General features: G+C 44.4%; 4 protein-coding genes and 1 pseudogene across 6 annotated transcripts; 1 reads left to right on the forward strand and 4 right to left on the reverse strand.

Annotated features, from left to right (window-relative positions):
* The first annotated feature begins 12779 nt into the window (after positions 1 to 12779).
* hs3st1l1 (heparan sulfate (glucosamine) 3-O-sulfotransferase 1-like1) lies at positions 12780 to 14006 on the forward strand. Its single transcript, XM_070916235.1, has one exon. The coding sequence runs from the start codon at positions 12780 to 12782 to the stop codon at positions 13719 to 13721; it is 942 nt and encodes a 313-aa protein (XP_070772336.1). The 3' UTR covers positions 13722 to 14006.
* Positions 14007 to 43740: 29734 nt separating this feature from the next.
* LOC139294695 (homeobox protein vent1-like) lies at positions 43741 to 44799 on the reverse strand (annotated as a pseudogene).
* A 4785-nt stretch (positions 44800 to 49584) lies between these two features.
* On the reverse strand, positions 49585 to 82381 carry LOC139294347 (kinase non-catalytic C-lobe domain-containing protein 1). Of its 3 annotated transcripts, none has more exons than XM_070916207.1 (31): positions 82277 to 82381; positions 78427 to 78625; positions 75598 to 75656; positions 73939 to 74085; positions 72273 to 72390; positions 72042 to 72181; positions 70546 to 71178; positions 69459 to 69573; positions 69179 to 69250; positions 68949 to 69010; positions 68683 to 68841; positions 67080 to 67157; positions 66804 to 66876; positions 66266 to 66458; positions 64898 to 65595; positions 64022 to 64160; positions 61235 to 61493; positions 58794 to 59153; positions 57775 to 57868; positions 57586 to 57683; positions 57298 to 57482; positions 55775 to 55885; positions 55452 to 55599; positions 54902 to 55057; positions 54283 to 54489; positions 54029 to 54111; positions 53343 to 53496; positions 52201 to 52323; positions 51799 to 51858; positions 51219 to 51376; positions 49585 to 49813 (listed from the first exon to the last, which is right to left on the reverse strand). In XM_070916207.1, exons 1-31 carry the CDS (start codon positions 82379 to 82381, stop codon positions 49585 to 49587), a joined length of 5415 nt encoding a protein of 1804 aa, XP_070772308.1. The 3 variants fall into 3 exon arrangements, with proteins under 3 accessions (XP_070772308.1, XP_070772310.1, XP_070772307.1); XM_070916209.1 differs by having other exon boundaries at positions 58794 to 59146; positions 61234 to 61493; XM_070916206.1 differs by having other exon boundaries at positions 58794 to 59146; positions 61234 to 61508; positions 64025 to 64160; positions 72033 to 72181.
* A 17254-nt stretch (positions 82382 to 99635) lies between these two features.
* On the reverse strand, positions 99636 to 239602 carry LOC139294195 (adhesion G protein-coupled receptor A3). The gene is made up of 19 exons (XM_070916025.1): positions 239385 to 239602; positions 226375 to 226446; positions 213064 to 213135; positions 210683 to 210754; positions 210460 to 210531; positions 209918 to 210081; positions 203055 to 203268; positions 194081 to 194245; positions 191027 to 191246; positions 190466 to 190615; positions 188833 to 188994; positions 188245 to 188478; positions 145197 to 145407; positions 144416 to 144624; positions 123053 to 123180; positions 117004 to 117127; positions 109019 to 109164; positions 101234 to 101329; positions 99636 to 101058 (listed from the first exon to the last, which is right to left on the reverse strand). Exons 1-19 carry the CDS (start codon positions 239600 to 239602, stop codon positions 99636 to 99638), a joined length of 4152 nt encoding a protein of 1383 aa, XP_070772126.1.
* A 33677-nt stretch (positions 239603 to 273279) lies between these two features.
* On the reverse strand, positions 273280 to 287794 carry LOC139293883 (gamma-aminobutyric acid receptor subunit pi). The gene is made up of 9 exons (XM_070915536.1): positions 287752 to 287794; positions 284171 to 284293; positions 282719 to 282786; positions 281019 to 281236; positions 278726 to 278808; positions 276165 to 276302; positions 275842 to 275994; positions 273909 to 274099; positions 273280 to 273645 (listed from the first exon to the last, which is right to left on the reverse strand). Exons 1-9 carry the CDS (start codon positions 287792 to 287794, stop codon positions 273280 to 273282), a joined length of 1383 nt encoding a protein of 460 aa, XP_070771637.1.
* Positions 287795 to 288358: the final 564 nt, after the last annotated feature.

A 288358-nucleotide genomic window follows, 5' to 3' on the forward strand; every position in this document is an offset into this window, starting at 1 on the left:
GGGTTGTATTGCTGTGTTTGTGTAAAATGCAAGAAATCAGAGGTTATTCCTACTTTACTCTCTAAACTACTAGTATTCTGTAAGGTATGTTTTTTTTCTCAAATAGGTAAAGTCATTAAAGAGGACTAAACACATCCTTTGAATTGTATTCTGCTCAGAGGCGTTTGTGCAGCTCTATCTGTGCATTGATGTATTCCAGAGCAACAGATGCAGCTGCATTGGCCTGTGATTTAATGCAAGGAGCACTCCACACGGGAAAACTCATTGCCCAGCAAATTAAACCATTACCTCCCCAGTTGGATTTAAATATGGAGAAATGACTCATTTAATGTCCGATTACTCCCTAATACAGCCATCTAAACAATGGCGACCACTCATTCACACCAGTAAAATCTGCTCCTTTGCAAGATAAGGGTGGCAATCGCTCGTCAGGGTCACAGTGAAGTTTTATTAAAAGATGCACGCCAAGAACGCAAAATAATTCATCTGCTCGGATTCATTATGAGATGGTTCTCTGGTCTGAAGATTCGTCTTCATTATCCAGCCAAGCACCCGGCAGATAACACCGCCTCATTTGCTTTCCGAGCCGCAATTTTCCCAGAGCGATAATGCGGCCTCTCTTTTGTATGGCTGTGGTAAAGACAAGCAAGCCATTTTCAATATGCACGCAGGATTACAAAGGTTAATCATCAATTTAAAGCTAATCTTTGTTAAATACCAATAGAAGCATGGTGTGTGCTCGAGACTGATATAATCAGGCAAACCCCAAAACAATCCTCTATCTAAATGAAGTGAAAGATTGTTAATCTAGGCTTTACAGCAGGGGTTGATGAGCGGAGGAAGGGGGGAGGATTGCATCACACTTCCCGACTACTGTTCCATTGTTCCACTGTTTGCTAAATTTAGTTGTCGAGTCTTTCGGGCGAACCTCTGAGACTGTGCCACTTAGGCTGAGAGGGTCCCCAACAAAGCACGCACATTCTCTCGCCGAGGTAAAGTGTTCTTGGTCCCAACCTGCTTCAGCTTTGAGGACTTTGAGGAAAAAGTAACTCACATGTATCTGCCCTTGCTTCATTGTTGCTATGGAGTTGAGATAATTATGGAGTTTTTAAAATTATGCAATCAAGGATGAGATCCCTCTCGCCCTGTCTGGGAAAATGAGTAATTAATTTTCTCCCTTTCGTCTCGGTTAATATGCAGGCGACAGGGAACACCGGATCCTAGTCATTATCTGGTCTGGTCTGGTGAAACATGGCGGCCAAGTTGGTTAATTAAAATGTGAGCCAGCTCCCTTCCATCCCACCCTGTTCATATTCATCAAAGGTGGCACTTCATGATACCAGAACAAGTGTTTTAAGGTATCCAGCCTGGAACATTTTGGGGTCTGTTGGTTTTGAATAGGTCTAAAATATAAGTTTGACATTATTTTTTGCCTAACTTGTTGACTAATGAGATAAGTTCAGGACAAAACCTCACATTTCCCTGTTAACCTAAGCCATCTGAGTCTCTGGGGCAGGAATTTACAATAATGGGAAATAGAATCAGCGCACCTTAATGGCTGAGGCAGTAATTCCATTGACAAGGTAGACTTCTTTAATAAAGATAAGCCTCCAAGAAAATCAATAACCTGAACTAATTTCGAAAGGACTCAAGAGTTGTCTAGACAAACACAGCACTCACACCTCCCCAAACAAGCCTCACAAACCCATTTTTTAAAAGGCCCTTATTCATTGATATTGCTCTGAGAACAAACCAAGGCTGTTTTCTCATCTTTGCTACAAGACACAGTAACAAAGCAGACCGGCAAGCAATCCTGCAGATGCCCTTTTGGTGATTCTTTTTATTTCCCCATTAGGCCTCTGATGCTGGGTCCACAAACTTCTCTAATTAAGAATTCGTCTTCAGCAAATTCACCCATAAAATGGCCCTCGCTGCAGAACGTGGGCCGATAAAAGGAGTTATTGGGCCTGCGACCTCCTTTGCCTCTTATCTCCCATAAACACTTCAGTTGGTTTTACAGGGCCATGGAGGCAGCAGAACGAGCAATAAGCCAAAGGGGAATAGTGGGGGACTGATGACTTATTCATGAAGGACGGCGCAACAAGACGGCACAGATGAAATTGACGGCGAGAAGTCCTCATACTATAAGTTGTTATGTAGTTCTGATAAGACTTGTCTTGTACTTGAAGTTGATTAGTCTTTGGCCTGGGCTTCATTTCAATATGCACCACACAGATGTTTTTAAGGATCAAATGCAGAGTGCTTGTGCTCTTTTTCTTTGGGAGGGGGGGAAATATGAATTAATACTGCATACTCATTAGCTTTTAGCAGGGCTCCAACATTAGCGTGTGGGTTTACCATCACACCAGCAGAGACAAAGCTCCGCTCTGCTATGAAAGTCACCCTGCTGAAATGACATGATGTTTTATTCCCTCTATCTTCTTAACCTGATTCTGTCACATACCCGGAACTGCACGCGCACGGATATTGTCATTAAGTCTCAGACAGGTCTTTTCAGCTAGCTAAATGAGCCTGAATTCGTCACATGCATCTCACCTAACAACTCTGCTTTTCCTTTTCATGTGCATCAAATTCAGTTAAATCCAGGGGTGTTTTTTTTTTTTTTTCTTACCCACAACTCATCTCAGTTTGTGCATGCTCTACTGAATTAAACTGATGGCAAATCCCGCCTCGCTATGCAGGCTGAACACAAGAGGTGTACGGTAGGATTGCACTCAAACTGCTGCCAGTGTTGTGTTCACCAGAAAGAACAAGAGGAGAAAGTATAAAGTAACTGAGAGTGCCAATACTTGTGGTTAGCCTTCCTTGAAAATGTCGGTAAACAGAGCCGCGCTGGTTGTGGAAAGTCGGCTTAGAAGCAGATGTAAAGCCCAGCTGGCACGAGACTTTTCATTTCCTCTCAGGCAGAGTGGAAATTTTCCACTGAGGTGCAGCCGACTAGCTGCCCGATGCTACATGGGCAACAGTGTGCAAATGTTGAAAACAATGTAATGATAGAGCGTGCGACAGCCACGCGGCGCTATGATGGTTTACATCCTCCCCCTGTCTCTGCCCAGTCAGACCTCTGAAGCCCTCCCTGCCAGAGAGGCAGAAACGGAGCTGGAGATTGTTATTATAGATAAACACTTCCCTTACGATCTAGTTTGCCCTGCAAGTAGGAAATTACAAAGATGTCGCTCAAAGTTGAGCACAGAGGCAACTGCTTTTATTTGCCTCCGAGGTGCCAGTGGGCGCAGTAGCACACTGTGCTCGGCATCTCGGCATGGGATGCGTTTGCGTTCAGTCGATGGTCATTTTGAGAAATCATTTACATATTTGTGGAGCTGAAACACACCGTCGCTTAATTGACTGGTCGATAGAAAAATGAATCGGAAACAATTTTGATAATAGATGAATCATTTCGGTTGTTTAATTAAGCAAACATATTCGCAGGTGCTATTTCAAACTGAATATCTTCGGTTTTGGACTGTTGGCCAAAACAAGACGTTTGAGGATGTTATCTTGGGCTCCCAGAACCTTTTGAAATAGATATGTGACAGATGAATTGATAAACAATCATTCGTTGCAGCCAAGTTATACTCCAAAAGGCTAGCATCTTTTTGATTTTAAAACAAAAGTTTGCCTGAATTGTGCTATTGTGACAAGTCTGTCAAAAACAATAGTCAGAGCCTGTATGAACATTGAAACAGGTTTAGCTTGCTGTAATCATCCCTTCATACTGGCCATTAAAAGATGCCTTCCTAATGTGCCTCCAGTCTAAGTGATGGGGGACAAAAGCCACAGTTATTGCAGCCTTTAGTGTAACATTTCTTCTTTGTGTTTCCCTGGACAGTGTTTCCCTTGTGAGCTGCAGCGGATAGTAACAAAAACAGAAAGTTTGTACTTAAAAGGCTGTAACTTTGGAGGGTATCCCCTTGGTTTTCACTCAGACTGCTGAAGCCTCATATTAATTGCACATTGGATTAATGGCCAGTATGAGCAGGAGGCAAGAACAACCTGTGTCAAGGTTCATATGGGTTCAGACCCAAAACTCGATAAACGTATCCTTAATGAAATGTTGTGGATGTGTCTGATACAAACCACAAGTCATTAAAAGAATGACTTAGCAAGTTTCAAACTTCTGCACTGATAAATGGCCAAGCCACCTCAACCCACACAGTCTGATCATGTTACAATCAATGGCCAGCATGTGGAGGCGACAACTTGAATTACTTATGCAGATGAGGTAGCTCGATACTGTGGAAGTTCCAGTTCAAGGTCATCTGGCCAAACGACACTCCAGAAATGTGTTGCCATCAGTGTCAGTCTGATGCTCTTTCCATCTCTGATCTACATATCTCACAGTTACGCTTGACTGGTTTGTCATTCACACGAACTGCACAAACAAATGAAGCTAATCCTGGCTGCGCGCTCATGTGACAGTCAAGTGCACTGGGGGGTCAGCTGCTCCCTGACTTTCCCCAACTGGCTCTCACTTTTCTGATTGTCAGTAAGGAATTACAGAGACACTGTTTTGTTACAGCTTTCTGCTCGCTGTGTATCTGGCTACATCTGGATCTGGATAGTGTGCTCCCTCTTGTTTGTTTACCGTATGTGTGCTGGTGATATCCCGCTGCTGCCGCAGGGAGCACCATAACCAGTGCTGACACATCTAACTGTATAATGCGTCGAACTCTGATGCGAGCAAACGCAGGACGCCCCTGTGGGAAACGGCTTTAAGTTGAATGCATTATTATCAGCTCACTAACTGCAGCCTGGTGTTGGATCACTTCAGCGCTTGGCAGCACAACAGCACATCACAGAAGGTCCAAATACTAAACCTTTGAGTTCTGCAGTGATGAATACATATTTGTAATGGCAGGAAAACACTGGCAGATCTGTGGTGTGTGCGCCTACCAATAGGATGCCGCTGTGCCAGAGCGAGAGAGCTTTTCCAAGTTATGTAGAGCAGCACACACCAGTTGTAGTTTGGGGAAATAAACATGAGATATCCAAGTTGACCTCCTCGAAGAAAATACCAAGCCCCTAGTGTACATACACCTTAGTTAATATGTATTACATGCTTTGCCCTGGAGTGCAGCTTGCACAGCGCATAACTCAAGACTTGGCGGAGGTGGGATTACAGCTGATGTATTACTTAATGCTGTTCATGAGCTGTAAGATTGATGCCGTTTAATAAACAACGCTACAAGATCGTAAAAAAATGCTCCCAACATTGTGCATTTTCCTGCACTTCACTCATCAGAGCTGTGATATCTTTGTCAGCACCCAGCAGGCCTTCCCTTAGTTTTCCTCATTAAACTATTCATCAGAAAGGCCTCATCAAAGATTAAGAGTATCCTCACAGTTCATTACAAGATGCCCGGCTTTTTATTTGATGAAGTAATTCATCCATAATATATGTGTATATTGCAGTTTGCAGGATGCCTGCGAGACTGGAGAGCGGCATCGGCTTGCCAAAGGCTTAGACCCAAGAAGAGAGAATAAAGTTGGTGCAGTTGATTAAGTCTGCATTTCAGAGTTCTCCCTCTGCGATGAACTGTAGAGCAATTACTTTACATGGAGAAGATCAGACTCATTGTGAGAACCGGGGAAGGCTTGATGGGAAAAGCATGATAAGAATTACACTAGCATTAAAGTGGTGGAGCAGAATTAGCTTTATCTGAGTGTCGGTGATGAGGAGGCTGCTGCAGCGCGGGGGATCTCGACGCCGTTGAAAAGCATAGGTGCTTTATCAGAAGTGGCAGGCTGAATGAGGATCATCAGGCCACTCTCTGATTGAATTCCTTCTCATGGTCTGTTGTTGTTTCTGAACGACCGCGGAACACTTTTCCCGGAATGAGTCAGCGTCCCTGGGATTGGTTGCCTCCACTCATCCAAGGGTGATGAGCAAGTCAGCCTATTTTATCTGCGAAAATGCCTCCCGGGAATCCAGACAATGTCAGTTGATGCTTGAAATAAATCTCAGAGCATTGACAAATGTCAAAGCTAAACTGGAGGAAGCCTGGGCCAGGGGTATGCAGCGGGGTAGCAGAGATTGCTAAAGCGATCCAGTGTCAGTTGAACAATGGCGTGTTTAGGCTGGGTAACTGGTGGGGTAATGCCATGGGGAAATGGCAGTTTGTGGCTGGATGCAGCATAGTTTGACTCCCGTAATTTCTGCCAAAATCAGGAAAGCCTAGAACGTTTCCGTCCTCTGTATCATGTAAAATGGTGTAAAATGTCTTGTTTGTTGATACAGATCTTGACGTAGACTTTTGCCTATGTAGCATAAACATACATTTGTTTATGAAGCACAGGCCTTCATCAAGTTGGGTGGCTCGTGTTCTACTTGTGCACAGATGGCAGTGGGCAGAGGGTTTGGTAATTGGAAGAGACTGCTTTGCACACTGAACCACTCTGCAAGGGGGGACAAAAGAACGTGCTGAAAAGGCCGCTATACTGTGAAGGTTTAACTGAACGTATACAAGATCGCTGTTAAAACACTGTAATTAGTGGCTGGGCCCACGTGTCTGGGTGTGCTAGCAAATGACAGATTACCTCCCCGTGAAGTCCGTAATGAATGCCTCTGCTGACATGTGGGTGTGGATTAGGTCATTGTCTTACTCATGTGCTCCCGAAATAGCCAAATATTGCTTACCGTCAGAGCTGTTTCTTCTCAAAACAAGGCAATGTTGTCTCTCCATCCTCAGTGTCACGGTGTGGACATGCTGCCGAGGTCAGATAGAACCGTCTATATCAATATTAGATAGCATGTGTCCTATAGCATAGCATAGGTCTCTTCTCAGACTTCTCAGACTGTCCATCATTCGACCAATTTATGATAAATCCTTTCAGACAATGAATAGTTCCATTGCTGCAAATGATTTCGCTAATGAAGACCAAGCCATTTGTGGATAAGGGTGGGATAAGTACAAGAGGATGAGCAGAGGGTCAAATGGAGATCCATGGTGGGTCTGGAGTGAGACTCAGGGTGGGGGTCGATGAGGCTTCACAGCTTCCTTGCCCACAGGAAGGACAGGCACAGGAAGCCGAATCAGAGCACAGGGTTGTCTGGTCCTGAGCCCAAGAAAGACTGAGGAAAAATATGAACCAAAGATTGCTTCTATAATCACTGCACAATATGACAATGAGATATATTGATGGGAAACTGACGCCCATGTCATTTCAAAAACAGCCAACACTGATGCACCATTATCCACCAGGTGGCCCCAGAGGAGAGATGTTCCAGTGGCATTGCAGTGACTTACACAACAGCCCTGCAATAAATCCCACCTTCGTGAAGGTTATGTTTATGTTCAGCTTTTGTTCAAAACCATTTTAGAGGGGTGTTGATTCAACTGTGTCGTCACTTTGGAGGATGCAGTTGGTGGTGCTGTCGAATTGCGTTATACTGGCAGGTGTTTCTATTATTTTGTCCACCCCATTTATATCAATCAGGGGTAGGCTAAATAACAGCGCAACACGTATTTGTATTGCCTGTAACTTAGATCTCACCAATACAAGTCAATATTACGTTGTCGGAGTGAGATTATAGTCTCTCCTAGTTGGTGGACAATTGTGTTTGTCAGGTTTTATTTGAAGAAGTAGCTTTGGGAAGATAGAGAAAGACACGTTCACGTATTCAGACCAGTTGTCGAATACTAAAAAAGCTATGCTAATCATTGCACTAGCAATAGATCTCTTAGCCTTTATCCAGAGAAAGTTGACACATGGTCTTGGGAGCTTCCGCTGTTTCATCCTGGGCCAGTGGATGGCTCCACAGGGCAGTTGAGGGTCAATATGCCTTGCTAATCGACAACTAAGTCAAGGGCACCTCTATTGCAGTTTCCTAGGGAGGTGAGAGCATTACTCATTTCCCCAGCTGCGTTTTTCTGACCATCCTGGAGGTTGAAAGTGACAACTCTCTGTTCTCAAGCTACCACAGCCTCCAGTCTACTCACCAGTAAGTGGCTGTAATGTGCCGGTAATGTAAATAGATGGGCACATCATGGTCAGGCTAGCTTTGTGGGAGGATTGAAATGCTCAGCAGCGCTCAAGGTGTCCCTTTAAAATCGCTTGCATGCTGATGCAGAGCATTTGGTCAGTGTTTTGGATACTTAACACATGGTTGGGAATTAAGGGTTTTACTGGTATTGTTCTGGAGTATACCTTATATGTCCCAGAAATTAAACGCATGTTTTAAATTGCAGTTTTTTTTATTGGCGTGTTGGGTTCTCAAAGTGGAAATGTAAGCAGGTTAAGAAGGGAAGAAAAGATCATCTCAGTTCTTCTGTGAGCAGCTAAAGCCGTACATTGTCGTAACAGAAATTAATAAATTGAGCCAGGAATCCCACTGTGAACCAAAATGCATCCATAATTTAAAACCCATCCTGTATGTGGGAGTACAGTCTCACAGTTACAGTTGGATGTGTGTGGGTGGGAAATATATTGTACTGGTTTTTTGAGGGTCTGTTGGAGAGAATGGCTGAGGAAAAGAAGAGGCAGCAAAGGGGAAAGTGCAGAAGAAAATAGAATGAAGGTGAGTGGGTTTCAGCGTCCCAGTTTTATTTGGGGGGGGGGGGGGGTCACTGCATCTTACAAGAGATCATCTAACAATGCTGTGAGCCAGCGAAACAGAGATACAAGTTACCGAGATGGGAAAAGGCACAGAAACAACCAGGAGATAAGGAGCTTTGTCTCTGCACTCAATTCTGCTTCAGTGTCTTCGGTCATGCTGAAAACAAAATTAGCTGCAACTTGTATCGAAGCTGCATGTGAGTAAATTCTTTAAAATGTGTGACCACAACAGAAATATGAACAGTAACGACGATTAATACTTTCAACTTCCTCACTTGAAATCAATCAGTTTAATAGCACAAAAGCCACACTTTGTAATCAAGCTTTATTGCAGTAATAATTATTTTATACTAATGTCTCTAAAGAGCGGCCATTAAAAAAACAAAGCTGCCCTGCTCAATACCTGTTGCCCGCCACAGTTAATGGCAGGGGGCCCTGCTGAATATAAATGAGTGTTTGTTCTGTGGATGTATAGAGGCGGCTGTTTGGGTTAATTAGTGGGAACCTGGTTTCCTGTGGCACTGAGAACCTGCGGACACCTCCTCTTAGCCTGGTGGGATATAATGAATAGTGCAGATTGGCTGTGCTGTCTGCTCGGGCGGTAGGCAGGCAGCACTTCTGCTCTGGTGCCAGACAAGTTTTAAAGCCTGGGCAATGGTCGGCAAGTGCAGCTCTCGTGTGCGGAGCCCCTGCATCGCGGGTTCAAGTGGGAATGCAGTATAGGTTTAATTTTGCTATATAAGCGGCCATGCCTTTGTCTGCACTGTGTCCGTATTTCCACTTATTCATAATCAGGGTCAAAGAGGGGCAGGAGCGTATCCCAGCGTGCGACGCAGGGAGACATCTTGTGCACATCACTGGCCAAATCACAGAGCTAATACACGTAGAAATGAGTTCAGTGAAGGTACGGTCGAACCGTAATTTACTCCCCACTGATTTAATAGATGCTTCCTGTCTCAAATTAGCCATTTTGAAATAGGGTGGGATTTAATGTAATTCAGGAAGTATTAATTGTTCATATTAGGGACGGATTAACTGGTTTTTCTTTAGATACCAATCGCAATACCGCAACGCTCGGTGTTTGCAGATACACATTATCCAACACTGCCCTCTTTTCCTGAAATTTAAAATCTGCATACATCACTGTGACTGGCATCATTTTTATTTAGGCTGACATGAGGCCAGAGATTGCTGAGGCACTAAAAATGTTTTAATGACACTGACAAAAAATACCTGATCTGCTTAATAAACTCAGTATCTGCACCAATACTGATCTGGCGAATCGGACCTGTGCATCCCTAGTTTATATTCCTTCTTTTGGAAACTCCTCAACTTGCTTACAACCCTGTCCATAGTATTTTCAGTTCCACTCGCATTTCCCCACAGCTAAATTTCCCCTTGCTAGTTCTGGTCCGACCGCACCTTCATGCTCACACCTTTTACCTCAGGATTAAGATGGTACCTGAAGGAAATGCGCAGAAACAAAACATGCAAACTCCTTAAGCAAAAAAGTGGCCAGAGATTTGAATCTACGCTCTCTTGGTGTGAGGCAGCAGTGCTCACACTCAGCCACTGCACACAGATGCTATATCCTACTCCCAAGTCTCAGTGAGGCCACAGCTCTTCCCTACAAACCTGTGTTGTGTAACCTTCCACTGGCCCCACAGTGTTTAGTGGAAATAGTCTTGTTTAAGGGGTCTACCAGACAGCATGGCTGCCATGTGCCGAATGAAAAACAGGATAGATATGCATCAAGTGCTGAATAAAGCAATAAGGCCCAATGGAATGTGAAACAATGGCTCCTTCCAGGTGGTGGTGTGCTGTGAGAGGAGTGGGGGGAATTGGATGAGACAGAAAGCTCGTCTGGCTGCCTGGCTGTTAGCATTGGACTTGGCAGCTCTCTGCCAGGGAAACGCTGACAGGCAGGCGCGCCTGTCACAGCGCATAAGTGCCTCCTTGCACAACCCCGGGCCCTGTAGGGCAGGTCAGCTCTCCTGCGTTCAGCTCACAGGCCCAGTCCCACACTCAAGCCACAGATCGTAGTGTGAAGAGGGGGCATGTGTCATAGCCTTTATATGGTTGAAAGACTCTGTAAGGTGAGAGAAAGGCCACTGGTGACATTGTATGCACTCTGGTAGTTATACTCACATACTTTGCTTAATTAGAGGGACAACTTCTCTGATTAAATTGTACTCGAGGTAAGTATTTCTGCAAGCAGAGACATAATTAACAATAACAGTTGGTCACTGAAAACAACTTGAGTACACAGATTTCAGTTATTTTTATGCGTGCCTCACAAATCCATGAGCCTCGATGACAGTTTCTAAACAAAGATGTTAAAGTGACTCATTACTTTCATATCAATTTCTAATGAGCGTGTCTCATAAACTAGGCTTTTACTATCTTTTAAAAAAAAATGTAATGATGGTGGATCACTTTGGAATTCAACTACTATTTTTTCAACTGTTACCTTGGTATTTTACTGTACAAGGATTAGGTAAGATGAAAGTGCCTCAGGAAGACATTTCATCAGCCTCTCTATATATAGGACACGAAACAGACGTTCTGTGTTTTCTTCTGATAGTTATTGTGAAAATTGGGCAGAAAACACTGCCAAGAAAAAAAGAAAAGTGCAGCCTTATAGCCCCTGCTATAAAAGCCATGCAATATCACATTTCTTTAATAATTTACTCTTTTCCCCATCGACATGTAATTACAGTAAATGCCGTCTGCAGAAAGCGCCGCAGGAATTTAGCCTCTTACTGGTAGGAAGAATTCCACCCACTGCTACGGAAGTGTTGAAGTGACTGCCATAGAGGCAGACCAAAATGTATTCAAATGATCTGTTACCTATTTCTAGCCGACAATGCAGGTGATGAGTAATATGTGCTGAACACTTCTGTCTACTGTATGCATCCAGAATAGTACTTTGTAATCGTGCTTGTGTGTGTGTGTGTGTCTGGCAGTCTGTTCCCAGGCAGGGAATATCTGCCTTTGTTTAGATTACCTTACCGTGACCTTTGCTGTTGAAGCTGGATGTTTGCATAGCCCGGCCCTGTTGCTTTGACTAGCACACTGTAAGCAACAGCTCTCTCGGCTTTTTGTTTTTTTTCCTCGCGAAGGTATCCGAAGAGTTTTGTTTTGTAAATGGATTCCATGACATTTAAAAAATGTGCTCTGCTCCTTCAACTCGTGGCTTCTTGCTGCAGCGCAGGGGAACATTTTTAACACATGTTATTTCTTGGTTAAGTGAAGGCAAACCGTTTGACAAGTGCCTATTGAAGGCAAGAAAACAAGGCAAATATGAACATTTTTAACAGCCCTTGTAATAAAAGGTAAAAGGTTAAAAAGACAAGACGGCAAATTGTAATTTTCCCATGGTTGTTGAAGGGCTCTTCAGCAATATTATTAGTATAATTTAATGCCCTAAATCCTTGTCCTTGTGTTTGCTGAATTTCATTGCCCTAGCATTGATCTTTCCTGGCATATATAGGAAATCAAAGTCACCTAGAAGTGGGAACTCATCTGATTTCCTGCAATAAATTTGTCTTCATAAGTCTCCGAATGCCTTGATTTCGATGCGCGAGGGGGGAGATGTTAAGTGTATTGATTCTACTGTGGATTTTGACCTGGTAAAGGAAGACAAAGCACTCTGGCCTTGTCGTCTGGCCTTCAGCCACACTTGCATATCTCAGACACATTTTCTAAAGAGCTGTCTGGTTAAATGTTTTTCAGCCGGAGAAATTACAGTATCAATTGAAAGTGACTTTATAGAGTTAGAAGAGAAAGCAGATGGGAAGGGGAAGATGAAAAGAGACTCAAAGAAAGATGAATTGAGATTATCCTTTTGAGATGATACACTTATAACAGACACGGATTGTATTTATGGCTGGATTGCTTTTTCAGGATGAGGAAAATGCCATTTCAGTATAATACAGACATTCATTCTGCTTTATATGCCATAAATCTGAAAGCCTTTTCTTCTCTTTTTTGTCTTTGTTCTTCCCTACAGATGTGCTGTGGACTGCCGATGATTTCTCGTCCTCCTCCAGTTCAAATTCAATGGCAGACAAAGACTGCACTTGCCACTGCTCTTGTTGCCGCTGAGCTCAGAAAGACAGATCTTATCCACAGCTAAACCACTGTCTCCTTTTCTTGCTTCTGTCTCTTGGCCAATCTCTACTCTTCAGTCCATCACCATGGCTTGTTTCCTGGCATCTGCCTTTCTTCTGGTTCTCCAGACATATGCTGCCCCACCTGAGCTTGTCCAGGCAGGATTTGACATAACACTGGACCCCATGGACCTTAATCCTGGACTACTAGCCAATGTGACTGGAGATGTGCCCTCATCTCCGCCCCCAGGCACTAGTAAAAAAGCCCCACACAGTATCATTATTGGGGTACGCAAGGGGGGCACAAGAGCACTGCTGGAGATGCTAGACATACACCCAGAGGTTGCTGCTGCTGCCACAGAGGTGCACTTCTTTGACTGGGATGAGAACTATGCCAAGGGCTTTGAGTGGTACCGTGAGTTGATGCCCTACTCGTACCCTCAACAGATCACAGTGGAGAAAACTCCAGGTTACTTTACGTCAGCCCTCGCACCAGAACGCATCTGCGCCATGAACTCGTCCATAAAGCTGCTACTGATCTTGCGAGACCCGGCCGAGCGGGTAATTTCCGACTACACCCAGGTGTACTTCAACCGGCTGGAGAACCACAAGCCGGTGCAAGCCATTGAGAACCTGCTAGTGCGCAATGGAGCCCTGAATATCCGGTACAAGGCCATTCAGAGGAGCCTGTACGACATCCACATGCGCAACTGGCTGCGGCACTTCCCCCTGGAACAGATACACATCGTAGATGGAGATGCTCTGATCCGTGACCCCTTGCCAGAGCTTCAGAAGGTGGAGTGCTTCCTCAACTTGCCCCCAAGGATAGTATCCTCTAACTTCTACTTCAACCAGACCAAGGGGTTTTACTGTATCCGAAGTGATGGTCGAGAACGCTGTCTGCACGAGTCTAAGGGACGCCCTCACCCAGCAGTCAACAGCACCGTCCTTCAGCAGCTCCGCTCTTACCTACAGGAACACAACCGAACCTTCTTCAGGCTGGTGAAGCGCACCTTCGACTGGCAATAAGGATTCCAGATCACAAATCGGACTTAAGGGAGCCACTACCTTGTCTGTGATGAGGACAAAAAGGGGGCATAAAGCACTTTACAGAACTGACATTTAAAAAAAACCCTTTGAATAGCCTCTTAATAACTACTGTTGTGGTCTCTGGTTTCAGCAGAGCAGTTCTATATTTACACGATAAGGCAAAAAAATATGAAAAACTGTAACTAGAGGCGTAAGATTAAATGGAAGAATCTCCAAGCTTAATAAGTCATTCTCTCTGTGCTGGAAGCGTTAAAGTGATCAAATTGCCGCGAAAACAAGTTTGTGAAACTGATGAACTTTTTTTCCTCTCTCTTGTTTGATATTCTTGTTCTTGATAATAAATTGTTCTGCTTTCAAATGTACAAGAAAAAGTGGCATGTTTCTGTCTGTCTCCATTTCATTCTGGCCATCAAAAGCCCCCGAGCCCTCTAACCTGTGTTATTTAGGGAGTATACTAAGGTAGGCAGAGACATAAGAATAAGCCTTTGATTTGCTGTGGTGGAAGGTAGACATTAATGCAAGGTAATGGGTACCCTGGAGCAGCGCTTTAGTAGTACAGGAATCACTAATGGCTTTGGACATTGAAGGTAGCCTGTGCCTGCAGCTAAATCAGTCAAATCTCCATAGTCAGCAAGCTCAAATCCAGGGAGCTGCTGTTGCATTTTGCTGCTGCTCTGTTCAACAATTTGCTCAGGTGTTAAAAGTGGTCATTAAATCATATGCCTAACAGTGCTGCAAAACATTTATAAATGACACTGTGTCTGTGTACATTTCTTTTTTCTACATATTATCTCTTTCCTGAATTATACTTGGCATGCAGTCTTCCCAGAAACATCCTATACACAACAGATAGACATGGGTCATGTTTCTTTCATTGATTGGGCTTTAAACAGCAGCCAAAGCTACAGCTCCACTGGGATCTGATATTCATGTGATCTCCCCGCTCTGCTCGCCTCGGGAGAGTTATAGTGCTTATTCCAGCAGACAGTCATTGATGCTACATTGGATCTATATCCAGAACAGAACATGGAGGGGGGGGGGGGGGGTATAGCTGTGGGCTAAACACAAATATGCTGAATATTTACATGAAGAGTGTAGTTCGTGGTGGATCTGGGTGTGTGTGATTTTCATCACGTGTACACAAGTACTGTTTGATGACAAAGGCAGTGAATCCCCCGTAACTCATCTCGCTCTGGGACTTTTCTTCCTTCTGCTCACCAGGGGGCACTTGAACTCCAGAGTAACTCATGAGGGAACAGTGTGAGGAAATGTGTCTAGACGTGCTCTTTCTAGGATCCCCTCTGTTGGCGCACGCACAGGTGAAGGGCCTGTGACAGTAACCTCGTGACCCTGGCCGACGCCTGTCTGCTCTGGTATGTATCACCCAGCCGCTCATCAGGAAGAGAACGATTTGTCCAGCGGCACAAAGGCCACACTCCACTGCCGCAACACACACACACACACACACACACACACACACACACGTGGACACACGTTAGCAATCATTCCTGGGGTGTTACATTGGTGCAACACAGTGTTTCTATTAAGCAGGTGGGCAGGAAGGACAAAAGGGCATGCTTTGCTTACAATATGAGAGTACACGCTGAACAAATTCCCCTTTATTTATTTGAGGCAAAGTTGACTGAGTGTGTTTGCTGTTTTGCAGAAACACTGGGAGCTGCAGAGTGCATCTGCAGCTGTCTAATGTTGGACTCGGAGGAACTGCAGTCAGCAATGGGTTGTTCAAGGATAAGGATATTTTTATCAGCGAGTCCCCTGAAGTTCATATCATTGCAACAAATGAAACGATGTGACTCTTGTTATTATGGAGTTCTCTAAGCATAACCTTTTATACAGATTGCCAAGCTGTGACTACACCGGCTTTTTTGTCCAGTAATCCAATGTTAGTTTTGCTTTGTTTACTGGATTTGTAGATGATAATAAAATGAAAAAAATAATACTGCCATAACATATGTATCCATGTGTTATTTCTGCTGTTTATATATCAAGACCATAATGGAGATTCTGGTTTCTATTGTGTTATCCTTGAACAAGAGCCTACAGCCATGCTAGCGGCTCTGTGAGGCTGTACTTAAAGCACGGTGGTGCCAGAGACACATTTCAACGTGTCTAATACTTTAATACTAAACTGGTGGCCATAAAATAAACCTAAAATGAATTTTGAAATGGGAAAACTGAATGGGGGAAAAAAAAACTTGATGATGGTGCCATAAGGAAAGTTAAGGGACCACCAAAGCTGTTACATGTCGGGGGAGTTACATTTCTCCACCAAATTTGATGGAAAGCCTCCATAAATTTCACTCAATGCTACAAATGCCAACCTTGTGGTGTCGCGAGAGGAAAAGTCAGGGGATTTACAAAGTCAGTAGTCTCCATCCTCTGGGAACTAAAAATGTCTTTTCATGGCAACCCATCCAAATGTTGTTGAGATATTTCAGTTTAGACCAAAGTGGTGGACTGACCACCTGACACTGCCTTTCCTAGAGCCTCGGCGAACGCGTGCTGAGATGCAAATCTGTAAATCTTGCTTTTTTTTAATTTTCTTATTATTTAAACTGAAGCCGGCATTATCTTATCATCATCGTTTTTTTAAGTACCTTGCTTACAAGCGTGTTAACAGGGGATTCAGTCCAGCAACCATCTGGTTACAAAGTCTGCCGCTTAAATCTGAAGCCGAAAAACAGTCCAATTAGAGCTATTAGAAATGGAGTTATTAATAACGGCAATGTGTTGTTGTGTTGTGTTCAATGGGCTATTTTCTGCTCTACAGAAGAAAAAAAAAGCATGTGTTGCTTTGGGTCTGACATATTATAATGCAATGTAAGTTATTTAAAACCCTTGACACTAACAAGTTGCTTTAACTAATGGCTACTATTGAGTGAGTCACTTATCACTGCTTGTCTTTGATAAGTGCCAACCTCGGGCGTAATTAAAGGTTTGAGGGGTGGTCTGGAGCAATCTGCTGTAGATGTTTTGGCTGGTCCTGTCATCCTAGAAGCCTCTAATGATCTGTCTGGGATTGTGATTGATGAAGCACTTAGCATCGAATCAAAGCACGAGGAACGCTTGCTGCTTGCTAAGCTGTTTGCAAACTAACAGCCACTGCATTTGCGTGATACAAGTCTATTAAGGAGTTGTCCTTGATGCGAATTAATGACCTCCGTGTCAACATTAGAAGCAGGACTTAATGCACATTTAGAGTCGACTGACATGGCTCAGCAGGTATGTGTAAGCTATAAACAGCATGGTTCAGTGAATCGGGCTATGGCTCAGTAAGACGCAGGAGTTGGTTTCTTCATATTTGTTTTAAAATTCATGAACGTTGCAGCATCTGCAGTGTCTCTACAAGCAATTAATTACTCACTGGATGGTTTACAGTTTTAATGATGATACAGTCCTTTTATAGGATTTCAAAGATAACCTTATTGCCTGCTGAATGAGTATCTTTGTGTTTATTCCTCTATTAAATACGCAGCTACTCCACACAGCTGTGCACGCAGGTGTGACCATCTGGGCGATGCCTCTGAGCTCTCATCACTATGAAGCTATTTCTAAAACATGGCTCCTTTTCAGGCTGAAAAAAACAGCAACACTTTCATTCAATTCTTGCAGCCAAGACATCACCCAGCAGCAACGGGGTGTTTTTAGTGTTTTTAGTTCTATATTGCTGGCTCAAATGCAAAAAGCCTGTGGGGAGTGATGCATACCATATAACCAACCCACTGACGCCTTTTTATCAGAAAAAGAACAATGAACATAAATCTAATGAGATCGGGGACCCGGAAACCGACATGCTTCCCAAAATACACGGATTATCACAAACACAAAAGGCTCAGAAAACACAAGAACTATTCAGATAAACGTGTTTTTCGCACATAATTTAAAGGCTCCTTGTTATTTTTTTTCCTTTGTGATTACTTATTCATTTGTTTGTTGATTTATTTTTCATTGCCTCGGGTGCAGAGGGCATGTGTTTGATGTGCTCTCGTGGCAGTCTTTACTAAAGGGGAAGGAAGGCTGCTGCTGCATTCAGGTCAAAGGGAGGAGAAAGAGACATGTCTGCTTATTTGCAGCTGCATTATAAAAGCCTCTGATTAATCCTTTGAGGCGATGAAAAGAAAAAAACGATATAAAAAAAAAAAAACCTAAGGTGAGGTCGGGGCTACGAATGCAGAGCTCATTGTGCAAACTGTCTGCGTAGGCATGTGAGAGCAAAATGAAGCACATGCTTTGTTGACCTCTTCTTGTTCTGCAGGAGAGAGTGTCAATATGAGTCACTGATGCAGCCTTTTAGAGCCCCTCTACACGAACACCTTTAACAATGCAAAATCACCCCCCCAAATTTGAGTGGAAACATTTAAGGTATGAGTTTTCTTAGCTTGAAACGAGTTAAGTAAGTGATTTCCACTTGATAAGATTTATTGAAATAATTCAGGATGCTCAGTGACCAGAAGTCTTACAACAAGATCAAATGACTTAGATTAGTGACCCTAAGATTAGTGTTGTTCTTGTTTCCAGAAAACAAAACCTACACGTTAGGAGACATGTGTGCTAACCATTGAGCCACCATGCGAGCTGACTACAGGTGCTGCACCTCTGGCCGTGTCAGTGTCGATCAGTGGGTCCACCACTTTTGCCATGCAATGTAATTTTGTACAGACATTCATGTTCCCCAGATGATGTTTCTGAATGACTTTGGGGATCACCAAACATCATCTTTCATCTTTTCCTCTCGCGCCAGCATGAGGTTGACCTTCCTGACTTTGAGTGAAACGTTTCGCCAACAACAAGATGGATTGCCAAGACACTCGGTACAGATTTTCATCATCCCGAGTATGAATCTCAATGACTTAAGTAACCCTCTGACTGTTTCTCTAGCAAAATTTGGTACACACATTCAGGTTGAAAAAAATTAACTCAAGATAACAGAAGTCTTGAAAACCTTGAAATTAGATATTTCGTCCCAAGATAAAGTTGAAAATATATCGTCATGCAAACCAAAAGACTAGAACTTGAAATAAGATGTTCAAAGCATACTGGAGATACTGTAACCGGTATGTCACTTGTATCTTGCTAAAGATAACCCCAAATAAGATTGCTAATTAACACAAGGCAAGTGGCATTTACCTGAATAAGTCAAACAGCCTTGAATAGTGAGCACTAGATAATCCAATCCATAGTCAAAACAAGTTCAACTAGATTTGAAGTCTAAATATAAGATGATCTAATTTACAGAGAAATAAAGTGAATTTATTCACTCTAACCTTCTCAGTTATTGTAAAAAATAATCTGTGCAAGCAAACGCTCATGCAAACACTCAACATAATTCGACTTGGTCTGGGATCCTATATACCAGTGGTTCCCAACCTATGGGTCAGGACCCCTAATGGGTTTCAAGAATAATCTAAGCAATCACAATATGGTTAAAAAGTAAAGAAAGAGGAGGAAGAAACATAATTTCTCCAGAGAAAATGATGTATTACATTTTTTGGTGACTTTTCTCAAATCAGCATTTTACTTGTGAAATAGTGGGAATACTGGTTTCACCTTCTGAGATAGGAACAATCTTTGGTCACACTGCTCACAGCTCATTTGCGACCTCTGATGAGTGGTCACGAGTAGGTTGTGCTGGGTTACAGAGTTGCGAGGTGGGAGGAGCTGTTGCCGAATGCTCTGGTTCCCGAAAAATGAAACTCCCATTCATTTTCTCCATAGACAACGTGCATGGAACTCTCTCAGTTGAATCACCAGTACAAAAGATGGACAACTGTGTCGGAAAGTATCTGGTCCTATCCTGTGTACATGAAGAGGTAATGAAGTTAAAATTCTGTTCAATGCTGACTGCGGGTGGAAGCTAAAGGTTACTGTTGAGAAAACTGTGCCTCTGACTGGCTTTCTTCTCTATAGTAACAGCGGCCAAGGCTTCATGGGTATTGTAGTATTTAGAGCCGCCCACCATTCCAAACTGACGGAATAAACGTGATGTTGAAATAATTAAAACTGGAGGCCATAACATAAACCTACAGTATTGTTACATCATCCAGGAGGGTCCCATGTTTCTATGTTAACTAACACTGAGGTCATCATTAAACTCTATAAAGGGTCACGAGCCAAAAAGGTGGAGAACCACTGCTATATACTACCAAACGCATCAAGGTGTAAGCAAACTCCACAAACATGATATTTGTGGTGCTTTCTAGCTAAGACCTAACAAGACATGCGTCCTCTTTTTTAGTGCCACTCCACACTCAGAACTCGTTTCTCCATATGTCTGAGTGCTGACACAGCATATAGACTTTGTGTATGTTCTTGAGGCTCCACTCACTCCTCTCCCTCAGCCTATTTTATCCCTCAATCCTCCCCAGCAGCTCTTGTCTATTCAAATCAAGGGCTGGCGGAAGAGTGCCAGAAGGCATTTCACTCTGGAATATGAAATCTACTCTCCTTTGGGTGTACAGTAGAGCCCTGAGTCCCCGCTCTGATTCCTCCACAGCCAAACAACAACAACAGTCGGAGTGCACAGCCATGGCAGAAAGCATCGCATTTCTCTGCCGGCTTATAGCAGCCCGGGCCCACAGGAGCCAAGTGTCACACAATTGCTATTTCCAGCCATGGCAGAAAGGGGCAAGAGGGACCAGACAAAAGCAAGAAGGTCTCTCTGAGCTCCCTTGAAGTCTGCCAGTCTTTCTGCCTTGCTTTCTCTGTCAGCTGGGATCCCAGCTAGTGTTGGATGCTTAGCGCCTCTTTCGTTCATTCATCTTCTTTTTCTGTACTTTTTTATTTATTTTTTTAATGGTTGCTTGGCTGCGGCACTTCAGGGGGGAAGGTGACATTTTGACTCCGCTAATTTTTCAATGTCGTCCCTCATCACTGTCTGGATTTCATTGTTTCAAGCTCTCCGTGAGCCCACTCAAAGGATGGATGGGCTTCTTATTTTTAGAACATTAATTCATGTTATACAAATTAAGTATGCCTCACAAGTGACTCGGGCACCTTCCTATTGCTAATTCATTTCAAAGCAGCCCCTGTGTGTTGCTCCATTTGCAGGCGAGTACAGAGATGTGAAGATAAAGCATGTTCAAAGAGACAGCACAGACTTCAGAGGAAACGATAACATCGGCTCAGTCCCCCTGAAGTCCTCTGTAAAATGAGCAACCTACCCCTTGGGGTGGTTGCTAATCCACCAGCCTTGTGGCAGCTAAAACAGGTAAATAAGCCAAGCGGAAGGACAGGAAAGAAAGAAAAGAGGAAATAAACAACCTCTCAGCGTCACCTCTTGAAAAATGATCTCCAAAATTATGTTTTTATTTTGAACACTGGCATCTGTTTCACACATATTAAAAATAGGATTCTTGTTTATTTAGCACATCAGCACTTGCACTTGTGTGTTTACAGCACGCTGAGGTGGGAAGTGACTTTTACACTTATGCATCAAATACCTGGAATTGTTCCAACGCTTAATTAGAATGCAAAAAGAGAAAATGTGATCCAAGAAATACCCAGAATGTTGTATGAAGGGAGAGGAGCTAAATTTAACCGGTCACTAAAATGGCATGCAGGTTTAGTGTCATAAAAACTTATGATTATTTGAATTTAGTTCACTGCAATTGCCACTTAATGAAACCTGCATGAGGCACGATACTTAGCCCCGTCTTATCAGACTACACCACACAGTGGAGCTGCAGCAGAGAAGAGTCTGCCATCGCTCCTCTGCAGGTGGCGCACATTTATGGTACTGGCCAAAATTCAATTCTGGTGTCAGGTGGGACGACTGGTGTAAAAACTTCACAGCGGACTAAACAGCACAGAAAGAAAGCTGGTCTAGCCGATGTTAGACCTTTTGCCTCTCAGTCCCTCTGGTATCATTTGGTATCATAAAGTGTCACAGACCAGCCAAGTTGTGCGGTGTGCAGTTTACTGATGTTACACTGCAGGATTTGGGGGGGAGGGGGGGGGGTGCTATTGAAGTTCAAACAGTTTTCCTATTTTTATCTGTTGATGCCACTTGGAGCTACGAACGTGTAAAGTTGCAGATTCTAGCTTTAAAATGTGTTATAGGCACTGCAAATGGTGCAGTTTGTAGTGTTGTGCATTAGTTTAAAGCAACACCTTGTAAGAATAAATAGCTCATTTCACTTTCCTGCAAATGAAGAGTTGAATTAACCAGGAATGAAAGGCTGTTAATAGTCAGTATAGTATACTTGGATTTTGATGCTACTGCCTTACTCAGTAGCTCAAGTTCAAATTGAAGCTGATTTGCCTCAGCAGAGGTTGAAATATACTAAGTGGCAGATTCACTCTTGTTTATGAAAATAAAACCTTAAGGACTCAATTACAGACAAAATGTCTTGGCATGTTCAGATAAATCACCACCTTAAACTAATACTGTGAAATGTTTATTTTTGTATTTTTATTGCCCATATGATATGATACAGTGATTCAGTCTACACCCAGTCAGTGAAAGCCTTCACATTTACTGTTCTAGCCACCCAGTGTTTGGTAGATTACCGTTCCAAATTATGCTCCTGGTGCAGGTTCTCGCTTGGACTTTATGACAATGGCTTAAAATAATTTACTCCAAATCCACCCAAGAGGGTGTTTTCATCTCAGTCAGAATACATTATGCAGTTTGACCTCCCCTGACAGAAACCGAGGGGTCGGCATTATCATGCATATAAACATGTTGTTCATTTATGCTTCTCTGCAGATAGCTCATTGATTCAGAAATTGCATTTTGCACACACACATCCACGCACAATTTTAATGAGTTTCCCACATCAGCCAATAAGAGAAGTGTATATGTGTGTGAGTGTTGGCCGGGAATGAAGGGTGTAGTTGGTCAACTTGAACAGAGCCTTGTTAAAAAGTCAATTAAAGAGAAACAAAGACGGAAAGGGGAGAAAGAGCTGTTCCTCCTCGCAGCTGTTTTCGCTTGCAAGGCGGCGGGCAGCCTTAGCGAATGAGTGCAAGGATTATTTGTAGGCAAAGCCTGGTTCTCTGAAGGGAAAGAAGTCTGAGTCCAAGATTATGACTTTCTTTTCTGTGGAATTCAACATCAAAACCGACTGCTGCAATTTACAATTTCTCACTTGCTCTCTAATCCTCTCCAGTCCTCATCAGAATCAGGTTTATTGCCAAGTGGGTTTACACATACAAGGAATTTGCCTTGGTAACAGTAGAAATTATAAAGAAAGATAAAGCAAGTCAAGACACATAAATAGGAACGAGAAAACTGACAATAACATATGAAACAATATTATAAAACATAAGATAAAAAATATGCACAATATGACTGTTATTTAAATGATATATATAATATTTACCAGGGAGTGTACAATAGTTCACAGTATGAAGACTAAGAGTTTGTAATGTAACACATTGAGTCAGGTGTGAGGACTTTACGTTAGTATAATGTGTGATGGTGGTGGGGGCGTCAAGCAGTGGCATCTACAGACTCTTTCAGGGGCACAGCCTGTAGTAAAAAGGGCAACTTGGACAGAGCAAACAAACAGGCTATAAATCTGCCAAATGTCTTCCTCAGTCAGTAGGGAAAAAAGCGTTGCTGTTTTCTGCTCCATGTGTAATCTTGCCAAAACAAAACATTCTAACTATGCAGCAATAATTCTCAACATTTTGCAGATAAGTTGGATCGGAATAGCCATTTTTTTTTTCTCTCCCCCACCAAAAAATAAAAATCAATATTTGAACTGTGCAGAAAATCCATGTCTCTTGTGACCCAAACAAAAGTGAATTCATCCCAACTCTGCTGCTGTTTCCTTCTGCCAGCTGTCCACTGCCTGTTCTTTCATGCTCAGTCCTGTCAGACTTCAGCTCTGACATGTCGACAGAGCAGAGACAGAGAAGCAGCTAACGGTCAGGCTCAGCTGTAATTGCTGGCCTGTGGATGTGTGCAGGGAGGCTGCTCCTCTTTATGGGCATAGAGGGCACTGGCAAGACACTTTTGTTTATCACACCACTGCTCAGTGCCCTGTCCTCAGTGAGAGGCTCTTGAGTTATTCTGCTTTGATGTTTTGATTAGATGGGACAGTCTGTGGCTTCTGATCTCATGCTGACCCAATTTTAATCTAGCGGACCACAAACAATTGCTGATGAGGATACAGTCAAACCTTTAAAGTTTATTTCCTGATGTGAACTTTTTACGGCAAGGATGAAGCTAATCTCAGGACACCCTCAAAATAGAAGAGAAGATTTTAAACTGGGATCTTTTAATATGCCTGTACATCCCTGTACCTGCCAAGGTTGTTTAGACAGAGCCTGAACATTACAGGATAACCTTTTGGCTTCTTTAGCCTCCAAACTGGCACATGCACATGGCTGTTTGTAGCATTGTTGTGTAGCATTTGTGTAAGCAGTTCAGTGGTTTTAAAGCTTACATTATCTCAAGACTAAGCGTCTACAGCTATGCTAGCGGCTCTGTGAAGCTGTACAGCACAGCAATACTTTGCTTTGAGCTAAATGCTATTGTCAGCATGTGAGCATGCTCATGTCTGTACAGAATTCCATGCCAATCCATTTGTTGACATTTCAGCGTGGACCAAAGTGGTGAATTATTCTTTTCTTTACAATATGTGTTGGTGCTGATAGTTCTGGTGAACAACAACAATACGATAAAGACTTGCTGTATTGTAATTCAGATCCATTTCAAAGAGTAACTGAACACCAGGCTGAATAGCACTGTGTTACTGCCCTCATCGGTTGAAAGTCTCAATCCTGGTGCACTTGTAACCACACCCAGCAGTGATGTCACAGTGTACTGACACACCCTGGAGCACACTTCTACATCACTGCAGCGAGTTGAAAAGTTCAGCCAGCGGAGGTCAAGGTTAAGTTGCTCGTTAAATTTTCTTGTGTTTACACGCAATATAGCCATCTGGCACCTGTCTCACAATTCTGGTCCATTAAATTATCTGAACAACTTTGCTACCTGCGAAGGCTTTTAGTTAACAGCCATAACTGCACCCTCTCCCACTCGGGGGTTTGCTACTACTTGGCAAGTTGTGAAAAAAAAATATGTGTGTGATACTGTAAATGGGCTTTAGTCTGATTATTTACCTTACAATATGCTCAAACAGCATTTCCACATGAGCATGTTTTTGATAATTCAATGGCAAAAAGGTTATTTTTAGAGAGAATTTGTCATTTTGCTTCCAACAGAGCACCTTAGCCGACTGTATTTCAGACCTTTTTCAATTAGAGGAGGGACATTCGATAATTTGAATATTAAAAAGGCTTTTTGGTGTGGGGAGGCTGTACTATTCAATCTATTAATGAATAAGAGATCATTAATTCCCTATAATTACAAACTCAAATCTTGGCCCACAATTTGAAATAATTGAATAGATTAAGAATGAACCCTAAACCTTGGTGGGAAATGACTTGAAAAGAAAGTTAATGAAGAGGGGTGGAAAAGAACGCAAGAAATAGATTTAGTATCAGTGCCGAAGATGAGAATATGCACATTTTAATTGAAATACTGATAATGACATGGAAAACTACTTCAATGGGAAGAGTATGGTGCTGCCTCTTGTCTAGTGTAAGCTGTTTACTCTCCACTGGGACCTCTGGAGATGTTTGAACTCATCCTCCTGTGAAGTGGTTGGAATAAATGGCTAGATGAAATGGCATAAGAAGCTGCACTTTTGCTGCCTGGTTATTATAATCAAATCCTCTCCTGTGCTGTTACACTATTTATAAATCATCATAGAAATTCATTCACAATGACTTCACAGTGAAGAGCATCCCAGAGGGTCAGTGTTATGCAACACATTGCACATTCTTCCTGAGTTTTACTGAAATATGAGTCCATGAGGCACTTAAAAAAAAGGTATCTTCTTTTATGGCAAATGGCAAGTTGCAGGAAATATAAATTTGCCTTTATATTTGTATATCCTAAATGCACATTTGTTTCTTCCATTTAGGATCCTGGTTTTTATCCTTTGACAGCCAATGTGCATTTAAAGTTGTTATCCTTAAGCTTTCAGCGCTGATTAACTTGACAACACCTGTGGTTACCATGGTAACAACAAGTGGGGTTTAATGCCATAGCAAACACTGTTTGAGACGATACTTTGTCAGAAATACAACAGAATACCTGCGATTGCAATCTGGCTTCATGCTGCACATGGCGACGTTTTTCACACAACAGCAGGACACAGTAACGTTGGTTTGCTTGCTGAGGAGTTGGAGGTGTGTCACCTGCAGCTGTTTATCGAACCGCTCACTGTGGCCGCTCCTTCTTGTTCCATTACTCCCTTGCAAAAGTTAAGACGTAAATCGACGCATTTTTGATGAACGATTGCCATTAGTGCTTAATATAATGCATTTCCTGTGGCTGCTTCACAATAAACGCCACCTCAGGTTTGACCAGTTGGATGATTTTAATGTGAAGCAACCTCAGTAGGAAATTTAATTCAGTTTCATCCATTCCTTTCTTTTATCCCTGAGGTCTCGAACACATTTTGAGGTTGGTGATATCTGGGAAAGATTATCAGTGAGTTTGAGATCATGCTCAGCCAGAAATTAGGATGTGTATGAGAGTGGCTGATAGATAATTATCTTTAAATACATTGAGGTAAAACTGAGTCAATCCTGTTTAGAACTAAGAGGTTTTCAAGGACAAACAGGTGGAAAATGATGTGTAACGCAACTGAAATTGTATCTCAGACATCTGTTACATACGTTGGAATTATATATTACTGGTGGACCAGTGACTTGTGAACCACATGCAACCATCAACATCATATAATCGTTCTTCATCGTCCCTCCTGCAATCAAACAAAAAGGTCAGTAACATCATACTGAGAAAATAAAATGACATTTGTGCATCTGATTACCTAATTAGTGACCAGATATCCTGGCCAACATGAATTATAAATAAGTCTAATCCTTGCAAGCACCTGGCAGGCTCAAGATAGCATATATAATACCAGGTAGAGCGCCTTCAGCAGTGAGAGGTTTGACTATTTGCTTTCTCTTAAGTACATCTACGCTAATGTTAGACTGGCCTGATAAATAAACCCCATGTACACCACTTGCATTTCATATTATCTTAAGCACACAACAATGGAAATTGATGCAAATAACCAAGAAGACGGATGTTTTGGCTGCCGAGCCCCGAGATATCCATTTGGTTTGAACGATATCTTAGCTCAACCAAAGTGTGTTTGTAAGCTGGAGCTAGGTTGCTGCAAGGATATTTGCTGTTTGCTGCCAAGATGTACTAAAAGCTGGGACATAATAGGTGATTTCCAGGCAATATCATTTGTTTACACCAAGGGTCACGTGCTGTTTCAAGGTGCTTCATTGGGATTAACCCAGAGAAGAGAGAAAAAAGACCAGAGAGGGTAAACTAGTGTCTCTCATTCAGTGAGCCTGGCACCTGGATACCGACCCTCTAGAGGACATTTGAAAGCATTACAAATCATGTTAACCTGCAATCTGTTTAATAGTGCTTTCGTATAAAGTTTTTGTACAGTGGTTTGCAAAGCAGTTGAGATTGAGATTAAAGACACAGTTGTTTTTATTAATATGAATATGAAGAAAACTTTAGTTGACTGTTATACATACATAATAACTGTACATAGAAACTGTTCATGTAGATTACAACACTGTAGAAATACAGTATATTACTGGCGTGACTAGCGACAGTATTACAGTGTAAACCTCAAATCCTACTGTAGAATACTGTAATACATTTTAATTTGTTGATGTAAATTACAGTGTGAGACTGTAGAAATGACAGCATAATGCTGCGACCACAGCCGCCAGTGACAGGAAATCTGTTACACCAGGCGTCCGCGTAAATGCCTGTAAATAATGTAGTCATAATGTATACTGGTGTCGTACTGTGGAACAGTAAAGTCGTTAAATATGAAGTGTATTCATGTGGTTATTATTTATTTTAAATATTTTATTGTTCAATCTCTTGTAACACCTTGGAACCATGTTGGAAATAAATATTTTCCGACTTCAACATGTTATCTCTTTGTGTGTGTGTGTTTCTTGGGTTCATAAATCCAATCAAATCAGTCCTGTTGTTACCTTTTGAAGCTCAAATGCATTTCATTTTCATCTGCTATCCCCGAGGTCAAGAACACAGTTTTTGGTAAAGACAGGAATATTAAATAGCATCGCCCGGAGGAGATTTTCCCTCATTATACTGCTGATCTAGGAACAGTGAGCAGCTCCACACCCTCCCACCCTGAACACCTGTCCTCATCATCTTGATATTTCACACAGACTGGACAGCTATTAGTTGAAAAGTGGGTCCTGAAGTTTAGGTTCCACCTCTCCAGACCACAATCTAACACCTCCTCTGTGTCGCAGTGATGGACTGATAAATATATCACATCTCTCCTCTCCCAGAACCACCTTTGATGTGTGGGTGGGTGTATATATGTGTGTGTGTGTGTGTGTGTGTGTGTGTGTGTGTGTGTGCGTGTGTGTGTGTGAGGCATCTTGATTGGGGGTGTATGTATGACAGCCCCGGCAACACCTGGCCTCCCCAGCAGGAGGCCGTGTATCTAATAATGAGAGAAAGTGTCAGGGACACACAAGGTGCATCCAGCACAGAGACGACCACGGACTCCTTCCTCAAGCCGCTACCTAACCACACACACACACGTCTTGTCTCCCTTTTCCTAAACCACATGGGGGGAAGGGAGATAATCATATTTTCTGTCAAACTGAATTGGTGATGGCAGTTCCAAAAAAAAAAAGAAAAAGGAGAAAAAAAAAAACTACAGCGATGCAAATGTGCCTGTTTGTTTCTTTTTCTGCAAGCATCAGCTGTCACCGCTGCTCAGGCACTGGAGCAGTAACTCCGTCCTCCCTGGAAGGTACCCATGAATCAAACCCTGGTCAATTGATTGACAGCTCATTACCCTCCCCTTAACACAGACAACAACCTTGGAAAATAGAGGCAAAGCCGGAGGAATCAGGTTGAGTTTTTGCATTCAAGCTGGGCTGAGACCGGGAGGGACATGAGGTGGAAAATATCTGCATGCTTTCACAAAGTCGGCTAATTGTGCCGACTTTTATGTTCTGTAACTTTAATTCTCTTAAGATAAGAGATAAGATTAATGGGCAGCCTCCCTTGACAGATTCTATATTTTCGTTAATAAGACCATAAAAGGAATCCCTGCCAAGTTTTTAGCTTCCAACAGCCACTCAGTTATTCAAGGGCAAATCTTGGAGGGATGAATCTTGATAATTTATCCCTCACTCTGGCTTGAGTAATTGCTTTGACTGTTCCTATGACTCCAGAAAAATGTATCTGAATTAGCAGTTCTTTTTCCTCCACAATACGTTTCAGTGCTCTTCTACTAAAAGCTGCAGTGAAACACGGAGTCAAGGCCGAGGCTGTTTGCTCTGCGCAGGGTCAGCATGACCCGTGCTTTGGTTAACCTTCATCAGATATTAGGTGTTGTTGTGCCACCACAAGATTCTCAAGGATGAGGCAGACAGTTTCGGGCCGACAGCGTGCATGGTATGTATTTTGGGAGCACGCATTTGTTTGATGAAAACTTGAGCGAAAGTGTTTTTTTTTCCTGACAAGCTGTGACAATGTTGCCTGAGAAAAAATGCCACATGCATTCAGGGGTGCAAGCTCAGATCAACATGAGCCCTCGAATACCAACCGTGCACACGCAAATGCACACCCTTCATCCTCTCTGTACAACAGTATCAGAGGAGTCTGGGAACTCCCTGTTCCCTGGAGAAGGCCCAGCAGTTGCCCCGCCGCCCACCTTATCTCCTGGGTTCCCACCACCGGCGGAAAGGAAGATCTTTCATACGACTCTTATCACTAGACTAGAAGGGAGAGGAGGAGGATGAGGGGGAAGGTAGGAGGTGAGAGCCCCCGTCGCGCAAGGCCACAGCCCCTCTTTCCCATGCCCACGTCTGATCATCAGTCGCACCAGGGCGCAGAATACAGAGAGAGAGATCTCACCTCACTTTAGGGGTGAGACATTCACAGAGAGGAAGAGAGAGATGGAAACAGGAGAAATGTCTAGAGGCAAACTAGAGGCAGCCTGACGATCCTCACATCCCCCCTCTGCAACCCCAGCACAGCACGGGCACCACATGGGGTTAGACATAGCGAGGCGGAGCCAGAGCTCCACATTTCCATCTCCAGCAGTAGCTCTGCTTCTATTTGTGTCTGGGTAAAGTGAGCACATTCAGAAGGAACACTATTTGTCTATGAGTGTATGTGCACGCAGCATGTGTCAGCATGTAAGAGGATGGTGTTTGACCAGAGGGGGGACGGGAGGGTCCTTGATTCCTCATGAGAGTTAAGTAACTTTGTCATGTCAAAATGTGTAAAAAAAAAATGGTTACCACGACCATGTGCTGTGTATACCGATAACCTGATAAACCAGCGTCAAACCAGCCGAGGGTGGTGAATATTCCACAGCAAATAACAATTCAAAGAGTCTTTCATGTAAACTCTAAACTAACAGAAGTGTACAGCTGTAAACTAAAAGAGGATCAGTCTGGTGCTTGGATTACATTCGAAGAATAGAAAATAAGAAATAAGAAGAAATAAGAAGAAAAAAAAAAGACTGGATTACCAGTGGGGCAAAGTGGGCAACTGCCCAGGGGTCTCAGACTCTTGGGGGGCCCCGAAGGCCCCTCGTTGTTTTCATTGACAATTACTTTGTGCTAGTTGAATTAATTAAAACCTCCGCGCAGCAGCTGAGTCAAAGGCTCAGGACGCAGCCCAGAGAGGCAGGGTTGAATGATGTGCCAACACTAAATATTTCATAAAACAGCGTTTGATCTTTAATTGCCGTATTAGCGCACCATTAGCCATGATCAAATCAAACAGAGCCATTCACCAGCAGCACGCCGCACTAAAGCGGCGGTGATTGCGCGGTGAGTCTGCGAGTGTCAGTCAACTCAGACAATAGACAAACCTTCACTCTCTGTCAGCTCCCTGCCAAGAGCCGTGATGTCTGCTTTACTCGCTGCGAGGCTCATTACAGTTCCTCCTATAACACAAGAAGCTGGGAAGCTGCACACGTGCCGAAAGAGGGATCGTCATCATCCACTTGCCCAGCAAAACAAAAGTTACAGCGTGGAACAACAGAACCATGACTCTCTGTCGCTGTTAACACAAGTCAATCTTCTGACCGCGTTAAGGAAGCGAGTTCTCCAATTCACGCCTTTGTGCTGCCGTTAATAGCTCAAGTCATTTATATTTCATATCACATTTTAGGGTTTTAGCTAATGTCTTCATCCACAGTGACTTACAGTGAGGGAGCAGGAAGGATTTCAGTGTCTTATACCTCTTTCACACGAGCAACCTGGGAGTATTATGTGTTATGGCCTCGGGGGTTCACCTCTGAGGCCTCATACACACAAACGTCTCACTGGAGCGCGATTCTTATGATTCAGGTGTATGATGGAGGTCAGTATGATGACATAGACAGACAGAAATATTGTGAAATTGACGTCTATTGCAATTTTAACTCCGATCTCTCGTCTCAAAAACAACCAGAAGATTACATAACCGACTCTGTTTGCAGTGTGGCAAATGTCTCTTGGCCACTAAATGGGCTGTGTAAAGTAAACACTTCATGAAAACAAAAAGGCTTTCGCTCCTCAGTGTAAATGGAGGGCTGCATGCGATAAATAACATCTGCGAACATGAACTCGATCCATTGTGGGTGTTGTCAGTTAAAAGCTTTTGTCAGCTACAAAAGAGGGTCGAGTCAGGTCGCTTTGGGAGAGGACGAGCATGAGACAAAGAGAGCTCCAAAAGAGTCCGAATCATCGGGCGCTTCGGTTAAAGAAACTGCAGAAATGTTCCATATGACATGAAATCTTGGAAATGCTGACAACAGACGACACAACCTGCGCTGACAAAGAGACAAAGAGCAATAGCACAACATTTGACTAAAAGAGAGGTGCGACAGACAGATCTATTTAACCTAATTCGCTTTACTTTCGTAGCAGTTTTTGGAATTCGGATCATAGCAGGAATTAACTAGGCTATTATGAAAGCAAGATAAGTAATAAGTTAAAGTAATAGTTGGACATTTTGAGACATTGACATTCCCGCCAAGAGTTACATGGGAAGATTACTTCCACTCTCCTATCTGCAGGCTAATTATAAAGCTAGCAAGCACTTAGCTTAGCTTCAGCATAAACGCTGCAGGTGGGGACAGCTAGCCTGGCCCTGTCCAAAAGTAAAACAAAAACCTAGGTTTAGCTGGAATGGAACCTGCAAAGTCTTTTTGGTCACCTACTAATTAATATCAAATTAAACTATTTAATGAAAAGATTGTATCATTTACACAAAAAGCTCTGAATTGGTGTGATGGATTGCTTTGTTTGCAGCCAAAAAATGTTCTGTCAAAACTTCTAATAAGACCTTGTAACCCTTTTGCTCGTTTCCAGTGGTTAAAAAGCTCCGAACACATCCCACCTAGTGAGCGGGTTAAAGACATTACGCTGTTCATGCAGAATAATGAAGCACGCTCCCTATTCTCCTGGAGAGGGTTTTGTTAAGTGTGGAGGGACAAGCATGCTCAAGTGGGCCCGGGCCCCTCATCAGCATTGCTGAGCGGCGGGGTGAGAGAGAGAGAGAGAGAGAGAGAGAGAGAGAGAGAGAGAGCCGACCCCACTGGGAGCGACCTGGGGACTCGCAGCCTTTTGAAGTGGTAATTTGCCCGAACCCGAGGGAGGGTCGCCAAATTGAAATGTCTTTTGACAACGACAGACAGCCACCGTCGTCGCTGTCGTCTGATTGAGACACCTTCAGGGAAAGAGAGGGAGACGGGGAGGAAGAGACTGAGACGGAGAAAGTCAGAGTAACAAGGATAGAAAGAGAGTTTTTATTTGATCTGACTGTAATGGCAACAAGATTAATCCTATGAAGGCCATGTGGTGACATAAGCCCTTATCAGTTCTCCATTGAGCATTTCATGGATTTTACCCCTAGCAAAGTCTTTTAAAGGTATCACATATATGAAATGTCCAACCTTGAACAGTGATGTATCCAGGATGAATGGGAAAGAACAGCCTGTCTGTTGCTATTGAGAGAAAACGAGAAAAGGCTGGTAACATACAGTATTTTGCCTGCAATCACGGAACCAAAGCTCCTGCTGTTGTTGTTCTCTTTTGTCAGTAAATCAAAGAGCAGAAGAAGAGATGTATTCAGGTGGCGTGTTCCACAGCCTTGAATCATACGAGCACATGAATTAGAGTCAGGAGAAGGCTTGAGGTCAAACACTGCCTGGTTCCCATTACAGCTGGCTGTGAACTACAAATAGATTCCTGCGCATTGCAGAGAGCAGCGAAACACAAACATACAAGTGGTACAATTAAGCCGGAGAATTTCATTTAAATGCAAAATGAGGTTGCGCTCTCGATGTGTTCGCGCCACACAGACGTGGCGAGGCAGTGTTGGCTTCTATTGGTTTGCATCTGCTCAGTTTGAGCTCGCCTAGCTGTGTTTCAGAAGCAGAGACTGACTGCTGGGGTTCACAGACACATCTGACCTCCTGTAATCATTGTTTTATTCGACTGCGCTTCATCATGCCCTATCATTGTTTCCCCCCCCCGCCCTCACCCTCCTCTCTCAGACATGCACACGCCTGTGCAGAACAGATGAGAGGAGCCACAGTCGCTCAGAGGTGAGGAGAACTTTTAGCCTCTGCACGCTTGAACTCACGAGCCTCCTATCGGGAGCCAGGTGGGCGGCGTGGTGGCGTGACTCCCCAGAGGACCTGGTCGAGGTGCTTGTCTCACCTCCCCATGGCCTTATTCTGTCAGGCCCCCTGCCTTGTGCAGATTGGCCCCTACATGAGGGGCCCAGGGAGGCCCCCCCCACCCCCCGTCTCCATCTGTTTCACTGCATCTCCAGCATCCTGCATCAAAGCACAACACAGCAAGGGAAATGGAGGGAGGGGAAGTTAAAATTCACCAACGGCTGAGAGAAGGAAAAGAAGAGGGAGACACAGACTCGCAGCCTCCCAGAGGTGTGCGACCAAGTAGCATTCAGATCGAAAAGAATGCGCCAGCATTGGCTCGGCTATTGAAAGCATTCTTTGTATCTAAATGACCTTGGGCCAGCGTGGTTCACTTAGGAGATGAAGGCAGTTACATTTCATTGTTCATTAACTGTGGTGAATGCAATATCCTATTTTCCTAAAGTTAATACACAATGAAAATTCAATGTTTCATACTGTAACATTTTACACTGTGGCTCCCTAGGCAGCTTTCACGAAAAGCAAAAGACCACGAGTCGACAGCCACTCCCGCAGAGTGGGAGATGCTCAATGTAGAGAAAACTGTTAGATACAAGTCCAGGTCCAACATTTGTTTTCTTTGGCAGCAAGTGTCCTATTCCAGCAGGAGAAAAAAGTCACACATAAATCGTTTGCAAATAATAGCAAATGCTTTGCTGCCAATAGGAACTGCGCTTAATACGCTTTCAAAGACAGACCCTTTGTTACCTCAAAATACAGTCCTTGGCTTTATGTACTTACAGTTACTAGAGATGAGTTTTTCTTTAATTTGTTCATTATTTGTCATTAAATTCTGTATTTCAATTTGTTTCAGTATTAACATTTGCTGAGGCCGGAATAAAATTATTTGGCCATGAACCAAAATATTATAATATATATACCGTATATAATCTTGACTATTTCACAGAGGTATTTTGGCCAGTGTTGGTGTTGCTCTTAGTTAATCTAATGCCAATGTTAGACACAATAGTAAAGACTGACTTATTTTAGGCCTAAGATTTTAGCCTCCCTGCCCCAGGTTTCCATGGTAACAATCAGTGGCATCAGACAAAAAAAAAAAAAAAAAAAGACTCATAATTTGTGGTTTTAAAACAATAGTGTGGCGTGAGTAATGAGAAGGGAGAGCGTGTAGAGATCAGGACATCGTCAGTCCTTTCCTTTTGTCCAGAGGAACCCTCCTGAGCAGGAGCAGGCGCTCTGCTGCATGCGGCATGACTGTGTTGAGACTTTATTGCTACTGGAAGGGTTTTTTTTTTTTGTTTGTTTGTTTTATTTTTTATTTTTTTTGAATTATTAAACCCAGTTGCTGTAACTGTTGACTTCCTCCAGAGGACAAACATTTTCTGCTGGAGTGGAAGGAGCTGAGTGAGCCATCCTCCGGAGATGCATCCAATAGTTGCCGAGACATTTCACGAAAAAAAAAACAAAAAAAACACACGATGATGTTAAAGGAAAGGCAGTAGGCTTTGTGTACAACGTGTCATGGCAACCGATCCAACATAAGAGATAACAGATAACTATAACTGTATAACTAAGCTAAGCTGCTAGCATGGCTAATAACATCTTCACACACTGGCTTGCATTAGTACATATCTACAGTAATGTGTGCCTCGTTCCTTCCTGCAAATCTACAAAACTGCACAGCAGGTACTTTAGAGTCAAACGTGGTGTTTACAGAGCTCACTGAACCTCGGTTTGTTGCTAATGAGCATAAAATTGCCCCCAAATTGCCAATTCAAGCCTACAGACAACTACAGGTGTTTGTTGTGTTGCAATTCGGGAAATAATCATCCCCTCATCCTGTCAAAAGTGTCAAATCCTTAAACCATGTTGGGGTTTTTTTTTGTTTCTTTTCGCCTCTGAAACGCCGTGCTGACTGAACTCGCTCCTGCTCCGCGGCAGATGCGTTTAGATGAACAAGCAGCTTTTGTTCCCTCATTTTTTTTTCTTTCTTGCCGAGTGAGACGTTTCTGCTTAACTCTGCACATTTGCCTCGCTCAAATGAAACACTGTGCAAAAACGACAAGACTGGGTTTTAAAAGCTGCATGTTAAAAGTGTACCCAATTAAAAAGCGGCCCCTCACGGGACGTTGGAGGAAATGGGTCTGACATGTTGGTTGATAGGGGAGGTGCTGCTGTGGAGTACACTTGTTTGCCATTGTGTGTCTGTGTCCGAAGGAGTAAAGAGAGGAGGATGCTGTCCCTTGGATTTACTGTATGAATACAGTCCATGTTGATAACTGTAAACTCGGCCTCTCCGTGACCACTGCATGTTCCACAGTCAGAGCACAAACACGCCACTGCTCATGCAATCCGCCAAAGGGCCACGGCTCACAGTCTCACTCGCATGCTGTCAGTGCGGCTGCTTGACCTCACCGCGGCCACTGTTTGTCATGCACTGTTGCTTACCTACATATCATTCTGAGTACATTTAAATATATATCTATAATTATAATTATATTGTATACAAACAGTGTTTGACCTCAGTCAGCTGCCAGTCAGGGCTGCCACCCAGTGGTGGTTTGGAGGATTTATATTTATGTCTGACTGGCTGGAGAAATCTTGTATATAGCAAGTAACATATCAGTATAATAATGTAGTCTGCATGCTACACATAAAGCCACGGACATGCATACAGCTGCTGTAGGCCCAGCCCCCCTTACAAGACTCCACAAGTCAATAAAAGCAGAAGTTCAGAGAGCCACACATACATTTTCAAACCTACTACAAAGAGGCGAAATACCAAGAAAACCCATCTCAGTCAGGTTTTTCCTGACCTTTATGTCCACAGCACAATGCATAAATCCCTAACAGCGCATGTACTGTATAATTACAATGCTGGGGAAATTCTTGTCTTGCTTTAGAGAGGTTTAGTTAAATACATCAAAACTGAACAGCCGTTCATGCAATTTTTATCATCTATACACCAGAACATATCAGGGATAGAAAATTGGCCCTCTTAAATCAACAAGTACCGACAACATAAAAGAAAAATTGTGACTCACTCTCTGCTCCTCCCAAACCAGGCAGCGCAATCTGAAGCTGTGCAACCACAGATCTTCAGTGTTTAGATAAGCGAGATGCAACCTGTGATTCAGGACCATACTTCTGTTCAATATGCATTTATAAGATATGTTTCCGAAGCATTTCCCTCCAAACCTGAATAAAAGCTTTTAATGGACTTAGCATTACAACACAAATAGAGCACATCAGCCTCCTGTATGATTGAGTCGGGCAGCGCACATTTATGTCAAGTTCATATATGATTTAACATGTGCAACATGTATTGACCAAAACTCAACACACACACACATGTGAATATCACGCAACTCTCCTTGTGGTGCTCATCATCAGCTACAGTGTGGTGTGAGATGGTCTCAACTGGGCCAACAGGATCATCTAAGACAGGTCTTCCTTTACTAAACCCTGTGATATACCGCGGCTGCTCCACACGGTGCAAACTCAGAGGTTCAGAGGAAAGAGAGCAGTTTCATCTCCGGCTGGCTGCACTGGCCTTCACATGCCATAACACTCCCTACACCGCACACTGCACGGCCTGTCTGTGTGTGTGTGTGTGTGTGTCAGTGTCTCACTTCAGCACACCCTGAGAGTCCTTGTCTGGAGACCTTGAGTGCTAAAAAGCATGGGGGCCCCTGTTCTGGGAGAGAGAGAGAGAGAGACAGAGAGAGAGAGGGAGCAAAAAAAACAAAAAAAACAAAACAGATTAGAAACTTCTCCACCGGCAGGAACGAGCCGTCCTGAACGCTTCCCCTCTTCTGCCCCTGACGTCTGATGGGAGATAATAACTGCAACAAGTTCCCTGTTAACTTGAGCGATTTGGGCATAACAGACGAATGAACTTTGCGGAGGCACCCGAGCTATCAGTGCAGTGAACAGTTTTTTTTTTGTTTTGTTTTTCCTCCAGGAGGCGTCTGCGGCGTCCACAGGTGGCCCCAAAAACCAAGGAGGGAGGATAAGTGCTGAGTGAGCACAGACAACAGCTACTTTGTCTTTCTCAAACATCTTCAAGGTCCCCGTGGAGGGATAAATGGCCGAGAGGAGGCGCGTTCCCCGGAGAGACTCATCTGGAGCTTTGCGGGGTAAGTCCTCTTCACGCCTCATCCATTTCATAAACTGATTCTTTTTATTTTCTTTTTAATTGCTGGAAACTAGAAAGAAATGTCTCTTTTTTTTTTTTTTTTTTTTTTTTTTTTTTTAAAAAGCAACCGAATCCTGCTGCCTGTGGTTGTCCGACAGTGAAAGAATAATATAGTTCTTTCCTCTGTTGCACATGCAGTCATGTAACTGACCAGCTTTTTTCTCTCACCCCTGCCCTCCAGGCTCCAGGCGTGCGGGCGACAGGGCAGCAGGGCTCTTTGCACTCGCTGTTCCTTTTTCCTATGCATATACCTCTTTCAGATGTAACTTTAAAGAGGCATAGGGCATGGGAAAATGGGGCTGCAGAGGTATTCCACCAGGCAGGCAGCCGTGTCATCATCCTCTCCGCATGACAGTTGACCTCAAAGCGCACACACACACACACACACACACACACACACTCCGGGCTCCAGCCTGCTGGAGACTGTATAGAGAAAGACTCTTGACTAACTGACCACAGGTGATTTTTGTCTCTGTGATTCGTTTTTTTTATGTAATATCATAACTCAAATGTCATCATATTCATTCATGCTGACATTGTGTGTGTGTGTGTGTGTGTGTAGAGGGGGGTGTTCTTGCATTTCTGCTCCATTTTTGTTCATTTAAAACTCCTGTTTGCCTCTGAATCATTTGTTTGCTGCTGTTTTTGAATAAAGACGTCTTGGCATTAAAAAAAACGGATTTTGACATTCATGCATTCCGACTTTTTAGACTGTAAGTGACGGGGTCTTTAAGCTGAGGGGGCTGAATCAGACAATAAATATATTGATGTTGATAGTTTAACCATTTTATTTATTATTTTTACATGCACCAAAATGACTTAGGGTGGTGATACACTAGGCATTTTTTTGGGCAAGTCTGATGGGCAACAGTGCCCAAGAAATTGCCTCAGTATTGCTGCTTTAACGCCCTAAAAACAAGACATTTTTAACAGGTTCAACCATTTTCTTCACCTCTTTGTTTGCCTCTAAAAGTGTTGTCATTATATATTGTCATTCCGTACACATTCCATTTGTGCTTAAATGTTTTTCAAGCCTGAGATGAGACTGTCAATATACTATATCTATATCTATTTCACTCACAGTAAAAGTTCAACGGTATTACCAGCTAAATGCATTTAAAGTATCAAGAGTAAGTACTGAGAGCTCGTACTCACAGTACTCGTTCTGCAGGAAGATGGCCCCAGTGACTGATGTCCAATGGTTCCCAGCCAAGAGGTCAGGACCCCTCCAAAGATGCATTTGACGGGGGGATGATGATGAATGATTAATGGGCTAGGAAAGAAGAAAAAAACAAAATGTTCTGTTAAACTTGATCAGATTGAGTCTCTGCTTTTTTTGTTGTTGTTGTGAAATACTGGATCATCTTACCTCTTTATGTCTCCAACAGTTATTTAAATGAAACCATCTGAGAGGTTTAAAGGGGGAAATACACATAAACATCTGAAACATGACCAGCAGCTCAATCAGACAGACAGACGCTGCTTTTGAGGGTCACAAGCCTAAAAAGGGTTTGGAACCAGCAATGCATTTTATTACATAGTGTTATCATGTGGGTTTCCTTTGTGTAAAACCTTAACCTGCAAAATGTCGCATAAGTACATAAGTTCAATACAACATGTCCCTCTGAAATGCAGTGGAGTAGCAGTATGAAGTGGCATGAAATGGAAACACTCAAAATTGTACTTCAGCACATTACTTGAGTTGGTCTAATTAGTTACTTTCCACCACTGACTTGAATGATTAAACTACCGTATGTTTTCAGGGTTTAAGTGTACAAACATTCACAGAATCGCCCACACATTTCTCGAGTGTTTTTCAGTAGAAATCCAACGCCTAGTTTCTGCATTTCGAGCTGTAGAAATGGTTTCTCTGGAAGCTTAATTCCATCACTGCAATCATCAGCGGATGTTGCAGATCCCACTTGTGAACAACCTTTGGCCTCTCTCTCTCTCTCTCTCTCTCTCTCCCCGTCACGCAGCCTTGGCTCCAGTCTGTCTGCTGCCATCCAGCTGCAGCTTCAGTGAGACCGTTAGCACCTCCTCACCTGATTCTAAGGGATCAGCGGAATCACTCATTGTCATTCAAGTCACCGGCCCTTTGCCCTCTCACAGTGGATCATTTATTGACAGCTCATGTTGCCATTAGTGCCAGGGACAATCCCAGATACTGCTGCGGCCCGGTGCCTCGCATGTATGGGGCAGCTGTGGCCCAGTAAGCCTTTAAATGAATGATGTCCTTCCCATTGCAGCAGTTACTCAGGCATGGCGTCCTAATCGTCGCCTTTGATAATTGTGCCTCCTGGTGGGAGGTGTCAGTATTTCTTTTCTGTTTTCTTTTTTCTTTTTTTTTTTTAAACTTGAGAGAAGGCCCTGCTGAATAACCCCAAGCCCCCTTTGGAATCAGGTATGTGGCTGCCAAAGGATCCCAGATCAGCATTACATCATGTGAGCGATGGAGTCACTCCACCAGCAGGTAACTTCCTAATCTCAATCCGGATCGGGCATCATAAGCGAACAAGGCGTAGCCGCCTTTATGACATGAGTGACTCAATCAGTCACCTATTTAGCTGGAGCCACCTAATGACTTTAACGTGAGGCAATATACACCTGGGGCAGACTCCGGGGCGCCGTCCCTCCGCGTCTCTCGGGTATGTGCGAATTGTCCAATCGGGAGACAATGGAGCCCAATGGATCCCAATGATCTGGCAGTTACCTCAGGCTTTGAAGTCCCTTTGAAGATGCAAATCTACAAGGGGCAGAGGGCGATCGCAGCTTGGGGCCACGCCACCGGACGCCAAATGAAAACATTTGCCCGCAGCAGCAGCCGGAGACAACATCTTGTTATCTGTCTGTGATACCCCCCAAAACCTGGTCCTGGGACTTTCGTGTGTGATGTGTGCCCGCAAGATATTCTAACGAATAACCTGGGAGGGAGAAAACTGGTCACTCCCCTGTCTGTGACCCTCCATGGAGTCTCTTCAATTAAAGAGAAAGAGAGAGAGAGGGGGGGGGGGGGGGGGGGGGGTATAGGTGTATAGGCATGGCTATGATTGCGTGGCCAAGAGTTCATTGACACTGGTGTGTTCACCAGTTCATGTTATGAATGTTTAAACGTGCACAGTAACAGGCTATGAATGTGAATACTCCGGAGAAAGTAGTGCGCTGCTGATTGGAAGACAAAGACGTGAAGAGGCAGCTTGTAGTGTTAAACTCCGTTTTATTTGTTGCATAAAACATAACAAACATTTTCAGCAAATACGTTTACATTATTTTAACCATACATACAAGTCACGTCAATATATATACTGTAGTGCTTCAGACATAATATATTCTTAATATAGCTTTAACCTTTAAACCCCTCTTTTAGAGAGAGCAACAGAGGAATATCTAGATTCTAGACGAAAGTGTTTGGAGGGAAACGGTCCGGCTCCTCGGATGGAGGTCAGTAGAAGCGTGGAGGCATGGTGACAGGGTGGGGGCGGTGCTGGTGCAGGGTGGCGGGCAGGGCCGTCCTGTGGAGCGGCTGCAGCTGCTGGTAGAAGCCGCTGCCGGCGGGGAGCTGTCCGCTCAGGGCGGGGTGCTGAAACAGCAGAGCCGGCAGCAGAGCGGCCGGGACCGACAGAAAGTCGGGACGCAGATCCTGGACCTCCCGCTTCAGCTTCATCCTCCTGTTCTGGAACCACGTTTTCACCTGGGGAGCACAGGACAGTCGTTTAAACACACACACACACACCAGGAGCCCCCACACTGTACTGTAAGTTGCTTCACACAGAAATGAAAAACACGCTGCTGCGACTCTCTTAGAGACCCTAACCCTCTGCAATGCCGCTGGAGGCCTGAAACCCACCTGAGTTTCGGAGAGGCTCAGCTTCTCGGCGATCTTCCTCCTCTGTGCAGCACCCAGGTACTTGTTCTTGCCGAAGGTGTTCTCCAGTTTGCTGATTTGCTCGGAGGTGAACTTGGTCCTCATCCGCCGCTGCTGGGTGGCTTCCCCCTCGCTGTCCTCCCCCACCTCGCTCTCAGACCCCGAAGTGTAACCGCAGCTGTCTGGAAGGAAAGCGCGGAGCATCGAATTAGACTCAGTCCAAATCAACACCTGCACAGAGGCGCCTGTGTCGAGACAAAGTCTGGCAGTGGACTTACTGTTCGGCGAGGTGGGAGCGTATTGGCCTCTCGGTTCCTTTGTAAATCCCCCCATTTCACTATGGACTCTTGAATGGCGCACAGCATCCTCACCCTGCAGGGTCATCTCCTCGTAATAACTTTTGGAAAGCCACTCTATGGAGAAGTTTGCCATGTCGTAGCCAAGCAGCGGTCCCAAGGTGTGTGTGTGTGTGTGTGTGTGTGTGTGTGTGTGTGTGCAGGTCTGCGTTGCTGCCCCTTGGGTCACTCTTGGCCGCTATATAGGAGGGACATACGTCCTTATTTGCATATGCAAAGGCCTCTCAACGGAACGATAGAAACTTGATGGCCGTTGTAATTGAGGTTAATAGAGGCCGGGGTGGCTTTTCTCACGTCCGTGGCCGGCCGAGACGCTCTGGCGCCGGCGAGTCTGAGTATCAGTCACCTGGCATCTCAGATCTCTGCATAAAGTCGTCCAGGGCGATATCCGCCGCTGAAAACCGAACTGTCAGATATGCAGCGCCCATTAAAGACCTGCTTCTAGTCCGCTTTGACTGCTAATGAGCCACTGACCACACACGCATTCCCAATTCACGCAGCCCCTGGCCCATAACCTGTCATCGCGTCAGCTCGGTGGCGCACAGACAGAAGCGCCCGGCTGTCTGAGCGTCACTCAGCCCGGTGATGACGCCTTTGTTAAGGCGGGTGTGCCCGCAGCGAGAGAGCAGTGACGGAGTGAGAAAGTTGCGTTTGATCTTTGTTGACCCGTTTTGAATGAGACATTTGCTGATGGAGCCCCCCCCCCCCCACCCCCCCCCCCCCCCCGGGGTACCTTCGAACCCCCGATGCCTGCGACAGGTCGTTTCCAAATCAATCCCTTACAGCAAAGATGTGTGTGAACTGTTTGTAGATGGACGTGCACGAGATGGACGTAAGGTCCCGAGCTGAATCACCGAGAAGGGGGGGGGGGGGGGGGGGGGGGCGTGAGGACGGGCCCGCAGACCTGCTTTGAATGATCTCGAAGTCGTTGTAAATCAGGCTTGTTGTCTCCACATCTCATCACACAATCAGGTTTTGAACCGCAGGCCCCCAGACTTCAAACCAGAGGTCGGATTCCTTGGCCATACAAAACCCCAGACTCTCTGGAGCCCAGGCCTGCTGGGGGGGGGGGGGGGGGGACCCCTGTGGGTAAGTGTGAACTCGTCAATGAGCGGCTTAATTAGGACTAATTGTCGACCATGATCTCCCCCGTTAGCTGGCGTTTGAAGTGCAGAGATTGGGGACAAACAACTCACATGAAAGCAGAGCATATGGCCCCGTCTTTGTTGACAGGTGGGGGTGGGGGGTCGGAGGGGGGGGGGGTGTCTCATTAGGAATTTGATGTTTGTTGCATGCTTTTTCACAATGCACAATCCTCAGTGATTGGATTTAGCATGATTTGTTTATATGGATTGGTTTGACTGGGCGTCATATCAGCTGGATATGAGAGAATCAGAGCAGGAGATCCATACAATGAGCTGCGATAAGATCCTCCAGCCTCAACGGACAACACCCATTTTTATCACCACCCCCACCTCCCCACCCCACCCGCTTTAAGATGAAAGAGAGGATGATCTATTCATGTTGAACTAATCCCACAATAAAGATAATATCATCAGCTTTAGATAGCCACCACAGTTGCCAGGCCTGCATCTTAATAGCTTGAATGTGTGCAAAGCAGAGAAAACGCTGATCCCAGTGCTGCAGAATAGAAGGGACTTTATTCAAAGATAAATAGACTTTTCTGTAAATATATATCAAATATAATACAAATCACACATCAAATAAAAAAACAACAACAACAACAGCAGCAGCAGCTCTGGATTGCACTCGTTTGGACTCTTAAGTGTTTCAGTCGGGAGGGTCTCTAGTTGACAGCTCCTCAGTAGAAGTGTCGGCTGTGGATCAGGCGGTGGGGGGGGTGGTGAGGGGGCATCTGCTGCTGCTGGAGGACCAGCTGCGGGACGGGGAGCGGGTAAAAGGGCGGGTAGCGGGGTCGCTGTCCGGCCACGCTGTGGTACTGAACCGGGGGCAGAGGCTGGAACACCACCGGTGGGACTTGGGGCGCGAGGTAGTCCTGCACCTCCCGCTTCAGCTTCATCCTCCTGTTCTGGAACCAGGTCCTCACCTGAGACAAAGCCAACCGCACACAGTCAGAACCCGGAATGGTGCAGAATGGTCAACACACACACACACAACATGCTGGAGAGCCGGTCTGTCTGCACGGGAGAGTCTGGTCTTACCTGAGTCTCCGTGAGGCTCAGCCTCTGCGCCGTCTTCACCCTCTCCCCGGCGTCCAGGTATTTGTGCTTGTTGAAGATCTTTTCCAGCTTGCTGATCTGCTCGGGGGTGAACTTGGTGCGCGCCCGGCGCTGCGGTCCGTCTCGCTCCGGGTCGCTTCCCTCGTCCACGGAGAGACACTCCGAGGAAGCCGCCTCGCTCTCGTACCCGGAGGAGTACCCGCCGATCTCTGAAACTGAGCAAGTGAAGGACTCTGGTTACAAACACGGCTTGTGCGTCAGGGCTGAAGCGGCCTGCTGGTTTACGGGTCGGAGGTGGGGGCTACTTACTTGGTGAGGCGCACGTAGGGTGAAAAGGCGAGCCCGGGCCGGAGTCCCGGTGCCCGCTGCTCTCCGCTGGCTCGACGGGCTTCGAAGCTTTGGGTTTTGGCTGCAGGTAACTCTTGCCATAAACCGGCGGGCGCGGCTGCACCATGCAGGGAACGTGGGGTCTGCAGGTCGGCGCGGTATCCGGGGCAGCTCCGCGGTCCTCGGTCGTGTTGCGGTGGCTCTGGGCCAGCCAGTCCACAGAAAAGTACTTCACCATGTTCGCAGTGCGGCTCAGTGACCTGGATATCCACCAAGCGTCAGAGGGAGTGGTGGCGGCCCCCCTGTCCAGGGTCGGGTTTTATAGCGGCCCTGGCCCTTGCTGCAATTAGCATATGTAGAGAGGCCCTTGTTAACGCCTGATCGATCCCGATGATTAGGGGTTAATGGCTCGTTATTGAAGTCTTTACATATCCTGTGAGTGTGTGAAGACCTGGCGCCGCCGAGTCTGTGAGAACCCTCCTGAGCTCATACATTTGTCCGCCCCGACTGAAACCGGGGGCCCCGCAGAAACAGCTGTATCTCCTGCAGAGGTGGAGGCTTTCATGCTGCTGCTGCTGCTGCTGGTCGGTCTTATTAGGCTCATTTCAAACAACAAGACCTCATTTTGTTCGTGACGGATCTGATGTCTCTCTCAATCAAACGCGTCTCAGAACCACAGCCAGCCTTATTGGCACACGCGTGTGTGTGTGTGTGTGTGTGTGTGTGTGTGTGTGCACATAGAGTACACGGCGTCCCATTATATTGACTTCAAAACTACAAGAACTCGTTTTTTACACAGATATATATATATATATATAAATCAGCTATAGTGCTGTTAGCATATGAATGCATCAGCAGTAATAACAATCCAACAATATAGTATTGTGACAGTGGCATGTTCCACTCTGCATTTTGAAAGTGCATCTTACCTTTTCAAATATGAGAATCAGGCCTTGTATCGTATAATGGAGTCCTCTTATAGTGGGGTGTTGTTGTTGACACAAGGTAAATGCCGTGGATATTGTGTACATGTTTAGTCGTTTAGTATTTAAGGAGCAGCTCCCACTTTTAGCACTTAATCCACGCATTATAAGCGACTGTGAAAGTGGACCTGGCCTGTGGGGGAAAAAAAGGGGTATTTTCTGGGCTCAGAGCGCAGATTTCGTTGGATACACCTGGACCGAATCAAACTGCTGCTGTGCTGCTTAAATGATTCAAGGTCTAATTCAGGTTTAGTTTCTCGTCACAGATTTTGTCATTAGGCGTCTGGTTCTGGCTGATTCCGTGGGATTTGGAGCTCCAGGCTTAATTAGCTGTCTATCGTGATGGGAGCTGCGAAGATACTCCACCGCAAGTCCTGCATTCAAAGCCCAAGTAAACGTGTTCATTGCGCAGTAAAATGGTTTTCCTATTATATCTGATGTTCCTGGATTAATGTTACTGCTGTGTGAGCATCATATTATGTCTGTAGCATCGCCTGTATTCAGCTTCGTGACGATGCAGCTGATCCAGAGGGGGCTTGAAATAGTTTATTTATATTAAGAAGTAGGAACATTTTATCAACACATAAAAAGAACACTGTCTTCTGAGAAGTAACCAAAGGTCTCAGACACACGTAAAAAAAAAAAAAGGTACAGTATTTGCCTCTGAGATGTGGTGGAGAAGAGGTACAAAGTATAAAAACCCACACGTAAGTGCAGTACTTGAGTAAATGTACTTAATTACTTATATGTCTGTAGATGACACTAACAGTGACCAAATGGACTGTGCGTAAAACACAACTTCAGAGATCTTCACCACATCAGTTTCTGCAGCGCAGCCTCCCGAAAAACCCAACACACACACACACACACACACACACACACACACACACACGCCACTTGTGGAACCTTCAGTCAAACGGGGGGAAACGCGATGGTTTCGTATCGACGCGTCTTGGATGCCCCGGTGCGCGCTGGCGCCAGCGGCCCAAAGGCCAGCGTTTGGCGCAGGCGCTTCAAACGTCACGGATCAAAGGCATTACAGTAGCAACACAGTCACGGCTGATTGTCGGTCCCCGTTCAAATGCTAATGTGCTAAAAACAAGCTGCTGTGAGCGCAAACAAGGCCCACATAGGAACACGAGGTGACTCTCAAACTGGCCACTTCACACGCACACAAAGGCTGCACATGTTCACATCAGTAACCTCTCAGGCATAAACAGGTGAGATCACTATAAACTCACTGATGACCCCCCCCCCCCCCCCCCCCCCCTCCCTCCTGCCTGTAAACTGACAGTATCTCATATCTGTTAGGTGACAAACAAACCGCAGAGGCGTCTTTCCAGCAGACGGGGCCCGGCCCTCAGAGGCCCCTGCGTGCAGCAGCGCAGGGACAATGCCACTAAACTGCTCGTTTAGTTATACGACAAAGCAGATAAGAGGCCGGGCCTGGTTGTCTCCTTTGTCGGTGATCTGTCGCTGTGGAGGCAGGAGTCCCTTTATCTCCGAGGCTTTGAAGACGCGCCCCGATCCCGTTAGATAACAATAAAGAGCGCCCGGGACGTCGCCTTCACACTGCGCCGATTTCCTCAGCTCTGCCTGCACGGGCCCTGTCTGTCTGTCTGTCTGTCTGTCTGTCTATCTGTCTGTCTGTCCCAGAGGAAAAGCTGGAACAAGTGACTGTATTCTAATTTTGACTGAAGCACCAGAGCCTGAGGAGAGCAAATCCTCCAATAGGTTGTGTGTGTGTTCGTGCTGTTTGGATGTGTTTTTATACCAGCCTTTTCTGGTTATTCATTAAAAAAAAAAGTAGCAATACACTGTAGAAATACTCCATTATGAGTAAAAGTATGTACGTTTTATTAGCATAATGTATCAAAAGTAGAATGACTCATTGGGCAGTACATGGCCCCTGTCAGCTGCGTCTTATCATAATTACATTAATGGATTCTAAATACATATAATAAACGCGTAAGCAGCGTTTTAATATTGTAGCAGGCCGTCAGGGAGCACATTTTAAGTACCCGATGTGCCTGTTGGATACAGTCATCTATGACAGTGCATCCTTTATGACATGATTACAGGCTTTGTATGAAGAATCTAAATCTACAAAGCAACCAAAGAGGCAATATTTCCCTCTTAAATGTGGTGGAAAAGAAGTATAAAGTACTACGTATGACAAAATACTGAACATTTCTATATCTGTAAATGACTATCTGGCAAAAGAGATGCGTATATATGTGTTCATGCTGAGGATGAATAACACACAAAACATGAAATATTCTCTGACATGTAATAATATGCAATATTTACTGCCAGCCCAGTTCGTGCAAAGGGAAGGGTTACCACTTTTCTACATATTGGGTTTAAAAGGTCAGAAGAAATGCATCCTATAATACTGTGACAAAGTGATGAGGCGTCCTCGTGGTCAGGTTGTGTATCCGTGTAGGCATTACGCCGCAGCAAATCCTCCAGTGATTATTAAGAGGAAGTGCCAAAGAGAGCACACTAAGTTCACCATGAAGTCATAGACACCTTAAATGCTTGCAGGAGGAGAGAGAGAGAGGGGGGGGGGGGGGCAGCTCCAGCTCCTCCCACCACATCCCCTGACAGACGTAACAGGGCTGCGACCTGCCACAGAGCCGCTCTCGCACGGATATTGTCTGACAATAATACGCTCTGGCAAGACAGGGCTTATGAAATCTCATTTATTTGGCTAAATTAAGCAAGTCGTCATAGCACGCCACATTCCATCTCCACGGTGTGTTTCACGGCAGAGGACCGTGGGGGGGGGGGGGGGGGGGGGGGGGGGAGAGAGAGAGAGGGCAGGGAAATAGAAAAATAGACACTGACTGAACATCATTCCTCCAACAACATGTTTCACACCGACATCTCATTATGTTCTCTCATCTCCTCTGGGAGGGTAAGGTGTCGCCTGGCTTTCGCCCGTCACCACACACTGTTTTAGACGGGACTAAGATCAGACATTCATTTACCAATCTAGTCGTAGAAATCTCCTTCGGTAAACTCCTAATATGGTAAACAAACAGAAACGACGCGTTGTAGGTTAAGCAACATCTATGATCAATAAACGGTTCAGCGGATGGAATATACTCAAACACATTGCAGCGACGTCAAATAGATTTGAATGTTTGACATGGCTGGATTTACCTGCTGGGGGGGGGGGGCGCCCGGGGTAGAAATTAGCTGCTGGGCCCCTGTTTCCCCGCCATTCCGTCTCCCTTTCTGTGCAACGTGCACAGTATTCCTCTGCTGGAGTGTCACATGTTGCCAGGTTTGCTGGGAGGTGATATTATTGAATACAATCTAATTTAGGAATATGCGCCTTGTAAGCACAGTATCAGCTGAAATAATGAGGGCCTTAAAATGACATCTTCTTCAACACACTAAGGGGCCAGTGCACTCAATCAGAACCGGATGTCGGATGGCTGGACAGCTTTGGAATTTTTTTTTTTGGGGGGGGGGGGCTGCGTCCAACAACCAAAGAAAAAACGATGAAAAAAAAAAAGGCCCTGATCATGTCAGTCGATATTGTGCTTTAGTGGTGCATATTCCCAAACGAAGTTATACAGAACCTGTGGCTTTTGGTTTTGGGGGCTCCCTGGGGGTCTCGGGCTCTGGTGCAGATGCCCACTTTGCCATGTTGGTCATCCAGGCTCTGTGTTGTTGGACAATGCATTCTGCATTGCTGCCATGTTCAGTCCACATATGATTACACAGAGGCCTTAACAGCTAAATTACACAAATAAAAGGTAAGAAATGTCTGAGCTGAGGACGAATCATTACACACGTCGCACATTTCCTCTCTCGAAGAAACATGCTAACATTGAAAACCAAACAGATTTGTGAGGAACGTGATCAACAGCTGAACTTGTGTAATCTGAAGAGTGTGAGTTGTAAATAAAGTTTGTCTGGGAGTCTAAACTGACATTATGGACTTGAGTTAAGGGGCCTTTGACACGGAGAACATATAAGAGCAGAAAAGAGTTTCCCAGTGCACAAGGCTCCACTGCCAGGACGGCAGAGGCATCTGACAGTCGCGGCTTAGACACGGATTCTCAGTCTGAGCTTGGACATGGGGTGCTGAGCCGGTGGCGGTGTCTCGCTCTGGGCTGTGAGATGCGACCGGGGCAGGGCTCACTGGAAAGTGGCCTTAACCCTCCTCAGCGTGTCCTGGATCCTCCGCGCTTGTCGCTCGCTGGACTGCTGGAAGTTGGCATCGTTGTCGGCGGCCAAGAGGTGGATGTCAGAGGTGGCGAGCCGGGCGATGCGGCGCCGAAGGTAGGCCTGCAGCTCCCTGTCCGGGCTGTAGGGGCACGCAGCCTCCTGGAAGGCGTGGACCTGACTCACAACCTTTGCTATGCTCCTTGAGCCAAGGACAGATGGACGACAGGATGGAGCAACATGAAATGGGAATACAGGACGAAAGGAAAAGTGAAAACATGAAAAGAATTTACATCTAGGTGCGTATCATACCTGAGCTTTCTTCCTAGCAGCATCATCAGCTTTGCCTGTGACCTGATTTGGAGAGAGCGGGGATAACCCTGGGTCCACAGCAACCAGCTGTGTCTCTGCCTTTCCCTGCTAGATCTCCTGACCCAAGCATCTGGCTCCAGCCAGTCGCCTCTCAGCATCTGGCCAGTAAACCTCTTTTCCAATCAAACCCCATCCCACGGGCGCCATCTGGCGCAACACTGGCACCCCGACCAACAACCCGAATTCAACAGCTGTGCCATTACCATCCAGCCGCCACTTGCTGTGACCTCAGCATCTGGTCAGCCATATTGGAGTGAAGGAGAAGGACACAGGAAAATGCGTCCTCACAGGGAGTTGGCCGACTTTGTCATAGATGGATACTTGGGATGTGGGGAGAGAGCTGATTTACAGTTAACGGCACTAACTGTTAATATTCTGTGTCACTGCAGGGATAGGTACCCGGCTAATTTCACTGGCCGTATGCACATTTCACCAATATCACACCTCTAACTGAATAAAATTAGGGCAAATTCCAGCATGCAGTAAAAATATGGCTGTAATATTACAGGCACTTCCCATCATGGATTTTCCACCTAATGTTTCTCAGCAACACGGAAGTGCTCCGCAGAGATGTCGTCTCTTTTAACTTCCTGCCTACACCAGAAATGGGAATGTTTTGCGTTGCGTAGGTGGATATCTGATGCTTGTTTGACCAGTTACACAACATGACGTATAGTGGCGAGGACAGCCACACCTGGAAGACAACGAGCGGCAGTTTTATATATTAGCAGTCGTAGCTGCGCTAATTAGATGAGCTCCCACTTACAACGCCGGGATTGGCTAGTTCTGTTATTAGTTAATAGTAATTTGTGTTTTTCTAATGTGGATATATAAACATATAACAGTAAATGTCTGAGCGTGGCAATAAGAACGTGCTAATATAATATTTCCTCATCCAATACATGGGCTGCACAGTGGAGACTCATTTGATTTTTAATGTAGTAACACAGTTACACCACGCAGGACTTTCATATGGACTTCTTGAACTTTATTTTGTGCTCCAACCCCAACCCTGCCAGGTCATGCGAACGCCCCATGAATGTGAACGTGCGCTCCAGACTTTGAGGAATTTATAGTGGGCTGTGTGAGACGATCCGGAATGAAATCTTTTTAACTTTTGTTTACAATAGAGACCGGACGCTAAGAGATAGAAGCAGAAACAGAACAGACGAAAGGTTGGCCGGGCCACAGCGGCTCATTACAGCTCTAAAAAAACCACCCGGTCTCCCCCTCACCTGAGCTTGGTCCACTTGTAAGCTCCAGTAGTGAGGGTGAAGGCTCCGATCTCCAGCTGCTGGACGTGCATGGCCAGGATGTGCGCCGATGGCAGGGTGGGCCTCCTCCTCGTGTGCTCGCCCCCCATCAGACACAGGTCGTCACTCTTCAGAAACACCTGAGGAGGGAGCGATTCATCCGCACAGTAAATAAATGAGTTCTTAGTGGAACAGAACATTTAGAACATTTCCCATTAAGCTAAAGTCTCAGGTGCTTGACGCAGTAATAGAGGATTTTCAACAAATTGAGCCTCTCTACATTTCAAAAGCCAATGAATGCTACATGTTGAAATACCGCTAAATATCTGGTAGGAGAGTGGCGCATAATGTTTGAGGCATCGGGCTCTTTTGAGGGTAACTTTCAGAAGCAGAGCCAGCTGTAAGCCCTCATTACACAGGCGAGTTGCTTGAAGCTGTTTTTCTATTGATTTGTTTGCCCTGCAGCCCAGTTTCACAATATGTGACCAGCCAAGCCTTCAGTTACAAACAACATACGTGTGTGCTTGCTCAAACACACACACACACACACACACACACACACCTGCACGGCTCGTAGCTCCTCCAGGATCTCACACACCTTGGAAGACAGATGTTTCCAAGCCTGTTGGCAAGAGAGGAGGAAGTTTTATATAGGAGATCCAAAATGAGTCAATGAATATAACCAGCCTTCAGATGGAAATGTGGAAATTTCTTATATTTTCTCGACAATGGTGTCTTTTAATTGTGAGGTTTTTTTTCACTCCTGTTCGCGGGCCACATTCCTCCTCGACGCGCTCACGCTTCCCACATTTGAATGCATTAATGCTAATTTTCCAATTTGTGAAACTAATTAAACACCAACCAATTTTATCACAGCTGAAGAAAACATTTAGCTTGCGGACATCTGACTTATTGCAGAAAGTCAGAATTTGTGTGAGGGGGAATTTACGAGACGCAGCCTTACTGGTAATTGCTTGACAATCACGTTGTCCAGGCCTCCGAGGACCTGCATGGCTGTGGCAAAGTTCCTTGCTTCGTAGCAGTGCTTTCCTATCCACAGATACTTGGTCAGCAAAGCCACTTGTGTCTACAACAGAGGAGAGCTTGCAATGAAAAAAAAGAGGAAAAATGCTAAACAGGGCAAAATGCAAAAACCTAGTAGTTTGTTCTTTTTACAGTGGTATGCTTTTCTTGGGACTACAGGAGGCTGCAGAAGCATGTCCACTGGAAAAATAAGAAAAATATATGTAGTCAATGTCATAAGTGTGCTCGGTTACGCTGAGAAATGCAGGTGCAAACACTGCGAACAGGTTCAAATGTCTTAAAATGTTCATTGCATCTGAGATGTTGAATGGGAGTTGCAGTGTAAGATGAAGCACTGAAAGCCTTGAAAGCGTCTTTTGAAGTGAAGACCCAAAAGCAGTTGCAATCAGTTGAAGTGTAATCACTGAAAATTTGTATTTCTAATTCAGGCCCTGTAAGCAGTTGAATTGTCAGCTGTCAGTTGAAGTGTGACAGATGAGAGCATTTGAAAAGTAATTTAAAGAGAAAGAGGTGGAAGCAGTTGAATTGTCGGCTTTGTGTGTTAGTACTGAAAGTAGTTGAAGTGTGAAAGATAAAAGAGTAAAGAGGTGAAAGCCGCTGGAATGTCAGTTGAAGCACCAGAGATAGTTTAAGTACACTGTAAATAGCTGAAGTGTCAGTATTTGAGCTGCCATGTCAGTATGAAAGTTATCAAAAATCAGAAGGGATGCACACATGTCTTAAACAAGTTGAACATTTTAAAGTTTGAATGGAGCGTCTGTGTGAAAGTATGAGGAGGTAGCTGAAGAACAAAAAGTGTCCAATAATAATAATAATAATAATAACAATTAATTTGTGACAGCTCATGAAGCCTGAAAAGACATTTACCAAAGAACTCTTTGAGGTTTTAGACCCATGTGTCCTTGTTCCTAACTGTCTATAAACCAGAAGCACATATAGGGCAGGTCTGTGACTGACATGGGAGTCCATGTCCGATGAGAAATCAAAGCGCATGCTGTGACAGTAAAAGGCAGCCCCCCCCCCCAGCTGACTGTTACTTTCATGAGGTACATCTCCTCTCACCTTGACGGAGTCACAGATGACTATTTCAGCAGAGATCCAGTTAGCGACACTGTCAGCATATGTGAGCAGCTGCTGGAGGTGGCTGTCTGATGGCGTCCCCTCACATGCAAGCAGACTGCTGCCCTCTGCTGGCGGGATATGCTGAGACACATTCCTGGTGGGAGGAAAACAAGAGGTGTGGGAAAATGTAGAAAATCTATATTCAGGAATTATTACTGAAACGATAATAAATGAATTACCAGAAAACTAATTGCCACAAATTTTGATAATTTATCAGTAAAATGAAGCAAAAATGCCAAACACGGGCTGGTTTGATATTCTGAAATGTGAGGTATTTTCTTTGTCACTTTAGGCTTCAGAAAATGATTAACAGGCATTTTTCGCATTTCTTGTTCAACTAAATGACAAAGAAAAAAAAAACCCAGAATGGAAATGATGTGACTCAAATGCTGTGGCCTTCAGAGTCACCAGCTCTTCGCACGTCACATTTTGGAGTGACGTGTTAGACAGCGCTCTCCACCACCATCATCATCATCATCATCAACAGATTTCAGAGACTTGGGAGATCTATGTCAAGGAGGAATAACACCTTACTAATAAGCTTTCTGTTGTTTTTTCTTTCGATTTGTCACCCACTTGTATGTAAATTAAGTACATTTAGTGTTAAGCTGGAACATTGTACTCACTTGTTAGCGGTCAAGACTTTGTCCCCGACTCCTTGTATTCTGGAGTTGAGGAAATGAACTGGATGACATCCTTGGAACAATTCCTGTGTCACAAAAGGTGTAACAGTATTTATCAGGGTCTTACTTTGCATTCACAAAGCCATGTCTCCCTCTAGTGGTGAAAAGAGACAACAACAACAACTTGAGAGCAAGGCCAGGGAGTGGACTGCACACTGTGTGTGTGTGTGTGTGTGTGTGTGTGTGTGTGTGTGTACCTGCTGCAGGAGGGTGAGCTGTTGGGCTATGTGCTGTGCGCTGTATTCATTCTGGCTGAAGGGGAGACGCTCCTCGCGGTGCAGGCAGACGTTGGAGAGGTCGTCCACCATGGAGCCGTAGCAAGGCATAGGCAGGGCCGCGGCAATGGAGAAGGCCTTCTCTTTAGGCAGGGACGCAGAGGGCTCCACTACTCTTGAGAATCTCCACTGAAGAGAGGATGCATGCTCTGAATTATTATGTAAACTCACCGTACTGTAACATTGCAGCTGTTTTGTATTTCATGCAGGGTGCTCTTGTTCAACAGCAGCCAGACAACACAATCAATACAGGAGATTTATGTTTCAAATACAGTCTACTTATCACCAGTCATTTTCTAAATAAAAACCTAACACACTTTGCATTCTTCCACAGATTAAGTCCAGCTGTTAGGTATGGACTTTGGCAGGAGCATGTTTGCATGTTTGTTGTCTCCAACAGAAGTAAAAGCTCAGTCCAGAAGACTGCACAGTATGAACAGTTTCTATTGCACTGTGTTGTAGCTGACCACTACAGGACAGAGGGTAGTATTTACAAACTCCAAACAAAGCCTTGCATGACTCGTCACCACATCAAACTGACCTTTCTCCCAAGATCCTCAGTAGACGAATACAGACACACAGACTCGTCGTCTTCCTCAAGGCTGATCAGGCTTCCTCTGCCTTGGCTCCAAGTCGTACATGGAGGGCTGTGGAGAGCAGCAAGCACGGCCTCCCCTCGGCTGTCTACAGGAATCACCTGTGGGAAAAGCACAGAACGTAGACATGGTACATTCCATAAGGAGACAAAGAGGCGCCGTGGAACAGCTTACACAGTTAAACTGCATCTAATAGCGATGCTCTGTCTATATCTATGCTTGCTGCACTGGTGATTTGAGTTGCGTGCTTCATGAAATATTTCACTACCCAGCATCTGATGGTCTTCAAAATATGTTGACACACAGGAAGTGTGATGCTTCCAACAGCAGAGAGGTCGAGTATAATTGACAAGAAGACGGAGTGTGTAGGTGGCATGAGCAGGATGCTTCAGGAACTCTTAAAATTTAAGACCGAGAACTCCAGGGTGAAATACTGTATGTCACAGACTGACAAGTCATCTCTGTACAGCGCAACATGTATTCTTGTGTGGTTACCTCAGTATTCAGGAAGGTTTCTAACGTATCCACCAGGCTGGACTTGGGTGTGAAGTCCACCCGTCTACAGTCTGTTACCCAGAACTGGAGCAGGTCCAAACTGCGATGGAAGATCTTTTCACTGTCTCCTGACATGTCTGGACCTTGTCTGCCATGGAAGACAAACATAATCGTCATACAATCAGTGCAAGAGATACAGTGCATTATGTTTTGAAGCTTGCAGCAGAGGCTGAACAGGAGATTCTCATGGGTTTTCTTGGCATACTGCACTGTTCTGTACTGTAGCTGTTTCTCTGTGTAACGAGCCACAGGATATACAGTACCTTGCAGCACTGGTGAATTTATCCATGATGAACTGCAGTAGCTGCTCAGGAGTGCAGAGGAAACGATAGGTGTACAGGAACTGCTGGATGTAGCCCTCCACAGCAACATTTCTGTGATGAAAGGGAACAGAGCGACACTGAACAGTTCAGAAACCGACACAGTTTGATAACACCGTTCAATGAAATGTAATATTACACATCACACTGCAAAGTAAGGAATTAGTTACCCGTGGCAACACAAGATTAGATAATCATCATGTGACGTAATGTTAGTATTCCAAAAATACACATAAACTGCTGCATTATAATGCACTAGCCCATGATACCTTTTGAAAAACTTATCATGTCATATAAAAACGCAACAATTTCAAACTACCATTTAATGTCAACAATGAACCTTTAAACTCAATAATAATATTTACTGAAAAGGCCACTGTCTCTGATTGGTGAGCAGCGTTATTATCTGTAAATAAATTGTACAATTTATCCCCCCCGGGGATCAATAATCTGATTCTGATTCTGATTCTGATAAAAATAGCTAAATTCTTTTTTTGCCCGAAATAGCAGCACCATACACAAGCGGCACACAGTCCCGACAAGCTAACACACTGAGACGGTAGAGCAGCTCGCATGTTGCTGAGAGGCAAAATCCGGGGCAAAAAAAAGTAAAATACTCACACCCTGGCCTGTGTCGAGCTCTTGCTGTAATTGTTTCTGTAGTTTGACTGAAATACAATGTAATGTAATACATTCACTGAGCCGTTGAGGACATAAACTGAAAACAAGCCTTATCAAAGCCTTTTAGAAGTAAAAAAAAAAAAAACAGCTTCAGCTTGAGGCGGTGGGAAATAAAAGAGGCTGACAAAAATGATTCATTGTGTCCCTGTTTCTCTGATAGTTGATGCCGTTTCCCATGGCGACACAACCAGCCTAGGCAGAGAGAGCATGACAGTGGCAGAGACAAATTCAAACCTGAATGTATTTGGAGGAATAAGGTTTACATTGTAGTAACGTGTAAGAGTGTCTCTAACCACAGTAAACGTGCAGCTTGTAGTATTTTACCACACTCAAGAGCACAGATGGATATATTAAAGATAAGGATGTTTTTTTGGTCATAAAACAAATGAAGTGAAATGTTGACCAGGTGGTATATGAAAAGTCATCCTCTGGGGGCCGTGAATGTCTGTACAAAATTTCATGGCCATCCATCAAATAGCTGTAGAGATATTTCAGCTGCCAGCGTGGCTAAAGACATCACAGGTAGCAGCAATATACTGCTGTGAAACCAGCTGTAATGAAACAGTAACATCAAGGATCTTCTTCCGTTTTTGCTGTTTTTCGGTAATTTTCAGACCCGAGTCCTTGTGAAATCCCCCTGTTGGATGGATCAAATGCAGCAGGGAGGATAAATAATAGAACTGGACCACACTTTGAGACATTAGCACAACTCATACGACCCCATGACTTTACTAGAGAAAAGCAACGGCTAGCGCTTTTCTAATTTAAACCCTCATTAATAATACCTGGCGTAGAGGTAAGCCATGAGGCCCAGAGGAGAGCCGGCTTGCAGAGTGCTCTTCCCTTTACTGGTGCCATAGCTCAGAACAGATGGGTCCTCAGAGGGTTGGAGGTCCAAAGAGCCAGGTCCAGAGACAGCCAAAGAAGGCAGTAATGAAACCTCCAGACCCCACTGGTCCACACTCAGAATCTGGAGAAAATACAAAAAAAAAAATCACATGAAAGGATGGAAGTTGTTGTTGTGAAATGAATGAGAGATAGCCGTGATGGGAATTGTAGAGCTTTGTCAGTACCTCAAGGTATTTCTTCACACAATCCAAGAAGACCACTTTGGATCGCAGTTCTTCAAACTGGGACTTGAGTTTGGACAGCATCAGTTTGCTCTCAGAACCTTTGGGACACACACACTGTTTTATTGATCCTGCCGGCAGCTACGCATGGCATTTTCGTACACTAGCAGTGTTATGAAATGTGTACCCAACCTTTGTTTTTTCTCTCTTGTTGAATCAGCTTCTGGTAGAAGTTTCTTGTTTTCTTTAGATTCCTTGTTTCAATTATCAGCTGCTGCTGCAGTTCCTGTTCAAAGGAAGTCACACAAAAGGCTCTAAAATAACACCACATGCCTTCCACTGAAAGAGGCCTTCGGGTGTTTCCAGCGTGTACGGGGCAGCGTTTAGTGTTTTTTCTCCCTCTCTTCACCGTGGCAACAGAAAGCAACAGCTCTTTTGAAGTGAAATGAGTGAGAAGTTGCAGCAGCAACGGCTCTTAAGGTGTGTTATTAGCTGCTGCACAAACCCTCTGAAGGAGCAGTGGTGCCATCAAAGTGCGCAAACACAAAGACGATTCATTAATATTCTTTTGCAAATGATAATAACTTCCTCTGCCAAGGGCTAAGTTCAACATATTAATATTCAGATCCAGTTTGGAGAGAATAACATGCCAATTATCCAAAAGTGCCCCCCCCCCCACATGTTCTCGTCCTATTTACCCCAAAGCCCGACCGTGCCCCACTTCATTACAGATAGGGAAATAATTCCTGCACTTAATCATAAAACAGGTGAAGGGCTGAATGAAACTAGGAAGTGAAAAAAGCATTTGGGTGTAACATAATACATAGGATAAAATGCATACAGAATGGAAATGAAAATGCTGAATTAAATAACATTTTCAATCTGCAGTTTAGAAACATAAAGTAATGACACACAAAGAAATCATTTTAGAGAATATTTTGATGGAAATATACCAAGAATGTTCTTGCTGAAAACCTGACCAGTCCGTCTTTCAGTCCATGATAGAATATCAGCCTTTGCATTACACAACTATCACAACTGCAACATGCATTACATAAAAACACATACTTTATGACATACACTTCATTGTATTAGTGTAACCGAATCTGATAAATAAATCAGCTGCTTCACGCAGGCTGCTGTTCGTTCAAACACACAGCGTTAAAGGTCAAATTTGACTCACTGGCAGGAAGCTTCACAGGTTTACCCACCTGTGTTTTCACATCCAGGCATGGTGACTCTGTGTGCTGCCCCAGATTCACTGCATACTGGATCACCTCTGGACTAAAACAATCTTCTCCAAAGAAGGCCAAGGCCCAGCCTGGGCTGAAGCTGAGACCCGGTCCCTCTGTTCTGGATCCGGGCGAGAGGAGCCGCTCTGACAGCAGAGAGTCACTGTCCTCCATGTCCTCCGAGTCGGGGCTCATCTGCTCGTCGTGGGCTCCCATCAGGCATTCTTCTCTCCTCGACAGAAACTCAGCTTCAGAGGGGCTTTCATCGCTGCCCCCCGCTGAATGGTCTCCTCCCTCCATGACCCCTGCGTCCGAACCGTCAGTGCTCATGCCTCGACCAGTAAACAGGGACAGTGGAGCGAGAGAGAGAGGCCGAAGAGAAGAGAGCGAGAGAGGGACTGAATCACATGGAGAGCAAAAAAAAAAAAAAACAGGATTTGTGAAGACGAAACACAGAGTGTGTGGCGCTGGGGGGTATTTGTTGCTAACCCTGTCGTGGCTGCACAATGCATCCACTGTTCGGCTGATGAGCTTAAAGGCAATTCAAGCTCAACTTCTTCTATCGCTATCTTTGTATCTCTTCTCTACAAGTACCTTGTAAGACCTTGTTTGTAATCAAGACCCCATATAGCATTATTTAATAGCACAACAAATGCAGACGAAGAGTGTGTGTGTGTGTGTGTGTGTGTGAGAGTCTCATTGGCCAGGAATGAGCTCCAGAGGAGAAAAAGATTTTTGGAGTGGCTTGGACTCTTGTGAATGCGCTTCAATCTTAAGAGCAGCATCCAACAGCCAGTCACAGCTCCCATGACCGCAGTCAGCAGCCAAATAAAGTGAAATATATCAAAACACCACAGATGGGTTGGGGTTCAACAGTATTTTTTTCAACCAGTAGCCAGTATTGAACCTGCTTATCAAATGCAAATCCTCAAAAATCTCTAAATGAATCTATTTAAGTAGTTTGCTTGAGGAGGAAGCACTTAATCCTAGAATTATATCATCACCATATTGATGATACATCTGTATGATTCCAGAGAATAAACACTGTTGAACTGATTAATGAAGGATCATCAGAGATGCATCGGCTAAACAGGTACACGTGTACTTGACTGCTCTGTAAAGACGGATTCTTATCGAGCATAGCTACACGAAATGTGGTGCTTTTGTTTTCTGCTGGCTCACGGGAGCACGATCAGATCGGCGCGCTCCATCACGTTGTTTGCAGTCACATGATTCTGACGACGCAGGCAGGAAGTGAAAGGCAGAATTGGCAGGATGGAGGAGAGCCTTTACTGTGCTGGTTATTGCTCACTCATTGTGTCGTCCCAGTCAACATGTGTGTGTAAAATGGCCCAATTCATTCTTAAACTATGGCTGAAAACCCATGTTGACGTCAAAATGACCTTTGACCTTTGAGTCCAAAGTGTCACATGTTCAGTGTCTGACCAGCTGTGAAATATGGTCACAATCTGCCCTTCTGTTTCTTAGTCATGGCGTTGAATTTAGTGTTTTTTTCCAGGACATTATGATGTCACAGTGAGGTTGACCTTTGACTACCAAATTTCAATCAGTTCGAGTGCCAAATCTGAAGCATAAAATATTCAGTGAAGCACTGTTAGATTGTAACTCAGGATATTTACTGAGAAGAAGTACAAATGAGCATGAAATGGAAACACTCCACTCCAATTCAGGCGGAAACATTGTACTTTTTACTGCACTACATTTATCTGACTGCTTTAGGTGACAGCTATTTTACAGATAAAGATTTTATGTGCAAAACATATAACCAACTTATAAAATGTGACGCACTGTTATATATTAAACCCAACGGTATATTAAAGAGCTCCACATTGACCTACTGCAACAGTCAAACGCTACTTACGAATGAATGCATCAGTAATAACAAAGTAATAATATTATATATAACAGAAAAACACTGACAGGCGCAATTTGTCTGAAATTTTGAGAGCTTTTACTTCAAGTACATTTTACTAATAACACTGGCATAGTTTTACTAATGTGACATTTTTAGTGAAGGACTTCTACTTGTATTTTTATTGATTTTTATTGATACTAAATATCTAAAAATAGCTCCACCACTGCAGTTACATTTTTTACACAGTTTTATTTGTGTTACAAAAGATATAAAGTCATCTTTGAGTTTTAGTTCTTAAATATTAGCATTACATTAACAGACGTTTTGCCACATCGATGCATATTTTGCATTTAGCTGACTACATGAACAAACCCGTGTATTTTATTAACTCAGAACTGGATCCAAAATTGAACCGGAACTCAACCCAACGCATGTGTTTCCCCATGACCAAGATTATTTAAATCATTATTACACACTGTAACTTAACCGGGATTAATCTTTGTCGAAACAATACAAATGATATGGAGTGAGTCTGTCTCCTACCTTGACAGACGGAGCGTTGACTCTCCTCCGATCTCAATTCAAGATCTTCGAGCGCAGCCTCAGGTTCTCCATGACAGGATGGGGCCTCGGATCCTTCCCAAGAACCCACAGCGGCAGGACTGGACGTGTGAAGGTTCCCATTCAGGTCCAGACAACCGTACAGGCAATCGTCCCTCTTGCCTCCCCAGACGGCGGCTACCAAGGGTGGGGTGAGGGCTGCCCTTTTCACAGCCTTTGATGGAGGCTGCTCATTAGAGCCGCTGCAGGAGGCGCATAAAGAGAGAGCAAACACACACACACAGCGTGTTCAAAGGCAATTAGCACTTATGTAAAGAATGACACCAATCATATGCGTTTGAGTATGTCATAAAAAAGATAATTGGAAGGAAGCAAAACAAGTCGACAAACTTCACAGATGAGCAAGGATCCACGAAACAGCATACAGCTTCTACAGCAGTGCTTTTACTGATTTAATGTGAAAACGCAGTCACTCATATCAACAGTCACCGCCATCAAAGCCTCAGTTCAAACATTATACGGCTTGCCGCTCACATCTTGCAGATCACGTGTACTTGCAACCAATCGATCCGTAAAATTGAACTGCGCCCAAACAGTGACACCGTCCGCTCCAGTCCACGTCAGAGTTAGAATGGACCATCTCTCAACAGAGAGGCTGCAGTCCTCCCCCTGTCCCCTCAGAGTCACTGGAACCAGTGGCAAAACATAACCCTCCACGGCTGAGCCCTGGAGGAAGAGTGTCTATCTCTCTGCACAGCTGTGATGTCTCCCTACCACAGCAGATTAAAGGGCCTCTCCAACATATTGCCCTGAGCGTAAGAGCATGGCAACGCCTGGACAAAAAGACGTCTGCGAGAGCGGACAGGCTCGTGTCCCTCCACTCGTCTCTAGCTTACATGTAAATGAAGAGAGAAGTGCCAAGCATGGAATTTGTTGCCATCATTCATGTATTCATTTCTACACTTAAAGCCCCCCCACACACACACACACACACATACTCAGAGCTACTTGTCAGCATATCAGTAACAATGCAGAAGAGGCTTTACATGTATCTTCAATGTTGGCAGATCCCCAGCGCTAACACACATGTTGCAAAGCTGTTACCATAGGGACCACTTAAGCTGCAGGCTGAACTTCGTGTGTTTATGCATGAAGCGCATATTGTATTAATGCTCATTTGGATGCTGTGTATGGGTGTGCACATGCGTTCGGAAGTGTGCAGAGGAGGAGAGGTCACGTTCACCCCGCGCGACTGTTCTTCAGATCCGGCTTGAGAATAAATTAAATATCTGACGACGAGCAGCCAAATCTGGGCATCTCACCGTTCACGCGGAAGCGCTGGCTGTTTTGTTGTTGACAAGATATCCTTTTTCAATTCGGGGTAATTATTCTGACACCCAAGACAATCTCTTTAACTCATAATGTAGGCTTAATTGTGCTGATGCGATTCATTCGACAAACCACCCCCCTGAAAAACAGTCATTTATTCTGAGGATTAAACACTGATGCAAAAAAAACAAAAAAAACAAAAACAAAAAAAAAACAACCTTATTTCAGAATCTGAACTGATTCTGTCATTAAAACTGAAATAAGGGACTGGAACTTTTTACGTGCCGTAATCCGTCAAGAGGTGATACTGTAACCACTGCGAAAATGGCGTTGTTGTGGCGTGTTGTACAGACGCTTGTCACTATTTAAATCGCTCGCTGCTGCACCAGCGACGCGTGCTCTGACTGAGCTCACTTAATTGATTTCGATGTGTGAAAATATGGTGCGAAACATGTCACTCCCAGTGCACTGGTGCTGTGTTGAAAGGCCTGTAATAGCATTACCAGGATTGCCATTTCATTTTCTCTTCAGTATTATCATTATTATTTGAATCTCTGAAAAATCCAGATATTTTGGGCAGCGATTCATGTCTGAAACCGAGCAGCCGCTTGTCAGGTCCTTTGTTTGGTCCTCCAGACAGGAACCGGCCCGCAAGGAGGTTCTATCAGGCCCGCAGGATGAATTTGAAAGTGACAAAATCCATAAAAGACTTGATTTGATTTTTTAAATTAAATGCTTTTCAAGAATTATCCGCTAGGGGCGCACTGTTTTGGTCAGAGCAGAAGACACGCCGCATCACTGAGACAGACCAAACAGCAGATGGTATCAATGCGCCATCTGCTGTTTGGTACAACGTTGTTTCTACCCTGTTCTCTACCTGCCCGCTACACCCTCATTAGCCAAAATGTCATTATCAAAAAGAAGAAAAGTGGATACAGAGTGTAGAATTTTCCAAGAAAAATGGACCACGTCTTATTTATTTACGGAGATACACGGGAAACCTTTGTGCTTGGTGTGTTTGCAACAAGTGTCGGTACTTAAGGAATACAATATTCGGCGCCACTATGAGACTCTTCGCGGCGAAAAATACAACAGTTTGCAAGGACAACTGAGAAGAGAGAAGATTAATGAATCGCTGGTGGGTAATAAATGATAAAAGTAAATTGCACGTTTCTCTAAAGAAATCTGAGGTGTTTCATGAAATGTTTTGTAAAAGAATAGTTCATTAAATATCAAGTTTTTCCTAATGTTCTTGTACTTCGTTACACTAAAACAAAGGAAAGACATGACATTTTTGTTATTTATAGCTGAGTATGCTACAATTTGAATGGTCCGGCCCACTTGACATCTTCCTAGGCCGTATGCGGCCCGCGATGTGAAATGAGTTTGACACCCCTGGCTTAAAGGGAAAGACAGACCGAGTGTTAGAAGTCCTACTCACGGCGTGGATGGGCTGTAGTTCACCAGGCAGTGCAGTACACCCAGCAAGTCGTCTTCCCAGTACAGATCACCGAACCTCTCCTTCACAACACTGGCAAACGTGCGGTACTGGAGGTCCTTCAAAGAGAAGATGTACTCCCCTCGGAAAAGAGAAAAAAAAAAGTCGATTTTCTATATGAATATGTCTGAACAACACAGGTTATGGAGTGTGTTATTGCTGGCGATAAAGGAACAATGTTTAGATTTTCCTTTCGCGGACAAAGGGGTGTCTGTTCTCCGCATCGCTGCCGCTGTCTGTTTTACTTGTGCCATCCTGACGTCAATGGATACAGTGAGAGTTTTAGATGGGCTAAAGCTGACCTTTTTCTCTCCACCTCGGGGCGTCCTGACAGCTCCTCAGTCTGCTATCAGAGTAGGAGAACTGTATGCTGGGGAGCCAAATAACCTCCCAGCGTAACACAACATGTGCGGCGGACATTACAACAAAAGCAGTGTTCAAGGAACGTTCTCTAGATGTTCTGCTATATAAGTATGTTCAAAACAACCTTGGAGGAACACTTTCTCTTCTAGATGTTCTTGGAACCTTCTTAGAACAAATATTACCAAACAGGAAGCATAAGGAAATGGCAACGTTACGAGTTTCTCTGTAAACATGAACCAAGGGTTGGTATTTTTACTGGACTACACAAATCACCACAAATGTATTTTTCATACAAAATAAATATATATCATTTAATACAGAGACTATATGTATAATGCAGTAGTTGCAACCTGATGATGACTGCGATTGGTTTAAAGAAAAACAAACAAGCGAGAGCATTTTTCTGTAAACCAATGCAGCAATGATAAAATAATATTATCACACAAAGATACATACCCATGACAACGTCCTCGTGTCCATTGTCCAAATACCCATCCAGTGAAAACTCTCCCTTGAGCAGGTCAATCACCTCCTGCAGGGCAGGGTGCACTTTAGGGGTGACGGACTCTGAAGGAGACTGGTTCTCACCTTGTGCTCTTGGATTTGTTTGTCCATTGTAAGCTCTGGGCACACAGTGCTCCAGGGGGCTGTCAGAGATGACGGTGTTACCATTAAAATAAGATGATGGTGGGCCATGATCCTGGAGTTCAGGACTCACAGGCACATTCAGACAGTTAATGAATGGACTATCAGTGCTTTCTGGACCTGTGATTAGTCCCTGCAGAGGCTGTGGCACCATGGAGAGATTTATATCCAACCCGAGGAGAGACTCGGGAGCCCTAACCTGCACAGGCACTAAGGAAAGATGTCCTGTTGTGGGGTCCTGACGGAAGAGGTAATTGTTAAAAACACCACAACCGTTGAGGTTAGTGGATAATGGAGGGGGAAGAGAGACTTCAAGACGGGAAATATCAGGGAGAGTAGATGGAGAGTTGACCAGTATCTTGTCACTGGAAGTTGTAGAAGTTGTAGTTACGGCTGCCTGATTAACAGGCATCGCCTGGGTAAGTAGATTTGGTTCAGTCGGTGCAGGAGTGAAATCACGGCCCCTTTCCTCGATGTGTTCACTGCTTTCGGCGAATTCATCCACAGTCCTGTGAAAGAAACAATCCCTAATAAGCGTTCTCCTTTCAAAGCCGTGCAGCATTTTGTGTAGGTATTAGTTTAAATTTTTTTTTTCTTTAAAGAAATAGAAGATTGATACCACTCGTATCTGTCCGTTAAATATGATGTCACAGCCGAGTAGCTTAGCTTAGCATAAAGACTAGAAGCAGGGGAAAACAACTAGCCTAATTCTTCCCAAAGGTTACAAAATCTGACTACCAGCCTACAAGCTCATTAATTAACACATTATATCTCGTCTGTTTAATGTGTACAATTAAGTGCAAAACAACAGTTTGTGGTTTGTGTGTGTGTGTGTGGGGGGGGGGGGGGGGGTTATGTGCTGGACTATTTCTTAGCCAGCCGCAGTAACTTCCTGGAGTCTTGTCGTGACCATGAGGTTGCCAGGCAACCAGTGGAGGCGACTTTTAGTGCCGTGGTTTCACTCAGGCCCAAAAACACAATCATTATTTATGCCATTTGTGTGTGTGGAGCCAGCAGGAAGTCAGTTGGCACATAATTCCTTGAAAAAGCACGTTTCATTTTCAAGCTTTAGTTTATGTACGGATTAAACAAATGAAATGAATGTTAATTAGTGAGGTGTTGGTAACTGGATTTATAAATGTAGAGTGATAATACATAGAGTTTTCAGGAACATCCCACCCTGCAATGGCAGCTCCAAGGTGTTTTCTCTCCTCCTCTGAGTCCCCTTCGTTGGTCAGGATGATGGGGGTGAAGTGTGTGGCAGTGGAAGTAAAGGCTTCTGGGAGTTGGAGTTCCTTGTTGACCGGATAGCTGTGGGGAACAGGGCCAGGCACAGGAGCCAGTCGGCTCTCAGTGGCCATGGGCACAAAGCCTACACACAGTTACAACAATGCCAGTTACAATATCAGTGATATTGTCTCATGCAATGCACATCGGTCAATTACACGAAATGTGTAAAATATCAGGAAGATCTGCTACTATGGCATGATCCCAGTTAAAAGCCATGCGCCCTCCTTTACTGAGTCTTCCTCTGTCATGAATGTTTGATGTAAAAGACGTGACATTCTTAAGACACAAACGAATTGGCAGTGCCTTTTGATAGCACAATGGAAAGGGTCTTCCTAATGTTTGGCACATTTAGTGCATAATATACTGCACATTTCAAGGTAAACTGTATTGCATGAGGGTCATCCATACTAAAGTGAAGCTGTCCTACCGCTGCTGTTTTGTGCAGACTCCTCACATGAGCTGTGATGAGTTTCAGTTGCACTCAAATCATCTGAGGCTGGCTGAAAGGAAACAGAACTGATTCATCACAATCGAGAGAGATCCTGTATTCTCAATGAGACAAAACAGGACAGACATTAAGAGGGTGACCAAACAGAAAAAAAACTGACTCTGGGAATGAAATAACATAATAAATACAATAAATAAATAGATGAAGATACAAAGGTGTAAATGTATCGGTGGTGAAAAACAGAGGCAGGTTTACCGGGTGAACTCTGCTGATGAGGTTGCTCCAGACAGTCTCAGCATTTGTCCCTTGACGGGATAAGTAGTCACGACAGCTCTGAAACAGATGCACGCGAAAGCAAGTGTGATAACAATGCAGCGCACTTCACACCCAATCACACACACACACACAGACATCAATATTGTCGGAAATAAGCGTTTGATTAAAAATAAAACATCCTGTATTTGGAAAACTTACCGCTGCTTTTACGAAATGACTGACAGCACAACAATGAAAGTGAATTATGGTGTCTTTTCGGAGAGTCCTTCGCTGACAGAAACGGCAAAGCACTTTCACAAATTGGGTTCTCTCTATTCAAATTACAAGTGATTTTCTTTCAAAAGGGACTTGTCTGTTTGGAAAGGTGCTCCTCTCTGAAGGTGCGATATTGGCACATTGATATGCAAAATCTAATCAGGCTTTATTTACGGAGAAGTTCTCACACGAGGAAATGCAATTCAAAGTGCCTCCCAGAGCGAGACATAAAAGACAGAAGGACAAAATAAAATAAGCCAGCATTGCAAAATAAAACAGAATGTAAAAGCAGAAAAAGAAATGAATGGAAATAAAAAGAAAAGTAAAACGATAGGAATGCGTTACTATCAACGTGAAAGCCTTATCATACAACATTTTCAATAAACAGGACATTCTTCTCACAATTAACAAGACTACGACCATGCTAGCATGCTAAGCAGCTCAGTGAGGCTGTACTTAGGCACAGTGGTGCTTTGAGCTGAATGCTAACGACAACGTGCTAACATGCTCACAATGACAATGCTGACATGCAGATGTTTAGCAGGTAATGTTCACTATCTTAGTTTAACATGTTGGTATGCGTTGTGTGTCACTGACCTGCTAGCTGAACATTTGCTAATTAGCACGAAACAAAAAGTATGGTTGTTTATGTATATATCGTATTGCAGGTGTTTGGTATGAAAGGTATAAGGTATTGGACAATTTAGAACTTTGGTCAGAACCAGATCGGATCACCAAAGTCAGTAGGGTTCATCCTCTGGGGACATGAATGTCCGGGGACCAAATATATCTGCATAGTATATAGTAGGCATGACTTACTTATAACAAATCGGATCACTGTCAGACAAGAGGCGCAATACTTGGAGGGCTATAAGATGTAACTGTAGTAAGTAGAGTACTGAACAGCACTCAAAAGAGCTAAAAACTGAAAGTAAATATCCCTCTACTTCAGCTTCCCTGTATAAATATCAGCAGTCCAGTTCCCCTACCTCTACCTCAAACACCGAGTGCAGAGTACGAAAGATAACTTCTCAAACAGGTTTTAGTTCAAAACGCACAACCCAGTTTATGCTTTGTAATAAAACCATCAATAAAGAAATAAAAAATATTCACCAAAGCCATTCTTAAAGTCAAACTCATTTGTCTTGGCAGTAGAGATTTGCAGAGGCTTTGTGCAGAGTAAAAAACAAACAAAGGTGCCACAAATTTGTCTGATGATTACGTGAGGACTGTGTTGGGGGGAAAAAAATAATAAACCTGGAGGATCGAAGAAACAATGGAACATGCATGCTTTTTAAGAAAAATGCGAAAATAAAAATCATAATACTTTTTTAGCCATGATGATGGTGGGTCTCTCAATGGGCGTCCTCTTTGCCATCTCCAGGAGCAGTCTCTTCAGTTTGCGAGGCATCGCCAGCTTTTGATTGGGCGATAAACTGAACTTGGCCGTTGCCCAGAGAATAGCAGCAACCCCATACACACAAACCTGAGCCAAGACAGAAAAGAACAGAAGAGGGAAAATGCTACGGCCGAGGCAAACGCTTAGCGAAAGTTGGTTTTAAAAATAAACGAAAGCAGTTCAGACAGACGGACCTTCTCAGTCACAATTCCATGTTCTTGATATTCAGGAGCAAGATAAAATTCATCTCTGGATCCTGCAAACAACACTGAAAGTCAACAAAAGCCTCCAGACACACTGCTGCCTCACATACTTTGGAAAAGAGTGCATTTTATTGTATTATTTACAATCTATTTTGTAAGTAAGTACTAAAAATGGAGCAGCACAGAGACTCCAGCATACAGTGGAACTAAAGTAAACCTACCTATGTTTTTAGGTTTCAAGAAGAGCACTTCTCCCTCGCAGCCCACATGCACCGTGTCCAGGCATAAATAGGCTGAAAAAAAGAGAGAAAATCAGCTGTGCAGAATAATTGTGGACAACAAAATAGAAGACATGTAACATAATTTGCATAATTTTTTTCTCTCTCCTCTGGAATTTCCTTCTACCAACCCAACATTAATTGTAAGAGCTGGTTCTTAAGAGAAAAAAAGAACATTAATAAATATGCAAGAGCTCTGGTTTCACGAAGTGGTTAGAATCACCTGGAAAGTCAATGTAGGTCTGCAGTGAGGACAGGCAGGTGTAACACAGAGTCCACAGCTCATTAACTGTCAGCCTCCGTCCACACCGAGTAAGTAACTCTCTTAGAGAGATCCACTGGACAGAAAATGAAGAACAAAGTGTTTGAAACAGGAATACAGGCTGCAGACTTTGGAGCTTCAGCTGATCTCTCAGCAGGCCTAATTAGCTCAAAGTGAAGTAACCCCCGACGTGACTGTCTCAAAATCTATTTATGAATGTTCCAACTTTGAAGGGAAGTGGAAATGTTCACTCGTCCACTTTTACAGACTGCTTTGGCCGATTACTGCTGAGCACTTGTGTGACTACTCTGTCTCTTTCAGACCGAACACGAGCGAACACATATTACTGAGCGTGTTACAAAGTTTCATTACAGGCCATAACAACAGATCCTAAGGGGCCTAGTTCATTTTAAAGGTAAATTAAAGAAAGCTACGCAGAACAACCGGCATCATGTCTCATGGCAAACTTATTTTGCACCAAGAAGGTGTAAAGCATCCCGAATAAAAGTATCTCTCACTTATTGATTGACATTAGCTAGCTATAAAGCTAAACAAAAAACAGCTTTGAGAGTGAAGGTTCATTCTTGAACTTGGAAACAGTGGCAAAAAATAGTCAACAAAACTTAATCTTAACACAAGGTCCACTCACTAGCTTCTTTCCTAAGTAAAGAGCTAAGCTTGTAGGTGGTCACCCCACCACACAACCAGCTGCTGTCACCGTTTCAGAAGTTTTACACATGAAGAGAACCTCCATGTCAACTGGGCAAACTCCGTCCGCTGATGAGGACGTGAGATGCGGCTGAAAACGTGGACCTTAGGTTAAGATGACTTTGCCAGTCTAACTGCTGTTTACTTAGCTCAACTCAGCTTCCATCTCAAGCTACTATTCATAGCATTTTAGAGAAGATGCCACGAGAACCTTTTCACGTTTCTATCTTTCTCTCATTAACAGACCGCCAACTTGTTAGTGGAGCTCCATAGCAGCACCGGGCATGTGTGCGAGAAACAATCAGTCAAGAGATTTGAGAGCCATCTGGCACTGGCTAACCTCATCCTGAGATTCTTCATTGAGGCACAGCATACTTTTGGTCATGTGGTTATTAGGAATGTAGAGGCTGTGGCTCAGTGAGCTCTGGTCCTCAGGAGAGTCCTGTTCCATTTCCAGCTCCTGGCAGGAAGCACAGGACGATGCTGAATCCAGGGTGCAGTTATTAGAGTCACATTCGAGGCACCCAATCTTTGCGTCTCCACCGCATAACGTCTCTGCAGCATCCTCACTTCCTCGTGACATCTGATTGTCCACAGCCGAGTCCACACAATCCTCAGTGCCACTGTGTGGGTAAGACTCGCAGGACTTGCCCCGGTTGAGTCTCTGAAGTCTGTTACTCCACACAGACTGGCAGCTCAAGTGTTCATCCACTCCTATCTCAGTGAGGTCGGACACAGGTACACTGATATCGCCGTGAGTTGGAGGGGAAAGACAAGGGGGGTTGTTGGAGTCTGGGACAGAGCAGGAGCGGTTAAGAGCCCCCCTCACCCTGTTCAGCCTCTGCTGGGCTCTCCTCCTCACTGGGGAGCTGTTGTGAGACCTGCAGTCCAACTCATCTGCCAAGATCATGCCGTCCCCTTCACTGCTGTCCATGTCCTCCGCCCAGAGAGAGGAATCCCAGCCCCCGCACACCTGCAGGTCGAGTTTTTAGTGTACAGTCATTTGTTTCACGTGGATCTTAATCATACATGAAGGTTTAGATAACTGCAAAATTGAAGTGGAAATGAAGGAACCTTGGTTACATCTGTTAAACTGATGATCTCGGAGGTCATAGCTAATCACTCAACTTGTGTATGTATAAAGAAATAGGAAATAAACCAGAATGACTGAGAGCTAATGTGTTTTTGTGCCATGGTCTCCACAAATCACAAAAGTAATGGGAGCTGTTCAATATGTCCCAAAGAGGAAACCTCCCTTTCAGCAAAGAATGCATAATTACTGTTACTGTTACTGCTTGTTAATGGCCGGTTTGAAGAATAGCAGAAAACTAGGATCATACGATGTTCGGCACTATGATCAATGACGCGCTGACTGGCGATGTTAGAGTTTAAAGGTGACCGTGGCCGAATGGCTTTGGATGGAAAATGCATCGCCTTGTTCTGCTTATCATTTTTAAATGACTTCTTTCTCCAGAGCAGCAGCTGCATTCAGTGTCGTTTTTCCATCCATCCAAAAGATGCTTTACTTTACGGTTTCTTCTATGGATCAGCATTGACTAAATATCTAGTAAACAAGCTTCATAGCAGTGTTCGAATTCAAACCTTGTTTCTTTTTATGTAGAGAGGTTTGGAGGATGAGTTACATTTTGTTTCACACTTATGCTGATTATTATCTACCCAAGATCCTCCTCTTTGACAGTGTTTTGGTTCATTTTGTCAAAAGAAAAAAGAAGAGTTTAATGAAATCTTAAGTACATTTTGTGTTACCTTGTCATTTGCAAGTGCCTTCATTTAAAGTGTTAATCGTAAAAAGGTTCATGTTTGCACGTCACACACCTGCTGCCTGGACAGACCGTTTGCTTTAACAGAAGCGTCGACACACTGCTCGTGGGTATTATCATCCGAGCTCAGTCTTTTAAGCAGACATCTGGGTTTGGGATGCTGCCATCGTGCCTCCCAGGAGCCTTCCTGTCCATCTGCGGATATACAAAGAGAGCAATTAGTACCAGGAGAAATCGCAGCCGAGACCGACCAGCGACACGCCTAAAACTGAGACGATGAAATGACCTTGAAAGGCTGACACCGATTCGATGGAGAGCACCCGTCGCCCGATGGAAGACAGTTTCCGGCACACGGCTGCCGAGAAGGTGTGAGACAGCCTCGCTTGAGCCAGAGAGAGGATGTCCTGTGGGAATGTTAAACATGCAGGTTTGTCATATTGAAAACGAAACACATACAATGATTATGTTCTACTTTTGTAGATACGTATAAACAACTATGTCTTGTTTGAAGAAAAGTAAAGTCAGTTACATTTTGGAATTCGTGATTTCGATTTCTTTGTCAGGCATTTCATGATATATTGCATTGCATTGTATTATGGATGCTCACGGGATTATTGACCATTATGAGAATTATTATTTACTTCAACTTCACTTCACACATGTTTTACGTTATTTTTGTATATTTATGCAGTTGTCTATCTGCATATTGTAATACGAATGAATTCAGAATTAAACCGGTTAACTTGTATGAAGTGCCTTTTGCTGATTTTGAAGTTGATCTTACGTTGTTCTTGTTTGGGGTTTGTTGACACTACCAGCAGGCAATTATCTTTAAATGTTCATTGGCCAATGTTCATGGGGAACTCAGCTGAATGGGCCTTAAAAATATGTTTCCCCTCCACATGTGTTGATTTCTGGGGTTGGTTGCTGGGTTTTTTTTGGTTGGTTGGTTGCTGTTCTTTGTGAGCATGTATGAATAAACTGTATATGCAGGCATGGTGTCATTTATTAAATGAAAAGCCTGACGAAGGCGTAGCTATTCAACACACTTTTACCATACGTGTAAGTTACAATCGATCATATCATTTAATACACGATAATACATTATCATCACTTTTATTTTGTATTTTAAGTTTGTGTTGTGACTGTGAAGGGACTTCTGACGGTCTGACTGCAACAGAGTGTAGGACACCTACACCGTGTGTGATTTGCACTGACACAACATTTCCACTTGGTGGTGCTCAAGAGCGCTGACACGCCACACGCAGTGCCAGTTACTTCATCTAATAGCCATTAGAGAGAAACAGACTTAAATGGGTGCTACAGCCATATTGCTGTAAACACATTTACTTCTCCTGGAGGAGCCATGTGATTCTGCCTGTGCCTGTAAAGGAATGGTGATGCAGTGCTGTACTGAGATATGTTTTATGATCTTTATGACCACACACACACACACACACACACACACACACACACACAGCAGTGCAATTACCATCCATCTCCTTGCTTCATGATGACTCTAAAATTACATTAATCTATTTCTCTATGGCTTTTTCTCAGTATGTTTTCTGTTACATTTTTTTCGGTATTGTAGATTTCCTGTGCGGTGGCTAAAATCATTTGAGAACTGACCTGAAACTACAATAATTACTACTACAAGTGTAACTTACTGATCACGCCATCATTTGCTTAATTTTCGACGCCTTACTATTTTACTTCTAAGTTTTTCTATCACTAAATGTAAAAGTTAGCCTTTGCATCGAAATGAACCTAACCGACAAACTTGCCCTGACCTAAAGACTCTATTTCAGACATTTTACTCCTTCTCATCCGGCTATCATGACAACACAATGGCTCGAGTGAGATCTGTAATCATTCCACACCTGTTCCGTGACGTTAAAACCATGCAGCGGTGCGCGAATCATTCCAGCGGTAAAGAAGGGGGTTCGTACCTGCAGGAGAGGCCTGTCCTCGGGCTTCTCCTCCTGCATCTGCTCCAGCAGCCTCTGCATTTCTTCCCCCAGCTCCGCCTCCAGCTCTGGCTCGATGACAAAGTTCAGAGCGGCAGAAAGCGTAGAGCCCAGAGAGTAAACATGGCCCTGCAGCCGAGGATAAAGGAGGGGGGAAACACTATCATCATCATCATCATCATCATCATCATCATCATCATCATCATCATCATCAGGGACCAGCTGCAGTAAGTACAGGGATCTGAATCTGTGAATGGCTATAGAAAAGTACAGATCTTCTTACCATCTGGGGCAGTAATTGTCGTGTATTGTACATATTTATGACAGAGCCTTTGTTTTGCTTTGCTGCCCTCACAGTGGACATTATGGTCAGCTCTCAGGCAGCAGCGGATTCGGACCAGGTGCTTCTGAGTTCACGTCTCAGACGTAACGATCACTCCCAGCAATTGAAGTGGACTGCACCCATACTTATGTGGTAAACACACGTGCAAGGCGGATCCCAGTGCGGGTCACCAAAATAGAAGAGTAAACACTCAGCTGAAGTTTTGCTTAAGCTATCACTTTGGCCGTGCGTAATCTCGCCCTCGAGAAAAACACAGCCGAGAAAAACACCAGAGGAGTGAAGACGAAGAAGAAGAAGAAGAAGAAGAAGTTTTTTTTGTCAGAAATGTTGTGTACTTTTGTGACACACAGAAAGAATTAGAATGCAGTTTATTTTGATATTCGGTTACATAAGTCTACTGAAAATGTATTCATGTTGTGGTGAGAACAGTGACACCACTCAGCGTGGGAGCTTCACATTTATATTCTGGATTTCACCACAGAAGACGCCAAAAGCTTTTCACTCCAGTCAGAGGCTGTTTTTCTATTTCACAGCAGAGAGAACGCATTCGGCACAGGAGACACAGATGTAAAGACGAATATAAAGGTTACAGAGATCCACTGAGTAATACTGAAAGTAAATCGTTTATTTGATTTGTATTAAACCCACAACAGTCACATGAGAATAAGGCATACTAATCCTAGTGTATAGCGGAAGAATTGCAGCAGGAATTCGTATTCATATACACAGCAGAGTTTCCAGACATATTCGTACCTGGAGCTGCAAGCAAATTCTACCTGACCAACTAAAGGAGTTCATGTTTAAGTGCCTCACTCCAAAGTTACATCCAGTCTGTCATATGATTCAAATTGTGTGGCCATTACAGGATAATTATGGAGTCTCATTTTTGTAGTCGTCATTGCCTAATATTGGTTAGTTGCTCGTATCACTGCCAGTGTTTCTTGCCCCACTGGACGTTGTGTTAGCAATGTCTCAATCTCAGTGAACCTGGTGAGTACGGTGTCACTCTTACCAGTAGGACTGATTGCCACAACTACAAAAATAAGATCCAAGTTGAAATAAACCATTATTCTGCTCTAAGTCACACCCTTACTGTTCAGCTGTCCCCGTCCCTATCAGATAGAGGTGACAGAGGTGAGCTTGTAGCTGGAGGAGTGCTGGCTTGTGGCTCATTTTTAGGTGGAGAACATCACCAAGGTGCCCGTGACTGCGTGGTGTAGTGAGAAAACTCCCAGGGGGGGTGCTGTGTGCGACTGTGACCAGATTCAAATCTATAAAGAAGACTGGGCGTCTCTCACCTCAAACGTGCTGCCCGTGTTGTCGAACTCAGGAGGCACAAAGGAGCCCTCCGGATCATCTGCGGGGCGAAAAAACATACCAGTCAACCGCACCACTAAACGTGCCTGAAAAGCATACAGTACATCATCAAAAGGCGGCAAACGGTGCATTTGTCGTTTGATGTGAACGCTCTGATGTGCAGTCATGTCGCTTCTGCACTGTAACCTACTTGCTAGGCATCCGCCGTAATGAGATGCAAATCAGGGGAACGTGTAGCCCGCATGCTGAACCACAACAGTCCAGCGAGCTCGCGCAGCCGCTTCCCCTTCGTTTGCATAACACGTGTGTCCGAGATAATCCCTGACAAACAAGACAGGAGCTATCTGCAGATCAGAAGATGAAGCAGCCACTGAGGAGACGTGCTGCACCCTCACCCTCCTCCTCCTCCTCCTCCTCCTCCTCCTACTGAAATAGGCCACTGCTCAGGCACACAGATGCATGAAAACATCACCACAGACGTGCACGCCCTCAACTGGACCACACTTAGGATGAAGGCACACGGAGACAGAGCGAGGGAGGAGGGAAAGGAGAGAAGGAAGGAGGAGAGTAAAGTGGGTCATGACAGATCTGGGTTTGTCTGCTGGAGTGATGATATCCCCTCCCAGGTGGAGTGAGGCCGATCTCCATTTCTCCTCTCCTCTCCTCTCCTCTCCTGTCCTGCCCCCCTTTCCTAACCTTCCCAGTCCTCTTCTCTCCTCACCCTTTTCCTCTCTTCCTTTCTTTTACTCTTCTCTCTTTCATTTCCTTCCCCTACCTTTCCTCTCCTCACCTCCTTAGATTCCTCTCCTCCTTAGCCTTTCACAACTTGTCTTTGCTCACTTATCCTTCCTCTTTTTATTTTATTTCCATCCCTTTCCTTCCAATCCACTCCATTCCTTTTCCTTTCTTTCTTCTCTCCTTTCCTCTCTTTTCCTTTCCTTTCCTCCATCCCATTTCTTCCATCTCCCCTCCTCTCAAAGAGGTTGTAATTTCAAAGAAGGAGAAAAGGAGGACGAGATATTTAAACCCTTTGTAGTCACGAAGGCCTGCAACACAGTGAAAACAGGCAGTCAACAAGGGAGAAAAAAAGACAGCCGTTGAGAGTGACGCAGTTGCCTCCAGGGTGATGGTGAGAGCGTCGTGAGTCATGTCTGCCTACAAGCACAACAGGTAGTATGAGCTGAGCAATATTACTGATGCAACACACTTTCCAAACGGGCTGATCAGACCTCCCACAGAGCACAGCCAGTCCGGCTTTATCAGAAATGCAACAGCTTGCAATGCTAAATCCCGTGGGAAACTTAGCTTTAGTTTGTCTTGGTCCTCATTGTATGAAAACCATTAAGAGGACATTCTGTTGCTCTGGCTGGATACTTTGGTGACGCCGTAGCCGCCACATCACCGACAGTTACCTCCCTGTCATTACTGCAGTAATTCATTCGCTGAAAGGAACCCTATTAGTGAGTCGTTGTGGCAACAGCTATCTTCACTGAGATTCATCACCACAGCCCTCAAGGTCACTCTATTATATTACAGGGAGAGCCTGTGTGTGTGTGTGTGTGTGTGTGAGCACAGGATTGGCCATCCAAGTGTGCATCAGCTTCGAAATATCCTCCCTATCGCACAAAGACTTCAATTAAATGGCATCAATGGGAAACTGTGCGGCAAGTAAAAGCGGAGAGTGCAGCGTTATGATTAATGATGCAGATGCACTGTGTTCAGCACGAACAACGAACACAAGTAATGTGGGCACTGCGGCTTCTCCTTCTCCCTCTCTCCACAGGATGAATCACAGCCAAAGGAGTGAAACGCAATCCGATAAAGCATGACAACAAATGAGGCTGTGGAGGATTTTATCTGACAGAGTAATCAAAACATCTCCTTAAAGTGTCTCTATTACTGACTGAAGATCTGGGCGGAGATAAATGGATGCAACACTTAAAAAGGACGCCATGCTGGCTGTGTAATGTGTGTGATGAGTGTGTGTGTGTGTGTGTGTGTGTGTGTGTGTGTGTGTGTGTGCGTGTGCGTGTGTGAGGCTAATCAAGCTGTTACCACAACAACGATCCCCCTGGAAACTCTAACACTGCTGATCTAATCAATGCTTATCAATTTCTGACGTTTGGCATCAGGGCATGGAATAAGTGCGCGCTACAGTGTGTGTGTGTGTGTGTGTGTGTGTGTGTGTGTGTGTATGCGCATGCTTGTGAAAGTGATAAGATAGAGAATGATAAATAAAACGGGGAATAAGAACGGAAAAGAACGACAAAAAGAGAAGAGGTGAGGGATAATAATTCCTGAACGATGGTCGTCTGTGCAAATCAGAGCAGACCTGCAGACCTTGGCGAAGCCCGACAGATACACAGAGACACTGACGGAGCGCTTTCAAGCAGGACTTTGCGGATGGTGAAAGTGATTCGGATCAGGGCAACGAATCAGTGAAGGGAAAAAGGTGCCTTCTCTCCGAGTCAAACAGGGCTTCGACCGCAGGTCAGGAACAACCTCACATTTCAAACTCCACAGGGCAGCTCAGAACTCATCTGCTATGTCTCCTGGTTTCTAAATGTTCAGGCATGAGCAGATTTGTGCCCCCCAAAAAAATATGAATAATTAAAAGTGTGTTTAAGCATTGCCAGTCAGCATTACATAATCAGCCAAACACTGAATCAGAGGATGATAAGCCACATATCATGCCAAAAAAGTGTCTATAAATAAGGTAAGTGCAAAATCAAGCGGTATGAAATGTCCGGAAAGTGGTTTCAATATGGTGCATTTATATAAATGACAACGCGCCCGTGCTGTGGACTCACCACTGAGCTGCTCCATGAAGCAGACATTCCCATGGGCGTTGAAGGCCAGGGTGTCGGGTGTGATGCACAGGGTGTGGAAGAGGTGCGAGGGTCTGATGCTCTGCAGCGCCAGAACACACTCGGCGCACACCGCCCACACCTCCTCCTCAGACAGACAGCTGTCCCGCAAAGAAAGGATGTCCGCCAGAGACACGTTCTCCTGTGGACACACACACACACACACACACACACACAACCAAGTACGTCCAGGTGAGCACACGCACACATAAATACTGTGTATACACACACACATTACACTGTGATGGGTTGAAAAAAAAAAAGCGATTTAGGTTGTTTGAATTTGTGGTTCAACACAGAGCTCGTGTGAGGGCAGGCGTTAATGAGGAACTAGCTTTGCTCTTTACTAATTACATGCCACAGTTCGGCCTTTTGACACATTTTTCCATCGGCCTGCAGCTATTTAGGTAGGTCGACCATTTGCTGTTGTCTCAAAACAATAGAGGACAGAAGGAGGCAGAATGCAGCAGTCATTCCAACTAATTAGGGCGGTACTTTACATGGACACAGAAACTAGAAAATTCCAAGTTAAGTCCGGCAAGTTTAATGTAATGATTCAGCTACTTTAAGAAGGGCTTTCCATGTACCGAGGACCCTTTGCAGAGCATATCATGCGTTTTGATTCAAGCATCAGAGAGCAGAAGGCAGAGCGTTCACGTTTCCTTCCGGTCCACTAGCACCTAAACGCACCATCAAAGAAGAGCTTTCAAAACGGTCCCTGCCCTCGCCAGCATTTCCATCAGCTAACTCATGTGGAACGGATTTATTAAAATGTAAATACAAGATGGAGTTAAGGCTCTGACCTCGTCGACGCTGGCGAGTGATAATACCTCAACCCCGGAGGAACTAGATCCTACAGGTGGATGCTGGGGTGGAGATGGAGCACGGCAGCTTAAATAGAGGGTCTTACTGCAAAGGTACAGATTGCGGGGAGATAAGGTGAGACACAGATAAGGTCACCACATGGGAGTGTCTGTTTTTGGCTAATCCAGTGAATTAAAGGTGCCCTGTGGAGTTTTCTTATAAACAAATACAAGTTGTGTTTACATCCGTCGTTCCTCACCAAAAAGCACTGTGTGTATCATTGAGGTCGAACAAACTCAGTGTTAATTTCATCATTGTTGCATCCATGTCTTCTTTCCTGCCCTTGCTGGTGCATTTCTGCTTATCTTCTTCTTCTTCTTCTTCCTCTCTGATTAAATGGCGGATAGCAAGCATGTATAGGCGCATAACACCACCTACTGTACCGGAATAGGTAGCATCAGGGCTTTGCCTACTTCAGGTTACATAACAGTAATGAAAAAAAAAAGGGGGAAAAAAGGCTTCATCGTAGGTTCTAATCTTGTATCTGTAAGAAAAATAACGAGAGCCTTGCAACATTGCTTCATTTCTTCACCCATCCCTTCCAAATTCCATCCCCGTCCTGGCTCATACATCTTATCACATTCCTCTCTAAATCATCCTCACGACACCTTCTGCTTCTCTTGACACATTACCGCCAACTGCAGATCAGTGGAATATATACAGGTGACAGCACTTGCAGGCTCACACTTCGTAAAAAATAAAGCCAACAGCACAAGACCCCTGATAGAGATCTTAGCTAGGTTGAAGAGATCTCTGAACTGGAAGATAATAGCGTATATTATATATATATATATATATTTTTTATCATATACAATGTGGTCTTCAGTTTGAGAAACTTGAACACCCCTGCCGCAGGGGGCAGCGTCATCTCAAGTGTAGTTCCTGTCTACAGTAATTACTTGAAGATTATCACAAGATATGTTTAGTCATTATTAAATACACCACCTTGAACAGCGCCCTAATTCTGACACCAGCAGCAGAACATCCTGGATTTTCTTCAGTAGCAAGGGCATTTGGTACACAAAGCACATGACATCCTGCAAACACACACACACACACACACACACACACACACACACACACACACACACTCTTTTCATGCCATGGAGAGACTGTAGACACCCACATGAACACACTCCATCATCTGTGATCCACTATTACCAAATGGCCCCACTTATCCTGGCAAACGCAGTGATCTCAGAGATTCCATGCAGCATAATGCTGCCGCCTGATGATCACAGGAAGTGAACACAAAAGCTGGCCTTAACTCAGATGGAGGGGTGGAAGCGGGGGGCGGGGGGTGTCACAAAGCAGCAACTGTCATACACCCATTACCATGAACTTACAGTCTTTTCTTCCGTGACATTATTTATATGTATCCCTCAGTGGGGACTTATTTATACTCCAACTGTGAGAGTAACACAGTCTTAATGCCTGCAGTCTCTCTGACGCTCAACAGCTGAAGTCGACGCTTTATGAGGAGAGTCTGTCTGTTGTGCGTTAGGACTCTCTCGCAGGTGCACGAGAGTCGCAGCAGATAGTGAACAAAGCATATCGTTGTGCTCTAGTAGGGTAGAGCACAATTACAGGGCAGGAAAGTGCCACTTCAAGCAGCGGCAGCAGCAGCGGCAGCAGCAGCCCCATAAATAGACAGTTTCCCCTGAGAACAGTGCAGAGGGAAGCTAGAAGTCTCTCTCACCCCCCTCAAGTTAAATATGCTGTCCTACATAAGTTTGCCTCCGAGCTCCAGGGTCCTGATGAGACCGGGGGCGTGCTTCCTGAGAGGAACAGTGAAAGACGGTGCCAGCAGGCAGTGTAATTAGTGTTTCAGGTTCCTTACATCTCCAATTCACTCATGACTGTTTTGTTAATGAGATACTTGCTGACATGGCATTGCATTGCCTAACACTTGATCCTTTGTGACATTTCCACCAAAAACTGTCCATGAAGACCCCAGCAACTACATTTCCCATCTCTCAATAAAACGGGGGTTCCCGTCCACCAATAAAGTTACAGCCCGTGGTGGAACGTAACTAAGTACAATTATTGAGGTTCTTGTACTGTGGTTGCGTATATCCACACTGTTGCTGTGCGTTTTACTGCGCGACACTTACTTCTCAGATGAAGAGCTTTTAAAACACAAGACGTTGGCTTGTGTTTATCTGTGAGTTGAGAGTGATTTACCCTCTAAACTTTACAGAGGTTCAAGGCTCAAATAGGTGAAAATGTAAAATGTCTCACGTAAAAAAAGGAGCAAACGTGCAGTCGAGTCCAAAGCATGAACACAAATGTAGCAAAACTTTGTTTCCACTACTAAACTCTATATAAATTAGTTACTGAAGTACTTTTACTTTTGATACTTTAAATACATGTTTGCTTCTACTTCTGCACTTTACCTTTTCAAATGCAGGACTTTGACTTATTTTTAGATTACTGGTACTTTTACTTCAGTAAAGGATGTGAATACTGGATATAGCAAGAAGTTACAGTGACATAGCTGGCCACAGTCTATCACACATAAAGAATATATACATATATATACATATATATAATAATGCAGCATCAGTTTCACTGCCATCTGGTGCACCTGACACATTCTAAGTGTTGATGCAGCTGAGGTGCAAATTCAAATACTCTGATAATCCAAGACCTTCAGAAAGCCTCTGCCAGAGACTTTAAACAGCAGCAGTTTGAATAAGTATTGTGGTTTTTATGAAAAGCACGCAACCCAGCCAACCTGAACTCAACCTGGCAGCTTGGAAGGATCCCTGGAACATTGCCTACAAGCTGTTTTGCAGGCTGTTGCTGTTTTGTGATGAAACACGGAAGCTTACAGTACCTACAGACTGGTTTAACCCTTTTTCTGCTAAATAAATCCCAACATTTCATTCCAGCCAACCCGTAATTCGCATACCACCCTCGGTCTCACCTCGTCCTCCAGCAGCGGAGGCAGATGCTCCAGCTCGTAATATCCGTCTCTCTCCTCAGCTTTCCCCAGGTACGTGACCGCAGCGTCACTCCCAGGAGTCTCCATTGCAGCAACTTTGATGCCCTCAAGTCGTGGAGCGAATTTCGGCCCGCGCAGTCGCGACAGATGGCATGCCCGAGCACGGCTACTCGTGCTGCAGTCCGGCAGTCAGCCGATGGTCACTGCGGGACGCTCGGCGGAGGAAAGAGGGAGAGCGCAGCGCTGCGCCTGAACCGAGCGTCCACGGCGTGCTGGGGGAGGAGGTGCTTGGGGGGCTGCCGGCCAGGGTTTGAGGCTGCCATGGCCGCTACACCTCCACGCAAACCGGCCACACGCTGAAAGGCTGATCACGGGCTGCGGTCTTCAGCAGTGCTCCCCTCCCCGCGGAGGAGCCGGTGCTGGCAGAGAGGGGAGTGCTGCTGCCGCCGCCCTGCGTGCTACAGTTGGCTCCGCGCCTCCGTCCACGCAGCGTGACTCATCTTCATCACTCACTCCTCGCTCGCTCCTCTTCCTCCCGCGATCTGGCTCTGACTGAGGTGCCAGGCCAGCGTGTGCCGTCAGTGTCATTATTCCACTCCACTGTACCGTGGGTGGAATGTGTGACGAAGTGCGTTTATTCAAATACTGTACAAAAGTGAGGTACTTGTACTTCACTTGAGCCTTTTCTCCAAAATGACAAATGAAGCTTTTTGCATAGCCTACTGAACATTATGCAGAGCCTCCAGTCACAGGGGATATTTTCCTGCATTGCGTACTTTTACTTTTAATACTTCAAGTACATTTTCCTGATAATACTTACATACTTTTACTTCAGTAACATTTTCAATGCAGGACTTTTACTTATTTTTTTTACAGTGTCCTATTGGTACTTTTACTTAAGTATATAAGTGTCCACTATTTGCAAATGGTCTGTGCTATTATGCTAAACTTCCAATAATACTCTGTGCCAGATATAATATTTCCCAGATTTGTCATTATACCATTGTATTTGGAGTGTAAGTGCAGTTGTTTGTAGTTACCGTGGCAACGATGTGACTGATGTCCAAACCACTGAACCTGTGAAAAGTTACTGGCGAGTGTCCAAAAAGAAGCTATCATGAATCAGTAAAAGTGTGAAGGCGTCACTGGCCTGCCCTTCATTCTCTTTTGGCCCTCTCTCAAATTACAACAAACATACTTTAGGTAAGCAGGTTGTGGACTCCAAGGCTGAACAGAGCAGAGTTCTGGGGTGTTCGACGATAGGCAAACAGAACAGGCAACCAAGTCTAAAGGAGCGTAAGCAAGGCAAGAGTCCACAGAGGCAGACAAGGGTCCCAAATCTAGTCGGACAGGATAGCCAGACAAGCGTCCCAGCAAGCCTCGACAGTGAGCCAGCATGCTCAATACCAGGGCCCTGAGTGGAATGCAGTCACTTTTAATGTTATCAGTTCCGCCTGTGCTTCTCCTGCTGTGACGAGTCAAAATGTCCCCCAGTGAAAAGGGTCTGTCGTAAAAGGGCAAGTCGAACATATCGGAGCTTTCAGAGAAGTCAAAATGACTTGAACGTGGCGTAAAACACCTCAATAGAATACAGCAATCATTAGACGGCCATGTGCTTCTCCTGCGGTGACTGAAGTCTCAAGGTCTATCATAGAGGTGCTAGACTGGCTGAATGAACTGGCTGCTTTTATGTTGAGATATCTCTTGAAATCTACACACTCAGTAAAGAACAATTTTCCAATGTTCCAGTGAAAATTGTTGACCATTTCCATTTGAACAGTTTTCTACCGTGGAAACAGACTCTGTGGAAAGTGCTGACAGCTTGATCTGTGGATTATCCAGAGTGACAGGGATACTGTAGGGTTTTTATTTTTATTGTTTATTGAGAACATGTCATTCTTCAGTGCTGAGCACCACAAAACAAACTCTTATTCATCTCCACTGTACTGTATGTTGTACTGTTGTTGAGGCAGACCTCGGAGGTGTCTCTCTCCCCCACCCTGTCGAACACTGATCGCTTAAAACTTCCCTCCGCTGATATTTGTCCAGGCTTTGAAGACTTTCTCAGTCTAGTTACGCGCCAGACTTAAACCACAGCCCTCGGTTGGTGACCCACTTTGGAGGCAGAGTCTTGGCTTTCAGAAAAGCAGCTGGTCCATAGCGGGAGAACATGGCACCACAATCCTGATAATATAACATCATATCTGGTAGCATCCTGCAGAATTAGCTCATTTTTACTGGCACGCTGTAAAGCAGTGGTTCCCAACCTGGGGGTCCCGACCCTCATCAGGGGTCGCCAAAGCTCCATGAGGGGCCGTGAAGCCCTCTTGATTTTAAGGGTGTGTAACATGCATTTAGTTAATTTCTGTTTAGAAGACAACTACATTTAAGTTCATGTCTTTATTTGTTTATTAGAAAGCCAGGCTTGATAGTGAAATGAAAAGAAAATCACAACACGGGCATAGAATTATGTTCCTAAAAATATAAGGAAAAATCATCTGATATAGTCAGAATTGTTTTTACACAAACTTCCTGCAGGTATCAAGTTCACTATTTATTTATTGTACAGGTACTTGTTCTGTGCTGTTTTTTATGCACTGACTATAATGAAATATACATAGAGATATTTCAGTCAGTGTATATAGAATGGTAAATTAGGGGTCCCTTAAGAAAAAGGTTGGGAACCTAAGCATGTCAGCCCTCTTGAGGAGTGTGAGACCCTTCCTGCTTTCATATTACTAATGCCGTCACACTCGCTCACACACTTGTAGATCAATACTATTTGCACACACTCTGATAAATCTTAATTGCCCGTTCCATTTGAATATCATCTCGTGCTGCGTGCTAGTGATAATGGAAAGCCTGTCTGGTTGCCAGCTGAGTCCAGGGTGGCGGGGAATGAGATTGCCATTCTGCCCGCGGTGCCCTGTGGCTGCCGAGCAGTGATAGAGAGGCCTCTCTGGCCAGGCGGAAGGGGAGGGGGGCCGCTATTAGATTTGTTGACTGCTGCAGCGTTCTGGCATGTCGAGATAATAGAGGGAAATACTTTTACTTCAGCAGCCAGGCAATTAATGTGATCATACACATTCTGGCACATCCCCTCAATGACTTGTGACTTGACAACAAGGCCGTCTATTTGATCCTTGTTGGCATTGTACAGTAGCCAGCTGAGAGATACATTCAGGAGGTATTTCATCTTCAAAAGGATTAGCTCCTAATGTGGAAATTGTGCACAGCTCCTCGCCGCTGGGAACCGCTGAATCATTCACAGCGAGGCAAGCACTTGGTGAGGATGAGCACTGGAATCTGAAGTCATCTGATAGTGTCGTGACTGCTCGGCTTTGTTCATTCTCACAAACGTACTCTTCTTTCTTTCTTTCTTTCTTTCTTTCCAATTCAGACTCTGGATAATTCTAGCTAATTGTAGCTCATTCTCAGCCACATTTTCTGGAAGGAAGTTTGAATAGGGCGACAACAGGCAGATGCATTTAAAGGGTAAGAAAGCACTCAGTGACAAACGCTCCGTTCACTTTTTGGGTGAAAACATTCAAGCAATGTTGCACTTTCATTCGTTTTTTTGAGTCTGTCCTGTTTGTTTTCCCCTGACAGTCTCTAACTCACCTGTCTCAATCCAACCTGCAGTTGCCTTCAGTGTTTACTTCCAGTCAGCTGATCCCAGTACCTGCTCATTTCCACATACACTGCATCAGATTGTCTACAAGCCACTGTGTTTTGCCTGTTTTCTGCCTGCTAGTTTCTGCCCCTTTGGTTGCCTGTTTTGCCTGCTTACCTCTTGCAGGTGCTGTACTGCCACATCAAACAATGACTTTGGTTATTTTTGTTTTACTCCATCTGCCGCCTGTGAGTCATGCTTTTGGGTTCAAACAATCACAGCAGAAATGTAAGGTAAGTATGTGACTGTGATGATAACAGAGCTTCTTTTGTTTGGGTGTGAATTAGAATGAAGCGGTTTGTCTCTGTTCATCTCTGGATCAACGAATAATCTAGACAATTGTTATGAAAATACTGTAAAATTCTACTTCAGCGTACAACAAAGGTTTGTTTCTTTTGCAGTGGTTGGATAAAGGTCTTACGCATTTTTTTAAAAACGTTTTTATGAAAACAATGGCTTTATTTCTGTCACTCAAACCAAGTCTCAGTTGTAAAAAACACATTTACGTTAACACGTGACACATTTATGGAGCTGGGTCAGTTCACAACTAGTTAATGCATCCAGCAGGGTGATGTAAGTGAGACATGATGCAGCAGAAACCTTACTCAGTCAGCCAAACCGGCTTGGACCAACGGTGGCCTTATTTTTGGCTTACTTGCGTCGAAATACCTCCCAGGACCGACCCAAGTGCAGTGATCCAAGTCCAGGTGCCAGGAACTGGCCCAAAGCTGGCGTACGTGCTGCTAACTGGGGCCGATTCTGAGCCCCGAACCTGTCTGCACCTCCACAATCTGGCCAAATCAGGAAATGCATGGATCAAAGCCGGCTCACATTCGGTCTTATGTTTCCAGAAAACAGAGGAATGCGCCGACGCTGAGCCACAGTGTCTTCATTATGGAGAAACAGATGGCCCGAACACATTAAAAGATTAGAAAATAACCTGAAGTCGAGTTTTTATGGGACAAGATCATTTCACCTCTTCATCTTAATATTTATGACAATAAATATCCAGTTTGATACAGCGAAATAGATATAGTTTAATGGCTAAAGTTGCCCTGCAACCACAGAGCAGAGAATATTCACAGACACAAATAGAAAAAGAGGGCTGTGACCCATTATTGGGAACCTGTGTGTGTCCCAGGCCGGCTGACCTATGCAGTCTGGACAGCATTGTCACAGAGCAGAACCATGACGAGGCTGGAAGGTCAGGCCTGTGGACGGTCGTCGGCCCTTGGGGACCAGTGAATACCTGGCAAAAAGAAAGACCCTGCGAAGTGTCAAAAGTTATGGTGCTTTAAAAGTGTCGCTCAGGGTTGTGTCCCAGCGGGGGAGGCTCCTGTGAGAATATCAGACTTAGCAGAGCAGAAAGGCTCTGGGATGTGGAGGGACGCGGGGAGTCTACTGAAGCCTTGTGTTGAAATGAGCAAGAGCAGCGTGCGGAACCAGACGAAGCCGCATTTGGCAGCATGGAGTATTGATTTTTACGCAAATGTTGAATCCCCATAGTCTCTCTCATCGCTCTTCATTTGTAATGTTGGCTGGCGTACCCAAGAACAAGGCCCTTTAAATGCCAGTTCACCCAAATTACAAAAAGAAAATTGCACATGGGAGAAGTTTGCCAGAGAGGCTTTCTGAGTGTTCCCAAAGACTGAAAGCGCTTCGGAAGTCAGATGACGTAGCAGAAGGCCGTGATGGATGAATGGGTCAAACACTCAACACAGGACTATCACTCAGGAGAGTAAGATGTGCGAGGCCTTATCATTTTCAGTTTTTGGTTTTCAGTCACAGTTTGGTTAGGTTGAGGCAACAAAACTACTTGGTTAGGTTTAGGAAAGGATCACGGTTTGGGTTAAAATAATTATAAGTCAACGTTGAACTGCTTCTCTTGGTGCCCCAAACCTAACCAAACGGCGAACGTTTCACAACGTTTAACCACGTGTTACAAAGGCCAGAAAGCCTTGAAGGCAAATTTCTCCTACATGCAAAACAGAATCTCACTTACCTCTGGTGGCATACCGAGCCGCACAGATCCACCTACCTGTTTTTGTGTACATTTTCAATTTGCACATAAAGGAAAATCAGGAAAAACCAATCATGCAACATAGTACGCTTATAAACCCTTTAGTTTTGAATTGCTCCTCCATTCCCTACCGGAATAGCTGTGGAGCAGGCGCATGCATCCACATTTGAAGCACGTTGCACATCATAGTTGTCCTGGCAGGATTTGTTGTAGTGAGTAGTGTCTTGAAGTTGTAGCTTCACCACAGGTTCCTCTGGCGCTCCCGAAGGCCTCCCCTGCTCTCGCCTTTACTCGCATCTCCTTTGAAAATGTGTGTTCGGGGTTTAGACGTCCACAAGGAGAGACGTGGCTGACAAAAGCAATGGTGACATCTGTTTTCGCAGGTCCTTTTTTAAAAGTAGAGGAAAAAACCCTATTTGGCCCCTTTGGCCAGAAGGGGAACGACGCAAACACTGTGAACAGAAAGAACACACACACACACACACACACACACACAAAGGCGAGCAGTAAAACACTTGCTACAAGGCAACTCCGCTCGCCTTGTAACTCTTCCAATTTCGTTTAGCGTGACAAGCTTTCTGTGGGCAGACCTACAATAATATCTGGGGGATTACAGAATCAAACACTGGCAAAAGAAAATAAATGGAAACAGTCTTGATTGCTGTACTTACTACATGGGGTTGAAAGCTGTTCCCATGGACAGGACCGAGGGACCTGGGGAGGAGAGGCTTTAGGTCCCGATGTCACCTCTGGAACAGCTGGTGGAGCCGAGGGCCGCGCAATCTGTCCACGGTTTGAATCTTAAAACACAAAACAATTTTAGCTCTGTGAATCACAGCGCAACGACTCAAGTTAAGTTTTGTCAAACAATGCCTACAGTTTAAAAAGCAGCGCTTTCAAACTTTCCATAACAGCATTTACAATGAGAAACCATACAAAACATATTCCAGCAATATTCTTTTTTTTTTCCAATTATTCTTTTATGCCAAAAAATGTCAGATGATGATGATGATTGACATCTCTTTATTATTTATGTTTATTTACACATATAGGCTTCAGATCGATGACTGGCACTTATCAAACACAAACTTGTCAGTATTGTAACACGTTGTCTTGTCCTCATTGCAGCATGGCTGTGTGCACTGCACAACATTAATAATAATGGTCACATTCATTTGACTCTGAGCTAGCATTGTTATAATCACTCGGCCCAAAGATCCTCATCAGCAGTTGCTTCAGACCCGTCTTTGTTTTCACAGTTACTGTCAACAGAACAACAACAACAACAACAACAACAACATTCCCTCAGCTACTACTACCGAAAGACCATATAAAACCTTTTTGGAGAAACACATTAGAAATATGAACAAATTAGAAAGAAGTGAGGTGAAAGAGACAGGCGCATGTTATTGTAGTAACACACACACACACATATGTTTCGACCCACTTTCCGAGGATACAGTTATCTCCCATGTCCATCCCGAATAAACGTCCATATATTCACTTAGAAATCATAGGGAAAAAAGCTCCTTATGACTCCAGAGCGTGCCTGAAAATCATCAACTTTTTCATTTTTCTTCAGTGTAAAAGTAATCCAGTGATAGGTGCCTGCACTTCTACTGGTACACTGCAAACAGGAAGTGCTAATAACTAATTCGGCATACTTTTAATGGTGCCAATTTGCCAAAATGTAAACAAATATGATATATATATATATATATATATGTATATATATATTTAAAAAACGGCCTTAAGTATGCCTTTAAGGTTTTTTAATGTTAGGTCCTGTAGTTTGCGTTCTTTAATTCTATCCTATTACTGTCTGTATTTTCCTTTACTTTTCTTTCCTTTTTTTAAAAATGTGCTTTACTTCTCTGTGGTTCATTGCTGTATCATCTCCATTACCGGTGCGTTTCTGTGTTCTGTGTTACTGATCTTTGTCATTTCATTAGCATGTGAAGCTTTTCGTTTGCAGTCTTGAGGACATGGCGATAGCGCTGAAGAGTGTTCAATATTACAATCATAATTACACTCTTTTCATCATTAACAAAAATCTTACATAATCATAACACACTCCTTAAAGAGCAAGTTAATTAGTGGATCAGCCATAATGATATCATTGCAATACATAGCAATAAGTAATGGAAACTGGTGGATTACTGAATGCATCACAGTTCTGACATGCAGCTTTATGTGAACAGCACTGTGTGCTGTGTGGATTGGTGTGTCTGCCTGTGTGAAGGTGAGGAAGCACTCGGGCATAAACGTCAGGGAGGGGAAAAAACAAAACAAAACAACAACAACAACGTAGGCCTACCAGCATAATCTCTGCAGCAGCGCGGGTTAAATAGCTGCAGCGAGACTTGATATGTTACAGTGGGACAAACATTTATGAACTTCGCCCATGGACTTGCCACATGATAATGATTCACAGGAAGAGAGAAAGGACGAAGTTAGTGTGTCCCTGCATATATTTGCATTTGGCTGGGGGCTTGAGTTCAGTTCAGCAGCCCCCCCCCCCCCCCCATTTTTCACCTCCGTTTGAACACTTAATTACTTCAGCTGGCTAATCTTTCACTTAATAAAAATCTATTAAATAGGCCTGTCTGGGTACAAGCGGGACATGATTTAGAGAGCCTGGACCAGAGCCCCTGTGTTTCTGCTGCACTTGGACAAGACAATATTTTTGTGCCTAGCAGATCAGTCTTGCAATTACACTTCGGCACATGTGGAATTGACTCATGTCTTGACCTCAACCATTTGCGTAATTTTTGTTTGTTGTTCTTTTTGTCTGGCAGTAGCAGAGATCATCTCTCATCTGGTTTATGCTGAGTCTAAAACCGTCTCCGACCACAAAGAGGAACGAAGCTCATGCATCAACCCGCCTGTTGACCTCAACCTCACAGACGCTGGGCTTTTCTCTGACATCCGTTTGTGGCCCTCAACGCCTCAAGTTACCGATTTTAACCACTAGATGGCATTCCTGTATAAGAGGGCAGAAGAGAGCAGGAATCTGAACCCAAAGAGAGGACAGGAAATCAGATGTTTCAGTGTGTTTGCCTCGTCGACAGCTGAAGCCCCTACCAGCTACGTTACATCACGCATCAACATCACTGTCTGTTTCTACGTCGCCAGTGAGCGACAGTAGCAGTTTCCATGGCTCTTATTGTAGTGAGGACTTCATTTCTGTCACTCGGAGAAGGAAAACCCTGAGGGGCTCTCATTTGCACATTTGGCCACGTGCTTAAAATGCACATTTACAAACTGAGATTCCCAGAACTCGTCTGCTGAAAACAAAGGAAAGCGATGACAGATTGACTTTCTGGAGCAAACAGTTGGCAGCCTTAGTGAGGGAATATACAGTCGAAAATGAAGAATGGACCCCCGGGCCGTAGCCAGGATTTTAGAGATGCTGAGGACGAGTCCCCCGCAATGCATCCCCCACCACTCACAGAAAATTAAGACTATAAACCATTTTCCCTCCTTGAGTTTTTAGGCATTTTATTCCTTTATTAGACAGCAACAGTAGAGGGATGTCAGGAAGGAGAAGAGGGAGAGAGAGAGATCGGGAGTGGCATACAACAAAGACCCCGGCTGGTTCATAACCCTTAAGTCACCAGGGCGCCCCCCCCCCCCCATTATTTATATTTTACTTATTCAGTGAGCTGTTGAATGATGCTTGCTGTAAATTTGATTTCCCAAAATGAGGGTCTACTTTTTCAAACCGACAAAAGGCAGCAACAGCTTTTATACTGGCTATTCCCTGCATTGCCTGGTGTAGTCCCATGGTGTAGTTACATGGTGTAGTTGCCTGTTGTAGTTGCACGGTGTAGTTACATGGTGTAGTTGCATGGTGCAGTTGCATGGTGTAGTTGCATGGTGTAGTTACATGGTGTAGTTGCATGGTGTAGTTGCATGGTGTAGTTACATGGTGTAGTTACATGGTGTAGTTGCACGGTGTAGTTGCCTGTTGTAGTTGCATGGTGTAGTTACATGGTGTAGTTGCACGGTGTAGTTGCACGGTGTAGTTGCATGGTGCAGTTGCCTGTTGTAGTTACATGGTGTAGTTACATGGTGTAGTTGCCTGTTGCAGTTGCATGGTGTAGTTGCACGGTGTAGTTGCATGGTGCAGTTGCATGGTGTAGTTACATGGTGTAGTTGCATGGTGCAGTTGCCTGTTGTAGTTGCATGGTGCAGTTGCCTGTTGTAGTTGCATGGTGCAGTTACATGGTGTAGTTACATGGTGCAGTTGCTTGTTGCAGTTGCATGGTGTAGTTACATGGTGTAGTTACATGGTGTAGTTGCACGGTGTAGTTGCACGGTGTAGTTGCATGGTGTAGTTGCACACTGTAGTTACACGGTGTAGTTGCACGGTGTAGTTGCCTGTTGTAGTTGCATGGTGTAGTTACATGGTGTAGTTACACGGTGTAGTTGCACGGTGTAGTTGCCTGTTGTAGTTGCATGGTGTAGTTGCACGGTGTAGTTGGACGGTGTAGTTACATGGTGTAGTTACATGGTGTAGTTGCATGGTGAAAGCTGGCTGCAGCTGGGGACGCCGATGACATGGACCGACCTTATACTGAACATACACGGACCCGTCTCAGTATCATATAAGCGTAAGGGAAACTGTAAATGTGGTGACGAAAATGGGAAATGTTGCTTGGAGAAAATAGGGAATAGAAAATGATTAAATGTGTGCGAGACAAAAACAAAAAAGAGAAAAATATTCAAAGAAAAATGAAATGAGCTCGATAGAAGTGCAAAATAAATTACATTTTCATTATTTTCTTTTACCAACTGGTTGGAGGTTAAAAGAAAAGTATAAAGCTTCATGCTTCTTTCTACAATACATTTTAATTATTTAACCAACAATATTCATTATTTATTCATGTATTCAGTTATATTTTTGACTTCTCTGATACACTTTCGCTGCCTTATACTGCTTTGGGGCTCCATACTTCTTCACCACATTGACGCAAAACCTTGAAATCGTCGAATGTACGTCTTGCCAAACACAAACAAAAAGAATTTACTGAAAGCAAAGTATTGTATGTCTGCATGTCATGTTTGATTGCAAGGAGCACCCCTTTGCAGAGCTGCTACATTGTTTTTTCTTTTTTTATTATGAGATACCAGATAACTCAAATCATTGCAGATCCCTTTCAGAAAACTTTGTCATATGATTTGGATAAACCTTCATTTTCTGGGTATAGAGGAGGAGGACACCGGTTACTGGCAGCTGCGTGGGATTTAACACACCCGTAACAAACAGCCACTGTAGCGTAATCTCCTGGCTTCACTCCTCCCTCTCCATCCCCTCAATTCTCCTCCCCGCTCTCCCTGGTCCTTTGCCCACCATGCCGTCCCCAGCTGTCCTGATCTCACTCCACTGAAGGAGGGAGGAAGAGTGGGGGAGGAAGGGAGCTGGCCTGCTTCAGCCCCTGCCTGCCTGCCTGGCTGTCATGTTCGAGCCTTGATGTTACAGACTGCAGTAGCAGCCTCTAAGGCCCCCCCCCCCCCTATAATCCACTGGATTGTTGCATTAAAACCATCACATGATTCTTTTGCTCCCTTCCAGTTGTACCGTGTTGCGCCAATAGAGGAAGCTATAAATAACAAAGAGGGGGCTGCGGGGGAGGGAGGGGAGATACAGGACTATCATCATAACACACAGGAACAACACAGATTGGCAGCTGCTGGCTCCCTGCGAACCCCAACCAACGCCCGGCTTTGAGTTAGAGAGCGCCGTAATATTCACACTTACCTGACTTAGTCTTTGGCACGCATCACAGCGCTCACAAAGGATTTGATGCATAAAGAAATCCAGCGGCGCAGCAGGGGCCAATGGCTGTGACGAGAAAACAAGTTACAGGGAATATTCAGACACGTCACTCACAGAGACGTCAAAAGTCTCTCTCTTTTTTTCCCCTCTCTGCTCGGAATGAGGAGCTACCTCGCATTGTCACATCATAGACTGAGAATCAGGTGCGGCTGTGTTGACAGTAAGCCACTGTGAAATAGCAGAATGGGGTTGAGCTTGGTAAAATAGGTTGGGGTTTTTTTTTTTTTTTTTTTGTTCATTACTTTCATGTGCTTTGACAAGTGATGTAAGTCTTCGGAGGTCTTCTTTGGGGAGGGGGCTGAGCGATAGTGATTGGCTGGAAGGTAACCTCTGCACAGGGAGCCATACAGAGGCAAAACGCAGCTATGACAACCAAATATACCAATACAGCTGGGTTTTTTTGTTGTTGTTGTTGTTGTTGTTCTCCCATGTCTGATGCCCCTGTGCACTGCATTAGCATCTTCTTGCCCGCCAGGCAAACAACTACAGTACAAGAGTCTGTGTGAGGAAACGCAGGCGGTTTCTTCCCGGTGCATAACGTGGGATGACAGAGCAACATGCTTCACAGGCGTATATGTCACTGTCAGTTACCACGTCACCATGACGCCATCAACGCTCACGCTGCTGTACAGTGGAGTGGTGGAGGTGTTCAGATCTTTGTGTACGTGTAGTTGCACTGATCAATATTTCATACGTTAGCGATGCATTCAACTACAAGGTAGCGGTGCATTGTCTTTTAAACTCCACACCCCCGGTTTGTAACAGTGACAAGACAAGAGACGACCCTGATGACATCATTATGACATCATCAGGGTTATTTTCCCAGACTTGTCAAAGATCTTCCAGAGCCACAGTTTTCACATGCTGGGTAGTGCTGTGAGTGTCTTGTGTGCAGTACTAGAGAATGTACTTGGTTACTTTCCTCCACTGTAGTAGGTCTTAGACACACTTTAAGTCACACACACATCCCGACACACATGAGAACTTTCATGGACATGGACACACACACACACACACACACACACACACACACACACACACACACACACACACACACACACACACCTCATTAGAAATGTAGCTTCCAAGAAACCAAGTGATGATATCTAATAAGAAGTTTTGCCCACCTCTTTCTGTCTTCTCTTCCTCTTTGATCTCTCCACCTCACTCCTTCTGTTCCTTTCTTCCCTTAAGCCTCAAACTATCCACCCAAATCCCCCCCCCCACCCCCACCCCCACCCTCTCTCCGTCTCCTCTCCATTCACTCTGCAGCTCTGCCTCGCTCTCTCCCTCCCCTGCGAGTCTCGAGCATGTTATTTAAGTCAAGGACGGCATTAGCATGACGATCACAGCCTTCCATCACGAGCCCTGTCTGCCAAGGCCGGAGCTGGAGGAGCGAGCTTTGTTATTAGTGGTGGAGAGGGGTCCGCCAAACATGCGAGAGAGAGAGAGAGAGAGAGAGAGACAGGGCGACACAGGCCTGTGAGAAATTGAAGCTGATCTGGGATTGCTTAAGACAAAGCATACATGTGTCTACATTAAAGAAAAGCATTTGCGTGCCATACGTTGCCAGATTGATCCGCACACTTGAAGGAGAAGCCCCCCTCTCTCAATGACGAGACAAAAGCGTTTTCCTCAAGTGTCAAGAGACAGACCTACAAAGAGACTCAAAAATCACGCCCCCCCTCACCACCACCACCACCACCACCACCACACGTGCAGCTCCTTCATCATGATAGGAAACCCTCAGAGAAATCGGATCAGACTGCAGGCTATGTATGAACTCCCGCTTGTTATTCCAGATATTATGCCCCACAGGGGGAAAAAAACAACAACATACATGCAACATGTTGTCACATTGTCTCAGGGGCACTCGCTCCCTCCGTCTCCCCCTCTCTTTGCTCATTCTCTCCCTTTACAAACCTATTTATTACAACAGGAAATTAAAACACAGTTAATTGTATCATAAACACGCATCTGTGTTACTAAAACCAGATTAATTTTTAATGAAACAGATGCCGTCCTGGGCCAATTTCTCCCTTCGCCCAACCTACCGCGGCCTGCAGTCTTTATAAAGCATCCTTTCCTTTCACGGACTCTCTGTCGTGAGCTGAAAGCGACAGCACTTGCTGGAAAAAACACACTTATTGGTTCAAAGACACCCCCCCCCCCCAACCCCCAACCCCCACCCCCCTTGGTAATTAAAGCCATCATAGCCTTATACTAATTATCTATATAATCACCACTGCAGCTCATTTGGCACTGCAGCACACAAAATAACTCAGCTTTTGCTTTTTTGGAAGGATACTGGCTTCAGACGTCCATGACTCACCTTTCATGGACACCCTGCAGTACTCATGTTCAGTCTGGGTCTTCACAGCAGACAGAGGAGGAGAGATGGGGTCTGACATTTCACATGGCTTTCAGTCATGGGGGGTGGCATGTGGCCTTGGAAAAGAAAAAAAAAAAAAAAAAAAAAACTCCAGCTGCATATTAAATGTGCTCAGGCGTTTCATGGCCTGTCAAACCTGGGTTTGATTTGTGATGCACGGAAGACACACTGTCTCATTTCCTGGGTGATGTGTGCACACGTGGGCGCATGTGCATGTATGTGTACACGGTCCGGGCATGCACAGCACACACACACACACACACACACACACACACACACACACACACACACACACACACACACACACACACACAAACACAGCGGCAGTCAAGCCTGCTATCATTTGAATTCCTCCCCTGTGGTGGCTCTGTAAGGCATCTCAATCGCCATCACGCTGTCAGAAGAAATAAACACATTACGGCGAGAACTGAGAAGGGAAAAAAAAACAAAAAACAGGCTTCTTCTTTCGCTCGCATTCACCGTCATGCCGTATAAGTTAAATGCACTCTCTGCTCACGCACACACAAACACAGGCCAAAGATAGCTCTCATCCGTTGCATGGTGAAAAAATACATTTATTGGAATCTGTGTCAATGTAGAAAAAAGTGAAAACTGGCTTTAGGTTTTGTCACAGTACCACAGGTGAATATTCCAGCAGGCGTCTGGTGAGCCGAAACCAAGTCAGCAAGCTCGTTTAGGGCAGTACATCTGCTACTGATGACAACAGAGAAGTCGGCCTGCGGTGGCCTATGACACCAAACACATCGTCTCGCAGACACTGAAAAGCTCAGGCTGCTCCTAAGACACACCACCAGCGAATACGCGCGTTGTACAGCAATTAACCTAGACCAATGTTCTCGCAGTTTGATGCGCGTTTAGCGGGAGAGGCTGATTTCAAAATGTTTTGTTGTGATACTGTCACAAATCCCTTTCCAATAACTGCAAAGCCAGGGCCACTGAGTGCCAGCATCTAAGGTGGCTCAGAGGAGCCCGTATTATGTGCGCAATCAAGGGCCACTGTTCTATAACTCATAAGTTGGGCCCATAATATCCCATTTTGCCCCAGCTCCGGGAAATAACTCCGGTGGCCCTGTGCAAAGCTATGAAGTTCATGCATCATCTTTGATGTGTACCAGGGCCTCCTTTCACTATTCAAAGCCTGCCATCCAAATAAAGGGAGTATCACATTCATATTTCCCTTTTCTTTTCTGCAGAAGTCACTTTGTTTTTAATTCAAACATTTCTGTCCGAACAAACATTTCTATAATAAACACACTGTAAGTGACAGATTCTATTCCGGCAGGCCAAATGTTATTATGGGTAGTGCATTTCTATATCTGATATGACAGGATAAGTCTCACAACACATGGCGAGTCTGCATACTTTATGGAATCAACTGAAATTGCAACAGAAGAAGGCATTTGAAAACAAAAAGGACATTTCTAAACTCAGATACTGAGTATTAACATTGAGAGGTCAGGGTTTTTTTTTCCCCCATACAACTTTCTTTACATATAGACTTATTTTATTCTTAAATATCTTAAATCTCATAGAAAATAATTCATCAGAAACGGATTCTATATACACAGACAGGAGTGCACGAGATGGATAAAGAGATGGCGTGCATGCTGAGGTGGCTTGGCGAGAGCGGGGGTCTGCAGTGAGATTATATGCGCTGCTTGGGTGTGCGTTTTCCTCTAAGTTTGGCTTTTCTGACTGAAACGTATGACGGGTTTTGTGTGGAGCGTCGTACTCAGAATCATCATTCATAAGACAAACAAGTGCTTCTAAATCAATACAGAGCTTCTTTTGCCTTCTCCTCTGAGTGGCAATTCTTCAAAGAGAATGTGACCTTCATGGGAACCAAAAAAAAAAAAAGAAAAAAAAAAAAAAGATCCATACTTCAACCTTAGCCTCTGCTGTTAGTTAGTTATCTAGCAAAGCAGAACCAAGAGCATTATGACTTTCAGGACTGGATTCTATGAGGAACCTAAGCTTAAAGTCTTGTTAAATGGAGATTACAGTGGGAAATGGTGCTAGTATTTGTCGAGAACTAGGCAAAAATGAAACATACAAGCTGCAGCAGTCGTATCGGGTCGAGGCAAATGATGTGTTCCTGGATGGGCGTTCATTGACACTGTTAAAATATGGCGCCACACACAGCAAGGCAAGCGTGCTTCGGGGCTTTTATCGGAGAAATCAAAAATAAATCAAATATAAAGGGATTGCATTTGGACTAATTTATGCCATGTGTGATTTTGTGGCTTTAGCCAATAATAGTGGGTGAGGTTTGTTTTTGTTAAGAGGGAAAAAATAATAGGACATTGGTCACAGGCAAGTTTCCCATAGCAGCTTGTTGTTTCATCTATAAATCACATTCACACTCGCTTTTTGTGTGTTTGATTTTACTAAAGGATCGTAAGCTGATTTCTATGATGCCTGACAGCATGTGCGAGCTGAGGAGAATAAAAAGACCCCCCCCCCTCCCCAAACCAGTTTGGCAATGAATTCGCTGTGAGGACCGGGCTCTATGTGGCACAGTGTTAATAACAGAAATCGCGCTGGATCCAATGACTCAATGACACCGACTCTCTATTCACAATGGCCACGCTGTTGCTGTTGATGCCGCCGTTATTTACTTCTCTCCAGAAAAAAAAAAAGGAAAAAAGAGAAACACAACAGTGAAGACATCATACAGACAGCACGATCAATACCAACCTGGAAGAGGATGCTTAATTCTGCTTCTCTTTTTCTCTTGCTTTGAATTTTCACAAATTCGCTGGCATCCACACATCTCTGGCAAGCGACAGTATCTTTGTATGTTATTTAGAAAATCTTTAGCAGATATTCACAGTTGCTTGACTGAATGGCAAAAATACCCATGAAGTCTAAAATTGCTGGTTTAGTTGTCTAAAACATGGATGCCGAGAGTTCTTTAAAGTACTGGAGGTTATCGGAGACTATTTGATGGATTCAGATTCAGAAGTGTAAAAAAATCTTGCAGCGTGTCGCCTTGGAGCACTAACACACATATTCATACATACGACCATTCATTTTTCTGGTATATATATATAGAGAGAGATCTGTAGTAATATGGAACAGTGGAAATACCTTCAATTACATCTGATGGTGATGTGACACACATTTCACAAATTCTTCTCGGTGGAAGAGATTCGGTTCTGTGTATGGATGCTCTTCAGGGAGCGTTTACATGGTATCAGATTTCTGTACAGTAAAACAGCACACATAAAAACATGAGGACATTAAAATAAAAATATCCCACGCTGATTGTGACATTTAAAATGTTGTTCAATTCATTTTTTCTTTTTTTTATTCTAGAAAGGGAGGCGAGGGTTTATTTTTTGGCGGGACGAGGCAGGGGTGCTGCCCATCCCCTTGTCTTTCCTTCCCACACTACACAGTAGTTTCATTCTTCCAGGGTCCAGTGCGTATATTCCCTGTGCTGTCCGAGGTGTACAGGAGTCCTTCATGCAGGCCCCCCTTTAGGATCCCATTCTGATTGGGCGGGTTCTGGGGGTAGGATTGTCTGCGCGGGGCGTGCATCTCCAGATGGTGATGTGTTGCCGTCGGGTCCTGCTCGGCCACTTTGCCGCAGCCACACAGGAAGACGCCTGTGTCGCCGGCCTCTGCCGGGCACAGAGTGGGGAAAAGGTCTGCCTTGGCACAGCAGATGTGCCGGTGGCAGGGATTATGGCACGCCAGGGCCTCGTGCGCGGTGGCGCAAGCGGCGTGGCATGTGTGATGCCCATCGTGGTGGCCCTCGTGAGCCAGATGTGGGCAGATGTGGGCGTGACGCTCGTGTGTGCTGTGGGGGCTGTCAGTGTGTGAGCTGTGCACGCTGCCTCCATCCACGCTGGAGGGGATGTGATAGGCGTACTCCCTCTCACTCCCTGCTCCGCAAGCACCGGCCCGGCGGCTGAAGTGGCGGCCTTTAGTCCTGGTGCTGCTCTTTAGGCAGGGGTGCAACTGGATCCCCGGCCGGTAGCCCTCTGGGTCGGCATGTAGCAGCACGTGCGTGGCTGCCGGCTCCTCTTCCATCAGCTGCTGGCTATGCAGGGCGGCGCAGCACGGCGTCACCGGGGCCAGACACGTCACGTGGTTTTGCGAGGATGGAAGGGCGGCGTGTTTACAGTGACCTAAACTTCCATGCCCGCAGCTCATCAGTGCTTTACCCTGACACGGCGAGTCATGGTGGCAGTGGCTGTGGCCGTGGCCGTGCCCCGGGGTATCTCCATTCACGTTGACCTTGGGCCGCGCTTGAGCAGGCCCATGGGCCCCGGAGCAGGCATTGGCGCGTCGTCCGGGACAACAGGAACACCAGCAATGCCAGACATCATCACGCTTGGCACAGTGATGGATGAGGATGAAGAGGCCAAGGGTGACGGAGAAGGCACCGTAAAGGCAGCTGAAGATCATGTCCAGGAAGTGGCCCTGTGACACGGCCAGCGCCCCGAAAGTCCAGGTGGCCAGGAACAGGAAAAGGGTGAAGGCCGCCGTTCGCAACTGAGCCTTGAAGGAGTGCTCATTGGCCAGCAGCGCGGGGTTGATGGGAACGCCTGGGCAGCCCGCAGGGCAGTGGCTCCCACTGGGCGGGGCCGCCAGGGCCCCCGGCTCGGCTCCCTGGTGGCAGTGGGTCGGGACATCGACGGCGGCCAGCCTCTGCTGCTCCTCGGTCAGCTGCTTGAGCTCGTACTTCTTCTCTGGGTGTCGCCGCAGCTGGACGAAGGTGCAGAGGAAGTAGATGCATGTCACCAGGACGATGAAGGCCACGGGGCCAAAGAAGGCTCCCAGACTGGGCTCCCAAGCCATCCAGCAGCTGCAACACACATGAATAGCAGTACATTTTAATAATGCTGAATGTTAAAAACTCTATTACTTGTTTTAACATGTTTCCACAGAGGACAACACTTTGTTGAGGTGTATAAAAAGGTGCAAAACATCAGCACAGGGTGTAATTGAACCTTGAGAGCAGAAGCAAACCTAGGACTTACTACGGCGCTTGCTCCTTGCTGCCATAGTTGTCTATATTGACGGCTGCCGTGACCCCGCAGATGATGAGGGGCACTCCACCACTGACTAAATAGAATCTGTGAGGTGATAGAGGGAGAGACAATAAGAAAGTATAAGAGCGTTGGGCATGAAAAGGCATTTACAAATCCCAGAGCTCACATCTGGATTACAACGGCACACAGATAATAACCAAAAGATCCAAACAGACAAAGTGACGGATGAGATTATAGACTCGTGCAGGGAGTGAAGCTCTTGGCCGACCCCAAATAACTCTCATTTCTCAACTTGAAGAACAAACAACGACACAGAAGAAGAGGCATGAGAACATATTTGTTGGCTGTCCTTTCCCCGGATTCCTCAACCCCCCCCCCACCTCCCCTAACAAAAATCAGAAGACAGACGTGTTTCTCTCAAGCTTGTCAATGTGTTTGTGATCACACACCACGGGTGCGATCACACCAGCAGTTTGCTTTCTTTGCTGCAAACCAAGGTGTAAATTTTACTATGAAAACAAATCGGTTTCCTGTCGATGTAAGCACTATCAACTTGTCAGCACTCATTGCTGCAATTTACGGCATCTCCTGCGTCATAACAGCTCAGGAGACACGAAGACAAACCTGGATTTAAATTCAGTTTTGCTTCCCAAGCATCAGACGTCTCTGACAGTCAGACGTCGACGCGAATCGACGCGAATCAACTTTTACAGGTAGAAACTTTCAAGGCAGGTTTGGATTATTTTCTCATTCCGTACAGACTGCAGTTGTCTTGAATGTAACAACCAAACAAGTAAATAGGTGTGGTTTCAATAGCAATGTCCTCCTCTTCCCATACAAACAAACACTTCTTAAGCTGCTGCAATAATTCTGGGAATTCAGATGTGAAAAGTCAGCGGTGCATGAGCGCAGCACAGCTCCTGATGAGCTGACGGGACAGCAGCAGTATAAACTGTCCTCACCTCACCATTTATGTGTTGGTCCATTTTATGTCCCTGCCCACTGAACTGTGGGCCTCGAAAAGATTCACCAACATGTGAGATTTGTGTGGTTTGTTTATAGCGGGGGTGCTCCTGCCTCGCATGAAATAAAGAGCAAAATGTTTTTGACAAAATGACCTTTTTTATGAAATATAATATTGGGCTTATTAAGCTTCAGGGAAAATCAGCAGTGCCACTACATCACACAGAAAAGGCTGATAGTGAGGCGATAGTTTCCCTAATAATCGATCGAGAAGTTGATAACAAGGTTAGATGTGTGAGGATGCGCCTGATCCAGCTCAGCAGGTTATTGGTTGATGTTGGGAAAAGTCACTGCTGCGCTGCACGTCAGACACTGAGTTTGATAATCACCAGTTGTGCCACCTCTTTGTTACCTTTGACCCAATGGAAGTAAGTGACCGACATCTAAATTGCCTCAAAAAAACGCAGACGCAATGCATTGGCCTTGCAGTTTAACTGCTGCTCAGCACATTATCACGTCTCTCGGCTGTGAGCATCCTCAGAAATTAACAATGCAATGTCTGCAAGACGCAATTAATCACATGAACAGTGAGGGCAGGCGTGTGAAGTGGGGTCAGCAGCAGACTCTGAACAAATGACAACAACAATGGCGGAGAGTTTTGCAGAGAAACTCAAACGTTGCTGTTGCCGCTTCCTCTGCCGCGGTCTTAACATTAACACCACTGTAACCGGTTAACCCACCAAGTGAGCGCATACTTTTTAGTCCTTCAGGTACACGCAAGTACGCAGGCACGTATCAAAGCGGTGTTAACATATCATGAGCCTTAAGAATTCACTGCAGAAACAAAGCCAGCCAGCATCTCCCCCTCTGCACTGTCCTTGTCCTCCACTTTCCTATATAACACCATGCTATTTCCTCTTCCTTCCTGTTCAATCTCAACCTCTGTCACTGCTCTAACCTTTCCACCACTCCATCTTCCTCCATCTTCCTCCTCGGTTTCCTCCCCGCCATCCCTCCTCTCTCTCTCTCTGTCTCTCTGTCTCTCTCTCTCTCTCTCCCCCAATCTGTCCTCTGTCACACAGCATCCATCCCAAAAATTCAATTACAATCAAGATGTTTGTCTGGGCTGGTTGGCAAAGGGTGGTTGGGTGGTTGGAGGGGGAGGCGGAGAGAGAGGAGGGGGGTGGTGTGGTGGCATTACCGGCCTGTCACTGTTTCTGAGTGGAACGGTTCCCCCCGGGGACTCTCCTTCAACACAAAGCCATTTACACACCCGTCAGCCAGATGAGCATAAATGAGAAGAACCAGTGGATGTTAAAGCACCCTGCACTTTACAACCCTCATTCCCCTTTATCCCCTCAAGGACAGCCTGCTTGTGTTTCCTGCAGGTCTGCGCCCAAGAAAACGCATGCAAAACAAATGTATAGCACATGTGTGATCGAATCGCAGTCTGCACGCTGCCCTGCGCTCCTTCACATTAAAATTCTTGCCAAAGCACGGTGTGAACACAACACATAAAGTCTTTTTTTTGGTGGCCATTCTATCAAAGAAGGCCTTCAAACTCTAACAAAATGGCTGTGTATGCAGAGTTGTGCTTTTGAGTGAGTTTAGGAACAGCAATCATCTGATATAAATAGACCCTGAAGTGCCTTTTAGCCAGCAGCTACACAGTGACTCCCCTCCCATCCCTGTTCCTCTGCTCATGCACTGTCTTCTGTTCTGTGACTGTGAACTGTCCTCTCTCTGGACCTGGTCCAGGATATACATAGCACAGCTGGGGACAACTGAGGGTCATATTGCTCCAGCGCAGGACAAAGGCTTATGGGTAAAGCTGGACTACGCAACGGTAACGGTAAAATCCTGCACGTCTGAATGCCCTTTAATGGACAAAATTAGCTTATTTTTACGCATAGTTAAACATTCGCTTACTTGCTGAGAGCTAAAAGAAAAGATCGATAGCACCGGCGTTAGCTAAGCTTAGCATATAGGCAAGAAACAGGTGAAACAGCTAGCTCGGCTCTACCTGAAGGTCACAAAATGTGCACTTCTGAAGCTCACCAACAAACACATTATATCGCATTTAATGTGTAAATCTGTAGTCCGCGGTTTAATGAGCGGTTATGTGCCTCACTATTGCTCGGAAAGGCAAATATTGTCACCTTGTGGACAGAGCCTAGCGAGCGGTTTCCCCCAGTTTCCAGTCACTGAGCTAAGCTGAGCTAACTGGCTGCTAGCTGTAGCTTTATATTAAACAGACGTGCATGCGAGTGGTGTCAAACTGCAACATGTAACAGTCTTCTTTTCAGTAGTGATGGGTCACTTTGTGATTCTGGGGAGATGTTCTACCTCACTAGACCCTTTCATTTTTGAATACACAGATCTCATAGTTCATGCATCGCCAGCCGTTAATACAAGCCATTTCCCTTTCAAAAGCTTAGTCTAAAAATAGCTCTTCCAAAACATCCACAAGCAGAGAGAAGCAGATCTATGTGCTGTAGTACTGAGTCTCAAACCGTGCTTTTTAAGAAGTGAATCTGCCTGTTTTGCAATTATCAATATTGACAGCTGGGGAGAAATGCTGCTGGTGACATTCAACAGATGTTCTGGTTTCTATTCGAGAAAGCAAATGATTCTCTAAAAGTGAAGCGTTGCTTCAGAGGAATGATCCGCACCCATCACACCAGATGACTGTCATTTAATAGCGTGAATGGAGGCGTTTATAAGGTGTGTGGCCCAACACGGTGTAGCAGATTCCTGACAAAGGTCAGCGTGATGGTCTGCTGGGTATGCCCATCAGATGCTGTCAGGAGTGGAGGGACAGGCACCAAGAGTTAGATGAGGAGGAATAGGTTGCTTGTTATGAGGGGGCGAGGTGTGTGGGGGGGGGGTGCTAGGAGAAGAAATTGATTTGTCTCCAGCTGCTAAGTCTCATTGCATGAGCCTGTCTGACAGGGAGCATTACAGTCAATCACTGTGGATCAACCCGACTGCCGCGCCACACGATCCCTTCGCCTTCCCCCCAGACAAATTATCTCATTCACAAGCGGTGCATGATGGGAGAGCCTCGAGAACGTTCCATATTAAACGCAGGTGTCTGAGGATTTGCTTTGCGAGGGAAGTGCTGCTTATAGGTCGAGGGGATCCTTATCTGGTGGGGTCCTTATCCTCTGGGACTTTCAGTGACTCTTTAGGAATACATTATTGAGCAGATTCCAGTTTTAATGATGTCAGACATATGATACTGCTCCTTTATAGATTTTTATAGATATTAGCTTCAGGTGGTCTGGGTGATAAATGTCCACGCAAGTGCTACATGTATCACAATAATCCTCTAAAACACCCCATAGAGAGCAAGTCTAAAAGCGAGGAATTCCAGTAGGGTTTATATCCAGCGCAGCTCCACATGTTTAAATACTTTCCTTGTGTGGGGGTCATCCGCTATGTCTTCTTCAAAATATTTCATGACGTTGAACTGGAATGGCGCTCGATATTTTCCGACAGCTTTAAGAAAATGACTGAATGCGAGATTAAATGACAAACAGGCATCTGCTGCGGTTCACCCTCTGTTTGCCTCCGTGTCTCTGCCCTCAAACCTTCCCTTAAAAGGATTTCTCGTCGGAGCTTCTGGAGTTTCGGCTCTGCAGCACAGTTGCAATGCGCCGAAGAGCTCACGCAGCACCTTCTCGCCGCAGAGGAAGAGCACCGTATGTGTCCAAAAGCTGATCCTCTTAAACATGGCAAATGTCGGGAGTAAGCAGGAAAAGGAATGAAATGGAGAATTTGGGTGTGTGTGTGTGTGTGTGGGGGGGGGGGGGGGGGTTCCAATCTGATATGTGCATCTAAGCAAATAGGAATGAAATGGGTCAAAAGGCTAAATACATTTAGATTTGTGATAAAGCTCCTGTCTCAGCAGCCTCCTGGGTGATTGAGGTAATTAGTTGTAGCTTTGAGGTGATGCCATAGTAACAGGTTGTTTTAGGTCATTCTCTTTTTCCCTTCCTCCTCCTCCTCCTCCTCCTCCTCCTCCTGACATTCATCTGCCCTCCATTCATTTTTACCTTACAGGGTCGTAGGAAGCCTCAAACAGAATAACTGAGCCAAAACATTTACTACACAGCCAGTTCAGCTATTCCAGACGTTCCTCTAACAAATGCCTGCAAGAAGGTCTATCTATACCAAAGGGAAAACTGCAGAATAGGAGCTTTCAAAAATGTTTTAAAACTACAACGAATATACATCATTGTGTCAGGCTAGAGGAGTGGTTTCTAACCTTTTCTGTCTGATGGAGCCCCACAGCCCTATCAGAGGAGCTCAAGTACCCATTCATCAACCATTTTCCTTTTTTTTGCATTCCTGCAACTACCAGCTTGACCTTTCAACCACTGACCCATTACTTTTACCTGAGGATGTATTATGAGGCTCATGATATGGCCCCACCACTCAGGCCCAAAAAGCATTTTCCCCATAGACCACCACAAAGTGTCTGCATGTAAAACTGTCCACAGGACACATCCATCTGCAAAGAAGGCCAGTGATTACTCTTTATATTAGGAATGTTTAATCCATAAAGGATTTATGTTTGTAAATCTCGCCCCGAGCCAAGAAAAGCAAGATGTCATCCCTCTGTAAAACCTTTGAGCCGAACGGGAACACGTGGGCGGAGCCTGCGGGAGTAACGCTAATGCACATGTGCAGTGGGCTGCACAACGTGACGGGCGAGCAAGTTTCACTCAAGTGACTGGGCGCCACCTTCGACACCAGTATCCCGTTCTTATAATACATCCATGCTTTTGACTAAATGTTACATCTGTTTATCCATAACTGTTGGCTACTACTATCTTTCACCTCCTTTAATCTTAAGTAATTATTTCAACTGTTTGACTTTTACATTTGGCCACTTATTTCAAACGTTTATCCATTACTTTAACCTAACTACTTACCCGCTTACTAATTAGTTTCCATGCAGTCTCTTCGCCTTAATGTGTTCCAGCTGACTCAGGTGGGTACTGTGCTTCATGGCTGGGAGGTTGGTTTTCATGGCAAGAAATGTACTCAGGATCAGTAGCACACCAGTTTGTCATCCTTTTTGGATTTTTCTTATTTCCTCCTAAACACAAATATGTGGATATGTCTTTTAAATCTTATCATAATTTCTATTTTCTTAAAAACCGAATACAATTACAAGTAGAAGCACACCTGGTTGGGATTCAATGGGCTGGAACATTAAAAGCCACAGATAATGATGATGGCAATGCTCATGGTAATGAGATTAAAACAGCCGCTAGTCAGCCCTCTGTAGTTCCCTCTGACCCAACCGTTGCTTCATTTAAATTGCTTCAGTTAATTTTTTTTTAGAATTTCATGAGAATCCCAAAATGGTTGGAAGACCAGAAAAGCTCATCGGAGAAAGACAAGGACAGCTCTACTGAGTGCTACTGATGAGTGACATTAATACGGTAGTCATTCATATCAAGTTAACTGACATCAAAAATGCTATACAGAGACCCTAGCCTCGGAGCTAAAGAGGCCTCAATTCAGGATTTTGACTGATTAAAAGGAATTCACTCGACTCCAATAATCTCTGGCATTTATCAGGCTAATTTTCACATTAAGTGAATCATCACCGTCGAAAACCTAAACTTCTTCCCTCGTGGCGGACAGTGACTCAGATTAAAAATGTAATTTCTTAACAGGATGGGTGAAATCCACAAGGGGAGCCAAACGGTGTACGGTAAATAGGAGGACCTGACAGCCCTGTCACTGCAGAGTGAACAAAGCCAGAGGCTTGAAGGAATGCAAACTGGCTGTGGATGTCTCTGCAGATAAACGATGCAACAACTCATCTGTGTAAAGCTATTGTTACCCTCTAAAGGAAGCGTGAGCCAGCAAACACCTGAAGAAATAGATAAACTAGCATTGATCAACAGAGGCACAAATATGCATACACTCAAATACATAGTCGAGTACACGCTCCTCTGCATACGTAGGTGAGAGAAGGACAAAGTAACCCAACAAACATATACACGACTAAACACACACTCAAACCACATCCATTTTGATATTCATAATTAGAAAAAAAGAAGGGGTATCAGGTTTCTATGACAAAATTGCACAATATAGCAAGTAGCAAGTATGAATTTGAGGTGCTCCCATTCAATGCTTGTTCATTGTTTTTGGCTTGTGACCCCATTCAAAAAAAGCAATGTCTAGTTTGAGCCACTTGTCAGGTTTCAGATTATTTTTCCTTCTTTCATACCTCTTTAATCATTCCACAACCCCCTCGGATTTATCTTTGGAGGGGGTCTGCCCCCTAGATTGGGGACCACTTGACTGCACTACTTAACTGTGTATAAAGTAGTTAAAGCTAGCTCCGCCTGGACCAGCTTCAACAGTTGCAGGGGCCATTCTTCTGCAGAATTCTGAATGCAGACCCTTTACTTATAATGGAGCAGACTTACATTGTTGTATTGGTACTTTTACTTGAGTAAAGGAATTAATACGTTTTCCACCACTGCTTAAAACAATAAATGCAAGCTGGGACAGGAATAGTCTGTGACTGTATGAGACTTCCACTTACATCTCACAGTCTCAGTCAGGCCATGTACCGGCAAAAATAAAAATGAAATAAGAAAGCAAATAATTGTGCAGTGAACCAGTCCTTGGCCTCTGAAGATACATACACCGCAAGCAGCAGCAACAGTGCAGGAAAGATCATAAAAACACATATGCACAAATACACAGCTGTTTGTATGCTTTTCCGCCCAGGGGCAGTCAGGGTAGAGGAGGGTTGCGAGGGCAATTTGTGCTTACCTCAACAGGGGCTGCTTAGGGGGCGGAGGCGGGTCACCGTCTTGGCTCTGCGGAGGCTTCTTGGTCACCTGTTTATAAATGTTCCTGGCCGTCACTCCGAGCCACAGCATGGTCGACAGAGACGAGTAGTGCAGCACGACCCCGACCTGATGCAGGGTGAAAGAGTACATCGAGCTATTTATTTGACTTTTTCCGAACTTCTGCTCACACATACTGTACAGTGTCAGACTTGATTATATTCCTGTAACTCAAAGACGGGATGTTCAGGAAGAGCTGCCACTCCTCTCTCTCTCTCAAAGACATCATCAGTGTCAGTCCAAGGGTGTCTCCATAGACGTTTTCCTTCAAGACCCGACTGCTTTGTCTTATGCTTCGGGAAAAGACAATAATACAAGAATGGAAAGATGGGTTCAAAAAACTGCCATTGAATCATCAAGGTTGTTTGGGATAAGAGCATTATGGTGGGGTTATACTGGTGGATACTGAGCAGCTCCTTATCAGTTGAGTTAGAGGACACGAGGTGCGCACTGTGAATAACAAATCTGAATATAAATGATAGTCACGTTGACAACTATCAGCGCGTGATTGTTTTCCAAAACGCACTGTATACATATCTCCGCTCGTCCTCGTTTTAATATTCATGAACTAGGTATGAATGGGGGGTGATGGGGGGGGGTCTAACTTTGTTTAAAGGCTTTGCCAGCTCACAGAAAGACCGGAGAGATGAGACTTACAAAAAGAAAGAGAGAGAGAGAGAGAGAAAGGAGAACGGAGGGAGAAAATTAAAATGCGCGGAGCCTTTTCTCCACCCAGTCAGTCTGATGTACTGACAACCTGAGATACCCAATCAAACGGCTTCTCTCCAGCCTGATAGGCCTAGGGACTGGAGCTAGTGTACCAAGAGTCCGGATGCTAATTGGACGTGTCCTTGAGCTGGTTATAGAGAGCAAAGAGCGGGTGGTAAGTCGATCACCGCTGCGGAGTCTGCACACTTCAGAGCTTCATTAGTGCCAAGAACAGATGGAGAGGAAGTGTGTTTGTGATATGGAAAATAAGGGGAGAGGAAATGGTAAAGGTGCGGGTGGACACATGGATCATAACTGGCTGATTAATGTCCTTTACACATTATTTCACAGTTTCAAGCCATGTTGTCCACCTGGCAGCAATCTGCACATTAGTCATCAAGCATATACAGTATCAATGTAATTAATCCAATTAATCCCAGTTTATAGATAAATGTAATTTGAGGCATGTATAAGTACAATTTCTATATATAATACAGTATCAACGTGTGTTGAAGAGATTTGAGTCTGTTGTTACAACAACAACAACAACACAGACAGTCAATCTATCTCCACTACAACGTCCCATGATGAGCGCACCCACTTATTTGTCAAAAAATGACACATATTCCATCATGAGACTGCCAAAGGAGTATAATTTAAGCAGGTACATACCTGAGGAGACTTTGGATTAAATGGGTTGAGTGTGTTAAGACCTATAATTAATCACCACATGAATAGGTTTGATTGGGACACAGCCACATTTTGATATTTTAATATCCATGGTTGCTGTGTGCTTTCACCTGATGTGCCTTTGTTAGCAGAAAATCTGGGTAAATACATCTTTTCAGTCAGTGATCGGATCAGTGAGCAGCACAATGATCGCACAGTCACACAAAACAGGAGCTGGAAACGGCCCCGGAAAACCTGATCAATGTGTCCCCGTTAGAAAGCCGCAGCTCCTGTCGCCTCAAACTCCCTCTTTTCATCACTTAAGATGTGTTGTCAATGATGCACAAACAACTCAAGCTGCACATCCATAAAGACGTAGTTTGATTTAGACAAATTAGAAATGGTGACAGCTGGACAGCAATTCTGTTCATTTTGCGTCAGTGAAACAAGATGAAGAAGAACGAGCTGAAGTCAGCACGTTGCGTCCATGTGTCTTTCTGCAGTATGAATACACAGCATTTACCCACACACATGCTGCTATATCACAACATGCAGCCAACTTGTTAGCTATAGCTAGTTAGCTTTGCAGTGCTTTTATGTAAGAGCCCTTTCATGGTCGTCTGTGTGAAATAGCAACAAATGTGACAAGAGAAAGATGTCATGTTTCATACAAGTGGCGCATTGTGTTAGGTGACAGGCAGGTTTCTGTCATGTTAAGATCATTTATCATTAAGCTGTAAGAACATTTATACAATATATATAATTGTATTAGATCTTTTTTTTTTGAAATCACAAATTCCTGATGTCTCAAAGAATGAATACAATGAAAATCAACTATGAAAACATTCATAACATTCTTAAATATTAAAAAAAACAAAAAAACAAAAGCTCTTTTAATATCTAAGAGCATGAACTAGCACGTAAATAAATCATTTGTAAAATATGCTGGAAATGAAAAGGGTAAACTATTGAGCTACTCGTGTAAAGAGACTCATTATTTTCATCATAGTGAAAGGCTAATATATCTCATCTGAATTTAGAGCTTTCTTCATTTTATTCTGGTGACAACAGCTGTAACTGAAGGGGTGCATTAGGTTTTGGAAATGTGCCCCCTGGTTACATTATCAATTATTCGTGACAGTTTGGTGGCGTTCAAAAGGAACAACTACATTCAGTAAAGCATTTTTCAACATTTGTGAGTCACCAAGTCAAGTCTCCTCAGCCTTCAAGTCTCAAGTCAAGCCTTCAGGCACTCAAATCTCACAGCAGACGCGACCAAGTCGAGTCACAGGTCCACATTTTTGCGACTCAAGTCTCAAGTCTCCAGCTCTGGTATAACACAGTAGAATTTACCAGCACCACAAACTCCATCCTCCAAACTGATCATACAGGACTGCAGGACTGTTGTATTAGACTGTATTAGTTTTAGCTAGGCGCACCTAATAAACTGGCAAGTGAGTGTATATTCAACATTTGACGTCTGACCAAATATAGCAAAAAAACAAGTGTTAAATGTCAGAATACAGTAAATATTATCATTGTTTGAGTGGGAAGAGAAAATGTGAATTTTAACAATGAGTTACTAAGATGTGCCATGACAATGTGTTTCAGTAAACTCTATTTTAACATTGTGTTTACTTCAATCAAGTCCAACATACTGTAAGCTGGGGATCCAACCATTTCTGTTCTGTGACAATTTCCTATTTGAGTATATTAGTATTAGTATTTGTGTGTGAAACAGTTACCAGACGTCACAAAGCAGCACAAAATATCAATAACAGTCTACCAACAGTGTAAAACCAGTAAAGACAGCATGACAGTGTAAAATGGTACAAAAACAGTTTAACAACAGCACCAGACAGTTAAATAGTACAAAACAGAACAATGCAGATAGTAAGTAAGGGGGGGGGGGGGGGGGGGTTTGTAAGACTGTACATCTAACAGTTTAACTGCCTGGAGGACAAAACTGTCCCAGATTGTTTGTTCTGGTCTGAATATGTTCAGTTATTCAAAAGGAATCAAATAACCTGTTTGGCAATCAAAATGACGCGTGTGTAGATGACTTTACGTGCAACTGTCATTTCGCGCGACGCTTTACACCTCAGTTATTCCAGAGTATATTTAGAATGGCACCTTTTAGCTTCAGTGTACAGTTGCAATTTCTGCAAAGGCACCACTGTCAGTTGAATTGTTTTAACAATTTTAGCATACGCTAACAGGGCTAAATTCAAGTCCCTCTAAGCTGTCTTCTATGGGCATATTCATTATATCGGCTCCCTACTGTTTTTGATGCATAAGTAACCAGTCTACCGGAAGCCTTTTACATGTGGTGAAATGAGCTCAGGAACACTCAAATTGGACCCAATGGAAGCACAAAGCAAATCACTGCAGATACTGTAACGTCTCGAGCCCCCCCCCTTTTTTCTTTCGCCAGCGTTCGCCGTCACAACTAATTTCGCAGTGGCACACTAATGAGAAAATCCTCTGTAAAGCATCTTTAAGCTGACAGTTGGATGTAACCTCAGATCTAGGTCACGTCCTTAGCCAAGTTCTTTGCTAAATTAATAGGTTATTTAACGCCGGTCACACTCACTGAACAATCAACTGCGATGTCTAATCCAAAATGTTGATGGTCTAAGGTAAGATGAGGTAAAGGGAGAGGGGAAAAAACAAGGACATGCTGTACGTCGCGCTGCTGCTAAATACAGGCAAACAGACGATGTGGTGTGACAGCTGGGGTGATGCTCAAACCAATAACAAAACGAGCCTCGTTGGAAGAGAAGATAGAAATAGAGATCAGAGATGACTTTGACTTTGAGGCCGTAAAGACGTCGGATGCTGCATAGCGACAGTGCCACAGTGGGCGGGGAGGCGGTGCAAGACTGAAGAGTGGCATGCAGATCGAGAGCGGGAAGAGACAAGTATAGGATGCAGGTGGAGATGGTGAGGGAGGAGGGCGAGGGGCGGAGGGCTGGGTGGGGAGTGCACGCTTGAAGTGCTGCGAGAGCTGCCAAAGCTAGTTTCAGAGCTCCTTGAAGTTCCTTCTGTCGGAGGGAGAGCATGTACTTATGTGTCCCCCTGGGAGGAGGGAGGAGGGGGAGGTGGAGTGCATGAATGTGTGCATAGAGGGGAGGTGAGATGATTGGGGGGAGTGCAGAGAACTCAGCAGGCACTGCGTCTCAGAGTGTGCGCATTTGAATGAGCGCATGTGTCTGTGCGCGTCGTGTGATCGCACGTCTCCTCAAGCAGTCCTGTAATTATCCCAAATTGTGTCTGGTGGGGGCCTGCCCCCATACCGGCGGAGCAGCAGACAATCTGGGCTCCTGCCCAAATCTGCAGAGAGTTGTCCAGTTAGCAGCGACTGGGTAAAGGAGGAGCAGCAAGAAACATTCGACGGCCCTGGGATAAAATTGGATAAATGAATGAATGCTGAATCAGTTAAAGAGCAAGAGCAGGGCCAACTATGCCACATCACACCTGCACCGACTCTGCTGGACAGGAGGTGTGAAAGTACCACTTTTCTAATAAGGCACACCTGTGATAAACTAATGGATTCATTTATTCTCAAGAAGTATTAATAAATCATGTATCAATACTAATTATAGATCACAGCAGTACGTAAATAGAAAAGACCCGCTTTTGGGTTGCCGTGTTGTGAAATCCCTTTGGATTTCCTTTTAACTGGATCTTTAATTCATCGGAACTTCAACCGTTTACCTTCTTGAAAAAGAGAATATCTGAGCCCAAATCCACCGATTAGCAGCCGATTAAAATGTACAACTGCAGTTGATGTATTATTGTAGGAGAGGAATCATTTAACAAGGACTTACTAACATTTATAACTGCAGCTCTCGGATGGCTTATTATAAATTGAAAAACGTATTACCCCTTATTAATGACTTCCCCACTTTCTGATCAGCCAGCAACTTCAGTTGTAAATGTTAGTAAGTCCATAAAAATGGCTGACTGCCAAATCAATGCCCAGGCTCTAGCTACAACGCATTATCCCTTAACAAAGTATTCCTCATTAGAAGGTTGTGATTGTTTACAGTGCAGGTGTGCAGAGGCGTCATTATGCGTATCTGTTCAACCAACAAACTTCTCTGTCTCTGTATTCGGACGGAGGACCGAAAGTGGCCATGGTTTGTAAAGGAACGCATTGATTTAATATTGGCATTTAATTCATTATGAAATACATTTCCACATCCTCATACTGCAATTTTCACCTCTCTCTCTTTTTCCAAATAATAAGAAGCAACTTTGGGTAGAAGAAATGTCTGTTTCCATCGCCCTATTTGCGCTTTCCCAAATAACATATCCGGATTTGGGTACATCCCCAATTTACAGTATCAACACACTATCAAAACTGCATGTTGGCGTGGAGTATCAAGATGACTGTCAGCAGAGTGAACAGTCGAGTTGCGACTGCACATGGCAAAGTTATTAATGTGATGTTAAACGGCGGGGGGGGGGGGGGGGGGGGGGGGGGGGGGGGGGGGGGGGGGCAGGTGAGTGAGGGAAGCTGCATTCTATGACAAACACCAGCCGTTTTGTGTCAGTTACAGTCGTGGAGGAAGACTTGACTGGCTGTGACACGAGCGGAGGCTTCTTACAGGCTTCCCTGTCACCGAGTCTCCTGCTAGGCGGCTCAGGCAAAAAGCTGGCTGGCACGAAATATGACGCTCTGCACTTCAGCATGTAGAGGTGGAGTCTTTACGCTATGGAATAAGGGGCCACCTAAAGTGCTTGTGACAGCAGCAGAGGCAGCCGAGTCCCAGCCGCGCTAGGAGGGAGCGAACAAGGCCCATCGGTAGAAAACAGGGAGTGAGTGAAGGCAGCCGAAAACTGTGAGTGAAAAGTAGAAAAGGAGTGCACATCAATCTCTTTGCGGCTACATACAGTAAACCTCCCCCCCCCCCCCCCCCCCCTGAGGTGGGCTGACAGTAGAGGATGCTCTGCTTCAGCTGATGTTTCATGCTCACAACCTGCACAGGTCCAGCTATCAATCAACTGGAGAGGAAAACCCACCAGTACCATATGGCTTTCCAACCATGTGAAAAAGTAAAGAAAAAGAAACTATATTACTTTTTTTTTTTTTTATTCTCACTGTCTCTCTTTTTGACACAGACTCTTATCTCGACACAGATTTCAACTACCTCAAACATATGTTCCATCTTCAGCTGTTGCCATCAACAATACAAACTCCCGGAAAAATCACCAGGGCCAATGTAACAAAGGGCATGTCTTTGTTTTTTCCAGTTCCTTCACAATGTTCTATACATCCTGTATTTACTAAATACATTATAATTTCACATACTTTAAGGTCTTCTTCCTTGTTACACCTCCATCACAAAACAGTGAGGTGCCAGCAGGCAGGAAAGCGTTTCTCGGCGTCTTTCCGCCTTCCGTCTTTCCAAATCTATCCCGGCATCCCAAATCTTCATGACCCTCCACAACTCTCGCTCACTCATTCATAACTGTGGGCTGCAGAGATGGAGGCACCACCCATGTGAGCGCATGCTGATCCTTATATCCAGCATCTTAAGCAGTAGTAGGTGGTATTGCGCGTCAGTAAAAATGTTGAGCATTTCTCATCATGTACAAAACATTTGAAAACATGCGTGAAGGACTCCTTTACAAGCTGCACCAACATACATGGCTTTTATGTAAGCCAAACGAAAGATAATGCTAACATGCTCACAGCGACGGTGCTAACGTGCTGATGTTTAGCAGGTATAATGTTTGCCATGTTACCGTCTTAGTTCAGCGTGTAAGAAGTCACTCACATAGCCAGACCTATCTCCACACTTCGGAGAAAGGTCGGGCTTGTTTGTATTTCTTTCAACCAATCACAGTCGTCTAAGCCATCCAACAGTCGTTGAGATATTTCAGCCCAAGCGATTGACTAGAAAAGGATGTTATCCACAGAGGAAAAAAAACCTCAAACACTGAGCACTGAAGCTATCATCTCCCAGCTTTGGGCTTTTGGGAACACCCCAACCCTTTGTTGACCAGCTACAGACTAAACCCGGGCACGAGCGTGACCACTGAAAGCCTTTCGTTTCTGTTTAATCCCAAAGTGCCCACGAGTGTTTCCAATAAAAATGTCATAATACCTGTGATACTGTCATTTAACCGACAGTGAAATGGTAACTGCGCGGTTAAACTTCCATGGAAAAACACTTGTATGGAATTCTAATGACCAGAAAAGGTTTGATGTACTGCCGCTTTCCAAAACCTCCACAAAAATGATATAAAGTTTAACACTGTAGGCAACAAAGGAGAGACATGAGAGTGAGTGCATTCATGATGGCAAAGCCTGAATCATCAGGGCTCATTGTGCCAACACTTTACTTAAAGAGTGACCAGGCCATACATACATGCAGCTCAAGCATGAAAGACGGATAAAGGGGTTACTATACATCCACATGCTGCACTCAGGGCCCTGGTTGCCAACACCTGAATAGACATTCATAATCAATTTTCTGAAAAGCTTGGAGAGTGGGATGAATGAAAAGGGAATGCACTTACTGCTTGACAGATGATGGGGTATTTGATTCGATTGATGCCGCCGGCAAACACAGCAAAGGTCAGAGCCGTGTGGAAACAGAAGTTGAGCAGCATATGCCATCCCTTCCGACTGATGCGGATTGCGCTGCCAAAAAAGACCAAGAATCAAACAGATTAGCAGGTACATACCGTACATACCATACCCCACAGTGTTTTTGTGATTTATCATAAAGTAACATCTCATTGAGATTCAGTTTTCAAAGGTGCGCTGCCCATCAGTCATTTCAAGTGCAGTTTAAGCCGGTCTTTTACAAGGTCTGCATAAATGACCCTTGTCTTTTACCTTGCTACTGCCATATAGATTACCAACCACAGGAGAGCCCGGGGGAAAGCTGCTCATCGAGTTCGAGTAGTGCAAACAAGCCATTACATACTCCACTGCCAATACATGTGCTGAATAATAGAATATTTTAAAGTACACTGAACAATGTTTAACCTTGGCTCAACTTTAACAAGTAAGGTAATGATTCAACGCTTAATATTTATAGCATAAGTTGAGTCAACATCATTCTATTCATCTAAACTGTTTTTTTTTTCTCCAAGTTAAGGCGAATCATTCAGCACAGCTATTTCTAAAAACTGTAATAGGCCATTTGCTTTTCATGGTTGTTAGCACATCAAATAGCACCATTTTGTATTTTCACCTTGCCACGCTTAACTAGCTCTAATTTCAGAGTAACATGGAGATTTATATCTGACTGAGGACACTTGAACATTTCAACAGAGAGAGCCAGAATCTTTGCCATCAGCTCCTAAAATTGAATTGGGTGCCATGTCATCCATCATGCACACAACATCACACACAACATCACACACGGTCTAACCGCACTCACTCTAAACGACTAACTGTGTTGCAACAATGGCGTTGTGGAACAATGCAGGAAAAACACATAAAATTAGACTTATGCCCATGAGTCTGTGGCCCCCGTGCATGCTGGGAGGTTGGCCTACATGTCTACCTTGGGATGCTACAATATAAACTCATACAAACTGCTAATTTTAGGTTAACTCTGATGAGAATTTTCAAAATGTGGCCTCCATTGCAAACCTAATTTAGTCCACGTGAAAAATAACTATTTGGTTTAGAGTCTAAAAATAAGAATCTAGACTACATAAATAAGAGTCAATAGCGACAGAGCGCAAACTTTAACTACATTTTTATGCGATTGTCTACCAGAAAGAACTGCACCAACAGCGAAAGACGCTGTAGCATAAAAAAAGGTTAGGAATAATTCAAATCTTCAGTTGACAAAATGGTAACACTTCCAACAAACTGTATAATCTTTAGTTTAGACCTAAATCCTACACAGCTCTTTCAGACACTGTTACACATACAGTACATGCACTGGTATATGCACACAAATAGGAATCACTCTGCTGGTTTGATGAGGAAATAAAAAGAGATTGCTTCCAGTTGGCTGAGCCAATTGAAGTTTCCACAGTGTAAAACTATGCACTCATATCCACTTTGTGAAATACGGCATCAGCCGGGGGTCACGCAGCCTTGGGCAGGGCACTTAACCCACAGTACCATTTCCATCCGGCTGTTAGAAAGCAGCTAAATAGGTCAGACAATACTAACATATTTGTCTTACTGTGTGAAGTAACAGGCCATCGATTCTTTTAATTACTTTCCCGTGTGTGTCAACTCCCTCCCTTTTCATCCATACGGTCACTGTCACCATTTGAAATTATATAACCCTGTGCTGGAAATCTCCACTTCCCAAAATGGAGGAGCGGAGCCCCGGCAGCACGTGAGCCAACTGTAGATGAAGCAGTGGCTCAGCGGTGAGCTATGAGGCGTGTCTGGGGCCGGGCTTCGCTGCTCTGTGTAAGGGGAGGGAGGGTTAAAGCTGCTGTTGTCGATGCCTCTGCCGCGGTCCAAGCGCTGAACTCCATCCAGCAGAGAGGCCATAAATCAGGCCGGCTCCTGGCCTCCCTGGAAGGGGGTTTTCATAGGCTCTGCTTTGGGCTTTCATTGGGTCAAGTACATTAACCTGGCAACCCTCCACATCCCCATCTCCCAGAGGGTAGGGTGGATAAAACTGTCCTCTCTCTGCATCTGCTCTCTCACCCTGCACCCACCGCTGAGCCAAATGTAAGGGACAATAAAGCTATGGACAGTATAATATGACACATTATACAACGGGTAGTTTCAGCCAAGCCATTCCATTGGTGGAAGACACGTTCCAAACATGCTGATAAGACCCATAAACCATAGGAAGCAGTGCTGTTACACGGAGAAATGGAAGTGGTTTCATAGTAATTATGATGAAAAGGGAGCAACCTGGCAATAGGGCTGGGCTATATGGTTGAAATCAATAACACAATATGAAAATATCCACTCCCTATTCCAGATACAAATATATGTAAAACAATATATGGCAAGTCACATATAAAATAACAAAATTTATGTTCATGTTATGTTGCATTGAACTGTGTTCCACCTTATTACATCCGAAAAAAACTCTTTGGCCACTTGGGGACAGCAACAAGCTGTAAACACAGCAATGACATATTATAGCACCTTATGACGTGTGGGGACTTGGCAGTTATATGGAGTCGCGTTTCTGTGTTTCTACTTGATGGACGTAAGCTAACATGTTTAGCTCTGTTTTGGTCTGCAACAGCTCCGTTGTCTGCCTGACGTTTGGTGCTGAGCAGGTGGCGTACAGTGGCTTTATCAAACAAAGCTGCGTGCTGCGGCTGCAAACAAAGCTGATGAGAGCGCTGAGACTGAACCAAAACAGTAACGTTGCAGGCTGTAAAACCAAATCGATGAGCTAGAAGATGCTGCAAATCTCTGTAGAGCCGAAGGGAGCTGCAGTGCAGTGACCCCTTTCAGATTGCTGACCCATTGTTAATATGGAAATAACCATCAGAGCAGCTTTAAGTATCTGATTTTGTTGCTTATAAATCATTAATTTGGATTACAGGATTTTGTAAAAAGATAAAACAACATAATCTTATTGTCTCATTTTCAAAAAACGATTATTTTACACCACACCACAGCGAGCTGATATTTTCAGCCCAGCTCTACATGACAGCATTTACTGCCTTTTCTTTTGGGGTTCTTATTGTCCGTTGTCTTTCACTAAACATAACAAGGCAACACACATGCTGATAGCCATTATTAACCACATAAAAGCTGCGCTACAACGCCGTTTCTCTCTTTAATTACAGGCTTATGATAGTGTAAAACACCATCCTATTGTTTTGCTCCTTCTTATGGGACCAGTTATAAGAACTTTAAGCCTTGGCTGATGTAAACATAATGTGTGACGTTGCCGTGGTGAGCGGCGGGATACACCTGAGCTTATACAGCCTTTACATTTTGGTCAACTTGCAGCATGGAAAGTCTGTCTATGAAATCAGTGTGTGCCATTTGAACTGAGACATGATACCAGCCACCATGTCCTTTGCTAGGCTCATACATCATGCATCACCATTGCACCCATAATCACAGACTCTATTTTTGCTGGCAGAGAAAGAACCAACAAAACATACCATATGCATATCTTTATGAGTGTGCGTGTGTGTGTGTGTGTGTGAGTGTGTTAGTGAGCTGAAGTGAGAAAGTGACACATTCAGACATGCACAATCTACCGTGCCTATCCTTGAACAGCCTCCCTCGCATTCTGCCCATTTAACACGCAGTCCCGGCGCATCCCGGCTTGGATACTGTCAGTCAGCTGGAGTGATACTACACAACTCAAGTGTTACTAAACCGAGATGTGTTTTAGTGCAGGGGAGTGCCTAGAGGGAGGTGAGGAGGACCAGGAGGTGTTGGAGTTTGTTAATGTGAACGCCGGTGAAAGAAAAACCCTGTAACCCTCCCCTGTGTGTGACAGACATCACAAAAGCTCTGGCTTCATGTCTTGTTTGGACTGGAATTAATGTCTTTTCGCTCTGAAAAGCACTTTGATGTGATGACTGAACGTGTCTGCATGTGCAAAAGCGTCCTAGTAACCATCTGGTTTTTGGAGGATCCCAGTTATGCTTTACCCATGTAAACACCTTATCCTGGTTTCAGAAACCTGGGCGTGCTAGCTGGAGCGCTCCGATAGAAGTCTGGACACTGTTGCATGTAAACACCCTTTCCAGGTTTCTGATCATTCTCACAGGCTCACGAGTGTGTCATCAACTCAAGTTATGGAGCTATTTAGTCAGTAAAAAAAAAAAATAGATAAGGTGAATGATGTAATGATGATCAATACACTGAAATAAAAGGAAGGTCTGACGTCGGTGACGCAGATCAAAAATGGCTCTCATTTTTCATTACTGGTGATGTGATGGACAAAACGAATGCAGCACTATGGTACAAAAAAACAAACTGTTCATTCTGTTGAGGTAACTCAGTCGGTACGGAAATAAATGACGGAGATGTTCAGGACTGAAGACACTCCAGCAGGCGGACGATCAGAAACCTGGAGACTGTTATGTTATATGAACGAAACCAGGGTGAGAATCAAAACTGGGATACTAATGTGCATGTAAATATACTAAAAAGTAATATCAATGCATTGGGCAAAATCTGCAAGAGGGCATCATTGCAAATATATATACCATATAAATAATGTTTTTTTCCCCCCATAAATTTCTGATTTCAATCTAACTTGTAATTGGGGTGCAGTTTAAAATGCTAAATCCTGGGTTACAGCACAGATAGTCGTGTTCCTCGGTTGTGAAATATGCTTGAAAGTCTAGTAAAACCGCCCTTTTACTCCATATTTCCTTTATGTATCAACTGAAAATCAACACTAACTTTGCAATCACTACGGTTTAGCACCTATAATGTTTAGAGGTTACCACTTCATCAAAATGAAGGCCTTCGATTGAGGAGTTTTGGCAGTCTTCCTCACTACATGTCTTTAAACCCTGTGAATCATGGCTGTGTATCATTTGCATTGAGCTTCACTAATAATATTAGATTAAAATTAGAATTAAAATGACCTACAATTTGATTTTTAGGGCCACTAAACAACAGAATATCCAGTGGTGGTTGTTTACATTTCACTTGAATCAAAAATCTCAACCTCTTGCAATTGTGAGAGATTGATCCTGCAATTACTCCCTTTTTTCTTCAGTCAATACTGCAGTGGTAGACGACAGTAAGTGATGCTGCTGTTTGGAGCCCCAGATGCTGTCATCACTGTCTGACTGCAGAAGGACGCACCCTGTCTCTGTCCCAGGTGACACAGATGGATGCAAACCGCAAAGGCGGCAGCGCCTTCGCACAGTTTCATAAATGTTGCGCTTTAGTCACAGTAAGGACGGGAAAACATAAATAAAACCAAATATCTCTGTCTGAGTAAATGTCAGTTAACTGCGTTATTCTAAGAACAAAACAATATTTCTTTGAAATTGTGACATTTTCCCTTTATATTAAAATGGATGGAGAGCTATTACAATAATACCACATTAATGCCACGGACATGATAAAGTGACTGATGCTCTGCAAGAACAGCAGATGATGAATTGGCGCGCTGAAATAATACGCCAGGCAGCCCCCCCCCCCGCTTTAATAACAGCATCCACTGCAAATGAACCTAAGACGAGCAGAAAGATGTGCAAAACCACGAGAGCTACACGGTACACTCTCTTTACTGTCCTTATCTCCACATGGAATAAAAAGGAACAAAGGTGGCTTAAGGACCCCTTAGAAATCCATTAGAAGCATACATTTCTTCTGTAACTCTCTCTCTCACACACACACACACACACACACACACGTCTGTGTCATCTGTGTATGTATTTTAGATCCTCTTAGTCAGACAGGCTGCAGTGCTTTACGCCAGCCTAAAGCGTCTAAGTCACACCACAGTCAGTTCAGGATCTGTGACCGAGGTCTCAGAAACAAACCGTAAACCGTGAAGAGATTACATCAGCGTCTGGCCGAGTGTCCAGATGTACAAACGAAGTTGACGGCTGTGGATTTGAAATTAAGGTGCGGCAGGCTGAAGTTTCAATGTACATGCCAACGGAATCGACGGCGGCGCTTTCCTCTCACCTGTGGTGCACTATGTACGTGATGATGGAGGCGAAGAGGCAGAGCAACATGACCGCTGTGCAGGCATACACGACCGGGTGCAGAAACTCCCCAGGGTATGGGGGGAAAGACAGCACCTTCTTCAGATCCTGAGGCAGACAAAAAAAAAAAACAAACAAAAACAAAAAAACAGAGAGAGAGAAACACTGGGGATCAGACGTAAGTCATCACAAATAACACTATCACAAAAATAATTAGTGAGCAATGAACTGGGCCCGCACACTGACAGCATTCCCGAACAATCCACCCAAAGACGAAGATGATGAGCTCTCCATATGCATAGGCACAGTATACTGCGCCGAGGAGATATGCGAGCAAAATACAAATGAATGTCAAGTAAATGTCTTCGAGTTAGAACCCCGTCCAAATCAGCATAAAAGAGTAACAACCCTGTCGAGTGAATACACCCCCCCCCCCCCCCCACACACACACACACACACACTGCATTTGCATTTTGCATTTCAGGCATTTAGCTGACACTCTTAGCTGGAGCGACTGAGTGCAACAATGGCATAAGCCTCCAAGTCTGCCAACATATAAAGCAAAACAAAAAATGGATAGCAGCCAGGAAAAAAGAAAAAAAAAAGAAAAAAGAAAAATGAAAACAAAGTTAAGTCTCTTTTTGTGTGTCTAAAACGACACATTGTTAACAGACGCCCATTAAGCCCTTATCAACATCACAGTCCATTTGCTTGGTGATTTATTCTACATGACGAAACTTCTTCAACTCTTCCGGCGCACATTCTGACAGCTGCAGCTTAAAAGTGCTGACAACTTTTTCGAATACTTGAATATACATGGTCGTACAGTATCTGTAAGCTTCAGATCTGTCGTGTTAAGAGACAAAGCAAGCTACTGTAAAATCTGCATTTCACATGCACTCACATGCTGCTCTCGCTCTATGTGGAGCCAAGCGGTGTGACGTCGCGGTTCAGGCTCCATCGTGTTGACGCTGCTAAATAAAGCGCACCTTATCTCCATAACCCCCGCCAGCTCAGTGTGAGTTTGTGTCTGCGAGAGTGATCCACACACACGCTGTCTGACTCCATCATTGTCTCCGTGAGTAGCCAAGTGGGATGTTCTCTCTCTCTCCGTGTTTATCTAGAGGCCGATGGGCCTGCCGGGGCCTGTGAGGGGTCGCGACCTTCAGCTGAGCATTTATAAGCGCAGTTGTAAAGCGGTGGCCCGGGATGGAATAAAAGGTTTCGGGGTGACAGGACACCGGGGAGATGCAGAACAGGAGAGCGGTTATGTGCGGACACTCAGTCCAAGCCTCATCGCTGAGTCTAATAAAGCCTTTCCTGTGTGCTCGAGGAGGAGAGAGGAAAAAGGAAGTCAAAGGGTTGGAGCCGACACTTCTATTCAAGTTATAAAGAGAAGTTTTCTCGGTGTAAACTTTAAAAGGGGCAAATTTTTGGAGTCATCGCTCTGATGTTGTTGTTCACTTCCAAGAGATCACTTGGTCTTTCATTTCTCACCATCTATAATCAGTTACCGTGTACAGAGTCGTGGCGGGCTGGAGATTTTTTTTTCCACCTCACAGTAGGCGAGAGGCATGGTACACCTTGGGCACGTTGTCTATCACACACACACACACACACACACACACACACACACACACACACAGTGTAGACGGACCACCATACTCATTCACACATTCACACCTACAGTAAGAGCCGTACTCGTCATATGAAGAGTTTGGAGGGGGGTGTTTGCTTTTTAGCCTTTCCAAAACCAAAGAGACATGCGCTCGAGTCAAATGAATGGATTCAACGGTGTGTTTGTCTGCTGCTAATATGATAGCATGCCCAGCTAACTAGCTTACTAGGGTTCTCGTTTTATAACAGTCAGCTGGGAACATTAAAAACATCAGCCAACGAATTTTGAGCGGTGAGTCTGCCGCTGGTATCGCTGTAAACTGCGAGTGTGCTGTCTTTGGATTCTGGGAGGAAACGGGAGCACCCGCAGGAAGTCAACACAGACACCAGGAGAAAATGCACACCTACAAAAGCCCAGAACAGAAACCGGCAAAATTAGCATTGACTTGGTGTTGTTCCTGCGTATTCACTCTTCTTTTAGTTCTGTTTTGCTCTCCACTGATTCCTGAGGGAAATGTCGGACTCTTTAGCTGCTCCACTTTCTTCACTACCTCGCAGCTACCTTTGTCTGCTGTTACCAGGGTCGTGTGCAGTGGGTTTATCAGCGCTTTTTGCTGAAAACAGCTGCTTGCTGCCTCTGGAAACAAGGCTGATGAGAGTGATGAGACTCAACAGGGCTGTGACAACCAAAACATCGAGCTGAAAGATGCTAAAACACATCGTAGAGCTGAGGGGAACTGCCGAGTCAGGTGATAATTCCCAGTGGGTCCGTCACTGAGCGTGACACCTTTCACATAAAAGTAGTCATTTGATCCATTGGTAATATAAAAATATTGATTAGAGCAGCTTTAATACTATCTCTGAAGAGCTACTCTTGCCTAACTTTTGAAAGGGTTGGAGGGAAAATCAGCAGGATCATCGATCTTTAAAAATAGAGACATTTATGACTTTGCAGCTTGTAGCTTGGCCAGAAAATCAAACAAAAAAAAAAATAATAAGACAAGAGGGATGGGTGGGGGAAGAGCTGGAGTAAGAGCTGTAATTAGACCTGGGCAATAAAATGTACCATAACTTCGGAGCTAAGTAGCAGGAAAAAAATGAGGAAGGAGGGAGAAGGAAAGAGAGAGCGGCCCTTTGGGGGGGGGGTGGGGGGGGGGGGGGATACAACATGACAAACACATTCCAAAATTCCAAAAAACAGCTTCACATAATTTGATAGTTACAGATTTGCAGGGAATTATTAAGTTTGTATTTGTCCTCGGAGCGATGTCATGGAAGGACAGAGGAAACTGGTGTTAATTACAGCTCAATGAATTGATGTCGCTGGGAAAAAAATAAAAAATAAATCATGGCCTGAAGCATCAGCAAGAAATCCTGCTGAAATGAAGCTTTTAAGTCAGTAAGCTGATTTATATACTTAAAGAGCAAATAACGCTTCATAGGAGTTTAGATCATGGAGGAAGAAAAAAAAAAGAAAAAAAAAAAAGCCCCCGCCCAAACATCAACTGAACTAAAGGTCAAAGAGAGAACGTGTCCGTGGGAATCAGTTACGGCATCGGTAGAAAACCAAATCATGCTCACGCATATTGAGCGGCTCCATGTGATGCTCGTACGGTGAGTGACAGCAGCGAGAGTTAAATGGCTTTAGGTGCGAGGGAGGGAAGTCAAATGTTCTCATGGGACATATTATCATCATCGCTGGGCTTATAACGTTGGCTGAGAATGTCAGCCTCCACAGTCTTTAACCGTTTCTCAGCAGCCCACTGCGCTGCGCTGAGCTTATGACTGAAGCGTAGTATATTTGTTTTTAGTGTGCACGAAAGCCGCACTGACACACGTCAAGCGAGCTGCAACTTTGAGTGCCATCGCCAAATTTGAAAACATTAAGAAACAATGGCATTTTTTTAAGAATTTACAGCATTTCTTTATTCAGTTATGTATTTATTCACTGCACTGTCTACCATCATTTCACTCTTTGCAGCAGGAGCTCCTCCGCTCCTGTCAAACATTGTGAGACAGTCGTGTCCATTAACACCACAGCCAAAAATCAAGCAATTAAGCATGCATTTTTGAGTATACTTAATTTTTTTATTTTTTTTTTACTGCGTATGTGCTAAATACTTGAAACACATTTAGACTTTATTAAGAGCCTAAAAGCCCTGCTAAAAGCAGAATACACTGTTCCCAGCATCCAACTGAACCACTACAGATCAACATCACCATACCAGCTTAGCTGTCGATGGTGGAGCTAAAAGTCAGGTGCGACTAAAGCTGCAGAGGCAGGAGAGGTCTTCATATCTGAACAGCAGGACAGATCATTCACACACAGGGCCCGCTGAGGTCGGGATTTATTTCTGTAGGAGATGTTAACACTTTTATAGACGGCTCCATCCCTGCTATTTTCAGTAAGCTCAAGTATTTCCAAAATGACTTGAAAGCAGGATGAGACGAGGACAATCTTTTGAAAGATATTACACCCATAAAGAGATGTGACACTGATGTGACATGTTGGTGGCGGAAACCACCATCAAATCCTGCCTGTGACAAACGTTGGAAAATACACAATACAGCTGAAACAATGAATCAGACGGTCAACAGAAAATTGACTATTTTTACAATCTTCTGTCACTTTTCCAGCAAAATCACCGAACATCCCCAGGTTCCTTTTTGCTGTTTTATGTCATTGTAAGTTGAATATCTCAAGAACAAAACGAGCTAAGCGAAGATTAGGAAATCATGACAGTCGTCTTTCACCGTTATCTGACATTTTATAGACCAAACTATTAATCGATTAATCAAAAACAGAAAAAGAATGAAAATATTGTTAGTTGCAGGTGCAGCCCTACTACACAGGATCGGGAGCACCACAAAATCTGTACGAGACAATTTCATGAGACTAACAAACAAGCATTTCAAACAGAAGCGCTGGTGGGGTAGAACAGCCAAAGAAGCACAGCAGTATCCTGAGGGTCTGAGATGAAGCTGGCTGGCTGAAAGTGAATGAGCAACAACCCCTTTTTCAACAACACTACAGAGGTACTCTTGTGCAAGGTGCTGAGCAGCTGCTCGGGGGCCAACAGCGGAGGAACTGCCATTTTTATGGGGCAGCATATACAGCAGCGTAGCATGAAAGCGAAGAAGGGCAACGCTGGAATAGAGCATGCATGCTCAGCAGAACCTTCCCCTGGACGAACAAAGGTTAAAAAAAGACCTTACAGCAGGCAGAGCTGGGCGGGAGAATAGAAAGAAAAATAGAAAGAAGGATGAAGGGGGAGACTGTCCCTTTCAGCAGAGGGATGGGCGCAAAGAAAAATGGACTACAAGGTGCCCTGAACAAAATTGTTCATATGGCTCCGAGAAGCAGTGTTTATGCTCCTGGGGTGATGTGGGGCAAGCTGCCGCAGCGAGTTCAGAAGAGGAGGCTCGAGCGGGCTGAATGCACAATACGTATACTGAACACTACCAGCCTTCCACTGCTGCTGTTATTATCCACCTGCTTGTCATTTTCTTTACAGCGTGTGCACATGTTCTCATATTTGTGCCCCTTACAGGCTGCTACACTTGAGTTTTACATCGACTCCTGCATGTTTTAAGTTATGGATCGATCTCACCGTGCTGTGCAACAGATACAGACTGTAAAGTTGCAATTCCCTTGTTGACCCGGCTGTCACGATGAGTGATAGGCCATCGGCGCAGCTCGCAGCGTGCTCTAAACTACCCTTCCCTGTTGTACCCTTCCTTGCAGATGCCAACAGCAGCTGGGCACAGGAGAAGCCCGCTTCAAATGTGATTCCTCCACTCCAGTTATTATCATTACTGCTATCATATTACATCACAGCAGCGTGGACACTTTATTACTGTGTCTGTGCGGCAGGACAATGTGACCAGCCCTCTGACAGCACAATTCATTACAGAGAGGCAACAATATTACCATGCAGGGCAGCTTAGTTTAGCCTATTCTGGATTAGCACTGACATGTTACATCGAAACATGCCTCCATTGTCCCCTAGCCTCGGCAGCTAAACAGGCCCCTGATCCCCTGTTTGTGTTGTCGTTACAACTTTAATCCAGGATCCTCCCTCCCCATGCCAAAATCAGATTACCAGAGTCAATTAAACTTGATCCATAATCTCAGCGCGCAGGCACAGTGGGTGCAAGGTTATCAGGCCTGCAAAATGAAATGGGACAAGTACACTGTTGGAGAGGACTTACAGGCTCAGTGTCTTGTTTTTGGTCACGGTGAGAAACTGCAAGACCTGTAGCACCTGCATGCAAATAATTCCCAGACTCTTGCAAGTCTTAACGCAGTTTGTTTCTAATTGATGCTGTAGAAATCTGCAGAATCTGTAAGCCAATCTGTGACATATGTCCTCGCAAATGTGCTCCTTTCCCTGCTGTAATCACATTGGTGCACGCAAGAATGCACAAACATCGTGGGAGAGAGGGAAGAGGAAAGGGAGTGAGAGAAAAACAAAATTAAAATCCTCTAGTGAACAGCCTGCGGGCTCCCGGCTCCCAGCTCCCATCCAGCACTGTATTTTATCATCCTTGAGTGGCCGCGCGAACGCTGTAACACAACCGGAGCGAGTGTGCAAATCAAACCCACTCCGGCTCGCCCATACACCACTGGCTAACAGAGAGAGACAGGACAGCGGCGGGACGGAATAACCTCCGGACTCGACGACAGCCAGAAAAAAAGAAAAAAACGGTCATGCACCATTAATGCAGGTCGTCAGTGTTTCAGCGGTACCTTGTGGCTGTCACTCAGCTCGCAGCTTTGAGATACGTTGGTGCTCGTAATCAGGCGAACGCTCGGCGGCGGGGGCGAACGAGGCCCACCGTGAAAAGAGTAATCAAATCACGTGGAGTCAAGTACGCATCCATCAAATCAACAAACATTATGAGCTGATGAGGAACCTCGCTCGGCATACAAGATGACTAGACGAGCGCCGTCATCCGAGGCTCAGACACATCCGTCGCGCTGTATCTATCTTCTCAAACATCAAGGGGGCATTGTTTCATTAGCATTAATCTCTCTCGGGCCTCAGATTAAAGTGTTGCATTTAGCTTTGGGCTATTCAGATTCCTATACAAAAGTTATTGTAATCGCTGTTCTGTGGAGATATTTAAAGCGTGACTATCAAATAACTGAGCCTTGTGCACTGCTCAACCTTGCAAACAGAGTACAAGCTCATAATTCACTGTAAGGCAACCCCCCCCCCCCCACAAACACACACACACACACACACACACACACACACACACACACACACACACACACACACACACACACAACTGGAACAAAGAGACGTGAATACTCAAGTCTGCTACCAACAGAATGAATCAATACGAACAAATGTGAAAACAGGGAGAAGATTGCTTTTTAATATAGGACGGAGACACGGGAATGACTCTAACCTCTTTCTTTCTTCAGCTTGTATTTATCCAGGGGAAGATTCGCTGAGCATGACGGCCTCCTTTCACACTCATACAGCTAAACACATCAGCTACTGGGCGCTGCCCAGTCCGACCACTGGCTGACTGGTGTTGACTGAGTAGCTCCACTTTCCTCAAATGTTTCCTGTGGTGTTCCTTTCACATCCCTTATCGAGTATACCCTCAAGTTGCCAGTTTATTAGGGTTCACTTAGCTAAAACGAATGCAGTCTAATGCAACAGCACTGCAATAAATTCTCCCTTCATGAAGGTTATAATGTTCATGATGTTGAAACTGTTTCAGAGAGCTGCTGATTCGACTTTCTGATCATTCGGGAGGATGTAGTTTGAGATGCTGTTGAATTGTTTCGCGTTATCAAATCTTTGGGAAAACATTATTAAAGTTTAACTGGCAGTGGCAATCTAAAGGCGCAGGTTGATTGACATCAGTCGGCACAAATATTGCATCATTTTTGTTTTTTTTGGCATAATAACTGCAACAAGAGTACACAGCCGGGCCAGTGGCTCTGTGAGTCTAAAGTCTGTGAGTAACTTTAGAATGCTAGCCACACGCATGAGGCTCACAATGACAATGCTAACGTACTAGTATAATGGTTACCATGACCACCATCTTAGCTCAGCATCTTAGTATGCTAACTTTGCCTAATGAGCATTAAACACAGCCGAGGTTGATGGGAGTGTCATTTGTTTTGCAGGTATTTGGTCATAATGGACATATTGAAATTGGCCTGATGGGGGCGCTAGATGTAAAGTTAAGGGATCGCCAGAGTTTTTACAATTTATCCTAAGGGGGGCACGGATGTACCAAATTTAATGGCGAGTCATCCAACAGTTGTTGAGACATTTCATTTAAAAACACAAATGTCAACAACTACAATCAATAGTCTGCAATTAGTACATAGTGTATATTATGTGTAATTAGTTCCACTTGCAATCATGGTGGCGTTACAGAGTGGTGCTATTTATACCTCCACAGTGATCTGTGAAAGACAGCAGCTTGCAGAGGGCATGTTAACTAGACTATAGCCAAGATTCCTTTCAGATTCTGCCAAGATGTGTCTTGCCAACCTGGAACTGAATCCAAAATGGCACCAGCCATCGGAAGCCCGACCCCGGTTTTATGTCGAGATTTTTCAAGCCACACATTAGATTCAGCCCCCTTCATATCTGTGAGAAAACCTTCCATCTCCTCGGTCTGAGAACATGAATCGATAAAAATAAACCTGAGAGAAGATTTAAAACGTAGAGCAAAGAGGCTGGAATGAGTCTTTTTTTGTTTTAAAGTGAATATATGAGCAACCCTGAAACTCTGCTCTGCCAGCATCACGTCTCTCATCGTCTTTGTACGTGTGTGTGTGTGTGTGTGCGCATGAGAGGGAGCGAGAGGGAGAGAGAGATGGTTAGTAGGTGTTGTCTGTGAGGGGTGACTCATCTCTTCCACACACTACAGAATACTCAATGGACGGGCTCTGTGTGTGCTCACACGTGTGCACATACACGCACACACTCATAGTGTGTGGCTTGGACAGGGAAGCAAACACAAGGGCAAACCTGCGCGCGCACGCACACACACACACACACACACAGACACACACACAAGCCAGTAACACCTCAGCCCTCTTACACACACTGCTCACGTTCTGTTCTCAGCTCCCTGAGATGGCATGCTGTTTGGCACGCAGAGTGGGAGCATACATAACACTGGTCCACACCTCGTTCCCTTGCAGGTTGATATGCTGTACCAAAACATGCCACCCCCCCCCCCCCCCCCCCCCATGTAACAATGGATGAGAATAGGGCAGCGCTCCACAGGTTCTGCTCTGTCAACAATTAAAGGCGGCGCGGGTGGAGAGGACGCACTGTAAACCCAGCCTCCGCAAGCGACACAATGCAAACAGCCTCTCTAACAGAATGCATCGCTCTCCGGCAACAGAGGTCTCAGCGGGTAAACAGCCTTACGTTTGCCTGCGTGGTGCTTAACGGCGCCGAGCTGGTGCATTTACAGAGCTCTCTCTCTCTCTCTCTCTCTCTCTCTCTCGCTCTCTCACACATCTGTTGCTGTCCACCATTTTCATGTGCTCTTTCTCTGTCTCCAGCACAGACCTCTAACAGCCCTTCAAGTACTGGCTGACTACATAAACTGCAACTGTGTAATGTTGGGACATTTTGATGGCTCTGTTTGTATCGCCATAGAAACGACACTGTTACCAAAGCTTTTTGTAATAAAATGCACGCTTGCGGGTAAGGGGTCGTGCCTTGCCACCACCTCCCTGAAAAGCAAAAATAAACACAGTAAAAAAAAAAAAAAGTGGCCTTGTGGTGATGTTATTTCTTTCGGGCATTTTTTGCCTTTATAAGACGGCGACAGCTGAAGGGAGAGAGAGAAAGGGGACGACATGCAGCAAAGTGCCCGAGCTGGAATGGAACCCGGGCCACTGCGCTAAGGACTCAGCCTTAGTACACGCGCTCCACCGTGATGTGCTTTTAAACGCCGTCAGGAAGCGTAACCAGCGCTGGACTGTTGCTGCCACGTTCTCTAACTGTGGCGGCGTTTAGCCCCCTGAGAACGAGCTGCTGGGAGAGGGGGATGGGGGTGAGGGGTGCTCTTGAATGAACGCAGTCAACCGTGAAAAGAATAAACGCATGAAGAATATGCTATGTGGTGCATCTAAAAGAAAACAGCTTGTAGCAGGGACAACAATGAAGAGCAGTGATAGAGGAGATAAGGAGATGAAGAGTGATTACATAGACAAAAAAATGCCGCGGAGAGACGGATGGAGAGGGAGGAACAGATAGGTAAATCATTACCCCCTTCAGCCCAGGAAGCTACTCTATGTCTGACTCAGACGTCTCCCTCGGCCTCTTCCCCATCCCCCGACCGCAATGCAATTTTCCTCCATCTTTGATTACAGATTGCTCGTCCGTGATCCCAGCCCAGTTCCATTTTACCATCTGACAGTTGTGCCATCGGTGCCATTTAGGCCTAAGTGGACGCTCCATCTCCTCCGCCGGCAATTTACATGTTTGCATCTCGTTAGGGCCATTTGTAAAGGCAAAGGCAATGCGGCGGGACAGTGAAAGAGGAGGGAATTTCGGCGCCCAGATTAGTTTTCACCTTTGATACCGAAGCGCATCGCTCACCTGCCTGGAGTGGGATTTCGGGATGGAGATTTTTAAGCGAGCTTTGAATTTGGAACAGCGCGTTACAAAGGCCTGTCTGCGGATGTGTAACTCACACCGACATATCTTCAGACATATCTTCACCCACTTTGACGTGCTCTTGAACACACACGCCAACATGAGGATACAATGCCACTCAACGCAGACGGTAAATCCAATGTGGAACGTTTTCCTTTTAAAAGAATCTCAACTGAGAAGAGCTGGGGCTCCCCCATCTTACAACTACCTCGCTGCGTCTCCAAACTGCCCACTGACTGGAGCAATTTGAAGAACTGATATTGGGCCCGTCATGGACATATTTCACTGGGGTCATTTCACTGGGCCCGTTCCTTAGACTTTAATTGGACTCCTTATATCAGATTAGAGATTTTATGATCACATTGTTCAATTATAATCCAGTTGTTCCATATTGTGTTTCTTCTTTTTTACTGTTACAATGTTCTGTTCTCTTTTAATAACCACACAGCCTGCAGAAGCTGTTGCACACCCAGCTGTCCAAGGAGGAGGAATATCTCTTTGAACAGACTCTCCTGAGGTTTCTTCCCTTTCCCCCTCATGTGCTGAGGTTGTTTTAAGGAGTTGTTCCTTGTTGCTGTCTCGGTCCTGCAAAACATTATACGTGATATTGAGTTATACAAAAGAAATTTGACTTGAGTGGATTTTTGATGCCCTATCTTACACGTTCCCCATCCGCCAACCAATGTCATGGGCCGAATCACCGTCCAGATCGATAGCTACGGCCCTGTTGATGTATGATCCATCCCCTCGTGAACAAAGATCCAAGCAACCAAAATGGCCAGCTCCAATCCTTCCTCAAGGATAACGCTGGCATTTTTCTCTATGTTTCTTATTGTCAACAAAAAACAGCTGTAGTTTTAGCAAATGTCATTCAAGCAGGAGTAAATAAGAGCATTTATGGAGACTAATTTCAGCTGTATTAACGGCATCAGGACAGTGTATTTGAAATTTACTGCAAATAAACTACAGTGCCCATAATTATGGTAATGAACCCAGCACAACGGTGTGACTCACTGATGTCTTTAATAGTTTTAATAACAATGGAGCTCCGTGGCACAGAGGAATAAGATATATCAGGCTTTGGCTACACAGGCAATACTTGTCAGAATAACACACGGTTGGTTTTGGTCTTTTCATTGAATTTGTAGACAAAAGGAAACAAATATCGCCAGCGTTATCCTTTAAGGGCCGTTCCCTACTTGTTACATGCGTGGTTCTTACTACTTCTTGGTGCATCCTATCAGAGTGTACAAATGCATGTTTGAACTGCTCTGTCTGTGTGGAATTGTCTGTCCCAGATATCATCGGGTGGTCTTGTAGTTCATGATTGACAACTGAAAAAAGAAAAAAAAAAAAGGTGAATAATTTTCATGGTTGGGTCTGATTGAACAAATCCGTGGCAGCTCCACTCTAGCCAACAAGAGAATACTTTTCCGGCATGAAAACGGTGAACTGTATATATTAATGTCGCATCCTAAAAAAGAATCTAAACTGTGGGACCTCTGACTAAAACTCTGAAGGGTTCTTAATAGACCTTGCCAAAAGATAGACCCCTCCGCCTGTCACGTTATCGCTCCTGCTTCAAATTATGCAAGTCTCATTTTCTGCTGTCCTTATCTTCCTCCAAGGAGTGCACAGGGGGCCACATTGCATCAATAACTGCTCCCTAATTACAAGCCTAGCAACCAGCAGCAGCAGCAGCAACTCCACACCCTTACTGTAGATTAAAAAAAAGACGCAACTGCGGGGCACGGCTGTACTCTCCTTGTACGCTGAGGAGAACGATATGGCCATGAGGTTTAATGTCAAAGGTGATGGTGATCATGATTGGTTGTGGTGGAAAAGGCCATGGTGTATAATAAACCACTTTGCGAGAGTTTCGTTTTTTCAAGTCTATTATGAAAATGACTGTCGCCTTTAACCCTCCACCTTTTTCTGTTTTTTGTTGATATACTTTTGCTAATCAGGGCCTGGCAGCAGCAGCAGCAGCAGCAGCAGCAGCAGCAGCAGCAGCGAAATGGAGGGGCAGAGGCGGGCATTCTGGGAGCTGCCGTCTTGGCTGACAACAGAGGTGGACATGCAGACAACCAGCCAGCCACAGGGGCTGGATCACTTTCTGCACTGCCCTAATAGAGAGAAAGAAAAGAGGCTCTTAATGTGTTTGTCTAGACTGCCCTGCATTGTGCAAATGAGGTGCTGTCCGGTTCAGTTAAATGCAGTGCAAAAATACAGCAACCCAATTGAAAGCCAGTGACAGAAACTCAAACAGAGGCAGAGAGAGGGAAAGAGAAAGACAGAGAGAGAGAGAGAGAGAGAGAGAGAGGCTGTTTACACAGCATGCCCTCATTTCTACCAAGCTGTCTCTGGGGTTCAGAGAGGGTCGCACTGTCAACTAGGGAACAGCTGGTGAGAGAGAGGGGGGGGGGGGGGGGCATTTGAACATGGACACTTTCAGATCAGAAGCCATATTATGATGATGATCTTTTTTTTTTTTTCCTTTCGTTGCTCGAGTACTGTTTGAGACTGTGTGTACCGACAGGGTTCCAGGAGACCTGAATCATGTATGTCAGATGGCCTCTGTCACATGCAAAAGGACAAGTGGGACCTGTTTCAGTTTAATCATTTGTGACTAATCATAGACTCTGCAGCAGATTTTATGAGTCCACAGTATTGCCATAAAAAAAGAAAAACTAATTCCTACCTCACCCAAGTGCTCATATCTGACTAATTGTTTGAGAAAATGTGTGCCAAAATCATCAACTTGGAAATAAAATCAAAATGCGACTACATCATTATCTTTCATAAAGACTGTTTGCCAGCAAGGGCAGTTTTACATTTCAAGCAAGTGGTTTGCCTCGTTCTAAAAAAAACGTAGCACAGTTTTTGGCTGCCAATTAATCAGTGACTGTATATAAACAACATCAGAAAATCAAGTGCCACAATCCCTTCTGCTGCAAGCAGCACTATGATAATCTTCCAAACACTTAGCTGAGGAGCATGCATAATTTGAATAACAATAGGTTAAAGCAATGCAATTTGTATCCAGGCTAAAAGAGGGATACACACTGCATTAAAAATAGAGCGTCCGACACAGAGCGTCAGGGAAAAGCGCCAATAGTAAGTATTGGCTCACTCCAGCAACGCCAGGGCAAAACTGTTGATGTCTGAGATAAATGGCGGTCTGTGAGCTCTGCACTCATTAGTCAGGGAGAAAACAATCTGCATCACATGTCAGGTTATTGGCCGGCAGCAATCTGCTGGATGAGCCCGACGCTTCTCCTTTCACACCAAAGCCAATCCGCAGTCAGCAAACACAGAGAGGTTAAATCAGAGCAGCAGCAACAGAGGAAAGTCTGCAGTGGCGACGTGGTTTCAGCAAGCGCGCACGCACACACACACACACACACACACACACACAAAAGCAATCCCCCGTGTGTTAAAGTAATCATGCCTGACATCAAAATTTAAGTTAATGCTTACAAATGGAACAGGAGTGCATTTATTAAATATTAACCTCAGCCAAACCTCAGCACGTGTGCGGCAAGTTCCCACAGCGCGGCACAGAAACTAAGCCTCAGCGTAGCTGGTGAAGTCAGCGGCTGGTGAGGAGGCTGCGTGGCTGCTTACTCGCGGGCGGAGGCGGATTAGCGCTCGTCTGTCAGCTGCCACGTTTTGGAACGAGTGCAAGTGAGGTAAAGGGTGAAAGGTGACTGATGCTAAGTGGGACGCAGATAATTAGCAGTTACTCGAAGAATTAGCGTAAGCTGCATAATTATGACAAAGCTTAACACCAACACCAACACACACGATTAGTCATGTTCTGTAAAACTATGTGGTTACTCTCAGTAACACTCCGTCCACAGAAAGCCTTATTTTCAAGTCTCTTATGGTTTTTACCAACATTTTTAACCAAAACAGAGGCATCCAAAATCAAGTTAAAGGAATACTTCAACATTTTGGGAAATTAACTAATTCCCCTTCTTGCCGAGAGTTAGTTGAGAAGATCCATCGCACCCTCATGTCTCTTTGGTTAATATGAACCTTAAGCCAACAGATGGTTAGCTTAGCTTGGCTTAGCATAAAGACTGGAAACGGCTAGACTGGCTCCATCCAAAAGTAACAAAATCTGCCCACCAACACCTCTAACGCTCACAAATTAAGACATGATATCTTGTTTGTCTGATATGCACAAAAACACAAAGTATTGCGCTGGACTATTTCTTGGCCAGGAGCAGCGACTTTCTGGAGTTCTGCCAATTTATAACCCCTAACCCTTTGTATCGAGGGCTCTCCAGGGGCTAAGAAGTGTGTATTGTATGGTGCCTCTAACAAAAACCTCCTTTTTAAATCCACTATCTGCTTACACACAACCACAAGACCTCACCCCCCTCTGTTGATATCACAGTCTGTCATCACCCTGTCTCTCTACCCTCCCACGACAATGCATATCAACAGAAAATGCCAACGCGGGGCTGCAAGACGCGGTTGCATATCTAAACAGGTCATCGTCATTATCACTGTAAATCCCTTCATCTCCTTAAACACACACACCAAAGCTCCTTTAGTACGAAAATGTCTCAGAGATAGAAAAGTCCAGGGCATGGGGATAAAGTTAACCCCGCTGAAGCCGGAGCCAGCTCGCGGGCCAACGATGAAAACAGGCTTGTTGTCTCATTATGTCTGCCTTGAGCGAGGATGTGGACAAAAGGCTAATGAGGACACACAACTTTGAGGTTGCTATTTGCTGAAAAGCGGACAGAGAAAACGAGGCACAAACAGGAAAACACTGTTTCTGAGCTGCTGAAGTCGCCAGGAGGTTATTTTCCGATGAGCAACACGTATCCTGTGCAACCTACAGTATGTTGTGTGCATTAGAAATAATTGCCAAACGAGAAAACACCAAATGTGGATTGAATTTGAATTAACAGCTCCCTTTAAAGGATGTTTTTTAAGAATGTACTCACAATCAATTGGCGTCTCCTCTACCCTCCTTCCATCCATTCACACTTCCATTTCCTCCAAGTTACTACCTTTTGAGTGACAATAATAGCAATTTAATGGGCAGCAAAAAACAAAGCTTAGGTGATATATGGTTTGTAAAGTGCATCCTGGTTATTTCTGTGTCAACAGGATAAGCGGTTCGAGAAAGGATGGATGGATTCTCAGACCTTGTGGTCAGGTCCAGCAGTCAGCAGTAATGTCACGCTGGTATCGAGCCTGCAGAAGGCTCAGCCAATGAGAACTAATGCATCAAGATGGGATCCTGTCTTGGTTGGTTTGGTTCAAGATGGAGGTGCAGCAGCAAGGACAAGTGAATTGTGGTCTGTGTGGCGATTTCTGAAACGGCAGACACCATGAAGCCTCAGAATGAGGAGTGAGGTCAATGGGCCTCGTGCAAGAACATTTTCATGTTATCATCCTAAATCCTTTGTGTTTCACTTGTGTGTTCCAAGTGGAATTCACCGAACTCTCCTACGTGGAAAAACTCCTAAATCGCTTGTTTCAGCCTGACGAGTGCCACCTGTTCATGAGGAGATGCACCATCACGACATGTGAGCATTAGCATATTCAGTGCCCCCAAAACGCTACATGAGGCTGCCTGTTCTGCTCCGTTTATTCACCAAAAATGACATACAAGAGTAAAAAGGATTTTATTCCACGGAGGTTGAAGTCCTGCTGTCAGACATCAACAAATTAAGCAATATCAGTCGTCGCATTAGGCCGCACAGTGACAGAAACAAAGACGCAATGGTATTTTGACATAGTTTAAGTCATTTATCAGCCAAATATGCCAATCCCCCTCTGGTTCCGTCTCCTAAAATGTGATTTGCTGCTTATCTCTGCTTTATATGACTGTGTAAACTGAACATCTTTGGGTTTTTGGATTGCTGGTTGGACGTCTTTTTGGGCTTAGGGTTAGACACATTTTGATGGCCATTTTTCCACCATTATTGTACATTACATTGACAAAACGACTCATTAGTGTATCAAGAAAAGGCTTGACAGATTAGTCGATAATCAAGATAATTAAGATAATCGTTTGTTCCAACCAGCAGACCGTGACTAAAATGGGAGGAGGTTTAAGTCAACTCGACAGTCGCGGTGACAGACGTCAGACTACTTCCCGTTATATGGGAGGTTACAATGTTAAGTATGACGGAGACCATGGGACAGCTGTTAGTGAGTGAGAATCTTCAAAGCGACTAATAGATTGTAAAAGCTGTCCCACTGATATGGTGATTCGGTGCCTTTCGGCTTCCACTGTGGAGAATCCACAGACTCCTTTGTACCTAATAGAAATGTCTGAATGAAATTGGTGACGTATTCTCTTCCAACTTCTGTGGACATCTCCCTGTGACTCCTGATCCAGGTCTGCCTGCTGCCAGTGTCTTCAACAACTTCAATGAGCTGCTTGAGCCTTCGGTCCAAGCACCCAACGGCAGATAACTGCAAGCCTAACTGGCCCTCTTCAGAAACACACAGAGAGAGTGTTTCCCGGAGGGATTCGCCCTCCTGTCATCCCAGAAACCAGTTCTAACAAGCTGCAGATTACGCACCTTGGCTCCTGAGTTGGACCAAGAAGCCAAGTTGATCCGTGTGGGGGAGGGCCGGATTGCCTCAGCCAAGATACCCTGCATCCAGTTGTGCCTGACCCCCATCATCACATAACCAAACTCTTCATCCAGGATTTTGGCAGCCGGCTTGCCCACCCAGGACCTGAGAGAGCATTTGCTGAGCTTCGCTGATGCTTCTGGATCCTTTGTGGGAGGGAGGCCGTCTACAAAAACCAGCATAACTGTCCTGAATGCCGGAAATGGCATAGCAACCCAGTCATCGCAAGAGTCCAGAGAACTGCAGCAGTGAGTGAAGTCCTCTCCTTCAGATGCTTTATACTGATGGCGTGTTGAGTTGACGGACAGATGAACGGAGACTTATGATTGGTGCAGAGGGTGGATGGAATGTTGACACTGTTCAAAGCTACAGAGGGCCGTGCATGTGAACTGTGAGCGGGCTGAAAAGAGGGACGCCTGTGCTGGAAACTGTTGAAAAGTCGATGACCTGAACAATTATTGTTTTTACTGGCCTCTGTAATGACTTCAGACTGTTCCAGTGGTGGAAAGTAACTCCATTTACTTAAGCACTTACTCTACTGTCTCTACTTCACGTTTCTGGGGGAAATGTTGTACATTTATTTGACAGCTACAGTTAGAGATTTCACATAAAGAAACAAATGATTAAATCAGTGGTTCCCCCATGTTTTGGCTTGTGACCCCCTTACAGTGAAGCAGTGTATAGTTGGGACTCCTTGTCACTTTTGAGATGTCGTGAGTTAAGAACTTCTAGTGGCCCAAACAGGTAAAAGCATCCAATATTTCTCAAAAATAAAGGCTCTGAATGAGTGCAGTAAAACTAGATCCAATAATCATCTCACGACCCCCCCCAGATTTATCTTGTGACTACGGATTGAAATACTGAACTGTACGTACTGTAAATAAGTTAATGTATACTTTTACTTTTTATACTTTAAGTACATTTTGCCAATCATATGGTGGACAGTACATACATTTAAGGATCTGATTACTTCTTCCACCACTGGACTCTTCTTCCATCTCTGTCTGTCTTTTTCATTCTCCTAAATGCTGACCTCCATAAACAATAACCTTTACTAACCACTTCCAAATGCAGACGCCTTCGTCCACATTTACACCCACACTGCACGAGGCTCTGCATTGCTTAACCAACACGTCACCAAACCAGATCCATTACTGGAGAAGCCTCCTTTTTCCAGGAATCCACTTCACTTCACATGTTCATTATATCCTGTACGGCGTGAGGGAATACATCTCTGAGCAGCTCTTCCCTTATTGGACCGTGGCCTTAGTGCCTTTGTTGTGATTGGACACTTACAAAAGCCAGCCACCCCCTCTGTGGGTGTCTCTCATTCCAAAGGTCCGCTCCTGCATATTAAACAGCGTGGAGCGTTGCAGCAATCAAATGCAACGCCTTCATGCACGTTATCACCTCAATAAAACGAGCTACTACGGAGACAGTAAGTACATACAGTAGGCCGTGTGGTTGCAGAGGGGAGGTGTGTCTTTTGGAGGGGGTTAAAAGGGGAGTGGGGTGTCACTGTGATGAAGACAGATGATGAGGCTGCATTGCTGTAAACGAGTGAGTCAGCCCTCCCTTCAGACAGACACAGGCCTGCGGGAGGCGGAGTTGTGGGGGGGTGGGGGGGGGCGGCAGGAGGAGGGAGGGAGACTGGGGAAATGCATGGGAACTGTCCCCGGTGCTGAAATCTGGAACGGCTGCTTTCTAACAGCTTCAAGTTCAGCTCAGTGCAGTGAGGAGAAAAAAAAAAGGAAGAGAGAGGCGTGCCGTCTTTCAACACCTGACCCACATCTGAAACAATCTGCACATCACTAGTCTTAGTGTAACAGGTCAGTAATTGACCTCCTTTCTGACGCCAGCAAAAACGAAATGATGCATTCATTTCACCTACCAATTTTCTAAACCCACGGCAGGGGGGAGTATAATATATGCCCAAAGAAAAGCTTTAGAGGCTGTTGCTGTTGAGTTATTTCCACACAGATCCTGTCCCAAGTAGGTTATTTGGCATTCTGATCACAAAGCCAGGGGAGGGAGAGTCTCTACCATGTAATTCTTTCTGAGCCAAGTCAAAAAGATTCTCATTAAAGTACTTTTTATGTCCCAAACCTCAGTCCCCAGGGACAATTGTATTGGGTTGTCATGCTATTTGTGGACTACTCATCTCCACACACACACATACAGTTACATACGCACACACGCACAATTTAGCCCCATAAGAACTGAATGTGAAAGAGTCTGGATCAACAGGAATTGGATATTGCATTGTGCCTTTCAGGCATTGTTTCCCTCCCCTCCTCACCCACTCACATTCTTTGAAATGATTTTGTTGCATTATTCATCTTTCAAAGCTGTCATGCTTTTGTGGCTAACCCTCTGTCAGTTTGCTCAGCGTCACAGATGCACCATGAGATGGACTCTTACACTGTATATCGCAGGCAGCTGACCTCACCAGGAATTCAGCTGTATCATTCAGAAGCAAGGAAGGTGATTCAGCGGTGCTACGTACAGGTGTGACTGCTGGGATTATAGGGTATACACAAACACACTTCACACTGCAAAAAAAAAAAAAAAAAAATGCAAACACCACCGTCACCTTTCGTAACACTGTCACAGCGGCTGAAATGTGGAACTCTGGCCATATAGACTTTGCAACTTGCTCCCCAGATTTCCCTTCCCACCAAAGCGGGGGCTCTAATGTCATCCCAGTGCTGTCACTGCACGAGTTAGAGATGAGAGCTTCACTGGTGGAGGCTCCTCGCTTGTAAATACCGTGAATTAAAAATGGTCAACTTGCAGCCAGGCAGCAATGAGCAATTCCTCCCCCTAGTTTGACATGAAAAGATTATGCAACAGGTCGAGTAACTTGAAGAAGCCGGCCCGAGGGGGTATGAAGGGCCGTCGCTGCAATGTACAGTATTTCGGATGAGGCCAGCAGGAGAATGATGTCACAAGTCCGTAAATAAGGGGTCCTTTTCTCGGGCACTGCAGAGACCGGGGCGGGTGTGGTGACTGCATTAGTAGACGCGCGATCCCCGGCGCAAGACGCGTGAGACCAAAATGTTCCGCGGTAACAACGTGGACCTCCCCTGCAAAGGGCTCTGCTCGCCGTCCACTGTGGCTGTGGCTGCCCGCTACTTGTCGGGACGTGCCTTGAAGTTCAAACCAAATCTGCTGCCGGGAAATGAGGCGCAAATTTGCCGATGTGTCGCTTTGTATTCTGACAGCCAAGAAGGGGTGCCCGGTGACGGTGCGCCCTCCCCAAGCCCGTGTGTTTGATGGAAAAACAGCCGACATGCGGAATGACAACCTGACATCTGCTCCCCGTCTGACAACAGCTTTAGTGTTCTCCACAGAGCACCCCGCTCTCTCCCTCAGAGCACCCCATGCCATTTTTTTTTTTTTTGTATGCTGCCCCCCCCCCCCCCCCTCTCTCTCTCTCTGTACCCCACTCTTTCTCATTCCTATGCGGCTCCCCCCCGCCCCCCCCCCTCCCCAGCTTATTTCCACACACGAACAACAACGGAATTGAACAGCGGCTTCATAAAATATGCAGGTACAAAAAAAAAAAAAAAAAAAAAAGGCAACTCGGAAAGCACCGACATCTCAAGCACACTCAGAACACTTTGCATGCTCTACCGACAACTGACCTCCCAGTCTAACGAATCCCACTCTTCGGTAAACATCCGGAGGATTTCTTTTCATCCAGAAAAAAAAAAAAAAAAGAAGAAAAAACAGAAAAGCGGACCAGGCGCAGCGGCTCTACGGAGCGACCGGGCGATGCGATGCCATTGCGCCTTTTTGTGGTATTATCCTCGTGAAAGCGATTCGAGCAGGGGGACGTCGTCGGGAGACAGCATCTCGGCGGTCGGCGGCGGTCGACACCAACTTGAGCGACACAGATGAACGATGCTACGCGTTGCAGTCCAACATTTTCGCTCGGCGATGGTTGCAGCCAATTAGCACAGCACTTGCGCTCGGAGGCGAATAGCTCCCGACAAGGCGCTCCTTCTCTCGAGCATCGCCTCTATTTCAGCTGCTGTGCTGCTTTTTGGAGGAAAAAAAAAGGAAAAAAAAAAAAGGTGGCAGACTATACAACACACGCAACTTCTCATTTCCAGGATATGGGGGTGGTTGGGGGTGGGTGGGGGGGGGGGGGGAATTTAGCGTGGCGCATACTCCAAAGCCAATAAATCCCCGTAGCGCATTTGACAAATCCTTTCCCTCTGCTGAAGAGCAACAATAAAGGAAGCTTTTAAAGGTCCCTGCATGAAGTGCTTCTTAAACACGTGACTCCATCTATTCCATGGTGGAGGGGGGGAAAAAAAAAGATGCATTTGATCCATAATAGGCCCTAAGCAGTGGAAGAGACGTTATGTGGAGGGGGTCAGCTTGTGCTAAACAAAAAAAAAAAAAAAAAAAAAATATGAATGACACTGGTTACCACACAGTAGACTACTCACCATTAGCACAGCAAAGTTATTGTGATGGGTGCAATGAATGGTGGTCGTGTTGCCCCCGGAGCCTGTTATGTGGCAGCCCTCTGCCCTCCAGCCACCGTGTCCATCCAGCAGGTCAAAATCCCAATAGGCTGCGGTGGGGTCTACACCCAGTGCGAAGTGCCTGAGAGCGATAGTAACGGAGTGCACGGCGCTCCCGAGGCTGCACCCATCTGCAAAGGAGAAACAGCAAGGCATTCAATTAAGGAAGCCAAGTGGAAAGTCTGTGTGAAAGTGCCGTGTGGCAGAGGCAGCGTGGACACGGGGCGCGCGCGTTCACGTGCATGCAAACTCCTGCAAGCACAACATATACACACACACACACACACACACACACATTAGGTGGATATGACAGTGTGGGACCGTTTCTGAGGTTGTGTGAAGTGTTGCAGATAAACTTTAGTCTCAGATGGAGAGCTGGAGCGGCCATGCCTCCAGAAAGAGAAATGCAGCAGTGAAAGCACGGCGCGATGATGATGATGATGATGGTGGTGATGGTGATGATGATGCGGTGATTCCGTTCAGTGGAATCCAATAAACAGTAACAAGCAGCTGAGTTTTGATTTTTGATTTTTTTTTGGGGGGGGGGGCAACGCGCACGGCCAGGCTGTGAAGCTGGCGTGTCAACATGTTGCGCAGCGCTAACTGATAGTATGTGTGTGTGTGTGTGTGCAGGCATGTAGTCGGCTACACAGCGCAGCGTTGACATCACAGGCATGAAGATAAAACATGGATTTCCTCTTACCTAATTTGGTGAAAGCAACTGGTGTTGAAACGCTCCTGCGCTTCCCATCGTCGGCGAGATTTGACGAATTCCCCGTGCAAGGAAAGAGTTTCCCATTGCGAAACACAATGAACTGCAGCTTGCAAGTGGAGTTATCAACAGATTGCAGCGCAGAGGAGGATACAGGCGTACCAGCCAGCGGTAAATGGATTGAGGCGACTGCCACTGAGTTCTGCGGATGGAACAAAAAAAAAAAAAAAAAAAAAGAGAGAGAGAGAGGAAAATAAAAATTAAATAATGTCTCCGAGATGCGCAGGAGGGGAAAAAAAGAAGAAGAAAGAAAAACAACAAAGTCCCATAGAAAAAAAGAAAAAGACAGACAAATTGCTTTCCTCTCCAGGAGTGGAGGAGACCATAGACCACAAGTGACCAAGGGAATGAGAATCACGTTTGAAGCGCTCTGGTGCGCCTATTTGGTCAGGCTCCCTGCCGCAGAGGTGGAAATGGTTCTTACCATTTCAGCTTGAGGGCACATCAACACTGCAGCTTGATTTAAAGAGACAACCGGTCTGACTTTATCTTCTTTTCACCGACTATAAACACAGGAGAACCCCCCCGAAAAAAAACAAAAACAAAACATCCCTGGCAACATTTTTTTTTTTTTTTTTGGGGGGGGGGGGGGTTCTAAGGAGAGAGGCATGACTTGGGTATGTCAAGGTGTGCGCACACGCCATCTTTGAGCACAAGTGAATCCAAACTCATGTTGTAAACTTGTTTTTTTTTTATTGCTGTAAGTGCAAGCAAAAACAAACAAACAAACAAACAAACAAACAAACAAAAACACCAAGAATCCCATGGCCAGGCATGGCCAAAAAAAAAAAAAAAAAAATCCCATCAGAGTTGCATTCAAGATCCACAATCCCTCTGATCTGTTATGACCTGCAGCTAATCATGCTGCACACAGAACCAATCACACATCAGCAGTCAGGAGTCTGAGCCCATCCCGTCCCCAGAGCGTCCGCGCTGGAGTCAGGATACAGTTCTTTTTTTTTTGAGGCTGCATGGTAACGCCTGCGGGAACTTTGCCACAGCTCAGGGTTTCGGCGCGGCTGATGCCCCTGGTGGACAGAAATGTTGTTCAAGGGTGTGTGGACCGGTGACTGACTGCACTCAGGACAGGACAGGCAGCACTTAGCCCCTGCACAGGAGATCAAGTTTAATCTTAAAAAAAGGGGGCTTCCGAAGTGGCACCGTCAGCACATAAGAGCTGCACGTGTGCTGTCAATATTTCATATATATATATATATATATTTATATATAGAAACAGAGAGGAGGAGCTACAGTGTGCTTGCAAAGGGCGAGTGTGCTTGTTTAAAAGGAGAAGCTCGTACACACATGATCTCAGTTGTAATGCATTCAGTGCTAATGCGCATACGGGGTATGAAACACACAAACAGACTGATTTCCTCTCTGTTGATTCATCGGGATGTAATTACACAGAAGCGGCTCTTTCAAATAAACACAACAACCGACTTCTTCGACCCATTTCTGTGGCGTGAACATACTTCTAGGAAGAAGCAAAAACACTGAAGGTCCCCACGTATTTATCCAGTAAGTGACCCTAATGGAGAATGACGCTGATGACGACGACGACGACGACGGCGACACGCGTTCATAATAAAGATAATGGCCGTGTTAGCAGGCAGGGGAAGGGAGGGGAGGGGGAGGGGGACTCGGGTTTCCAAAATGAAGCCTTCTGTCCAGCTTTCAATCACGTCACCCTCCAGTGTGAGAGGATCAGCACTTTGGGCCTAAAGGGGAGGGAAGCTTCCTGCCAGAGATGAATGTGGATGCCCATAAAGTGCCCTTACAGTTAATGGGGAGCTGCTTAGTCAGACGTTCGGCCCCAATCAATGCCGAGGAGAAAGATGGCCAAATTTCTTAATCAAGCTAAACAAGGGCTCCTTTGTGGCTTCCTGGCTTTCTTATGCTGGCTACAGCGTTGCGGTGTTCGTGAAATGTGGGTGCCCCGGCGGTGACAGACTTCCAAGAGTCTAGGGTTGTTTTGATGCTCCTGGCCCTTCTATCATCCAGGACAATGATTCTATACGGGCGACAAAGAGCAACGGCGTGCTTAAGCACAGTTCCTTTACATTACACCCACCGTGTGTGAGGAGCAAGTGGTGATTTTACAGCATTGGGTTTGTTAGCTATTAGATTCTGCATTGACTCACTCTCGAAGGCTTATTGATTTTCATCCTGCAGTGTGTGTGTGTGTGTGTGTGTGTGTGTGTGTGTGTGTTGGGAGAGGAAGAAAGACAGAGAATCCTTGCCTTGAAATTTATGTTGCATCATTTCCTTTCTCCAAACAGCTTAAGCTTGGCAGTCTGTTTCCAAGACGTCACGGGATACAGACATCAGGGATAGAGGCGGGGAGGATTTGAGCCCCGGTGGCAGTTGGGGAGACGGGAGTGAGTTAACCACAGGGCCGGCACGCTATCCGAGGGGATTCTCATACGCCGAGCACAGATGCCAGGTGACCTTCATCCCCCGGGGGAGGGGGTGGGGGGTGTTTTCAAGGCGTACAACTCACAAAAGGAAATCTTATCTCGTATACTTGTCTCCTCATCTCTTTTTACATCTTTTATCCTCTTTTATGTGGCGTATCAAAGGGATTTACAGCCCAGAGGGTGTGCTACAAGCCGCGGCGTTCGCAAGGTCCCGTTCTAAGCGACGATCTATGTTCCTCCTGAGCAACCTAAACAGCTACATTTCCTCAACCCCAACACCACCAGGGACCTCGCACTTCAGAGTTGATTTAGCTGGTTGTACCTCAGCCGTCTGACCTTCCTCCGAGCCCCTCCCTTTTCCAACAGGGCGGCATGCTGTAGCCTTAGTAACCATAATCACACACTCCCCTCCGCCTCTCGCTCTAGCCTCGGGATCGCTCTCCTTTTCCTTTTTTTTTCTCTCCCTCTGCCCACTTATTTCTTTCCTTACAGAGGGCATCCAGGTGAATGTCAGCAGTCACCTCCTATTTCGGGCTGTTCCCTTTCGTCTGCCCCCCCCCCACCCCCACCCCCACCTGCTCCTTGATGGAACCACAAAGCTGCAAAAACAGCCTGCAGGGCACAACACAACAGTGGCGTTTGACCCGGGGCAGCCACCAAATCACAGCGTAAACATCACGCTTAAACATGGCTCCTTGACTTCACAGGGGGATTACTGTCGAATGTGTTTAGACAAAGAGGTGGAAGTGAAGAGAGCCTGCAAGTGTGTTTCTTGTTTTTTTTCCATTGTACAATCCAAAATTAGAAAAAGCCACAGCTCTGTGCCTTTGTAGATATATCTGTGGGAGAGATAAATTGATTTATTTGTGCAGGAGGCAACTTGAAAATTAACCATAAACGAAATGAATTTAGCTCAAAGGGCAGCTTGCTGAGCTCGGCCGCGGCCGAGGAGAACTGCTGACGAGCACGATGGGAGATTTGCATAATTTTTTTTTTTGTAATCATTGGCAGTTCTGTCAGCGCAGACGTGGTCAAAGACACAATGACCATGACAAGTAGGTAGATCATCAGGAAGCTTCATTTCCACCCATGACGTTTCAGGGTCTGAAAAGAAGTCACAGTTGTGCTCAAAAGCAACATTTAGCAAGGCCTCCTACTGGAGCTACTTCCCAGGTTTGAACATATTTGTATTGCCCGACGTTAAAAACATGAACAAAGGAAACATAATTCCACAAAAGCGATTGCCATGGTTGCAGCTTAAAAGGCGTTTTCCTCCTGAGCATTATTATGTTGTAGCGTTGTTAGCATTACTTATCAAGAGAAATTAAATACAGCCCTACACGGTTGCCATGCCGACAAGAGTCTGTTTCCTCCAGACGGGTTGTGTTGGTTGGGGGGGGGGGCATTTGAGCAGATTTGAAGCAGGAAGTCAGGCTCTTTGGAGAGGCAGAGCTGTGCTTCAGCTGTCAGCTACACTCTCCTCAGTCAGCTCTGACTCAAACTGTCACATCGCCGGGTTGTCTCAACACAAAAACACTCAAACGGCTGCAACAGATGGACAACATTGTTTGCTTAAGAAAGCATTGTGGATCACGAATTAATGAATTTATTGTGTGTAAAAGCATAGCTAATGTAAGAGCTGCAGGGCGATTGATAATGAGCCAAAAAGGAGCCAAGTCTTTGAGACAGAACAGATCTTAGGAGGGAAATTCACAGATTCCTCTGCATTAATTAATACAGAAATATCACTCTCTCTCCACAGAACCTGATTGGCCACTGTCAGCTTTCTCCACACCCAGAAACGTATCAAAAGAGTTTTGTCTCATCAGTCCACGGATGCCACGTCAATGTGGCCTGCATGCCCATTATCAGTGAAGGCAAAGATGACTGTGACTCAGCGCACAGTGTCTCTAGAAAGTACACATTTTCAGGCAGCACTGTAATGATAAGAAACAAATTGGGCGCAGAAAGAAAAAAAAAACATTCCTCTGAGTCATTTCCCGTTTATTATTAATTATATTTATTATTTAAAGGGTCAGTTCACCCAAATCACAAAATAACATATTCCAACTTGCCTCTGGTGGTATCAGGGCACGCGGAGAGGTTCTGTTTAACGAGCAGAGGTTTTAAAGATACCCAACTGCGACACTTGAGATGCAACTAGTTCTCGGACAGAAAGTAGTTCCAGTGAAAACGGTTACATCCAGTCTCAGCATGGCTAAAACACTTAATTCAAATTAGGTAGAGACCTGGAAACTGGTCTCCTGCATTAAAGTACTGTATAAAGGGCCCACCACTTCCTGCAGGGGGACTCAACTTTGGTGATGGATGTAAATCGAGAGGTATGGAATCTATATGGATGTAATCCCGAGGGATACTATGCCGTGGGAAGACCAGTAGCTTCTGAGGTTTTTTCAGTGATTCAAATAGGTCGGTTTTTGGGTTCATTGATGGTTGATTCCCGATTAGAAAACAACGAAGCCAATCAGAGCTTTGTGGGCCTGAAACACGTCGGTAGATAATGATAAAGTGTTCTTCAGATAACTCACAGTGTTGTGTCGTAAGAAATCAATACTGAAAACATGACATCTGTGTCTCTCTTCTCTCGGTGTTAATGAGTAAAGGGTTGGGTGATGCGTCATGAAGTAAATAACATTCATATTCTTGTCCATACCAAGTGAGGAAAGGGCTCTCCAGCAAGCGCCCACAGAGCGAGCCAGTGACGAACCCCGAGCCTTTTATCTATTCATGTATTCATTCGGTCTCTAAAGCATTCATTACCTGTTTATTCACCAACATGCTCACTCTGAATACTGCTGAGCAATCTATTATTGGCCTGTTGGTGAAAAAGACTGAATTGGCATGACAGGAATCCCAAGAAAAGCGTCAGCGTCCGGTCCATAACAATATACCTTTTGACCCGTCAGAGTAAGGATTTCACCCACACACACACACACACACACACACACAAACACACAAACAGTCATGTGGTCCACTTGGAGCCGGTCCAGGTCGTGCCTTACTATCACCACATTTTCTCTCCCACGTGCACGCTTCTCAAGCTTAATTCAGCTGCAGGGCAGCGAGACAGGATTAATGGGCGGTCATTTGGTGCAGCAATAACAGTTGGCCATCACACAGAGTGGGTGTGCTAGCGCTGCCTGAGAGGTGAAGCACAGTCATAACTTCGGATTAGGCCACACGGCCCTGTCCTCTCTGTTTGCACTGGATAAACGTATGAGCTCCTCCTTAATTCAGTGCGAGCGAGAGCGCTGTCTTTTCAATCACTCCCAGATTAGCCTTCACTTATTTTGGGTCAGCGGTCTGAAGGGGGGGAAAAAGGATGTGACAGCAACGCGTTCAAGGTCACGCTGAGCCGCTAACTCATCAATATTTTTCTCCCTTCTGTCCCACCTGTCGGACGGTGTCGGGTGATGCTGCGTCTCGAGCTAGAACCAACTGTACTGCAAATGTCTCAACTGGTCCGCCCCTCGCGCTGGCGTCACAACTGGTTTAACCAGAGAGTGTGCGTTCCACTTGAACAATGTGATTAAAGCAGATCTCCATTTGAAGAGAGAGGGGGGGAGGGGGGTGTCGTAGAACAATTGCCGTCTCTTTGGGCCTTTTTCAGATTGTAATGTGAGATGTGGCTCGGAGGTGAAATGAATGTGAACTGGTGTGTGCGCGCTCTGCAGATTGAATCATTCAATTACTTTTCGGTCACCATTTGATTTTCCGCGCGTGTGCTGTTTATGACAGTCTCCCAGTTTTGGTGAGCCAAGGCCAAGCGTTGATCCCACAAACGTATGAACATCAAACTGCCTTCAGCTTGAGGGGGGGGGGGAGAGGTGAACCCGACAAATTAACTGGAATGAAATAATTATGCAGCGGCGTGTAACCCGAACAGTTGCTGTGATGAATCCAATTGCTGTAACACCAGCACACACACAAACATGCAGACACACAGATGTGAGATGTGTATCTTGTCATGATGTATCGTGTGTATTAGCTGATAGTAATAACCACTGAGATATGTTGGCCCATAGCGCCTCCTCCCCTTTATGATTCAGTGGCAAGAAGGTATAGCTAGAGCCGTCTACGTGTCTCCATGGTAACCTGCTTATGAATCTGAGTGACTTAACAATTTCCCTCCACAGTGGCAGAGTAGGGGGCTAGCAGGCGCCTCAAGTGCCTTTACAACAACATGGGTGCGCATGAATATGCATGACTGCGGGGAGCTGGGGTTCATTCATCAGCGAAACCAGAGTACAACATGCTACAGTGGGATGGCTGGCTGCAGACCTCCACTTTGGGACATGATTAACCACCCTCGCAACCTCCTCTTCAGCAGAGATCAAACTGTTAAGATTTCAAAGATTCTTTTTTTTTTTTTTTTTTTTTAAAAAAGCAGATGTAATTAAACTTTCATGTGATTTGATCAACCCTCAGGAAAGTGTAAATATTACATTTTCTTGTGAGCATGGTGATGCAAGTTATGGCGTGGTCTGAGGGCCGCTCATTAATGATCGCTTGGCAGCCACTCTGTAGGCCGTCTCCTGCGCAGCGGCGTCGAGCTGCAGACCGCATCGCACCTATTCACACCTGCTGTTGCGTAAACGAATGAGACGCCAGAGGGGTCGAGGGGTCGTCTCTGTTTGCGTAGCAAAGACAGAATCACGCTGAGGAAAAAAAAAGAACAAAGCTTTTGGAGATGAATCACCTCCACGCACACGCATCTAAACAGCATAATGGGGCTTGTACGGTCCCATCACCGTGGTAGATGATGCAACAAGCTGACTGCTTCCAGTCGTACCCTGCAGCAGGGAGGCAGTGAACCAATCAAGACACACACAAACACACACACACACACACACGGCCTGTCATCCAGGACAAACACAAGAACATGAAATTCATCACGCAACGCTATGTGTAAAAGCAAAAGCTGCACTGAGAACAGTTCATGGCAAATCATCATGAAAGCCTTCACACCATAATGATGTTAAAGACAATTAGGAAGTGTTAAATGGTTAAAAAAAAAAAGAGTCAATTATAGAGCCATTTTGTTAACCAACAAAGCAAAATTGAATATATATGAAAATTCAAAAAGAGGCATTACTTGGCTTAAATGTATTTAAGCTGCCATTAGCATTGTCTGGAGATGTGATTGTCTTCAGTGGCCTGTTCTCTCATATTGCATTTGAACTTCTTGCCCGGAAAAAAATGCCCTTGGGCATTGCCAGAGCAAATCTAGCGGATACGAGAAGGAAATTAAAGCACAGAGAAAAAAAAAAAAGAGAGGAGGAGAGTGCCGTATATTTATGGCCTCCTTTTACCATATTAATCCCTTCCCACTAATCCTTCTGCTGCACCAAATAAAACTGTAATGGCTTTGGTGGTCATCTTTATCTCACCGGGCTGCTGATGAACTCACTGGCAAAAATGAAGGAGTTTATTACGCTCCTGTTTGGCTTTGTGTGTCTGATATTATTGCGTGTGGTCTGTGAAGGTCCATTCATGATACCTTGAGCTGCACAGTTCCTCATGGGACACGCATAAAAGACAGAAGAGTAAACAGAAACACCTTTGGTAACAGATCAACAGGATGGGGCTGGTTTACAACTCAGGACCTGGAGGTGAGCCGTTCTTGAGTACCCCATCTCAGTTAAAGACAAGGTTGTACTGTGCAGTTCCTAGGCTAGGGTGAGTGTAACTGTGAGAATGTGATGCAAAACAAGCCAAAAAAAGAAGTGTATTCACCGAACACACCCAGGATAAAGCTTCCACCCACCGTGCTTAGTCACAGAACATTGGCTTTATTTAAAATTTAGCCTCCACATTTTTTGAGTAACTAAAGGCAGTGTTTCTTCACACAATCATAGCTGGAAACACATTGTTGACTCATCTAAGGCTAAAAGAAAGCTCAAGTAAGTTTACAAGGGCATTTTGATACTATCCCTATACTTGATACCCAACTAACATGGGTCCACTCAGTTAGATGCGGCCCGGGACCTGGGTCAGGTCTATGTTAAGGCCTCGTTCTGTTGCTGTGGATCTTGCTTGTTGATCGGTGGGACATCCTGCCACAGTTGCGGACCAATGACTCGTGACTTCACTTGGACTTTTGACTCGGAACAAGCTGATTTCCTCTTCACTTTCTTGACAACAGATATACTTTGAATCAGTCCAACAGCAGCACTTGCAAATAGGAGGGAAAGGTGTGTTTGGCAATGCAGAACAACAGAGAGACGAATAATGACTTGTTTAGGACTCATTTGGACTTGAATTGGGACTTCTGGTCTGAATTTGGGACTTGACTGAGGGTCAAGACTTTAGACTTTGTCCCAACTCTGCATCCTGCTGTTGCCAGTGTTGGCGGTCCCTCTGTCTTGGGTCTGTTTGGTTCAACTGCATCTTACTCATAACAGGTGCGATTGTCCTCAGGTCCTCGTTTGGATCAGTTCTCTGTTTGTTCAACATTAATTGCTGCACCTCGGTTTGTCTGTTTCAGATCCTGTCCTGTGAAGACCTCTAACATAATGCCTATGCAGGCCGAATAGTGAAAGCAGCATGTTAGCAAAGCGGCAGCAATAGCTTCAGTCTTCTTAGAGCAAGCTACAAACTTTTCAGAGCCACCTTTGAAGGAATAGTTTGACATTCTGGGAAATGAGCATATTCTCTTTCTTGCCGAGAGTTAGAGGAGTCTCAGGTGATGTCAATCCTCCAGGAAGTCGTTGTTGTTTTACAGTTTTCGTATAGATTAAACAAACAAGATATAACCTGTTAATCAGTGAGTTTCCGGAGGTATTGTTAGGTGGATTCTTATACCTTTGGACAGAGCCATCCTAGCTTTTTCCTGTCTCTATGCAAAGCTTAGCTAACCGTCTCCTGGCTCCAGCTTCATACTGAACAGGCAGATAAGTGAGCGGTATTGATCCTCTTATCTATCTCTGGGGAAGAAAGCAAATTAGCATTTTCCCCAAAATGTGGTACTGTTCCTTTAAAGCCTACAGGTGGTGAATATTTGATGCTTAAAAGACAGGTTTGCAGTTAAGCTTTCCTCTCATTTAAATGTAAATCCTTTTTTGAACAAATGTAAATGCAGATGTGAGCAAGCTATTTTCCACAAGTGATAGAAACAAATCATTATTTGTATTTGTGATGGTTACAAGTTTGTTAGTGTTACAAGAAATAATAATAATTCCTCAAATTTGGTATCTGCCAGTTTTTAATGTAATGTGTGCACTTTTGATGTGTTTGTCCACACAGCTGCTGTTTGGGATTCTGCACAAGTCTCCCAGCCTTGGTCATGCTGAGGAATCCAAGACACTTCACCGCGAGCAAGGGTAGGATGGAGGATTTATTGGAGCGCTCTTGTGCCTCAAACGCACATCCCTTTAATCGATCTGTTGAAGCATTACCATAATCAGCTCACTCCTGGCTGTTCAGCCTTCCCCATCCCCCTCCATGTTTTGATCAATGAAGGTCCCATCCATAGACAAACCCCCTCCCCCCCACCAGCTACAGTGGGACCAGAGCCAATTGACTCATTTGTAGTGAGAAGAGGAGAAGGAGGCTTGTGTTTCTCAATCAGGACCATCATTCCAATCAGAACGATAAAACAGACAATTTCTTCAGCGCCATGATGGGAATCACAATTCTCTTAATAAGATGAAGAAAGGATGATGATCTGAGCTTGCTTTGAGAAAATGAAATCCCTCGGGATCTGCACTCAATTCGTCAGCCATTTAATCTGTTAAACAGGGGTAATAAGCTGGTGTCAATCCTCTGCCTGTTTCGCACAATCGCAGTAAAATGCTGCCCTGAGCCATGTGCTAATAGAGGGGGTCTGAACTAGAGACATTCTCATATATACTATAATATCATGTTAATGTATGTATATATATTAAAATACCAGGCTAACTTCCAACTGCACTGTGTAGGCAGTAGCCCTAAGGTGTACCATATATGAAGTGATGATAATAATACACTATAGGCGACACATGCTTCGAGATTCACTTCAAACATCCTCTCCGTAGCTGATTATTTATTTTTTATGTATTTTTTGGGGGAATTTTATGACTTTATAAGACAGCTAACAGCTAACAGGAAATGAGGGGAGAGGGAAATGTGAAAATGACATGCAACAAAGGGCCCCAGCCGGACTAAAACCGGTCACAGGCGTGGCACGACTTGATCATTTCATTATGTGGCTACTGTATACCAACAAGTGGAGCTGAAACGATGAGTCAATTCATTGATTAGTTGATACAGAAATTAGTTGGCAACTGTTTTGATAATCAATTAATTGTTTTAATGAAATATGCCTTAAAATACACTGTTTACAGCTTTTGAAGACATCACGTTGGACTCTGGGAGACTGTGATGGACACTGTTCACTATTTTCTGCCATTTTTAGACAATTATAAAAACAATGAGTCGAGAAAATATTTGGCAGATTAGTGACTCGTTAGTTGTGAACCATTAGTTGTAGCCCTGCTAGCGAGGCACAGCACTTTGACCATTTGCATCTTTAATACAACTCACTGTTGGAATCAAATTGTTGACGACAAACTTAAGCATAAAACCAATACAACGATGTGTTTACATCAGTTTACATTGGTAATCATAGTCTTTTATCAGTTCACTGGACAATCCAGATGGTCTGAGGTACAAATACATTCTTCCTCATGTCATTTTAATGGGTCACGTATGTGCTACATATAAGGACTACATAGAGTCACAATGTGTCCCGAGAAGTAATGCAACACCATTTGTCTGCAGCTTACAACACTGCCATAATATGAGTACCTCTGCACTTGTCTATGCTCACTGGCCCATGTGGGCAGGCAGGTCGTCACATGGGAAAGTGATGTTACCCGACTAAGGTGTCAAAAGGAAGGACTATGTTATTCATTAGAAAACTGAGATGGACATCAGAACTGAGCATTTTTGAACAACAGGTCCAATGTCCAAAGTTTTCCTGCTACCTTGATGTCTGAGAACAGAACACTACACAGATACAAAGCCCCACGCGTTAACAACGCATACCGCAAACTATCACAAAGTGTAGGCGCAGTGTCCCAACAAGCTATAATTCCCTAAAGTTGTTTAATTTGGTAGTGGGACTCTGGTGAGAACCTTGTAGCACATCTAATTAATTTCTAGTTTCACATTTTCCTCTGTATTTGCAGCCAAGCACGTAAAAACAAATGCAACGTTTCACTTGTCTTTGACCAAGGTCCAATGTCAGTATCTATAATTAAGGGCTGCACATGGTAATGTCTGTATTAGATGTCAATTTATCAGTTTTTTTTTTACACAGTCACCCATACCACATTACTGAAATAAATAGACGGATGATATGGATGGAGCAGAAGGAACTCGAGCCAATCTACCCACAGCCCACGCTCATCCATCTACAGAGCCCCCACTTGGCCCAGATTAGCATCAGACAAGAGGGCACACTTTGAAGATTCTGTCTCAAAAAGTGATTAGCTGGGAGCCAGCCACGTAACCCAACGGGGACTTATTAGCCATCCCACTTAGTGTACACAGTGACCACAGAGAGACAGAGGGAGAGGACTCATTCATCAGAGACGTCTTTTCACCCTGATTAGGAAACAAGCAAAGTAATGGTGTTAACAACCCGCTGACCTTTGTCTCATCGCCCCCTTTGACATATGCTTCAGAATGCTGCGATCATCCTTGATCCGAGCTTTAGAGCCCCGAAAAAAGGTTGAACAAAGAGATCTGAAGCAATTGTTTTTGATTGATTTCTGATCGATTTCTGCGCTTGTTCCAAGTTGGACTGTGCAATCGATGATTCACCTCTGCAGCTCAGCTTGGGTCTTTTTCACTGAGGAATATCTTTTTTTTTTTTTAAACTCCACACTCTAGCATGGCTAAAATAAACTGTATGCACACTGGTCAAATGATAACACATAAACTGGTCACGTCTGTGGACGCGACGATAGATTTCCATCTACAAAGCTTTGCCTCCAACTCAATTTATTCCTGAAAACAGGTCAACATTTTGCAAACAGGATGAAATAATTCGATTTATTCGTTCCTCATCTTGAAACAAGGCCATGTGACATTCTATTTCATTGGTATTGATCAAATGAAAGTTTAAAAACAGTAACGCTTTAGATTGCAGCCTGCACATTACAGCATAATTAGTGAGCACATATGAGTTGTCAACAGAATGCTTACTGGGCACCTACACTGAGTAGAGGGGAAGAGGACAAGAGGGAATAACTTAATAATAAAATAATAAATGATTGTGGAGTACAGTAATATTATTACAGGGTAACAAGGCAGGAGAAATGTGGAAAAGTTGTTCACATTGTTAATATTGCAATGGTATAATATATTTCAAAATCTTAAAATATTTACACAAAAATACAATGAATGCGATTACAACGTAAATAAGTATTTGAATTATTATTAATATAGTGTACATTATTTTTGCTTATGGGGAATAAACATTGGGTTAAGCCTGGGAAGAAGGGTCTAACTCTGTAGTTATAAAATAGTTATGTTCAAGTTTTTGATGTTTTTTGGTGATTAAAATACTGGGGAACAGTTATGTAGTTTTGGGATCCAATACAGGATCTCTCTGAGACCCAGAACTGGTGCTACAGAAGAACCTAAATCAGCTTTAATGCCCCGTCATATCATCAGATCATTAAGGAGCCAAATAAATCTGCTTCTGATCGCAAATGTTTTGTAACATTTATTGGACAACATGCAGTGTAAGGAATACTTGGGAGAGCTATTCATAACTTCAACAAATGAAATGTCAATTTTGTCTATAATAATGATAATTCCAGCAGAGGTAATTATCCAATCCATTACTTTTTAGTGACAGCTGTGAGTCCCTGTTAACCCCCTCCTCACTGTAATTATAGTGTAGTTACAGGGAATGCAGGCTGTAAAATAATGTTGTTGTGTACCCAGCAGTAGGTACCCAGCGAGTAATTAATTGGTACCTCATATGTACGTATATTCACACTGTAATTTGCGGGCTGTAATCTAAAGCGTTAGCTTGAAAACTCTTGTTTCTTGAGACAATTCTGTTTTCAATGGAAGTATCTAATTATCTCCCGCTATTGGTAAATTGAAAGTAAATGCATGTTGCAGGACTAGACACTGGATTAAATTACAAATCTGAAAATGGATATTTTTGCAGCAAGGTCCTGAGAGAGCTCCTTGAACTCAACGAGACTAACAGCTAAATAAACACCATAATATATGCATGGCATGCTCTGCTGACTCTCCAGTGTCAGAGTAGAGTGGGATTCAGCTGTTGTAGTGGTGGTGGTGGGGGTGGGGGGTGGGGGGGGGGGGCAGTGATTTATACCAACAAGCTCATTGCTGCTGTCCCCTCTGTCCTGAGAGAGACACTATCTAGCTGTTTGTCTGCAATCCTTTGACCCCGGGCTACAACTGCCGGCCATCTCCAGCTCCATCACACTAAAGAGCCTGCCACATGCCCCCCCCAGCGACCGCCGCTGCGTCCCAGCATCTGAGCTACATGGATCTCAGAGGTGGGAGCTAATTGGTCAATTTATGGCAGTGAGTCCATCTTAGCCACTCTCTTCAGAGGAGGTTAGCGCTGTCATCAAGGCGTCATTACGGCGAGGGAATTGACCGAAGCAGCAGCGCTGGGGCGGGTACAAAGATTTGCTCATTGCTTCGACCTCAGATTCATTTAAAAGTCAATCTGGCTACTTAACGCTCCTCTATTCAAGCTATATTACTTTAGGTTTCCGTGTCCTTAAAGAGGTCGTCCACACGATCACCATTAAAGAAAAATGAATTGCTGACAGGACTCAGCAAAGTGCTTTCTGTCCAGTTTGTGAACTGCTTTTCCAATAGTTTGGTTGTCAATCAGGAAACGAATCTGCATCCATTTTGAAAATGGATTAATGAAGACATTTTAAGACGTCACATTGGACTCGAGGAAACTGTGATTTTTCGTTATTTTCCGATGGGTTGTATTCCAAATGATGAATCGATTAAATGTGAAAATAATGCAATAACAGGATCGAGATACGGGTGGCTGGAGGGGAGACAATGAGAGAACCAGCTCAATGAGACCTTGGTGGCGACTGTGGCACATCTCCCTCAAACAAGCTGCTCAAAAGTGAGCTGCACACCTGCAGCCTCCAGGGAGATTTCTATGAGAATGGATGCTTGACAGCGGCTAGCACCAGCCAGACTTTAGTTCCACTCCAGGGATGGACCTGCCTTTCCATGTCAGTGTAAATGTAATTTTCACTCAGCTAAAGCACCTCAGGTACCTCCTCGCCTCAGATCCCGGATTAAGGCGTGAGCGTGAGAGTCGGAGAGAGACACACAAGAACACAGGGGCGACGCGAGAAATGAAATCAGTGTGAGACAATCTGTGGATATGCCTGCCTGCATGCATACTGTAGAGGTGCTGTATCACCTGTGATTTGTTCCAGTCGACCACAGTGCACAAAACCTTCACTGCTGTCATCCACACGATACACATACACCTGAAGGATCAAATGTCATTTCACACGGCCTAGAATCGCACCAATATGAAGCTTTAGAGGGGACCTAAATATCTGCCTGATAAGTTCCAAAGGGGTTTTGATATGTATTCCTAAAAGTGGAGAGATCGGTGTGTAACCTATTTTATGTTTGCTAGTAACAGCTATAGGCTATTGAAGGCTGTTGAAGGCTACAGCTTTTTATTTGGTGATACAAGACGAATGGGTTATCTAGTATTAAGTGCTGCATCTAACCAGCATGTTTAATCTTATCCAGTTTGTGTCTACAAGCAGCAAGATTTGTTATATTAGATGTTTTAAACTTGTCTTGCCATTCATTGATTAATGGCAAAAGGGAGACCACTGCAATTTTTTGTCAAGGCATTATTTATTTATTTATCTATTTTTACAAAACTGTGTTTGTTTTGCTCAAACTCCTAATTTTACGCATACTTTGTGACAATTATGGGCCGAAAGTTTAACACTGTTAACGGAGAAAATGAATGCATGACCTCTGTCTCTTACTCAGTGACCATTGGTCACAGTTGCTGCATCATGTTGCATGTAAATAAAGGATCCATAAAATGAAATGACATGATTCTAAATGACGTTTCAAAGAGAAAAGCCTGGATAATGTTTGGGGAGAACTTAAGAATTCACACATGAATGAATATGAAATGAAATGACTTGTTGAGATTTGACTTTTTACAATGCACCAAGGGAGCAATGGGCAGGAGGTGTGTCCCCACCTCCCCTCCCCCTCCTCAGCGAGCAGCAGATATTTAACAGCCTTTCCAATGACGCGGCAGTAATTGCGGCAGTTCCCTATCTCCACAGCAGAACAACATTCCATCTTATCTCCATGACCTTCCATAGACAGCCAGTCCCCGGTCCCAGGGCAGGGGAGGGAGAGGGAGGGAGAGAGAGAGAGAGAGAGAGGTGCGCTGGATAACACACAACTGACTCCTCATGCGATCCCAAACACCATCGACCTTTGTTGGCTCCCCATGGGAAATCCAGCCTAGGTCTATATCTTCAAGACTTTACCTAACACACTCTGCCATCCATCCCTTTCCTCAAGGCCACAATGTATCACATCTACCTTCTCATTTACAACTAAAGCTCCTCCCAAAGCCGTCAATCCAGTACAAAGACTCCAGGGGCTGCAGGACCCAGATAAATGCCCCAAACAGTCCGGTGTGTGTGTAAACAGGCGCTGTCAATCAATGCTCCTGGAGGGGACAAGATTCTTCTCAGTGCAAGACCGCAGGAAGATATTTTATCCATATACTGTCTTTTTGCTGTGGCCTGCTCAATAGCCAGATAGCTTTATTTTCACAAACCCAAACTCAGTGATACTACTTATGGTCTACATTTGTTTCAGCAAAGGAGAGAGCTGTTGCCCCCACCTCCACCGCCCCCCCCCCCCCCCTTTATCTGAACGTCAGCTTGTTCCGTTGCACTGTAAACAGATACACCAGCTCCTCCTCTGTTATTCACTTTAATCTGAGTGCAACTTTAAAGGCATGTTGGTTGTTGCGGAGACACAAAAGGCGCTTTAACCTTTGTTGCAAACAAACCAAATACTACTATGCATCATCTGAGGGTTAGGATTTACTGTTGAAAAACTGTTAAGATGTGGTACTTCCAAGATGTAAACAAAAACCTATAGACCCCGACTGAGAGAACTTGACCCTGTTTAATGGGCTAATGCCTCATTTGACCCACAATAAATGAGGAGAACACAAGCGATACTACACCACCGCCTAGTGATGCTAACCAAAGTGAGTCCTGCGCTTGCAGTGGGAGGAGAGCAGCCTTGAAAAATCCCATTCAAATAAGTACTGAATAAGGAAATCTATGAGAAGGCCTGGACTGAATACGAATGAGGGCATTAGGATAAATATAGAACAAAGATACTTTTTGGAGGACAGATTTTCACAGCAGGGTAAACTGAAAGTCTGCAAAAGAGGGCCAACAAAGAGAAAAGTTCTGCTTCACGCTGTATTCTGAGGTTTGGTTTCACCTGCGTGTAACCCGGTTCATCTGCAGAGCTTTTGTCACAATTAGCGCTAGCCTGCACGGCGAGGGCACACCTTCCACTGTGTGGTTTGCATGGGTCTGTGTGTGTGTGTGTGTGTCTGTTATTATGTTAATTGTCTGTTTGCCGCTGCGGTGCGACAACAGAACGTAGTGTTTTCCTCCGCTACATTATTCATGGGCTCGAGGAGAGGCCTGGCTCCATGTTTGGCACTGGCTTGTTTTGTTTAGCGTCCCCTGTTACACGGGCCCTATCCACCCCCCACTTCTCACATTATAAATTCTTAATCGACGCCCTCACTCGCTGACAGCCCAAAATCTTGCTGGCACTCTTCTCCTGCGCCGCGGGCGTGAGGAGCTGGAAACAAGTTCAGGTGGATCTCCTCTTTGTCCTCACGCTCTGTTTACAGGAACACACAGCGCTGATTAATGCAGATAATCAGATAACGGGCTTTTAATGAATAAATTATGACTGGCTGGATCGGGAGGTACTGGATCCCCCCCCCAGGAGGCAAAAAAGGTGTGCTTAAACATCAGTCTTTGCGTCGTATCAAGAAGCTATGATAGCATTCTTTAAAACGATGTGGTGAATATGCGCTCGAGAATCCCATCTGTGATCCAGTTTAAGTATGTTTGTCCTCCAAATGTGTCCCCCATTTTGGTCTTTAAATGTGATTCATATTCATGCTGTATTACACACACACACACACACACACATACAGAGAGAGATTCAACCATTTTCATCAAGGTGACTCAGGTACAGTAAAACAACGAGAGCGTGAAGTCACTCACCCACAGCCAGAATTAAATCATTCACCACAATAACATTGATCGAGGCTCCGTCGTGGGGGAGGACAGATTGGGGTTTGATATGGCACTCACCGATATCAAAAGAAGTTCACCGTGAACTACGGGGGGTCGGGGAGTAACTGAGCTGAAAATCAATGCTCCAACAACTGAGCGCCACATCATCCGGAGCCAATTGTCTTAATCAGAAAGCCGCGCCTTGAGTGCGGATAGCAACGCGACCATTAAAAAAAAAGTCTACATCGAGGGTGTTGCTGGAGTGCACTTGCACAGATGTGAGGAGCTGGAAAGAGACCATTGGAGTGGAGGGGGAGAGCTGCTGGTTGGTGGGGTGGGTGGGCAGGAGGGCAGTGGTGGGTAAAACTGATTTTTATTGAACCATTAAATCCCCAGTCCCTAACGTAATTTGAGGTTTTTGTTGCTTTGCCACCATTAGCCGCTAACAACCCCCGTCGCTCCGGGGCCTGTCCTGATAAAAATAGAGCGGAGCGACAAGGGCGAATCAGAATCAGAACAACACCGTATTCAATCTACGCAATTACGGTGCCGTTAACATTAGCCCATCTGACTCCTTAATGTCGAGGCAAACAGACGCAGTGCTCAGGGGGGGGGGGGGCTTCCAAATCTCATCAGAGAGGAGACACAGGTGGAGAGCGAGAGCCAAACGCCACGGCGCAATATTGTCATGAAGCGACAAGTGAGAGACAGAGTAATAGACAGTGAGGAAGCGATAGGGACGGATGGAGGCTTGATGAGAGTGTGTGTTTGTTTGGGATTGTGTGTGTGTGTGTGTGTGTGTGTGTGTGTGTGTGTGGGTGTGGGTGTTTGTGTGCGCGGCCATGCATGTGTAAAGCTCAGAGGATAAGTGCACATTGAGCGACAAGGGACAGGCCGCATCACCATAAAATGTAATCTATTAAAGCTCATCCCAGACAAGATCGCTACATCTAAATTCATCTCAGACTGTCAGGCCCCGTTCTATTCCCAGTGCTGGTGCACCATAATGGGATGTGACAGTACATGTCCTAAGGAATGAGGAAATAAGAGATCTCCATGTCACACAGCCGTGTCATTTTCATACAGCCGCTCGGCCCACAACAGCAGCTGGGCAAACGCGCTAAACAATGTGCGCAGAATTAAAATGGTGCATCGCGGACTTACAGCCCCGCATGCAGCATTATTAAAGGATCGCTGTTGTAATTGCCGCCATTATTCCTGTCCAGTAATAACACTGTACCGAGTTAATTAGTGAGATCTAGGAATGCTCACACCCAGCTTTCCCGTGCAGTTGGGGATTATTAGCAGCATTCGTTCAACAAATTCTCTTATCTTTCTGCCCGCGTTCCTGGAACAAATAGGTCCTTGGATGCTGTTCATTAAATATCACTGGGATCCCGTCATTCTGTCACTCATACCTAACTATAGTGCAACTCCCACCAAATACTAAACAAGTATAGTTGCAAGTCGTGACCACTGCTTCTTTGTTAAAACCTGCAACGGCATAAACTACGTAGTTCGCCAATGGTGTGCTCCTTGGAAGAAATGCTTACTTAGTACTGTAGGTCGTAATCTAGTTGGCCGGACATGCTAACGACTGTAGCTTATGTTAGAGCAGGAAAACACACCGTTCCATCGGTTCCTTGCACTCTCGCTCCACCCTCCGAACTTTGTAAATGCTGAGTATTGCTCTCGCTACAGCCACATGCACACTGGCTTAACATGTCAAGAAGTCCAAACCTTGACAAGCTTGCTATGCCTAGTTGCGGGTTGCTATGGCTATGATTGGGTATTCGCTGTTCAGGGGGAGGGGTTTAGCAGGTTTAACGGTCAATTGCGTTGGTGAGTTCAATTTTATCATAACAACGGATAGAAACTGTAATAAACTGGACTTATCCTTTAAGTCTCCTCTGAGAGAGACCTTACATGTCATGGAAGTGCACCACCTCTCCTCGCATAATCACCCAGATCTCATCAAATGTCTTCTAAATGTACAATTGCAAAGAAATCTGTTATCTTGAAGAGCAGCAGGCAGCAGCCACTTGCCCCCACTCCTCCTCCTCCTCCTCCTCCATCCCTCACTGCTCACCTTCTCCCCTTCCTATCGCCCTCTTTCAATGCATCCCACGCCGTCAATCTGCCAGGCGGCGAGTGCCCTGAAACAATGCACCAATCGCCGCACAAGGCGCGCCTCCTCTCCTCCTGTAGTCCGGTGGGACTGGCTGCTACTCCGTGCTCCGGGCTTTCCAGACAACAGCCAGATCCTTGGACCACTGTGCCGGCTGCCAGGAGCAAAGAGCTCTAATGATCGCCCACTGCCACTGAAGCAGAGCGAGGGACACACGGGCACAGTAAGACCTGCAGAAAACCAGAGTGCTTACGGGGACAGAGGAGCGAAAAAAAAATGCCAATTTCTGTATTTTTCAGAAGTGTGTTGAGGGCTATCTGTCTATCTGTCACCCACAATAATCATCCTATTTAAATTCAATTGGAGGAGATCTTTATGGGACGGGCATGTCCTTCAGAATTCCTCTACTTGTGAAAAATCTATTTTTTGTTGAGGTATTGCCGGTCCAGGTTTATGCGTGTTATTGTGCTGGGTGACTCAGAGGGTGGACTATTTTGCTCCATGTACTCTCTTGTGGTGCAAACGGCATCTTGGGATATGAGGTGGGAAAGGGGACCTGGGCTTTCTCAGGGGAAAAACATTTTAAATTCACTCTCTGTCCCTCCTTCATTCATGCTTTATTTATGTCTCCCTCCGCCTCTATCTCTCACCCTGTCTCTTTCTCTCAGCCCTCCACATTTATAATTACCCTCACCTTTTCTCTGCCTCTCGGTGTCTTCGCTCTACACGCCTTAATTTCTCCGCCTGATGGACTCTCCGTCCTCTCCGCCATCTGGCTCCTTTTCTCTCTCTCTCTCTCCCTCTCTGTCACCTGCTTTTTGTCTAAGTAAGGGAAGGCTTTTAGTTCCTTATCAAACTCTCATGAATTATGAACGACCACTGTCCTGTGGCCTGGACAGAAACACATCTCACTGTCTGCCTGCCTCTCTGTTGAAGCAGCTCAGAAAGGACGGGTACCGCAATCCAGTCAGAAACACCTTGTTCCATAGGCCTTCGGGATGAATTATTAAAACTGCTGTGACCCCCACCCGCCCCCAAACTTGTGCGTGACGCACACAGATCGCCCGTCTGCCTGCCAAACCTCAGCCCAAGCACACCACAAGTACTGTCACAAGAGAAACCTTGTCAGCGCTCGTCAATACAGCCTGCAGACTGACTCCAGGTCAAACTTTTCACCTGGCCAAGATTCAGCTGGGATCATAACGTTGTCTATTTGAATAAATGTGGTTTGGAGTCAGTGTGCGAGCATTACTTTTTTATTGAATATTATTACAATTACTAATTCACAAGAGAAACCTTGCTCTAGCAACTCGTTCATTTACCAGATATTCAGCTTTAGTCGTCACCATATTTCTGTAAAATTGAGACATCATTGGGTAGAATGGCAGCTTGTTACTGTCTCGGAGCATTTCACGTCGATCACAGTGACAGAGTCCGAAATCCATTCTACATACTGTTAGCGTACGGCATGTATGGCATGTTTTTGTAGGGCAAAAAATTCAACCTGCTGGTAACCCTTAATGAAGTCAGGAGCTCTCAGGACGGCAACGTCAGCTGCTTGGTCCACCACTTCGGTTCGGGCTGAAATATCTCAACAACTGTTAGACGGATTGCCAAGAAATTTGGTACACATATCCGATACTAATGAATTCTGTGATCCCCTGACTTTCCATCTTACATGTTGGGCCACAGGCAGGTTGGACATTTTTTGATAAGGACTGAAATGTCTCAACAAGCTTTGGATGGATATCCATGATATCTGGTGCAGACATTCAAGTTCCCAACAGGGTGACTTGTAATCACTTTGGTGATCTCAAGGCTTTTCATCTTGCGCCATCATTTAGTCAAAGTTTTCCATCAATTATCCACAACCACTTGTCCTTAGAGGCTCGCACTGACACTGGGCGAGAGGCGGGGCACACCCTGGACAGGTAACCCGTCACTCACCGGGCTGACACACAGAGACGGACAACCAGGCACGCTCACAGTCACACCTACAGGCAAGTTAGAGTCGTCAATTAACCCTAACCTGCATGTCTTTGGGTTGCGGGAGGAAGCCAGAGTGCCCAGAGAGAACCCACACAGGCACTGGGAGAACATGTGAAGTCCACACAGAAGGGCCACGGCCTTAGTTTGTCCAATGCTTTGGTTTGAGATCAAATACCTGACAAGTCAACCTCAGTTGTATTTTATGCTTAGCATTAGCAAATATTAGCGTGCTAGCTAAAAGCTAAATGGGTGACCATGGTCACTGTCACTGGGTGCACGTTGCCACGCTGACATTAGCATTCAGCTCATAGCATGGCTGGAGACTCTTGTTCCCATACTTGTTATAGTTATTTATTATTTAGTATTTTCCAAGAGATAACTATACTTCCAGTTTGTACTACCAGAAAGTGATCAAAGTCTGGTGTCGATCATACGGCATTTCTACCTTGAAATGGCGTCGCAAATGAAAGGCCCCCCTGTGGAGTTTTCAAACAAAACAAACAAAAATGATGTTTACATTCTGTGTTACTGTTCTGTGTAAAATGCACTGTGTGTATGCCTGAGCTCTCACAAACTTGTTGCTTTTCCTCCCTCATAAAACATTTGCAAAGTCAATTCTAAAGCATTATAAATTCAGCATTGTTTGCATCCAGGTTTCCTTGCTGGCACTCTTCTTCGTTCCCATCTTTTGCTCACGCGTCGCTGCGTTTCTCTGCGCGTTACCGCCACCTGTGAGTCATTGGAATAGTGTGAAACCATCGACAGGGGTGTGTATTGCATCACCCGTGTGACCCCTCTGGCTTGTTTGTTTTTCTTTAAACCAATCACCATCGTCTTGGGCGGCACTAAGCCCAGGATGCAGCGACTGTGCCCTTGCAAAACGGTAACATGCAGAATAGCGGAAAGGGGAGGAGAATTCTGACCGAAATAATCGGCCAATGGCGGACTTATTCCAAGTGAGTCAGACTACTCGTGTGCAAACGCCCATGAATACTCACGCGGGCGATGAACAAAACGGGGACCCACTCACAGAAAAACAGCTCCATAACCTTTGATCATTATCATCCTTTAAATTGACTGCCAAAGGTTATATCCTTAACTTTGTTGTTTGTTCCCGCGAGCTGATTATCACAATTCACAGTTTGCTTTGATCTTTTTACAGCCATGACTAGTTTTCCCCATTTCATTTGTGTCAACAACACACTCAAAAATCAAGCACATTTAGTATGCATGCTGCCTTTTTTGAGTATATGTAATTTTGTCACTCTTCCATTATGAGCGCGACACATACATTGTATCCTGCGGGGTCAGATCTAGTATAATCCGCTGGACTACTTTACAGCACAAAGCAGCTGTTATTCTAGCTGTGAGGGCTGCAGCTACCATTGAGGACGCTGACGTCATGTGTTTTTACATGTTGTGGTATTTAATGAGCTGATTCCAGTATTTTTGGAATGAATATGTCTAAATTTAACTACCTTTACGTCAACGGAAGAGTAAAGACTACAGTGTTTCCCAACCTGAATTTTAATCCTGGCAATGCGAGGAAGGTTGTCAGCTACCTTATGTCATCAGACAGGAGCAGAACAATATGGCTGGAAGCGGCGTGAATGCAAAAGTGAGGCAGCTAACGAGATGAGCGGAGCTGCTGGCAAATACATACAGATGATCTCTCGTCTTAGGATTCGAGTCGGATGCTGTGCATAGAAAGAGTTGAGAGCTCCAGTATGGATTAGTGGGGCTGGGAGTTGCTTATGCTCTTCAGGAGAACACAGAGCAGCGCCACACTGGATTACACAGCTGGGGAAAAGGTTACACACTTCAATGCGTGTGAGAGAGGGATGAACAGAAAGAACAAGCTCACAGCGGCGAAGATAATTAGAGGAGTCTACCTTTCCTCCTTCTGACGCCACAGTCAGACAGGTGCTCCTGTGTAGACTGGATGGGGATATCACTTGAACTCGTGCTCTGTTGACTTGGATTGGAGAACCATTTCCCGGCCCTCTCTTTGCGTGTGCGATGCCTCTCCACTCGCGTCACCAAGACAAATTCCTGTGTACTTATTGTATTTGGTAATTAGCGTGCCGCGGATTCTGGTTTTAATTAGCAGAGAGAAAGACGTTAATCGCAGTGGCCTGTTGCTCAACGCGGAATGTGACCTGGATTGTTGGCAGATATTGTAGTACAGACAGCAGTTCAATTACACTCTTAATGAACATGGATAACGTAGTAATATCACACCTGACATAACAGATGTGGTCAAGAACACAAGGGTGGAATCTGACTCAAGACCCTGAACAAAGACAGTCAGGTGTTTGACCAGGTTTCAGGCATGTGATTAGTCGGATGTATCTGCGATTAAACACCAATTAATATGATTTTGAGGAATAGAATGGATAAATTAAAGGATACGGAGGGTGATGTTTTATATTTTCCTAAGCGTCCCATGAAAAGCGTTACACCAACTAGTATTGTCTGTGTAGTCAAAGCCTGATATATCTTCTTCCTCTGTGCCACAGACCTCCACTGTTGTCCAAAAACTGTTAAAACCCCATCAATGAGCCACACCGTTGCAGTGGGCGACATGTTCCATCATTACTGTGAACACACACTGTAGTTTATCACTGAGTCAAGCCCTCATACGTTGTCCTGCTGCTGTTAATATGTGCAGCTGAAAATGGTCCGCAACAAATACAGTGCAGCATTTACTTCTGTCTGAGAAATGTTTGCTAAATAATGCAAAACCCAGCTGTTTTGGGGGTCTTTTCTTTTTTCAGCATTCAGTATATTTGTGAGCCACTTCTTAATGGAGTGGAAATGAATGGGCTTGGAGCTGAGAGCCACGGACAGGCAATAAGATGGAGCTAAACAAATGATACTAATACATGTTAACTACTTACTGTACATTACGTACAATCATTTACTTATGTGCCTTAAAATGTTTTTAAACAAGCTAGAAAGTATCAGCCCCTTAATAAAGTCCGTGTCGTGTTGCTGCGTCAGTAACTTCATACAAGCCAGAGGAAGACAGATCCCAACGTATCTCTCAGCATTCAGTTTCTTTTCTCTTTGTCCTTCAAGAAAACACATCATTCGTGATAAACTACAACTCACCTGGCAACAGATGCAGCTTTGACAAGGTAAACCCCAAAAAGTGTCACTCTGACACTCTGACTGACAGACTTTTAAGGCAGCTAAAAACAGATCAGAGTCCAGTTTCCCTGTCTTCCTTCTACAGCTGCAGTCATATGCACCTGATAAGCCATTAAGATTCCAGGCCTGTGGAGCGGGATCAGCCTCCTCTATTGTAATTACTGCGGTCCAGTCCTGCTCCATATCTACAGCAGGCAGCTATTAGACTGAACAGAGGCAACATGCTAGCCATTTCAATGCAGGTATCACCAGAATCAGAATGAATCTGGATCAGAATGCAAAATGGCCTACAAGGTGCAAGAGAAACAAGACAGCTCATACTAGGACAGGGACATGGACAATAAACAGCAGATGAAACACTAGCAACTGAACAGGGCAACAGGAATTGTTGTAATTATTGTGACTGCCCCAATGTACCATGATGTTGGTGTGCAAATATGGCTGTACCCGACTCGACTATTCGTTTCTATCAAGCAACACTTTATTAAAACTGCCAGATTCTTTTGTTCAGCATTTTTCAACCCGTGCTGAATACGCTAATGACGGACCAGAAATATGCACTTTTTGCGACACTAGATATTAAACAACAGCCAGAGACTACATTGTATTAAGTTGCTGTGAGCTGTGAATTCACCACTTCTAAGCGGAAGCAGGCAGCTGCCTAAATCTCACTCGGACTCACGCTGGGTCCGGGTCCACAGCTGCCGGTACCCGTCGCGGACATCTTCACCGAGCGGACGGGATGACTTGACGTAGTGGGATGATTTTACTGTAGAACGAGCAGCGTGAAAGTGAGGAGCGCTCACTCTGCAGCTGCCTGTGGGGCCCGAAAAAGTCCCCAGAAACACACGACTGCTCGACTTGAAGAATCTCAGTCGACTGATGCCCTAAAGTACTACAGTACTGCTGAATGTATACGTTACACTTCGTCCCAGCTGCAGTCACGTTATATTCCCCTGATACTGACCACCCAATTTCGTGGACATCCCTGAAACTGGAACACACACTACAGCAAACGGTTGGCGTTTATGCAGCGGAGGAGAGCTCACGTGCATTCTGAGGCCGGCTCTGAAGTGATGACAGGGTGTTTGTGAGGGAGTGTGTGGGAGAAGAAGACTGCGGAAGGAGTGGGTGGGCAGACGCAGCGATGAACTCAAGAGGTGAGTATGAAGGAGGGCTGAGGATTCCATATTTCCCGCCGCCGCCGCCGCGGAGAACGACACACATATTGTGGATTCTGTGGATGTAGCATCGGCCTCTGTGGGATGTAATGTGTCCTAACAGGAAAACAAAGTGGGGATTTGTTATACGGCTTCAAACAGCTGCACCGTTTAAGACTTGCTTTTATTGTTCCTGTGAAATATTTAAGACAAACCAGCCAACATCAGACTACAACATGTAGGACAGCAGGAAATATATGACAGACACGATGTTCACTTGTATTAAGAAAAGCCGGTATTGCAATGCAACCTAAACACTCAGCAATACCTACAGTTTGTTTGCTTTGCCCTGAAGCACAGAACTTTTTTTTGTTTTTTTGTGATTAGTTCATTTAGGATCACAATTAAGACTCACAGCAGCGCATGTAAACAAAAGTCCACAGGCTGAGAAGAAGCTCATTAACTGGACAGAGTGTGGGTGAGCTGTCATCTCACCAGACAGGGAATCAAAACAAATCTCATTCCAGCGCCTGTAACTTTAATCTAAGCATGACGGGTTCTGGACTGCGGTTTGTCCTCCGTTCACTTTCTGATGCTATGGTTGCCAAGAACGAGCAACTGCTGGCTGCCAGATGTCAATATCGTTCTTATTAAACCCCGAAGAACTTGTGAATTATCATTTGTTCGCATTACATTCTCATTCCTAAGAACAGTGCCTCTGAGAAATCTTGCAGGTCAAAAATTCAAATGGCTCGTCCAAACAAACCAAAGGAAGAAAGGCCTCCAGCATTCTTGGTGTCAGTGCACCATTAAAGTGGACACACACCTTTCACAGTGTTTGCCTTTAGTTTTGCACTCACACTGGCCTATTACAAATGAACTAAGAGCTGCAAACATGAAAGCACGTGGAGGACTGACAGGGAAATCACACAATCCTGCATTATGAGTGTATAATCTAAGTATTTCTGATTCTGATTCTGATTCTGATATGGACCCAAGTTGGAAATCAAATTCCGGTGACCGGCAGTAGGTCAAGCAGCACCGTTTGTGTAAATTTTCCATTTCAGGGAAATTTGTCACACTCATGCGCAGACGATTGTTACGTATATATATCACCTATAGAGACTGGGCGATCCCTCCATCAGCAGATGGATTCAAAGGTAGTTCGGCTTTTGAATTAATGCTAAAATGACATATCTTAAGCAATACAGTGTGTGTTTGCTTTGCTTTGCTTTCACACTACAAACAAATCCGCACTTGCATTTGCTTGGACAACAACCAGATTTACAAAACTCTAAATACTGATCTAAATGAACCAAATCAAACGGGCAAACGCACCAGAGTTAGTTTGAAGCGTATGGCAGAGCACATACAGGTTTGGATCAGTTGGTGTATCTTTAAAGGACTCAAGGGTACCTTCAAAACCTTGCATACAACATGGGTTAAAGGCTATGTGAGTGTGTGTGTGTGTGTGTGTGTATGCAGCGGGCATGTGTGCGCATATTTGTTCCACTCTTCCCGAATGAGACACACACACACACACACACACGTGTTTAATCAAAAATAAGCAGCTTATATTGTTTCAGTAAATCCAAAATTATGGACACTCTGTGGGAGGACTCGTAACTGCTATGCCAAATTTACAGCTTTGCACAGTGCAGTAACAGATACAGTAGGGGGGTGAAAACTACCATTTCCACATGAGGAACAACAACAATTAGAGAGAAATATACAGGGAGAGAGAGGGAGACAGATATCCCACCGCTGAGAGTGGAGCACAGTGTTACTGTAATTAGAACTTGTGAAAGCTGGTGCTCTTGCAGCAGATTCCATCTGAGCAAACACTGGCGGTGCAGTCAAACTCCAATCTCGCTGATCTAAGAATTCTAATTGAGGGAACGGCGGAAGCGCCACAGATGGTGCAACATACAAACACACTGCAGAGCAATTAGAAAAAGTCACCCCCCCCCCCCCTCTCCTTTTCACGGGTATTAGAGGAGACTGTTTCCCCAACACCTGATGTGGATGAAGCCGATAGCGGGGGGGGGGATCATTGAAATGACACATCTACATAGTTTGAGTACTAAGCAGCAGCATATGTTGAACCCAATGCATGCATCACATGTGTGTCTGGAAGTGCAGGTGCAACGTATGTTCAGAGTCTCAATCATTTCACAGCAACATGTAGGGAGAAGTTCAACATCAACCCCAGCAACGCTGGAAACTACCAGAAGCTGATGTCTAAAAGATATTCAGGTCCTTGTTTCAAAGGCAAACGCTGCGAGTAGCTATGGATGACCCAAAACTTTCATTTTGCTGCAAGAGCTATGGGCCATCCATGGATGCTGTCACATCAACAGCTGCTTGACGTCAGTTTGGAGGGATGCTGCGGCTTACCAGAACGTCGTATCAACTCAACACAGTCAGTTAACTCTCTGCATGCCTGTAAATACACTGCGAGCCCCCCGACCTTGTACAACCTGCTCTTCCAGCACCCTAATGTTCTATTAATTTACCTCTAATTACCCCACGTAGCGCTGGAATGTAGGATGAGAGGATGAAAGCAGCTTGCAACAGACTGAGCGAAACACAAGGGAAAAGGGGGAGAGTGGGGGGTGAGGCTCAGACAGGGAAGAGAGGAGACGAATTGCAAAGGACTCCCCGCTGCACCCTACTTTTGGGAGGAGGAGGCGCCTACTGTAGGACATGAAGGAGGGCAGAGGGAGAGAAGGGGAGGATAGAAATGGGAGTCAATTGAGCCGTGATTTGTAGACCAGAAGCAAAAGGTGGAAGATAAAGCAGGACAGGCAAGATTAACTAGCGCAGGGGAGGCATGGAAGGCAAACTCAGCCAGTTGGCTCAGCGTTTGCTGCTTTTAGCCATATGAAACGAGCCAGAGAAGAAGGATGAGGGAGAGCAGGGAGTGAGAGGAATAGTTAAAACTATGTGCGTGTGTTTTACGCTATTGTGATGGTAGCTCATAAAACAGTTTGTATCGGAGGCAGAATTGTCTGTGTAGGCAGCAGAGCAATATCTGCAGACTCTAATACATTTGAGGCTTAACATGATTATTTCTGTTTCTTTAATCTTTGCAACATTTGAATCTCATGTAAAAATCTGAATTTAACTAACATTCAGCATTAAAAGTATTAATTTCTGTGTGTGTGTGTGTGTGTGTGTGTGTGTGTGTGTGTGTGTGTGTGTGTTTAAGAGATAATGAGACAGAGGAAAAAGGGGCAAGAGATCAGACAACTGTGCGAATATGAAATGCGGGAGGGTTATTGGTGTCTAGATTGGAAAATGCCAATGCTAAAACATGCTTCTTTATTAGTAGAGGGAGGGGTCAAGTAAGTGCCAAAGAGAGGGCACGGGATGATGAATGCCATCTGACTGTAGTGGAGGAGGAAGTCCAACTCATGACTAGGCCTCAATGTCGTGACAAACTGGAGGCACAGTTTACTGGCCTCGGAGACAAAATGTCGAGAAAAAAAAAAGTTGACAAAGTCATAGAAACTGTTAGAATCAGGAGATGTAATATTTATCTGGATAAAGTTTGCCTTGCACATATGGGACTTTTCAGCAAAAGCTTGCCTCAAATTTGTAGTAACACACATAAGCAGCTGGCAGCTGCCCAGCACAGCAGACTTCCAATGCTGGCCAGTGTTCGAGTGCTGGCTTCATTTGTTGTTTAGGGAGGAAAGATGTTGCTCATTCACTTTCAGAGTTATACTGGGACATGAACCATATTGCTACTGTTGGCACCAAAAGAAATGTCAAAAAACAACATCAACTTTCCAGGAAAACTGCATGTTTTTTGTTTTTTTTCAGGGCTTCAGGAAGTCAGAGAATTTTCTCACACCGTAGATGACCATGTAATCCTGCAGAGTGAGGAGTGGGCAATGTGCACGACATTCTCCATCACAGTACGGTTGTCAGGGGGCACCGTGAGCCCGACTCAGCGCTCCTGCCTTCATGCAGTTTAATCTTGATGAGCCACAGGGGACCATGTTTTTACCAGTCAAACGGAGGCACAGCAGTCGCAACCAGGACCAGAGAACCAGGCTCCTTGTCTGTACAGCGACAGCCACTCTGGCGATGACAAGTAGCTAGTAGTCACCCTGCTGAGGCGTGGTTAGTTTATGGGTGCTGAGTCGTAACGTTCAGTCAGAAGTTAACGTGACCGACATATTCTTGCTCACAGGTCCGCTTCAACTCTATCTGGTAGCAGTAATGCAGAGATGGTGTACAGACAGGCGGGTAGAGCTAGTGGCTTCTAAGCGGCCGGAACGACTGTGCTGCGGCCAATCGCCATTAACGCGCGTTCTAACATTTGGCCTTTAACCATTAACCACCCGACAGGAAACACTCACGTTCACGTTCTCGCACTCTAAGTCTTATAGACATGTGGGTCGGACCACAAACTCCGACTGTGAGTGAACCAACAAATCCTGCGCACTAAACATCTATTCGGGAATTTCATCTCATGAATGTCTAAGCATGAAAAAGAAACCATATTTAGGTTCTTTCACATCCATCAACACCAAAGAAACACTAACACAAACGGGTGCATCGAATCTACCAGACACAGACGCGGTGCTGCCTTCAAAGTCATTTCCAGTCAACTATCCTAACGAGACTCATCTTGTGGCCTTCATCACTGGATGGAGTTTATTCTTTATTATGTGACTGAAGAATGGAATCTCAGTCTTGTATATGGAGAGCGAATTTAACCCCCGTCTCTGTTCAAGGATGGTTTCTGGCATGGGACGTGGGTGGTCTCCTTGATCTTCCTCCAGCCTGTGTATGGAGTCCTCGTGGCCTCCAACAAATTTGCGAACCTTTTGCTGAAAGTTTTTTTTTTTTTTTGGTCAAACTACTATTTCCAAGGTCGATAAAGAACCTTCAAGCGCAATGTTGTGATGAAGTACATTTTCCGAAAAAGCAACTGAGAAACTTTCAAAGGAGAGAATAACCAGTCACGAATGGTTGTTTTGGCCGCAAATCAAATACTTGACAAAGTACATCCATACATACAGCCAGACATCACATAGATGCAAAATCATGTTCAAGTCCCAAATTGGCATAAAACAGTCCTGCTCATTAATTCGTATTACAGTTAACAAATTTATGTTGTCTCACTATATACATTATCATATCACCTACCCCTCTATGCAGTCAAAACTATTTAACCAGAACATATTATTCTTTTTGGGCATTTTGCTTTTATTTGAGAGATACTGTTTATGTACATGTTTTTACTTCACACTTGCCTTGGCAACGTGTGAAACGTCCGTTTCCCATGCCAATAAAGCCCCTTTGAATTGTATTGATTCGAATTTGCAGGCAGAAAATGCAGGGAGAGAGAGTTCGGATGACACTGAATAAAGGTCCTTGGCCTGAGTCGAACCATGGGCATAGCGGTTATGTGTTGTGTTAACCTCATGTATCCTGAACGCCCCAACCAGACACTATTCTTGAACATAACTCAAATCTCTGCATGGTCGCAAATCATATTTTGTTTAACAGGAAGAAAACATGATTGGATTTTTATATACGAACACAAAGAAATGTACGTTTTGTAATTTTTTGGCAGATATTGTCAGATAGGTGCACATTATGAGCAGGAATGTGATCTAAAAGAGGGCATTCTTCATTTCCTCTCGACTTTAAACACCCGATAACAGCCTCTGTTATCCTTAAATGCATTAATATATATTTTTGAATATATAATGTATTAGCTATTAGCTATAACAAAAAAGACTATGTCTCCACTTGCTTATTAGCAATACTTCATTTGAATAGGAAAACAACCTTAAAACATACAGTAACATTAAAACACGCAGTATATGTTTGGCCTTTCGGCTCTTTGTCTGCCACGTAACCGAACGCTGCAAACCTTCTGACTTCGAATATAGTCGACTCTGTGACCGACCTGTGGAAATATACTGTAGCATTGAAATGAATGCTGAAATGACATCATGATTTCAGTCCTTCTCCCTGCCTTGATTTGTGAAATCACAACCTGGATATCTTTCCTCAGCCAGTTCAAAAAAACAGTTTTAAAAAAGGTATTTCCAAAGCTGAATTACACTCTGACCCCTCTCTGCTCATGCGAGGTGACGCCATTATGAGTGACGCAGGTATACAGTGTGGCTGCAGGGAAACCTTTTACCGTACCCTCTTTGACATGATTACAGAAGGCACCATTAAGATGCAGATACAATTTATAATTGAAAATGACCTATTTTTCAAGGGATTATTTCTCCTAAAGCGGTGGGCAGGCCGAAGCTGTCGTCTCTACAGTAGCTGTCAGGACGTGGCTGGCTGAGAATATGGCACGGCTCGCCTGATAAAGAGTGTGGCATAAATGAGATCTTGGCTAAATGTATGAAGAAAAAAAAAAAAAAAAAAGGACAGTGAGAGATGAGCGAATGCCTCTATTCATCTCTTCAGTGTGCTGCAGAATGAGAGAGAGAGAAAAAAAAAAAACACCATGTGCAGCAGTAAAAGACTGCAATGGACAACACAGCCAACGGAGAGGCTCGGTAAGCACTGCACTGAAGACCACAGCAGAGAATCCTGCAGGGTTCAGCCAAACGCTTTGAGGGGAACTGGGTGGGGCAGGAAGGAAATTGAAGGTGAGGGTGCTGATAAAAGAGTCAGAAGTGACCTGGGTGCTCCAAAGGTATAGTTTAAGAAAATATGGGAAGGGACGAATGATTCAGTTGGGGACAACAGAGTCTACACAGGAAGTAAAGGGTCAACTCCTCTGCTCTTCTACAAAGGGAAATAAATCTCTGTCTCTCATTCAGCGGAAATGGACAGAAGTCCCTGAGGCCCGCTGATCTCCAGCCACTGATAGGACTATTTTTCTCCCTCATTCTCCTGCTCTGAGCATCGCCCCCCCTCTTTGCCTGCTAAGTCTCTCCATCTCACTTCTCACCCTTTATTTCCTGGATATGTCCACCTGTCTGTCTCTAGTCCTTCATTTGTCACTTTTTGCTGTACCGCGTCCTCTCTCGTTCTTTTTCATTTCCAGTTCTCTTTTTGTCTCCCTCCCTCCCTCCCTCCCTCCTCCACCTCCTCCACCTCCTCCCTACTGCCTTCCTCTCTTATGATGTGTTTAGCATTCAAGGCCTCTCACTGCTGCATCACAGGCCTGTTTGTTTCACCGAGCTGCAAAGAAAGAAAAAAAAAAATGCAATTCCTCAGGGACGGGGTAAGATTTCTTTATGCCTTCTCACTGTGGAGCGTAATGCATGGATGTGCAGCCGCATGCCTATATGAGCTGCAAACGCTTAAGATTCACACCCTTCCATACACATGCAAACACAATGTGATGCAGGCGAATGTATTCGCATATAAAGACACATATGCAAGGATGCATGTATGGCTTCAGATTTACACCCCCCCCCACACACACACACACACACTGAAGATGGTACACATGCACAACACACCCACCACTCATCATGAAGCATAACAGACACTAATAAAACCTTAATACCCATCCAATGTTAATGCCCCTTGCCATTTGACTTTGACACTTAACTGCAGTTCAACACCCATGCAATTAACCTCCGGTCGTTTGCATGTCGAATATGGAGGGAGGATTACCTCAATCTATGCCCCCTCCACACAGAGGCGCAGGTCAACGAGCTAATGAAGAGTCCTTGCACTGTTCGTGTTGGAGTTAAGTACTTTAAAATCCTCCATTGCTTATTAGAGAGCTGTACACAACGCATCTCTAACATATTCCAATTAGAAGCGAATTATCAAGACATTAAGCATTCACATTCATAAAAGCGCCGTGTTTACTGAATCCGGACAAACTGGGTCATATTTGGTTGTCTTGGATGCCTGTGCTGACATAGAGGATTCGTTTACTGTGCGGCAGCCCCCGGCTACGTTCTGCTGCAACAGTGTCCCCTGATAGGGTCTTAACCTGGGGGGGGGGCGGCTGACGTGTACACCCATCCAAAGACACCCTCACACCAAAAAGCAAAAAATGCATCCACCCCCCTGAAATAAAAAAAACAAAAACAGAAAAACAAACAAACACAAACACACACCCACGCAGAGCCGGGTGGCTGTAATTAAAAAGCAGCGGAGCTCTGTGGAGCACAGAGAGGCTATCTGAGGAGAGAGGGAGGTGGGAATACTCCACCCGTTCAGCCTAAAGGCCTCCACTAATTACCTGCCAATGACAAGGAAGAGGGAGATCTAAAGTGGTAAATATTGTCCCAAACTGTCATCCTCAATGAACCATACACTCGGCAATTCAGTTCAAGGATAATGCCCACTGACTTGGGAAATAGGATAAGATGCCATATGTTTGTGTAATTTAGGGATAATTAGTTCCGAATCTGTTCCAAACAAAGTGACACAGTGGTATTAAACAGTGTGATACCAACTAAAGGTCAGCCAGCAGCCACGCAGTAATCAGGCAAGATGCTGAAGAGATGTTGAAAATGGTGCTTTTTCCAAAAGCTCACTCTAATTGCAGATTTTGTTTTGGATGTGAAGCAGACAAACAGTCAAATTTTTTGAATTAGAATTACATTAAAAATACGTTGATTGAGTTTATAACTGACGGATGTCACAGAGTTTAAAGCCAGCTGTTAGATGACTACAAGTAAGACCAGTGATTCCCAACCCGGGGGTCGGGCCCCACCCCAAGAAAGGTCGGAGGTGTCGTGAGATGATTAACAGAAAAGACATATTTCTGCTACACAAAATCATTTCCTTTTCCATTTTTCCTAATCTTTGCTTAATTATAATACCTGGCAAGTCTTACATGTGATGTAATGGATGATGTGGAGGTTTTGCGTCAGGTGGCTTGCCTCCATAAAATGAATTACAATCACTGAATGTACGACTAGAGGGTATTTTCTCACAGGACTCAGAATTCCTGTCGCTTGCGTTGATAGGCAAACTCTTGCAAACAGGAAGGAGTACATTTCACATGGTTTGGCTGAGAGTTTTAAAATCCTGAGCAATTTTCACTCTCTATTGTTGCCTCTCTTCCCCTCTCTCACTCTAACCTGAGGCTTCTCCACCTCTCTTTATTTTCTGTGCGGTGTTAGCCACATGTACTCTCTAATTTCCGCTGCTCCTGTCTCACAGACCCACACGCAAGAAGCTTTCCTGTAGCTAACATAGCTCATTTTGAAAGCCCTCTTTCCTATTCCTGGGGTCCACAGTTAACATAGCTTTGTATTAAGAGGTCACAAGCTAGAAACCAATGTTCTGAATACTTGAATTAAACCCTAGCTAGTTCTCACCCATCAGAGCTGTCACTCACCTAAATACACACAACCTAGCGTCGAAAACGTCACCCAACCCGACCTTTGTTCAGCTCAAGCTCACAAAAAGGCTTCAAGAGGGTGACAATTTTTATCTGTGCCAAAAAATTTGCTCGCAAATTCACGCAGATGGTGCTCATATTTTAAATATTTGAAGCAAGGGGCGTCAAAGCCGACTCTCGACTGTGTGTGGAGATGTGGGGTAGAAGACGGGGAAGAGAAGGCATACTGCTTTTGATGGTGACTTTTTGGAAACGCTCAATAACCAAAGCACTATGTCAGATTTATCCCAACCAATTAGGTTTTAAGCAGACCTTTGAAACTGTATGTGCTGGATAAGAATGTTGTCTGCAATCAAATGCAACTGAGTATGTGAGTCACTGGCTATAAAAAATGTATGTTCATTTACATATGCTACATCCGTGCAATGCTGTAACATCAATATATGGGTGAGACACTCTACACACAGAGAAAATATAATTCTAGTGGGGGGAAAAAAAAAAAGAGATGCTTGTCGCATTTGTTTGGTGTGAGAGGTTATGAATCATGCAAATGTCAAGTATGAAACTGTAATTGGCTCACCTAGTTCACTAAACCCCAGTTAAATGGAAAATCAGGTCAGCATCTGAATACTTAACATTCAGCCATGATTTGAGCAGGTACAGAGCAAACAGATAATGACTGAACAGTAAACTGGCAGTGATTGCTTTCTTTGTCGACCTGTACACAGAAAATCATGCCACTGATCAGCAACACTCTAACAAGAGAAGAAGAAAGAGAAGAAGAGAATCGAAAAAGGTCAATAGTCTCCTCTTTTAATTAATGTGTGTCCTACGTACAGAAATTCATGTTTTTTTAGGCAGGTTAGCGGTGTGGCTCTCGGGATGGGTCGGCCGGTCGGTTGATCGACCACTTTTTTTCCAGTCTGAGATACCCCAACAACTTTTGGATGGATTCTGTTACTTGGTGTGTATTTTGGTGTTTATTTGGTTTGCTGACAGAGAGAAACACTGGACCTAAGAGAAGGAGATGACGTGCAGTCCCAGGTGGACTAATTACATGAGACCCCTGGGCCACTAGGACGCTCCTGATACCTGTGTGATGGATTTTATTAAAGCCAGCCATTAAAGAACAATAATGCATCCCTTTTTACAGGTATGTACACACAACAGAGACATTATTACGTTCTATTTAATTATTAATGTTCGTGTTAAGCCCTGGAAGAAAAGAAAAAAAAGATACAGACTGTCCTCTATAATAATCTACAACCATTTGACAAAATTCAATCAAAGCACTTTTGCAACACGGTGCATTACGTAAGTTGCCGATGTTGTATGGCTGTGTTTTATTACGCCACTTTTTGGCAAGGTGTCGGCACAGCAGGGCCATATGCTGTGTGTCTTAGTCCAGTTGGACCCAAAATGGCTCTAAACGGTGCTGAGCTTCTGCCAGAGCGAGACAGAGAGCAGCTCACTCAGCCAGTCGGTCAGCTGCATGAGGACGGAGAACAGAACGGAAAGGAAGCCGAGTTTACGGGGGAGGTCTGCGGGTTTTTAGGAGCGCCTTAATCGCTATCAAAGCCCTTCTCACAAAGTTTGTGCCACTGTTCTCGTCAATGACACTCGGGCACCAGACTGCTGTTGGCAAAGACGCTGGAAGTCAATGAAGACATTTAACGTCACAGAAGCTCATACAAGCTAACTTTCACTTCACTTGCATTCTGACTATAGAATCTCATCATAATCTGACAATTACTTATGTGCTGATATCCACTGGCCAACAACATTTCCATCTACCCGTTTTTTTATGCCCATGTTCAATTTGCACATAAAGACAGTTTGATGGAGACTTCAAAATATCGCAAATGAGTTTGTATGCTTGGCTGAAGTGGAAAACTTGGCGTGTCGCCAACAGAAAAAGGCCACAAAGTGCGACGGAAACAGACGTCACTTAAACATCAGCTGAAGCTTCCGCAGAAGAGACTGAAAATACCGGCGGACGAAAAAACATCAGATTTGAGTGGAGGATGAGGGGACTGCAGCGTATTGTCCTATCATTGTATCATTATCATATCAATACATGAAACAAACCCAAATGCAATATTTTGATCATGTTTTCTACCGTTTGAGGCTTGGCTGGCGCTCTTTTACTCGCGTCATCGCCCTCTTCTTCTGCGATTAATGAACAATTAAGGACGAGCGCCACCAGCTGTTTATCTTGATGCGCCAAACTTCGGAAATTCCGGATGGAAACCAGCATTTTCTTTTGCCGATGGAAACCTTGCTACAACCAAACGTACCGCTGCATGTTTAAGAGGAGAACCACGATTGTGTTTTTTTTTTTCGTCTTCGTCGTCGTCGTCGTCTTTTCTGCCTGTTTGTATCTTTGGAGTATCTCCTTTGCTCGGTAACAAGCAGTGGTGCTGTGTGTCTATTGCAGCCCTCACCATGTGCTGTTAAACTGAGCAGCGTTAGGCAGGCTGACTGATGAGTCATAGGGGAGTGTGTGTGTGTGTGTGTGTGTGTGTGTGTGTGTGTGTGTGCATTATGTGCATTTATTTCTGTGCTCCTGATATACCAAACGTATTCATCTCGCACTCTGAACACACACGTCGCCTTCCTGGTGGGTGAAAAGACGGCTACTTTCACACAACAGGCCTTCATTCTCAATTCAGAATGGCTGCTCACACCAGTTTTGTCTTTCAAGCCCAGATGACATTTCACATCCGATATCTTCTGCTTCATTCAGACACACGGTGGTTTTAATTGGATGCATCTTTTTAAAGATTAGCTGGTGTGTGAGCTTTCCCTCCATAGATGCGTCCTGGTAGAGGCGGACTGCTGTGAGAGCCAGAATTATGAGATTTGTCTCAGCTGAACGATGTGCGGTTTACTTATTGTCATGGCAACACTTACACATTGATGCGTTGCGCATTGAAATATAAGATTATATGAGGCCTCAAGCCCTTTGTGGTCCATGTTTAAAAAAAAAAGATGAATCCATGCGCCTTCAGCTGCAGTGTCGATGGATGATAGGTTCCAACCAAAGACCAACTTCCTGAAACTGGCAGAAAACCCCACTTAACTTAAATTATGTCAAGATGGGCAGCGCGAGTTCAATAAAGCATTAAAGGTTGATTAAAGGGGTCCAATTCTTCAGTCAAAAACATACTGTCGTCTAACAAATACAATTAAAAATCAGACACAGATTACTCTTTCAAACAAAGCACTTCAGGTCACATTAATCTGGGCCGCAGCCTTTAAAGCCCTCTGCTGCCGGGGGGCACAGCTTGAGCCAGATGGCCATTGCTCAGCTGACTCTTGACATTTGCATTATGAAATTAAAATTGATTATTAATTTCATTTCAGCACATCGGCACCCACAGCCACATTATTTAACCTCTTGATTTGCTTGGTGTAGGTAATAATATAATAGAATATATTATTTAAAATATAATATATATAATAATAAGTAGCCATAGTTGCATTGTATCTTGCTGCTTACTCTTTTCATTTTTATCCTTCATTTCTTGCTTCCAACTCCATCAGCTGAGTGGGGGCATTCACACTTTTCTCTTTAACCAATCAGATTTTGCCACGACCTCTGCCAGCCAATCACATCGTTGCTGTCAGTTTTTAAGGTTCTTCCCTCTTTCACCTCCACCAGCGTCTAGACTCTTCTATTGGGGGATTATTCCTGTTTGACTCGTGCCGTGACAAAAATGTCAAATGATAACTTCACAATGGGGTTTAATCGCCAAAGGCTCCTCACACATCCCTTTGACTTTTCCTGTCGGGAGCACTATGTCAAATACATTCACCTGATGACTCTTTAAGCCCGTCTTTCTTTGTCTTTCCTGACTGAAATGGCTTCACATGGCTGTAAAAAGACAATTCAGGAACAACAGATTTCCTGAACTGAATATGTAAAATCTGAACTGAGCGAGTGTCTTACAGAGTTGCTAAACTCCTCGAGGTACACCGTCTTAGCGACAGATTCCAGGCCATGTCATATTGGCATTTCGGGGGGGGGTTCGACCTCCAGCTGATTGGGAGCGAATATCGAAGAAACACATCGAGAGTGGGGAGATGAACGAATGTCCTGTCCACTGATTCAGGGTAAACAGAAGCAAAGAATACCATCAAGCTTCTGACATTTACATTACATGAATAAAGTTTTAATGTTGACTTTGTGAAAAATGAACTGGATATCAATCCTTTGTGTGTGCATGCTTGTCTGTGTGTTGGTGTGTGAGACCTATGAGACTTCCCCAGATTATCAGTAAATGGCAAAGTCTCTCCCACATGCCTTGTGAAAGGTAGAGGGGGGGGGTAGGAAGATATTATTGTAAGGTGGTGATAGCTTGAATAGATTACAGCCCTTTTATAGGCTGTTGAAGTCACTTTCGTGTCCCTCAACAATTACCATTAAAGTGCTCTTGAGCAGAGCTGCTGTGGTTACTGGGCTGCTCGTAGGTGTGAGAGGGCGAATCGCCCAGGGAGGACAAGCTGTGTTCACTCTGCGCGCTAAATTAGGTGGATATAGCATTACACTTTTTCATCTCATGCCCAAAAAGTGACCTTTTTCGAGAGACTTCTTTTAAAAAAGTAATAATAATAATAAGTCACCAAATATATCAAGTCTTTAAAACCAAAACAAACTGGCTGTCCCTCCTGAAATAAATGCGCAACAACAGCAGCACAGCCAGTGGGTAGTAAGACTCACTCCAATCATATATCTCTTTTTATGTTGCGCAGAATGAATCTCTTTACACTGTCCTCTCATGTTAATATGTTTATATGTATATTGTCTTAGTCTGATTGAAACCCGCCCCCCTCCACCTACAAGCACTCCCCCAGACTACTGCTGTAAATTGGGTACTTCATTTACATGATGTTCTTCGTCAACGCGCCTTGTTAAATCAAGATTATCTTAATGGAGATACAGTATGGCTTTAGCCCCTAATGTTGCTATTATTATGATCTCTCCATGCCAGCTAGCCAGGGATACAGTAATAATCTCCGTCAGTGATGTATCCTTAATAGCGCTGCTTTGTGCTTATGATACAGGTCAGGATAGAGTCAGGGTACGAGTAATTATCTGGAGAAGAGATTACACTGTGCATCTCCATTCTTTGTATGACATGAACCCCTAAAATAGCAAATTTGGTTTCTTGATGCCCGAACTCCAAACACACGGGCGTTTGTTTCACTTCACGTGGAGAGAAAAAAAAGCTGAAAGCTCAAAACTTAAAAAGGAGGTGAATGAAGTGAGATGGGCACAACAAGCGTGAACTGAGGTGAAGAAGCGTGCAAGACGTGCTCAAGTAAAAATGTCTCAACTTGGGCGAGAAATTCCTCTGACGCGGTAAAGCCAGTGAGCTTCAAGCAGAACGTATGACAAGCTGGATTTATATGCACAATGCCATTTGTTAGCCGCTCTGGGATCAAACCTGCCTTTCGAATCCAATTCCAGCTGAATTCATTATTGTATCTGTTTGTTTACATTTTGTCTCTGCTGTGTGACGCGTTTTGTTGTCTTACTCTTCACTGCAACTGCTGAAATAAGCACGACACTAGCACCGGCAGGCTGAGCCGGAGCGAGAGTTTATATTAACAGTTTACACTTTGACTTGCGGAAGATAAATGCTGAAACAAAAGAAGTGACTTCTATCGCTCCTGCTGTTACACAGCAATACATATTTTCTCTTTCATTCTATTCTCAAGTCGCACTATATCAGAATAAAGTAGTAAACACAGATTTAATTTCTTAAATGAAATAAGGTCATTTGTAGAACAATGCATACGATAGAAAGCCCTTTACAATTTACATTGTGAAGAATTCCATTTGAATATTTACAGAGCTGTGTAATGTTATAATTGTTGTTTACACCGCACCACTGTATTTAATTAAAATATGACAAAACAGCACATTTCAGCCACATATTGCATGACTAACAGCAAAAACAACAGAATGACTATAACAGAGAAGCCAGATACGAGTTCTATTTGTGAAATGCTTCAAAAGAAAGGCTCTTCCTTAAGATTAGGCAATGATTAGAAGCCTTGGAGTGTCACCACATCCTCTTACAGTTTGTGAAAAGCCAAATCCATCGCACTGGGAGCTTCATGTTCAAGGATGCTACTCAAGGAGGCACAGTGCAAAAACTTAGGGTTGTGCCTGACGAACCAGCTTTGGCACAGAGGAATCGACGGATTTGGGGGGGGTTGTTGTTTTTTTCAACTTGAGAGGGGAGAGAAACCTGTCAAAACGTGGAGCTGCGTTCTCAGGGCTAACCACAATAAATGCTTTCTCCATGTTTGCCCCCTTAATTTCAGCCATTTCAAGTCCATCTGGAAATCATCAAGAGGTGATTTTAGGCAAATCCGTGCAGTGGCCTCCAGAACGGCAGTCCTATCCACGATTCAGCCGACTCGGCTCAGCTTCCAGAGAGGCATACATAGATGCATACATGCACGCCTTCTGCACACAGCCTGGAGCTAGAATTAAGTGCTGTAATTGCTGACAAAACCACAGAGACTTGACACCGTCTCACCAGAGAAGAAGAGGATGAGGGAAATGAAATAAGCACAGTCAGTGTCTCCCGCTGACACACACTAACATGCACCGACAGGCTACACTCACATGCACACTGAGGAATTCAGCGGCGGGCTGAATAGCTTGAGGGCGCAAACTGTTCAAATGTTGCAGAACCATTGCCACGTCAGTGCCAGGCGAGTTGAATGTTTCGCCTGCCGTCTGCAGGTGCAGAGTGCCGCCACCCCCCCCCCCCCCCCCCACCCCCACCCCGCGCCCCGCTGACGTGGTATTTGTCATTTGGGATGGCCACAACTGGAGTCACGGTGGGGGGCCATAGCTGATTTAAAGTGACAGGGACGCGAGGCCGTCTTATTCATCAAACGGGAGGGGCAGGCATTCAACGACTCCCAAACTGCAGGCCCCCGCTGGCCCCGCTGCCACCCCACATATCACCGAGCTGATCTATGGCGTGCCAACAAACCCAAACAAGGTGTCATCTTGCCGGGGACAAATAGGCAACAACAGACTTAAGGGCAGGTGGTAATCCCTCTCGCATGCTTCAGCTGTGTGGTGTTGGAGAATTCATTTTATTGTGCCCACGAGCAGCTGTACAAGCTGTTCTCTCTTTTCTCATATTTTATTTCTCTTTCAGCCGCTTTCTTTCTTCCCTCCGTTAGAACATCTCCTCTCCTTCTTCTCTCGCTCCTGCATTTGAAGACGGTGTCAAGAAAAAAAAATACAAAAGTGCGCGGCCTTTAAAAAGAAAACCCTGCAGGGAGTGAGAAGGAGAAACACTCAGAGAACGCCGTTTCCTGACCTCAGGCTGGATTCGGTCGGATTTTGGCAACAGGGGCGAGCAAAAAAGAGCGGAATAGCATATTCTAGAACGTTTCACACCGTGTATCAACCTGCGCCTTACCTTGCTGAGCTGACTGGCCGGTGAGCCGCTGTTGTTGACAGTGTGGCATTTGAAGTTGAGCAGCGATTCCCCCACGGCGTCACGCTCGCCGCTCGTGTCCTTGTCAGGGTGGGAGTGGCCGTCAGGGAGGGGCGAGGCGGCCGACGAGGGGGGGCGCTGAAGTGCCGTGCAGGACAGGCCGAGAAAGTTAGACGGCCGGATCAGAAAGGCCTCCAGGGCTATGTTAGCGGATACCTGGGGAGGGGAGGGGGGCGAGCCAAGAATTAGGGAGAGAGAGGGAAGGGTTGGAGGGTGGCGGAAGGAGGGAGGGAAGAGATGTTATATTAGTCATTTAGCAGATGCTTTTATCCGAAGTGACAGAGGGGGGAAAAAATAGACAGAAGCGAGAAGAAACAAAGGAAGCAATTTATCTTTCTCTTGCCTTATTCTAGCTATCTGCGAGAGCCAGATTCACTTCTCATTATTCTAGGCTGCAAGGGGAAAAAAAGGGGGGTAAAACTACGGGACACTGAGTCAGATAATCAACCTTTTGCCCTGACTGAGTGTGGCCGTGAGCGTCGGTGGCGCCGCTTCCGAGTCCAGCCCTACCTTAGAAATGACCCGATTGTCGGCGGTCAGCGACAGGTCGGCGATGCGCTCCACGCACTGGACGATGCGAGTGCACGCTCGGGCCTCGTTCTGCGCCATCCACAGGACGTGCTCCTCCACCAGCATCATGTTGCTGGCTATGTCTGATATGTAGCCCCCCAGCTGCGGGAACACAAGCAGGCGTGTGTGCGAATGGATGCATGTACACAACTACACAAACTGCACGCACAAAGCCACACACACACACACACACACACACACACACACACACACACACACACACACACACACACACACACACACACACACACACACACACACACACGAAGGCAGACTCATCATGCACATCAATCATATACGCAACAACAGGCACATTTATAATCTCCAGTCAGAATTGTGAGGGAGGCAATGGTGGCTTCATTCATTATAGGGAGATTTAATTTAGATTAGCAGCTCCAATGGGGCATAATCGCTTCCTTGGGATGGCAGTTCGCTATTTACTTACTGTACTTCATTGTTGCTTCATTTGACTGTTCCTTATTGGATGAATGAGGGTGGTCTCACCAGCATTGTCTTAGGAATGATAAAACTCTAAGTATCTCCTAATAATATCTCCTCCCGGGTGACCTATGATGAGTAATTGGACAAGTGAGAGCTAATATTGATTCTTTTCACTGACTAAGCTCAACACCCTTCCCCTCGCACATCCTGACCTTCAGCGTGACGTAAAGCCCTCCGGTTGCCTCCGGCCACAGACAGGAGGGGAGTTCACTTAAGGTAAAAACGCAGCTTGCCCAAAAAACAGATGCATCTTCATAACCATAATTGTCATTCAGGTCCAACGTCGCCGTGGGCAAGAGGAAAAGCATATGAGGTGAAAAGTTAAGCTGTCTGGAATCGATTGAAGGATTGAAGCCAGAACGACAGCGTGTTGCCGTGTCTTTTTTAGGCAGCCCCCGCTGCCTCTCGCTGACATCCACTGAAGTGTCCTTTTCTGTTCGGCCTCTCGAGGAGCCGCCATTTCTTCCAAATGAGCTACAGTATTAACCTCATCCTTTCTTAAGGCAACGGCAAATCTTTGCTTTCAGAAAGCTGAACAAGCGCACGCATGAAACCTGTCAGAACAAGAGAAGCAGCTAACAGTGCGAGTACAGGAGTTCCCCTCAAATTGAATGTTGGAAATTTGATATAGCAGTAAAATATTGGGATCACTGCAATCAGAGCTGGAGCTGCAGTCGAAATGACGGTTCAATGGACAAATACAGACTGTAATATATAGTTCCTTCAAAGCAGAGGTTTTCAAACCGTGAGGTGCACCGAAGAGCCGAATTAGATTAGATTTGGTGCGATGTACACGCTTAGAAATCACAGAATGAAGACGCTCCGGAACCTGCCTCAAATTCATCAAGTTTTAAACTTATCTTCAGTATCAAAATAATCCAGTGATAGTTTTCTGTATATGCATGGGCACAATGCAAACAGTGGCTGCTAAGAGCTAATTCGGCTTACTTTTAATGGTGCCAATTTGCCAAAACGTAAACAAATATATGATAAAAAAGCAGGGCTCAAGTGGTAGCCCACATGTTATGTAGTAAACCGGCTGTAGCGTATCTCTGAGTGCGTTCACTCTTACATCTCGACGCTTCTCCACCAGCCTCGTCAGTCTCTCCACCAGGTGTGTGACGAAGATGACATCCATGACGTCAGTGAAGTGCGCCGCCCTGCTGGTGAAGGCCACTAACTGCTGGCCCAAAGGCTGAGCATTGGTGGTATTAATAGTTATCTGGAGTAAAAAGGAAAATAAACTGAAGATGATCACACAGTCCATCACCACAATTCTCCAGAGACACAACATATAATAGATCATACATCACTGCGATGCTATTTCATGCCATGGATGTCGTTTTGTGAACTTGATCACTTTAATGTGGTACAGTAATCCCTTGGGTAATGTCGAATGAAACAGCTCGTCATCAGTCAGCTTGTATTTTGAATATAAAGGCTTACATGTGCGGATCTGCAAACACCTGCAGGCTACAGATGAATCAGTGAGATGTTAGTTTCTGCACTCTGGGAATATGAAGTTATCAAATCTAGCAGCTAAATTGTCTGAGTGGGTTGGCAAATATGTAGAAGTCGACATGTTGAATATCACAGCAAAAATTACAACTGGATTCGCTGGCAGTCCTGATACCTGTGTGAGCTCATGCAGCACGCGGGTCAGCTCACTGGCATACGGGCACTGAGTGTAGTCCTCCTCGGCCCACCGTCCTGCCCGGTCGCAGCGCCGCCACGCCTTCTTTTCCCTCTGGCCGGAGGGGTGAGGAGCGCTGCCCGAGGGGTGGGGGGCGGAGCCAAAGGCGGCAGGAGCGCAGGGCAGGAAGGCCAGGATGCCAGCTAAGGTCTTTGGCCACCTGCCGCACAAGATATCTCCGAGTTATCAGGAGTGAAGTTGAGGAATCTACACTCACTGCACCAGATGGCAATTTCATACTCCCTGTACTTAGGAAATTATTAATTTGCATATTTGATTTACAGCTAGCTCTAATTATTTTTGCAGTAGACTGCCAGATTCTGATACTTGATTGTGAAACAATGAGTTGTCTTATTGAGGACTTCTCTAGGGACTTAATTAACTTCATTTACTAACTTTACTAATCAACTATTGTCTTTCCACTTTGTGAACAATTACACTTTTCTTTGTTTAGTGACAGAAGGCGCTTAAAGGGGCAGGCCACCAATATTAAACATCGAGCTCAGTTTACACATGGGGAGTACTACTCAATGGGGATACGGATGCTCTGGACGAGCTTTCTAAAGCCTGAAAAAATAACCCAAAATCATTCTGGGTTGTTTTTGGGTCATGGCTTGGAGATTAAATATTTTTAACATAAAGCTCTTGTTACAAACTGGCAGCAAGGGAAGGTCTAACGAAAGGCGCTATCGAATTGAATCATGAGAAATGTAGGATTCAGTGTTTTGGAGCTTGGCCCACACTAGGGCCTAAAAGTCAGGATCTCTCACCTCATTAGTTCTGCTACCTACACAGGTTCATTCCATTCACAGTCAACAACACTTGAACAATTATACATCACAGTTTGTTTGATTTGTAAGCCGTTATATATCTATACCTTATCTATATATAGGGTGGCCGAGGACTCTGAAATCCTGAATCCATTATTCAACGTCTTGGTTTATAATGTGTTTGCATTTTTTGGGGGAGGGGGGGGTAAATAAAAACCCAGGTTTTCATCTCAATCCTTGTTGCCTCACTGCTTGGTCACTAATAAAGTTTGGCCATTCGTTCTTTAATTTGTCTCTCACAAGTCCCACAACTTCATGAAAGTGCAACACTAAATTGCTGGAGCAGCCCTTTAACGCGCACCACAGACGGAAGATGGATGCAGAGGAAACCTCCTCCTGCCTGTTCCCTCCCTCCTGAAGGGGAAAATCAGCCTAAAAGAGTAATTACAAGTGTTGTTCGTAAGGCCGTGCAAAGTTCAGTGAAGCCTCCTCTGAAGCAAGAAATGAGACTTTCTCAATAATGTCATCACGAGCCAATTCCTGGAGCTGCTCCACTGACCAACCTGCGATGGTGCTTTTACGGGGGAAATGGAACATTTTCATTTTCTGGGTAATGCCTGTTAGTGTTTCAATAAAATAAAGCTCATTTGAGTGTAAAAAAGTCAGCCAAACATTCAGAGTCCACTACATTAGCCTCAATTTCCCAGATAATAAAAAGAACTCCAGGCTTTTGTTTCTTGGCGCTGCTGCAGATTAAAGGTCTTATTTTCTGTGCTTCTGCAGCCTTAGGAAAGAGTTGTTGGCCCTCACACATATTGATCAAATTGTCTACAATCAGGGGAGAAACTTGTCTTATGTTTTGTGTATTTCTCCTTAAGGCAACATCAAAATACTGCAGAAAAGTAGGCGAAGAAATGCTTAATGTGGCAACACTTTTGACTTTATTCAAATGAATATAAAGGAGCACCGCACTCAGGAGGCTGGTAATCTGCTCTGAGGGTAGAGACCTGACATCCCGCTGCTCCACACCCCTTTCTCTTTTTTCCCCCCTCTCTCTCCATCCATGTTGTTATAGCAGCAGCAGCTACTTAGTAATAAATGGCATTAATTTCACCCCCAACAAAAAAGGGGGCTCATTTTCCAGCCCATTACGCCAATGCTCCTGCAGAAACAAAGCCCTCGTGCTTGCTGCACTGGAAGTGGGCTGTAAAGTACAGCGGCTACAAAAGGATTGTACACGACAACAGCACACCCACAGGGGAAGAGAGGTGCAGGATGTGAGTGTGTGTGTGTGTGTGTGTGTGTGTGTGTGTGTGTGTGTGTGTGTGTGTGTGTGTGCGCCACTGCTAGGTTTCAAGATGGTCACAAGGAGCGGAGGATAGATGGAGGGCGTTTGTTCCTCTCTTTATGTGAAAGCTCAGTCACGGGAGCAAGTGCTCTCCTCTTTTACAGTCTTGCTATAAAGCTGGACTGCATTGAGCCGTAGTGTTTGCGGGGGTTTTCATATCACACATCCAATTATTGTTAACAGTCCAGGCTCTACTGTACATACTCCGGACCAGGTGTGGCGGATTTCTGTCAGGCGGAACAAAAACCAGCACGACGCCAGCGAGAACCAGACTTAAGTACCTCAACTGCACTGTAATAGCAGAGAGAGTGAGCGCTCCGATTACAGCATTAATTTTTACACAGCAGACTGTAATTGGGAATAAATCATAAATTATAGTGAGTTTAAACTATTGCCATATTTTGCAGGAGACCTCCTGGTATCAGCTTTGAAAACCTGCGATTATTGTCTATAAACACTAATTACACAAAACTAGCTGGTAAAAGAAAAGGACACTTTTAGAGATTTAAGGATATGGTTTATTAAATTGGTTTACACCAGTACCTTACCTCAGGCAAGAAAAACTTCACTTCAAAAGAATAGTGACTATTAGCCGGGCTCAGTGACGTCCTGCACGTAAACCCCTGTAAAACCGGCTTTACACGTCATGTAGAGTTTTTGTCACCTTTGGACAGAGGCAGGCTAGCCGTTTCCCCATTTTTACCAGTCTTCGATTGCACCTCTGTCAGATCGTCATACTCGCAATGTTGCCTAGTTGTGTTTGGTCTTTGCTCTCAAGCCGCCTGAACCGGTGCCTACCTGCCTGCTACCTCGACTGTCTGCACCCGAGGGTCCCATCCCCATCCCCCCGCACACACCAGCTGAGAGGTGACTCACCTGAAGTCCCCCTTGTTGTTGGTGACTCTGTCAGAGGGGCAGTACGGCGCTGACGTCTCCAGAACAACTATCTCCATTTGCTGAGAAGTGTTGCCACGGGAACTGCTCACCAGGCACTCCCAGATGCCAGCGATGCCCACGTCAATGTTGGAGAGGATGACCTCGCTGGAGGAGGAGAACAGAGGCGTAAAACTGTGAGTGTGTGTTTGGATTACGTGTCTGTTTGGTGAGTGTGTGTGTGTGTGTGTACGTCTTCATATGAGCTTCAAATGTCCTTAAAAGGTTTGTACAAGATGCCGGATTAGGATTTGGTCTTGGGTTTAGGGTTAAATGTAGACTTGAGGATTACCTTTGTGTTAGGGCTTGAATTTAGGGTGGTCTGGATTATTTTTGGATTATGAGGATTAAAGTTAGTCATGCAGTGAGGAAGGTTAAGGTTAGGGCAACATCTTAAGGAATCTGTAGTCAGTGGAAGCACCTCCTCACGGTGTGTGTGCATGTGTGTGCTTCACAAAAATCGAACTCACTCAAGAGACCCTCATATGCGTGTGTGTGTGTGCGTGTGTGTGTGTGTGTGTGTATGCAGTGGTTTAAAATGTTGGCCGTGACTTAAGATGATCATTACTCATGCTTATCTTTCCTACTTTGTCACAGCGATCCCTATCTCAATGGAAAAAGCCTGATTAAACAAAGGCTGGTGAAACAGTGACAAAGAGCGAATGCAGGCCATTTGCCGAGGCGACTAATCTTGAGGATTTTACTCCTCATGAAAAAAAAAAAGAAAGAGAGAGAGAGAGAAAAGCCGGCGGAGATTGCTAAGCAACGAGCATTATCACCATGGAAATACTACCATCCTTGAGAAATGCCAACTGTTTAATTTCCAAATACAATCCAGTTGTAGACAAATATACTTGTAATATATACATACATAATGTACTTATGGCTTTTTTGTGATTGAATTAAGCCGTGTGTGTGTTCATGATACAAGTCACAGAATACCAACACAATACTAAAGTTTTTAAACGCGACTCATGGAACAATGTTCCACTAACGGGACTGAACGACAGCGAACACTGATAATTATAAGTGACAGGCTTGACAAGAAACTGAAATCTCTCCGAGTAAAGATGATTAGCTGCTGAGCGGCTCTGATGGTGAAGGAGCTGAAATCCCGGAAAACATTTCTCAGAGGGTGTGAGAGAAATATTTAATCAATGCCTTCATTCCATCTGCTCCTCTCTCTCTCTCTCTCTCCATCTCCCTTTTCTGTCTCAATGTGATTACAACTAGTACAATCATTTTAGGCCTGAGCCTGTCCCAGAATGCACTGCACGACAGGCAGGGAAACACCCGAGGTCACCACATTCACACCTACTGGCAATTTAGAGTTCCCAATCTCAGCTGACCTGCATGTGTTTGCAATGCGGAGTAAAACTGGAGCACCCAACCCACATGAACACAGGAGGAACACGCACAAAGGGCCCAGTGGAGGTGCTACCTATTCAACCTGGGATTGCGCGTCAAGGTGGAGAGATGAGGAGTGACAGTGTGAGGCAGGTGGGTCACCAAAGTCAGTAGGATTCATCCTCTGGGGACCATGAATAACAAAAAAAAAAAAAAAAATGGCATGGCAATCTATCCAATAGTTGCCGAGATATTTCAGCCTGGACCAAAGTGGCGGAGCGACTGAGCAAATAAGTGACAACGCCATCCCCAGAGCCACACTGCTTAAAAACGTATATACTCTTATCAGCTCGCCATGCTACTTTATGGTCCTTACAGGGTCTTAGTGGGAGTGAGTGAAATAACTGCCGTAGTTAAGTAATCGCTGAATTACTTTTTAAACCTGTTCCTTAATAACTACCAAAGGTTCCGGAAATACAACAACCAGTTGCAAAGCCTTTATGTGTATTAGGATTTATTTCTCTTTTGATGAATTAAGACAGAATTAAGGGTAAATCGATTAAAAATACAGTCAGTGAAATGCTTTCAGTCCTTACCAAAGTACCAAATAGGCTCTCGTGTTTTGAAACTTCGAGAGAGGTAACCCGTGTATACCTAAAAATTGCCAAATGAAATCACACTGTGCTCTGGTGTGAACTCGTCTCCGCTGCTGTTTGTTTTGCAAGAGAAGACAAACAGACACCGCCCGCCCCCCCCCCCCCCCCCCCCAGCCGAACGGACCCATGACTTTGCTCCAATGACTTTCTGTGGGCGAGTTATGAAAACGAATAAAATAAGTCCTGATTTCATCGTCTGTGTTCCACTAAAGCTCTCTTTTCTGATTGCTTTTCTAAAAGGCCCTAAATCAGATTTGAACGCTTGACTGAGATGATGACATTCCGGGCTGGAGAACGAGTGTGTATGTCTGCGTGTGTGTGTGTGTGTGTGTGTGTGTGTGTGTGTGTGTGTGTGTGTGTGTGTGAATACATGTGAGGGATTTTGCATGTGCCTAAGAACATTTGTCAGAAAAACACTTCTGGGCATTTTTAGCTAGTTTAGAAGGATTTCTGCACCAATCATTTAATAGTTTGGACAGGAGCTTTCTGAAGTATTGTCACTGAGACGGATTTCTACAAACTTTTGACGTACTGTAAGAATCTTACTGTAGGAATGAGTCACTCTCCAACATAGCTGTGATGATGTCTGCGTGTCTGATTCACTCACTGGTTTCAGGGAGAGATTCTAAACTGTAACTCTAACCCTCACCTCTCCTTCACATGCTTATTCTGTCTCACACACTCTTTCACTCACTCACTCACTCACTCACTCTCTCGCTCTTTCTCCACCTCCCTCTTTAAAAGTGTGGACGGGCTTTAAATTGAAACCCTCTGGGCTCAGTCTGCCTCCACAGTGCGGCACTTACATAACAAACCACAATGAGGTCTGTCTGAAAATCTAATCTAAACACATAATATCGATAACATATCGGAAGAGTCATGGGACCACCGAAATTCATAGACTGCCCCCTCAAACTCTTTCATTTTCACACAGGATAGTTCAATTGTAGTTTATTTCAGTTTTGTTTTACTTTTGCACAGTTAAAACAAATACACAAATCTGGCAAAGACAGCAAATAATATACAGTCCAGGGAGAGGCAGGAAACCCAGTGGGCTTATTTGAAGCCTCCACCTAAATAATGTAAAATTCCGCAGTTATAGGAAATACCCGTTTTCCATGTTACAAATACTGTATGTAAAGGCGAGAGTTCCTACTTCTTGATTAGACAATACAGGGCTTGAGAGATTAGAGCGTTGAAGACCTTCCTCTGTGAACTGTTTGTGGGCGTAGGCAGCGCTTTAGACTTAAGACAATAACCCCCCCCCCCCCAAGAGCTTAGCAGACATGACATGTGTATCCTTGATGTCTAACAAACGTGTTGAAATTCGAAACATCTGCAAAGCTGACTCCACAGGTTGCCTTTAAGTAAACTGCTATTCAGTTTGCGTTGGTGTCCCAGCCTCACACTAAAAATGCATCCTTTCATCATGAAGCGACCTTATCGGGGTACAAGAGACGAGTGAAGACGAGAGAGTGACCACTTGCTACGATAACGTGAGCTCCTCCGGCGCTGCTCTCTCCTGTCAGTGCTGTTACCGGCAGCTGAAGCTGCTACTGTACGAGCAGGACTCATGGCTCTAATGTCCCGTCACCAAAGTGCAACTTTTTGTGGGCATCTGGCCTGATATCTGTCCGTGTCTCTTGTGTGCCAAGATAAGAGTTGGGTAGTTTTTGTTGTTGTTGTCCGTCAAAGTTGACTGGTGTCCATTTCTGCATCTGTCTGCCTTCTGTCTGCACTCTGTTTATTGCTAGTGTCTAGTAGTGGAATCATGAGAAGTGCAGTAGGCATGTGGTACTTGAAACAGACATGCCACGCGTCCACACAAAGCCTTGTTTAGTCATGTATTTGCTGCAAATTCAATAGCGCCACCACTAAATAGCTGAACCCCAGCAAGAAAAGAATAATGTATTACAATTTCCAATATACTCAGAACTTTGCTTTACTTTTAATTGGCACATTTGCTGATGAACTCTAACTAAATTAAAGGGGCTTGGTTTGAGCAGAACATTTTCAAGTGTCATTAAACCTTATTGGTCCTTCATTAACCTTTCAGGAGAATGTTGACATAATAAATTCTGACTGGGACAATACGTGTACCGTGTACTATATAGAAAACAAAACAGATTCCTTTGAATTTTTATGGGTACATTCATGCAGGTGTGTGTGTGTGTGTGTGTGTGTGTGTGTGTGACAGAGCTGCAGCCCTCTAACCATGAACAGTCTGCAGATGGGACAGTTACATCATCGCTGAACATGGGCCAACTGTGTGAGTGATGGCAAATACACAGGGAAATACCCCCCCCCCCCCCCCCCCCCCCAAAACAATCACCCCAAAACAATCACCCCAAAACACATACACACCCAATGGCCCACCTCTCGTCTCCCTCTGTTACTCCCTCCCCCTCTCCCACCTCACAAAGGGGAAACTTCACTACTGAAGGTGTATTCCGCTGCAGCCCGATCACAAACGTCCCCGGTGAACTGCTGCACCCAGCCAAAACAAGGAGAGCGGAGGAAGGGGAGGGGAAAAAAAAAGGTCATCCTCACATAATAAACACATGAAGAAATGGCTCCAGTGTGTGAAGAGCAGTAGGGCAGGGGCACACGAACACAAAAGCACTGACCTACATCCACAGTAACAGTGCACCATTGTGGAGCAGCTCCCCGAGGACTCATTAGGAACATTTATGCTTGTGCGCTGATATTTAACAATTTGTTTACATAATGTTGCTTACGAGACTGTGAACTTTCAATCTGTCCCCTCTACCCAACAAATGCTGCATCACAGTTTGTGAATTTGCGTTCTATCGCAGCATGCGACGGCATTTTTGAACCTGTTTTCTGAAATATTTAGATGCCAAGAGGAGTGACGCGCTCTGCATGTAAACATACATGTGCATGTCCAATAGCTACACTGACATACAGTCCACACATAATTACATACATAATTCACCCCGCTATAATGAACATACTATTCCCTATGGAGTCTTAACCCGCTCCATCCAGCACTCTACACAGTTTATCATGTAGACTGTTAATGATTCGAACCTCACTTCATCCTTGTTAAACTTCATCTAATGTAACAAAGGAGCTCCTGTTTGTCTTTATTTGGCTGACACTGGCAAGCAGCAAAATGATGAACCCAGAGGTAAAATTGTATACGTGTGGACATGATCACATTTGGTCTCCTTAGCAACTGATGCTGCACAAAAGCTTGTGAGCAGACGGCTAAGTTCACGACAGAAAATGAGGAAAAACAAGAAAAAGCACAACAGAGGCAGGGGCTTAAAGAAAACACAGCAGAACGCAATAACAGAGGAGAGAGATGTGGGCAGAATTCAGTGAAATTAAAGTTTGTGTTTGTAAGCAGGAGCAGGGCCCTCAGTATAAGAAAACAGAGCGCTTTAGAGAGATGACAGGGGGGGAAGGAATCACAGGGAAGAGGCAGGGAGAGACATTTTCCTTTTTCCTTTGCCTTCAGTAATATTTCCAAACCAGGTTCTTCATTTTGTGCAAGATTAGCCTGATTAAAAATGGAGAGGATTAAGAAAGATACATCCAAAGTGTCTGCTGTAGCTAGCTACAGGGCTCCAAAATGTTTGATTAATGAAACATGAATCACAGGCTGGTCCCACTGCTGCCGCTAGCATCGCTAATACTGGGAGTTTGGCCCGACACCATTACTCAGCAGGAGTCTGGCCCACATCGCAGAATCATCAGGCCTCATGGGGCCCGCTCTTTTTTTTTTTTTGTTTTTTTCTGTGCTGCTGCTCACTGTGAGCAATGTAAACGGATCAGCTTATCGGCCCACCTGCGCCGGCAAATAAAAGGCCGTAATGACGGCACTGTGTGAAAGTGGGAGGGAGCTGAAAGATGCAAAAAAAAAAAAAAAACAGAAATGACAAAACAAACAACATATTTCACAATGTCATGCCTGTTTCAGTAAGCAAAAGATCCTGTCATGTTTTGAGTGTACTACACTGGCCGTTTGCCTGACAAAGCCTACAGCAGGATAAGCAGAACTTAGCTGAGAAAAATAGCCGCAAAACATTTTTTTTGGGTTCACCTTCAAAGAGGTCACTTCACTGAGGCTTTGGCACCTCCGCTCGCATTGCTGCAACACTGTGCGACAAATCCAGACGAGGGCTTTAAGCCACGCGCTAAATCCTGTGTATTCAGTCTTTCCTCTCTGGTGGGGCATGCAGGGCGAGGCTCACTGACTCAGAGCACATTAATCCAAGGTGAGCAACATCAACGCGGCCCTTAATGACTAATATATCGTCCGCTGTGGCTAAACCAGCATCGACAGCGTCTGGCGTGTCAAAGGCCAAAACATTAGTTAAGTGTTTTTTTGGGGTTTTTTTTTTGACCAGTGAAGTCACAGGACTTTAATTTCCCCCACACGCCTCTCTCAACACTGCAATTTAAGATACAGCTCAGGGCTCAGGGCGAAGTTCAGCCCAGGCACGGCTGATTGTTTTTGTTGGATCGAGCGGCGTTACACACTCGTCAGCTATGGAAATGATGTCTGCTCCATGCAGGTTTTCTTCAGGAGGTGCCAAGAGCAACCTGACCCGAACGGGTACCACTTGGGGGAGAAAATTGCATTATTTGTGTATACAAGAGGAAAGCAGTGGGTAATTGCGAGCGGGGCCCTAATCAGAGCGGGAGCAACGAGAAATTCATCAGGTTTCATTGGAGACACCGAGCTGGAAAAGTCGAGTCAAAATTCTGGTGGATTCGTTTTGGAGGAGGGGGAGAGACGGGGAGCAGTACAGTCTGGCCATATTGGGAACAGGAGAGGCTGAAGCCTGGAACAGAGGCTGACAGGCATCACCAGTCAATCCACATGAGGACATCTATTGGGCTTCTACGTATGAAGCCTAAATGTCACTACTGTTGCATGATATTAGTGAGCTTTACTGTATGTGTACTGATAATCGATGTTGAAAGTGGTATTCAGACAAAATATATGTCTGAATACCACAATATGTCACACATGTTTGTGGCAGTCTTTGTGTTGATCTCACCCCATGCCACAGTGTCTTCTTTGATACTACCACTAGGGGTGCCAATGTCAGACGTTTTCTACTTCTACGCGCTCTACATACCTTTACTGATAGTAGCAACAACTATCTTTAGCTGCTAAATGCTCCACATCCTTCACCAGCTAGTCGCTAACGTTGTTTTGCTGTGCAGGTAGTGAACAGCTGGTTTATCTGAGCGTTTTTTGTTGAAACAGCTGCCCGCTGTGACCGGAAACCCAAAAGAATTAGCTAAAAGACGCCGCAGCGCTCGGCAGAATTCTCTGTTGGTTAGGCCTCTTTTACCTTGCACAGTCATTTGATCAGTTTTTAATGAAATAATATCGATTAGTGCAGTCTAAGTATTATCGACAAAATGACCTTTCGCAATGTTACATTATTAGAAACATGCCTTGATGTGTAAGCAGCATGTCACTGTTGTAGATCAGAGGAGCTAACTTCACTACTTTTTAATGCTATGAGGCAGCTGAATCTATGCATCATTAAATGAATCGTATTTTTCAAGCTGATAATGTTTTGTATTTCAAATCTGTCAAATCAAATGGAGTGGACTAAAAAGTACAACATTTATCACTGAAATGGTGGTGAGGTTGAAGTATAAAGTGGCATAAAGTTGAAATATTCATGTAAAATACAAGTGCCACCAAACTGTGCTTCAGTCTCCATCACTGTTGATTATGGCAGGCAGTAAGTAGTGAACAGCAAAGTATTGTATTGACCCCTAATGATGAATACCTCAATAAAAATCAAACTATGCCAGGAAACATCACCACTGAGACACAAAGTCACTGAAGCCTCACTGAAAGTTCCCTCTCTAACCTGTAATCCAGTTATTCAAGGCGGTGCGTTCACCATGGGGATCACTGAGAATGTCAAACAGCGAGCTGGTACATAATGAAAAGAAAAAATATTGACTGTTTGTGGCGCTTGCAGTCAGGGGAATGGTATACCTTCCCGGAAATGGAGCGGAAAAGTAGCAGGCATTCTTGTTGCCGAATGAACCGCGCAACAAGAGGCGCTGTGGCCCTGTTGACACAGGGATACATATTCCTGTCAGCACTCCAGCAATATTTATGTTACAGAAGCCAAGTCAGAACAGGCAGCAGTTAAAGCAATCAACAGCAATGTGCTCCTGCATCTGTGCCCTGTTGCCACAGCATTGCGTCAAACACATTTACTGTAACACACACACACTCACGCACACACACACACACCCATACGCACCACAGACCACCAAGAAAACAAAGACAGGAAGAGGATGGAGGCTTGCGGCAATGTCTTCTATCAAAAAAAAAAAAATGTGCGAAACTAGTGTTTGCCAGTCTACTTTATCACCGCAATTATGATTCAGCATCTGTTCCTCTTAGCGTGTGATCAGCCGGCGCTCCGGCGGCGCAGAGGGAACGGCTGGACGGCCAACCTCCAGAGACGAGCCGCAGATTGCTCTGAGGTGTTGGCACGCTGCCAAGCCAATTCTGTCCTGTCCTCTCAGATCCTTATCAAGGGCGCCAATAACAAAAGGTAAATCACAGCTCCTCTGGGTGAGTGAGAGGTAGAGAGAGGGGCGTCTCTGTGTGTGTGTGTGTGTGTGTGTGTGTGTGTGTGTGTGTGTGTGTGTGTGTGTGTGTGAACACGTGGGCTCTCCATTGTGTGTGTGTGTTTGTCTATGTAACATGATGAGACTGTTTATGCAGCAGCTTATTTGCATGTGTGTTTTGACTTGATCTGCTTGGGTGGACATAAAAAACATAATTGGAAGGGTGTGCACGTGTGTCGGTGCAACAGGCCAGTCGACAGCTAATCAGCTCTCAGCTTACCCCCCCCCCACTCCCTCCCTCCCTCCTCACCCCCCTTCTCTGCGTGTACCTGGTCAGCAGGCAGCAGTCGTGCAGCAGGGTTTCCTCCACGTAGACGCCTCGGTCCTCTTGCGTGCTCACGACGTGGCCGTTGTGACGCCACCGCAGCTCCACCGACGGGTCCAGGTAGGAGGCGGTGCACTGCAGGGGCAGACGGTCTCCGCGAAAAACCAGTTGCCTCTGGGAGGGGATGAGCTGGAAGAGGGGCATCTCCAGAGGTCCATCTGGAAGACGAGGAGAGAGGAAAACAGGAAGGTCAGCTTGCATACCTTCCCTTCCCTCCCCCTTCCAGAGGAGGGAAGGTAGAGGAAGAGAGCGAGAGGTCATTCATCCATCCTTGAGAGGAAAAGAGGCAGGATGGAGGTTTTTAGGGGATCTGCGTTCCGTGGGATTTTGCCTGTCTTGCCAGTGGTGTTAACATCCTACGAATGCAGAATTTACACGCATGAACTGAAATCAGACTCATATCAACCCTGCACACGCTACCACAAACACACACATACACACATTCTTACCCCATGCACCTACGCACACAAACACATGTACGTGCCCCCAAAACACTGTAAACACACACACACACACACACACACACACATTCTGTCAAGGTCACACTCCTCCCCCGTCGTTCCCACATGTTGTTGCTGTTGCTGTGCGAGATGAACAGCAGCTGATAAAGGAGGACAGCCTTGAGCGCACCCCTGGACTCTCCTTGACTCCTTCCATGTTCACAATGGAAGCCTGCCGCAACACCAGTGATAGGATTACTTACCTAGCAGCTGGCTAAGTCCTCAAGCCTTTTTGGGGGGTTTTTTGCCAGAGAATAACGCTACGATAAGGATGAGATTAGTAGACAGGGGAGAGTGTTTAGTCCAGTGCCAGAATATGGGCGGGTTGTTTGATTTTTAGTGAAAATCCCTCAGGACCTGAATGATCTAATCGTGCTGCAGATATGGGATGCATAAGACAAGGCAAAGCCTCTACAAACCTGTGGAAATGTATCAGTGTGGCGAGCGTGGACTGGCACGTGTGTGTGTGTGTGTGTGTGTGTGTGTTTTTTTATTTTTTTATCCAGAATTAGAACAGTGCCTTGCCAGCTCGCTGTACCACCTTGGGAATTCCTTGGGAGCGTGTTTGTTGCTACAAGACATTTCCTTGGACATGCTCCAAAGAGCAGCGTAAGCAAGCACTTTGCCTTCGCTTGTATTCCAATCAATTGTGGATGTTGCTGCTGACAGGCAATCCGATACATGGGTCATAAAAGTCTTTTATAGCTCCATGCATTGGTTTGGAAAAAAACAAATAAATACTTGAAGATCCATGTCAGGTGATGTGGCTGAATTGTCTGCAGCACACAACTTAACATTTCCCTTGAGCAGCAAAGGGTCGCTAGCAATACAAAGGGTCGTTAGCAATACATAACCTAGTAAACAATCACAGCTATGAACACATGCGGCGCTTTGACCTCAATTTTCTACATAAGTAATTCATAATCACGGGTGCATAATCAAAAGTGCCAAGCTTTCGAGAGTAACTTTAAAAATCTGTCACTAATATTGGATTTTCCATGATGACATCTCCGTGTAATTACTTGAGCTGACCCTGTTAAGAGTGTTAAGACTCCATGATAGTCCTCGGCAACAGTAGCCGAGGCTTTGTTATCTCCTGCGGGTGACACACAGCAGAAACAGCATGGGGGCCATTGACTGTTGACTTGGCTGATGCTGATACTGTTGAAACAACGCTTTGAGCCAAGGATCAGAGTGTGGCTGCCTGCCTCCGCCCGTTGGACACTGCCAGAGCAAAATGCAATTACTGGTTGCTGTGTGTGTGTGTGTGTGTGTGTGTGTGAGAAGCAGAGGAAGCGAGACGGAGACAGGGACAGAGGCATGATGATATGTATGCCTGTATGTGTGAGTGTGAGCAGTGTGGCTCAGTATGTGGAACAAACACTGATGCACCCTGACTACCAGGGCTTTGTTAGGAAACAGCTAACTTATTACCGCTACTAATAGTCTTTTTCAATGGAGTCTGGATTAATAACACCACCACATTAATTATATATTAATTATATTTTACTGTGTTCAATCAATAAACAAATTCCTTAAAATCCTTAGAAATTTTGATGAAATCATTGCATATCCTTTTTGTTTTGCCGGCGCTGGTGGAGTCCACCATTTCTGCAGATTTGATCTTATTGATAGCAGCTTCACTGTTAAGCGTTCGCTCTCTTCACACCATATCACAATTGTATTATGTTACCGGTGACGCCGCTTCGCTTTAAATGGGTTTAACTGACCAAAGGCATGGCGGCTTTTATTGTGAAGCAGCCAACAGAAGAGGCAACGTGTTTGTTACCGCGGTTAGCAGCGACCACAATCGTTCATCAAAATCATCATTTTTTTATTAAACTTAAAATGTATCTCTTCTGTCTTTAAATGGCGAATGGTTCATTTAATTGTAAAACAGAATCACAAACCACCTTTAAAGACTTGAAATTGTACATTGTGTCATTTGATTTACTAAATTGTGTGCCTCTAAATACTCCATTTCACCATTCATTTGTTTCCTGCATTAACGTTTCAACAATATGTGTGCACAGTGTGTCACCTGAAAAGTCAACAGGAGCTTTGATTGGCCAGCTGTTTCTTTGATTGACCGGCTGTGTCAGCGGGCGTCACGTGCGGGGTCAAGCTAATCCAAGCTGCTACTGCTTCATCATTTAAATGCAAATTAATATCATCAAGCCAATTTGTAAAAGCATTTTAAGTCCATCGATTTCTTAATCAAGAGTAATTACAAAAGTCTATTATTCTCACGCTGGCATATGCCAGGCTCCATATTTCTCTGCACCTGTTCGCATTACAAAGTTACTATACTTTTCTGTAAAAGTGATGTCAGGTATGGAGAGAAAGCTAGTGATGGATTGCTCTCCTTGTTTATTCGCACAGCAAAAGGTTGAACTTTTCCATTTTGATTTTCGTCCTTACCAAAACTGTTAAGAATTGAAAATAAAACGAGCAGACGTTCTCATTCTCAGACTGACACTCCTATGTCTGTTCCTGTAGTCACTTCATTATCCCTCTCTCAAAGCAACTGACTTTAAAAGAGGCGTGTGGCTGAACTTCAAAGACCCGTATGACAAGACTATGCTGAGTTATATTTCATGATATTTTTATATCATTAAATGATCAGAGACACACCACAGGCTAAAAGATGTGGGCCCGCACGTGAAATCTAATTCAATGACAGGATGCCCACAAAGAGCAATTGCACTGCTGTGTCATCATGCAATAAATACCGCTATAGAAAGCAGAGGCTTGTCCTGCACTGCGTAACATGCTTCACGTCCGTGCTGTGGCTCTCATCCCAGCAGTGTTAAAGAACCAGAGGGCCGTGGCTAGACGAGTCAACCAGACGCCTGCCCTGACCCTCAACACAGGAAGCACCTGATTCTGGCAGGAAGCTGCACACGCTCCCTCTGTTCCCCCTCATTTGCAGGCAGTACCCGACCTGTATCGGCATAGGGACAGGGGCTCTAAGCTGGAATGTGTGGCGCAGACATCTGCTAGTCATCACGCCGGAGCCGCTGGAGAAAGAAACAGATGCATCTTCTGTGACACGTCTTCATAAAAACAATGGGGGGGGAAAAAATCTCGGTAGAGAAATATTAATATTTTCGATGGTATGCGAGTGTGGGAGAGGGATGTTTTCACCCCGTCCCATCATTTTTCTTGATGACAAGAAGCTAGCATCAGGTGCTGAGCAATATCCCATCCACACAGCCTTAACAAGCTCCTGGCCGGTGTGCACAGCTGTACGACATTCCCTTACAAAGTCAAGCCACATGAAAATAACAACCACCAAATAACATTAAAAAATAGGGCTGTTAGAGCACAACACTGTATCCAATTGAAAACTGCTCGTTGCCAAGTGAATGAATAAGGTATTGTAAGATGGAGTTGTGCTGTGCAGAGGCGGATGGATCCAAGCTTGGCGGGAGCAGGGAGCCCAGAACGTTATCATTGTAATCCCATAATGGATGCTTTAGGGCTGGAAAGGAGCGCTCCTCGTCCTGCCACTGGATACCACTCATGGCTCTTTGTCTGTAGTCTGCGCAGAATTACCCTGTAATTGCTTTGGATTGTTCTGTGTAAATGAAAAAACACGCACAATTAGGATTACACAGAATAACTCCAGAACGTCTGTGGTGCAGACGTCTCAGGACGGCACTGTCTGTGTATGTGGAAAAACACAAACTGTGGGCGGGGAGGGGTGGGGGGTGGGTGGGCAGCTGGGGCACATTAGACCTCTTTTGCAAATGGTTTCACATCGTGCATACAGTGCGTCTTCATATAATGTCCCCTCACTTCACACACACACACACACACACACACACACACACCACACACGCACACACAGACATGCCCCACTACTAACCAATGATTTTCTCATTCCAGAGCAATATCCCCTGCGTGAAGCAGATGTAAGGAGAAGAGGAGGATGATTCTATCACATATGAGATACAATTCCCCTGTGGTCCGCGGCACAGAGCAGGGAGATAGAGCAACGGAGGGGAGACAGGGAGGGAGGCAGGGGGAGATTGCCTGTCTGTAACCAGCCTTTCAGGAGAAAAAAAAAAAAAAAAAAAAAGAAGGTAAAGACTCTTGGATTTCTCTTTACTGTAGCTAGCAGCTTCTAGTCGGTAAAGAGGCCATTTTTGTTCTGCTGAAAAACCCTGTTTGATGCACCCGCTGCTGATAGACCCCATACCGCAACAACGCTTAATATTTTAGTCTTCAGACTCATTTAGTCTTACAGTAGTCCGCTTTGCAAATAGTGCACAAGCCTTATAACTCCTCGTGCATTCTAAAAATGAAACTTTTCTTTCTTTTGTTTTTCCGCTGCTGTAGGTGAGGGCAAACTCACACCATGCTGTGTAGTTCTTATATGAAGGACAACCCCCCCCCCCACACACACACACACACACACACACGTTCCAAAAGTGTAATTATCGGGAAGGTTTTGCTGAGCACACCTGATCTTTTCCACCAACCGCTTGCTGCATATTCAGACATTGCAGGCCTGGCAATTGGCCCGGACTACCACCGGCCACTGAGCAACTTCAGACTACCAGCTCAAGTGTTATATGTTGTACTGAAGGCACTTTGAAAGAAACTCGAGAGGCAGTTGATTTTCCCGGCACAGCCTCTGTGTCTGTAAGCAGTTATTGTTATTCAAATATGACTTATTATAGACGAGGACGTATTTGAGCCATGTTTGGACTGATGCAGTTTAGGTTGTGTCTGAGCCACATACACAATGTTACCTTTCAAATGAAGCCTCATACATGCAGTTTGGCCTTACAGTTCTCCTGTTATAAGCTTTTCCACTTGGGTATGGCCAAATAATGCGAAAATTCCAAAAAGAAAAAGCATATTGCTGACCCCAACACAGGTGGTACATAAGAGGGCAAAGACCACACACAGACTGTATTACGAGACAGTTTTTTTTGCCCGGGGCCTTCTCTCTGGCAATTTTGCACTAAATCATTGCCTTATATTAGGCTTGTCAAACAGTTCACAGCAGGTAGAGCGATAACAGTGGAGAGGGAAACTATTATCAGAATCGATCGACTTAATCATGTTCTCATTGTGCTAACCACTTGAAAATACAATGTTAGTGAAATTAAACTCGTTCTTGATAATGAGAAGTCTCAGGAGGCATTCTCAAAGTGTAAAAACTATCCCCTTATCTTATACATATCTTTTTCTCAGAGCTCAGCAAAAATGTCTACCTTGAGAAACCATTCGATCTGGCCTTAAGGCCTGAAACATTTGCTTCTTCACTGCAAACATGCCACATCAAATTCAAGTGAAAACAAATCAGACCTGAGCTCAGTTTTGAAACAAGCTGCCAGTGCAGTACGTGATTTCCACTTGATAAGATTTCTTTAAGGATGCTCAGCTACCAGAGGTCTTAAAACAAGATCAAATCACTGCTATTCTTGTTTCTGGATATTAAAACTTCACACAGGTCAAACCAGACTTTGAGAGACTCATACCCAAGTACTACTTTACACCTCGCCAGGTGGAGCCACTTCATTAACTCATTTTAAAAAGTGCTGATTATGAGGAACATTATGGGTAGCAGGATTTTCTATGCTTCAAAGTACTATGACTATATTTTTTATTTACGTTTACACAGGCCTCCCAGCGCCCTCCCGTAGTTTGCATGGCCCTCAAACTTTATTGTGAACAATCGTCACGCACGGATCCCAAAGTTTGTAATGTTTGGCTGACGTCACCCAAGTTGCCAGATCGTCTATGAAACAATATCCACACACACACACACGCGACATACAATTTCGACGTGTTGCCAGGTGACAACCCATCTGTCACCACAACCCCAGTTAAAGGTAAGAATAACACTAATAACGTTCAAGTCATTTTCTTTGTAGCACACATTTGAACTGCTATTTTTTGTATTTTATTAATGCGTATTAGTCACATGATACTGTGTTTTGAGCTACATGCTACTACCTTCATTACTTTACTATTAGCAAAAAGGCTAGCCCTACAGCTATTGTTGTCCAGCTAAAGCACAAGCTAGCGCTAGCTAGCTAGCTAGCTAGCTAGGTGTAAAACTAGCACCAAAATGGCATTTAACTGCAGGAATTAATAATGTGGGTTAATTATTTTAATTTTTTATGATTATTATTATTTTTACTCAACAACAAAACTTCACACGTTGAACTCTGTATGGTCATTGATGCTTACATTTTACATCACTTTTAAATTTCAAGAGTTAGTGAATATCACCCAACAGTGCCCACTCTGTTGATGTTAACCCCACACCCTTATGATAAGTCCTCACCACATCTGAGCTGCTGTTCACGAAGGTTGCGGAACTCCAGTCCGTGGAGGTGGGTGGGGAACACACACACCGTGTCGTTGCCAATCCTCACCGAGTTGCTTCGAGCCCAGAGGAGCAGCCACTTAAGCTGACAGTCACAGAACAAAGTCTCAGTGCTGAAGTGCCTGGAGGGAAAACCAGCCAACGGTTACAACCTGTGTGCTTGCCGGATTTGAGCGACCGTTCTTTGACTTTATTCGTCCAATAGGCGTTTGTCACAGCAGACATTTTGGCATGTCATAACAGGGAAAACACAGGTGTGATTGATAAAACTGCAAGGCTTGCTGACCCACCTACGTGAAACAGAGTTAACGTCAGTAGTTACACCTGTGCTTTTCATATCATAAGTCAAAATACCTGCAAGGAAAACAGCCTATAACTTGACTTTTACCCTTGCCTCTGTACCCTGAACAACAACAAATTACGTTTAAATAAAAAAATGTTTTACCACAACTTAGGTAACTGTATTATATGCATGATATGTATGTGTGTGTTTGCCTTACAGCACTCTGAGAGCCACGAGGTGTGTGAAGAGTCCCGCGGCCAGCGTGGAGAAGATGTTCCCAGACAAATTCCTGTTTGTCGAAAAAAAGAAAACAGGTCGCTCATGAAATGCACTGAAGCCACACTACTGTATCTTGTTATACATTACTAAATCCATATCAAACGCCATATAATCAAGCGTAAAGCAGTGCAACGTATGTTTGCAATTTAGGGATTACTCACAACTTTGAGAGGTTGCCCAGACCGAGAAACATCTCAGGGGAGAGACAGCCAATCCTGTTGTTGGACAGGTCCCTGTGAGGGCAGAAAGGGTAAAGTTCATATAGGGAACACCAATTTTACTTAAATTGTAGTCAGTACAAGAGACAGAGCTTAAAATAGGAATCAACTATGTGTCTGCGTTGGTATCTGCTTTCATGCATGCTTGCCTCCTTAAAACACTTAAACAGCTGTGAAAGCGGTGTCCGTAAACCAGCCCCATTTTCATTCATCGACTCAACTTCCTGGAATATCTGTCATGACCTTTTGTAACCTTTTACTCCTCATATAACCATTGCTGGCACACACACACACTCCCCCACATACATATACACACACACATGCAAATGCAGTGGGCTTCCGTATGCGAGTGGCTGAGCACTGTCGCGTCCGTGGCTCGGTGCCCTCCTACTCTGTAATTAAAGAGCTGCTTTGCTGGAGCAGCTGTGGGAAAATAAGCAGAGCACTCGAGTAATCACCAGTTGGGGAGCACTTAAATTAGCACTCCGCTGCTTCCCGAGCTTGGCGCACACGCGCCCCGAATCAGCATGGCTAACTCACGGCTGGCATCCCTGCCAGCCCGAATCCCACTAACTATCAGGCTGCAATCATGTCACTCACTCTGAAGCCTATATGTAGAAAGCCGGGACGAGAGTAATCGTTGAGAAAATTATTCAAGTAGAAGAGTTCACCAAAAACAAACCAAAAAAGACCCACACTTTTGTTTTTTCGACACCAAAATCATTACTTTGTGCAAGTTTACATTGCAACCAAGTAAGACATTTTAAGTAAGACATGTTTTACTTACTTGCTACTTGCTTTACATTGAAAATCCAAGTTTATATAGAAGAAATGAAGAGGCTTTGTTCCAATTAATATGCATACGGTCATATTCTTAACAACGGAGTAGCGACCTGCCTTTTGGAGACTCTTAACACTTAAATTTTGCTCTTTTCAATATACTTAGTGGTTTTGCCATGATAGCGTCACTTGGTTTGGTATGACCTGTAGTTTATGGTGGTGGGGAGATTCTCAATGCACCACTACGACCTGGCATGGCGAGGGTCACATAACAAACGGACACAGCCGAAGGTGTCAGTGAGCTCATTTTCGTTAGCGTTGTCTACTTGTGCTGTAGAAGAAGGTTTAATGCGTGGCAGAACTGTCTCTGAAAAATGAGTAAAACGTTTTAATAAAATATTATTCAACCTGCAGCCTTTTATATTCTTTGACTATTGAGTTTTAACAAATTGTGATTCGAACAATGTAAGACTTTCACATTTTAAGTACAATGATCACGAGAGAAACAAACAAAAGATTTGTAGCGGGCCTAACCTCCCTGTTAAATATGATTAGACCTTGAAAACCACATTACAGGATCAATGCAAGTTATGTTTTAGTTTCTGTATTAAAGTTGTATTAACACTGATCATTTCCTCTCAGGTTCTTTAATGTTTGTCATCCAGCAAGACTAACAAGACACTTCCAGCTCTGTTCTGAAGGTCTGAAGGCTGCAGAAAAAAAAAATGATGATGAAGTGGGCACAGCTCAGTGCCATTGAAATAAATCCTTCTCAATTCCAACTGAAATGTGTCCAGTTTACATTTTTCTTTTTTGATAAAAACTCATAACAGCATCGTCAAAACCCACGGCCAGCCAATTGGGGACAGCTGGCAGCAGCAAACATGCTAGCAGATTAACCCTAACCCCATTGGTCTGTGACCCTCGCCCTTGCAGGTCGTAGCGGCCCATCAAGAATCTCCCTATGGTGGCTAGTGTTAGCAAACTGTAGCTACATTTTGCTGTAATTGGCTGATTTCTGCGTCAGTTTACTGACTTCATGGCTCCTCTCCACTTGTGCTTCTGTTGAACAACATTTTAGCTCAATGGTTATGTCTTTAAGGCAGCTGACTCAAGAATGACAGGAAATGGAGGGAAATTCAATGCACCTTTAGCAACAGCACTGTAGTCTTCCTTCATAGTCAGCCGTTAATGTTAAAGGTTAATGACAAATGCTCTCCCTTTCCTTTACGCCTTCTGCTGATGTGCCATCTGGCAAACATGAGGACCCCCAAATCCTGCAGACTGTGGTCACACCGGGCAGCTCCCACTTTTGAACGTGTCTATTAAGGTGAAAAAGGAGCACTGTGCCCTCCCTTAGCATTGCCTGGACAAAGAAAGTTCAGAAAAGCCAGAAATGGTCGTTTCAGCACTTTTGCCTCAGTTAAACGTTTCAGCCCTCTCTTCACTCTGTACTTCAGACACTCCCTCTCGTTGTCTCCAAAGCCAGAGGACTTGTCCCCGTGTCCCCCCGGAGAAGGCTATTATATAATTATAATACTTACAGTCTCCTCAGAGCCAGCAGACCACGGAAGGCCCCGGGCTCCACTGTACTTATCAAATTATTCCTCAGGTCCCTGGAGAAGAGAGAGAGACAGAGTCAGAGACGACTGTTAAGACAGGGACTACTCTAACTGTATCTATCACTCTCTACTAACTGCATCTATCTATCTCTACTATCTGTATCTTCTGTATCCTCTGTATCTATCTATCTATATCTCTCTACTAACTGTATCCATCTATCTATCTCTACTAACTGTATCTATCTATCTATATCTCTCTACTAACTGTATCTATCTATCTATATCTCTCTACTAACTGTATCTATCTATCTATCTCTACTAACTGCATCTATCTATCTCTACTATCTGTATCCTCTGTATCTATCTATCTATATCTCTCTACTAACTGTATCTATCTATCTATCTCTACTAACTGTATCTATCTATCTATCTCTATTATCTATCTCTCTATCTATACAAACTGTATCTATCTCTCTATCTATACAAACTGTATCTATCTATCTATATCTCTACTAACTGTATCTATCTATCTATCTCTACTATCTATCTCTCTATCTATACAAACTGTATCTATCTCTCTATCTATACAAACTGTATCTATCTCTCTATCTATACAAACTGTATCTATCTATCTATCTATCTCTACTAACTCTATCTATCTATCTATCTATCTATCTATCTATCTATCTATCTATCTATCTATCTATCTCCAAACTGTATCTATCTATCTATCTATCTATACAAACTGTATCTATCTGTATCTAGCTATCTGTTCTCTGCAGAGATGGTGAGACATTCGTTTTGAGATGAAATTCATCAATCACTGAGCTCATGCTACCTTACAAGTAAACATGATTGTTTCAAAACGTGCATGAGGAGTTTTATATTGACCACACAGTAGAGTGCAGTTCACAGAATAATGTTTTGGGAGTAGTCGGCAATAAAGGGAAGGACGTTTTTAAAAGTTAGCGGAATCAGGACAGTTTGTTGTCTTGCAAAAGGACAGCTTTAACCAATATCACATCTAGACCAGAGCATTCAAAACGAGAGAACTCCACGTGTCAGTCGAAGCATTTGTGCTATTTTCAAACACATTTCCAATTAAAACTGTACATTTGTTCACATATTATTGGAATTGGGAAACACTGGGGCCATTCATTAGTGAGTTAACTTGCACCTGTTAGCTGGACGGCACAGACCATTTCCTGCATGCTTAAGACCCAGACCACATCCAGCCAAGAGGCAAAAACACACATGTTGCGGCTTCAGCCAGGCACTCCTTGTCCACCTCCACCGCCCACCCCAAAACCTCTGACGCTACTAAAAATGGATCTCAGAAAAATCTCCTCTGGTTTTCTCTGCAGGCCAAAGAAAACTTCCTGAAATTGTGTCCCTGGTTTCCTTCAACTTTGGACTGTATGTCCAGTGTGATGAGAATGAGAAGAAGGGTAGTGCCTTTTTCCAAATGTGAGCAACAATGTAGCTCGACTCAAAACCCAAAACCTCTTTATTTTGAATGAACAGTCACACAGGGCAGGCCAGGGCCAGCCAAAGGAAACAAAACAAGACCAATGGGGTGATCAAAGATATAGCCATTGTCCCAAAGTGAAAATAAAAGTAATACTAGAACTGTCTTTATTTGACACGTGGGACGGTTCGGTAGCAAAATGCTCCCTTTTGCTTGATCAAAGCAGCAGCTAAATAACTCAACATACTACACTCAGTGCAGAATGAAAGATTTATAAGAGCCAAACAGTAAAGCAGATTTTCTCTAGAGATTGAAAGCATGGATGTCTACATCACTACTACTAGATGTAGTGTATGAGAAGCTTCAGCTGTGGTTGCTTTACAGTAACTGATGCTAATTTGGCCAATGTAAAGCATTAGTTACACATAAGACAGAAGACGAGGCATCATTAGCGGCAGAAAAATGACTCCCATCTAGAGTTAATGATCTGTATCTTGTGGTAAATTGTTCAGTCCTTGGTTAAAACACACTTTGTCTGCACCATTAGCACCCCCAAACAGCTCTCCAGCCAGGTTGTAGCCAGACCAAAAGTCTTGTGGCCAAAAGAGCACGCGTGAATGCGTAACCGACACGCACCTCCTGTATTTGTCTTTCACTTTTTTTTAACCTGAGGAGGTGTCGCACCTCTTTCTGGATCTGGTGTTTCGAGTGAATCTGCGTGCCCGGTTTGACCTCGACCCCTGAATATACCTGCCTTCTATTTCTGCTGACTTCTCACAATCAGAATTACTAATGAGACTTTCTGTGGACTCCCTCCGGGATTCGTCATTCACACAGCGCGGTGTAGCACGCCTGAGGAAGAGCACTGAAGTTGCCTTCCTGACAGACTAACCTCCTGGTCCCGTCAGGTCGGCCAACGGCCAGCTCTCATCTCCGCTCTCGTCCAAAGTTGCCTTTGATCATGTACAATATGCTACAAAAGAGCAGGTGGAGGGTGGAGGTCAAAAGGTCATCCCTTGTGCCTGCAGCACCTCCTTTTATCCTGAACCGTCTTGCAGCTCACTGCTCTGCCGTCTCTGAATTTGCTGAATCTTCAGAACTTTCCACCCTATCGACCGGCTGCTTTACCAAGGGGCAGAGGTCACCGCCAAGTGAGTCAAACATACAGGAAATGTGCTACTGTTCAAAGAATATCAAGGAATGCTGAATCCAATTCTATTAAGTATACAACTAACAGCAGAGTCAAAGCTGTACGGGACACCTTTATAAGAACTCCAATGGCCTGAGAAGACCCCTAACTCTCAACTTAAACCAAGAAAATCAATAAACAGAACATTTAAACGGAAATGTTAAACACTGAATATTTCAAATTGCAGTTTTGAATTGAAATTTGAATTGATAGATAATTGTGATTATGATTTTAGTCATTATGTCGTCGTCCTATTATCCACAGAAATATTACCTTAAGCGTCAACTGCAGCCTTGTTTGTTTTACTGGCTTCCTGTGTGAGGTCATTTTTAAAGCCGCATAAAACAAATGATGGGCAACACAACAACCTTTTACGGCCATCCGACCTGAGCCAACAAGTATCTGCAAATAAATGTTATAAATTACGGTTGTGTGTTATGAACTGCCGAGGTTCCAGACGGGTGGGGTCTGCTACATAATACAACAGGATGGGTGCCAAAAAGTTTGAACAATCAGAGGAAACTATTTGAAAGTCGACTTAGCATCCTTCTCTGTGATTAACTGTCTGGCATGATCTGTATTGTCCTCTGTCAGTAAGCCCCACACGTCTGGTACTCCAAACAGGATAAAACAAACTGGAAGAATTATTTGCAGTGAATACATCATATTGTGACGTTTGTGTTGGAATCCAGCTCTGAAGGGCATCAGAGTTCCTCACACTGTCACTGTGTCGCCAAATATTTGCTGTTGTTTTTTTGCGGCCCCTGGCCAGAATTTAATAACGTCTCCCACCCACTGTACATCTGGACAGGTCACCAGTCTAACACATGGACGACCACCTACGGGCAGTTCACAGTAGTCAATTTCGGATCGAAATTCTGATCGAATCAAGCCCAGAACCTCCTTGCTGTGTTAACAACTAACCAAACTAATCCGGGCATATACAGGATTCTGAAACTGCTCATAAAGAATAACCTGTAAATAGGCCTGGTAAGAAGAAAAGGTCAATATGTCTGTAGTTGTCAAGCTAGGTTGAAGCCAGGCCAATATTCCACTGCATATACTCTACTGGGGTGTCACATCTGTGTCTGGCCATGTTATGGAGCGAGCTAGCTTCTTGTCTGTCTCAGCTACTAGCAGGAGGCTAGTAGCTACAACGTGTGATGCAAGGCAAGGACCACATAACCGACAGAGCCGGCCTACTTGTACTTTAAAACTGCACGTTGTAGTGTGGTGCAGCGGTACTTTTGACAAAGTGGATCCATATGTTTACAACCAGCCTGAGATCCTCTCATGGTCCAATGGTCCACCTTTGGAATGCGACCCACCAGTTGGGAAACACTGACTTGCTTTAACAATCAACTTCACCTGTCCATCAAGACTCCAACCGTTTATAGCAGGGCCTTGTACACTGTACAAAAGCACACTGTGACACACATACTAGAGGCACACATTCTCACAAGCATACCCATAAATTATCCAGCACTCAAATAATGGCCAAAAAAATGTAATTACTGGCACTATTAATTACTGGCTTGCATTGTAAATTCAGCACAATCTACATTTCCACACAGCAATGCCCCACTCTCCACTCTGTTGGTCTGTACTCTTCTCAATCTGATTATTCACCTGTACTTTAAACACAATGCTGTTGATGAAACTCCACACTTTCAATGTTTCCCTTCCAGGGAAGAGAGGAGATTACGCCACCTGAGGCTTTTAATGTTAAACAGATAGAGAAAGCACTGAATTTGCAGTAACAGCACACGGCAGCAACATATTAGCACAGCCAAGTGGAGCAAATCAGAACACGGCGAGTCTTCTAAATAAAGCATATAGAAAATAAAATCTAAGGACTGGCTCTGATGATAGCCGGCCTCAAATAAAGGCCTGGCTCTCTCCTCAGTTGAGGTAAACAAAAGCCCTGGCGACTATTTGAGAATGCATGGTACACACACACACACACACACACACACAAATGATAACTACCTTTGGGGAGACTTGCCCCACATATCCACTGTAGATACAGCTGGAGCTGCTCAAATGAGATGAATGTTTAAACAATAACCATTTTCTACTCCCCCGGCCCCGCATGTTTGAGGAGCAGGAGCAGCCCTCAGTATAAACTCCAACATTTGTGGTTAATGTTTGAAAAGCTACTGAAGAGCTTCCCAATTAATTTAAACTGCACTGTATATCTTAGCCTGCTCAATTTCTCCCGAGCCATGTGACCCCGAGGATATCGGCCTGCTCAGGATGTGACACTAATGGGCAGATTCCTCCCTGAATCTAGATGATTACCACATCACACAGCCACACTGATACGGAGGTGTGCGCGCGCGCACACACACACACACACACACACACACTGAGTATAAATGCACACACTGACCAGACCACACACACACACACATGCTCCAGGCACAGCCTCCAGACAGAGCACTGCTTTCTCTTTGATAGCAAACAGTATTTAATCATGCAGAGTCTCATTAAATAGACCTCAATGTTGATGTAATTATTAAAATACCATCAGATTCACAAAAGGTCAAATTCTACATGAAGTACATAAACAAATAAAAGTGAAGCTTGCTGCGGCCACTTGGGCACCCATCCAAATGGAAAGTGATGCTGCATGATGTATTCGGTTGTATGCGCACTTAATGAAATGAGACAATGACAAACATTCATTAATATAACTTGTATCATATTTCTCAGTGGCGTGTTGGCGGGATGTGTGTGCGTAAAGGCACCTTGTTTCCAGTAAGTGAGAAGAATCGCGCATGTGTCAGAGGGCCAGTGGTGGAATGTAACCAAGTACTGCACGCGTTTGAAGTACTTGTACTTTACTTGAGTATTTCCATTTCATGCAACTTTATACTTCTACTCCACCACATCTCAGAGGCAAACATTCTACCTTTTACTCCACTACATTTGTGTTACTTACTTTTCAGATTACATTCTTTCATACCCTTCCTGTCCAGTGAAAACTATGTATCTTGAACTATTCTGATAAACTGAAAGTTGAAGTGTTCCTTTACGGGTTGAGCCAATTCTCCTACTTCTTAAGTTAAACACACTATCTAACCCCCCCCCCTAAAATTGACCTTTTAGAGATACGTGGTTCTCACAAGACAGCGACACATGATGCGGTAGATTAAACCGCCCAACAGTGTATAAAGTAGTTAAAATTAGCACATTACTGAATGCATGCAAAACATTTTACTGCACAATGAATACTTTTACTTTTGATACTTTAAGTACATTTTGCTGTTAAGACTTACATACTTTTACTTGAGTAAGGTTTTTTCCCAAGAGTATTTTCACAGTGTGGTATTAGTACTTTTACCTAGGATCTGAATACGTCCTCCACCACTGCAAAGGGCTTGTAATCAGGTCAGAGCAGTGAAGACACACACACACACACACACTCCCAAATGAATACACAACCAAACTACATCCAGTTTCTATCATATTTCAGTCTGGAAAAGTGGTGAGTGAAGTTAAAGCAATTAGAATTATGCAACAATGACAACTGACTAATTGTTTTAGCTGTTTAATCAAGCATACATGCCAAACATTTGGTCAGCTGGTCCACCACTGTCCTCCAGACTGACATATCTCAATAACTATTAAATGGACTTCAATGACATTTTGACATTCATGGTTACCAGGGGATGGATCCTACTGACTTCAGTGATTCCTTGACTTTTTCCTGCAGCACTGCCATGAGGTTGACATTTGTGGATTTGAGTGATTACCATAATTTCAATCAATCAATGAACTACAATAACTTTGACGATCCCATAACTTTTCATCTGGCGCCATCATGAAGTCAGAATCTTAATTTGTCCAATATTTTGGTTTATGACCAAATACCTACAAAACGAACCACATTCCCATCAACCCCAGCTTTACTTTGTGTTTGGTGCTAATTAGCAAATGTAAGCATGCCAACAAGCTCAACTAAGACGGCGCACATTGTAAGCGTTACACCTGCATGTTAACACTAACTGTGAGCATGTTAGCATGCTGATGTTAGCATTTAGCTGTAAGTGCAGCCGTGTTCACCACTTTGTGGACTTTTTATGAACTAAATGACAAATCAAAAATATAATTTATTATGAATTAAATGATTGAATGATTATGATACCAAGACAGAGGCAGATAGCCTACAGTATACAGTACATTAGCAAAATGTTTTATGTAACTTTTTCACAGAAATACAACATGCAGCAAATTTCTTACTTTACTTCTCTCATCCAACGTGTAAAAAACTCTAACTAACAAGGTCATTAAACAAGACCAAGTGTAATGTATATTGGCACCAACCCTGATGCTAATGTGGAATCTGTTTATTAAAACCATTTACTCATGTGTTAAATATTCATGGGGTCCGTTTGCAGATGCTTTGAGGGAAGGCATGGCCACACACTCTGAATTACAGCAAACACTCACCGAGACAGATGACCACCTACTGGATTGTAAATAAATACGTGTTGAAAGCTCACTGAGGAGGGGGGGAAATAGGTGGACAGTCAGACAGTTCAGTCCTATTAAACAGACTGAACGTGTACGCATTGTGACAGGCTCGTAGCTACTGCTGCCAGAGAATCAAACAGCGATGGACTTTCCTCTATGTGTGTTTGCATTATGGAAATATTACATACAGTAAGCGCCACAGGACCAGGGGCATTAATTAATACTTCAACCCTCTTGGCAAGACATACAGCACAATCAAATAGCCTATTTGAAACAGTCAACACTCATCAACGTAAAGCTGCTAATATTTTGCATACATGTTTTCACAATATATATATAAAATAATTTTTTTTTTTTTTTTTTTTTTTTTTTTTTTAAAGAAAAGATGTGAGTCTTTGCCACTTAAACGTTTCCACAGTCTGAGCCCAGTTGATTAACATTTCTCAAACACTGCTGGAGAGCAATTTATTCCGAGTGGGTGGATGAGCAGTGCTTATGGGATATTTGCTGTGAGTTTCTCACATTTCCCTTCTGCCTTAGAGGAACAGAAAGGAGTAAAAGAAAGCTACTCACTTATGTGAATACACCTTCATTTCAGCCTGCACTCCAAAATTAAAACAGTCACAAGAACAGAAGCAATTTTACAGCAGATGGAGAAAATGCTCGGAGAAACCCTGAACTGTGAAGGAGATACTTTCTTGGTGAACAGCTCAGCAGCTGTATCCTATTTTGGAACTACTGTCTCATCAGTACGAGATATTTCTATCAGAACAAAGCAGAAGTTCAAGGAGAGTGTGAAGCAAATACTTCCAAGAGATGCTTTTGATGTCAAGGCCTCCTGCTCTCTTGCTATTTTTCAAAAAGCATAACAAAACAAAAACACAAAATAATTCCCAATACTCCCAAGATGGAAATAAATATTGCAAATGTTTTCTATTAAACGATCAGGTTTCCAGCATCCGTCTGCTGCGTCGTTAATTGCGGGAGACAATCTGTGATTAACAGCCCAGAGAAGTGAAGCACAGGAGAGAGGAAGAAGAAGAATCTCTTCTCTGTGGCTCCAAACTTGGTCATTAAATGGTTTACACACAAGGTGCTCACATGTTTCGCCTCAGCCGTGACCCAGCAACGGTCTCCTGTAAAATAACAATAAAAGCATTCATATTTCAAGACTACGCTTTGATCCATGTAAGGATTCATCTTACTTCATGTCCTCTCTTTGGCAAACAAGGAAGAAAAAAAAAACACAAGCTGTGCTTTTACGCCATGAAGGAACATCTGGAAGATGTAGGCTATCACTACTGGATTGAGTTCTAAATAACTGCTTTGCACATGCTGAGAAAGAAATATGACTTAATTACACCATAATCAAAAATTAATTGTGAACAAATTTAGATTGAAAAGGTAGCTGTGACATTAGACAGAAATATTCTGGGATTTACATGTTTTTGTCTCAGTCAGTGAAAGATGTAGAATGGAAAATAGCACCAGAGCAAAAACACCATCAGTTGTTATAATCAGGAAGCTTAATTAAGAACACTGACATCATGGCACACGGATATTGACAAAGTGACGTACTAACATGTATTTAAAATCTTAGATTGACTGATCTTCTGCTTTAATCAAGTGTTATTGATTCCAGCGGATCAATAATGCTCTCATTTTTTTTTCTGCTGTCCCTGTTAATAGCTTCTGACCTTTGACCCGCTGAGGATAATCTCGGGGTCGGTTTGGTTTATGATCATGTGATCATCGAGCTTCTCCCACCCGCACTCTGCTCTCTCAGAGTCCGGACTTCACCCCGTCATACGTTCTTATGCACCAGCAGCCAGAGGACGTGTCCTTCGGCGGTTCGCCACGCCCTCATCAATCACCTCCCGGGGTGACGTATTCACGAGGAAGACTGAATAAACGTCACCTCGGCGTTGGGAACAACAGCAGTCGCAAAACTTTTCAGAGGACGCCTCCTCGCACCACCCTGACGTCTACTTCTCAGAATGAGCAATTGCAGATACCTCTGTGAATCCTGATACCGTCTCTGCCCTGAGCCGAGGTCCACTCAGTCTGTTCAGCTAGATAAGTAACAGTCGGTCAAACAGACAAAAAAAAATAGACCCCCCCCCCCGCTCTCAACAAAAAACGTTTAGACAGTCTGCTGAGAATGAAACGCCTGTCACATCCACTGCCATAACAATAAAAATAACCACTACTGTAAAGACACACAATGTGCCTATAGGAGAGGGCTTATTTCAAGAGCAGTGCCTACATCTGACAATCTGACAATAAACTTCACCTTGTCGTTATATCAACACATAATTCTGAGCTATTCTTTATTCAGTTGTTTAAAGTTATTGTTGGATTGTGTAACACTAAAATCAATCTTTTATTTGATTCAATCTTCTATTTCTTTTTTATATATTAGGTGTGAAAAGTGTGGAACAGACTGCAACACTTTTTCTTCTGACTCATTCGACATGATGTGGGTCGTGCAGATATTGTGTGCACTTAAAAAAAAAAAAAAAATCATCTTATTTTGCGCAGTGAAATGTATTTTCGACCCGATATCTCCATAAAAACCTTATCACACCACAACGTCAGACTCGATGCAGTGTAATCAGTATGAAAATGGAAAAATATGCCAGCCTCATCCGTTTCACACGGATCTCTCGCACACTGAGGGCCTCTGCGGTGGGAACTCCTGATGAAGCGGCAGGAGCTCGACTCAGTGTCCTGACGGGAGAACAGTGATGGGCTTTGTTCCTTCTTTGCTCCCATGGGACCCGGTTTGGCTGATGGTAATGGGCTTGTGTCCGTATGGGGGGGATCCAGGCCATCACCCAACATACAGGGATCCATTAAGAGGACACTAGCTGGGCTACGGAGGCAAATCCCATTAAAAGCACTTTCCCTGGGGGCTTAATAAAGCCGCTGATGTGCGTTCACGCTGGACTTGAAGGCCATGATGATGATGAGTATTAGGATGAAGCACCTAGTGAGGTTTGATAAGTTGCAATACTAAAAAAAAAACTGCCCTAGATGCACCATGGAGGGCTTCCTGCTTTACACCGTTTGCTCTTTGATTAAAGGGATGGGTAACCCAAATAACAGCAAAAACACATTTTCTCACTTTCCCTTAGTGATAGCAAGCCACGCAGATAGTCAGGTTTTCAAGCATCTGCCTCTGAGATGTCAGCCTCAATACAATGGGGGTGAATGGAATTGCATTTGTGGCACTCACAGCATTTCAAAATTACAGCTGTAGGGGAACTTCACTGATTTTACACATAAAGATCAGTTTGCTCATTATGAGGAGTACTGCTGAGCCCGAGAAAACAGTTGTATAATGTCTTTTGTGGATCTGGAGGGAGCTTTCTAAAATCTGGGGAAATTACATCATCAGGGTTGTTTTCTTAGATTTGGTTAGGCTTGAGACTTCCAAACGAATGAGCAGAAAGCCTGCATTACAAAGGAAAGATGTGGGCATTTACCACGCAGGATAATAAAAAGAATAAAGAAAGCTGTTTGCACTGTGGAAAATGTAGGATCCATTGGAGTTTGACCCATAGTAGGAACTAGGATATCCAATGTACAATGGTAAACACAATGTTACTTTAAATAATCCACAGAACAGGCTGTGGGAAGCTTTCACTGGAGCTACTTCCTACCAATAAATGAGATAAAACACTGCGTAGATTGTAGATTTTCAGAGCAATCTGAAAGATACATTGCGATTGAATTTTCATCCATACGAGCGGCTTGGCTCTGGGAATGTCAGTCGGCCCTCCGTTTTGGTCCAAACGGAGATATCTCAACAGCTATTAGATGTACTGTCATGGCATGCACTGGAACTCAGGGCCCCAGAGAAGGAATCCTACTGATTTTGGTGATCTCCCGTCTTGAACAAGGTAAACATTATACTTGTTAAACATCAGCATTTTAGCCTTGTTATTGTGAGCATGTTAAAGCAAAATGAGCTAAATGAGCAATGAAATTTCCCATCACCTCCATTGTATTGGGGTGCAGGCAGAAACATGTCTCAAAGCAAAGACAAAAATGATTTACACAGCTGGATGCCAGTAGTGAATAAGAAAACGTGATGTGTAATTTGGGCAAACTAAGCCTTTAATGACTAGATTTTTTTTTTTTTTAATCATTTCCATTTCACACAAAGAAAAACTCGCCGTTAGATCACCATGTTTCCATTCCGCCCCCCCCCCCAAAAGGTCCGCATTGTGTGCCTGTCAATAAGCCTCGGGCACAAACCCCAAACATGAAGTTGCCCCTCCCAATAAACGATTTCTAAATAAATTATATAATTGAAAATATTTATTTAATAGAAGCCGACTCCACTTTTGAAGTGATTCACACATAAACACAGGATTGTTTATGCCCCCCCACCCCCCCCCTCCAGTCTACAGCTAGCTAACATTAACTAGTAAAGATGAAAAGGCAGCAAAACGACCTTTGATTCATCATTCACTCTTTACATGCGATGCATTTGCAGAGAAACATTCCAAAGCCAGCTTGTGCTGCATCCGCAATGCCTGCAGGACGTGAAAGCTTTCCTAGCTACGTTTTCATAACCGAGCCTATTAGATGGGCGCTAAGCCCCGGATGCAGCGACGGTGCCCTTGCAAAACGGTAACACGCAAATAGTTAGGAGATATATAATAGGGAGGAGAATTCTGACCGAAACAGTCAATGGCAGACTTATCCCAACAGCCTACGTCCGGTGAGTCAGACTAAAACAGTGGTTACGTAACCTTCAAGTACTCAAACTTAAACAAATAGCACTACTCATCTGCCATCAACAGAATAAAAGGTTTAAAATACCTCGATGCCTATTTTCGCGGATAAATCATTTGATATACTTTGGCAATATTATAGAAAATATTCTAGAGAAAATGCCATGTTTGTGGTCCTCCCCATAAGTCGTAATGAGATCTGCGCCCTTACAATCGCCTGCCATTCCACCCCAACTCTCAGATCCAGTCAGGCAGGCAGGCAGGAAGTCAGTCGGCTGGGCCAGACGAGGGAACAGCTGGCCGCCACTTTCAACTCACTGAGCCTACCTGGCTTGGCATCAACTGCTTGCAACAGACAGGTCTCTGCCAAATGCTACATGTGGCGGGACGGATGGACAGGCTGTACCCAGACATGTGAGGCCAAGGAAGGGATAGGGCACGCAAAAGTGCTGCTCCAAGAGGTCAGCCCGACACACCGTTGGTGCGAGTGTCCTTAAAAGCCTCGCAATCAACTCTCCATCACTCCGGAGCTGGAGGGACGAGGGTAGAATGGCTTAATGGCACTAATAAGGCCCGCGGAGACAGGTGACATCATCCTGTAGGTCGACAGCCACCCAAAGAGGAGTGATAGAAGGGGCAAAATTATTCCACTGACATTATTCCAGTCTGAATTTAACTGTCAAGTAGTCAGGGAGACGGGGGGCCAACTGACTGTAATAATATTCAAAGCAGTCACTGATGTGTCGTGTGTGTGTGTGTGTGTGTGAGCTTAATATGTGTGCTTCTGTGTGTGAGCGAGCGTGTGCGTGCATACATCTGAGGATGATTGACTGAAAGGGACAGAGTTATCAAGCCATCCATCCCCTCCTGTGTGATTTCAGCCCCCTCTCTGATTTCCTCATCATCAGCCAATGTCGGTGTCACCGTCAGGTAGAGAAGCAGTGATCACTGGGCCGGGCCGAGGTGAAGGCAATCAATAGTTGACTTCGGGGGCCAGGCGGGAAGAGCCAGGGCAGCCATCATAGAGCTCATCATCAGGCTGCGCGCATATGGCCCTCGGGACGTTGCATATGATGTGGGGCTCATCCACATGGACTCAGTCAGTGTATCTGTCAAAGCTCCCTGATCTTGCACTGCATTAGGCCTTTAAATGCTATATATTAGCACTTTTAAGACATTTACTGTGGCAACTGAGGTTAAGCACGAGGGCTGCAAGGTGACAAACCATTGGCAAGTCTCCCGCAGGGTAAACCCTGACAAGGATCTCCTAATTCACACCATGCCCCCCCCCCCCCCCCCCCCCCCCTAATTTTTGTTTTTTGTGTTTTCCCTGCTACAGAGCAACACGGCTCCTGTGATAACAGACTGTGGGGAGGACAATACAGTAAAGAGAGCTTGATTTAAGTACTCACAGTTTTTCCAGGGCAGCCAAGCCATAGAAGGAGCCATTCCTCAGCAGGGAGATCTTGTTGGTACTCAGGTTTCTGTTTAGGGGCAAACGATATGAGGGAGAGAAGACGAGGTGAGCATACAGAGCGAAGGGAGGCACATGCGTAAATCTCACAAAACGAAGAGCTGCGGGAAATTACTTATTCAAATGGCTGATAAATTGTTTATCCTCTGACTGTCAATATGTTGGCGAGAGATAAGGATTTATGTCAGATGAAGATTGCGGCTGCGAATTGCTCATCCCGGCCACGTTTCTGCCTTGTTTACGACCGTTTGTGGTTAAGATGGGTAATGATCCAACCCAGCCCCCGTCCTCCACTCCTCCATGTCAAAATATCGGCCTAATAGAAAGGCTTGAAGAAACGCCGGTTCAGCACAATTCAATCATCCATTGCTCACATTACAACAGCAAACAAATCAATGAAACGCACCACAGGGATCTCTAAGTGATGAATTAATATTCAGAGGCGATGCAGCGCCTCCGTTTGGATTTTTTTCAGTGACAGCCGTCACTGAAATTTTTTTTTTATGAATTATGTCAGCGCTAAACAGTGAAATGAGGAACTATATGCTCTTCAGGTGATGCATTTGTCTGGCGAGAAAAGAAAAGTAGTGCTTGGACAGGACTTCCTGCCGAGTGTGTACACACTCACACACACACACACACACACTCAAAGTCTTGTCACATTATTCGACACACTGGGCCTTGAGCTTCCCCTCAAACCTTAACACACCAGGGTGAAAACACAGGCAAGAATACAATCACATAAACACACACACACACACACACACACACAATACACTTATAATGCTATACTTGTGAGGTCTTTCTGTTGACTTTAGTTATTTGCTAACTCCTACTGCCTTAATCCTCAGTGCTCTGTGGTTAACTTTAACATAAGACCTAAATCTTGTAGAAATGAGAATGACAAAATGTGAATTTAAAAGGAAGTGTAACAACACTAAAACACACACACACACACACACAGACAAACACACACACAGTACAGAAAAAAATCCCACAGTGACTTGTTAGACCGCATAAGGCCGAGTGCAAGAGACATTTCAGACACGGGATCAAGTCTACTCATCCACCCAGCTAATAACTTCCACTATGTTTGTCCAGTATAACCTCACCACACTAAGACTTAAGCACCTTAGAGCCAGTTACTGCAGGAAACACAGCAATACAGCATGACAGTGCAGGTGGTGCAGCGCGCCACGTGAGAATTACGGAATGTTTCTGTGTGGTTATAAGCAAGGGGAGTGAGGTTCGTCAAACAATTCAAAAGACTTTACAAAAGGCGAATAATGAATACAAAAAGAAGAAATGAAATAAAACAGAAAGAGGGAACACAGCCTCAGTGCAGTCATAAAGTTTAAAAGCCCTGAAATATATTTTCTAAATCAGCCCCTCACTATGGGTGATGGGCTTCTCCATGATCACAATATTTCCTGCCAAAGTTCGACCAGTTCCACCTGACAGTCTGCGCTGCTCTGTGTGAGCTCTTCTCACTGGTTTGAAGTTTTGAAGTGGGGGGGGGGGGGGGGTTCAGTTAAGAAATAGGTTTAGGTTTCACAACTCTACTGTTTTCATTCAGCCTCAGCACACTCAGAAGCTTGTTTTGAGCTAAAAACTACAAACACTCACTTGTACGTGGCCCAGCATCAAACAGACAAACAGACGGAGGACAAAGTTAGCAACTAGCTGGTAAACATACTGGAGCATTTAGCTAAAGAATTGATCTATCTACGGATATTGGACTTTGTGGATTTGTGGTGTAGCTACTTCAAGTGAATGCTAATATTGCTCCGGCTGGATGTGTCAATAAGCATATGTTTTGCCATCTCAACTTCATAAAGGTGACAACATGTCAGTGTTGTGTTTGGAGCTTGTTGCACCCTCCAAAAAAAAAAATGAATGCAGGTTTAACTATGATTGTCGTTGACTACATAATCATGAATATTGACATACTTCAAATATGAAACCAGCAGCTTTTAAATTCACTGAAGGCTTGGCCCAAAATAGCTTTTTCATTTTAATTTGATAGTCCATTTTGCTTTAGTCCAACCTTTTCTAGTTTCAGGTTTCTCGTCTTAGGTTTGTTGTTTTAAAGTTCAACCTGCTCTCCCTCTCTTCATCCACCCACACACACACACACACACACACACAAACACACATTTCAGACAAAGCTGTAAGCTACAGTACAACAGGGCGAGCGGCTAACGATTTATATTGCACTTATTCTACAGCCCAGACTCACATCATTTTAAATACACCTCAGACGGCATTTCTAGATTTCATATCTGCTCAAATATTGATTGCTCCGGGCCGGCTCTTAAATCATCCGCTGCAGGGCTGCTCTGTGTCTGTGACGCTGTGGGTTTGTGCATGCCCATGTGATCCACTGGCCAGAGAGCTGCTTTGCATGTGTGATGTTTGCGTATCTCCTGTCAGCATATGACCACACACACACACACACACACACACACACACACACACGTGCACAAGGTCAGACCCCTCTGTCACCCTCCTCCACCACCTTCCCATCTTCCTTTAACAAGGCCCTGGGAGTGATTGGCCAGGTTTAGGGGGAGAGGGGTAATTGGGATGTGTCACCAGTCTCCTCTGTGACGACAGAGCACTCGTTACGGCTGCAGGGAACGTATGCTCAATTTTAACCCCAGGATTAAGCAGTGGGATCCCACAATGCATTGTGCTGAACCGGCAAATTGCTGGCCAAACTGCGAGGGGCAGAGCAGAGCGAAACTGTGTACACTGAAAATGTCACGGCGAAGGCCCACACACTGCACAAACAGACATGCAAACTAGTCGTAAGCTCACAAAAAGAACTAAACATTTGGTCAGAAGAATGTACGAAAATTGTGAGAGAAGAAACACTGTGAGACATTTGTGAACCAAGACTACATGTTTCATTTGTGCCAGTTTATTTTGTTACCTAATTCAACACGCTTGCTTACGCATATTCTGTGGGGAAAGTACCTCTCTCTCTCCCCAGAGCGATAACTGTTGTCTTGGCAGGAAAGGCAGGATTTGAACATAGGAAGTCCCCTCTCAGCGAAAGGCCAGGATGGACACAAACGTCTGTCAGCAGATTCATGTCAACATCCAAGATATTATTTACATTTGGGTCTGCCTCAGAAGCAAACTTCCCGGGAATATCACATCTCAACTATTTCAGAATTAAACATATTTGTAAAGAACCGGTGGCCAAATCAGCCAGAATAGAAAAGATAGTGCTTAGAAAGCGCAGGACTAAATCAGCATAGTCTATACCAAATGCATATCACACCATAGGTGATACGTGGGATAGCATTAGATGATATAACTGACTGATCACTAGGTCCTCCCTTGGTTACTATTGCTACGCCTGTCAAGGTGATAACATGGGCAGACTGACCACTCGAAATTCGTAGACGTGGACAAAAGCAAGTCGATGGCCGTGGATTTTATCCGGAGCAGGGCCAGCGAGCCCTAGGCTAAAGTCTGGGTTAGCCCACTTGCCAGTGTGAAAAGCCTATATATGTAGTTAGCCGGACATGCTAATGCTTGCAGCGTAGAGCAGGCAAACGCACGCTTAAATCAATTCCTCTTTAAATACCTCGTAACGCTATTATTACAGCCCAATGTAAACCGTTTCGGCATTGTGGAGGAATCCAAGGCTTGACTGGCCTGCCGTGGCTAGTTACAGTTTCTGTAGTACAATCGCTCTTCGGAGGCTGGGTTAAGCAAGCGGGAGTGCAAAATACCTCTCTCTTTTCCCACAAATCAATCAGAATACCTGAGCTGTGTGGGAACGGACCATGAGTTTATAGAGAGCCATTTAGGGAGGCAAAAGTGTGTAAGCAACAATTCATATGGATTTTTATTGTTGTTGATCCAGACATCAATATCCAACTGGGGTTCTGTCAGTTTGGATTCATCTTGACACAAAGCTCTGCGGGAGCAGAAAATTGCAGCAGATATAGGCTAAGCCAGCATGGAGTCAACTGGACATGGTGAGAAACTACTTGGAAGACTGAGCGGGTCAATTTCGCAATGTTTCACACACAGATTTATTGAAAAATAACCAAAGCCTCTCATAATAGTTTCAGTTTCAGGGGCCAAGTGGAGATTTTCTCCTTTATTTCCATGAGATGCTCTAAAACAGCATCACTTCATGTGCTGACAAAGTGCAGCAGCTCCTTTTTTCGAAGCCACACATGGCTGGTGTGATGAAGTGAAGGTAGTCAACACTGAGATCATGGGATACCAATGCTGTCACTGTGTTTTGTCCCATGTCTCCCTTCTGTTCCCCAGACCGCTACACCTCCCTCTGTGGACGGACATCCCACTCAGGGACAGGCGGCCTCTGTTTGTGCAAACTCAAGCGTGTCCTGTGCTGTCCTGTGCTGTCCTGTCCTGTGCTGCGTGTGTGTGTGTTATTGTGTGTGCATCTGCTTGCCGACCTCTGCATGCCTATCTCAGGCTTCTGCGTAACGTCCAGGAAATCACAGGAAAAACAGAATTGAACATTATGTAAACAGCCCATGACAAACTTCTGGAGCGTCTGTCCAACTCTCTATTTACATTATCATTTATGTTCTCTGCGGATGAGCTGCTCTCAATGAGGGAGGAGGGCACCGATTCAGTATTGTCTCAGTGGGCTGCAGTGAATGGGTTGCCTGCTGTGTGTCAGTGCCAGCCGCAGCCACAGACGTGTGCAGTATGCATAAAAGACTTTTGACCATGAGTTCATATCTTGTAAATCTTGTAATTCTCTCATTTTACAAAGAGCATTTTTTTTGTGTGTGAATTTGGCTTTTCGTGAGCTCAAACTTGTAACGTTGCAAAGTTGATGTAGTTGAATAGATTGTTACTCATTCCCATTATGTCAGATGAACATATTCAAAAGTCTGTTTAGACTTTAGACTTTAGTCTATTATTTATTATTATTACTATTTCGATCCTTTATTATCATGAAAGTCCTCAAATAAAAATGCCAGCTTCTCAAATGTGATGATTTGCTCCATTTCTTGGTCTTATATGATAGTAAACTAAAAAAACTAAAACATCTGGACAATTGCTCGGACAAAACCAGCAATCTGAAGACTTCACCTGAGGCTCTGGGCAGTTGAGGGGCATTTTTCATTATTTTCTTTCAGAGGCAAAGTAATCAACAAATTCATTGAGAATGAAAATAATCTACAGCTGCAACTCTGAATCTCATGATTCCAAAATGAAAGTCTGCTTCAGTCCTTAGGCCATGAGGCCACAGTAGGAGTGATTAAACACAGCGAGCGAGATCCATATCTATTCTCCCCTGAAACAGGAGCCCTGGCTTTCTCTCTCCCTCCACGCCACAGCTGGGATATTTCTGTGAGGTCCAACTAAAAAGTCATCGCTCTGGAAACTAGCCGGGCTGCCATGCACCAGAGACATCCGACTATATTATTACAGGAGGACAGAATCAAAAATAGCTTTGGCGGACGCCATCCAGCACACCAATCATGAGGACCAAGTGGAGTAAAGATCACAATGTGAACTATTACAAACATGCGGATCCGCCGGCCTCGAGGTTTCTAGCCACTTCTCTTCAAAACAGCCGAGCCCCCTGTTATTTTAGAAGATCGAGTTACTGGACACAGCTAACCAAAATAACGTATTTCATATCTACTAACATTGACCTTGGAGGGGAAACAGACATTGCCTCAGGGGTTACCTACAGATGTACGTACTAACAGAGCACATCTGCGTCTGCCCTTCACAATACAGACTAAAACGTTTTAATGGTACAAATGCACGCATGTGCCAAAGGAGTGAGATTTATTTGAATCAGGAATCACCTCATAGATCACGTCATAGAAATGTTATGAGTGTAACATTTTGACGCTAAAGATGAGACACATGTAGCATTGCTACGTTAATAAAAGACATTATTTCTCCGAAGATCGACCAACCTTTACACTGCTGAATGTCTTCATGGCGCAAAAGGCGCTCTTTTTGATATCAGAAAGTGGAAATGCAGACCTGAATAGGGTTGGGGTCCAGTTGCTGGTTTCATCTTAGATCCTGGTCGGCAAAACACCCAGAACCGTGCCTTTCAGTTCACAAAAGGTGATTTCACATCTCATCTGAATCTTTGAGTTCAGTTCGTAAAAATGCGAGTTACTTCCAAGTGCTGAAAGGTAGACCTAAATGGATTCGACAAGAGATTCAAAAGCGGATTCAACCGTGGATTCAATAAAATCCTACTAACCCTACAACTGTTTCTGTCACCAGCACTACCAGCAATATGAGATAGAGGCTCCCAATAAGCTAGGCCATGAATCATCAGCGGACTGTCCTAAAGAGAAAGAGGTGAGAAGTAGGACATCTCAAAACCCTACAGCTACCTATCATTTCTTGGCTGGAGTCCTGAGCAATCTGAAACTATTCAGCTCACCGTCATGTCACACGACCACATAACATCAGGGACGTGCATTGACTGAGCTGAGCAACGTGTGGATGAGGTGACAAATATACAAGCTGACACATGCCAAGACTCCACATAGACACCCATGCCCATACACAGCGACTCCCTACAAAACACAGTATATACACACACACACACACACCAGCACAAAGCGCTGATAAAGGCCTGCCAAGGCTCCTGTGAGACGAGCAGGAGAGCTAATAGTGCTCCCCACTGTGATCACACCCTGCGACAAAAGCAACACGCATCAGGGTTTTAATCACCTTGTTTCACAATGAGTCAGGAAACAGGGAAAGGACAACAAGCTCCTAAGTTGGCCTCCTCTGCTCTCAAATTTATGACCCTTTAAGTTACTTCAGTATTTACTCAGCGGTGTAGGGAGGAGGCAGGGATAGCAAAGCAGAGAAGTATCCTTGGCAGAGACTGTATTTATCTTTACCTAATATTTTTAGATGGTAAGTCTGGGTTTCGACACATTCTTGGTTTTTCAAGGCCATAGCGCACTTCACAGACTTCTCGCTCCCCCGGCAGTCATGAACTCTCAGAGGTCAGAGGAATCATTATTGTCTGAAGCAAAACTGATCAGCCGTTTCTTTAAAGAAAGCACGCCACATGAACGTTAGTTACAGAGCTTTTCAGACAGCCAATCTGAAGGCCAGTGGACCTGCACAATCTCTGAGTGATGTATCAATAAACGTCCACAGACGCCTGGGAGAAACCTTGACAAAATACGAAGCCTTTGCCGGTAAAGAGATGAATCAATAGCTACTTATTAAGGAGACGGGCACCTTCTAACACGCAGCAACATTACGGATCGGCCCTGACCTCACGCTTCTTGAGCGCACAGATAGCACAAGGGGCAAGTGTTGTTGGCTTTAGAGGGGAAAGTGCCGCGGATCTAAAAGTATTACACCCTCTGGGGCTCAGACGACTGATATTGGAGAGAGCACTCATCTAAAGATGAACCTTTTTTTTTTATAAATCTGCCATATCACTGGAGATAAGGGCGAGAGAAGCGAACAGTGGGCCGGAGAGAGAGAGAGCGAGGGATTGGCATGACTCGCAGCGTGAGATGTTAGATACAAAATATTTTATCGGGGTCATTTTGGTCCCGTCTCTTCAGATTAGCAGCCAGCTCTCTATGTATATGTGTGACATATCATCTAAAGCATTTTACGCTCCCGAATGCCTGCATGCTGCTGTGTGCGCTCCCAGGGTCTGTCAGTGAGGTAATGCACAGGAAAATATGGACGGGCTATGTGCGCACGTCAATGAAATATTCATGTAGAAGTACTCAGAACTCTGAAGAGGGTAGAGCACAAACAGCACCTCGGCAGACGAGAAAAGAAGCCCCCGAGGAATAACAGCGAGGGAAAATAAGAGAGAGGGAGTGGATAGGAGAGGAGGCGAGAAAAAGAGTACACAGAACTATATTTATAGAGATACCAAAAAAATAAGAGTATGCAGAGGAGCCACTTTTAGGAAAAGAAACAAGACAATGAACTGTGTTCTGACATGCCGCGTTTGTTCGCGAAGATGCACACAGATCAACGCTAACCTCTGGCTTTGATCACGCCATAGAAGATATCACAGACTGTCCACCGCCAGCGTAGTCGCGTATTATTTCAAACCCACCAGCTATTTCACAACCCAGCTTCCTGTGGTGCCTCCTGGGTCGTCCTCCACACTGGTGCGATGACTGACGTCTTCTTGTAGTAGTTCGGAGCCCCGTCCTGATCGCTTCCCTCTAGACACCGCAAACAGCCCCTCCTGTCTGTCTCTGAAAGGATGATGATGATGATGATGATGATGAGGGCCCACAGAGCAGGCTGCTTTGTGCCAAACACCTCCAGCTTTGGCTCCGGCCCAGACCAAATGACCCTTCGAGCAGGAGAGAACCAGGGCTTTGGAGGGGCTTAGTGCGGTTCCATCAGAGAACGTGCACAAATCCAGAAGGGGATCACTTCCAGCAGCTGAGAGTGCCCTAACTCCAAAACATTTTATCTCTCCTGCAGCGCTGCAACAGTTAAGTGAAAATCTAAAAAAATATCATAAGCTGATAATAACTGGTGTTTTGTTTTAGGTCGTTTTGGCGACGAAAACTTTGACGAAAAATATTTCTTGACCATCGTCTTTTTTTTTTTTTCCCAAGCAGAAAACAAAACTAAAACAAAGTCAAAATTAACCTTTGAAGATGAAAACTATGACAAAATGTTTTACAGGTTTCATCAGCAAAAGCTTTAGCGATGATGGAAACGACAGACGAATGAACAAATTCATGTTTTGATGCAGACTTTTGTCTTGCATGCTTCTCCAGAATCGCACACTGAAACTCCTGACTGCAAAAACTGATCCTTAGCTCCCCAAAAGCATCTCTTCTGATTCAGCCGATTGGCTTGTCCCTGCCGATGGCTTAAACGTACGCGCAGTCCCACTAAAAACCAGGCAGGCAGTTGCAGTCGCAATGACAGTTGGACAAAGGTGAGCTAACATTAGCAAGGGATTCACGCAATAACGGTTTTGGTTTTTCTGCCAGCAGAAGCAAGCTGCAAAAACAGCACTTGCATATTATTACCTTTTAAGTAGATACAGCAAACAAATACGTGCCTCTTTACACATCCAGCAGACACAGAACAACATTAATTTGGAGTCACATCTCAGGCAACCTGATGAATGTCTCAGTCTAATACTCTCTTTTAGCTCCGTCTTTGGTCTCCACCAACTCCTGTGGGAAATAACTGACTCTTTAGCTGCTAAATGCTCCACTATGTTCACCAGCTAGTCGCCAACTGTGTCCTGTCTGCTGTTTGGTGCTGAGCAGGTAGAGTACAGTAGGTTTTAGGAGCCGTTTGCTAAAAAAAAAAAAAACAGCTGCCTATGCATAGAGTACTATGAGAGTGGGAAAAAAAAAAGTGAAATCGTAGACCCGAAAACCAAAGCAGTGAGCTGAAAGTCACATAGATTTGCATTTAGCTATCTTTCGTGCTCAGAGACTATTGGTAGGAACCAGCCATCTAAATCCTCTGCTTGATGTCAACTAAAGGAATATTACAGCAATAATATTATCCAACGTTTAAGCTGCTCGTCTCAAGACTAAAACTAACAATAATCAAAACCAGGTGCCAAAGTCTACGCTGCTGTTTGTTGCACTCACATTTTTAATGCTCCTGGAAAGTTCTGGGTCTGCAACCATTAGAGAATTGTGTGTGTGTGTGTGTGTGGGGGGGGGGTTAAAGTCAATTAAAGCCCCACACATCGGGCTAACTACACTCAGCAGGTACAAGTATAAGTGGTCAGAATAACATGCAAACGGTGCGACCAGGCCTGGGTGCAACACGACAGCTCCGCAGGAGGGGAAACGGCAGCAGTTGTAGTTCTTCATGAGAACTTTGTAAGAACTTTACAAGTTGTCAGTTATGTAAATGCACAGTGTGTTTCTCTTTGCATGCAGTGAAGAGGCTCAGTGACGATCAGCTGTTACCGTGCAACAAGCAGCCTTCCCCCGTCCAAACAATCCCTTTGCGGCAGTCACATCATCTCGACCGGCCTCAGCTATCAAGTGGCGTTTTTACCAAACACTTCCCATCCCAGCTCTCCCAGCGTCCTCTCTGTCACTCCCTCCATTTCCTCTTATGGCTCTTTCACTGCCTCTCTGTCTATCTCCCGTCTTCACTCTATCCCCTTGTCTCTTCCACAATCTGTCCCTCCCCCTCCCCTGGACAAGCGGTGAGCACTGCCTGAGACAGGTGTCAGCTACAATTCCAGCTGCTAGTCTCTGCAGAGAGACTGAAACCAGTATATCAGATAGGTCCCAAGGTCAACAGAGCTGTCAGGCTGGACGATAAGGAAAACAGTTGGAGGTGTTAATCGAGGGCGTTGTGCTGCACGGAGAGTTACTGTCACACTCGTGCATACAGTTAATTTCCACCTCTCTGATTTATGCTAATGTTCTTTCATTTTGCTTGTTAACTTGTTTTTCTTTGCTATTTGCAAGGCGCTGCATTATTGCAGGGTTTGTTCCTCATAAACATTTTATAGACACAATAATAAAAAAGGCAAAAAGAAAAAGCAACAAAGCCCAATCTATGCCTTTAATAAGAGGTGGCATGCGGATCTGCTGTTGGTGTACTTGAACGTGACACACTGTGCTGGAGCTCTCATTGAGGAAATGGCTCTGCAAGGAGCTCAGAGTCCACGTAGGTGGGGAGATCAGGAGAAAATAAGGAGAGCACGCGGGGGGAGACATTTGGGAGATTTGTTGGGCAGTCTACAGGGGGGAGATCGGTATGTGCATACTTCCCTTGATATATCTGTTTATTTGCACAGCACATCTAAACAAAAGAGCGAGCAGGGAGGCCACTTGGGCCTGACAAAGGTCACATTTCCTAACGCAGGAAAACTGCTTCCTGGCCGGCCAGAGCTGGGCTGTAGGATTTAGGACTGACTGAGGAATAGGCTTATTTGTTATGGTCCAATCACAACACGGCGTACACACAACCTCAAATTTCACCAGTGAACTGAGGAGAAGGCGTCAATCCGTGGGAGAGGTGCTTCCGGCGGCATCCTGTCAGTTTGACGCTTACAGGATATTTCCGAGCCTTAGCGTGATTTATCTCCGAAGACCACTTTAAAAATCTAACTTCGTTACCTGCACGCTACAAAACAGCCCCACTGTGATGAAGGCTGGGAACAAAACAAAGCCTTTAACCATTCTCCGCATAAAGGAACAAAAGCAGCTACATGGAAGCAAACACCACTCCAAATAAATTGCAGTAAGCAAAGTGCTGCCATTAATCAACCGCGCTCTTAGTTCAGAATGAGTGGTCGGCTGTAGCTTGTCGAGGGCCTTTACATTTAGTATTTGCTTTTACACTCCGAAGGCAGACCTCAAGTTTCCAAGAATAAAACAGTCTATTAATCTAGCAGTCAATCTGTGCACCTGCAGACAGAGAGAGAGAGGGGGGGGGGAGGGGGGCGTGCAGGGAAAGTTATCAACCCCTCGAGTGTTTGAAGTGCTATTTCATCTAAAAGAGAGGCAACTGATGAATACTAAGGGAGGTTTCTCACAGTCGAAGCGCAAAATCTAATTTTTCAATAACTTTGAATACAATGCAAATGATGTCCCCAAAGAGACACGGAGAAAGGCAAAGGACTTATGCAGAGGTGGCGAGGGTAGCCACGCGAGACAGGCGAGGCCGGGATGTGGCTTAGGCAGGGACAGTGGTTCTGGGGACCGCTGAGGGTCCAAAAAGCAAGTGCACTCTATCATTTAAAGTCAGAGACGTCTCTTACTAAAGCTGCCTCCGTGTATCACACCTCTTCTCAAATGTCAAACTTTCTGTTGATCAGAGCAGATCCCAGGACCGGCTGACTCTTCTAGCCCCACCAGTACGTACTGAACTTGGGAAGACCGCCTGCCAGAGCTTTGCTCCATATAGACAGAATGACGTACAAAGGACTTCAAAACTTCAACATCTCACCCCGTTGGATGGATTTGAACTTTTAAAGATGTGTGTGATGGTTGTGGCTGTGGGTCTGATCTCCTCTGCTGTAATCAGGTTGTCTTGCAGAGGAGATATTGATCTCGAGGAGACGATCTGATTAAATAAAAGGTTATAATGATAATAATTTTGCATCACAGACCTCTTGATTCTTTTTTTTCCCGATTTGCTGTTTAGTTTGGTCCGAGAGCCCACGGCGGCATCTCTGAATGTCTTATTTTGTCTCACCAACAGTCCAAAGATAAGATATATTCCATTTTAAATGATATGCAACATAGAAAAGCAGTAAATCTTCACGTTGATGAGAGGCTGGAATCAGTAAACATGGGACTCGCTTGGATTTTTTTTTTCTGGATTAAATGACTTAAACAAGGAATCAATTCTCAGAATTGTTGCCAGTTCATTTTCTGTCAATATGATTATGGGACTAATTTCTATCAGTATCCATAACACAATGAAGTTCAGTTAGATGGTCATCTCATCTATTTCATGTGTTTCTTTGCTGTTATTGCACTACTTCTATGATATGGAATAAGTTTTGGAGTTAAGCGACCTTGATGTTTTAATCTATGGCCATCAGTATGCACCTATAATACTTCTGTAGAGTTTAAGCTGCAGTTTGTTGGTTTCCCCTCTAAAGCTCATTTACCCTGGATGAAAGACTTTCTGATGAATCGTGTCAAAGCTGTTTAACCTTGTTGAATCAATTTATAACACTTAATGCTCTTGCCCATGCATTCAGGTCCCCTAACTGGGACTTAAGGGCCTTTAGGGGGCTTTGAGGCCCCCCAGTATCCCAATTTCAGAAAAAAAAGTTAACTTCTGACTTCTCACTATCATTATTTCCTACAAATCCAATACAAAATGAAAAATGTCCAAAGTTTGGTATAGGGTCCCTGGGACACACACTGCCCCCCCACTCCCCCCACCTCTAAATCTGTGTCTGTTCAGAGAGGTGCTGGCAGTGGTGTGAACCTGTTAGTGAAACCTACTCACAGGGAAACGGTTCTGTTGGGTAAGAAGCTGGGCTGCAGGGTGTCCATCAAGTCCACATCGTCACACACGACCTTGACCCGGACGTGCTGCCTGCTCAGCTCCTTGGACCTCTCCGCCGAGCAGTGACAGCTGTCAACGATCAGGTCCGGACAGTTTCTGTTGCTCAGGCTCGACTCCCACAGCCCGACCATTACGCACAGCAAGCTCAGCGCCCTCATGGTGGACTCGGGAGTTCTTTCAAATACGCGCTCCGGTCAAGTTATGTCCTCCCAGCTTCTGAGACGAGTCGGGACCATTTCACATCGCCCGCAGTGACATTAAAGTCCAGCCTGAGACCCAGCTGACGGTCCAAATTCTCCTGCGTCGCCGGTCACCTGCTGCGCTCCCAGCAGGCTGGAAACTTTCCGCGCTACTTCTGCGATTGAACCCGACACACAGAAGCGAAACATCGGCGGCGTCATAATAACTCCCTACGGTCTGTTTTGCGCGCTTCGGCATGCGCAGGGGAAAACTTCCAACGGCGCGCTTTCAAAGTCCGGACCAACTTTACTGCGACACATCCTCCCCGAGCGGCGGCGTGGATGAAATGTGTGGTCGAGGGGAAAAAGAAAACATCCACTTGAAAACCCGTCTCCTGTCGGAGCTACAGCGCGCCGCGCCGCCCTCCGCTCTCATCACCCGCTTCCTTGCGCCCTCGGACTTGTTGCGCAGTGTCCACAAGGTCCCTCCCCGCCGAGCCCCGGCCGACTGCAGCGTGGGCTTCTGAACTTCTCATATCTCAAACAGAGACACGCGAGGCCACCACCCGTTTAAATAACATCTGATATCAGTAAATCACGGACACAGGAGGCTGCTTCCGTGTATTCCTGTCACATAATTGTTAATTTCCTCGGGAGCAGCGGCGGGAGGGGAGTAAATCATCTGATCCAAACAGCAATCACAGGATGAGGTAACAATGACATGTTTCTCCACTGTGTGCCACCTCCAAGGGTCCCTGGAGGTCCCTGGGACCCAACTCTGGGATCTGCAGCGGGGTACAGTGTCTCGGCATGATTTCTCCAGCACAAACATTTACACTGCGTGATGACAAGTGTTGCTGTTTGTTTTTGTTCTCTTCATTTACTGGAGGAACAGCTGCAAAGGAACTGTTTGTATCCCTTTTCTGGAGGCCTGTACACAAACTGGAACCTGATCTAAACCTCGACTCAACTCTGAATCACCACAATCCTCTACAGTCCACTTCTTATTCCTGTAACGTTCCTGTAAGGATCCACATGGGATCCTGAAGATTATAATCAAATGTACACCTATGTTATGGTGCATTGCAGTGTCACGTTAATGCATCAAGATCCGTATTGCTCTTCTTTGATTGGCTGCAACCAGAAGCTGCTGCAGACATCGGGCGCTTTACGAGCAAAGGGACACACTTGTAAACCTGACATTCATTTAAATGATGGTGATAAATAAAGAATATGAGTTGGAAAGTGACCAGGTTGAGACAGTACCACAATGTCGGATGATTCATGGCTCGCTTCTTTATGGCTGAACTTAAAATATTTCAGTCGCGGGCTGAGAGGAGAGAGAGAAAAGGTGTTTTGGTTGTCTTGGAAATGTTCTTGCAGTGCCTGGCAAAGCGGGCGTGACTTGGAAAATGAACGTGTCTGCCTATGAAACATGCTGATTGAGATTTATTAATACAGTAAAAATACAGCTTCAGCTTTCATTGACACTATTATGTACCAATAAAAAGCCATTCCAGTTCCAGGCCCTTGGTGGCTCTCGACACAAAAAGAACTGACAATGAGGCCCGACACAGTCCCAGAAGTCGCGCTCCTTCTTATCAGGAGGATGGAGAGAGTTTGAGCAGCTCACACAGTGTGTCCGACGACATCAATCATGTCTGCTGACGGTGGATCCTGTGTAGAAAGTGTCTAGCCCCGGGGAGACAGAAGCTGAGACAGCTGGCTGGTTGGACTCCCCGGGGCCGGGGCGAGGTGCTTCCCCCTGTGTGTGTGTGTGTGTGTATATATGGGTGTGCGTGCACTGCGCCCCTCGCCAAAATTCCTCCCTCATTATCCACATTGTCTCCGACGCAGGCCCAAGAGCACAAAGGAGGATTTGAAGCCGCTCCCACTGACCCTGCGAGCCACCCATGTTCCCTATTCTGCTGTCTGACAGGCAGACTCCGCTCTCCCTACAGGAGCAGGGCAGGACACGTCCCTCCCCTCTGTGTTTATCCACATATGGAGGCCTTATTCCCTCCTTATTGTGCTCCCGTGACGCCCTCTCGGACTGTCACTCACGCTTGTTTACACAGATGTATATTTACCTCGTGCCTGTGAGCGCAGAGGAGGATCTTCCCGCCAGCTGACCCCTGGGAAGCCAATAGGAAAGTCACCCGGGAATGGCTGACATTACCATTTGAAGTGATCCATCTTTAATGGAGCCTGGAGAAACATTCCCTTGGACGAGAGCCACGGACGTTCACCAAGCTACTTGTACGCTCTTAATAGAAAACAGAACCGTGCACACGAGCCTGTTGTATAAAGGTTTTCTCTCTGGCAGGGGCTGTGTTTTCACACCGACAGGCCTGTTTTGAATGGGATCAGTAATCAGCACAAGCAACATTATTTGAGCTATAAAACTTTACAGTTAAGCGTTATTGTTAAAAGGGCTCCAGATCACAGCGTTAACCCAAGAGAAAGACTCATTAGCGCACAATGGAGGGACGGAGTCAATGGCGCTGAAGCAATGCAAACAGTCTTCCTCTGCAGAGCATGTTCTCATGTTTTCCCTCTCTCACATTAGTGTTCGCGGCTCTCCATTATTACTCGGTGACAGAGATGAATAGGCCATGGCCGGCAGCAATCACAGTCCTCACTAAATATTTACCTGCTCCACTTGAAGAGGCCAGGCTACAGCAGGATGACAGACTCTCATTATTGCTCCATGACTTTTGGGATAAAGGCCCGCGGCATTTCAACATTGCTTTTATGGAGTTCCCGCCGTGTCGTCGAGACAGTGCAAAAGAAGGCGAGAGCCGTTGCTTTGGCTTTTAGCAGATGTGACAGGTGGTTTCTGGTTTCATAGAACGGCCGTTTATATCGGTGTTATCTGCAGGGTGTGAAACAGTAAAGAGACACGATAGTGCTCGCTCTGCTTTAGCCTGAAGAAAGTCAGCTGAGGATGAAATGTCTTTACAAAAAAAAAACCTACATGTGAATTCAAAGCATCTAAAAACCTAATGTGCATTCGTATAATATTCTTGGGTGGCTTTAGAAATACTAGACCCCAGACAACTGAGGTAATAAATCAAGTGAGAAGTATGAGGATCATTTTCTCATCGACTTCTATAAAATCGGACTCATTTTTGCAACCAGTGGAGTCGCCCCCCTGCTGGCCATTAGGGAGAATGCAGGTTTAAGGCACTTCCTCATTGGCTTTACTTTTCAGACCTGGATGTTGGTGCTTGGGTTCACCACTCTCATCAGCGTCGATTTCCAGTTATTTGCTGTTTACAGCAAAAACACTCTGAACCTACCTGCCCAGCATAGAGGAGCATCTAGCAGCTAAACAGACTGGTATTTCCCTCAGGAGGTGCTGGAAACCAAAACCAAAACAGAGCTAAAAGGAGAGTGAATAATGTACTTAAATACGTTAAACACGACTCCAAACGGATGCTAATGTAACGTTTCAGTTTATTTGAAGTTAGCGTCGTCTACTGTCCATTCTTAGCCACTCGGGCTGTGAGAAGTGAGGACGGTTCATGTCCCAATCCGTAAGGATCGTGACCCATTGGTTCCTGCGTGAGTCAGACATGAGCTGTCCAGACGTTCAATCAGCATATACACGCAATCCTTCCCCTCCGCATATTAACATGTGTTCGTGGAAGTTTGATGAAATGCGAGTGGGCACCGGGCATCTGTGACATGCATTGTTGTGACACAGCGAACACCAACATGAGCCCGTGGCTTTTAACCAGCTTGAAGCCCAGAGGATTTTGGTCAAGAGAAGTCGAGTCAAATCAAGTCAGATTTATTTATAAAGCACTTTCTAAAAAACAAAAAAAAAAAAAAAAAAAAGTGCTTTGTCACTTTCTATAGAGAACAAAGGAGAGGGAGATGTAGAATGTGACTCTGTGAGTGGTTAGCATCGGATCCAGTGCTGCCACAGTCCAAAAAAAAAAAAAAAAATGATAATGCTAATTCTAACCAGAGAGCAACAAGTACAACAACAACACAGTATAAAAATCTAATTACATGTTATGCACCGAACAATCTGGCCTCCTTTCCTGGATAAGGGGGTCCCGGGATGAATTTACCATCAATAAACTAAAGACTCTCTATAATAAGGTGCCAAGAGGGTTTGGGAAACCAGTGCTACTTTTAAACTTGAGAACGGAGGACGGTGCGGTGTGAGCTGGCGTGTTGGTGTTCCTACAGCGGCAGGGTGGACCCACTGACCACCAACCACCAGGGCACAGCACAAGGACTTCAGTAAAGCTTTGGAACATGTATAATGATCCAAACAGAGACTACTGGAATTAATCTTCTGAGGCTCCTTAATGAGAGCGTGGCTGTGTTATTGCCTCCACAGCCTCCTTCCCACTTTCTCCCCGCCTGAGAACATGAGCGCTGCATCACAAACCCGACGCCAACGACGAGTTTGAGCCGCCCGTCGCTTTCGCCTCATTTACAAACCGGGCACATGACAGGCTCTTTCACAAAACTGTTTTCAAGGGAGGCTGCGCACAATAATTCGAGTTTATTCATTTGCAATCACTGTTTCCCCTCAAGTCTCATAAACACGCTTGCACATAAACTCCACTCTTGTTTTCACAGCTCAATGCGATCATCGCGGAATTTCATCAGCTCGCTCGTTTGTCATCATTAGCGTTGATGGAGGTCACTCTGCTCCCGTCGGCCCAACCTCAACAAGAAGTTTGACACAAATAAAAGCTACTGGGGCTCGGAGTGCTCTGAGGCTGTTTACTGTGGCTTTTATTTTGTTGTTTTGACACACAGTGTTCGGCGGAGAGACAGAAGGATACGCAGCCCAGCACCGTCTGTGGTGCAGCAGTGAACCCGGCCTTATAAGTATTCTAGTCTCCATCCATAATCCGGCCTGCGTGAGTGGGGACCCAATGAGGAGATGAAGTGCCATGGGAAGGTTTCCTGGCAGAGGGGAAGGAGTGGAAGGGCACTGCAAAAGAAATCCTATTTCAACAAGTCATTTTATCATGTTTCCAGTCTTAAAATAAGAGTTGTTTTTTTCTAAAACAAAACATTGAAAACAATCTGCCAGCAGGGCGCACAAAAAGCTCCTCTCGTTTCTCTTTTGAAAACAAGGAACGATATTTGGAAACATATCACGCCGACCCATAGGTGTAAAGATGTCCTCCTGCATGTGGCTTTTTTTTCTTTTTAAAGATTTTAGAATAACAGATTTACTTCTATTGACGTAAGAAAAAAAAAACATTTCCATGCTGCCCTTTACTTGTCATCTGAGTTATTCTTGGATTGTGTGTAATTCTGTGTATTTCACCGAGCTGGGAAAGGGCAAGATACATACATGCACAGAGAGATAGAGAGAGAGAGAGAGAGAGAGAGAGGCATGCACCTAACAGTCCCACCAGTGTGATCCAATCATGGATATCGGAATTAAGTGACAATACTGGGTCCGATTGGGGAAAGGGGGGAAACTACACTATATTGCACTCTTCTTTAGAAGGCTGGGCACAAAAACCAATGGTGTGTTTCATACACTGGAATTCACTGTTTATAGTACAAACAATGAACAGGAAACAGAAGAAAAAACATGTTTAAAATGAGCATATATGACCAGAATCTATTTCGGACAAACAAAGCTGAATTGTCTGATGGGCTGAATACACCCTGAGGCCGGGCTCGCATGTGAACCCTGACCCCAATGGCTGTAAACTTAGAATAGCAAGGGGTAACAGGCAGGGCTCCCATAGCCTGCCCTATCATGCCCACTTCTGTAGCATAATTGCTACTTGTTCTCGGTGGTGAGATAGGTCATCACAGAGTCAGAGCTGAAGCTCTCCCACGGCAGATATTTTCACGCCTGTCGGTGGATCTCCCTTTATCTCCCTGCCTCCCTCTCTATTAAAAAGACACGCTTTGGCTCATTCTGGAGACGTCTTCCTCATAGCTGCCGAGAGAGGCTTATACAGCTGGACACTTTGGTGCAAGTGTATCAAGGTCCCAGTTCATCCCCGCCGCACTACAGAGTGCACCCAGTTAAGCGCTTCTTTTTTTAACCATCCTTAATTCATTGCAAATCCACTCATCCTCGACAAGGCCTTCATACAGAAACATCTCTTTTCTGTTTCCCTGCCCGCATCAAAGAGGACGGATAGGAGGAAATCAAGAAAGCACATGTCGCCCACCGCAGCAACCTCCAGCTAAGCCCTGCCTCACCAACGGACGGTTCGCCAAGAGAGTGAAGCAACTCTGGCCTTTTCAGTGACACATTCCCACGGACATTTAATGGTTAGGATGTGCTGGTGGCTTTCTGCCCCCCACGCCTGCATCCAACTGCTCCAATGCTTTCACACTTTCCTGAGCCCCCTCAGCCTGCCATCCAAACCGAACCCTGCGCTCTCTAATTGGTCAAAACCGCTTATTTGGCTCGTGTGGCTCGGGCCTCCCCACAGAATGTTCCACCGCTCTGCCACAGCAAAGACTGGGAGGATGCAGGGCTTGGCTGGTATCGGCAGGAGAAAAAAAGCAAAAAAAAACAACAACCATGGCCTCAAAAACCCGACGGTCATACATGGAGCATTCCCAGATGAGCTAAAACGGCAGATAGCCTTGAACAGCCGAGCTCATTAAATCTGAGGGCGTCTGTGAGAAAATCGAGGAGGTTCTTCTTGCTAAACAAGTGAATCAGTGACCGACTCTGCAGCTGGAAAGCAGGGCAGCCGTCATACCTGCATTTTATTTGCTGTTACCTCTTAGCAAGGTTGCCCAGAAACCCACCGTAACTGTCCCAGCGAGACTCATCCAAACTGGCAGGACAGAGAAAATCCTCTTCCAGCACAGATACTGGATGGTGTTTCAGGCTATCGCTGCACTCAGCACGTGTTCAGAATTTGGCAACTGGCTACAGGTAAAAACAGATTTGGGTGCAGCTGTAAAATAACTCCTTTGGACTACCAGATGGGTGAGATTTACCAGACTGGGGAACTCAAGATGGTGTTAAGTATGTTGTCACTTGCAGACGCTTTACAACAAATCAAGTACTTTTCTGTGACAGTCTACTGTCCCTTTTCAGTATCTTTCGCAGGATATCTCCACCCATCTGTCTCCATAAACTAATTAGCAGTTTCTATCGGTCCTAGCCCTCTGGGCTGCAGTGCTTCATTCTTCACCAGACCATTGACATGTTTTACTGACTGAAATACAACAAGCATTTTCGCCAAGTTCTTTTCTTTTGTTTTATTGTCCATGTCAACTAATTGCTTTCGCTCTGCAAAATGTAGATATGAAAACAGACAGGGTTTCAGTTGAATATATTTTACGGAGTGCACTGTTAAAACGGCTACATAGGTTTAACACATGAATAAGCGGGGGATTTATGGCCTTTATTACATGACTGTCATGAGGCAATAAAGTCCTCAGTCCCCCAAGTTTTTGGATGGGGTAGCACAGGGCCTCCAAGCAACTGCAGGGTTTTTACGACCGGTTTTTGCTGGAGGTACGGAGCATAGCACCCGCTCCCTGCCCTCACTGAAATTTTAACATTAATGGTGGTAGTTTGAAATAAACATATTTCTCACAGACACGCTCATATAACACTCGCTCCACGAAGGACAATGAGTCCTGATTCAGTCCTGCACTCGATGAGCAAGAAAACCTTGGGCATTAATGAAGGAGGGAATGCAAGAGCTGCTTCAACAGAAAAACAGCCTCTTCATCGTTTTAAATGGGAGACCATGCACCTGATGGCGTGCTGCGTTGCCGTCAATGCTGCCCTACAAAGGCAGAGGGTGGTAACTACAGAAACTGTGAAATACAGAAGAAAAGAGATTACATTTTTCTGGCTTCAAACTGCAAAGCACATAACAAGGTTGTAATTTTACGCTGATTGACTTCCCCCCCAAAATTCAATGCCATAAAACATTCTTACCTGAAGAAAAATGCACTATAGTGCTACGTGTCGAATTCACCTAGAGATGGCAGTTACTGCTACTCTGCTAAGCTTGTTAGCATTAGCATTGGCTAGGTCTTTATTCTCCATCATTATTGGATTTAGCTGCTGCCTCATATCAAGCAATAAGGAAATGTAATCTCACTTTTATCTGAGGCTAACAGTGGCTATCTCACCAGCTAGCGAACGCTTGACGTTAGCTCTCTTGCGTCCACATTAAGTGCAGACTGGGCCAGAATGCAACTACCCAAACAGAGTGGTAATATAATTGCTGTGGTTTGTCTTGGTCTATTAGCTGTTTTGTAGTTAATGCAAATTTAATGTGTTGTTTTTACAGAAATTACATTTCTATGTGACTATTGGTAACAGAGCTTAATGACCAAACAAACATATTTAGTGTGTTTTGGCTTTCAGGGCTGTATGTTTCCTATGGAGAGCGTATTAACCCTGGTAGAAGTCAACTCACCCCAAAGGGTTTCTCATGTTCACACATACTGTAGGCTACTCTCCGGGGAGGTCTTGGAACAAGATGGATGTAACTTGAAGCTAAGCGGCGGGGCCCTGAAAACCCCCCCGAGGCCGGCTAACCTCTGCTCCGCTGCTCTCCACCCTGCTCGGCCCTGATGTGTGTTTCTTCACTCTCTCGCTCTCCCCTGATTTCCTGGGCTTATTGAGTCATGATTGCACACCAGCGCCCAGTGACAGAGGATGTCAGTTGGCTGTCAGGCATTCAGGAGGCTCCAGCTGAATCAACAGTCTATGCACAGAAAGTGGCTCGCTCAGACAGGCACACATCGACAGCATCTCACTCTCTTTTTTTTCGTAGATATACACAGAAGAGAAAGGCTATAAAAAAAAATATGGCTACAAAAATAGGACAAAGAGATATTTACGACCTCTTATGGACATCATGGAAACATAGCCAGAGGAAAACTGTGTGCTATGAATGACATCAGAAGCTGGCTGAGGACACTCTCTCTGGCCGGCCTTATCCTCCGCCGACGGGCCCATACATCTCTGTGACGCACTGCAGGAGTTAAAAATTATTAGCTCTTTTTCCTGTTCTCTCTCTCTTTTTTTTTTTTTCTCCTCATTCCATTCCCTTCCCTTCCCTTTCACTCCCTCCAGTTCATGACACTGGAAGTGTGCCAAGCAAAATGTTGACCCTGATTCCCTGGCGTCACTCGCGAAGCTGGTTCTGCAGGCCATAAGCAGCGCAGAGGCACGATTGGCCGTCGAGAGCCTACAGGTAGCATACCGTACCTTAGAGAATTTGCTGACGCGCCGGGACCGAATTCGCCGATCGCAGCATGGACAGAAGTCGGTTTTAAGATTGAGAAAAGCCTTTTCTGATTTTACTTTTTGGAATAACTTCCGCACTGTCCAGAGTCTCCAAGGAGACGGTCCAACAGGATTTATCTTCAAAGAGGCCCGACAAGTCTAATGTGCCTGCTGGTCAGTCATCAAGGGGTCAAGCTATTCTCAGAACCTCCAGCGGAAAAAAAACAATTCAGCATGGAAGACACCAAATGAGCACACTCGACCTGCTTCCATTCAACAAAATTCACGTGAGAAGATTCACAAAAATAAACCATCCGGTGAATTTTTACAAGCACGTTATATTATACAGGGAGACGTACCCAGACACTCTAAATATGGATTGAAATAAACCATCTGACCCTTTGATTTCTCTCCACTGGGTGTCTATGAGACTGAGCTCTTAGTAGATTCTTCGTTCTTGGGTAACTGGTCACCACTGCGCCCCAAATGCCAGCAGGCCACAGGCCAAACTGCCTGCAGTCCGGAGACTGGTACTGCGTGACATCACATCCTGTCATTGTGCTGGGAGCGCGGAGCTGAGCGGACGATGGAGTGGGCCAGTAACATCCCAATCAGTGCTTCAGTCCACCAAGAAAAACAGAGCGTACACAATTAGAGGAAAACTACGAGAAGAACAGCAGACTTTAGTCCAGACGCATGAGAGACAACAGCTGAACAACAGCCAGTTGCTTCTGTCAACACTGAGAAAAGATGTATGTTGACTACACACTATGTGACTAATTGCATATGCTGAGTGTCATTAAGCCAAACCACAATTATCCAACAATTGTATCTCTTTGCAAAACACTGAAAATTTCGCCGGCTCTCCCACAGTCAGGTGAAATGATTCCTTTGTCTGTTGATAGAGCATCTTGGTTTGGCTTTCACACAATGTGCAGTGCCTTGAATAGCTTGCTGTTCCTCACAGATGTTTTATTTAACTGCATTTTTTTAACTTTGGGAAGCCAAGAGCCTTTGATTCTTAGAACTTTTTGCAGAACACTGAAAATCTGTTTTCCTGTGCGTTTTTTCTAAAAAAGGCACTGCTATGTTGAAAGAGAAAGAAGCAATGCTCACTTACTCAGCTGAACTCCATAAACATTACATTTCTACGGTGGCCGACAGGGGCAAACAGGCTACAGCGGCCCAAAACATTTCCGTCAGGAGAGTCGTGCTGCACAGCTTCAGAAACGATACCAATTCAAAACAAGCACACGCGAAAAACCCAAAACAAATATGGAAATGTGCTGCAGAAAGCCGAAACAATTTGCACTGCAAATACAGAAACGATGCAAAGTCAGAAACATGCAAACCCCGAAAACAAATGCAACAGAAAAAACGCTGGATACGCAGTCAACACGACGGGAGTATTCCGGCCTCTAGGGGGAGCGCTTTTTCCACCCGAATGAGAGAGCCCAAACGAGAGAGGTACGTATTCTTCTTTACATTTACCCTTACTCTTTTACCATTACCCGCCTCTTTACAAGATGATTACCAGGGTTGACAATAATAGAAAAAAAATACACACAGCTTTCTATCAGCGGAGAGTTTCACCCTGGCCTAAATGTGAGGCCACTGAAAACTGTTCAAACGATGAGAAAATCTCTTCTCAGCTCAGAGCTCAAAACTCATTTGCATGCAGCCTGTGACGAGAGGTCACAAGTAGACGTGGCTTTGTATAATGTGTAAACATCTACTAATTCTGTTTAGGCGTCCTTAAACTCTCCAGCAGCCCCCGGACGCTCTGTGTCTCTGTCCTGACTCATAGGGATAAACAAGTTTGTGCTTCGTCTCAAATTAGTCAGGAAAGTCTTACTGCACATCTGAGCCATCACTGATCCAAAGTGTTTGGATAAAGGGGATCTTCAGTACTTTAGAATCTGTCTTGATATGACATCCGACTCCCTCCCTCAGCTGTATTCACCAGCACTCCTTCTTGTACGTATACTGTATCTGTTCTGCTTCCATGTCGTCCGGATATTTGGGCCTAATTTAAATGAGCACTGATGCTACTAGTATTTACACTCCAGTAAAGGCCAAAACATTTGTTTGTTACACTGCTTCTGTCAGCTGGAAGTGGGTCAGAATCTCTTTCTTTTTATGTTATTTTATTCATTCCTCACCTGTAACACAACTCCTCCACAGCTTATGGGATGGCAAATTCAGCTTGACCTTTGCTCACTACTGCGCGCCTTTCATTGAAATGTTATTACTCTGCCTCAGTCATGCACCTGTCAGCTTCAAGCAAAGGGTGTAGTTGACACTTTTTCAACTCAGTGGTTGTCTGCGTTGTACTGACTGTGTCACTCCACGGTGCCTTAAAGCAGTGACTCCCAAACAAGGGTGCGTGCACCCCAGGGGGTCCCTCTGCAGCTGACAGACAGATTGTGGAGTGACTCAACCAACTTGAAAATAGTAGGAAATAATTTAAAAAATATATATCAACATATTGAGCTGTAACACCTGAACGAATGAAGGGAAAACTAGCAAATGCTGATTGGTCACCTGTCAAAGGACTGTCAGAGGACAGTGGAACGTGTGACGTAGTGGTAGGCTGCTAGGCTAGGTAGCTAGTTCCAACATCCTAAAAGTTTAGCAAATGCAAATTGTTCTGGAACCCCTCAGTTCATTTTCGAATTTCCAGGGGGCGTTGTCAACCGGCGCAGACCAAAATGCCTCTGGGCGCTCCAACCAATCAGAGCAACGAAGCGTGTGACGTAGCGGTAGGCTGCTAGGCTAGGTAGGTAGTTCCAGCATACAATTCATATGGCTTCTAGTTCAACATAATACACAGACGTTTGGCGTGACGTGAGTTAGAAGCCAACACTTACCATTTGCACGTAACGCGAACTACCGTCCAGTTCCTTCAATACTGACACAGTAGCTGATTCGGAGCGTTCCACATCAGCGGTGGCCATCTCGGTGGTTTACGAGAATGCCTCAATGGCGCTTAAACCCGCCCCATATTAGATAAAGGGTTGTGATTGGTCCGACTTGAATCGGGCCGGATGGAAACCTGTCTAAACGGGAGGGGGGCCAAATAGAATATCATGAGCTCGCCGATTCGTCTGGTTTCCCGGGCGGAACACGTGAAAACACGTGACAACTAGTTAGCAAGCAGAGAAGTCTAAACAGTTCGCTTAAAGTAATGGATATATAGGATTGAAACATCCAAATTCTGCCACTCCAAGTACTTGTTTTGTGAATAAAACAGCCTAAACATTCACAGTTCAATTGTGCTAATGAAATACTGTAACTATATCCACTTTAATAAATGGTGTTAAATAAAGTACAGATTTAGAATGCGCCGGCTGCTGTCGATGAAAGTGTACTGGAGTAGAGAATCTGGCATTTTACCACCTCTTTAAGAAGATTATTTTTCACTAAATGCAAAAGAATCTACCTATGCGACATGAACCTCTTTGTTGTTCCTGATGTGTAATATATATATATCTAATTTCCAATTAACATTCTTTTCATGCTGCATTGGAAACATCGCTCCTTTCCAATTAAGACTTTGAGATTGAATACTGCTTCAAGTACAGTTTTGGCAGCGCGCTGGAGATAGCAGCCATGTGTGCCCGTCCTCGCTTAACTTGCCCGGGTCCAGAGTGGCAGATAAGAGCCCACTAAATAACAAGGAGCAGCTAGCTGGGCCAATCTGCCTGGGGAGAAGACAACCCCTGAGGACTGGGGCCCTCAACTACAGTGACAAGTTAATCTAGAGAGGGCTGCTCTTCAACCCGAGTTTTTCCTTTGAGTGAGTGTGTGTGTGTGTGTGAAGACATGTCTGCACCAGGTGTTTTGTGCGGCACACACACTTCACTGCAAGCTCTGACAATAAAATCATAGCTCTCTCTCTCTCAACACCTTCCCATCCCCACTTATAAATATTACACTGACCCTGCTTTTACCGTCCCCAGGCGCCGGCATTTCCATATAATGAAATGAAGAGACAGGCAGGTAGTGTTATTTGAGTTGGGAATATTAAAGGATTTATATCGATCAATAACTTCATATTATGTGTTTGAGTATAAAGAGTACCGGGGAGAGGCATCTGTCTCATCTGTTGATGTTTACAGACCGGACCCCAGAAACTCTATGCGAGTGTGAAGTCAAGCGTGTATAATTGTGTATCTGCTCGCCTGTGTGTGTGTGTGTGTGTGTGTGTGTGTGTGTGTGTGTGTGTGAGGTTGTGTCTATATCTACTTGCTCTTAATTAGGGGAAGCAGTAAGCATTGCAGTTCTGGAGGGGGATTTTATAGCTATATAAACATCATACCTCATGATTCAGCGAGGTGAGGCGAGCGCGGCCCAGCAGGCTGCCAAATCTTGCTCAGATTGCCGTGGAGATGGCAACAGTCAAGGGTGACGCAGCCTCGCGAGGAAGCGATGACTGATTTGTTTCTCCGGGTCAGAACACACGAGGGCGGATAAGACGGAAACGTAAACATGATATTTGTCTAATGGTATTGGCACTTACCACATATGCTGAGAATGAAAGCAAATGGTTTAGTCATATCTGATATTAAATGCTTACTGCTTGAAAGCAACAGTCGAAGGTTTTTGCAAGAGCATCTCAAATAGTTGTCTCTTCACTGGTATCAAGGAAAGTAACTGTAAGTCTGAGAAGTGCATTATTGTCAAAATAATGACTTGGTTTAATAAGTGCAAGCAAAAGGAGACTATGCTGAGCCTCTGTTTTACCCGTCATCACTCTGTTGTCTTTTTACCTTGACAGAAGAGGATAAATATGATGATTCATTTCACTGTCTGCCATTTGCACAGACTGACGGCTTTTCCTACACTTTTCGTTTGACTCCTTTCTCCTGTTTTGGCAATCCAACACATGTACGACAGAATCGTACATGTGGCACAAATAAAAAAAAGCTTCACCGCTTTTATTGTGGATGCTGTAACAAGCTTTAATGCTACCGGCATTTATAGCAGCGAAAATCAATTCAGTTTACAGTGTAGAGTAAAGCTCCCATTTGTTTCCACCAATCCCACAATATCCACTACAGGCGATTCATTTCTCCTGCGAGCGGAGGGATGTTTAACCCGCTGGCTGCCGCGGCAACACATGATGGATGTGCTGAGCATTATCAGGCGGTGCGTTTGTTTTACATGCTCTTACTCACTTTGTCATAGAGAATGGCAATCACGGCAAGGAGAAGGGTTGCACTGGGAGCTCCTCCTCTACATCACAAAACGCAAATGTGCCTTACATTACAGGAAAGGTGAAGATTACTTGCTGGAAAATGCTTTTTGCTCTCTACAACCCCAGAAAAAGAAAGACAGGATGACGTTATAGTCCATAAACAACCACGACTACTGTGAATACGTAAGGGAAAGTGTCTCCACGCAGCCCACGCTGCACCTACGCATCATTAAACTCTAGTGTTTTAGCTCCAGTGGGACCCTTTATGTGTGTCTCCGACATTCACATGTTCAAACGCTGCTCTGATCAGTGGGATCTAAGGGCCCACTCTGACACGTCCCACACCAATTTTCTGAAGGAGCAATGAAATGTAACATTGAAATTCCGCACTGGTTATTTAAGAAATGAGAATTAAAAGCAAACACAACTTGTCAAATTCTAAAAATACAGAAGTCACATGCATGCAGCAGAATACAAAATGACCTGCTTTGATTGACTGATCAGTAGGTTGACGGCAAATTGATCGACAACAACTATTAATTTTATGGACCAAAAACGAGGAAAATTCACTGGTTCCAGCTCCTTAAATGTGAGGATCCGCTGCTTTTCTTTGTTTCCTATTATTGTAAATTGGATATGTATGGGTTCAGGATTTGTTAGTGGCAATTTGAAGACACCATCCACTGGGTTCTGTAAACTAGAGAAAAACAACATAGAAATAAAATCGATTCAAACAATCTGATTTGCTCGCCACGGTAGCTGATCCCGCAGCTCAATGACCAATTCATACATCCCCTTGAGACGTGCCTGAAAACATAGATAACAACAAAAATATAAATTGTAATAAGAATTTCTCTCTGACTTTTTGACAAAACCTTCAGTTACCTCGTTAAAAAACAAATCTTGAAATAAAAGAATGAAAAGTGACTTCTCCGGCATTCTTTGAATTCATTCTCCTTCACTAAAAACAATCCTGAATCCATGAATATGCAAATGTTTCTCATTTCGAATGTTTAACATAGCAACACAAGATGTCTATGAGAAGGAAAACCTACTTCTCTCTGATTTATCACCTCAGTAAACATTTTCTTGATGAGTTTACGGTCTCGCTAGTTTCAAGTCTTCTTCAATACAGCATGATGTTCATTTTGTAAATTATGGCGCCATTTGAGTGAAATAGACGATAAAGCAGGGTGTGCTTTAGGATGTGACCATGGCGACCTGTCAATCAGGACATTTGCAAGCTAGCTTTGTAAGCGGATACTTCTCGCGGCGTACTCAGGTGCAGCCGTGTTGCCGGTATAGGTGGGCGTGCATATTGTCTTCAGGGTCTCAGATGCCCAGCTCCACCCTCTCATCCAAATATAGTCACTTCTGTTTCCAAAAAACTAACATAGCAACGGCCAAAATGCCAAACTTGAGGCTTCAGAACGGTAGTCTACAAACCAGTGTGTGACGTGTCGGTGGCTACGTCCGCGTCTTTTACACGGTCTGTGATTTTCCATACAGAACGTATGATCACCTCATAAGACAGGATCCCTTGCTATTGATGAGACCACCCAAAGGTGTACGGAACTGTTTCAAATTAGCTTCACCGCAGCCAGCAACAACATTTAATTACTGTTGACATGTTAATGCATCAAGGCTCAAGGTTACTTATACAACACAGGGCTGTACAGCAAAATGCAAGCTGTGGTCCCTTCATGCTATACTCAAAAATGAAACCGCACAAAAACAAGAAAGCTGTTATTTATGGTGGAGTGCAGAGGATGGAGTCTCACAGCCTGAGGAAAGAGGCTGCTCTGTAGTCTGCTGGTACGGCAGCAGGGTGAACCGGCTGTGGCTGGGGTTGGTATTGTCTTTTAGTATCCTTTGGGCTCAAATCAATAATAATGATCCAATAATTTAATGATTTAACGCTCATTCCCCCTTTCCTCCGGTGTCTTCTTTCACTTTTGATACTTTAAGTACATTTTGCTCATAATATTCTGTACGTCAACACGAGTAAATCTTTGAAAGCAGAACTTTTACTTTAAGGTTTTTTTGAGTGTGGTATTGCTACTTTTACTTGTGTATATGTATACTAATGTATTTCAATACTTTTTCCACCACTGTCCTTTGTTGACAAGTCACCCAAACACACACACACACACACACACACACACACACCAGGCATTCGCAGATTGTCTGCAGTCTAAAGTCACCATGTGGATAATCATTGACAAGCTTTGCTACGTGTATTGATCATTGCCTCTTCTACTAAGGACATGGATAGGAGTTCCCATGCACCGCGTCTCCGATCTCTTACTGCGCTAATGATCTCTTGATGCTAAAAATGCACGCACTACACCTCCGAATTTATTTAGACTGAACACCAGATGACAGGTGTTATTTTTAGTGAAGCGAAGTCTGCCTCATCTGCACCGAAAAAACCAACGAGTCATACTGAATTTAAAGTAGTTGTTGGGGTTATGTCAGGTGAGTGTACTGGAGGCTTTCATTATGTTCACTCTTTAGAGGCACTTTCTGTTGTTCCTGAGTGTGACAGATATGTCTCCCTCATTTTGTCCGATCTTGTCTATTAAGCTGAAGAGGGTTTTTTTTTTCTTCTTCTTCTTCTTTAGGAACTCAGTTTGCCCACAGTGGGACTAATCTGATTTAATAACAAAAATAAAGACTAATAGACATTGTGGGGTAAGTAGGGTGGAGGAAGAAGCATCTCATACCAACCATAGAAATGCTGCTTCTAATCTTGGCGTGGCCTCCTCTCTTTCATTTGCTTGAACTTGTGCCTCTTCCGTCCCAAAATAAACTGATTCCAAAAGGGATTTAGACCCATCACCGAGCCAAATATTAGCATTTATGGCTGCATTACATGATTATGGGCCGAAACATTATCCGAAACCTCCGAGGAGCATTAACATTTGATTGCAGCGCCCCGTTAATGAGCACAAGGTCGCGCGGAGTCCAGAGTGGAATAGGGTCCTGTCATAATCTTCACTTTATAAAAAGTCCTCCGACACCTGCTAATTAACGCGGTCCTGCGTGCGAGTCAAGAAACCACGGCACCCTCCCTCTCCGGGCGAGCGGGTGACTAATCAGCCTTAGCTGCAGATGTGTTATTTCTGATAGGTGCAGGAAGGAAACCCTCTGGTTTAACCCAGGCCTCGAGGCCGTCCCTCCGCCAGCTGGCCCCTGCCCACTGGCACCCCCTCCACCCCCCCCCCCCCCGTCCTTTCTCTCTCTCGGCAGCGAGCTGTGTGCAGCTACTGACCCTAATCCCAAACCGCTGCTGTCACTTCTGCTTAGCCACTGCTTCTGATTACTCTACAGGGGTATGCCATAAAAACCCACTTTCTCCATTTTCTCCAGCTCAACACAAGAAGCAGACTGCCGATGAAATGTGATATGAGGGATTTCAAGAACATAGATTTCTTTTTTTTTTCTTCTGCTGCTGCCACTCTTTGCCCTTGCCCCCCTTGTGTGCTGCGTTCGCTGACAATTTTAACAGCATCTGTGGAGCAGCAAAGACGGGATATGAATTCCACAGGTGTGGAATTGCTTTCTGGGTTTTTATTTTTTGTTGTTTGTTTGTTTGTTTTTTGGTTCAGTCTTTTGACATTTCACACCTCTCTGTGTCTCACATGGAAGAAGCCATTTTGAAAAGTTCTATATGAACAATTACATAAGCGTGAAGGATACTGTTGCTCACCCTCAGTAACCTTAAAAATGTGTTTGAATTTGATGAAAATAACACTAAGTGGATTCAAATTCCATGAGAACCCTCCTCTATTAAAATGCGTTACCTTGATCTTCATCTTGGCATGATATCTAACCGCGACAGTTTCCATTTATGCAGAAAACCTTTTAAACTAAATGAAATAAAAGCAGGGGAAAAATGCCATCTCTGACAGGGCACTCAAGTTCCCTGGCGTATAAAGAAGAAACCCAAAAAACAGGCTGATCACAAACGGCCCAGCCATTATGAGTCTTTTGAGTTGTGTGCCTTTCTCCTCAAGTCTTTAAAAGGATCTTCTTAGTTAAACATAATCAAACTATAAGAGTTCTATGATGCGGGTGATCAAACAGATGAGGATCTGCACTGTAAACACTTGAGAGGAAGTTACCACAAAGCTCCTCAGACTGAAAGCCAGTCGTCTGGAGGAGCTCGACTCTGTGGACGGTTTTTATCCCTCAGTTTGCCTCTTATGATTCATGGCAGAAAATAGCAGCCAGTGACTGTAGGTTTTATGAGCAGTACGGGTCTGTGTGTGTGTGTGTGTGTGTGTGTGTGTGTGTGTGTGTGTGTGTGTGTGTGTGTGTGTGTGTGTGTGTGTGTGTGTGTGTGTGTGTGTGCGTGTGTGCTGACTACAAAATAATATTTGCCCTAGTGCTCGGATCTAATATTGTATCATAATTAAATTCTTGATTTGAAATGGATATAATTTACCATTACAGTGAGTAACTATATACAACTATGTACTGGTACTTGTTTAATGGAGATGAATGAAGACGGCTTTTTTTTTTTAATCTTGAGAAGTCTCCATGTCCCTTTCTAGAACTACTTTTTGCAGATATAGACGCATGGAGAGATTGACTGGGAACGTATTATGTCATGTTTACAGTCACCATGTGTAGAAGCTGAACATTTCTTTCTGGTTTTACGGGGTTTACATGCCGGACACGGTGACTTCCCGCAGTCTTCGTCGTCACCATGAGGTTACCAGGCAACCAGCACAGACTTCGGGAAGTAATTGCGTAATGTCTTCAGGAGCTTAACCCTGATGACGTTATAGCGATGTCATCGGGGTTATTTCAGCTTGGGCTGCGAGACTTCAAATTTACAATGGCCTGTGTTAGGAACTTGTAGCACGGAGTTTGAAAGGCGTGGGCGTTTATCTGCCAGGGACGGTCCAATTAAGCAGGCCATTGAGTTGCATTATGGGAAATGTGGGATCCGGCAGTTTTGGAGATTGACCATCAGTGGGGACTAAATGTCAGGATGTCTGGGCCTATGCTGCATCAATTTTGACTAATCTTTTTTTTTTATGTCTCTTGCAAGTGCTATACTAAACTGCTGGAGCACCTCTTTCTGTAATTAAAGCCAAATTTTTTGTCTGAGTGTGTAACTTGGTCTGCCTGTGTGTGTGTTACTGTGCTAAGATGAAGAGTTCACAAGGCAGTGGCTGTCTCACAACAGAGACCTAGGTGCTGCATGTCCAAATACACCTGACTTGGTTTGTACATGCAACCGTGAGCAGACCACCGGGCATTACTCACGGCCTGCACTGTGTCGCTGCAGGACATGTGGCTTCTTCCCTCGAGCCAGAATGTGTCTGCACCATGACTCATCTCTCATACTTACACTCACTGGAGGCCAAATGCATTCAAACTCCCAGTGAGGCTCACCTGGGTACATTGGAGGCGGTTCCACTCTCTGCACCCCTTTATTCACTTCTGATGCATGGTACCACATAGCTCAAACCACAAGTCATTGATCATGGGAGCCGCGGAAACTTGTTTAAGATGAAAAGACCAAAAAAAAAAAAAGAGCCTCGCCAACTCAGGAGCTCCCCAGCTAAACATTTTCCAGGGTCGACGTTACAACTACATAGCCGCCACTGCAGCACATGAGGGAAGAGAAAGAAAAGAAAAGGGGTGGGGGGGGGGGTTTAAGATAGGGTTTGCTGAAGGAAGTAGCTGAAATATACATCACAGCAGGCTGTTCTTTTGAGATCCCACTGCAGTCTCGGGAGGTGCAGGGGTGGGAGAATGGAAAACACGCTCTTTAGTCACAGAGAGATGAAACTCAAACAGCGCGCGGCGAGAGATGGCAGGGATACAGCAGCGGAAACTGTCTTAATGCGGCGGTGTGTTAGGTACTAGCGTGAATTTCAATCACAGCGCCGAGTGAAATTAATCAGGGACGTGGAGGGCTCTTGACGATTCCAGCAAAAAGTGAATAAGATCACAGGAACGTCACAGTGCTGCATATTACAGGATCAGGGTTAGACAATAAGATAATCTGCTGCTGGGAATGAGGCATTATTATGAATAACAATGTCTGCGAGTGTGTGTGTGTGTGTGTGTGTGTGTGTCCATGAATATTCTTATTTGTTAATTGGAAGGCACGGCCCATGAGCTTACACCTTGTCAAATGCGTTCACCTTTGAAAACACTTCCCCTTCTACCGCACAATCTCTGTAGCTCACTCTGAAATGCGCACACACACACACACACACACTTTTCCTATACATCCTGTGTGTCTATGCATATTGTCACGTATGCACGGCCATGCTACTCGTGAACCTCATACCAGTTTGTCTGCCTTCATGCATGTGCAAACGTGTGTGACTGTGTGTGTGTGTGTGTGTGTGTGTGTGTGGGTATAAAAATAAAATAAAAAAACACACGGTGGAGCTGCTCTGTATTCCTGACTCCCCGCTGCGATGCAGAGGCTCCAGACTGAGCTATGACTCATCATGGGCTCTCAGCGAGATCTCTGAGGTCAGACACAAAAGAATACAGGCAGGCAGAGCGGCACAGAGACATACCAAGAGGAACAGGCTTAACAAGCGTGTGAACATGGGCTTGAAATCTACCGCCAGGTTGTAGCCGTTCCACTAAAATATCCTGCTAAAGAAGAGGAAGACGCAGAACATGCAGAAGGGGAGGAAGAGAGACAGAAATAGGTTCAATAAGGACGTATAACTTGAAGTCCAGCTGCAGCATCAAGGGCCAAAGCAATGCGACCACACAATCTTCTTCTCCTAGCTTTAAATTCTACCGTTTGCTGGATACTGTACGCCTAAAAATGGTTTATTTTGGCCGCCATCAAGAGCCTCACAGGGGGCTTTGGACGCAAGTCAGCAGAGAAAAGAGACGGACAAACCAGACAGCGCAGTGGCGTTATCACACAAAATGCTTGTTACATAAACAAGCTCAGATCCTGCTTCCAGTTTGAGCCCAATTACACGGTGCTCGCAGGCCATAGGGAGAAACACAGATCCCAGGGCAGATTAGGGAACTCTCCAGCACGCCCAGCACGGGGGCTCTCAATAGAGGCTAAATGCTGCCATTCTGCTGTGATCTCGCAGATGGGCAAAGTGTGTGTGTGTGGGGGGGCAGATAGAGGGTAGGTGTGTGTGTGTGTGTGCAGGTGAAAGAGGCAGTGGGTTTGACAGTTTGTTCATGTTCTGCAGCTGCACATGACAACGAGCAGGGAACCACGTTTGATAAGATTTTGTGCTAAAGAGCCCCACATGATAAGACTGTTGTGGCCGATTGTGTAGAACTGAATAACTGAAGGCGGCATGATAACCACAGCAGAGAGATTGTGAAGCCGCTTCCTCAGTTCACATGCAGGAACCTGGCTCGCGGCCATATTCTGACTTACTGCAGGCGACTCAGGCTACATTGCCAATAAGACTCTTTCTTTTTTCTTTTTTTTTAAATGCGTCGTGCGCTACGTTTGACTTTGTGTTGTCAGTAAATCAGAAGAAAAAAGGTGCAGACATACTGCCATACCACAACAACCCACTGGAAGCATATATACATCAACCAAAAAAAAAAACAAGTTACATAATGTAATATAATTTAAGTCCAAGCCATCCAAGCCCAGTTGGGTGCAGGTGCAGGACAGAAACAGCATATACTGGAAGACAAGTGATCTTCCAATGAAGTTGGAGCTGCTGTCTTGTTCACATGGATGTTTGTTTGGCGAAAACCTTGTCGGTTGAAACATCGACCAAGCTGGGCAGTTGTGTAGCCCACAACAAACTAATGCTGTGTAATGTGCCCAATGCCTACTACATGTTAATTGTATACAGTATGTACTATATTAATCTTGCAGCTGGAATACAAGAACATCCATCCATCCATTTTCTATAACCGCTTATCCTTTACAGCATGACGTGCATCTTGTGAATGATGGTCCCATTTAGAGTAAAATAGACTGGATTGCTCCTCCCCAGCTCCACCCTCTCATCCAAATGTGAACGCTTCTGCCTCCTAGAATTCAAGATGGCGACGGCTATATTTCTAGACTTGATGCGTCAAAACGGTAGTCCACAAACCGGTGGGTGATGTCATGGTGGCTGCGTCCACTTCTTTTATACAGTCTATGGGCTAAAAAAAAAAAAAATCTGCTATGAGACTCCATTTCTCTGCTGGGAGTCTGGTGAAGCTTTGACAGTCACTAGAAGCACATTCATGTGCTGTAGCTGGGCAAGCGGCTCTCCGGTGTCTGTGTCTGTGGGCCATACTGTTGATCATGGTTAACGTTACAGTTCGTCAGCCCTGAATATCTTGCTGTGAACATAGCACAGTGTTCGGTGGGCCCATTTGTTGCGTTCACTGCCACTGCAGAGGAAAACATCTCGCACACGTAAACTAGCTCAGCATTCCTTCTTGTAGTGTGTTAGCTGTGAAAGAAATACTAAATGACTTAAATACAACCTGGCTGATGTTAAAGTGCTGGTAATGTTAGCGCGCTGGAGAAGGAAACAGACTGTAACAACATCATCATCATCATCTGGATTAAAAACTGACGGGCACTAACGTCTCTTGTGTTGGAAGTGTCCCAATCAGGATGACAAGGTAACGTAAGGTTACTTCATTAACACAATGGAGGTCATCTGGGGTCCGGAGTTGGACGCTTTTGCGTGACAATGCGGTTTCAGTCAAGCTTCAGCCAACGGAAACTGGCAAAAGATGTTGGTGTCAAACAATAGAACCAACGCCATTAATGACATGTTACCTTAATAGGGTATGTCTGCTGTGAAAGAGTTGACAGTTTGTGTTGTGCCAGCTGCCGGTGGCCCTCAACTGTTCGTTCTTATTGGGGTTATTTCAATACCACGAGTGATCCATGGGAGGAATGTCCTCCAGCTGTAAAAGGTACTGTATGGTGAAGATTTGAAACACACTGAATATCTTTATTTTTTATATACATCAACCTAAACTTAAGTTATATAATATATAATTTCTTTATCTAACTGTGTAGGGACGCTTTGAAAGCACCTCAAGTATATATATATGTATATATGTATATATATATATATATATATATATATATATATATAGCATGGCATACTGGCTTAGTGCATTTCTGCCTTATTGTCAGTAATGGTAGAGAGAGACAGGAAATGCAGGGGGAGAGAGAGGGGATGACGCGCAGCAAAGGGCCCGGGCAGGATTCAAACCCACGGGAAGGACTCAGCCTTGATACGTGGTACGCTCCCAGCAACATGAAATACCAGGGTGCCCCCAAGTAACTCTGTGATGAAAAACTGGGGAGTGTGTTAAACATAGTGAGCTAAACGGCTAGTGATTAAAAGGTTTGATTGAAATTCAATTTGCAGGGGAACGGTCCCAACGGTCCAAATTTGCAAATTACAAGGAAATCTGATTGACATGGAATGGGCCATAAGAGAAGTGCTGCAGCTCAGAGCAGTTAGCAGGCACCTCATTCTGGACTTCCTCGCTGGTTTACTCTTTCATTTTTTTTATATGTGTACATTTGACTCATCGTATGTAGATAAGCACCGCATGTAAGCTTCATCTCTCGCTGCTCACTCGGCTTGTTTTCTAAAAGATCTCCTTTATTTCTGTCATCCTTTTCCAGCATATTTTCCAACAATTTGGTCTGGACTGTCACTTAATCACTTCCTGAAGAAAAATACTTGTGATTTCTGTGAGCACTGACGCTGACTGGCATGACTTTTGACATATTTAATCATTTGCATTACGCATTAACTCTATGGCGTGTCCACAAAGACAGCATAACGGCTCCCGTTTTACTTGCATATGCCTATAGGCAACCCGAAGCGTATTTTTACGCTACGAGTCTATTTTCTTCTTCTTCTTTCACGGGCACAACTACAGTGATTATGTGTTGGGCTGTGAGCATTGCCAAAATGTGAGTGACACTTAATACTGTTCCTGAATGCATCCTGCATAGACACAGATGGAGGATTGACGCTCAGTGGACTTTAATGCCTTATATAACTCGTAATAACTCATAATCTGTATATGTCATCATAAAAAGCTTGTATACAGTTGATCCGTGTGCAACAGTGAGCATTTTGACATGTGAATGAAATTTGCACTGTATACAGGTGCCGAGTGATAAATGCAATGGAAGTTGATGGGCCTCCATAGACTTTAATATATACTTTATGGCTAATAATAACTCAGGGTTAGGGCTATACAGAGCGTATGCACAGTTGATCAGTGTGGAATAGAGAGCATTTTGAAATATGAATGGAGTTCAATGGAGTCATAAATACAATGGATGTCTATGGGATTGCTTTAAAACTTAATCATTAAAAAGTATAACATCACCAATCATCAAATAATTAGATTGTTTATTGGTCGCATTAAAACTTTAGGAAGAGGTATGAATCAATAAAGTATCATGCTGTTCAAGGGTATTTTGTTAATCATACAAATGTGTGCATATTTTATGAAATGTAAAGCGTAAAATGATATGCATCAATATATAACGGTTTCCAAGTCAGAGGTTAGGGGCGAAAAGCAGAGAAGAAGAATGAGTGCCGTCACACCAGTTAGAATGCTTATAACAATGATTTTACTTGCGATCAGTTCAGACCACCACTAAGATATTGTTCACGAAAGTAAAGTAAATGAAACATCAACTATTTTCAGCGATAGAGCAACTTTGGAATTTCTTCCTTTTGCATTAAACAGCGATATTAAATTTTCGTATATCATCGGTAAATATTAGAGAGTAAAATCAATCAGCCAATCACTCTTTTAGTCTCACCGCTTCATTAAGTTGCTTGTTAACACTGCAGCTTTATAATCTGCTTAAACAGTTCCATCACCCGAGCTGAACCTCATTTTAATGAGCATCGTTGTGTTTCTACGTGAGTCTTCCTGTGACTGTGACCTGCAGCTCCCTCAGGAGACCTCACGGAAATTAAACAACAGCTGAATAAGAAACACACACACACACACACACACACACACACACACACACACACACACACACACACCTAATCCGCTTAAAACATTAAAGGGCGGTTGTCAATAAATTGTGATAACAGCTGATACTTCCTCAGTGCATGTGAGTGAACCTCATTGCTGCCATGCTTTGCTGCACATTGCACCTCCCTCGCACTGCAGCGGATTTGATGGCGAAAAGTGATTCCATACCGCCATCTTGTGGTGGCACCGAGCGGCACGGCTTGGCGCTCTGCTGGCTGTGTCAGGAGAACGTTCTGGTACTACAAGGTTAAATGGTTTACTGATGTCAATTTGCGGCGTGACTGTTGACAGAATTAGCTGGCTGTGGACACGTCACACCTTTTACTCCCTAACACTAAGAGCAGCCGTGTGGATCTTCATAATGGGTTTGATATGCCCAGCGGTGGACACAAACAAAACATGTGGGCAGTGTGGCAGGCCTCGAAACACAACGGTATCAGATGTTTTTCGAATGTAAAAGTAGCAATACTACAGTGTAAAAGTGATTATTAGTGACATTAGTGTGTACGTCACTTTAATGTTACAGCTGGTAAAGGTAATTAAAGCTATCAAATAAATGTGGTGGAGTAAAACGTGCAATGTTTGCCACCAAAATGGAGTGGAGGAGAATCATAAAGTAGCATAAAGTGGAGATACTCAAGTACCAAGAAAGTACAAGTACCGCGGAATTGTAAAAGTACAGTACTTGGGAAAATGTTCTTAGTTACACTCGCCATTTCACACAGGTATGCTTATGGGTAGCTGTACAGAAATCCATCATCCACGCACACACTTACACTACGATCGATTTGTTGCACCCTTTTGAAAGGTCTCATCAATTCTGTGTCAATAATCTCAATGACTTTAGACATTTATCTGCTCGGCAAGATTGTAATTGCTCGTGGCCTCCGGCTCCTGCTACCTCCCGCCACTGTCCGTCTGATTGGACCACTATCGACATTCCACGGACTGTGAGGAAAAATGATTGCACACATTATCTCACACTTCTGTGCGACTTCTGTGCCGAGGCCGATGCCACATTGGTCTCAGTCATGCTGGTGCACCCTTGAATCCGCCTCCCCGAGATGCTGTGATAGCTTTCTACGCCGTGCTCCTTCAAACCAGATCCAGGCGCGCTGTCCCGCGGGGAGAGCAACAGGCTCCGCAATGTGACTCATCTTATCAGCTTTTGCACTGATGTGAGTGATGTTGCCGAGTGCCACACAGCCGCGACACACACACACACACCGTGACTGGAAGAGGGGATGTCTGGGATACTGCAAATGTTCAAAAGCAGTCAAAGCCACTCCAGAGGCCGTTGGTCATTTGATTGTCTCTCAAGTGTAAGGCTGTGTGCTTTTAAGATATCAATTCTTACATATTTGACGCTGGTTTGACACTGTACAGACAGTATGTCGTGATTGCTTGGCTCCAGTGAGTTTCCTTGTGCAAAATCGTGCTGAATCTTTACCTAGAGTAAGAGTTGGGCCCCAGACAGGAGAACAATCACAGTCCTACTCGCTTTGAAATTATTCTAAACAAATTGGATAGATAACCCGGAAAGCTTGTTACCCTCGCTACAAAAGTACACAAGATAAAAGGAAAACACAAAGCATCAGTTCAGTTTCCCCCAATTAAATCTTGTTGTATTTAAACCGAATATTAATCAACTCAAATGGTTACGGCTTTTACTCAAACACAAATTACCTCACGATCACAAAATGCCATTAGATCAACTGAAACCAAATCAAACTCCTGAAGTGTGTGTGTGTGTGTGTGTGTTCAGGGGAAACAGTTTGTATGTACTCCATTCTGTTTAGTTCACTTCAGCTGAGTTCAGTTGAGAGAGGGGTGAGTGTGTGTATGTGCGAGTGTTTTTTTTTTTTTTGGGGGGGGGGGGGGCTCTGATGACCAAGGAGGGAAGAAGATGAGGGGTAATACACATTAACCTGAGAAGCCTGGAGAGTTGCAGGAAAGGACACTTACCTTAACTTTTGTAGGTCCAACACTGACAAGGAAGTCCACTGCAGCATCCGAGCAGGTCACAGATGTGGTTGAAGATTCATCCAGACCCACTCCGGGGATCGGCAGCGCCGGGAAAGTCCAGGAAGTGCAGCCGGTTCTCAGAACAACTGCCACTCGGTTTACTTTCTGATACATCACTGTTTTCTTTTTGGAGCGAAGAAATTGGATTCAACTCCACTCTCACTCCTCCTGCTCTCCTCCATGCTGCTTTAGTTTTTTTTCCCCCCTCCCCCGACTCACAGGTGTGTCTGATTTATCTCCTCCCCTACCAACCTTCCTTCCTCTCAAGGGCGAAAAGGGCTATTCCGTACAGTTTCTTTTCCCCCTTTCTGCTACAACCTTCAAACACAAAATGATTGCTGTACATACAAAGTGCAACACACCACATAAATGCTCAGTTGTCAGAATAGTTCAAATGTACAACACTGTCCAGGAAAGGATCACAGTAACATAATGTTGCATAAGACAGTGGTGATGCCGAGGATAAAAAAAAGGAAAAAGAAATGCTATTTTTTCTCTTTTGATTGCTGTCGAAATGTTCCAATTACCTAAGTGTCTGTTGCGCTGGAGTAAATCCTGGTTCCCGGTAATGTTTTATGCTTTCCAGCATTACAGTATTACTGTGGTGTTTTAGATGATTACTTTAAACTTACGAGTGGCTGAAATGTCTTGAATAACAACAAACTTTGTGGTCGATACAGAAGAGAAACAGTGAACTGATGCAGTGAAGTCACAGTTATCATTTTGCCTCGGATGAATGTAGGGTTCACTGTGGTGTGGCTCTAGACTTAATTATCGCTATTTACAGTAAGCATTTACAAAACACATTTGTATGAAGGCGATAATGCTGTAACACGGCCTATTGAATAAATACAATAAGAGGTAACTCTTACTCAACATCATTCCAATGTTTTTTCCCTCACTGAGTTTGAGTTGCTATTTCACAGCATTATTTGATAATGGCCATTTTTATTTTAAAATGCAACAATGATTAAGATTAATTTTGTGTGAAGAGCTTTGCAAATCCAAACTTGAAATGTATTACATTCAATTGAACAATTAAGACAATTCATGCCAACAAAAATGTGTAATTTCAACCACATTTATTTCAATTAGGTAGTGATTTCCAAAGCCTGAACTGTTTTATTTCGATAGATATGAGACAATTTCCTCACCACAGGGTTTCATTGCTTCTTCCTAAATACCTGAATTGCAGTTCTGTTCAATTATGATAACAGTGATTATCTTTTGGTTGTTAAGAAGTGTGAGATTAATGTGACCACATTAAATATGCTGTGTCTTTGTTCCAAAACTCAGGTGCGTGGTTCTGCCCCAACCCCGTCTAGCGGCAGAAGCTGCCTCATGCTGCCTTTGGCTGGGAGCACAGCACAGCGAGCGCAGACATTTTCACTGCATATTCCGCCTTAATGATGATGAGTGACCAAAGAAAAAAAAAAAAAAACACAATAAGAGATTAGAAATGGTTTCAAAAAGAGCGAAAAGTGGGTGTACAATAGCCCTGAAAATGTGCTAAATGTGGGTCTTAGACACGGGCTGGACATCCACGGTCATGTTTGTAATGTATTCGAGTAACACCGTGGTGTTAAACAACTGTAGCATGTTGGCAAAATGGGCTAAATTAGCTGCTTGCTGGTAGAGCTAAGACTCTAATGTGGGTTTGCTGGAGACATCACTCGGCCCCCATGTAGGGACTCTCTACCGTGGGAGACATACTACAAAGAGCTTTGGCCTGATGGTGGTTGCAGGTGTTATTATTGTATGGTGAAATGTTACACGCCAGTTATAGTCACATGCATTGGATACTGACAGGTGCTACAATTTTGTCAGCTGTACATTTACAGGAGACTGTGAGGACTGCAGGGATAGAGTACTACACATATCGATGCGTGTTAACGTATTTAAATGTATGTATGTAACCAGAATTTACTCGACTTTTATGGTACTGTGGGGCATGGGTATTGTTTATGCATGTATTGTATTATGCAAGTCAGGTATGGTAGTAGCATTTAATATTGTATTGTATACATATGTATACATTTGTTATACATGAAAGTAAGACTATTGCTATTTTACATTTTCTTATTGCTTTGTTGTGTTGGCACGTACAGCACAGCTTAATGAATGCAGGGAACCTCGGACATGGCCTGTATGTAGTTTTAATAATAAGACATTTAGTTCATAGTCTATTAAAGTTACATACTTCCGGGTAATTAGGTCGTTAAAAGAATTACTGCTGTCCTGTTTCCCCTTGGAAGTGCCAAAGAGCAAAGCGGCCTGGTACATCTTTGAGCTCCCCCATGAGAAGTTAATTCTCTGTGTGTTTCTGAGGGTATGTACTGTATTCTGCTGACTCAGAGCCAATGGAGCTCCGAGGAATTAAGACTCAACACTCCCCACCACCCCCGCTGGGACACTACTGCCCTAACATCTGCAACACACAAACACACACATTTGCATATCTGCAGGCCAGCTGGTCCAACCCGCTGCACTTGGGAAGTTTAAACTGAGCACAATTATCATTCTGCTTTGTGAGATTATGATGCCAGCTTTACAGAACCAATGTCACAACTCCAGTAAGGCAAAAGTAAAATGTATAAAGAGCATCAACAATGCACACGTTAAACCTCTTTTATTGCTATCATTCATATTCATACACCAAATAAACATGCATAGTGTTACTATTTATTTACAACAGGTTAAGCAAACTGATGCCTATGTTAACATGGTGCTACAGTATATAAATTACATTTCACATGAAGATGTCCTAGGAACTGTGAGGTTGGTCGCCAACGTCACCTTGAGGCATTATTTGACACGTCCCACAACAGGAGAGAAAAAAAGGGCAGTCCAACGGTAGCCATTTTCCATTTTTCTGTTGCCCAATGTAGCTGAAAAGTTGCTCCAAGTATTATGTTGCCCATAATGTTCTGTTTCTGCGATGTACTCTCAACTTCCTCGGGTATTCACAACCACCGTAAAAGCTGTCCGTTCACAGCAAACTAGCACAGATAATGCCGTTGCGACCATGGAGCCACTGGACAGTTGATGCTCTCGAGCCCTGCGTATGGATCGACTTCATCACTGGGTGACAAAACGTTCTATTTGCGTCCACACGGATAGAAAGCTTGAGTGGTTCTTTGGCTCCATATTGGCATTCACTTCTTGTGCTACTCACTGAGAAGATATCAAAACGACGGCCGTGCTATATTGTATAAAACCTGACAGTCTGTGTCTTATCACATTAACCTTTTTCAGTGGGTCAGTGCTCACCGGCTTCCACAGAGCAGACGCAGCTCAGTCAGAGGCAAATTGAACACCGTCACTGATCACTCATCCTTTCAAACAATAAAGTTCATAACGGGACTGAAAATGGGAACAGGAGTTTGAACACCCTGAGCTTTTGGACCCAGGTGAGACCCCCCCCCCAAAATCAAAGTTTGCATCATAAGCAATCAAAGCACAGATCCTAATCCTTTCAATGGCCTCAGCTGAGCATTTCATCAGAATTCTCCTCCGTCATGTTGAACCAAAACAAAATCAAGCAAAGCAGAAGAAACAAAAGTTACACTTGAAAAACCATGCAGGAAGAACAGAAATGAAAGTAAACCCTACTTTTCTATTATCATCAGGCAAGGAGTGCAATCAAAAAGCTTGGTAGTTTATAACATATTCAAATCAAATCGAGTAAAACGTGAAAATCAAAGCAGTTAAAATGTGAACATAAACAGTTTAAAAGGCAACGAAATATAAGTAGATATTGACATTGAAATTTCGGTTGCCATTATGTTCAATACCGAATGGTAGTCCTTAAAAATGGAATGGATTGAGTATGTCACAGCAATATTGAGTTACGGCAATAAATAAACATGCATCTCTGTTGTTAAACTGAATCCTGTTTTCTGTCAGAAATGTTAAGTGTCATGGTCATCTGCTCATTGACTGCATGCTATTTCAGAATTATCCAATGAATAACCAACATGATATTAACATTTGAAAATGCACTTAAAATCTCCTAGTTGAGGAACTAAAGGGAAACCAAGAGGAACTAAAAATCAAATCAGAGTCTTTGGTTCTTTGGTTCACGTCACTGGTAGCTAACGTACTGTATCACCTGAACTGAAACACTCGATACTCACGGAAGACGACGACAGCCTAAAGAACTGAGGAGAGAAGCCTCAAGCGTAGCGTATGAAGGCGTTTTTTTTTTCCATTTGGATAATGCACAGATGATGACATCCTGTTGAAATGTTTTGGCCATTTCATTCATATTCAAATCACTCTACAACGTCTAACACATCTACGCCTGACTACTGCTTTATGGATTAAAAAGCACAGTGAGAAACACGGCCAGCAGCCCATGAGGAGTGCTGCAGATACAGTATCATTGTTACATGGAATCTGTTAGACGAGGTGCTGCTTGCCTGTATATCCACACCACCGTTACACCTGCCCAGTTTGTATGGAAACCCCAAGTGTTCAATATTAAATAAATAAATAACACATAATGGAATAAATACATATGAATTAAACAAGTGAAATGAACCAATAAATGGTGAAATAATGAATCATTTTTCCCCGTGACACCTTGATTTAATCTCACTTTTTTTATTTCATAATGGCATTTTTAAATATATTATATAATAATATAATATAATATTATGAAAAGAGCTGTGCTGCCAGCTAGCTAGCTAGCCCCTCTCGGCTAACTAAAGGAACCAACGAGCAAGACTGCTGAGGTTTAGCCAACCAGCTAACACTGCTAACACTGGCTCCTCAGTGTGATGCCAAGTTAATAATCTAAGTTTATAACTTATCCTAGCTAGTGAGCTGGCTAGGTCAGTAGCATAATATAGCCTTGTCAAACCAAATAAAAGGAGAGGTTAGCTATTTGCAGCAGCAGCTAGTTGGTTGGAATTACTTTAGCATTGTTGTTGCTCAAGCTAACAGGAGCTAGCTGGTTAAACTTTGGCAATGTTAGCAGTTGTTGAGCCCTGCGAAGAGAGGCATAGCTTTGTGAAATTATTAAATAAACAGTGAGATAAAATAAAGTGTCACTGGTAAGAATGTCCTAAGAATTGGTTTGAAAAGTGACATTCGAAAATAAAACAAATTCCATAATGAAATACAAATGAATGAAAATAAAAATCATGAAATGTATGACACAAAGTTGAGTTTTAATAATCTTGTGAATTATTTCGGAATGTATTGGTGTTTATATGTTTCACTCTAATATGATTGTTAATTTTATGCCACATTTATGCCACATCATTTATAATTCAGCTATTTGTGTGATGACAAGTGCTATAATACTGTTCACGGTGGCCAGATTTCCAGAATACAACTGAAGGGATCAAAGGCCACTACATTTATAGTGTCAATGAAAGAAAGAAATGCAGGCAAACAGAGACAGAGACAGAGGCAGCACTGCTCAGTGAATCAAAAATAACTCATAGACGGACACAGAAGAAAGAGAGATTTCAACAGCGAGCGGAAACGATCGTCCTTGGGAGACTGTTTTATAGTTTTTAAACGCGCTCTCCTTGTTGAGTTATTTTTCCAGCTCTGCTTTTTCATCCCTCTTCTCGCATCCATTATTTTCCTATGTCCCTCTAAATGTTGTACCTGCAGGCAGAAATGGAAAATGAGGTTGCAAAGTATCAATGATCAATCCATCACAACAGAGTGGAATGGACATTTGCTCCCCCCTAAGCAATGCCAGCAAATCCTGTCATGAAGCCTTAAATTACAGCTCCATCTTCTCCGCGTCAGACAGTAACACACGGTGATTCACTTACTACGACAAAACGTATGCAGACTGGCCAACCTTTCTTAGTAAGCAACAATCTCATCCTCTCACGGCTCAAGACTAAGATCAAATCTCACCCAGTCAGTGTCAGGTGGGCCTATTTCCTTAACAAAACCAGCTGTCTAAAATTTGAAGCAATGACTCCATTCAAGTCCACATTAATATCGAAAAATGGAGCTGTAATCATAAGTATCACTTTTCTTTCCCGAAAAACAACCCTATATGAGTATGCTTCTTCGCTCATGGATCCAAGTGTAGAAATTTTACACACTCATCTCAAAACACACCTAAATAACACTTACTGTACATACATACGGTAAAATACACTTCTTGTCTACACACACACACACACTCTCTGACACACACTCTCTGGGACACGTGCTGCACTTGAGCGAATGCTAAAAGTACAGATAATATGTCCAGTAGAGCAGGTTAACCATGACAAAAGAGAGGGGGAAGGTGACTCTAGAGTAGTTGTCTATGTGGTGGGGGTTCTCCACGTGACAGCAATTTATGGAGCGCAGAACTTTGCGGAGGGTGACCAGAACAGTGATGCACCAGTTGGTGGGCTCCGGAGGCGACGCCTCGGGCTTCGGCTCGCTGCCCGAGGGGCTGGAAGGGCTGACAGCGAGTTCTAGGGAGGTGGGAGCTGGGGAAGGAGATGCGGCGGGCTCCTTGCGTCTCTTGGCCCTGTTGGCGTGTCTGGAGATGGTGGTGAGGATGCCGTTCATTTCGTCGTCGAAGTCGTGCATGTGGTGGCCGTACTGCAGGAGAGTGAGAACCACAGAGAGAATGAGCTCCGGACGGGAAGGAAAAACGAAAACACGATGCTTCCAACTGCGAGAGCTTGTAGCACTTGTTCAACTCACCCCAAAGTGCTCATGATGACATGATGATGATGATGACGATAATAAGGATGGTGATGGTTTTAACGATGACCACCGCCATGAAGACAAGGACTGTGACCACGACGACAGTAATGACCACAACAAGTAACAAGAAGATAGCGTATCCAGGAGGGTCTCACCATGAGCATGTGTGCGTCGGCGTGAGTGAGGGTGCAGAAGTGGGCCACGGCGTACTCAATGAGCGCTCCAAAGATGAAGCTGAAGCAGATTCCCAAGTAAACATCGATGGCCTTAATGAAGCAGTTGGCATTGGGCAGTGACGTCCGGGCCCCCATCATCAGAGTGGTCATGGTCAGCACTGTGGTCACTCCTGGCACACAAAAACACACACACACACACTGGTGAAGCACGGATTCTTTGATCAACCGTTAAAGACCACTTCTTTTCTCAATCCGCTTCATGCGAGTGATGAACTGTTTGGGGGTTTGTCTTTTTTACATGAGGGATTTCTGTCTGTGCCCTTTCACTAGTTTTAAGTGGACGGGGCCCATTTAAAATAGGCGATGTCACTTGAAATTAAAATGTGATAACAATTACGTGGTCGTCGGCTTATGTTACCATGTAACTGTCAATCAAATCTAACCGATCCACACCCACACAGTCCTGATGAAGGAGAGCTTTTGAGGGTTAACTCTTAATAAATAACATGGAAGGATGTTTTTTTCTTTGATTGTTGCTTATTTTAGTCAAAGATATTTAATGTTATGGAGGAATACACAAGATTTGAAACCAAATTTCCGGGAACTTTAAACCTGCGGACAACCACCCAATGAAATTGTTTGGTGAACAAAGTGTATAGTATATTCGCTGTATGTAACGGTGCAGCTAATGTGTTTTTTAATACAATAGCGGCCTATGGCACAGACGAATAAACTATATTAATGGATTTGGATACACAGGCAATACTTGTTAAAAAGGATAACTTCATTGCTGGGTTTTGGCCTTTTGGTGGGATTTGTTGACAATAATACCGCCTTGTGCTGCGACTTTGACATTCACAGAGACACAACGGAGGTATGTTAGGCTGTATGTAGTGTACTGAAATAGACGGCGGCGGACAGCACTGTCCGTAAGAAGAATCATTCTTGACCTGTCTTGCAACAGGAGATACCCAACCCTCCATTTCTCGCCCTACTCATGACTCCAAGTTTGGCCTTCAGTGCTGCAACTCAAGACATCCTAGATTTCACACTCCTACGTCCCTATAGATGACCAGAAAATAATATGCCCTCGTCTGGAGTTTTTCATACGTCCTCTGTTCTTACGTACTGTATGTCCTTAAATATAATGAGACAACAGTTCAAATGCACAGACACTCATATGTAGAAAAAAAACAGCAACACCACAACAAATAACCAAAGGCAACTAAGATCATCTGCAGGGACCTCACCGAAATGAAATGCCTCTACATCTGGGGTGCCACGAAGTAGGATTGTTTGTTTTGAGAACTAAGTGTTCTCAAAGCCCCCTGCAGTAGTGGTGGATCTAATTCAATGCAACATCTATGTTTGGATGTTCCAACTATATAACACCAGTGTCGCAGATGCTCTCTTCAACCCTCAGCCCTCTAAAACCAAACCCAAACCAACATTTGTGCACCAAAGGACGGTAAAAGTCTCTTGTATCTGTGCAGTAGAAAACATACTACTGATGAAACAAGGTGGATACAGTGCACAGCACCTACAATGACACACAACACCTAGATAAGGATTGGTGCAATGTAAAATCTACGTTATCTATGTTATCCACTGTCTGCACTCCACCATGAATAAATGTCATGGAACCTTCTGTTATACTGGCTTTGAACATTACCATACTACCTTTGTATATTATACGTTATATAATATATATTATTCAGATTTTGGATATGTGTGTTCTGTGTGTGTGTGTGTGTAGTGTGAAGGAGGCTACAACTTTAATTTCCCTGGGCACCCCTGTGTTGTAGAATGACTAATAAATGAACCTTGAACCTTAAATATTTGACATTTGCTCACGGTTTCACATTTGAGTGAAAAAAAGAAAAAAAGAAAAGAGGATTGCTTCGCCCCGTACCTATACATATCCGCGCTGGAACGGAGGACAGGGAAATCCAGAAGGAAACCCACGAGAGGACAACAAGCAGGCTGGAGGGGACGTAAGTCTCCAGGATGAAGTACAGAATGCTTCTCTTCAGCTCAAAGTGGAAGACCAGCTTGGGGTAATTGCCTTTGAGAAGAGGGACGAAAGTCTGTCAATGGACACGACAACAGACGAACATGTAGTGTGAATCAGAAAACCTACCCATAAGGGCTTTCATTTTACAGTATCTAGCAATGCTAGGCATTAGCCTAGCCATGGCAGTAACATCAGGTGACTGTTCTGAGGGTCATTGTTACCAGTTTCGTAAACGGCCTCTGAGACAGATGTGTAGTGGTCCTCTACTGTGTACTGAGCCAGCTGTAGGGTGTCTAAACCACTGACGGACTCATTCCCTCTGGTCCAGTAGAACATGACATCATTGATGTTGTAACCCCCTGTAGGAGGAAAAACGAGATGGACATTACAGAAAATAACAACACCAATCAGTATGTATAAATTATAAATGGGTCAAATAAGTATGTGTAATGTGAAATGTGTTGCTCGTAGTAAAGAACCCACAGAGAATTGTCGCCCAAATCTTTAGTTCAAAGGGGGTAAGGGGGTAGCACAAGAAGGGGGGGGGGGGGGGGGGGGGGGCGTTTCTGATGAAGAGCTTAACTCTTGCCTCATACCCTAACAGACTAATCATGCATATTGCACTGGGCCCTAGAGAGCCTCGATAACCCAAATAAAACTTGGAATATGAAGGCATGCAAGATTAACAAGATGCCACGGCTCAGTGTGGTAGTGCTTTTGAGAGTGTAATGTTACTATAATAATAATAATAATAATAATATCAATTTTGTAGTTCTTATGTCAACACTGTGTCAAGGACAAAAAGGTGTGATTAAAAAGGCTAAAAACCTCTTTGGTGTATTTTTCTAATTCATCTGCAGAGGGAGCAAGAGAATAAGAAACGTAAGAGGAAGTGCACTTGGCGGACGCTGGGATACACCTTTATAGTCTGTTGCACATGAAGCGCTCATTCATTTGCTGTTATAGCCCATATGGAGTCATGTGTTATTGACCAGGGTGAGCCATGGTGGTGGGAGCGAGTCCCCTAATGAAGGGCAGCGGTGACTTTAATGCCGAAAGGTCGTGTAATATCACTGTTTTCTCTCTCATCTAATTTCTCTCGAGTAATTATCTTATGAGAATAACTCATTATTTTCCTGACCTAGAGCCCTGTCAGTACAGTACATATTAGAGACACAAATGGGAAGTGACATGCTGTGCAACAAACAACCTCCCAGTGCCCTGTGGCCGCTTGGAAACAAGTCGCCATATCCACAATCAAAGAGTTTTTTTTTTCAAAAGGGCCTTCACCAAAAGTCAAATTCAAAAGTCAAATTCAAGCACAGATCACAAAAGACTGTGATTCTTTCTGGTGTCACGGCGCACTAAATATTTTACCGCAATCCCGATCTAAACGCCCCGCACCCTCCCACAACGGCGCTCTCTTGAAACCTTCCTCCTTGTGAAGAGGATCCACGTTTGGCACGGCATTAAAAGAAATAAATCCTTGAATATACATCTTCATAAAGAGACAGGGAGACAGAGCAAGGGGGAGGTAGAGATTGAAGGAGAGAGACAGAGGGAAAAACAGCAGGGAGAGATTGTTTGAGAGGGAGAAAAAAAGAGATAGACAGACAGAGAGAGAGAGAGAGAGAGAGAGAGAGAAAGATGCAGCTATTTTGCCTGGAATTGTTGCAGCAGCAGAGGAAGGATCCATCATCCTCTCAGTTACTTAACTTTAACCTCCAGATGTCTTTTTGTCTGCTAAGTGGGACTGGAGCTGCCGTTAAATGTTTTATTTGGCACTGAGGTCCTGGTGGGTTTCTGGCGGGGATCAGACTTAGCTTAGCCGGGCTGGCTGTCATTTAATAGCATGGAGCAAAAGCGAGCTGGAAAGCAAAGACGGCAGAAGAGTGAGAGGGGCTGACAGTGAGGGGGGGGGGGGCTTTCTCTTTCTTCCGTCTCTTGCACAGCCAAAAAAATCCTTCTTGTCATGTTATTTAATCTTGATAACAATTTTCTTTAATTATAAACACATTGCCACCGCATTTCCACTTGAAACCATTGCAAATATGTCAAAATTAGGCAAATCACAATCTTCTAAGCCTGCTGGCAGAGGTTCGCATTCTGAAGATTTTAATATGAGTTTGAAGGATTTGTAAAAGGAGGTGGGCTTAGTATCAGGCACAGCACTGACCCTAAAATATGGCGCCTAAGGGCTCGTGGGAAAATGGTTGCTATACAAAGCACATTTGGATCAGTAATGGGTCTAGTTCAACATTTTATGAAATGCGCTGTTCGGTCATAAAAAGGAAGAAGATTGATATCATATCTGGAGTGAGCCAGGCTAGCTCTTTACCCCTGCTTTAAGTCTTAATGCTAAGCTAAGCTAATGGTCTCCGGCCTCCTGCTTCATTAGCGTGGCGTCGATCTTCTCATCTAACACCAGGCAAGAAAGTGGAAACTGGGCATGTTTCCCAAACTGTCGAACTATTCCTTTAAGGGGGGGGGAGACAATTTTCACGCAAGTTGCCATCCAGCCGCATCTTTTCATGACATTTCACGTCATTTACGGCAGACAAACACTCGCAGGAGAATACTCCATCATGACCAGGATTGCCCCATGCAATTTCTGTCTGCTGCGTAACATAGACACCAGCAGTTTAGAAGATGAGAGGAAGTGATCCGTTTGATCCTTCGGTTTGATCAGATTCATTTGACATCACGCCCACCCACCAGCTCACTGCCACAGCTTCAAGCTGCGCGGTTCACATTTTCTTTATTCAATGTGAAGTGTCCTTACAGCTCTCCAGTTGTAGCGTGCAGGTCTGCTTGTCCATGGGGTACTTGGTCAGATCCATGTTGCAAGCCACTGTGGTGGTGATCCTAAAGAACAAAAAGGTTGCTGTTATTAAAGGGGGATTCTCGCGAAAGTAAAGGTAAATGAAGTGCCATGTGTAAAGGTTCTTTAGCGCTCAGTTACGACTTGGTCTCAGCTTATTCAGGGGTCAGTTGCGAGTGACCAGCAGAGGCATTGGCTGCACACTTTACATAGTTAAGAAAGGTATGAGGATAAGTTGATAAAAGATACATGGATACACAACATATACCATGACATGATGGGTTCAGCATGAATGCAATCAAATGTTCATATGTTGCTGTGAAATACAAGAATTCTGATGAGTTTGAAATAAAAAAAAAACAAAGAAAAACATAGAAATAACCAGATTAAATGATCCTAAATATATACACTTGCAAGTGAAAAATATTATAAAGCCCCTGTGTTATGTGATTTGGAAAAACAGAAACAATTAAACATGTATTTGATGTTTGGGACCACCACAGATGAGAATCATTTAAATGGTTACTCTGTCTTTAACTCATTTAAGATTTTTATGAATAATATCCACAGATCTGTATTGTTGACATTACTTTATGGAAAATATAATATCCTCATGGAAGTGTTTGATACGACTAATGATGGCCAATCTTAATCAGGACAGGCTGTGCATGAAGCACTAATGATTGAAGTGACGCAGCGATCTCTGTTGGCCTTCTATTAGCTGACTGAGTACTTGAGGGTAGTTTAGGTAGACGTGAATGCAGTCCGTGGGAGTCACTGCCGTCAGAATTACACTTACTTTGCTAAAAGTTACTTTGAGCTTCAGAGTCCTACTTTCTACTGGATTAAAACCATCTCTTACAAGTTGCATGCATATGGGCCCTGATGTGAATTCATAATCAGTGAAAGGGGCAATCATTTTGTGGAGGAAATGAAAATAGTTTTTCTATGCACCAATAAGCTGCAGCGCATTGACCTATAAAAGGGAAAATGGAGGTGGACCTTCAGAAAATCCACCTGGGCGGTCCACTAAACACCTTGACAACAATTTATTCAAGCCGCAGTCTGATAGGAATCTCTATGTCTGTACTGAAATTTGGATTTCTGATTTCTTCCTTCATGATATCTTTCATCACAAATATGAACCAGAAACCTCCTGAGCCATAAAAGTAGCATACAGTAATTCTAATTAAACCAGCTCAACCTTTAGCTCCAGTCACCTCAGTGCTTTCTCATGTATTCCCTCTGGCACAGCACAGAAACATTTACCACAGCTGTCCTTTTCCTTTAACACTTCACATTTCTCTCTCCACTCTTTCCCTCTTTCACGGCCCCAATCCCCTGAGGTGGCCATCCCACTCCTGACTATCTGTTTTTTTTGGGGCCTGTTTTACTCTCACTCGTCCTGCTCTCTGACTGTGGAAGTGCTCCCCTCCTCTGCATTTCCTCTGTCGGGGTAAAGCCCAGAAATTGTGCGGTTCTCTGTATGGAGGCAAAGGTCCCAAGCTCACTGACAAGACAAGTGTGCAGAGACATGATTAACTGGGACGCCAGACCATACTGAGCCTGAATACCCAACCCAATTTGCAATTTCACGACACCCATGTATATTTTTCCCCCTATGAGGGTGACAAAGTTGCCATTAAAACAGTGAGAATGTCCTCCCTGTGACATCCTTTCTCTCTTGTGTAACCTGAACATGTGTAACCAAGATCCTACTGTATGCATTAAAAGAACCACTGAGATCAAGACCAAATCAGGACCATGGACAGCTCTTATACAATCTATAAACGGTGGCATGTGTAAATCCCATCATCTCAGGCTTAAAAGAGCTGAACAAATCCACTTGCTGGATAATGTATAACCTCTCTATCTATAACCTGTCTGCTTGGCCCAATATCTAATCAAAAGGCCAAGTTTCAGAAGCTTGCCAAGAGCTTGTCAGACGCGCAAGCCCTTGCACACAGAGCAATAAACGCTGATGCTGATGGGACTTGTGTTGGTTTGATAGCCCGCAGCCCTTCTGTACTGATAGATCACATGCTCCTGCACTCATACAATCCAACACCCGAGTAACAGAATTGACACAACTCCCTGCTTTGCAATCACATTATCTCAAATTCAACCCACGCTTCCTCCCTCAGCCAATTTCTTCTCCATTCCCTGGCCTACTTTTCATTGTCTCTTGGAGCGGGAAAAAAAAACAAGCAAACACAACAGCCAATAAACACAACAGGCTTGTTCGTTATCCCACCTCAGCGCGTACAGGACGGTCCCGTTGGGGAAGATGCGGATCAGCCTGTTCTCCACAGTGATGTCATGGAGGAAGGACTTCTTGGAGTCGACGATAAAGGTGTCAGGCACCCAGAGCAGCTCCACCAGCCTCCCGTCAAGGCTCAGGCTCTTGTTGCCCTCAAACACCAAGCGCTCGTCCGTCCAGCGCTGGCGGAGGAATATGGTGGCGGTGTAGTCCTGCGGGAATGAGGCTCAAAGGTCACAACAGAGCTGAGGGACTATTTTAACAAGCATGTCAACAGCACACTGACAAACAAGTGAGGTTTTTGCAAACCAAGCTTCTCCTGCATACTTCATATTTCATTAATCAGCCAGGGGATTTCTTTTGCATTGTTGGGTATTGACGGCGTCAGGTCCCTAAGCCCTCCTGTGCCTGAAGCAACCATAATCCAAGCAGCAAATCAAGTCAGCAAATCTGGTCTGGTGTTTAGGACACTGAACATAGTTTTTGCAGCACATCCTTTCTGAATGTTACATCATGTGTAGCTACATAATCAATTTCCTCTGTTGTGTGGCAACAAGCTGTGAGTGCAATGTCCAAGCCAATCACAGTCAGCCCCACTGGAATGAACCCTGTCAGCGCCGGAGGAATGCCGGCGTTCTCTCCACTGTTTGACCCACGAACTGGCTGGTGTATCTCGCCGTCAGTCAACATGAAAATAGTCCGATTACTAATGAGCCAAATGAGCTACCGTGCTTTGTTGTCATCTCTCCTTGCGTGTTGTTACGAGATCCAAGTGACACACACACACACACACATCAGGTTTGGTTGTGTCTGCGCTCTCCTGAATTGGGGAAGAAGCTTTAAAGGGTTTCATTACTGCTCTTGTAAATGGTTGCCGGCGTAATTCATTTAGGGACGCAAATGTTCCTTATCGATTGATGTCAGAAAATACCCATCACAATTGCTCGGAGCCTGAGTTGATTTCTTCAAATTGCTTGTTTTGTACAACCAGCAGTCCAAAGCACAAAGACATTCAGCTTGCTGTCACAGAAAACAAAGACAAACGGCAAATATTCACATTTGAGAAGCTGGAAAAAGTGACTTCACCGATCAGTGGATTATCAAAATTGTTGCAGATTATTGTTCTGTCTATCTAACTAGTCGATTAATTGACTGATCATTTCAGCTCTAACTGATTATGATGCTTTTGTAAACAATTCACATTGTAGGTGTTGACTCTTGACCCCTATGAAGTCAAAAGGGTCAGTGACGTGGTTGGACTTGATCAGTTTTGGCCTGTGTTATTTATTGCTTATGATGCTGTGATGCCTATATTTACAGTCAGTTGTACCAAAAACCTCACAGAGACCATTAACTAGTTGGATTACTGTTCTGTAATGAGCTTTCACATCTGACACCTTCAGAATTCTAATAAATGCGTTTTGTGACTGGATTTTTCAAGGCAAACATTGACTGCAACTGTTCACAGCAACACGTTTCTTCACTTTCCTTTGGAACCAGCCGTGGTTATTGTGGAAAAAAGTGGAATACCTCCTTATAGTTGGCCTGGCACTGAAAGTGTCACGTAAACAGGACAAGGAGACGTTAGTGAACACAACGACCCTTAAACTGAATGCTACACTTAATTACTTATGTAGTTTTTTGGGTTGTTGTTGATTGAAAGTGATCAGTAGGGCATAGAAATATTGCCTTACCATGTTGATCTCTGAGATGGTGTCAATGCTGGCAATGTCCAGGCTCATACCCACCGTCACAGGACCATCTAGAAACAAACAAGAAACCGACAATAAACAGCTGGATGTGGCATCTATTGTATGTTCACACACTCCATTTCGATACACACCTATGCTTTAGTGCGTGTCTGTGAGTGCTAATGCGCACACGTGACTGAGTTATATGATATAACAGGGTATATTGAGGGATGTAGGGTTGTATAATAAAGCATGGTGCTGTATAATGAAAGGTTATTGAAGGACAGCATATTTTAAAGAGACCCCAAATCGCTGGCACATCAACAGCTGCAGTCTGTCGAGAGTGAACCTCCTTGAGGGAATTAGTTCTCCCTGATTCGCCTTCAAAGAGGGGGAACTTAGCCGCTCTCCTATGCTTCATCTTCCCATTCTCCTACTCTCTCACTCACCAGCCGTCACTTCTGTGAGAGATTAATGAGCCTGTTGTCATATTGCAGATACTGCATGCGCCTTTGTACAGTGTGTGGCCACCGTAGGTGAGTGGGTACGGGTGTGTAGTTACTGCACGCGTGTTCATTATGTTTTCACACGATGTCAAACAGTTCAGCCCTTAAAATGAAGACATTTTATTGGAGTTTAACTCAACGGGAAGATCAGTAGGACTCTCATGTCTGTGCAGCAACCATGAAGCCACTGTGTGCATGATGACAGCACTACAGGTGTCACATATTTAGTGACGCATTTCTGGGGGATTTCGTTTTACCTTAAAAGGTTAGGGAATAAAATCAATAGAAGTTCTTCACAGTGCTAGCAATGCTAATACATGTGCGTGTTTGTGTTTACCAGTGCTTTTACCATCAGCGTGTGCCAAACTTCCCGGTTCCTAGGCGGGAGGAGTAGTGATTATGCTGAATAGCATTCCGCTTGGTAAAGTCCGAGGTGTTATTACACATCAAACAGCGAGTAAACAAACCATAATCCCATTGTGACGGCTTCCCGGAGCCCGGAACAATGGCGCTACAGCGAGGGATTTTGTGGGGAATGACATAACACCGCTCCTCTGAAAGCGTACACTGAGATCCTTTGTTTCTCTGTTGCGTGTAAATTAGTCGCCTGCTGGAAACCTAAACCACAGCACGTATTAGCAGCTCTGATCTTGGTTAAACTACAAACTTACCTCAAATCAGTGCTTTCTTGTTTTCTTCTGCATGTATGTCCTTGTTATCATTTCATTACACCCAAAGCAATTATGGGAAAACCAATTTCAAAGATAAATTTGACTTGATCTCATGTTACAAAACACATATGCAGTAAATTGAAATGTATGTCAGCGTATATTACTCAGCAGGGGCACAAAAGCACAAAATTGCAATATGAACCCCTCTCGCTCTCTGTAAAATACACATTTCCCCTGAGTGTCATTTCCATGGCTGCATGTGTCTGCAGTTTCCTTACTGTCAAAGAAAGGCCTGAGGTACTTGTTGTATCCTTTCATCAGCCTCTGAATGGTAGGAGGCAGAATCTCTCCTTCCTTCACTTCTGCGTTGAGCAAGGAGCTCTCTAACAACCTGAGAACAAAGACAGAAAGAAAAGAAAGAGGCAGAGGAAAACAGAAATAAGATTTTTTTGTTTTTCTCTTTCTCCTCCCGTTGCGCATTTACTCGGTGGATTCCTCTGCACGGCCGCCTCGCTATTCACAGGATCTGCAGGGTGTCGATTGAGTTCCACTGAAAATCTTACAAAAGCCATGCTGAGCGGAAGAAAAGACGGGAGATTAAAATGGCAACATGGAACTGGAAAACGAGAAGAAACAGAATAAAAGAACAAAAAAAAAAAAAAAAATGCTTCTTTTAATTATTAGATTATCTTGAATTGACCGGCTTCAGAATATTTTAAACCATCGTCCATTTGTCCATTCACTTACGCCTTTAAAATGACTGTTTGCTTTCATGAGATTTTTCCCCCGTTGTGTCTGAATGCTGTCCTTAAAGGCACATTGAAGTGTGGGAAGATGATTATATTGCTGGCAATTGCGGCATGGGAAAAGAACACTCATTGCGCCTTCCCCAGCGGTGTGTGTGTGTATAAATCAGGTTCCAAATACGGAACGCCTGCTCTGTAGAGAGAAAGCCCCGGGGCACGTGCCATGATGTAAGAGGGGCTGAAGCAAGACAGATCGGGCCATGTGCAGAGGCAGAAAACATTCATCTCCACACGCTGGCAGAGTCCCCTCTGTCACTTGTGCGCTGCTGTAGTCAAATGTGTGACAAGGAGGGCAAGAACATGGAAGCAGCATGGCCTGCTTTTCTTTTCACACAGCGGCATCATCAAATATCCACACATGCACGAGCCATTCATCCTCAGGGTGAAGATGTGATGTGTTTGAAAGCATCAAGAGCGTTACTGAAGATTCATTTTGATATCTAATTGCTGTAAACAAGTTAATCGACTTGGGTCAAGATAATTGGCAGTTTCTATCTCATGCTAGTGTTACTGTTTGTGCTTGTACGCGCCATTAACCCTGTTGCTTCTTGTCATATGGTCCTATAAAGCAACCTCCTTTTGCTGTTAAGCGATGCAGTAGCTTTCCCGCTACATCTGAGACCCTGTGGGGCAGATATAGCGGTGATGACCTTGTTTGTACATTGTTAATTATAGAAACGTCTAAAGATGAATGTGATGATTTATTAATGCTAAAATGCTACACGTAGCCCATTATAGTTTTGGTTGCTGTATGGGGACACAGTCGTTGCACTTTATGGAACGAAACGCAGTCTAAAAACAGTCCACAGCCGTGCCAGCAATGCTAGCTTGCTAATGTCAGTATGACAACACGCTCACAATGACAATGCTAACAAACAGATGTTTATGAGGTGCAGTAATGTCTACCATGTTCGTCCTCTTGGTTTAGCGTGTTAGCATGCGAACATTAACAAAATTAACACTAAACATGGGACTGTTAGTTTTGGAAGTATCTAGTCATAAACCAAAGTATTACTTTGCCTCATGACGGCCCGTGGGAACCATGGTCATCCGTGCCAAATTTCATGGAAAATCACTAAATATTTGCTTAAAAAGACATTTTACACAAAACCAAAAATGTAAACTTCATGGCGGTGCTAGAGGAAAAGTGAGGGGCTCGCCAAGCTCAGGAAGTGTGGAGATATTTCAGTTCGGACCAAAGTGCTGGACCGACTGGCCGACACGGCCATCCCTTGAGCCCTGACGCTAACGTGGCTAGTAAAATGTGATTTGAGTATAATGAATACAGCAAAGATATTTTTCACTTGCATTCAACTTTAGTCAAAGTGTTGCCTGGATCCATTTTGATGAGGGATGCCATTTCCTTCTTAAAATCACCGCTTGATTTTGCGTGTTTAAAAAATTTGACTGTATCAATTAGTGTGACTGACTAAGAAAGACAGAAATGGAAAACGGTACGATGGTGTATGAATCAAATGAATAGCCAGGGGAAAAAAATACATTGGAAGAATGCGTTAAATCATGAGTGTCCAAATCCATCTCAGAAGGAATCGCTAGGACAGGCTGTTCTACTGGTGAATCCACCACACGGCCTTAGAGACAAAACTTCTGGACCAGACAGGCTCCTATATAAAAAAAAAAAGAAAAGCACAGAAAAAGTCTTCCCCACGAAACTCAGAACTTGTTTCACCTGACTGTGTCAAATCAGCTTAGATGGTGGGGTAACTCGCTCCCAGCACACTGTTGCTATGCTGCATAAAGTCTCACTCACATAGCTTCCAGCCTGTTGTTTCAGCTGGCAACAGCCTTGGATGGGAAAGCCACGTTAGTGATGGCAGTGACAGCACTTTGCCTCTGGCACACTGCATTATCAATCTGGGTCGCCCTGTGTGACCCTCATTACATTCACAAACGGAGTGAGTGGGTTTGTGTGTGTGTGTGTGTGTGTGTGTGTGTGTGTGTGTGTGTGTGTGTGTGTGGTAACACAAATATGTGAGTAGTTACGAAGGAATAAGAGAGGAACAAATCCGGAACAACCTGATACTTAATGAATTGTTAATGAGTAGTTCCTTTACAGCTATTAAACTATTTAAGTCCAATCAAACCACCTCACTCTGGGGTGCGCAACCAGACTAACTATTATCAAGTATTTAGTAATGATGAGTGGCTACTTAGCTCTTTACGGATACTTATGAACTAATCAGTACCTAATTATTCATTAATATAGTATCTCCCAATCATGACCTATATAGTCCTAACATGTTTCTGCAGTGACATAGATGAGGATAGCAGCAAGAAATGTACAGGTTAAAGAAAAGATTTCTAAAAAGAAAGGACTAGAACTCAAGGCAAATCCAGAAAACATACACATACATGTGCCATACATCATCTAATTGATTTCCTAGCACTTACTGGTAGAGACAGAGCTATTCATCTTTCATGTTTGTCAGTGTTGTGCAGTCTGACAATGAAACGCTGGCTGTGCAAAGATCCCCCAGCTCCTCTCACTCTATCCATCTCTGTAAATCCCCAGACTCTCTAACTTTGGCTGTCGAAACCTTCACTTGCAAACAGGGATAAGACCTCAGTTCTCCAAACTGCCAAACAGTCGCTATCCACTGAGCCCTGACAATGAAAAAAGAAAGAAAAAAAGATAGATCCATAGAATAAAACTAATATTAACAGCTCGTCTTTGTCCTCTCGTCCCCGTGATCATGCTGCCTTGCACGTAACTAACATTTAGGCTGTGTGCCACAGTGGCAATCGCACGTAAGCTCACGCTGTGCGCGCACATGAATGCATACAAACAAACATCACTCATATTTATGTACTGTAGGGTCCCTCTCTCCCCAGATGAAAGCGCAGTCTGCAGAGTGCACACTGACAGACCCGACACACCTGCCCACCAGGCTGCCTATCAAGAATAACAAGATGACACCTTGACTGCCCAAAACTGAGCTGCCTCCGCCATACTAAGTCACAAACCATTGCTCGGTTTCAACACAATTGCAAAAGAATAAATATAAACGTCAGAATTACGTTTTATCAGCTCGGGAGCAATGTTGTACACTGGCCGCCACGGACATTCAATAACATACATAGAATAACATACATAGAGGATCTGAATGTACACTAGCAGTGTTACTGATGTGTAAAACATCAAAATCAATGATAGTGTGGTTTGATAAGACTACCTTGTGTTATATTATGTAGAGGCGGTACGGAGGCTCAGTAGCGCTGTCACCTCACAGCTCATCATGTGAACACACCGGCTGTGTTTCCGCCCACAAACTAAACACATGCAGGTTACACATGCGTTGCCTGCAGGTGTGAATGTGTTCTCCCGTCTATGAGCGTTAGCCCTGTGATGGACTCACAGCCAGTCCAGGGTACACCCTGCCTCCGGCCCATTGCCTACTGGGCTGGGCTCAAGGCCTTGAAGAGGACCATTTAAAATGGATGACGGATGGATGATTTTAAAATGCTTACTTTGCATTTGGCATTTTTTGACGCGCTGATCAGCTCAAAATGAGGTCTGTTTCCTCTTTTTAACTTAAGTTCATAAAAAGTACATTTGCCGTTAAAGTCAGGGTCTAACCTCTGCGATTTCTTCTCAGAAGTAGGTCGTTTGTTAGAATGAAAAGTAGATACATTATGTGG

Source organism: Enoplosus armatus, chromosome 12 (assembly GCF_043641665.1).
Source record: "Enoplosus armatus isolate fEnoArm2 chromosome 12, fEnoArm2.hap1, whole genome shotgun sequence".
Taxonomy (NCBI): Eukaryota; Metazoa; Chordata; class Actinopteri; order Centrarchiformes; family Enoplosidae; genus Enoplosus; species Enoplosus armatus.

Excerpts from the sequence above, each read along its gene's own strand:
- LOC139293883 (XM_070915536.1), bottom strand. The coding sequence starts at position 287,794 with ATGTTATTGAATGTCCGTGGCGGCCAGTGTACAACATTGCTCC. Across the intron at positions 274,100-275,841 it reads TCCAGCGCGGATATGTATAG|GAGTGACCACAGTGCTGACC; the intron begins GTACGGGGCGAA and ends TTTGTGTGCCAG. Across the intron at positions 273,646-273,908 it reads CCGACGCACACATGCTCATG|TACGGCCACCACATGCACGA; the intron begins GTGAGACCCTCC and ends ACTCTCCTGCAG.
- LOC139294195 (XM_070916025.1), bottom strand. The coding sequence starts at position 239,602 with ATGAGGGCGCTGAGCTTGCTGTGCGTAATGGTCGGGCTGTGGGAGTCG. Across the intron at positions 191,247-194,080 it reads AACAACAAGGGGGACTTCAG|GTGGCCAAAGACCTTAGCTG; the intron begins GTGAGTCACCTC and ends CTTGTGCGGCAG. Across the intron at positions 188,479-188,832 it reads ACAATCGGGTCATTTCTAAG|GTATCCGCTAACATAGCCCT; the intron begins GTAGGGCTGGAC and ends TCCCCTCCCCAG.
- LOC139294347 (XM_070916206.1), bottom strand. The coding sequence starts at position 82,381 with ATGGAGACTCCTGGGAGTGACGCTGCGGTCACGTACCTGGGGAAAGCT. Across the intron at positions 57,684-57,774 it reads ACAAGAGAGAAAAAACAAAG|GTTCTGAGAGCAAACTGATG; the intron begins GTTGGGTACACA and ends TGTGTCCCAAAG. Across the intron at positions 49,814-51,218 it reads TACAAGTGGACCAAGCTCAG|GAGCATAGCAAAGGTTGTGA; the intron begins GTGAGGGGGAGA and ends CCTTGGCTCAAG.
- hs3st1l1 (XM_070916235.1), top strand. The coding sequence starts at position 12,780 with ATGGCTTGTTTCCTGGCATCTGCCTTTCTTCTGGTTCTCCAGACATAT.